The sequence below is a fragment of the Falco rusticolus genome, chromosome 13 (assembly GCF_015220075.1).
Source record: "Falco rusticolus isolate bFalRus1 chromosome 13, bFalRus1.pri, whole genome shotgun sequence".
NCBI lineage: Eukaryota > Metazoa > Chordata > Aves > Falconiformes > Falconidae > Falco > Falco rusticolus.
In genome coordinates this window covers 11,821,269-12,099,309 of record NC_051199.1, presented here as the reverse complement: position 1 = coordinate 12,099,309, position 278,041 = coordinate 11,821,269, and the positions used below count along the sequence as shown (strand labels likewise).

The window sequence follows — 278,041 nt, the reverse complement described above, 5'->3', positions numbered from 1 at the left end:
CTCAGGAAAAAACCCTGGAGAGAGACTCTGACATCACTGCAAGTACACTCTTTGAGGTGCTGCCGAAGGCTGGTGCTTTCCAATGCCATTGTGACCTGTGTGATGAATGTGGTGGCTGCAGGCCAAGTCCTGGTCAGCTGGTGTACACAGAAGCTGCTACCAGCTCCAGGCGGTTATAGAGTAACCCGAGCTTTAAGTAGCTGCTTTTAAGGTAGCACTCAGAGACATGGTCATAGCCAGTTCAGAATTACATTCCTTCTATTTTTCAGACTGCCAGTACCTCTCACAAAAGGTGTGTTCCTATTATTTCTTCCTAGAAATGTAAATAACTCTAGAGTAGATTGTCATTCAGAGAAATTAATTTCTCTATATAATAATCAGAATTCAGGGAAACTCGTATGGCTAGTGTACATATGAGCAGCTTCGCAGCGCACATGGCATTGCATATGTTGGAGGTGCTTCTCCTCAAATCCACTGCCATTAGACAAGGCACAGGGGAGGAGGCAGTAAAGATCCCACGCTGTGATGTACACTTCTTTTTATGACAGCTTTATAGATCATATTGAAACACCACAAAAATATATAAAGATCAATGCTCTCAGAATGCAGCCATTTCTGAACTGTTTTAGGACTGTCTGCCAGCATTAGGCAATTGTTGTGGTTTAATCCCAGCTGGTAATCGAGCACCACACAGCCGCTCACTCACTCCCACCTCACCCAGAGGGATGGGGAGGAAAGTTGGAAGGGAATGTAAAATTTGAGGGTTGAAAGAAGAACAATTTAATAGTCAAAATAGAATAGAAATGAAAGAACAACGATAACAATGATGACAATAACAGTTATAATGAAAAGGGGAAGGGAAAGAATAACATCCAGAGGGAAAGGGAGAAAGGAACACATGGTGCGCAATGCAACAGCTCACCACCTGCCCACCGATACCCAGCCAGTCCTCGAGCAATGACCTGCCCGTCCCAGCCAAGCCCCCAGGTATATATACAGGCGTGACGTCCCATGCTATGGAATACCTCTTTGGGTAGTTCAGGACAGCTGACCTGGTGGTGTGCCCTCCCAATTCCTTGTGCCCCTCCAGCTTTTTTTTTTTTTTTAGCAAGGCCTGAGGAACTGAAAAGTCTCACATCAAAGCCAAAACACAGCCCCACCCTAGCTCCTAAGAAGATAATTAAGTCCACCCCAGCTGAAACCAGGACAGCAATGATACAAAATAGCTAACTAGAAAGGTAACACCTGAAATGACTGGTTTGGCTTGATAGATTTTTACTTTCCATAAAGATAATAGTTAAACCTGAATCAGGTATAACTACTTCTAGATTGGCAGGTATCAAGAAGCATCAGACTGGCCATAAGCAATTCTCTATCTTCCCCATCAGCACCACTTTTTTATTTTAAAACACACAAACAAACAAAAAACACCCCAACTGGCTGTTCGGTAACAACCTGGGATTTTTTATTTACTCGTTAATTTTTGAGCAGGAATTTACACTGTCTGGTCTCTACCAAACAACTGCCATTAAGAAGATATGAAAATTAGGCATTAGATTATCAACTCACCTTCCTCTGCATCCAGCCTCCCATTTCACTCTAGTGTCAGCACTGGGAAAGTCTCCAGCTGCTTTAGAAAGAGAACATTCTGAAGTCAAGGTATCAACTGTATCTTTTTATCTATTGATTAATATCAAGAGCATCAAAAGCGCTAGTCTAAGAATAATCTCAAAAATTGCTGACAAAGCCTTCTTAAAAAAAAGAGATCAGTTTGTCTCCTGTCTTGCTAATATACTCATTATTCCCCAAGTTCACCTCTCCCTCGTTAGTTGAGAGTCTTGAGATGTAACTGATTATGATTATTATAATGTTTATTGATAAGACAGCACATCTTATAAAAAAAGGTATTACCTTATTTGGCTAATAAAACACCATTATTATTATCAATATTGCTTTGCAATTATATCACCTTAATTAATATTGAGTTACAAGTCTGGTACTACTATTAGTATTGATACAGTGGTTACGTTAACATATTGGTTAAATTATTATAAAGAAAAGTGAAAAATCACTAGTAAGTGCTATTACATTGTGATTCTGCTCCCTTGCCTCCTGCACTAATGTTAAGGGACAAGCCTTATAAGTTTATCTATCCCTTCTTACTCCCCGCTCCTGCACTATCTTTCAGGCATAGACCTGGTGGAGAGCCTGCTGGCTTATCCACAGGGGCTGCCCCAGCGTCCCAGGGAGCTGGGGCCCACAGGCTGGCTTTACCCCTGACTGGAGACAGCCACGCTCCTTCTGTCACAAGATCTTCCCATATCTTGCTCTCCTTCCTCATTTTATACCTTGTTCCCCATTTTCCCCCTTTTTTTGAACCCACCTTTCCACCACCCCTGCATGTCCTTACCTCTGCCCAAATTCCACCCCACCCCGCCCCAAATAAACAGCTCATACCTAATTCTTTTTTCTCACCAATCCCAAATCTATTACACCCATACCCAGCTTTGGTGTTTCTCCTGCCATTTCCTGGGCAATTACAGCTTAACCTGTGGACACTGATACTATTGGCTAGATGGAGGTGGCCTTACATTCAAGTCTCCCTTCTGACTCTACAGCTCTATTTCTTCTCCATGTGGTGCTTTTTGGACAGAATCTTCTCACCTGAGCTGACACCCCTACCTGTTCCTAGCCAAGCACAAGCAGTTTGGAGACCAGAGCAATGATGTCACCCAGTTAGTGCTCACCTCATCCTGCCCTTCGGCAGTTTTTGTGACACCTCTGGTTCTCATCAGGCTGGGGCTGCTGCTGTGCCCCCATCACAGCAGGGTCTTCCTCACCACACTCCTTCTATCACATAGTTTGTTCAACTTCAGAAATTAGGTTAAGATTTCGATTCAGAACAAAAGCCATGAGGAGGGTCTCAACTTCAGGAGCACTGTCCTTTTATTTGTACTTAGTGCATACAAATTACCTTCACAAATTAATTTAAAGACAAATAATAATAAAAAAAAAGGTTTAATGCAAATGGCTGAAGAAAGTTGCCTGCTAGGTCCTGATATGACTCATAACTGTATCTTATCAGTCTTTACATTTACGACACCATAATGCAAACAGAAGGCAAAAAAAATAGAAACAAGGAGGTGCTTATGCCTTCAAGGGAAGCGATTATTCCCTGTGGGCAAGGGGACGGTGGCTGTTGTCACCCCGCTTTGGCTGCATTTCGCTTAGCACCTGTGTGACCGAACGGGGCCGTACGGACTGGCCGGGGGGCAGCAATACCAGTGAACTAGCAGGCGGCCAGGCTCCAGGGCAGCAACCTGCCCCTCAGAGCCTGCTCGGGGCCAGCTGTGGGTGGTCGTTGCTGGGCCAGTACGTTGCCTTCAGTGTCCCAACATGGATGCGGTCAGGAGGCTGGCACGGAGTGGGGTCAGCGAGGGGCTGCCCAGCTGAGGGAGGCCATGGCTTCCCCGCGCTGGGGCCTGCGAGGCTGCGTTGGGGAGGCCTTTGCCGGGAGTCTTCTCAGAGAGGAGGCCACAGCCACAAGTCATGGAAAGGGAAATTCTCATCAGACATAGGGAAAAACCCTTTTCATAGCAAGGGTGACAAAGCGCTGGGACAGGTTGCCCAGGAGAGGATGTGAAAGCCCAGTCTGAATACCCGCGGAGGTACTCAAACTTCAGCTGAACGTGGCCCTTCCCTGAGCATGAACTCACCAGTTGGATTCCTTCCCAAGCCAGGGTCAAGCCTACATAATTTTTTTCTGGTTTTGTCTTGTCTAACTCTCCTTTTCTTCTTTTAGTTTCCTAACTTGTCTCTTCCCTCCCTCTGCCGTCCCTCCTCTGATCCCCTCACAAGCCCCGCTCTCCCTCCCTGTTGCTGCACTCACAGTAAGACAAAGAGCCAAAATACAGATTGACAAAGTTTGCAGCCTCTCCTAAACCCCCACTCCTGTTGTTCCGGGGGCCAGAGGGAACAGGCCAAACCCCTCCTGTACGAATTATAAAAGGCGACGAAAAGATGGCCTAGGTGCCAGTGCTGTGGAGCCATTCAGTCAGGGCTGTGAAAGGAGAGGAAACGCATCAGGGAAAACTGAGCCTTGTCCAAGGTAATATTGGGAAACAGACAGTACTGAGTGGTTTGGGGATGTTAAAGAGAAGAGCTGGGGAGCCAGAGCACTTTCGGACACGGGCTGCAAAGCTACAGCCTCTCTGTCCCCACTTTCCCTGGTCACCAGGCTGCTGTCTCCCGGTAATACACCTCCTCTCTTTTATCCCAAAGGGCTTTTACTCACAGAAGTATCTGCTGGAAGTCTGAAGTGCTGTAGGGACTTAATAGTTCAACCTTGATAAATAGCCCTGTACCAGTAGAAAAATGGGCGTTATTTCCTTCATTATTCCACTCTCCCCCATTGCAGAGCAGCAAGGAAGCAGAATGCCTGGTTTCCAGGTAAACGTGGAGTTGTGTCAACAAAGCTATGTCTGTTTTCATCAAAATCTTGCATATGAGAAGCCGTATGCACATGGGGAATTCAGAACTGTACATGATTTGGAAAACAGTTTGAAATGCTTTGGAACTGTAGCCCCACAATGGTGATCTATTTGACTATGCAGCTCTGCTATGAGATCCCAAAACAGTCATGCAGATGTAAGGCTTAAAACACTCCATTAACGTCTGAAAAGAGACACAGGGAAGGAGTTTTATAATCATTAACTATATGATTGATAGACTACGATCAGATAGACTATAGGCACTTCCTTATGTGTTTAGGTCTAATATTAAACACAAAAGTTTTTTAAAAAAAATTAATCTCTTGCCCTGATGTTAGACGCTGTCTATAATATCTTTACCTGTCCCCTCCAATAGGATGAGAAACATATGGGCAGTTTTTAATTGATTGGCAGCAGTTTACCAAAATTGCCATTTTTATTCATCCTTGCAAAGAGATGTTGTTTTATTACATATTACTTCCCTTGTCTGAAATGCTGAAAATAAAGCATTATAGCCATACAGATGATCACCCAGGAAGAACAGAACCAAACAGGGGAAATTACCTTCTGTAATTTCCAGTAGTTTAGGACATGTTTGACAGAGCAAAGGGCAGGAGAAGGCACTAGTTCAAAGGATCAGGGCCAAATGCGGGGATTTAATCATTGCATAATCCACAATGATGAAATACATAATCAGTCCCAAGCACAAAAGTTCCACAAGTAACTTGCTCAATATCTCTGGAGTTTTAGCAGCTGTGATGCAATACAGTGATTTCACACAGTTCAGTGCCTGCATGATGGACAAAAATCCTTATCTGAAGGAAGAAACCAATTTTCACTAATTATATATTGCACTTCATGAGGAACAGATCTAGAAACACTATTGAATGACATTGGTTTGATGCAATTATGGACAAATTATATCCATGTTGGGAGAAACGAACCTCTGATCTGTCAGAAGTGCTGGTTATGAGGAGACTAATGCATCTGCTGTGAACATACCAGCATCCATCCTAGCACTGCTGGTTGCTCGCTGCTTCATACATACAGGAGAAGAATATCTGGTGTTCTGAGGGCAGACTTCTCTCTTTCAAAATTAACCCTACCCCTCATGGTAGCCAACCGCCTTTTCACAGAAGTGGACCTCTCAAAGTTGAAGGCAAAACCTATAGTTGGGAAAAAAAAGGGGGGGTGGGGGGAATGCCTGTAATGGGTTTCTGTGGCAAGGGTGTGGGGTTTTTTTTGGGGGGGGGGGGGGGGGTGGAGTTACAGGGGTGATTTCCGTGAGAAGCTGCTAGAAGCTTCCCTTATGTCTGATGAAGCCCATGCCAGCTGGCTCCAAGACCCACCGCTGGCCAAGGCTGAGCCCATCAGTGATGGTGGTAGCACCTCTGGAATAACATATTTAAGAAGTGGGGGGAGTGGATGGAACAATAGCAGCAGAGAGAGAGGAGTGAGACTATGTGGGAGAAATAACTCTGCAGACCCCAAGGCCAGTGCAGAAGGAGGGGAGGAGGTGCTGCGGGTGCCTGGCAGCCCACAGTAGAGACCATGGTGAGGTAGGCTTTCCCACTCAGCCCATGGAAGTTAATGATGGAGCAGATATCCACTGCAGCCCATGGAGGACCCCATGCTGCAGCAGGTGGGTGCCCAAAGGAGACAGTGACCCCATGGAGCACCAGAGCAGGCTCCTGGCAGGACCTGTGGCCCTGTGGAGGACCCACACGGGACCCATCAGGCTGCTCCTGAAGGACTGCAGTCCATGAGAAGGACTCACATTGGAGAAGTTTGTGGAGGACGCTCCCATGGGAGGGACCCCCATGCTGGAGGAGCAGGGGAAGAGTGTGAGGAACCCCTCCCCAAGGAGGAAGGAGTGGCAGAAACAGAAGAAACATGTGATGAACTGACCTCAACCCCCATTCCTCATCACCCCATGCTACTGGGAGTGGGAGAAGGAGTTAGAGGAAATCAGGAGTAAAGTTAAGCCCAGGAAGAAAGGACACGTGGGGGTTAAGGTGTTTCTTGGATTTGGTTTTATTTCTCATTATCCTACTCTGATTTGATCGGTAATAAATTAAACTAATTTCCCCAAGTCAAGTCTGTTTTGCCCATGACAAAAACCACATAAATGTGGTGCTTAGGGACATGGTTTAGTAGTGGATGTGGCAGTCCTGGGTTAACAGTTGGACTTGATGATTTTGAAGGTCTTTTGCAACCTAAATGATTCTATGATGGTAATTGGTAAGGAATCTCTCCCTGTCCTTATCTCAACCCACCAGCCTTTCATTATGTTTTTCTCCCCTGTCCAACTGGGCAGAGGAGTGATAGAGAGGCTTTAGTGGCACCTGGCATCCTGCCACAGTCAACCCACCACATAGTCAAAAGAAGAAAAAATTAAAAGCTGCCTACCAGGCTGAGCTCTAGGTTACCTTAGATTTGTTTTATTACAGCTATCTTCCTTCCAATCTAAGTTTGTATGTGTCTTTAGTCATAATAAACACAACAACAGAAACATTTTGACTAATATGTTAGTCCATTAAAGAAGTTGAGAAGTTCCAATTTTCTGCATAATTTCTACAAAGGTGGGGAAGACAGGCACGAATTCATTGAGATACAACATTTATCTCCTGCAAGGAACGTAGACCACAAAGTGTCATTTGTAGACAAAAAGGAACCTGGTTACAAAAATAAGTAGTGTGACTTACTATGGTATAACATCCTGGAATCTTCGCTAAAAAAAAAAAAAAGCTGTCAGTAATTTTTAGCACTAGAGCAATCACACAACTGTACTGAAACTAAGCCTGAAGCTTCTGGTTTTCTATAGCACTCACCTCACCACCTCTACGCGTGTTGGTCACTGCTTCTCCACTGCTGTGGCGTGGCTGTTTCTCAGAGATGTACAGATCCCAAAGAAGATCTGGGAAAGGCGAGTGCCTGGGGCCTGGTCATCAAAGTGCCTTCAGTACTAACAAATGATGGCTTGCACTTTAAAAAAACCAAACCATTTAATTCAGAAAAAGGAGAAAAGATATTCCTTGGCAATTATGAAAGAGGTGTATGTGACATTTTCCAGATTTTGACAATTAGTAGACAAGAATAGAGGTGGGGAATAAAACCTGGCACTTAAAAATTTCATTAGAAATTCAGTTTTAGGTGGGCTGAAGCTATACATATATTCATTTAAAACATGATGAATAGTTTTGTCTAAAAATTAGAAGAGATTAATTTAGAAAATGCAGAGCTGCCTTTTCTCTCACACTCTATGTTTATCTCTTCAAGTTGACAATAAATAAACCCTTAAAAGAAAAAAGAAGAAAGAAGAACTAAGTGATGTGAAGTGGTAAAGTTTTAAGTTAACCAAGAGAACTCCCTGACTGAAGGTTTTACTAAGTCACACACAACATGTAGGGCACTTGATCACTCTGGACTAGTTAGTACAAGATTAACACAGCTGGTGTTTTGTCATGTATTACTGGAAGACTAGCTTAAGAATGTCCAGCAACACCTGCCAATTTTGACTTGCCAAACAAAAAAACAAACAAATTTGTTTTTAATAGACATTAATTAATACAATATTGAGTGGCTGTGTCACAAATGTCAGCAGAGTAGCCATGGACACGTGCCTTCTCACAGCAAATGCTGCAATCACGGTAGCTTTTCAGCACTACGCAGTCACATTATGGGGACTTTCCCATGGGGAGATTTAAATGATGGTTGTCTGAACCAGCTGGCTTGGACTTCCCTCTGTCCAAGAGTTCTGCTCTTTTTCCAAGGAAACCACAGCCCTGGATCCGTCCATCCCAACTCTTACAGGTTCTTAGCATAACATAACTGAGATATTGCCATTCTTATCCTCCCACACCCTTAAAACTCTTTTTCTGGACGTTAGTCCTCACCTTTTGATTTCTGCAAGAGGCATTTGGGGGACCCCATTAAGGAAACATTGGCCATTGTCATTTTTCCTCTCTTTCTACAAAGTTCCCCTTGACTGCTACGAGCATATCTTGGTCGTCCTCGTTTTGAAAGTCTTTCTCACCTTATTGCTGGCCTGGACAATTCCAGGCAGCCCACTGGACAACTCCAGTCAGCCACAGCAGGGTCCTGTTGGTTAGGCCCTTGGCTGAAGCTTTAAGGAAGGTGCTGTTCCCAGCCATGCCAGACTGCTGACGAGCTTCAGGGGCTCCTGTAAACAACAAAAGCTTGTTCTGCAAGAACCAGAGCCAGAAAAGCTGCTCAAACACAACGTGTTTTAAGCCAAGCAATCTGGGCTTGACAGGAACCTGCTGTTCCAAAATGAACTGTGTTTTACAAGAACACCTTTGCCTCAGGTAACGAACAGCCTTCCTCAGCTCAGAGAGCAGCCTTTTTTTTCTTTGTGTTCTCACAGAACCCAGTGCACTGAGGAACCTGGGCCAGAGTTTCAGGATATGACACATACACTGTTACTGCTGCCTTTGAAAGGACTAACAGGAAGATGAAGGAACATGGAAAAAAACTTAGACCACATTAAAATTTTGAAAAAAAAAATATTCTTCATCAAAGGGACAAAATCCAACACGTGGTGCTAAGAGAAAAAAAAAAAAGGAATGAAAAGCTAAAAAACAAACCCGTGCAAATCTTTGATGATTCTATTATCCAAACTCTTCTGAGCTGGCGAGAAATCAACGTATTAGAAGAATCCAGGACGTTTTGCGAACAAGAATTCTTACTTTCAAGCAACTCTAGAAGCATGATACATTTATTCTAAATCTCTCTCAAATGTCATTAAAGATTTAACATTAAATGAAGCACCCAGTTAGTTATATGCACTTTTCAAAATCTGATTGATGTTCTTCCAGCAGGACTTTATCCTACCTGGGCTGTTGCAATGATTCACTCTCCCATAGTGTCTGTAATGAGATGCACCTTGAGGGTTAAAAAAACAAAAAACAAAACAAACCAAAAAAAAAAAAAAAAACCAGAAAAAAAGATGTAAGAGCAGAGGTCCTGAGCTGAAACTTCCTACACACACAGATTGCACAAATACAAGTTTGTATCTCTGAAAAAAGTTGGCCATCCGCGACAACAGGGCAAAATCTGCCACTAGTGAGAGATTTGTAGGATCAGCGTACAAGGGAACACACACCACAAAGTAATCTTTCGACATGGAAAGTTACTTAGAAATCCTTTCAGGTTTTTCCTCTTATCTCTGGCAATCCACGGTAAGTCACCATTAATCACTAAGAGGATTAACCAATTTAAATGAGACTTCTTTGACCTATATATCATTTCCTTTTTTTGTTACATAACCGGAGATGAAGAAAATATGCAATCAAAGAAAGGCTAAAGCACAAGCTAAGAGTGCACATTGAATTGGATTGTATAGCATCATTACAAAAAATACAAATAGGATGGCAAAGTCACCAGGTCCCATCGTTAAGTAGCAAACTTGGAGATATGGTGTTCTTTTTGGTGCTGGGATATACATACTACACACATCCATCAGCAACTGGAGTGCCCTCCAAATTCTAAAGGTAAAGCCTAGAGTCTGTTATTCTTTTCCTCATTGCATAAAAGCGTGATTTCTACCCATTTTCTGTTACAGTATTGAACAATGACTGCACTGAAATAAAAAGATGAGTTTTTTCATTCCGACCAAAAAATAAAAATATCAGCAAGAGTTGGCACAAGTTTTATATCCAGGCACTACTTGCTTTGTGGAACTTGGCGGGCTCATTGGTCATGTGGAACTCATCGCTGTCATGGGAGTGATCTGTGGTTGGAAACAATGAGAAATCAGGCCACAACTTTTAAAGCATTTGGTATTTTATGAAAGCAATAGTTTCATTCTTACATGTAACATAAAGCTCATATCAAGGAAGTATTAAGCAAAATGTTTTTATTAGCCACAGAAAATAGACGTGTTTCTCTCAACCACACAACTTGCAGAAGTGAAGAGCTCAAAGCCAACTTGTGAACCACACTGACAACCTTAAAGTGATGGTGAAAGATAGCTTTGCAGTCACAACAGAAATTCAACCACTTCTTTCTTGCCAGGATCTTTTGTTGTATCTGAAACAGTGTGACCAGCAGGACCAGGGCAGTGATTGTGCCCTTGTAGCCAGCACCGGGAGGCTGCACCTGGAATCCTGGGTTCAGTTCTGGGTCCCTCACTGCAGGAGGGACGTAGAGGGGCTGGAGCGTGTCCAGAGACGGGCAGCGGGGCTGGGGAAGGGGCTGGAGCACAAGTCTGATGGGGAGCGGCTGAGGGAACTGGGGGCGCTTAGTCTGGAGAAAAGGAGGCTCAGGGGGGACCTTATTGCTCTCTACACCTACCTGAGAGGGGCTGTAGGCAGGTGGGGTCGGTCTCTTCTCCCAAGTAGCAAACAACAGGACAAGAGGAAACAGCCTCAAGCTGTGCAAAGGGAGGTTTAGATTGGATATTAGGAAAAAAAAAAAAAAAAAAAAAAAATCACTGAAAGGGTGGTGAAGCATTTGAAGAGGCTGCCCAGGGAGGCCATAGAATCACCATCCTTGGAGGTTTAAAAAACAAGTAGATGCAGCGCTTAGGGGCATGGTTTAGTGATGGACTTGGCAGTCCTGAGTTAACAGTTGGACTTTATGATCTCAAAGGTATTTTTGAATTTCAATCTGAATGATTTTATGCTTTGTCCTTCACTTCACGCAGAAGTACCAAACTGCTGTTCTTCCTTTAAGCACTGATAGCTTAAATGATGCCATTAGAAGAGCTGACAGACATACTGTGTGTGAGTTAGAGGGAAACCAGAGCCCAGTACACAAACCCACAGCCAGCACTTGCAGAAAAGTCAGCTGCAGACCTACAGTAATCACCACAAAGTTTTAAATAAAGGAAATTCCCCAGAGAATCCCATTGTCAAAGTAGTAGTTCCTGTCCTCTGCTGATAACCTGGAAGGAAAATGTATGGAAAAGAAAAGGAACTACTTAAGGTATAACCTGTTCTTCTGTAAGCCTTTTTGCCCTGCTGTAATATTCATTGAATACAACAGGAAAACTTTCTCCAACTTTCAGTAAACTTTGGATCACACTATTTTTGGACTTCAGTTCTCTGTTTTAGAAGTTTCAAGACAGTATTTTGCTGTTGGTACAATTGCAACAGAAATAAATTTGGCTGTTAGGGCCAAAACGTACCCTGATGCCAAGACAGAGACCATATGTAAGGTATCGTCTGTCTGCTCAGTGCTGGAGATTTTATGGTCAACTTGCATAGGTTTTGTTGTTGTTGTTCAAAAGTAGTTTTGAATCGTAAAAACCAAAGTTGAAAATGATAAAGTTTAAATTTTCCAGCATTCTCAGATCTATAAATCCAAGAGGAAGATACCACAAAGCTCAAACAGCTTCAGTTTGACTAATGAATTTTGTAGCAGAACAGTGTCAGCAGGTACCTTCACATGCTGGACTGTCATCTGGCTTGGCTCTGTGGCTCCTTTGGACCACACTGCTTTGCACCCTTCAGCTGGAGGGCAGAGTGTGCTTTGCACCAATGAAAGCAAGAAAGTAAAAGGGAGTATCTTGCTCAACTAACAAACCCAGTCCTTAGACAGTGTGAAACACCTTTATTTGGAAACCCATCAAAGCCTCCAGCAGGTTTTTGCAAGAGACTTGGAACAAGTCAGAGAGCTCCAATGTAGGTCACTGTGATGCAAATAAGCAAGACGTACAACCCCGTGAAGTTTTGGCAATACTCCCAAGGGGACACCTAGTGTAATCTGGATGTTGCTTCCCCAGCCTTTCACAACTATGTAGATGTTGACCCATCATCTACATTTAATTCACCAAATAAACTATAACCAAAAGAGGAGAAAATCCAACCAGTGACTTATATTGCAGAAAGCTAAAGATACTGAACTTAACTCTCCCTGGCCAATAACAGGAGATTAAGAGCATAAAGCACTCTTTCCAACCCAGCACTGGCCCAGAGTCAGCAGTGTACAAAAGGGGACATAAAGCATGGGTCTTGCAAGCAAAGTAGGTTCAACCAGTCTTTACAAATTCATCACAAAACTTCTGCGTGCTCCATGCTATGTTAGTAGTACATTATAGCAAGAGCTCCAGGCCTGGTTTGTGCAAACATCCAAGTGTGCCACCACTAAAACGTTGCCTGTAAGAAAAAAGAATTAAGCCTCTCAGTTTTCCCACTCAGGGTGACGACACCACTGTTAGTTCCACATCCTGCACTGCTACCAGCAGCCACTACCCGGCACGGTACAAATGGCAATGTGTCATTAATGTGACATGAATAAGAAGAGTGACTGGATGAAAAAGAAGGGCATAGCTTGACGTAAGTAGCAGTGTAGTGGACAAAAACCTTACATCATTACTTCTTAGTAAGGAAGCACTCGTGAGTCTACGTTTAAACTAAGTACCTGAAATATTAGTTTGGTTGAATGTCTTGCCCCTTGGAGTAATGCACTTAGTAGTTTCTAGATACGTATTCTAAACTAGACTTTGTATAAGCATTTAAGTGTCTCAGATGAAAAGCATTCATCCAGCATGTGAATGTCTCCCTGCCTCCAGAACCCTGCACGAGATTCAGCTGAGAGGCAAGTTATGGAAACCCTCACCCACAAACCACAGGATTCAGGCTCAGACCGCAAACGGTCACTCGTTCCCAAAACAGGCATGTAGTGCATTAGAAAAGACAAAGATCTGCTCATCCATAAATCAAAAAGTGAACTTCCCCTGTGAATGCTCCTAGGTCTGAGGAATCCAACTAAAAGACAGTTTAATCTTCATAACTGCCATTGCAACCTTTCTGTGCGTGGGCTGTATGTGACCACCAATTGAGAAAAATCTTCACTATTATCCACAGTAAATGTTCTTTGCTATCACTCTTTCTTTTAGGGAATACAGTACCCATTCTTCAAAGAGTGTAAGCCTTCAGCCTGATTTACAAAGTCTCTTCTCTTGAGTTAAGCAGGTGTCAAGAAACAGATATGATTTGGCAAGCTGAAAGTCAGTGCTTAAGTCAGCATCCAACCAGACAGTCAGAGAGACAGACACATACCTCACACAGCTGAGGCAGGGCTCTCAGCCCTGGTGCCATCCTGTGAAGCACCAGAGAGAGTACCAGTAGTGAGTCCAAGGGGCAGCAGAGGCAGGAGAAGGTACTGGAGTGACAGAACTTTGCAGTTGTGTTCTTTTATTGCCTTTCCTTCCTTTTCTCTCCTCAGAATTTTCTTCTATCCTTGATACATTAGAGACCATATTACATTAATTCTTTAGGATACACTACTACTATAAAACTCACTTGTTCTCCAGGTCTTACAGAGTCTTCCCTTTCTCAGCTGAACAGAATTGGGATACCAGCTATGAACAGACACCCCAGCACACCCTCCAAGCAGAACAACTTCACTTCTGCTTCCAACCAGACTACATCCACACTCAGCATGAAGAGCACGGACCCCTTCAAAGCCAGCAACCAGGCCCTGCTGCAGGCAGGTTATGACATAGGGCCCAGGTTGACCCAAGAACTTGCACAAGCCCATCATAGTTTTGCTGTCTTCCATTTGGCATTCAGATGTGAATCAGTGAAAAAGGATAACATTTTAAGTACAAACAAGACAGACTTAAGAGTATGGAAAGAAGAGCTAATAGAGGATAAAAGAGGATCTGAAAGGAGAAAAAAAACAAATATCAATGACTGGAAGTTACTTAAATCATTGTCTCTCATTATTACATATACAGAAAAAAAAAAAAAACCAACAGAATTCTGGGGGTTTTTTTCAGTGCCAAGAAATTTGACTTGGATTCTTACCTCAGTAAGTCAAAGCACACTCAGGGTAATGCCATTCACTTCAACAGAAGGTCTCTGCACTTTAGCAAGAGCTTTTGAGAATGACATCAAATGCCAGTATACACACTGTCCTTGCAGATGGGCTGCCACCTCCTATAGCTACAGGTTCAATTAAACATGCAGAACCAAAATAGCCCAGGAATCAGTGTCAGACAGTGAAGACAGTGAATGATGGCTGGGAAAGTGCCAAAAGGAACTATTACATCCCTTTCACACATTAGTTTCACATATATCACAAAAGCTCACACAGATAGTGCAGTGTCAGATGGATATTGATCCATCATGACAACAAGTCATCAAACACATGATAAAGGCAATAGGCTGAGATGACCCCTGTAACATCACTAATCCTTTGACTTTGACTGCTGAGGAGTAAGAGGCAAAAAAGCTGCAAATATGGCCAAGACTGAAGGCAGAGGACTGGCTTAGCTGGGCAATTCATCTGACCCAACAGGGAATTTCATCTGTTTTTCACATTCCTTGCTGTCTCCCTAAAGTTACTGTACCATTTCACTGTGTGTTAACTCAGAAGCTGTCTTCCTCTGAAATTATTAGATAATTCACTGCTATTTACAAGTCTATCATTTTCCTACCACATTGGTCAAATTCCTAAGTAATTATTATATCACTCGTTCCAGGTCAGTATGTTGTAGGACAGGATGGGAGTCGATTTAGATTTGTAGGTACATACTTTTTGTGCAAATCTGTACATTTCAGATAGTATGCTTCACTGTTGTGAATCCCATGGGATTTTCTGAAGATGGCTATAAGGCCATCTCCACCTTCAGTAGAACTGTGAGAACCTGCCTAAGCAATAGATCCAAGAAATTTGCTGACAAACATCGAGGGGAAGCAGAGCAGGGTGTTTTCCTTTACAAACTTGCCAGAGTAGTGTGAAACCCCATGTATTTAGGGGGCAAACATTTAAACTTATAAGACTGGTATTTGTTCTCCCTCATCTCTGTCATTACCCATGCATGGCTACTGCTCCGTCTTTAATATAGACCAGTTTGAGGCACAGGTGGGTCTCAAGCCACGTTCTGTGTCAAATAGATAAGAGAATTCTTTGGAAACAGGACTAGCTCTATTGCTTTTGTGCCAGTCAAGCACCAAACTGTAGTGAGAGTCTCACTTCACTACTGCCTTTGGGCAAGGCCGGGCTAAGATTTGCTGGCTGTTCCTTTAAGGATGCTGAGAGTGGATGTTGTAAGAAAGCCAGCTGGAAATGTTTTCAGAGTTGTCATTAAAGCAAGTAGAAATACCAGAAGAACAGGAAAAGCACAAAACCCAAACAGAGTTCAGTAACTGCAATACGCACAGGACGGCCAGAAGAAAGACTGGAAATAATAAAAGAGGACCTTTCCCTTGGAAGCAAGAAAGGAAGAGCTCCAGCGGACAAGGTATGATTATATATGAACTTCGGAAATCAGAAATTCTGCAGTGACAAGGGAAAGAGGGAGGGAAGAAGAGAGCAGTCCCGTGGGGAACCAGGGGGCTGAGTCATGCTGTGTGGGAGAAGAGCAGACAGCTCTGGCACTAACCAATTAATGGGGGAAAACATAAAACAGGATTGTTTTGCTGCAGAACGACACCAAGGCATCTCACCATCTCTCCAGAAGTTAAGAAAAACCTAGACTTATAAAAAGAAAAATTGACCATAATGGGTCAACTGCATGGGAACGTGTTGGATTCCCCTCCACCCTTGAGCACCATAGTATGGATCTCGTTGTCAGAGGTCTGTCCTTATGGATGCAGAAAGGTGCAGTGGCTGGGGCTGCAGCAGAGTCCTTCACTGACAGCGAAGGGCTGGGGCGTGAGGCGAGCGCACACCCCGCCGCAGACAGAGCAGCACCCACCTGCTGCTCCCCAAGGGCAGCACAGGCTGCCTCTTGAAGCCCTCAGCCCACTGCATTTCCTGGCTCAGCACCGGTGGCAGGATTTTTTTCTGCACTGCTGCTTTAATCGGGTGGGAAACTTCTTGCCTGACTTACCTGCCAGCTTAACACAGGTGCCTCAAAAAGTAAATTTACAGGAAAGAGGTACAGGTCTAGCAGAAAACCCAGCAGTGCATGTGCTGGGACTGGAGCGATGCAGTGACCAGGGCACACCTGAAGTTTTTCTGCATGTAGCTCAAACCAGAGATTACTGCACATGGTGGCACAGCCCTGCCACAGGCAGGCAGCATCAGAGGTGCAGCACAGTGCCCTGCGAGCCCTGGGAATACAGCGGTCTGCCCCACTCACTTCCCAAGGTACAGGGCATCTCGAACAGGTCTATGAGACCTGCTGCCTTTGTGTCACGCAGCCTGCCAGGGGGAGAGCAAACATTGCAAGACCCAAAACAGGCGAGCACAGCGCCTAGGCTGGGAAGGGAAAAAAATAGCCTGCCTATATCAGAGCTACCTTGCACAAGTATTTTTTATTACAGTGTTAGAGATTCTCTTCATCCCCCTTCTTGACACCTTTCTCGGAACTTCTCGGTACCACATGAAGCATTCACAGGGCATTAGGGCATCGTATTACTTTAAGGATTATCATGGGGAAGGAAGGTCGGGGGATGTTGTGTGACTAAGCCAGTGTGATCCTGGGCAGGGCCAGAACTGGTCCTGCCAAAGCCATGTTTGGAGCAGAAGCTATTACAACAGCTGAGGAGGAAGGAGGGGCAGAAGTGCTGCTTCCCTTGAGCGCCCTGGGTCTCACATTCACCCCATACACGTTCTTCCTTGGCCGGGGTCATCTTGCCCTCTAGTGGCTCACACTACAGAGCTAAATTCATTTCTGCTCTAAATCCCGTCATGGCAATTGTTTCAGCCATTATACATAAAATTAAATAATTCAAATTCCTTTTGATCTGCACCCATTTCGTAGTGCATCAGGCTATTAGTAAAATGTGCTGTCATGGTGTGAAATTAAAATGCATGATTCCTGCTGCCTTATACATTATATATATATCAGAGCCTATAAGAGTATCCTCTGCCCATCCAATGTGGAGTGATATAGTCAACAGGTACATGAATAATTTTGGCTGTTTTGGAAGAGATCTTTCTTCAGCTTTTACAGAAAGTTTTGAGGGAAAACACTACTTCTTAAAACAAAGGTTTGCCTGGGGGAGGGGGGGGGGGAAGTTCATCAGGAGGTAAAATAGATAAAATTCAAAAGTAGAGTGATGGAAATCCCAGCTGGTAAGAAACACTGAGGGCTCCAAAAGATAAACTGTACACATGCCCCCATTACACCCATTTTGACTTCTTTTTGGGCTCTGCCCAGTGGAGTCAAAGTTTAATTTATTCCATAAATCTCAGCTAGAGACAAGAGCAAAAAAACCTGCTTCATTTAATTTTAGTGTGAACTATTACCTTCCGTGACCACAAATACATTTTTTTTTATAGACTGAAAATAGGATGTCTGTATCCGAAGTGGATTTCTGACACAGTGAATTCCAGCTGAGGATCTGGCCTGACATTCTTTCTGTATCTGTTAGTGACTCTCATCTGCTGGGGTCCAGAGTTACCAGCTCTCTGTGACAGGAAAGGCACAGCACACCTAGGAGGCAAAGGAGAAAAAACAGCAGTTGTGAACTAAGTACTTGTCATTCAACATGGTGCTTGGCTATGATCAGTGCTCAACCCTCTTCAGCAGCTTTTGCCTCGAAAGGCTTTCGCTGTGGTTAGCTTTGTCAATGCAGATTGAGTGACAGTGTCATTTGTCTCAAAGTTAAAGATCTTCCAAGTCATTTTTTATACACTGTTTACAAAGACAGAGAAACAGCAAACAAATGTAAGGAAAAGCTGTTCACTTAAAGTTAAGAAGAAAAATGTTTCCGAACTGCCAGCCTCTAAAGAGCACTCCTTAGCATTAGAAACCACAAAATAAAAATCAATTACCAGACATCTTTGGGCTTGCATGGGCAGTATCATCCTTCTAACAAGCTTTCTTTTCAGCTTTGCTGCAGAAGCCATGGGCTGCTGCAAGCAAGAGAAAAGCAAAACCTGGACTTTTCCCACCTTGATCCTCTGCCTTTATGGATTCTTCTGCATGATGAAACCATCAGAACCTTTCCTAACACCCTATCTAACAGGACCAGATAAAAACTTGACCACAGATGAGGTACAGTTTTACTCTGCCTTTTATTTATATGGAGCAGCAAAAATAAGAAAGTAAAATTTAAAGTTTTTGAACAAAGATAAAAACCAAAAAAAAGCACAACTGTAACCAGCTTTGGCAGGTTACAGTTTGCAGCAGATGGCATAAATAAAAGATCCATTTGCCTGCTCAACAGTTACATGCCACTTCAGTGTGGTTATATATTTTATTAATTCCTTCGAGTAAAAACTTTCTTCTACAAACTCATTTAAAATAAATGAGCTTCCTTTCCCCAAGAATTACAACATGGATTTCCTCTTCTCTCCTAGGTTACCAACCAGATTTTCCCAGTCTGGACATACTCCTACCTTGCGCTCCTTTTCCCAGTCTTCCTGGTTACAGACTACGTGCGCTACAAGCCCGTCCTCCTCCTCCAGGGCATCAGCTTCATCGTCACGTGGCTCTTGCTCCTCTTCGCACACGGAGTGGTGGCCATGCAGCTGGTGGAATTCTTCTACGGGATGGTAACAGCCACCGAGGTCGCCTATTACGCCTACATCTACAGCGTCGTCAGCACCGATCGCTATCGGAGAGTGACGAGCTATTGCAGAAGTATCACCCTTGCTGCAGCCACCGCTGCTGCCGTGCTGGGGCAGCTGCTGGTTTCCTTGGCAGACGTATCCTACTTCCACCTTAACGCCATTACCTTGGCCTCTGTCTCCCTGGCATTCGTGTGCTCCTTTTTCCTCCCGATGCCTCAGAAGAGCATGTTCTTCCACAGGAAAGACATCTCCCAGACTCCCCCAGGAGCAGACCAAGCTGCGGCTGCACCCGACCCCCCCAGGCCGTCGCGCTGCCAGGAGGACAAGAGCTCCGCACCCGCTGCCAGGGGACCGGCACCCGAGCGGCAGGATGATACACCCAGCCCCCAGCAGCACGTGCTGCGGGTACTGGTGCAGCTGAGCACCGACCTGAGGGATTGCTTCAGCTCCAGGAAACTGCTGTACTGGTCCCTGTGGTGGGCGCTGGCTACGGCCGGCTTTAACCAGGTGCTCAATTACATCCAAGTGCTCTGGGACTTCAGAGCCCCCTCCCACAGCTCTGCGGTGTACAACGGAGCTGTGGAGGCACTGGCAACTTTCCTGAGTAAGTTAGCGTCTAAGCATCGAACACAACGATGGTCTCTAAAAGTGTTCTACAGTAAAACTTTTAAAGTGCCATTCCATTGCGGATGGTCGAGGAAGCCAGTGTATGCATTGTGCATTCAAGACCTGGTGCTTTGATGTACAAAGCAGCTTGAATGTGAGCTATGCTATTTTTCTGTAGGACTGGGGCACCCAACTTTATCCTGCCAGTATGCAGAGAGTGTACAAGTCATGCAGACTTTACATCTTTACATTCAGCTGCTAAATACATTAGAGCTGGTAACTCTGCAGAGGCACCTGCATTTCTTTAGATGAGGTTGTTGACTCCCCCCCCCCCGCCCCCCCCAGCAAGTATCACACAGTTCCCATAACAGTGGTATCAGCTTACACAGATGAGAGGATTTTTTCATAAATATTTTACACAAGAACATAATCCTCTCATTAAGATCTTTTTGTAGTGAAATGCTCTTGTGCAGCAGGATGGAAAAATTTTTAGTCATTCAAGATACAGAGATTTTACTGAAAAAGACATTGAATTCATTACAGTAGTGACGTTAATCATTACTGTTGCAGGAGAAGCAGAAGCCCACACCATATAAGCAAATTAATGTTATCAAAAGGTAACATCAGAGGATACCACGACCTGGCAGTGTTTCACAAATTCATATTGTGCTGCTGTAGAGAACTTGTACAAGACATTGGGTTGTGATCCACCAGGGAAAATAAACATGTCTACATCATACCTGGTCATTCAGTTTACCCTTACAGTAATTAAGAAGGATACCTCTAAGATTAAAAATTACTCATCTGGAGGTAGGCAACTAAATTGACCAATTGAATAATTAATTAGAAACAGTTAACTCTGTAGTATCTACTCCTTGATTAATTCCTCTCTGTCATGGAATTGCCTATTTCTCAATGTAGAGTTGAAAAGTTTTAAAATTGTATGAGACCCCTACGATGGGTAATCAGGTGGCTTACCTTCACAACAGATGTCTCTTGGTAGCCAGCCCACCAAAAGCACAGTACCTATCCCTTCTTATTGCCCTGAATATACTCACTTGATGCCTCATAAAACTCCATTTTTTGACAGCTTAGCCCCTTTAGGAGCCGCACAAAACTAAACTCTTAAGCTAGAAGGTTCACTAGCTTAGCTGTAAAGTAAGCAAATAGAAGCTGGAAGAATCGTTCTTCTTGAGCTCCAAACTATGTTCCTAATTCTCTTGCTGGGTACAGACAGCCAATCCTTCTACATAACTGTTTATCCTGTTTTATATCCAGTGAAGTGAAATAAAACAAGAATAGAATGGCAGAGACTGATTTATGCAGTTATCTAAAAATGACTACTCATCTGCACAACTTCAAAAGTGATTAGAAATGCTTTCAAAACACTTCAGAAATACTCTGCTTCACCATTCAGCATTGCGTTTTGGCATGTGAGGGTGGCAAGACTCAGTGACACAGGCTATAGAACGGGTACAATATTTACATGGGTTTTTTTCCTCTTTTTCTAGGCTCTGTAACATCTTTTGTAGTACAATATATGAAAATTAACTGGGACCTTTTTGGAGAACTGGCGTTAGGGATCTTCTCTGCCATAGATGCTGGTTCTCTTTTTCTCATGTACTTCACTACCAACATCTGGGCATGCTATGCTGGCTATCTCGTTTTCAAAGCATGCTATATGTTCCTCATAACGATAGCAACGTAAGTATAAAAACCTCACCGTGCTGCCATTATGCACAGAACACTAACCATACTTTAAGTTTCTTTTGGGCATCCCTCCTCTTACTCAGAGGCAGCTGATCTAATGCTAGACATAACTGTTTAGGTAAAGACAAAGACATTTAAATGTCTGTTATGTTGGGTTTGTTCTAAACAACCATCAAAGAAAAGGTATTGAAAGGACATAGAACATCTACATAGGCAGAAATTAAACAAGGTAAAACGTATCTTTATTACTAAAGGCAACAGTAACAGCACAACTCGGAAGCTATTTTCCTCCTTCCTGGCATGGAAGACGCAAAGTAAATAATAGGGACAAGCATGCCTTGACCACCATCCCTTACGATCCCCTTTTTAGCTTGCTATGAACTGCAAGAGTGCAGGAAAAGATTTGGCATAGAGTGTTCCCCAAATTAACTATATACATATAATTCTTAATGATATTATGATGTAAAGAAGGAATAAAAGAGAACACTGGACACTAACTCAGACCAGATCCCTTAGGAGACCAAGCTATTCTGTTGTCAGAAATGGAGAAATAAAAAGAATATAAATAACAAAGATTATCTATAATCTGTTTAATAAATAAAATTTTTCTTTATATTAATGTCTAAAGACATTCCAAAAAATAACAGATGCATTTTTATATCAAAACCCAAAATTATTCAGATACCATTTTAAAAAAATGCTAAAACTGTAATGCATGACAAGATTATGCTCATCTTGAAATTGAAGCCAAGTAAATCCTCTGTTTTCATTTTGGTGGGTTGTTAGTACATTATAGTGGATCACACCTGGACTATTTCAACACAATTTACCAAAAAAAAAAAAAAGTAAAAGCTTGCACAAAAATCCCTGCTAACAATCAATGAAAAGAATACTGCGGGAATAACACCCTCTTGTTCAGACAGAAACCCTGGAGGTCAATATTGCAAGGAAAGGTGTTCTGATTGTTGTCAAAGATATTGCAAGAAAAATCTACAGGCTCTTGACAGAAATAAACAGTATGCTACCTCCACTGTCAAGCCACAAAGCAAAAAGTGCCTCACATCATCACAGAAAAGCTGGTTAGAAGATACCCTTTGTGACTTCTAGTCTAACCTCCCAGCCAGGGCAGAGCTCCTGCCAATGCCAGATCAGGTCATGGTTTTGTCTGGCCAGGTCTTTGAAAGCCTCCAGCCATGGAGACTTCACAACCAGTCTGGCACAGTCCATCAAGGTAGAGAGGCAACAAAGGGGAAGGTTAAAGCGATCTGATGTTCTACTAGATAAAGCAGGTCACCTGATAACATGATTTGCAAAAGCAACATGGAAAAGTACAAAAAAAATAATGCAAATACACTATGGTAGTCAAGACTTTTTGTTTTAGAGAAATCAAGGAAGCAAACAAACAAATGAAACGCCATTTACTCTGTCTTGATATATCATCCGCATGAATTGTTTCTCTTCATCAGCTAAACAGAGAGCAACAGCCTTCCACCCGGTGTGAATTAACTGACCTGCCAGTCTCACATTAGCTTCCAGATTGCAGTCAATCTGAGCATGGAACGCTACGCCTTGATGTTTGGATTCAACAACTTCGTTGCAATGGTGATTCAGACCATTCTTACGGTTGTCGTTGTGGATTCGAGAGGCCTAGGACTGGACATAGTGACTCAGGTAAGTGCTATTAACTTACTTCCTATTTACTGCTCAGCCAATTCATCTTCAAAGGTTTACAAAGAAAGAAATCGCTATGCCAAAAAGCAATTTCATTCCGTCTTTATTCTGTAGAAAACTAGACATCTTGCTCTTCCCTTGTGTCAGCCATCATTCTTCCCTTTTGTCTTTTAGTGCAGCATTAAAGATTACAGATGCTGGCCTTTGACATTTTAAAGGCAGATATACCAGAGTGTAAATAATCAGGCCCTGCTACCCGACCAGCTTTTCTTAATAGGACACTGAATAACACCCCCTCTGCCCAAAAACTCAGGCTGGTTTTCTCAGACACAGAATCAACACAACTGCATGTTGTTAAGGGAGTTCAATACCACGAGACAGAGCCTGGATTACTGGAGTTATCTGAGCTCAAGTGAAAACACCACTAAGTCACAGACAACGTTTGCTCCTGAGCTGATCTCCATGTGAATAATAGAATTTTCAGCCCATAATTTGGGTACCTACTTTGGGGTGGGATAGCCTATTTGACAACAGTGTCCCTAATTTCTGTCAGCCCAATTCCACTCATATTGGGGTCAACTGAAACGTACTGACTTCTGCATTTCCTCAGCTGGGATCTCAGCTGGGGCAGCTTCCTGCTCCCACGGATCTGAAGATGACTAAAGCTGTTCAGATATTCGGCACAGAGAAGGCAAGAGCTACTTTAAAAGATTAAAGTCTGAATTCAAACTTTAAAATTAAGTACAGGAATATGTAGGCAAGTAACAATTACAACTTCATAAATAGCCTTGCCAGTGTTGTTGGAAATACTTTTACAAAGTCTGGTATATTTACTGAAGCCAGCGTGGTGACAGCACTGAAATGTGCAAGTAAGAGCAAAAAAGAACCGAGAGACTCCTCACTTACGGTATTCGTGAGTATGTGGGTAATGAAGCTACTTCTACATTTTGCGCTAATAGGAAAAAATCCTATTCCTATCCCTCCCTGCCTCTGATGTTTATTAAGAGGCATGAGGATTGAAACAAGAGGCAGTTCTTCATTCCTCACAGATCTGCTGTTTGCTGGAAAAGCTAAGATTTCAGTTAATCACAAAGCAAAACCTTGAACATAGAGAAACTGTGCCAGAACACAGGTAAACAAAAATAACAGAGTATCTGTCACATCCAGAAGCAACAGCATTTCCCTAATGTGTTTTTCATTAATTCTGCTTTTTCTCTCCCCCTCCCAGTTTTTAATTTATGGCAGCTACTTTGCAGTCATAGATGGGATTTTCTTGATCAGAAGTATTTACATGCTTGTCTCAAGCAAATGCAAAAGGAAAACAGCAAGATCCTGCAAAGAGCACCTGAACCATGCTGCACACGAATCAACAGAGCAGATTGTAACTGGCGATATGACACGGCTGTAGGAGTCAGGCAGACAGGCTCACACGGCCAGGCACTCGTGGGAGAAGAGCTCCTACGGCAGCATGCAGGGAACAGCGGTGCAAGATGAATGTACAACACAGCTCAGAAAAGCTACGCTGAATCATTACAGCACTTCATTACAACATATACCAGCTAAGAGATCACCATAATGGCACTGTACCGAGAAGAAAAGATATGTTGCTTCAGATTCTTATTTACTTGCCTATAAATAGCTTTACAGCAGTAGTTTATACACAAGAGCAGAGCAACCCCACACCTTGGCATCCCACCGTGCACAACGGCAAAGATCAGAGTTCACCTTGCCTTGCTTGTTCTAGCTCTTGTGTACGGTGCTGGCAAGCTGCTGCCATGCACGTGTGCTCATGCATGCGGCTGAAGGGTCTGTCCCCTCCCCCCCACATACCTTGTTCTGAACCAAGGAAGAAGGGATTGTGTTTGCATCATTATATTCTTTCCTACCTAACCACGGGCAATTCTGTGACAGGCTCTCCCTTCTAATTTAAAAACCCATGTCAGAAGCGGGCCTTTTGTACACAACAGTGCAGAACAGCAGGGTTTGCGCAGCCTCCCTGAGAAGGTTCGCTAAAACGCTGCTAAACCACAGTTGTTGCTTGGCCTGCATGTGAAAGCTGCAACCTAACCACTGTGCTGAGTCCATAGCAATCTCAGCTCAGAAGGGAAAAACTGAAGAGTCAAAACCAAATGAAAGAGTCCCACTCCGTTCTTTGTGCTTCCACTAAAATTAAATTCAGGACTGAGTGTCTTCCTGTTTCAACATGAAAACAAAACAATATCAAAGGCGTTGAGTAGTACTAAAACCAGAGAAGTACATTGTGGTGAAATCTGGCCAGTTCCGCACAGGCAAATTCCAGGTTAACGTGAATTTCCAAGAAAATGTATAACTGAAATACAAAGCTAGCATCATGCATGCTTTTGAGTACCAGATGAAGGAGGTCCACTAATCCTGGCCAACAATTTGGCAGGGTCAGCACCTCAGAACTTATCAAGAAGCTCCAAGTCCTACAGCTAATTTAGTTCAACACAAAAGACAGTTAATCCAAGATAAGAAAAAAAAAATACTGTAAATGAGTTTGCATAGTGAATGCCTAATATAAATTATATCCATATGTTAAAGTTCTTTCTGTACTGCTGTTTGCTTCTAGCTTCCAATAGCTACATCTAATAAAAATAGAAAATACTTAGCATCTACAGAATAATATTTTTCCTGTAGACACACAAGCTGTCATTTGTACAGACACATGTGCTTTTCATACAACTGTCACATACTGCAACTAGACAAACTGCCCAGGGGCAAGAGCAGGTGGGAGAGAAGCAATTTGTTTGGTTTCAAGTGGCCAGAAGAATCTGTAGGATGTGACCAAATAAACCCAGCTAATTTTCTAGGCTTTTTGTTTACTGTTGTGCATCATGTGGACATTCTCAGTTTTAAACTGACTCTGAGCAGAACAGTTTAACCAATGCGGTTGTAAAAGCGGGAGATGTACTTTGTCCCCATTTCTTCAGACACAAATGTCACGCTCTCAGTTCCACAGTAATTAAACACACTCGCTGCTTATTGGAGACTAAGTCCAGTAGAGGCAAGGACTGTTTTACTTTTCTTTGTGAGCAGGAATCCAATTTTGAGACATTTTTTTAAAGAACTAGGTGCCAGTCCTGGGTGAGAAGCTAACTAGGATTTGTGTTTAAATGAAAAAGGAAGAACTTGGTATTTCCAGTTTCGTGGTCTCAAACTGCCTTTGGTACAGAAAGCTCACAAATATTTCTCCCTATGTAGTATCTGACAAAAGGAAAGGAATCAGCAACATGTGAAACTTTTTGCCGTTATTAAAATAAATAATGATAGTAGTAAGCTGCAGGAAAAACTGATAAAATAACAGTTAAAATTCTGTTCTGAGCTGGTCAGAACTCACTGCCTTCCATGAGGACGGGATGCCACTAAGGAGCAAAGGAACCAAGCAGGCACCATGTATTTGGTTTGCAGCTGTAGAGAATACCATCTTCAGAAAACAGATCAGACAGAAAAAATAAATTCTATTCCTATTCTCTCGAATTTCCAAAAGAAAGATTTTGAGGTTGCGAGCTAGGGGGGAGCATTGGCAGCATGGGGGGTGGGGTGGGGGTGGGGCAGCGCAGGAATAGGGCAGCTTGTAGGAGTGGACATGATACACTGGAGATGGAAAAAACAGCGAGAGAAAGGTAAAGCCTTATGTTACCCTGGGGTTTCGGCTGTGAATTGGTATTAACCCAGCAATCAGCTAAAGATTTTATCCAAAACAGTAAGATGCACACGTCTGCCTGTGTGTTCAAGTACATACACACATGCTTCGGAAGGGACATGGTTGAGGTTTGGAAGTTTACAGGCAACACCAGAACCACAGGCTCTCTAGCTCTGCAGAGCAAGGAAGCTGAATAAAGCCACCTCTCCTTGCAGCTTTTAGTATTAAGTGCTTATCTTTCTCCTGGCACACTAAAGGGTTCCACGTAAACAGGAAAATCCACAGCTCAGCGCATTGCTTCCCATAGCTACAGCCCCCCAAATACACACTAACTGCCTTTGAAACTTACAGGGTTTGGGCACAAGTCTTCCATCGAGATACAGCCCAGCATGCTGACGAGGCCAGTTCTGGCCAACAAAGCAGCAAATAAATTGTATCTTTATATTCAAAGCAAGCAGGTTATCAGCCAAGCACTGTGCAGGACAGCAGCGAAATGGGGGTCAGCAGCCACCCTTCAGCAGGCCAACAGACCTGCCCAGCAGCACCTTGCCTGTGGTTCTCTCCTTTCTCAGAAGCCACTTCTCAGGCAAATAAGGAGAATGAAACGCCGAGGAAAGCGTGGCTTCTCTGAGCGCTCACCTGCCTGGCTGCACTACAGACTCAGCCGTGCAAGAACTTTCCGTACCTGCAGAACCAGAGCAGGCTCTGCCGCGCTCACAGAGCTGCCCTGGGTGGTGGCACGTGGGGCTGGCCCCGTCTGCCGAGCCACAGCGCTTGTGCCTGCATTCACCACACACCCCGCTGCCAGGCTTCAGGGTCATTTCCATCTTCTGACAAACCTTGGAAGACGTTAGGAGCCCCATCTACAAAAAAAAAAAAAAAAAAAAGGGTAAAGAAAAGCAAAGCAGCAGCAGTTCTCCGAAAGCAGTTCTGAGTTTTTCACTTAGGAGCTAGATGTAGAATCTTATCTTCTTCTCCATTTGTCTTTACATGACAGATTGGTCCTTGTATACAAGCAATTCTGGGCCAAGTAATAGTATGGGGTATGCAGTGTCCTACCTCCCACACCCCCAGCACAGCCAGGATGCTCAGAAGGGACCCTACGAGCCCAGAGGCCACTACGCCACGCTCAGGGGAGGGTCAGGGCCAGCCCAAACCTAAATGGGTGCCGCGTCCTAACCAGGAATTGGAGAGCAGAGCTTTTAAAGGTATTTATTAACAGCAAAATGCAATCAAGTGATTGCTTTCTTGCCATGTCAGTTTTTATTAATCATTAGCTATTACAAGTCTTAAAGCTTTACCTTAAAAATTAGAACTGTTTGCTGACAAAACCTGCAAAGGAGAAAGCTTCCCCTGCAACCTTCATGGGCAGGTTCTGCCAACAAGAAGAACTGTGATGAATTCTTATTGTTATTTGAATTCTGTTAACATTTTATCAAGTTTAGAACAAACTTCTAGGAAACAAAAAGACACAGGAATTCCTTACTACCTCCAGTCCTAAAGGGTGGTTTCTGACTTCTCTTCTACAAGACAGAAAGTCATCCTGGAAGGAAACTGCACACAAATCCACAGCAAAGACACCACAGGCACAGCATCGACAGGTAATTTGTTACCTTTGGAATTATCTGGAAGCATGCTGGCCGCTCACTTGCTCAGTGCATTTGGAGGCGATGCAAGATTTCGGCTGATGTTATTCATCAGTCCAGGGTTTAATATATTTTTATTTTGAAAAGGTAACAGATATCAAAATATTTCAAAGCAGATCTAGAGTTACAGATAATACAGGCTGTATTTTATATATAATGATTTGTAAAATAAAGATGATAATCAGAGGCGATCATTCAAAAACACGTTTCAAGGTTAGGGCTGGTTTTTGCAACATGCCTCGGAGGTCACAGAAATACTGCCTTAATAATATATTATTTATGCTAAGTTTAAATATATACAATCTCACTGTGCAAAGACAAGCACTTTTGAAAAAGTGCCTGCTATAAAAATGGAACTCAACAATTTAAAAGAAATAGCTTGTAACAGCTTGATTAAAGTTCAGGCAGTGCTTTGGCTTTCATTCTCTGATGTTTCAGAACATAGTTTCACTTGTTTTCCAGGAACAGTAGAAATGACTAACAGAAAACAAGTAAATAAGCTTTAAAAAAACCAAATCTCTTTTAGACTTCTTTTTGTTGCTAACTACAGTGAAGAAACAAGTCTCATTCTTTTTCATTTGATCATCATTTTCACAAGTCAAGATTCCTTTTTTCTATGTCTGATTAGGTACCACTAGCAGGTAACTTCTGCATCTTTCTTTACTCACTCAAATTACTGGAGTGCAAGAAGTCTGATAAGTATCAAAGTATTCTGGGGAAATAAAGCTCATGCAGTGGGTTGTCAGCTGGCTGGTGGCTTTTATGTTCTGCAAAAAGGCTTGTACTGCTATTGTTCCACTTGGCTTTCAGGCTGCGAATCAGGAGAAAAAAGCCTCCCTGAGCATGCTGAGAACAAGATTTAATCTCACAATTTGCCCACTCATTTATTTGGAAGTGAGACTGTAACGGAACTTCATTCTTCCACTATGATACAGACACTTGATTCTAAGTACGCCATTAAGCACAACCTTAGACAGACAGACTGGAGTTTACCACCACTGATGCACCTTGATCCGAGTAGTTCATCTACAAGCTGCACCTGTGATTGCTGGAAGGTTTAGCAAGAGAAACATTAGCTGGAGCAGGTGTCACAGATGGAGTCAGGCACTTGAATCGTTAGGAGAGAAGCAGCGATATACTTATTGATATAACAAAGTTCAATGGTAAACGTGACAGTGGTTTAACAAGATTCAACGGCAAGGTACACTTGCTAATTTACTGCATGGAGGACTGGGTCAGACAGCACTGTCAGCGGGACCTTCCTGTGGAGCCACGAGGTTGGGAAAGGACCCCCTTCCATTCTAAGCTCCTTCTCCAAGGGGGCTCTAGGTACAGCTGGATCCACTTCTAGCCTCAGACTTGGTCAATGGTTTGTCTAAAGGATTATATATGCACAATCAATCCTTGAAATCTTAGCTAAGTGATACAAAAGTTTAGCACACTATTAATCACTTACCAAGAACCTGTTGCAACAAGGACTCTCTCAGCCCCAAGGGAGTAACCCTGAGGGGAACCCCTGCTCAAAGGGAAACCCTGGCACGCAGCCCACTGCCACGAGGAGAGCCCAGCAGACCCCGGCCTGTCCACTATTTATAGAATAAGGTAACTGACATATTTGCATACCAGCAAAACCTCGGGGTCACCATTCCAGATGACCCTTAGGTACCACATTGCCATCCATCCACCAAGTCCAGAGTAAGCTGGATGCAGCCATCACAGCCCCACTGGCGATTATGGCTGGGGTTGGGGGAAGCACACTGCTAAACACTACATTTAGTTAAAAAGTAAACTTGCAAATTAATTTTACCAGCTGTGAAGAAGATCTTTATAAAATTCCTGGGGTGCTCGCTTCTTCACTGCCTTTTTTTTTTTTTTTTTTTTAGGTAGACTATGGATTGCTGGAAGGGAGCTGAAGGCCACAGCTGGATTTGTCCCACGCTGATCATCTGTGCAAATGGATTTTTCTCCACAATGAGGCCATCAGAAGCTTTTCTCACTCCTTATCTAACTGGACCAGACAAAAACCTAACAATTGAAGAGGTATGTAACTATTCTCTTAAGTAATAGTTAAAGTGATTAAAGCATTAAGAATTACAGCAGTAACTGGAGGGGAGATAAACTGTTCGATAATACAGGCATATTTTATCTAGAGATTCATATTTAAGACACTTCTGGAAAAGTAAGGAGTCACTTTTTTGCAGCAGCTCAAAACTTTGAAGTCCCTAAGTTCTTAGGACTTTGAAACCACTTCGGGGGTTCTTTAAGAAATTGGTATTTTCAGCAAAATCAGGTCAGCTAATTCCTCTCTCTACCAAGAGCCCAAGAAGGGACAACATTATGATTTATTTATACTCATCATGGAATTGATTATACTGACAGTAACATAGGGATTGCAAATCACAAGAAAACCAGACTTCCCCTTATGAGCTGTTAGATTATTACCTACATTATAGGACTGTTTTATGCATTCATTAACCAGCAGAGGTCAGATGCACATTCAAAAAAAATTATTTTTTTTTTTGACAACAGCATGCACTGCAGGTTTCCTTCCTCTGCTTTGTTCAGGACTGGCTGCTTCAGGAGTACACTACCCAGCAAAAGGGGATATAGTTAACAAGTGGCTGATTCATGGAGCAAATCGTATAATTAGAAAACACAAGCTTGGTACACCCACATAGAGCTAATATGAAGAACAGTCATTCCTGATATGCAGAAGCAAATGTTAAGGCAGAATCTTCTAGCATAGTGTGAACCCAACGTTTCTTCTGAAAAAAGTTATTTGTGGTTTATGTTGTTGGCGTTTTTTTCCCCAATTTTTAATTTATTTTTTTAACCACAAAGGGTAGGGTAATTTCCTCTTATACGTGAAATAAATAGTACAATAGGATGCCTGAGTTCTGATTTCAGCAAGAATCTGTAACTCAAAAATAAGTGGAGTACAAATACTGGCTCTTTCAGCCACACTCACCTCTGTTGAGCCAAATCCGTAAGTTTCAGTCAAGCACTAAAAAATTTTAACTAAAGTTCACAGAAACAAAAGAAGTCACGCAGAAAGATACGGTGAATGCTGCTCAGCAGGCAACTCACTCCAGTGCCAGCTCAGAAGTAAAAAGACAACCACTTAATATTGTTCCTCCAGCATTTAAAATAATTCCTTTCTAGTTTGATTGCTTAAGTTGATAATGAGGGATCAGGAACAGAGACCCTAGCAGGGCCAGCAATTACGGGGTAAGACCTCCCCAAAACAGGCAACTTGCACATTACAAAGTGAACTTTACACCTGGAAGAGGAGGACATCCCACCCAGCTGAACTCAGGCTGCCTGGGCAAGCACTGAGCTTTAGTGGTGAAAGTAAAGAGCACCTTCCAGCCTGAACGCGTATCAGTTTTAAAAGAAGGAATTTCTTTTCAGAGCAGCTATGCATCGAATGCCAACTGAAGCTTACCAAAATGTTCCATCAAAGACTTGCTTACTTCTTACACAGTACATTTGAAGAATGAAACATAAGGTGAAGATAGTGTAGTAACAGCTACATGCTTATTAAGTGAAGTTCCAGTTCCCCCATCATAAGAGGCATATGCAGGGGTTTTTTTTCAGTTCTGACAAAAGAGAGGTCACCAGAGGTATACAGTGACTCACATAAAAGTTCAAATAGGCATTCATTTTCCACCGTGGGGAATAGGAGTTGAAGCTAGACAGATTTTCCTCTAACACAGACATTGTTATACCTGCTTCAAACAACTGCACAAAGTCTGCCTTGCTCATCAGCCTTTACTAGAATTATTTTTTAAGCCAATCTGCCTGCTTACATAGTGGAGCTTAGCATCACTATCTTCACTTCTTCAAGAGTATATTTACAGTTTTGTCATTTAAGGTAGTTAAGTCTGCACAATTCACACAATGCAATGTTTTCTGTAACTACAAATATGTTCCTTTAATATCATAACCAAAAAGCTTCCAAATCAACATTTTAGATACTTTTTTAAAAAATAAAAAAATATTTCCTCTGTCATTTTCTCCTAGGTTACCAACCAGATTTTCCCAGTCTGGACATACTCCTACCTTGCGCTCCTTTTCCCAGTCTTCCTGGTTACAGACTACGTGCGCTACAAGCCCGTCCTCCTCCTCCAGGGCATCAGCTTCATCGTCACGTGGCTCTTGCTCCTCTTCGCACACGGAGTGGTGGCCATGCAGCTGGTGGAATTCTTCTACGGGATGGTAACAGCCACCGAGGTCGCCTATTACGCCTACATCTACAGCGTCGTCAGCACCGATCGCTATCGGAGAGTGACGAGCTATTGCAGAAGTATCACCCTTGCTGCAGCCACCGCTGCTGCCGTGCTGGGGCAGCTGCTGGTTTCCTTGGCAGACGTATCCTACTTCCACCTTAATGCCATTACCTTGGCCTCTGTCTCCCTGGCATTCGTGTGCTCCTTTTTCCTCCCGATGCCTCAGAAGAGCATGTTCTTCCACAGGAAAGACATCTCCCAGACTCCCCCAGGAGCAGACCAAGCTGCGGCTGCACCCGACCCCCCCAGGCCGTCGCGCTGCCAGGAGGACAAGAGCTCCGCACCCGCTGCCAGGGGACCGGCACCCGAGCGGCAGGATGATACACCCAGCCCCCAGCAGCACGTGCTGCGGGTACTGGTGCAGCTGAGCACCGACCTGAGGGATTGCTACAGCTCCAGGAAACTGCTGTACTGGTCCCTGTGGTGGGCGCTGGCTACGGCCGGCTTTAACCAGGTGCTCAATTACATCCAAGTGCTCTGGGACTTCAGAGCCCCCTCCCACAGCTCTGCGGTGTACAACGGAGCTGTGGAGGCACTGGCAACTTTCCTGAGTAAGTATAAGATCATTAGTAACTACTTCTAACCCCTCCTGCGCTGATGGCATTCTTCAGCAAAGTCTTTGATGCCTGTTTACATCCTGTGAGGACCAAGGTCAACAGTAACAGCCTTCAATATATAACACTGAAACCAACAGCGTGCAAAGCATATTTTTACTGTGCAACTTGGTTTTTGAAGACAACACTGATAATCTTAGAAAAAAATATATAAGCTTTTTCTTCTCAAGGGAGCCTCACTTCACCAAAGTGTTTTAGGAGTTTAAGATCACAGCTCTGTTTAGACAATTTAACTGCAGCTAAGTGGTTTAAAAACCATGTGCAGTGCCTCACATACACCTTAAACTAGCTGGTTTAAGAATTACAAGAACGTATTAACAGATGCACTGATCCAGATGGTCTATTTAAACAGTGGATTGATGATCATTTCATCCTCAACAAGTATTCTGTGGCTGTTAACTGTATCCTGATCAGTGAGTTTGCCTCTGGATGGGACATACAAGTTGAGGCTGAGAGAGCTGTAACTGTTTAGCCTTGAGAAAACAAGGGATCTTATTCACCTGCATAAAGACTGGAAGGGGAGTAAAAAGGACAGAGCCAGACTGCTCCCAGTGGTGCCCAGCAACAGGACAAAGGCACAAACTTAAACAAAGTTCACTTAAACATACAAGAAAATTTTTATTGAAAGGGTGATTTAGCACTGGCACAGGTCGGCCAGAAACATGGACTCTCCATCCTTGGAGATGTTCAAAACCTAGACACCACCTTGAGCAGCCCGCTCTAGCTGACCCTGCTTTTACTATGGCTGGGCAATCTCCAGAGGTCTCTTTCAACCTCAGCCATTCGGATTCTCATTACAGCTACTTGCTCCATCCAAACAACATTCCTCTTCGGCCACAGAAGGCAGAAGAATAAAGTGCAACTTCATTTACACAGCTGTGCAGTACCAACAGAGCCTCATTGTCAAGCTCACCTTTACGCACTTAAGGCTCCTGGTACGTAGGAGGAGACGTATCTCACATTTTTACAGGGAACTGTCAGTTTACGCTTCCTCCCTGCAATCAACATAAAAACACATTTTACTGAAGCTACTCCAGAACTTCTCAGACTACTGGTCTGAGCAGCTTTCCCAAGGGCTTTCTTGCTTTTACACCCTCTAGCACTTGATCCTATTTCAGAGTACAGAAATCACGCACAGTACCAGGAACCTCCAGGTTACAGCAGCGATGGACTACAGGAGCTGGCCTGCTAGGGCCTCTTGAGCTCTGACAAAGAGCACATACAACCAGCAAACAAAGTCCAATTTTGCATGCGAGTGCTAGCCTGCCTGAAACCATCTGGGCAACCGGCACCCTGGGCTCCAGTAACTCACTGCTGTGTAACCTGCCTGGACCACACTTCACCCCGCATTTGAGCTACAAACCTCAGCACATCACGCTTCAGAGCTTTCACAAACATACAGCATCATCTGTGCTAAGGGAGCATAAAAAACCCACACACAAACATAGATGGATAACCTTCCTATAGCAGTATGAGATACTTCTCCAGAATTGAGATGGGGAGAAAAGCAAGCCTCATCATTATTGCAGAGGTTGTTGTGTGTTTGGGTTTGTTTTTTTTTTTTAAAAAAAAGGCACCAGTTTGCTATACTGTATTACACTCAAGTAGCAGGTTTTACTATACATGATGGTCAATAAGGACTTGACAAATGCAGTTCATAAGATTTTTTCACCAGAAGCTGAAAAGTCACTTTCATAAAAAAATAAAAGCATGAAGGAGTGCAACAGATTTTCATTTCATAAGGATCTTTACATGAAGGAATTAAACTCCATTACACGTATTTTGGCAGAAAATGCTTGGTGGGATTGTTCTCTTTGCTCACAGCCGTCAAAAAAATGGCCTAACAGCAACAGACCACACACTGCTGCCTCCAGCCTTAAGGCATGAGGCACTTTCTCAGAGCAGTTCAGTCCACGAAGGCTCTGTAAGCCAGGAGAAAAAAAACACTCCCACACCTCCAACAGAAAACGGCACACCACTATCAAAGCCTATCGTGGCCGTAACGGCCTCAAGAGCTCCTGGCACAACCCATTTACACAGCGATCCAGCTGCTCTAGAAGGATGATAAAGTTTCAGAGTTTCAATCATTCCTTTCTTTAAAATTTCTAGGTTCAGCAACATCCATGGCAGTTGGATACGTCAAAGTAAACTGGGATCTTTCTGGAGAACTGGCTTTGGGGATTTTCTCTGCAGTGGATGCTGGGTCTCTGTTTCTCATGCACTTCACTGACAACATCTGGGCATGCTACGCTGGTTACCTTGTGTTTAAAGCATGTTATATGCTTCTTATAACAATAGCAACGTAAGTATAATACGCAATGATCTAACTAAATTGATTTAAATCAGTAAATGTACATTTTTAAATTTATCAAGTTTTTACTCAGTTTCCCCAGGCATCAGATTATCGGATAATAGTTCATGCCAGCAGCACGTATTATTTCTAGCTTATATAAAACTATGCTTAAAATCATACGACCTCACCACTACAATAGGTTACTCCAAGTCAGAAACTGCCTTATTCTGCATTTAGCTGTTCATTCATCTATGTATAAATATTCTCTAAATGATCAAGTGAATATACAGAGGACTTTATTTAGCAAAAAACCCCACTCAAATAAATAAGAGTATGCACAAGTGCCGTAGCCAGAAAACCAAGGGATTTCTGCCACAACGAAGCTGTTAAAAGTTTAATAGCCAAGATTGAACAGGCTTTATCCTTTGAAGAATCTGCTGTGCACACTAAATTGTTCCCAAACTTCCTCCTATACGTAAACTGCAAACATCCTTGCTTCCATAGCTTAGTAACCTGAACATTCATTTTCAGGTTTCAGATTGCCGTCACTCTAAGCATGGAGCGTTATGCTTTGATATTTGGCTTCAACAACTTTGTTGCACTGGTGATTCAGACAATTTTAACAGTTGTTGTAGTAGATTCCAAAGGTCTGGGACTGAGCATCAGCACCCAGGTAAGCTGCATTACTCACACTGCTGTCAGTCCCCCTGCCCTCCTCCAAAAGATGGTCCTACTGCAGGATTAGGCTTTGGGAAGATACTAGGTAGCGTGATAGCTTAGAACAGTTACTCACTTGAAAAACAGGTTCATTTAAAGTGAGTTGACAGTAGCTACTACATCCTACTTGTCCTCTAGTCCTGCAAATTTTGCATTTCTGCAATAATTTTAAGAATATTTTCAGAGCACAGGGGAAAGACCACCAGTATTACTCAGATTGGCTTGTTTTTTTAATTCCCCACTCAGGTTTACTGTTCACAAATTTACTGTCAAAATACCCAAACAGAAGCAGGAATCAAGCTGAAATACAGTCTATGGGTCTACTGCTAGGGTAATCCTAAATTATATAGTTTCATTGGACGCACCTTTTAAGTTACTGCGATTCTGAAAGTTAACTAATCTCATGATTCCCCGCTGTATTTCTAAATTTACAGTTTAAACTTATGTACTGAATGATGTCCAAGTCTCTTAACTTCCACCTTTTCAGCAAAGAGTCAGAAAGTGCAGAGCTGCCGTCCTCCCTTACCGAGGTGGGGAGGGGAAGCATGTAACAGCGTTCCCTCCCCCTCCTTTTACAAGCACAGACATCCAACTGTAGGGAGAAAAGCAGCCAGGCTTCTCGAATCCTTTCAAGATGGGATCGTTTTGGGGCATGGGTGACAGAAGGGAAGGCAGCAGTGGAGCGACGCCCCTTAATTTATCAGCTAACAGCAAAAGTAGTTTTTGACTTTTCCTTCCTCCTTCCCTACCTCCATTTCCCAGTTTCTCATTTATGGCAGCTACTTCACATTCATAGCTGGAATCTTCCTCATCAGAAGCGTATATACCATTCTCTCCATCAAATGCGGAAACACCAGGGTGGCTGGTGAAAGCGTGGATCGTTAACAGCGACACAAAGTAAGGTTGCGAGCAACAGCGCAGAAGGCTGCGTCATCCGAACCATGAGTTTGGAGAAAGACAACGCCCAGTCGAGCAAGGCTGGTCGATGGTGAAACAGGCTGTTATGAGCCTACAGCATGAAGAGCTTTGTCAACCGAATGGTGCATTTTACCCATTTTCCTCACCAGAAATTTAATACCAAACCATCCTCAATCTTCTATTTCAACTCAAATTTAGTCATCTGACACCAAAACTTCTACTGATGCTCCACGAGGACAGCAAGCAAGTGCATACAGATGCCTGACCTCGCAGTGGAAGAGCTGATAGAACACAACCTTTCAACTTTCGCTTCTACCGAGTTAAAGGCAATTTAGTCATACACATGACCTCCAGACATTCCTAGGGAATCTAAAGCAGCAGTTGCCTCATAGCAGCAAGGTGATGTGGTAGAAACCTTGCCACAGAAGCCATCTGAAAACTTCAGACATTTTCAACTGGAAGTAGTGACATGCATTTTTAAAGCAAGCGAAGAAGTAGCAATAAACCATTTCTTTTTCCAGAAGACACTATTTCTGTACGTTCAAAGGTGGATTACTACAATGCTACACAGCATAGTAATACCACCATTTTAGTTTACAAGTGTCATTTCAGATTCCACAGAGTAGACTCTTCAGAAACCTGAAGGAAAACATGCTATTACATACAGATAAACTGCTACTGAAGCAGTAACAGCTTTACTGAGGGTTTATTGGGATGTATGGATACAACACAAACCTTCCCTCCGAAGGTCTGTTCGATAAGCACATGCATTACTTGTGTCTGACAACTGCCAGGACACACACACACCCCCCTTATCTCTGGAAAAAAACCACCTTCCTAAACTTCTTAAAATTAAGAATTGAAGTGTCTTCCCATGGCTTACACAAGGCACCCTTACTTAAATAGCATGACTAAAGGTTTAGCTATAACTAGAGCTGATCAGGGAATGTTCTTTCAATTGTGTTCAGTGATGTCCACTTTGGAGTCACCTATATCTGATAGCAGCAAATTCCATTGTTCTTTTACCACAACTTACAGATTTGCCAGGAGTCAGAAGTAACATTTCCCCCAATTCAGCTCACAAAAAAATTTAAATCATTAATTCCTCAAAACCCAGGCTTTTAAAAGCTGCTTCAGCTTGCCTTTATGCCCCAGTAAGTTTTCCTTTCAAGAAGGCAGAATACTTGCATCATATTTATAGTTCTCTTTCAGGAATTCCAATTAAATTTGGTCTTTTTCAAATGAAATTCTTGCCTCAGCATTTGTTTCAACATGGTGCTTGGGAGTTTGCAGCTTTTAAGTAACTTCAAACTGCAGTACCTGGGCATCACATCTGCCTTGTAGAACTCGGGATGTACCACTTACAGCATCTTCTCACACACATAAGAGCTGACAGAAGTATTAATTTAGAAGGTGTCCAAATTAATTTCTGCGTAGAGAGGGCTATCAAGTGAAGTGCTTGGATGCTAAAGCAGAAGAGGATACTGAAGAGCTAGTGAAGTACAGGTTTTTGGCAACTACGCTAGCTGCATGAACTGCAGAGATTTCTAAAACAAAAGCATTTGTAATCAATGGTCAAGAATTAGTTTTGTAAATATAGGTATTTTAAAACTCAAAATGAACAAAACAGCTATGGTGTCAGTTTCTTCTCAATATAAAGACGCCTCAAAACAATATAAGATCTTCAGCTACTTGTCTGGAGTCTGATAAACTCAAAGTTAGTGAACACTGGACAGATGTGGTTGTGCGTAGTGAAAGTTGCCAACCTTTTATCTGCATTCAAGCTAGTTACAAGAAATAAGGTATTCCACTATTTATGCAGCATAATCTAAAACTATATGCTTTGCATACTCAAATGAAATTCAGTATCTCTTTGCAGTAATCAGCTTCACTTGGATCAGAATATAAATTTCCATAGATACTGATTTCATTAGCCCTTGCCCAAAGCCTAATTTACATTTACGATTTGCAAATTTAGGTAAGGAGAGCACAGGATTGTTGTCCTTCTACGAGGCTGTTCATCTCACTGATGAGACATTTGGTTGATTTCATCCCGTTCCCTGCAATAAGCATATTTACCTGTTCCAGAAGTCCTTCTGAACCCCTGCAGTTCCCCGCTCTCTACCTCATTTATGTGTTACTATCTCAAAACAGGTAAGGTCAACAACAGCGAGGAACTACAGCTCTTTATACTGTACTAAAAACCAGTGGTGAGAGCAGGGGCATTGCTAACATTTCTGATACCCTCAGCTGCTGGGGATTTGTTTAGTTTAAATTCCCTAGATTCTCTGGGAAATTCACTATACATCGTGCTCTATCCAGCAGTCCTCATCAGAAGGAAAAGATTTTTAAGTCTGTTTTAACTTTAAATACTTACATGTCTGGTTTTAGTCCCATTGGCATAAGGCATGCCACTATAAGCAGCTTATTGTATAAGCTGTCTGTCTCCTGTTTTAGGATCTCCAAAGCTTCAAAGAAAGAGAAGACACAGAAATTACTACCCACCCCTCCATAGGCAGGCAACAGGTCAACAGCACTGGTGTGTGTGTATTTACAAGCAGTGGTCAAGTCTTTCAGCTCCCCTAGAAATAAGCAGATCTAACAGTCCAGCAGTCAAGTACAAGTGCAAGGTCTTCAAGAATTTTCATGTTTATCTCAAATGGGCTTGCATATACTTTCCTCACACCCGCCCGCCTCCATCCCAAAATCAAATCTTATTTATTCCCCTTATCGTGAAAGCTGTAAGAATTTTACTCTCTAGCTGGTCAGAAACCTTTAAGCTTGCAGTTTATGTATTCATCATATATTTACGTTGTTTGCTTAGTTCCAGTATTACACTTGAACTTAGGCCAAGTTATCTCTGTTTAAAACACTGTCACCAACTACTCTGATGCACTTACATTTTTCTTGACCCTTCTCACTACTACAGACTAGGCAAGCCAGACATTTTTCCCCCCTCTAAAAATTCCATTCTAGTATGGCAGTGAACATTCCAGTAAAAAATAAAAAATTGATGGATTTAATATTCCACAGAAGGTCTTGCTAATACATATCAATTTTTAACAAAAAGAATACCATTACATCTGTGGTACCTTGGCCTATTACACACTGTTCTGATAACAACTAACTCTCAAAGACTGTCATTAGCTACCCATAATTTCACATCTTTTGCAGCTAACTAAATTCCTGAGTAACTACCCTCCTCAGTTACTTCCAGCATCCCTCATTACACAGACTGTTATTATTTGTTATTATTCTGTCAAAATAATCCCAGTTCACTCGACATTTTCCTGTTCAATAGGTCACTTCACTTGAGCTAGAACAGCAAGCTCAATCACAAGGACACAAAGAAATATATCCAAGTGAGGCATGCGAGAATTTTAAGCTTAACTCACCTTTAAGCATATTGCTTTTGATAACTCATCTGTGTATGAGACTCACAATATGTACATTTTAACCCAATAAAATGTTACTGCACAGAAAATGCTACACATTTATTTTTTTCTAATATTTATTTTTTTCACCTGCAAACTGTAGCAAAACATGATCAGCTTTATTATGCAGACAGGTATCCCTCTAACATTAGAGATTTAGGCATGTATAAATAGAAGAGCTCTTAGGAAAGGAAAACATTTTTGAGAAATGAACAAACCTTCAATTTAACTTCATGACTTTGAATACCAATGGTTAAAATGATGTAGCTCATTCATTCCAAGAGATACAACAGCACCTTAAAGTGGCTGATCTATTTCCCAGTAACATTTTTCACATAACAATGTGTTAAAGTTACAAATACTGATATGCACAAATAGCTATTTTCTAAGAAAAATATGTACAGTACTGCAGCATAATGAATGTGGTATCTGCAATAACTTATTAGCCAATTTTAATATACATGATACCGCTACTTTTTACCTGCCAGTTCACAGGTTCAAGGATGTTACCACAGCCCTCTGTTTTGCACGTTATTACCTGGGGGGTGGGGGCGGGTTGATTTTCTTGGGTATTGTGGTTTTTTGGTGGTGGTTTTTTTTTAACTTTTTTTAAAGGTACACAATGCAGGCTTTTATTTTTACTTCGTAAAGACTTCTTTTGTGTTTAAAGCTAATATCAGTGAAACAAGACAACAGTGCAAGAGGCGCAGAGATGTTATGTGACCACATAAGAGTTCTTTTGGGTAAAGTGTCTATAAGGCTATAAGAAAGGATTGGTTGATGAGCTTCCTGTTGGAAATTGTCCTGTTGGTGCACCAGCCTGGGGGAACATGAAAGAAGAAAAATAAGACAAATATTAACAATTTTTTTTCCATGTTGTACATCATAAATGCAGGATGTATAAAAAAGAAAACAACCTATTACGAAATATTTCTGGTTTACATGGCAGTTTTTTTGATGGCTTTCTGAAATCACACCACTATAAGGGCACCATATACCTCTGTTTTGATTTGAACAGCCTTATAAATGTCATGTCATCATTGTAATGAGTTGCATTTAGGAGATGGACATGCTTTCTTCCCTTATTTGAAGCAAAAGAAATAAACTGTGTCCCTAAAGAGATAACTTCTGTATGTCTGAAGAGTAATTAATATCGCACACTTACCATAAAAGGGTTACTAGATACTCCAACAGCTGTAACTTGTCCAAAAGGAGTTACTACAGGCTTTCCCTGTCCAAATGCAGCAAAACCTGCTCCTTGGAAAGATAAGTGAAAAATATTAATACTAGTAACCGGTCTGCAAAAAGTTCTTTACTGCAGCTCCCACACAAAAATAAGAAGCAGCCTGGACTGCACAATCAGCAGTATTGATCCTACTTAAACACTAACAGGAATCTAAGTGTAAAAGAAATATGGCTGGGCTTCTCATTTGGTTTCAACCGTTGGGAACTAATGAATTTCCAGTTTCTACATATGCACTTTTTTCAAGGTTATTTTATCATTTAAATTTAGGGAGAAAGTACTTCCCAGTTTTCTTTTGCCTGTGTTCTATGAAGTTAGAGATAGTGGTATAATCAGTTGCAGACACTCCAAAAATAAAGACAAATCAATCCTTGCATAATTCTTGCATAAAAACCCTTTGAGCCTGAGAATACTTATCATTTTAGTATCAGATTATGGTAAAATTCCAGTTATGTCATTGCACACAGCCAAGTCAGAAAACTCAACTACAGAGCCAGAACAGAATGTGGGAACACCTCATCGATATTGAGTTCATATAGAAATCAGCACACACACATTACTGCTAACTTACAGACAGATCATTTTCTCCAAGTTTCTGATTTAAACAGGATTATCTAAACCGTATAGACCTACCATTTGGCTGCTGAGCAAACGCAGTCTGTTGAGGGAAAGCTGCCTGGGTTGGGAACGTGGGCTGCTGGAAGTTGCCGCTAAAACTAGTAGGAAGACTGTACGAGGCAGGAGTTCCAAATCCTGCAGGCATGCTCATGGATGCAGTACCAAATGTCGCTGCTGGTAAGCAAAAAAAATGTTCAATTTACTGCAAGAAATGACTTCTTTCATGAGACAAATTACTCTAATGCCATGTTAAGTCAAGTCTCCTAATGCCTCAGTGACCATACAAAAGTTAGGTTCAACTTCTATAGCCATGGAACTCATTTGTTAGCTTGGATCACCACCAACTAGGTGCATAATTTACTTTTGCACTTCAAAAATTAATGTAATCATTTAAAATTTACTAGATCCAGCACAGTCAGATACATTCTGAAAAGTTTTTTTACATTATGTATACTTCCCCCCAAGCTTTTCTGGTAAAAGTCCGTACACATCAGAAGCAAGCACTTTCAGGCAGTGTCAGCCCTCCTGTTTTTCTCCTTCTGAGAAAAGCATGAAAGGATCTTCCTACTTCAAGCTGCATTACAGCAAGTTACAAGTAAAAAACCCCAACCTTAAGGGATACATGCATCCTCTCCCTCTTTATCCCATCCTTAACATCAGTTTAAAGGAAATTCTCACCATGCACGTTATTTGCACACAAAGTTCCTAATGCAAACACTCTTACCGCTGAGGTAAGACTTAGAACAAGAAAACCCAAACTTTTCATCTGATTCTCTGCTGAACATTTCAAGTAAAGAACACACAGCTCATATGCAATTCCACATGCCTTCAGCAAATAAGCAGGAGCACATCAAGTGCAAAAGTGTAGCAACAAAACCATTATTCAGTCTTTTGGGAGTTATTCTTGAAAGGAGAAGCATACAAAGTTTTTTGTACAAATACAGACACCAGGCATTTTATTCTAGTTAAACAATAGATAGGACTTTTCTTTTGAAAGTTGTATTTTACGCAAGTTCGATGTTTAAAAAAAATATATTTAATATAGCTTAATAATCACCTGAAAAATTTACCCCAGAAGTATTCAAGGGCAAGACATCATACATACATAAACTGTTGACAAAGTACATGCAAAACTAATGTACTAACATTGTTCTCAAGTTACAGTTAGCAGAGAAGCTATTCAACAAGAAGACTTGCTAAAACAGCAAACAAAAGCACAACAAAATGAGTAGTGACTTGGGTTATCCCAAAAGGCATCAAGCTACTGTCGGTACAAACCTCAAGAGTCACCCAACTCGTTAATATTGTATTGTGACCATGGAGGATATCAATAATGGTTTTGTTTTAGTGGCTTAATAGGTTTGTTTGTGTGTGCTCTTCTCGCGCTTTCCCAGATGCCAAATACCCACACCCACTCCATTTTAAAAAATAAGCGTTCCAAAATTCTATGTGCAGAGAACCAGATAGGTATCAATAAGCTTTTTACAAGCAAGAACAATTAGCCACAAGAAACTTGATACCAAATGTGGCCACCTACCAAAATGAGCCTGAGGAAATATGTGAGAATGCATTGCTCCTGAGAGGCCTTACGGAAGCCACAAAGAGACCAGACAACGTCAAATCATTTATACACTCTTGAACAGTCATTTCTTAGTTATATTTATACACACACAGAAATATACACATACCGAACAATTCATCCATATCAACCAACAATAGATTAAGCTAAGAAAACCATTAGAAATAAACACTACAAACAGATCTCCCATGTAATAAATAGCAGAGTTCATTCAGAAAGCTTAGCATAAAAGGACAAGTTTACACCTTACACTGAAAAGGGTAGAATATTGTATTTATTTATGGTCATTAACCCTGTCTCCTAGTACCTAATCAGTGTATCTGCCAAAGGGTTGGAACCTCTGCAAGCCAAGGACCACAGTTCAGAAGACAGAAGGATAAATTTGTGTGAATATGGCAACCCTAGAGAAGCTACAAGTTCTTAATGATGATCCAAAATAGCCCAGTTAGGAATTAGATTAAAATAAGGAAAAAGACATTTGGGGCATAAAATAGCTTTGTAAGTTTGACTGCCTTATATCTCAAAAGGGACTGAAAACAGAATTCATTTTAGTAGAGGACATGAATTTGATCAATTTAGTTTTAACTCAGCCTGATCAGTTTAATTCAACATACGTAAAACTTTGAGCAAAACACAACTCAATATTAGAAATGCATACACCAACAAATTTAAATCCGTTGAAGTCCAGTTAATAGATAAGAGTGCCAAAATGTAGCAGTGCCTTTGGAGAGGAAAATTAGCACAATCCAGCAGTCATCTAAATCCAAAATCAGTGTTGTAAAGAAAAGTACAAGTTTAGTTTTTTAAAAAACTGATTGAGGTTGTGTCTGGAATTATGTTTATACAGAATCCTCCCCCAGAAATTAATGTAATTCATGAGTAAAGATTATATGTAACCATATGCTTTACTGTTACAAGAGAGAAAAATAAAGGCCACCACTAATGTACTGAATAAGTGGACTGGTGAGGAACTAACAGCCCAGAAGCCTTGTCTTTCCTGGTTCTAGCTCCAGCTCTTCGGTTTTGAGGGCTTTCAGGACTTTAAAGAAGTTAAAGAAGCAAGTGTAGAACCTTAGCAGCAGGGCTATCAAGATCCCCGATTTGAGAGCAATCTGCTATGAAGAACTTATTCAAAGCCAACGTTATAGTCTTGGAAGGTACCCAACTGCTAACATGCAGACTACAAGTATGTTAGGTCATATTAGAAGATCCTAAAACAGATCATTTTGACATTTTTTATGGCCACCGTTTGAAATCCTAAGATCAAGCCAGACATAGGAAAATAATGTCCTCAGCCCAATAGCTCAAAAACAAGCCCACTTAGCTCAAAAAAAAAGTTGATGTTGATTTCTGTAATCTATCCATAAATACTGTACTCTACACCGAGCAAACACACAACATGTCAAATAGACTAGAGACAGATAATACAGAAAATCTTTAAGGAACAAATTACACAGCTATGAAAAAAGAATCAAAGCAAGTCTTGAAAGGAAGTTTCTCTAACAGTGTTTTTTTTCTAACCTGTTGCTCCTCGGCTATTGGTCTGGAATGGATTTGTTGAAGGTGCCACTGGGGCAACAGGGGCAGCTACAAATGGATTTGTGGAAGGTGTTGCTGAAAGATTAAAAACATTTTATTTAATAAAACCTTTTTGTAATAGCTAATCTGATTCACATTAATTTTATACAGTGACAGACAAGCATCTCAAATTACATGATAAATTGATAATTTATAATAAAATGCTTAATCTGAAATGCATTAGAACACTAGCACTTTTTTGCCATTCTTTAGTAACTTCTATGTCACTACAGTTAAAGTATAGTACTATCAATTAAAAATCAGTAAGATGTTTGCTTACAGTCCACAAAAGGCATCAGTAACACTTACATACCTCCAAACGGAGCAGGCACACTCGAAGATGCAGGCTGTGTCTGTGCAGTAGCAGCCACGGGTACTGTTCCAAAAGCATTGCTGAAAATAATTCATACATTCAGTGAAGTCAGAATTGCTTAACAATTAATCACAATTTGCAATTGCTGTTGGCATGTGAAAGAATAGAAAAGGAATGCTTACATGCAGTTTGCAAACTGCAGTATAATTCACTGATGCCAGGAACTTAGCCCCTGATGCCAGGGTCAGAGACTATAACTACTGCTGAGCAATGAAAAGTCACCTCCACCAGCAGCAGGAAAAAGAATACTGAACAGGGGCCACCAGCATAAAGGTTGCAAAGCAGAAGCTCTAGGGGCAGCTGCAATACCAAGCAGAACTATAACAGGCTTTTGGTATTTATTACTTCAATGATCTAAAAAAGTGGTTGGCACCATTTACATTACAAATATCTGAATATATTTTTTTTTTTGCCAGGGATGATGCTATGGTTTTCAGAAGGCATGCAAATATTCTGTATAGGAAAATGTTACCATCTAACAGGTTTAGCGTGTAATGACTAAAAAGGTGCAGAGAACATTCTGCTCACAGAAAACGTTCTTAGTTTTATCTTACAATATCCTATCAGGCAGTACTGCTATTATTTAAAACAAAGGATGCAGTTTCAGTAGTACCCCTAAACCCATTCAACATTTCCCCATTTAGATAAGAAATAAAACCCTGTTTGAGAAACAACTTTGAGCTACTTTTCTTCATATTGCTGAAGTCAGTGTAGAAAGTCAGCTACTTCTAACAAAGTACCTGCTAACATTACTGGTGGAAGTATATGCGTTACTAGAGGTTGCTGTGGAGCTGAACACGCTGTCTAATTCTGCTAGAGCTGCATACTTGTCTGAAGATGCACTTGACTGATTTGGGGCTGACAACGCAGGACCTGCTGACGCTGACACTACTGTACTGAAGCCACTTCCTTGCTCACTACCACCTAGAAAGAAAGAAACCAGATTAAAAGTGATGAAGATGGTTTCATTTTCTGCCCTGTCAACTTCGAGAACTAAATGGAAGTTCATAGACAGTTTAAGTTTCAGACTTAAAAATTAAATATGTATAGGGCATAGAGGCAAGTGTTTAACAAGCCATTTGCTATTAGCAAAGTGTCATGTTTCTATAGATACCAAGCAGCAAAGAGCCTCTGGTTTCCCTGGAAACTAATGACTCAATACTACCATCATCTTCAACAAAATCTAACAAAACACTGCCAAATAATCTGTTTCAGAACGAAGTTCCACATGACAAACCAACACAAGTTTTTATACACCATTTGAGAAGGAAAAAGTTACAACACAACTAGGTGTTTTTCCCCTTCACTTAAAAAACAACCAAATCCAAGCATCACTGCCACTGCTTCGTAAAAAAATAAAGCCAAACCTTTTTGTGACAGAGGTTAAGAAAGCTACTCTGCAGTTCTCTGCAACTGTAGCTTTTCATTCAAGAGCCTTTGCTATAGGTTTATATAAAATCCATGGTTATATCTTTATGCATGTTTTCATCATTGCAATAATAATTATTTAGAGATTTCCACTCAAGTTATTTATCTTGATAGGAAGTACGTTCCCAAAAAATCAGTCTTCCGATATCCTTTTGGAGTCATGTTAGTCTTAAAACTTACACATTAAGGGTACACAGACATGAAATTCTACCGATATAGAAAGGACATTTTGAAATACGGTTACTATTCTGACAAGGACAGCCACCCTCATGGTAAGCACACACATGTATAATAAGCATGTCAAAGAATAAAGTTTAATACCTTGCCCTGCACTGAAGATATTATCTAAATTAGCAAGAGCTGCATATTTGTCAGCTGACTGGAGATTCAGTTTATTCACTGCAGCTTTACTGGCTGCAGTTGCTGTTGTGTTGCTCTGAGAAGCATTGAAGGCTCCAAAATCAGCACTGGAGGATTTGGGGAAGTTATCAAAGTGAGCAAAGTTAGCATTCACTGATCCAGCACTTCCACCTGTAACAAATCAAGTTAAACATAATCAACACTCCAACACTAGAGAAAGTCTCTCCAACTCTAACTGACAGCACAATAATCCCACCTCTTTGCGGTCACATGAGGCAACATGTTCCCCATCCCCATCCCACACGTTTAAGACTTTCTCAATTCCTTCAAAGTTACATTGGGTCATCAGAAAAAACACTTTATTTTAAAATATTTTTCAATCTGCAGATGAGGGACAAAAAAACCCCAACACCCAAGCTTCAACAGCTTAAGTCAGTCATAATTTGATTTTGAGAAACTGTATGTTATTTATTAGTTCCTAAAGTAATTCCAACAATAATATTTCGCTAGGAAAATCAGCATTTGTCTGAATCTTTAATATTTAAAATACAGAAGCTTCATTTCCCTGCCATGTCTAAGTAAAAGCCACTATGTGCATTTACTTAATGGTACAATGTTTAACCATTTCAGATGTCAGTCATCATTCTATGCAAAAAACAGTGCTTAGAAGTCCAAGAGTAACATGATTTCATGCCAAGATCTGGAGAGATAGTTTTGTTCTTTGTTCTCAGATTTTTAGACTACATCCAATCAGGGAAGAGGTGAGGGGGAAGACAACACAGCTTTTTGTACCAGTCTCCACTGACGTCAGAGATACATAAATCAGTTTTAAAAATCTGACTTCGGTCCACACAACTGAACTTCAGTTCAAATATGAAACCACAAGCTTCCATCTCTTCAGTGTTCAGACAATTTTATCTAGGTAGGTCACGTACTTAATGGAACAACTCATTTAAATTTAAGTGTATCACATAACAGTTGGTTGAGGATTCCACTCAGACTACAGAACACACAACTTTCTAATAGCATAATCAACAAGTTAAAATATATACAACAGTAGGAATGAAAACGCTATACTACAATGGCACAAAATGAAGCAAGCCGAGTTTTCCACTGTGTGGAACTTACTGTGTACAGCCTGGAGAGGAAAAGCTGAAGTAAATTCACCAAAACTGCAGCTAGATGAAAGCGTTCTGAACGCTGGACAGCCAGAAATTGTGTGTGGGTTAAAGTTAACATAAGAAGGGAGAAAGAAAATTTGAAAAAAAAGTTTAAAACAACACCACACTCAAAAGAAAAAAAAAAGGAAAAGAAAGTCAGTCAGCCAAAGATCTAGACAAACAGCAAGTGTAAGCTCAAGCAGAAGTTCTAAAGCATGATTAAAGGAAAGCAAAATAAATCTTAACAATAGGCTCTACACATGAAGCCAAACATACTGAAGTGTGTGCATATGTTATACATACGCATAGACATACTTTTTTGGTACTGTGATGTGCTTTTGGGTCTACTGAAACACTTCTCTCACAAGACAGTCAATTCAATATTTATCAAAAGCAGTATGGTTTAGTCTTTTCATAGTTATTTCAGGTGTAGAGCTAACAAACACATAGTGCCATAAATCAGACTTCTGAGTAGCATTAGGAAGAAAAAAAAAAAAATCAACACCAAACAGAAGGAATTCATTTTGAGTTTCCCCAGAGCTTCAGGTGGCTTGATTGCATTAAAGCAGGCAGATGCAAGAAATGAATTCAACTCGAGTACCTTCCAACATAAAGGTAAGGATTATTTTAATTAAGCATTAATCAAAAGCGCTAGGAGTTCTACCTGTATTTTGGGGCTGAAAAGAAGACTGACTTGCTGTGGGGAAACCTCCAAAATTACTCGAGCCACTAGACTGTCCAAATGCATCAAAGTTTGCAAAACCTGCATTTGCAGAGTTCTGTGCTGTAAATCGCAAAGGAACAAAACATGTTAATGGATATGGGAAATAAACACAAAAACAGATGTATTATCTGAACTCATGGTCATGATAGCCTCCGAGGGTTATGTTCCTGCCCTGTAATTTCTTTCTACATGAAAAGTCATACATTATATTCTACAATTGAAAGCTGCCTTTGAACAGGTTTTCACACGTCACCTTCACAGACCTGCACCCATTAATGCTACTTCTCCTACACTTGCTACTGCTCACAACTGCGTGACATGAAGTCCACTTCAGTTTAACCCAGAGTGTCTGCAGTGGTGGCTGATCAGGGAAAAAGAGCCAAGAAGTACAGAATACCAGATGTATACCTGTAGAGCCCAAACCAGGTAATCATTCTAAATGCTGGTTTCCAGAACTAGAATTTGTGGACTACCCAAACATTTCTTGCAACATACTGACAATTTGAATTTCTCATACACAAAGTGCTTCTTCCTTGGGTGAATGTAGTTTGGCACCACTTTGAAAGTTTTGGCTAGGTTTATAAATTCATTTCACTGGAAAATTCGGTTTTCAAAGAGCTAATAAATCAGAGTACAGAAATACAGAAAATCAATACCAATGTCAAGAAGATAGCATTCAGAGTGTATCCACAAAATAAAATCCAAGGAAATTTCAAATAGAATGTCAGTTTTCGCCTTCCTTCATGCCATACTATAGGAGAAAATAAAAATTAACACCCATCTAATTTCAAACAGCTGGACATTCAAGCATCTATGGATTCAACAGGAATTGTGTACCTAACAGATAAACTCCACAGAAAGTCTTAAACACTATTATAAGCAAGTATTAAGGGAAAAAAAATGTTTTTAATCAAATGCAAACCAACCCCAATATACAGCTAACTTGAGTTACTATCTAAAGAAAGCCCACAAAACACCCTCTAGAAAAACAGATGGCAATACATTATATTTTTGGGTCTGGAGTAGTCTATTCTGGAGGGATTTTTGCAGATTAAGTATACACAAAAACAATAAATTATGCTGACTGTTTAAGTACAGTTACTTAATAGTCAAATAATGCCAATAAAAAGTTGTATTTCACTTAATTTCTATTTTAAAAGCATCTGTGCTACAGATTTATAAATCAAAAGAACATTTTTTTTTTTTACAAACTACCATCTTCCACAATGCTGCTAATGTAAATGAAAGTGCAAGTATTTCCCTTCACAGGGGATACGGGGAGAGAAGGTGAGGTCTGACTATACTTGGTACCACTTTTTATCAGAAGTATATCACGCATATTGGGTCTACGTAGCACCGTTTTGGTAGCAGGGGGCTGCAGGGGTGGCCTCTGCGAGAAGAGATCAGAAGCTGCCCCCCTTTCTGCCAGCCAGTTTGTGATGGCTCCAAACCAGACCTGCCACTGCCCAAAGCTGAGCCCACCAGCAATGCTGGCGGCACCTCTGCGGTAACGTATTTAAGAAAGGGTAAAAACAACACTGTGCAGCAGGTGTGAGATGAGGCCAAAAAAACATGAAACACCACTGCAGACAGCAAGAAGAGGGAGGGGGAAGAGGTGCTCCAGGTACTGGAGCAGAGACTCCCCTCCAGCCCACAGAGAAGACCACAATGAAGACTACTGCTGTCCCCCTGCAGCCCACAGAGGACCACAGTGGAACAGATACCCACACTGCAGCTGATGGAGGACCCCACACCAGAGCAAGCAGAGATGCCCTGAGGGAAGCTGGAGCTTGCAGACAGCTCACACTGGAGCAGGGTCCAGGCAGGAGCTGCAGCTAACGGAGAGGAGCCCATGCAGAAGCAGGTCTTGTGGCAGAAGCTGTGACCCTGTGGGGGCCCCCACCAGAGCAATGCACACCTGAAGGGCTGTAGCCCACGGGAAGGGCCGTAGCCCACGGGAAGGGCCCACACTGAAGCTTATGAAGGACTGTATCCCACTTGGGGGGGAGACATCCCACAGCGGAGCAGGGGAACAGCATGAGGAGGAAGAAGTGGTACAGAAGATTATAAACTGACAGCAACCTGCATTCCCCATCCCCCTCGAAGGTAGGAGGGACAAGAGTCAGGAGTGAAACTGAGCCTGGAAAGAAGGGCTGAAAGTGGTTTTAGGTTCTTTTTTATTTATTTTTCACTATCTTACTCTATTATTAATTGGCAAATTAATCTTCCCACAAGTCGAGCCTATTTTGCCAATGACTAACTGGCAAGCGATCTCCCAGTCCTTATCTTGACTCACAAGCTTTTTCTTCGTATTTTCTCCTCCCATCCTGCTGAGGAGGGGGAGCGAGAGCACAGCTTGGTAGACACTGGGCAGCCAGCCAAGGTCAACCCACCACAGCACCAGAGTCAACAAGTGGGTGGAGGGAGGGAAATCAATGAAAAAGCAAGGTCTTGGGCTGTTCTAAAACCTTCACCTTTAAAAGTGCACATGGAGAAAAAGTTGACACAAACAGAATAGTTGCTATTATCATAGCATCTGTATCAGTTCAAACAGCATTCTACAGACTTCAGCTCCCAGTTCTACAGTTTGGTTTTTCATTTTTCTTTTTAAACCAGTAGCTTCAAGAGGAATCAATAATGCAAGGTGCAACCAAATTCTTAAAACTAAGCGATGCTTTTATCCCTATGTATCGACTTCATAGAAGTCCGATGTTTGTTGACATTTATGTACTTAATCCTATTCGGTCACTCCTAGAATTGTGCTAATTTTTTTTGTTTTAACCACTCACACAAACAGAATACTCTGTCAAGACTCTGAAATGAAGTATCTTTTGGATCTAGATTAAAAACTGGAACATATTATATTACAGGCCAGTTTTACAATTTTATTGCAGCAGCTGACACAAAGTTTGCAAATGTGCCCATGTTAAAACAGTAGAGCTGTAAAGACTCTTCTGCAGAGCATTCAGATGTTAATCTTGCTTTATTTTATGTGGTAAGGTTTAAACCCATGTAAAAATCGCACAAAGGTAAAGACCAGGTAAGACTTGTACTTTCCTGTACCTGAAGAACAGGTAGATCAGCAATTCCAAAATTCAGATACCCACACAGAAACCCAAGAAGAACCCTAAGTTAAGGAACTGCAGTGGATTACAAATTGACATAGATTTACAACTGCTGTGGTGACTGCAGATCAACGAGGCAGTACAAAAGCTATCTGGCTAAAGCTAGCTCAAGTATGACAGCACCAGTCATGGCAACACAAGCTGCCCCCTACAATCTTTGCATAGTTTCTTCTGTGAGGTTTGCACTACTTAGCGTGGAATAAAGGCATGAAATATTCTAAAACCAAAAAAACCCAAAACCAAATAAAGTCCACATATATTCAATTACAAAACCGAAAATAGTTCTCTAGAAGACAATGCTATGCTGTACTGTTTTTCTTCCAAGTAAAGCCTCTTTTCCCTTGTTATCTGTGATAGAATTTTGTTCTGCTTTTTTGAAGTCTTTTGTGCAGGTCTCCTACTCCATTAGTTTATAGAAAGTATACATGCCAAATTTTTTTCTTTTTTGTTGCTATTACAAGTCAGTAAACTTCAGAGAACAGTTATCTACCAACATCTTCAAAATCTCATCATTTTGCAGAAGTTATGGAACTTTCTAAGTTAAATACAGAGTAAACATAAGGTCAGCACATCTCCCCTTCCACATGCAATACTGTCCAGAGCCAGCTTAGCACATTAGAAAACTCAGGAAAAAAAAAAGGAACATATAAGAAGTTATGCTCTTCCTGCATAATTTTCAAGCTTTACATCTACACTTTACAGATCACGGCACAAGTTTGTTAGTATTTTCCTATCAGCCGCTGCACTCAGTTGTGCCTGAAAATTGCAGAAACAGTAACTCATATCAGAAGACCTTAAATCTGCTGGTGCTTTTTAATTATTTCTTTAGTTAACCATAACGTACATAATGGTAAAGAGAAGAGTCCATCCCCTGGCAGGCATAGCTAAAACCAAGCCCCAAAACAGGAACACTGGACCATAAACTTTGAGAAAGGAGTGCTGGACTAAGTAAGAGTTCTTCCACCCTCTGCTGTAGCGTGGGATTAGTAACAAGAGTTATGTACTTATAGAGCTCTCAGATGCTCATTTAAAATAATTTTCGCCAAAGCCGGTGGAATGATCAACCCTCCCTGTGTTCCAAAGGGCAGAGTCTGTAACATTTCATTATTAGTTTCAGTTAACACTACCCTGTGGTTACTGCACACGTAACAAGCCTTACAAGTGTTTTACTCCAGCAAGTCAGAAAACTGTTTCAGATAAACCAGTCTGCAACACACATTCAGCTATCATGCTCAGCATTAGATTTTTGTCTTTTAGAAACTGATTTACCAGCCCTGAAACTGTTATGGGTTCTAAAACTTACAGAGTCACGGGAATGAGCACAATATTTAATTACTGAAACAGAAAACTAGTCAGTACAGCTGAGTATTCCTCTCAGTTTTGATTTTCAGCACTGATTTCAAACAGAAATTATCACTCTTTCGTAACATTGTATTTATTTTGGAATATTCATATTTCTCTTTATCCTTTTAAAGGTTATCCAGCAGAAATGCAGTAAAATTTTACCTAGATTTGGAACACAGCATTGGAATACTGCTTCAACAGAATTTTCATATCCCAAAACCCAGTAATTAAGTGTATATAAGCACAGCATCGTTCAGCAACAAGTTTGGAAAGAGTAAGAATTAAATATCTGCAGCCTCTTCAGTAACACTGTACAACATTGGCTAGTCAGCATAAGTTCTCCCAGATAAATATACCACGAAAAAGATGATTAACATAAAATCTTATATTAAGGATTTTATAAAATACATTGCAACAGTAATTCATATTCTGTATTACTGAATTCAACCAACTTTCACAACTATTTTTTTTTAAAGTTAACTTTGAGAAATCCTTGATGCTTTGCTCAGTTCCTTAGGTGTGCCTTAAGCTCCTTCCATCACACCTCCTCTCGGCTGTTAACAATTTCAGGACTGATTTGCAAGAAATGTGTCTTACTCTTGTTGGCTTAGCAGCATCACAGTTTCCTTCAGAAGAACTAGATAAAAAGCCCATTCAGACAAGGCAGGCAAAGGTACTTTCCCACAATTACAATGCAAGTTAGCAACATACTTCAGTGACCACAGAATCAAATTTTTCTTTAGGATAAACTTCTATGGCTCAAGAACTTTGGCTGAAAATAAACCCTGAGGGCTCAATATGTTTTACTGAAGTCATTCTTTAAGAATTCAAGGCCCACCCCCATCCTCAGTCAATACATATGCTCAAAGCTTGTTTATTCTTCCTGGAACTACAGAATACTACACGAGTAGTATTCAGTTTTCAAATACACACAGACAAAAGAGGAGATCGTTCTTTAAACTGAGGAAGCCTTTGGTTTTCTTTTGACAAATTGACAGTTATTGTCAATGCATTTGAACTCCCTTGAATAAAGTATCTGTATCTGCTTTCTTTCTGAATGTTCTTCCCAATAATTTTCAGAAATAAAATTGACGGTCTAATATCAGCCTCTCCCCGAACTCTGTTACTCATCCTCTCACTCTCTCACCCAGAAAATTGAAAGTTCTAGTAGTAGGCAGAAACAGTTTAATAATACATGTCATTGAAAATAGCTACAGCAACTCCCACCTCAAAAAGCAGGATTAGCAGCCTTTGTGTCTTCAACCTTTCTTGATAAACATCTAAAGGAAATCTTGAGCAATACAACACTCAAGGCACAGCAATTACATAAGCTTCATGAAGTTTAGCATAAAGTCAAAAATTAAAACTACATTTTATACATTTAAAAGGGACGGGGATACACTGTTCAGAATACTTACCTGTATGACTGTTGAAGTGTGCAAAATTAGCAAAATTTGCTGTAGCAGTTGACTGAGGAGCAGCAGCAGCAAAGATATCTGAGCCAAGGTCACTGAGGAGGTCAAATTGTTTCTTTTCTTGTTGCTGCTGTCCTTGAGATCGAACTACAACAGGAGACTACAAGCAACGTTTCAATTAGCCAATACAAAAAAAGCTGATGTTTTACCAAACTGACTTTTGCAAAATACTAGAAGGACAGACTAAGCGTATTTCTTTAACAAGCCATTTACTGCTGAAGTTTAAGGTGCTGTACACGGCACAGACCTTCTTCCCATAGTATGAGAAGGATCTATTTATGCTACTATGGTGGCTTTTAAAGGATCTCTGCAGTAGATTTCCATGGATTAATAGGGCCTAGAAGAATACAGGAGCAGCATATAACCAACTTCAAAATTATGTAATTAAGACTGCAAATACAAGCAATAAAACTTAATTTTACAAGTCGGAAAACAGTTATTCACTGCATTAAGAAAGTCTTTAGAATTCAGTATAGGGAGAGAAAAACTGAAGAATTTCATTAGCAAGGCTGCAAGCTACAAATTTCTACTGTGAGTCTCGAGAGGTCCATTCAAGAGTTGCCTGTATCATAAAAGTAAAACAGTTTTTCAAAAAATTGTCTTCCCTCCAAAATTTAAGTACATAGTATTGTTTGGCTTTACATAAAAGCACACAGACACTCCCCAAAAGCCACCTGATAAAGACAGGTACAGAATGCATTGGAAGTAATACAGAACATGCATGCTCTTCATGCACATATTCACTATTAATCTTATGGTTAACAGTATCAGCCTTTTTACTGTTTTTGAATAAAAAACCAAACATGAAAATACATCACATTAAGTCCAAACTGTAGAGATATTTAAGCAAAAGACAATCATATTTAAACTTTTCAATCGCACTGGAAAATTCTGCTTATCGAAAATAACCACGTTAAAAAATCAGTTTGAACAGAAACAAGCTTAATTTAGGATCTGGTCTGCAGACCGTGTGCTTCAACAAAATACGTCACAAAGTTGTCTTTAGTGGTCATGTTATTAAGCAACAGTTGTTATTGCAAGAATTCTTGTACCACTAAAAAAGTACAGCTGAACAGTTCTGTGCTCTTCAGCTCTGTCATTACTCACTTGGCTAGGTGTGCCCTTGTTTAAGTGCAGTGTGGGTGCAGCTTCTCCCAAGAGAGATTTGAGTGGCTTCACCTCAGGTGTGCTGCTTGTACTACTAGCAGAAGACCCCGATATGGATGCGTGAACTGATGCCACCACCTTTGCTTGCTCTGGAGGAACATACCTACATTCAAAAAGAGCCATGTTTTTTACAAGTTTAACATGAAAAGTTCTGCTCAACATTCATACAACTAAAGTGTGAGAACTAGCAGATCTCAGCTTTGCTATTTTAACCACTGACCCTGAAACAAATTCTACCAGTAGTTTGCAAAATACCCATTTAAATATGCCAGATATTTTTTTTAAATGGACTAGAACTCCCAAGTCATCAATATTTTATAGCACTTATTAAATGCAAACTTCCACCTCCTAATAAAAGCCTGCAAAACTTTTACTTTACACTGTTGTTGACATCCCCTTAAGCCATTTCTGTTCCATCGATATGAACTACACATTGAGAAGCTTCTTTATTTGTCTTCTCCGCTTCCTGTAGGAGCTCTGAATAAAGTCCAGAAATCATTTTACATTACAGAGCTGTGCAATCTAGTCCAAAGAGCACACAGGAAGGAAAGCACACTCAAAAACATGAGGCTAACCGTGCATCTTCACTTCTTGTCATACAGGCAATCTTCATAATTGTAAAGCGATCTTACCATCTTTTCTTTTCGTATTTCTCCTGTAGAAATTCCTTCACTTTCTGTGGATCCCTGAAGTCTGGAATTGCTGATGATCTATCATCAAATAGGCCTAGCCAAATCTGTTTGCACACCTTATAAAAAAAATCACCACGGATTAATCAGAGAAAATACCTTAATTCAAAATCCTATTTAAGTTTCCAATTGTTAATACATCAAACCATTACAAAGCGCGTGGTTGTACATTTTTTGTTCCAGACTGAGCCGCTTTAACAACTGACTGGTGCACCATGTACTGGTCTAAATACTTAGAAGTTGAAAGACCATCTGTCACAGCAGGGCAAGCAAATCCTAGTATCTGATTTCACCATCAAATACAGCTTTTACAAAATATTTGTTGTATGTAAATAAAAGGGGGGAAGCACCCAATTTCTACTTATGATCTTTAAGACTCTTTTCCTTCACCTAATTCTACACACTGCTTACTTGTACTTTGGCATTTCAACAGATTCCATACGCCTTAAGCCCCAGGTGGTAGTTTTTAAGGATTTGAGGTTTAGTATTTATACTTAAAATTACTATTTGAGTATAAGAATTTTTTTAAAAAAACAGCCTTTCATTACCATGATGCAGCTTCTGTGGTATCACATACATTTAATTTGAGTGAGGGTATGGAAGAAGGGGGAAAGAATACTCTTGCTCTGCTCTAGTTTTCTAATTGTAGTTGTGAGTGAGCAAAAGTTGAACCAATTGCAAAATTCTCATTACGTTCAGCCTCAATTCCTGACCAAAACTAGAGGAAAGATTACTGTTCTCAAAGCTAAACAAAACACAGGAGGTGTCACACTTAATGTTTTCTTTAAGCACTTAAGACTGCTCTGCAAGTAACCTGAACATGCACCCACAACATTAGCTGCCCTCTAAAAACAAACTCGTACCATTCTAGAACAGGTTTCTTCCAGAGGAGTCAAAAAAGCTTGTTATGATGCATACATTTTCTTCCCACACCTTTTCTGAAGTAGTCCTGACCATGCCTCTCACATGCCTCCTACAAATGTTGCTCTCTATCCCTCCAATAGTGTCAGGTTTTCAGTGTTGTCCCCCATGACCTTCAGAGGAAGCATATGTTTTATCTAACAAGCAAAAGCTGTATAAACAGATTGCCCTGAAAGCTGGCAAATCAAGGTAGAAGCTGGGATACTTCCACTACATCTTCTCCAGAGATGTTTTCTTCTTTACCTGACCAGCTAACTTCACCAAAATTGTAGCAACTTAGCATCTTCAGAAACTCTAGTTATCAAATGTGATCAATCTCATAGGTCATTTCAAAGTTTGCTCAGGATCTGAGAGATTAGAAAGCATAAGTATGCATTTCATACTTGAGGTCTTGATTTTATATAGCCTATTTGCACATCCAATACTCTATAGTCCTCACTGTCATCTAGTGGATAGATACAAACACCAACAACGGGCAATAGATCTAATGATCAAAGGGTAGTTCTAAAATACTGATTTAAATACTCATCTAAAAGTAAGAGCAGTAGTTCTTTCTTCAAATAAACTCAGCTATTCAGCAATCATACTCCACAGAAGGGTTAAGTTCAATACACCGATTTGAGTTCACAAATTTAACAGTTATTATATGCAGTATGGTAATATATGAAATTAAACTGAAGGTATTTGTACAAATTCGTAAGATAGAAACTTAGAACAGACCTGTGACTTTTTTTGGCTGAAATAACTGCTAATAGCATGAAGCACTATTTTAATAGTGGCAATCTTTCACATATGCAGTACTTTTTGCTGACAAAACTTAGGAAGTCAGAACACTTACAGGTATAGCTTTAAACATCTGCAGTGGATAGTCTGATGTGGGCCAGCAGCAGTATTTCCATACTTGGATTTGTGAGTATAACTGTACCAACTAGCAGTCACATGATTGTTAGGGGGAAGAAAAGCCCTGTTTGTGGCTAGAATATGCAGGAGCTGGTGTTGCTCAAATCTACAGTCCTCCCTCCCCAGTACCAACTTCAGTACTGGGAATAACATCAGGAAACACTGAAGAAAATAAAAAGTTGCTCCTAATTTCAGACAAACAGAAAGACAAGTGTTAGAAAAGCCCCTACTTGATCCCATACCTAGCAGAGTAACACTCGGGGCTGTACCATGATCATCAATCTGCATACAGCCTAAGGTGTGCTACTGAATGAAAGAGGTGGTCCTCTTCTCCACCCACATCAGGCCATTAAATGACTTCCTCCTATCACCCAAACAGGTGAGATCAAAGAAACTCATCACAATTAACATGTCACTAGTACCACTGAAACCTGTACTGACATCAACTCACAGCAACAGTCAAACCACAATCCAGTTTTTCACCTTTCTCCCTCTCAGTTTTCTGCTTCACCTTCACCTGAAGTGCCTAAGCTTTCGGGTGAGGGCGGGGGGAACCAACCACAAAACCACAACCAACTCCATGTCAAATAGTCTCAAGCCTTCCTGACCACTACAGACAATGTCTACACAAAATCAGAAAACAAGGTCCTGGGTGACTTCAGATCATTACCAGCTAACGAGCTATAGCAGATAAGAGTCCTGTGAATATGCAAACAGGTAGGAAGCAGGACCGTGCTCTCCAAACACTTTGTTGGTTTAAAATGATGTAAGCTTCTTAGAGGCATCAATTCTTGCATTACATTGCAATTTTTGCAAGCCTTCAGAAAGCAGGTTTCCAGAAGTGTTTCCTGGAGCAACTGATTTCTTCTGAATACCTAAACACAAGAGCAGTAGCAACTGAAATATGCCTTAAGTCACTATTACAGTTTATTTAATTAAACCTGCCAGGCACTTTATTGGGTTTCTATTACTGGTAGCAGAGAACAGTATTACTAATGGGCAGTACACACCAGCACATGATCACCAAGCAAAAGAACCTAGATTTAGTTATACACGCTTCAGCAAGAAGTTCTCATCTTAACAGAGTTTGACAGCAGTAGCTATACAAACCAGCTAAAACATTTACTTTACCACACCAGAGATGCAAAATTTCACTTAACTTTCTTTACCCAAAGAGTTCTCAGAGAAAGTACAGTTTCTTAGGAGTCTTAAATACAGACAAGTCCTTTAGAAAGCCAAATTTTATAAAGCTTTAGTATCACACAAGAGATTACTAAAAGGCACGGGTTTGTCTATTTCTGTATGAAGCACCACACAACACTTTGAACATCAGCAGCCGTTCCAAGCAAGCATTCAGAACCCAGTAAAAGGCTCATTGTCTTCCCCTGTTTGCTGGTGACCCGTATGCTCTTTCTAGCTATACTTTTGTTACCATCATCTGACTTGACAGGGATCCACAATACTGCATTGACCATGCTTCAAGCAAGCCACAATACACTATTTTCAGCTATCCACAAAAAAAAAAAAAAAAAAACAGCAAATGCCAGGGTGCTGTGCAATACCATCAGATGAAAAAAAAAGTGGAAATTAGAAGTTGTCAGAGACAGAATCCGCATAGTCATAAAATTGTCATTTTTTGAACTAGTTATCTTTCCATAGTCTTAAATTAAGGAATTAACAGTATTGAGCCTCATGCAAAAAAACATTTGCTGTGAGAAATGTGAATATTTTTACTGATCTGGCCATCACATTTTTTATTTCAAAGCTATTTATAAGTTACTTCTATGATAAAGATCAAGGAAATTATGCCATACAACTTGCTGTTGGGAATGATCACTCATCATTCACATCTTTGGTGTCCTTATTACTCCCTACTAATCCCAGCTTTTAAATCCACTACCTGAATTTGACAGCAGTTAAAATACTAAAAGATTAAATGTAACCAAAAAAAAAAACCACAAGTGGAAACTTAGTGAAGTCCAACTGGCAGTTTCAGTTGCCAATTCCTCAACATGAGCTTCAGGTCTAGGTTCTGTCTGGCCTGCCAGCTGCCTAGGCAGGTCACCTGAACAAACCAGCGCACAGGTATTGACAGCATGTGCTGGCTCTTGCCCAGCCATTACCTGGGGGACATGGGGAAAAGTGCAAGGCGGCTGTAAAGGACATACAAATCTGCACAAAACCTACCTTTAAGTGACCAGTTGCTCTACTAAACACAAAGGTTTCTTCTTCTTAGTTTTCTAATACAAAGTTACTATTTGAGGAAAAAACCCAAGGAAGTAGTTTTCAAAAGAAGCAAAAATTCAGAACAATGTATACTTTGAGAAACTTGAATTTGATATCCCAGAGAGCAACTATTTCAAAACACCCCTCCAACTACCTCATGCATAAATCAGAACTGTAGAGCTGATTCAGAAAATGCTACTGCCCAAGTTTCATGATTCCTCTGAAGCTCCATTTTAACAGAATTACTCATTCCTTTGCTTTTACAGATAATACATGAAGAAGCATCCCAACTGACCACAAAGTTACACAACACTACTATTATGAAACCAGGCCTTAAATTTCTATGGCTTTCTGAAATCCTTCTACACCACACCATGTTCTTGGGGATACTCTGGTTCAGCCATTTAATATTAATATTGTTCTTTCTGCAACAGCCACACAAATAATCCTCTGCTCAAAAGCTCTGTTCATTCACCAAAAGCTTTGCTATGCTCCTCCTTTTGATAACCAAGGCTCTATTAAACAAAATGGTCTGCTTAGAGGAGCACAGCCTGGCAAGCTGGAGCCAAGAGTAAACACTGAAGTTATGTGGAAGCCCCTAGAAACAGTGGAACATATCCAACAATCCATAATCATTGTCCACTGTCCCTGAAAAGTATAATTAGTCCATGTCCCACTGGTTCACCAATGCAGCAAGAAAAAAAAACACAACACAAAAAGACAGCATTGAAGTCAGAATGATTAAGCTTATGCAGCATTTGAAAGTCTACTTTTGTTGAAGGTTGACAGAAGCAAGACTTTGAAGTTTTGCCTGGCTCTACTGTATTGTGAGACCTGCAAAGTAACAAGACAAAGGGAAGTTTTATGTTGTCAGGTAACAATAAGTAGAAAACAAGACTCAGCAGTTATCTTCATGAAATTTAAAGGTTTATGAGAATCCTTCTACAACTGGTTTAGGAAGAACAGTACCTGTTCTCTGCCAACAAGCTCCAATCCTACAAGGGATGTCATTAGACATTTGGCAACTAGACACTGGGAAGTTCAGAATTAGATAAGTACAGCATGTAGCAAAGTGGGAAAGAGAATCGCAACCAGCTTCAACCTACTCACCCTGACCTAGATAAAAAACCCAGGAGGTAGCGAGGCAGAAACTGCAAGTTGCCATAACTTAAATATATCGTAAAAAGGAGAAATTGGGCCAAGTGCATATTGTATGTTATAATAAAGCCTTTACCTGTATTTTTCTTCATACCATTGCTTTCCCTGAATCTGCACTCAACAGCTATTCTACTTGAGGGAAAAACTGGTTTTTTGCTAGAATAACTACTTATCTTGTTTTCCATACACTATTTAAGTTTGTAATCCCACAGTTTGAGTAATTAATTACCCTTGTTCTCAGCTTTGACAAAAACAAATAAAAAACTCATCCCATTTATGGCACATTTGGTACTCCACAAAACAAACTTGACCAGAAAGGCTTCTGGTTTAAAACCCAGACTCCTAGTAACATTACAAGCTTTCAGGAGTTCCAAGCAGGTTTCAGAGGCTGAGGAACATAAACATACCTGTTCCCACCAAAGTTTAGCTTTTGCTTCTACATTTGTTGTCATGGTTTGGAGTGTGTGTTTACAGAGTAGGGAAGGATGGGCATAATAAAAAGTGTTAATTAAAAAAAAGTCAGCAGTATCCATCAAATTCTGCAGAAAGCCTGCAACAATCTGAGATTTCAGTTACTTCTGTTCCAGTGCTAAATATTTCAACTACCAAGCACTTTACTATGTCATAACTATTTCACTGATACAGATCTCCAGTGTGTGTGGGAAGGCGGATATGGGAGAGACAAAGGCCTTCTGCTTACACAACACATTGAGCCACCACACTTTAGAAACTCCTGTTAACATAGTTGTGCTAGTTAGGAATAATAAAAATTCAGTTAGGCCGGAAAAATTAAAGTTGTTGCTTATGAAGCCGCCTTCTGTTGTGTGTGGGGAAGGCAGCATGGCAAGGGAAAGCTATAACAGAACAAGTACTTCTGCTGGTGGAAGCTGCACTTCAACTAGAAAAAGCACACTACTAGACCTACAGCACTTCTTGCTCAGACCCAGACATATCATTGCATAGGAAGATTACACATCAGTCTGGTTTAAAAAGTTCTAACGAGCTATTACCTTTCAGGAGGCTGGTAAATGTCAAATTAGATTTCTTCTTTTCACCCTTCCCCCAATAAAATATCCTCAGTTATGCACCAAATGTAATGCTGACAGTGCAAAGAACTACCGATTACCACACAACAAAACTATGTTCCAAAACATAACACTCACCACAGGAAGAAAGATTTGGAAAGAGTTCCCTTATGTAAGCAAGTTATAGCTTTGTTTAGTAATTCAGTACTTCTGATGTCAGTATTATTCATTAATCTCTGTAGGTTAAAAGAATTTTATACTACCAGTATACTGATTTCAAAGCCAGTTTGGGTCCACAAGTTATAGCTGCTTCCATAAGCACAGAGTCTGCTAACAAAGACGATGTTGTACACACAATCAGCTCATGTATCTCTGTATCGTATTAGTAGAACCATGGATGTACTAATAGGACACCTGACTGCACAGCTCATGCTGTCAGGACTTATCAGCTCCAGCTTAGTACTGCTCTCCAGGGTTTCTAGGCCACATTCCATAGTAAATGAGATTCCAGGAAAGCATTTTGGTCAGGCCAGATACCAGCTCTGAACCAGCCTCATACTGCTACTAGTTCTGCAAGACTGGGGAAACCGGTACTTGCACAGGTACTATCAAGAATCAGAAAGACTGGCACCAAAACAAAATTAAGTACTGTTAAAACTAATCCCAAGCAGTTGAGCATACCTGCATAGTGTTCCACTCATTAGCTCAGGTAAACATGATCTTTGCCCCCACAGGAACACAGATTTTCCAAATACAAGACCATTCAAATAATTTTCTTCCACCATATGCATACGAGAATAGGCTATTTGGAAAGGTTACAAAATATCTGGCATTTTTCAAAAAGTGTGGTGCAAAAATAAACTATGTAACTGGTCTGCCTCATAAAACTACTTTTCAGCTTCAGGGGAAGAATCTGAAGAAATAGTCACAGCTATAATGGCAAAGTGAGATTAGTACTACCTGCACTTTCTGCTAACAGCGAGTTCACTTTCTACTACGACTGCACTACTGAATCAGAGACCTAATCGACAGTAGCATCATTTGATTATGAGTATTCAAACACAACCACCTCCATACCACTCTTATTCCTAACATGAAAATACCTCACACTCCTCATATGAGGAGGATGAGGAGAGGAAAAATCCTACCAGCGAGTCAGAACGGCCTTTAGCCCTCAAAAGGGCTTCAGAAGGCACCTGAACGTCTGTTTGAAGACATCTCCATTCTTGCTACTACAGATGAGTAAGCAACACCAAAATATAGATGTCTTCTAATAATGGTAAAAAGATTTTAAAATTTTTATTTGAAGCAGAAAAAACTCATCCAAAAGAAGTTACCTGTGCCAGAAAGACATTCCTCAGAGGTGTACATACAGGGAAGATGGTGTCTCACACCCGAGGGGAAGCTGCTCTGAATAATCTCTTCCCAAATGAGTTGCTTTGCAGAAGCCTTTCAGTAACTAACATTTTACCCACGCGTGCCACAAAGATGGCAATTTGCAGCAACTGTGGAAAAGTTACTATTTCAGATATTGGGAAACTACTTATTTTTAAGATAACTTCAACCTCATACAATACCTTGACCTTATAAATGCTCTTTGAAGGAGAGGGGCAAACTACTTCCTCTAAGAACAACTCACCACCTTTATAATTACCTTATCTCACGGAAGCTTTCTTGCTATTTTCCTTTCTATTCAGACAGAGTTCCCTATTGCACACCATGATCTACTCATCTGGAAGCAAGAAAGCTTACCACAGAGGCCTTGGCCATGTTGGAGAAGAGCTGGGAGGACAAAGTGGGAACGAATGTACTTTACAAGCTACAGAAAAATGGAAGTTAAGCATACGAGACTGCAAAAAATTGAGCTTTCTTTATATACATAGCTATGGAACTAAAAAACCTAAATGCTAAAACATCTCAATCATTCTGTGGCTGTACTTTGTTTCACATGTCTACCTTCTAAAATGTTGGACAGTTCCATGTTTGAAAAGTTTATCCTGGAAAATTTCATTTCTTAATATATACACAAGGGTCACCTATGCTGAAAAGCAAACTAAGCAAAGGTTTTTTGTGAGACCAGATGAACTTTATCTGACCAAAGCTTTTATCTTATCTGCAGGTGAGTATTTCAAAGTCCAATACCAACAAGAGAAAGCAAAATGCTTGTTCAACTACTGCAACATGGCAAATTGAAAACATGTTTAATTAGGTTTAATTAATTTACCTCTAACAGTGTTTAAAACTATCATGTCTGTTCATTATTTCAGCATCTGTTAAATCTATCATCTTCAATTACAAATATCTATTCAGTGTCACTTTAGAATTAAGAAAGTGCACTGCTATCCAACAACCCAAAACTAAACTCAGAACATCTCCATTTATGAGGCAGCTCATTTCAATCACTGCAATACTTTAATTGGAGGAGTAAGTACTACACACACAGACCCCTGCTTTTCAAACACACTACAGCATTGCAGAGATCTGTGAACTTTTATATCAACAATAAATTGTATCGACTAAATATGATTCATAGACTAGTCAGGTCTATAATGAGGACAACGACACTAATCAACTGAGAAGGGATCACTTCTGGTTCCAGATCAGTGAAAAATTAAACTGGCAGCATTCTCTACCTGTTGCACATTCAGTGAAAAGTGAAATTAAAACAGATACATGGAAGGTGGAGGGAGGTACATACATGTGCACATGCAGATTTTCCTTTACATTTGTGAAGCATAAGGAGTTAATCTGATCTTATCTGAAGAGACTCCCACATACTATATCCGAACCCACAAAAAGATTCTTTATTCTCCCTATGCAGAGTCAGCAATATCCTATACATGTATATATACATATATACACAGTATTATACAGCTTTAATGCACCAAAACTAATAAAAAAACTCAAAGCTATTAAAGAGTATTTGATAACATCTGGAAGAGTTTAGACCTTGTTCCAGCTCTGTCTAGAGGAATCATCCACTAACAGTCATTTCAACAAATAATGCATATTTAACAGGACAGAATAAAAAACTGCTACTTCTATTTTTATTCTTCAACCTGACAGTTACGAATGGGCCAAGTTTGAGAAAGTTAGGTATCAGCATTTTAGCTAATGATGGGATTCATCCCCACAAAGCTTTACAAGAGTATGTTGATCGCCTTGTAGCCTACAATCAATAGTCCTACTAAACAGAATACAGATCCAATTAAACTGAAACATATTTTTTTCAAATTAGAACTGAATCAGTTCCCTCTAAAATCCTCAATGCTATAGTGTAGTATTAAAATACAAACTTCATCCTCAAATTCAAGATATCAGCAGCCACATTTCAGGGTATACATGCTCCATGTGTTCCCACAGAGCCAATCCAACCTTTACCTCAGATTTAGTTTTCATCTATTAAAAAGAACAAAAGGGCAGTACACTGGCACTTTTTGTCTTCAAATCTGCCCCAAGCCCCTCTATAAACATATAGGCACTTATTAGATAAGAATCCTTAGAGGAAAAAAAAAAAAATCTTCCTTCTCCTTCCTCTCTTCAAGAAGCCTCAACACTGATATACTTGCATTAAAGAAAGAGGCTATCGAAACCACTAGAAGACTTGCTGACACCTACTCTGAAGAAATACAGCTACAGGCAACAAGTTTATTTTTGTCATGGTATGCTCTTTCCGGAAACACTGCTGCAGTCAACGTCAAGGTCTGGGCTTGCAGAAAGGCACAGAGGCATATTGCCTTATGCAAAAGAAAACCCAATTCCGAAATACTGCTCATGTGAATCTAGATTGTCTGGGTTGGGCACTAGCACATAACATGATCAGCTAACTAAGTGAAACAAGCTCTTTAGAAGCATGACTTCAAATGATGACTTCAAAAGACTTCTGCCTACTTTTTGGCCGCAAAAAAAATAATCAAGTTTCCCTTAAGTAGTGTTTTAAAGTTTTTAATATTAAGTGCCAAAACCACTTTATATTCTCCAAATAATACTTACTTCATTTCCATGTTTCTGCAGAAATTCTATTTCCTGTTGCGTGAAAGTAGTCATTGAAATTGACTTTACTCTGTGGGGTGGATTCAAGCCCCGTCTAAAAGAAGAAGCAAGAAGTATTTAGTCAGTATTCAGGAGATACGTCATCGTACAATCACTTTTAACATTACAACCAGAAGTTAGTCAGTTTTAAACTCAGGAGCCACCTCCATAAAAAGCACTCATTTTGGTACTGCCATACACCTTAACGTGCTGTAAACTAGTCTCAAAGATAACACTCAACATGCAACGTCAAATAATTGAGCTTTAGGGGAGACTAGTTTGTAACTACACATGGAAAGTCACTCAGACTTCCTATGCAAATTTATGAGAACATAGTTAAGACTCTTTTAAATCCTAACCTGCTTCCCCAAACTTGTTCATCCTTGCCTCTACCCTTCATCTCTCAATCTGGGGCTCCTCCGCTGTAGTTTTCTTTCCCTCCAACTCCTTCCTTACTTCAACTTATTCTTACTACAACTTCTACCCAATCACTAGATTTCTTCAAGCTGAACTCCCCAGCTCAGATTCTTTTTCTTTTGCTTTAACCTGTATTTCCTGTCTCTTCTCAGCATCGTTTTCCAGATTACTTTTTGCCCCTCCATCCACAGGTTGGTCTGTCTTCCTCCTCCTGAAACCCACACAAGTAACAGCAACAGAAGCAAAAAGACAATGCGTTTATTTTGCTCTCAAATGAGAGATACCATTACTAAGGCAATAGCTCAAAACTTCAGCAGCTCTGCCATAAGCTTGACACCATTCTCACATCCATGCCAGACTGCTGCAGCAGAACTAACAGAAACTCAAGTCACTTGTGCTGCCAAAGCCCGACACTGTCAAACCCAGTTCAGTCAAAACCTGCAAGCACAGAGAAAAATCCTGCTGAGCAACAGTGTCAGCATAAGAAAAAGCTTTCTTTTAAGTTCTTTCTTTAAATACATGTTAACTGCTGCTTTTGCCCACAAATACTGAGGATTAAAACCAAGCCTTGTCTTGCTCAATGGAAACAAGAACATTACATCCCACATATGGCCGAACAGTGGAGACGCTCACTCAGGCAACACAACGGGGTTAGTTTAACACTCCAGTTAATCAGGCCTGGATTTCTGTGATACCATCTTAAGAAAAAATGAACATGCATTATCTATGAGATATCAAAGAACACAAAATTCTGTGGTTATGCATATCAGAAGAAAGTTTCCAGAAAGGAAGCTGGGGAAAGCTTTCCAGGGATGTAATACAAGGTCAACAAACTGTTAACAGATCAGCTGATAAAGAGTTAACTTTACTGCTCATATTTGTTATTACACTAATGATAAACTTGGTTCAGATTGCTTTTCAGAATAAGAAAAAAACTATCACTGACATCCAATTTAAGACTAGTAGTTTTCTTTAAATTCCATTATTCTAACACCAACTATAAATTAAAATTGTACTCCATCAAAACAGCATATGACAGAAGTCTAATGTTCCAAATATTAACACTTTATACTCAACTTCACAGAAAATTTTTAGCACTCAGATTGAGTATAAGGGAAAACTGTTGTGCATTTAGCTTGCAAGTTCACCTTGACACCTAAATTCATACTGTACCTATAAGATAACAATTCTGATCCTGTGTTAAAAAAATTTCCACTTTTTAGTTAAAAGTTGAATACTGATTAGAACACTAAGCAACAACATTCTAGCCTGTTTCATTAAAAAAACCCAGATTTAAGACACTCAATGTTGGAAACACTTGGATAAAAATAATCAAAATAATTGTATTTTGCTAAGAAATGCAATTAACTTCCGAGTTTAACCTTTAAAGGAGAAGTCATACACAAACCTACTGGTACATGACAATGAATTTTACAGAATGCTATTTGCTTTAGCAAATTTTTCAAATCTGAGCATCTAAAACTAGACCCCCTGGTTCCACACCTTGACAAGAAGGCAGAATAAGTTTTAAGGTTAGTGAGAGAGGTTTCAATATAGCTTATTCAGCTCAATGATCAGCAAATTAATTTCTTGTCTCGAAAAGTTTAAATTCCTTGGTAAACTGACTAACAATTTAACACCTTTCATCTAGCATAGGTAAATCAAACCCACACCTACATCAGAAATAAACAACACTTTTTAAAACACCATATTGTTATCGAAGATCTTTTTTTAAGTAAATACTTATTTAAAAGTGACGCAACTTAAAAATGTGTAAGAGTTCTATGCACTTAAAATTCCCTGTTTCAGAGCTGGTGTTAGTATTAGGTTTGGTTGTTTGGGTTTTGTTGATTTTTGAAGTCCTTTTTTTTTAAAAAAAAAAAACACACATCTTCTTGGTCCATGCGTGTGAGTCACTACATTTCACAAAGCTATGCTGTAGAATTGTATATTAAGTGACAGAATAAAAAAAAAGTGGCATCCACCTGGATTTCACATAAATATACTCCATGTTCACATGACTATCACTGTCCCTTGCTTTTAACAGTAAAGTATAAAAGCGGTTCTGTCTACCCGAGTCTGTTCAACTTATTCCCCTCTTATTAATTAAGGAAGATGCACAGTTAGATAGTTGTAAACTATTTCATGACTATTTTAAAAGCTAGGGTCATTCACTAACACATTCACATGTTTTTCAGCACAGGTAGTGTATCTAAACTTTCACACCAGCTTCCGCTGGAAATCAGCTGTTACAGTAAGTATAATTTAAGTGCTATATTGTACCTGTGTTTGCAATTTAAAGGCACTGCGCAAGTTATTTCAGCAGTACCTCCTCTGCACTGATCTACTAGGGCTCTTCAAAGCATTTAGATCAGCAAACAGGTATCTTCAATTCTGTTAAGCAGCGATACTAAATGTCCTTAAAGCATAGAGAATATTTTGTTTAACCTAACTAGAGACTTCCTACATGCCTCTCTCTGCGGTGATGGCTGCTCTAGAGCTTTAAGGTCCAGGTTGTAAAGTTCCCTGACCTACACATTATATCCATGATGGGGGACAAGATGAATTCTCATTTCTTTTACATCCTCCTGCTAAAGGGGGAAGACATGCCCCATTCCTAAAGGTCAGATCACAACACAGAGGTGTCAGGTGTCTTGCATGATGAGAAAGAGCATGTTGCTGCATCGGTGGTCCAGGACAACTGGAAATCCTGAACATAACTTTAATAGCCAAAAATACAAAGGTAACTATCAAGCTGCAGTACTACACATACAACTATTTATGTTTATTTAACATGGCATGTCGTAGGGGGGAAGCCTATGAAAACCCTCCTCTTACGCTACAGCAGTGTAAGTCATCAGACTGCAACAAGGAATTTGAGACAGGAGGCTGCATTATAGAGCATAAAACCACAGCCCAGTACATATGCATTATCTTCTTTGATTCTATCATTAAAACACGTAAAGTCGTCATGTCCCCCCCCCCTTTTTTTTTTTTTAGGATTTCTAACTAGCACGAGCCACTTTCAATAACATTTTACCCATGAACTGACTAGAACCTCCCTAGAACAGAGCAGCTGTGGGATTTATGAAACAGAACTCAAGAACCAAGTACTACAGCTACTCTTACTTCAAAATTCTAAGTTATTTTATACCCTTCCTTACCTACAAGGATTACTTGATGACCCAAATGATTCACAAACAACTCATCTACATATGGGGGAAGCTTACTGGTAGGCAGCCAAGTACAATTATCCCTTATGTGGAATTAATAAACCTTCTTGTTCATAGGAAAAACTTATCTACCACTTGCTTTGTTTCTCTCCAGGTATGACAAGCATTTTGCACAGTTCTAATGCTTTACAGTATTCCCTATTTAACAGGAGACAATGGATTATAGTCCCTTAGTGTAAATTAATAATGCCTAAATTTAAACTGACCTTGGCCAAATATTTGCAAACTGCACCTGTGCAGTGGTACCAGTTACTCCCTTCTCTGCTACAGAGTGCCTGAGGAAGACAGCAAACAAATGCTACCTCAGCACTTAATCCAGATTGCAGCAACTATCTCCTAAAAGGCCCCTGGAAAAGATGACAGAGTAAAACTATTCTGCCATCTGCACTTACCTGGCACACCATAGCTAGAACATCCCACATGCAGATTCCACCCAACACTTCCAACTTCATGCTCAGCAATGGTTATTGCTGTGGAATAGCACTGTGACCAGAACTTTCAGCTATGACACTATTCTCCACTGACTCTCCATTGAATCAGTCCAAGCTTCCAGTCACACAGCCCATCACAGAGGCAGCTACAGAGAACATGAGATCTTTGTTCTTCAGAAAGCATTGTTGAAACTGGTGCTCGCACAAACAAAGGAAGCTTTAAGCCACTGACACAAGATTCTGAAGCCTGGCAATTGAAACATCAAACATTCAAAACACTGTCAATGAGCACTGAACATTTGTTATAACATAATTTAGTAGCGAATTATGGTTGAACTTGTGATTGTTGGCAGAGCAGCCACTCCTGCATTAGTCTCAAACTGATGTCAGCAAAGCTGTTTGCAAAGGCCAGGGCTGGGAGGGGAACAAAATTTAAAGAGTGGGCTCTGCCAGAATAGATGGTCACTTCCATGGGACAAACGGTGGGCAGATGGCTACTAATGTGCCCCTGTATCAGATTTAACATGATCTCAAGTGTAAGCCAGCAAAATCCGATCCCCTAAGAATCAGGAAGTTAATGAGGCAAGCCAAACGCCAAGCCATCATAGAGCACCCTACACTCCCAGGCATCTGGAAAACAAGCTTTAGAAAACCCAATGTCACAGCATTCGTTATTATTTCTATTAGCAAAAGAGAATATAAGCAGTACTGGACATTCCTGATACTTGCAGACCTCCCTGGAGACCCTCCACCACCTCACAAGCTCATTTATTTTTAACAGGAAAAGGCTCACATTTAGAAACACAGTCAAGGTGAATTTAACTTTTTTCTTAACACAAACATACATCCTTTCTGAACTGCATAGTATTTACTGTGATATAGACACTTCCTCTGCTCTCCACCCATGACACTGAAAGCAAGAAATACAGTCACATAGGAAATACCCTTATATATACACACACACACATATATATACATGCACATACATATAACACATAGCCATTTTTCCAAACGTGTGCCAAAGGAAAAAAGGGACTGGAAATTCATGCCAACGCAACCAGAATCACCTTCACTCTACCACCATTCAGACCATTTGCATTTCTGCAAAACTTCCTTTAGGGAAAGCGACAATAATTCACCACCATTGCACAAGATCTTTTTAGTTTGTAACTAGTATCTGCCATCAAGTCCCTTACCCAGGAAAAATTTTAAATCTAGAATTACAACAAGGAATATTATAGGCAGCCAACAGAAGGCCACGTGATCCAATAACTGTAAGAAATAGCATAAAAGGGTTTTAGTATCCCTGACAGTAACCATATGTTCTAAATAGTCATTGCTACTCCTTCCTGACACAAGCCAGAAGTGCAAACATCTGAACAGGAGACTTCCTCAGTAAGGTGGGAGGGAGTAAAGAGGACAGCAGTGAGAGGAAAGGTAGGAGTGTCCTAATTACCACATCAGCAGATATTTTTTAAAAAAGTCAATCAAATAAAAAAATTCTATAATACCAAACTGGACTCTCAGTCAAACAAATATTCTCCATTTAAGAATTTAAAAACATTATTTTTATGAAAGTTAGAGGCAGGCTGACTAGGAGTGGTATAGAAGTGCTTGAAAGCAAAGGCACACACAGACAGCTGAAAAGATAAGACAAAGGGAAGGATGCCACTGTCAGCAGGACACATGGTAGCATCCAGAAATACAGACATAGCTACCAACATAAACCTTCAAATCAAAGGACTTCCGTCAAACCAAAAGAATATCTCCGCCAACGTTTCCTGAGATGCGGTTTTGCTATAATAAAGAGAAGTCTTCTGGTTTTGTATTACTGTAATCCTTGACCTGAGAAGACTGCTCCCTCCCACTCTTGGAGATGATCATGTGTGTATTTCTACATATCCTATATTCTTGCCCAACACCATGAGTTGAAATAGACACAGCTTGCGTGATGCCAGCATGCTTTTTTTCCACATGAAGAGAATTTAAACACAGGGGACAAGTATAAGTATTTTAAGAGGAAGCCACTGTCCATACCACCACCCATGAACTTTCTCCTGCACGCACCATTTTGCACAACAAAACTTCTGCTCTGTTAAACCCAATCTGATGAGAAAACTTTAAACCTATGAATTACGAAAAAGGGCCTCATCTATGCTATTCATACTCTTAATTTGACAAGAATCACCTTCAACATTAAACTCAGAAACAGATTTTTTTAGCAAAGTCACTAGTTTTCTCATCAATTTTAGTAATACTTGAACAAGTCAGACCTATTTTTTGTCAATACTACGAAAACAATAGGTTTTTTAAAGCTAAATCTAGTAATAAATAGCATCATACTCTTTCTACACATAGAATCCTTAGTAGAAATTAAGGATGGATCCAGAATGAAGATTTTGGGGTTGAATAGACTGTCCTTGCCAGGACAATGAATAAACACTCCAGAAAACTTACAAAAAAACCCCAACCAACCAACAAGTTGGACTTCAGATTTAAAAAGTTTAGAGTTAACTATCTAGAACAACATGCCTGTCTAAGATGATACCAATTTTAGCAACCACTTTTAGTTAACTGGCAAACCTTTCTGAAGGAGACTTGTTAACACAGTAGTATTCTAATCTTGCATTGGGCACTTGATACTTTAAAAAAAACAAACTGGTCTACTTCACTCCAAGAACACTTCCTGTATCAGATTAGAAAAAAAATTATTAAAACAAGCAGCAATGCAAGTCATTCACAGACCATACAAGCAAGATGAAGTAGTAAAGGTTATTAAAGCCTCACAGTAAAAGCAAGTATTATTGAGGTAGAATGCAAACAGCCATTAAGAACTACAGAAGCAACAGTGCTTTTACACTTATTTGCCACTGTATAATTTCTACTCAAGTCAATTCCCTCCACAGTGGAATTCTACAGTGAAAAGCATTTGGAAAGAAGCTGTTTGAAGGACTATTCCGATAGAAGTGCTAAAAACAGTTTCTAGTTATGAAACAGACGTGACCTATCTCTATACCAAGTCTCATCACCAACAAAGGCATGCCACTGGCTAGTTACTAAGGCCTTAACCAATACATACAATCTTGCACACACAATTTACAAAAGCATTTCCAAGTCAACATGAAAGAATGAGCCCAAATTTATTTCAGAAGAAAGCTCTTAAGTCCTCTTAACAGTCCTTCACTTCAGCTTTAAGCGTAGGTGTTACTAGCTGTAACAACTAGAAATGTTGTTTGTGGTTTCTTTTTTATAGCAACACAAAAACACTGCATATTTAGAATGAAAGAGCTATTTGCATTTTATTAGAATGCCAACGCATGAACAACTTTTCTTCAGAAAAATTTTTCCTCTACCGATGGTAACATTCAAATGATTGCAAACTTCACAGCAACCAACAGCTGTCTCCTGCTTACTAGTTTTTTTCACTGCATGTACATCCTTTTGGTTACTGCAAACTGGACTACGGCCTTTAGTAGTCCATACCACCCAGCCAACAGATAAATGGAGCAAATCCTACTGAACCCACACTTAACATCTCAGCATCACTCACAACGTATTTGTCTACTAAGGTCAAGAAGTCTAATAAATACAGGAATATATTCTCCCAGAGCAGTTTTATCATGCTGTCAGTTTAACCAGTAAGAACATGTGCAACCATCAAATAAGCTCTGTGCAGTAGCTTAAAATAGTTTCACATGCCAGCACAAATAACAGTTTGTTAACAGAGTAAACAATAGCCAGAGCTGGCTGCTTAAGCAGCATGTATATGTCAAAAAATAGAGTCTCTTTTCAGTTCCACAAACTGAATGTATTTTCTGTATTTGCATCAAGCCTGTTCAAAAGCCCCACAAAGCAGAAGTAAGAAGGAAAAAAAAAACCCAAGACTAATTAGCTGTCCAGTAGTAAAAAAGGCAGTTAATTCAGCACAGAACTAACACGTTTGCTTTGTTTTGAATCTCAATGTAATTACCAACTTTGTTCTAAAACACCAGACCTTACTTGGAAGGCCTGTACAGAATACTTAGTCCTTCCTAGTAAGGAGGACAGAAATTAGTTCAGGCTCCTGAATGGCTTTTAAAAATTCAAACCCTTAAGGACAAACACAAAACTGTATCCTTTGACATACTATTTATTACTTACTTCAGCCACTCTTTGATTCCCCTTCATTCCATAAGCACAATGCCACAGAAACATGAACAAGCAAACAAATTCTGCTACGGAAACATGAACACTGAAGACAGTGGGGTGGTTCGTCGTCGTCCCCCCCCCCCGAGTGATGTGTATGTAACAAATTCAGAACTAACTGATCTCAACTCTGTTTCATAGACACTACATCGGCGGAGGAAGGGTGGAACAGGGAGTAGGGAGGCCCATGCAGGAATGAGGAACAGGAAAAAAGCAATCCACTTTATCAGAGCCAATCCCTTTCCAAGGTTTAAATATATAGTTTGTAGGAAGTAACAGATGTAAGAAAAAACCTTCCACTACTTTTCTGACCAAGTATATTAAACTATTAAGGCTAGAGTTTATCCTCTAAGCTGGAGTTCAAGCTGTCTTACAAACTACTAGCAAGCAGAATTTGATTCAGAAAAGGCTAGGCTGGTGATTCGGCTCAAAGTTAAAGTCAGCTTTTTAAACCTTAAAATCCGTGCTCACGATAGGACCAGTCTCCCCACGCCTTCACCACTGCCATGACAAGGCAAACCGTTGGTTTGCTCCCAGCAGCATTCTCCAGACACTTGTTCCACTCACCGCCCCTCCAGCGGTGGCGGGGGGCGCCGGGGGGTGCTCCCCTGTTCCTGCGCGTACCGCAGGCGGCCGCTCGCGCTCCTCCGTGAGGGAGACACCTCCGCAGGGCAGCGGCGGGACCGCCCGCGGGTGCCGCCGCCCGCGCACCCCCCGCCCGGCGACCGCCGCCCCCGAGCCGGGGGCTCCGACCGGCGCGTACCCCGGCGAGGCCTCCCCAGCGCCGTCCCTTCCCCCGCCCGGGACGGCCCCCGCCGCTCCGCTCCGACGTGGCCGAGCCAGCAGCCCGGCGCTGCCGTGCGGCGGGGAGGAAGGGCCGGCCCGAGGGGGACAGGGCCCCGCGTAGCGGTCCGCCCGCCGCCGCCGCCCCGGCACACGCGTCCCCCGGCGGCGAAGCGAGCCCGGCGGCCGGCCAGGGACGGAGGTGTCCGTTCCCCCCCCCCCCTCCCCGGGCCGGCTGGAGGGCCGGAGCCGCGGCCCCCCCGCTGCACTCACAGGATGCCGGAGCAGGAGGTGCACACGAAGCTGCCCACCGTCATGTCGGTGTAGGTGGGGCCGCGCTGGTCGCAGTCAAAGCACTTGCGGTTGGGCGGGAGGCTGCTCATCTCCCGCAGCAGCTTCAGGTGCTTCTCCTCCTGCTTCCGCTTGGCGCTCGCGGCCATGGCCCCGCCGGCGAGGGGACGGCACGGCACGGCGCCGGGCCCCGCTCACACCCCGACGGCGGCGGCGCTCCGGGGCCCGGCCGGCGGGAGAGGGGGCCGGGGAGGGAGGGAAGGAAGGGGCGGGGAGGGCAACCGGCGCCCGCCGAGGAACTGGGGCGGGAGCGCGGCCGCCGCTGACGCCGGCCGGCGGCACCGCGAGGGCGGGCGGGAGGGGGGCGGGCCGAGGGCCGCGGCGCGGAGGAGGCCGCCAGCGGCAGCGCCAGGCCCGGGGCGGCTGAATGACGAGCTCGGGCGGAACCTGCGCGACACCTTTATGAGATCAGAGAAGGAGATGGCGGCGGCGGAGCGGCGCAGCCCAGCGTGCTCGCCGGCGGCAGCGCCCCCTGTCGTTCGGGAGGACGCATCCCCCTACGGAGACCCCGGCCGGGGGGCGTGTCACCCGGCGTGACCCGGCGGGGCGGGGGGCTCGCTCACAGGAGCGGGGAGAGCTGCGACCCCCGAGGGAGCCCAGGGGGAGAATCCAAACGGAAAAAACTCAGTGTAGGGTCCGCGCCTTCCCCCCCGCCCCGGGGTGAGCGCGGGGCGCGGCCGTGGGGGGCTGCGGCCGTGGGGGGCCGCCCGTCAGACCCCGCGGTGAGGGCGGGCTAGGCCAGGCGGGGAGGGGACGGAGGGGTCAGTTCCGACCTCGCCCCCCCGCCCCAACGGTCCCTGAGGCCCTCGGAACTGCCCTCGGCGCCGCAGAGACTGAAAATCCAGTCAGGGCAGCCCGCGGGAGGCCGAGGCCATGGTGGGCCCGCAGGAGGCTAAGGGTCCCGCCAGTCCTCCTGAGCGGGGGCTGCCCCGGGGGGGCTGCCCGGGGGTCCCCGCTCCCGCCCTGGTGGCTGAGGTGCTTGGTGAGGGGCTCGGTGAGGCTTGGCAGTGCCATTGCCACCAGGCCGCGGGACTGGTGAGGAGAATGTTGTTACGGGTCTCTGCTCCTTTTTGTTACAGAGATGGAAAGCGCACAGGTTCCTTTGGAATTTGTCCCCGCCTGGACGGTTTCCCCATCAAAGGCACGAGAACAGAGCCCGCAGTCACTGTGTATCTGCTGATATCCTTGAGGAACCCTTGGTTCTGGCTTGAACTCAAATCTGGCACTGACCTACAGAATACATGTTTGTTCCTTACAAAGGTGCCTGAAGGAATGTTTTTCAACAGCATGCAAAATCAATGAAAAAATTAAAAAAAAAATCAATGTACTTTATAAGTAGGTGATTTGATTTGCAAAGCTGCCAGGCAACACTACGCCTGATTAAAATTTTTTAAGGTTTAATGGTTCCCAGTGCCACATACTTAGCATCACGTTTTGCACCTCTGACATCAGCGCATATGTTTGCTCTAACTTTTGTAGGGGCAAGATCTGATCTGGTGTATTTTCCTCATAGTTTTAGTTAAAAACAATCTAGGACTAGGTGTTCAGCATCAGTAATTTGGCATTCCTCCTCTGATTTCTCTGGACGTGCTGATCAACCAGTCCCAAATCTTAAACCCGGAGTATAATGCACTGGTCTCAAGTCTTCCTAATATGGATGGCAGGAGCTGTTCATAGGGAAAAACAGGCATCACTAAATCATCACAATAATCACAAAATCAGAATAATAATAATAATCACAAAGGCTTAAATAGAATTCTTAAAAGTAAACATGAAATATCTGCAGTCTTATAAAGACCTCATTCTCACTGTTTCCTCTAACTTTTCAGCGCACTCTGAAATGCTGATATTCTCATTATTCAGGAGGTTTCAATTTTTTGCCTTCTACAAAGCGTGCTAACATTGGAGATTTGCCAATGACTTAAATGACCGAAAGCAGATGACCTAGATTTAGGGGAAAAAAAGTTTAAAGGTTAAAAAACAAGGGTTTTTTTTTCCTGGAAAATACTTTGGGGAGTAATCATTGGCCACAACACCTGCTGTAGCGGAGAGTTGCTACAATCAGTTGGGTTCTGTTTCAATGAGAGTCAAAGGTGCTTTGTAACTGAAACATGAATGTCCAACTTCAACTGCTTTGTGTCACAAATGTACTTATATGAATGTCACATGAGAACAGTTGTTAATAAAAATGATACCATTGTCGCTGTCGTCATTAAACAGTGGAACTGAGCTTCCAGGGAAAATCCTAGTACTGTTTTAAGTCAATCACAAAGGTCAACAGGAGTCTTTGGGATTTCACATTACACTGGAGCAGGCTCTAATTTGTTTCATGGAGAAGCGTTCTGACGTTATCCATGGTAAGCGCCAAGATGGGCTTATGCTAATAGATCAATGACCTTTATTAACATTAATTTGGTTTAGAAATCACTTCTACAAAATACCAAGCTTCTCCATTCTGTATCTGACAAAGCCAATTTACCCCAGGAAACTACATAATGAGACTTCAGAGGGTTGTGGAGATATATCCTTTTACAAATATCCATAAGCTTTGTGGGACTGGGGTTCTTCTAGAGACTGTGAGCACATCTGCTCCAAGTCTTGGGTTCCTACAATCAAAAATCTAAATCTTACAATCTTGTTTCCCGTAGGAACCAGTGCTCGAGAAATACAGCTACTTATGTATAAATGTATATGTATTACACTGTTGACATACATAGGTCTGAAAAATGGCTTCACCTGTTTCACCTCCCCACAAGCAATAATATAGCTTCCATGCCCTCCTTTTCTTTTTTCTTTTTTTTTTTTTTGCTCACAGCTAGCATTAATTTCCTGAAAGCAGATGGCTTGTGTTTTCTCTAAATTACTAAGGGAAAAACATCCACAAATAATACACATTGATAAAAACTCTACTGTTCAGCTCTACTCTTTTGTTTTCTTTTTCCTCGTATATTTTTCTGTTTCTCTCCTAGGACCTGAATTTCCATTCCTACAGGTTCTCTGTCCAAATTTGTTCATCATTCTCTCCTCCTAATGACCAGACTTTTGTGGTTGGAAATATACTGGCCAGCTGTTTATTCCAAAGTGCTTAATCCCTGCTGCACCTGCTACAGCTTTTAGCATTAAAATCAATTTCTTAACAAGAGGTAAAACAATGATTTCTTATGCTTGCAGCATTTCTCTACATAAAAAACAGAACTTAAAAGTTAGCCCAGTCATAAGTAACGATATCTGAAAGACGCTGCTTCAGTAAACCATTAAATATGGGCTAATAGAATATGAATTATAATATACAGTCATATAATCTAGGAGACTTATTGTCAGGATCAAAAAAACCAAGAGTCTAAGAATGTACATTTGGGAGATGAATAAGACATTCTCTGTTTGTCACTAGGATTGAGGTCAATAATATCCATTTAAAAGCAATTAACCCAGGAGGCTAAGTGACGTGGAAATTATCATGCTGAAAGACTAATGGGCTATTAAATCCATCTTGCTTTGCTGCTGATGGGCATACAAAATTAATCCTGGGATTAGGTCTATCAGATCTGTCATAAACCGCTACTGCAATATTTGTATATGAAGGGTTTTCTGAAAATAATAAGAAAGAACATAGCAAGTGTATCTGGCAAGAATGTTTGCCGACATGTTCTATTAAATATTCAGTCAGCTGAGCATAAAATAGTGTGTCTGTGCTTGGCCTTATTTAAGCAGCAGCTTTTTGTTAATGGATAGATACATTTTAGTAAGAGATCAAAACAAGATAAAGTCATAGTAAGGTTTATATAAATTACTATTAGTTGTTGACAGTTATTTAAATCTAGACAATCTAACTGCAGGAAATGTTCAGATAAATATGATTGAATTAAAAAATTGTTTTTATTTGAAATGCCATTTCCCTTTGACATTTCCCACCCACTGCTATGACATCAACATAGTAAAGAGGTAAATGATTGATAGCCCTGCCTTTACCTGTAACAGCTGCTCATAGGAAACAGACCTCACAATGAAGAGTAAGGCACGGTAACAGCAGCTTGTTGTTTTTTCTTTTTTTATTTATTTTGTAATGCACAAGTTAGAGGTCTTTATGTTTTTTTAATGTTATGTTTTGTTAGCGTGACATACACCTAATTAATTTTGAGTAATGTAAAGTAGGAAGTGATTTTCAACCACCACAGCAATGAAAGCCTGAGATTCAAAGCAGAAGTGCTGGCTTGGAGAATGACAAAAAGGAGGCTGAAGGTATGGGGTGAGAGACACAAAAACAAAAGCTGGAAGAAGAGTGAGAAGTATCAAAAAACCCAAAAAACATAGACAGAAAAAGCAATACTTTAGAATCCTCCTTCAACACTTTATGACCTGTCTACTAGATCTTTATTGATAGAACAGCTTTTACAGTTTCCAGGTGGGACACTGAAGTTGTGTAGAGACGGGTGTCAGGCACTAGTACCAAGACACATACTCTCCTTGCTGCAGAGTAAACTTGAATTTTCCTACTAATCTGAACAAACCGGGTGGGTTTGAAGAAGAGGACCATAAAGATGTAGAATGCCTTTCCAAAGTTAACACAACAGATCAACATAAAAGGTGGTTAAAAAACCCTAAGTGTCTTTCCTCTTAGCTTGGTGTTCTGCTCGGTGAAAATTGCAAAGAATGAAAGTTCCATTGTAAATGATAATTTAAATGAGCTTCTTGCAGACATTAATTTTTCTAAATTCTTTGAGGGAAAAATTTTAATTGAAAGTAATTGAATCAGTGACATCCTAAAGTTAGTGCTGTTAAAATATGGTTCCTTTTGTCTGAATTAAATCTGTTACCTTGTAGTTCAGTTGAATCTACCTGAAGTTTTTCAGTGGGAAGGAGTGAGATTTCCCGGACGTAGCACTAGCTCTCCTGTTCACCTACCTTGCCTCAGTTTCTCAACTTAACTAAACTTTTAACATATCTCTCATGGAAATACTCTCCTTAGGCTTTCTTCATCTTGTACTATTTTTCTTTTTCTATTATTTTTTTTTTTAGTTTTTCAAGAAGAAAACAAAAATATGTCCATGAAGAAAATAAAAAAAAATAAACTTTGTTATTGAATTTCAGCTGTTTAGAAAGTTGTTCAGAAGAGCGAGCAGCTTCTGTGTAACTTCAATTGTGCTTACAGTTTTGAACTAAGCACTGCTCTCCTGGCTGGACTGGAATTACTAGGGGACCCTGTGAGCCTCTCTTGCCTGATACTACAATTGTATCACTGCCTTAAGATTAACAAGTTCCTTCAGGCACTGTGCTCAGTGAAGAACAGATTTTATCTTTTTTTCATGGGGGATTTTTGCGTGCAGGATTGTCCCAGCTCATAGTGTAATCCAGTCTAGCTCAACAGGAGGTTTTCATGTCTAGGGAGGACATCTCAGCAGACTGACTTGTTCCAAAGTTACAGGAATTTTTCATTTTTTAATTTTAATGAGAAATTTTGATAGCTGGGGAGGCATTATTCTCTTCCAGCTTTCTAGCTTGGTCAGTGATGTTGAAAGGTTATCAATACTTCAACCTTGCCCCTTTATTTGACATAGTTCTTGAATTTCCATCGTGCCTTAAGTGTACAAGATCCTATTCCAGTTTGTAATCACAGACTAGATAGCGGAAAGAACATGCCTATATACAGTTGCAGCGAAGGCAAAACATCTGTCACAGGAATATCTCGCACGCAAGGTGAATGTGTTTTTATTTTTAACTTCATATTTACAGTTACCTTTATTTCTAGGCTATGTGCCAATGATTCTGTTACTGGTTTTTATTTGTATTGGTTTATCATTATTCTGTAAAATCCTGTAGTTGAATGATGCTTTATAAACTATACCACAAATCACAGAACTTTTTGTAAAATGATTATTTCATGCATCCTTTCAGAGGAACATGCCAGAGGAGAGTGGAACCCTTTAAACTGGAAAGGGAGAATATTCATATTTGAGCCAAGGAGCAACAACAGAAAAATAATGGTAAGCCATATCACATTTTACATTTGCTGGAACTGCCCATGGGAATGTTAGCAATAGACAAGACAGCCTAGAAGTAGAAAAGAGAGGTTGTGCAAATGATATGAATAAAGCAAGAAGGAAGCAAACAAATAACCTTAGGAGACAAGAGCTGAAAGACAGAATTCAGTGGTGGAAAGGTAGTTTAGCTCTGTCTAACTTCTGGTTCTTAATTAGACGAGGGAGAAACGGTATCTAAATAGATATCTAAACCACCAAGGATTTCTGTAGTATTTGGCTACATAAAGTACTAAACCCGGCTCTCTGGACAGGAGCAACTTCATTTTCACATTACAGTTTACATAGCATAACTTACTACTTCACCTATGAATAAGATATATATTTAAAGCCCAGCATACTTTTAAGTGCAATTCTTCAGTACCTTCTCCACTTGATGATGAGCATTTCCTGTTTTCTGTAGAACTACCATGGGAATGAAGAGAAGCTTTTTTTTCCTTTCCACTAACAAATCTAAATTATTGATTAGTCAGTCTAATTTGTGGAAAATACTATTGGTTAGTGCTGTCTTAGAACTGCCTTAGATGTTGCAAAAAGAATTACAGATAATTTGACAAGCATCTTCAGTAGGAGAGACAATATTAAAATAGACAGGAGAAGTCATATTTTCAACCATTGTTCTTTTATTTTCCCACAGTTTACAAAACTCACATATTCTCCTTTGGATTTCCCCAAACTTTTAATGCTTTTAATAAACATCACTTGAGGGCTGGTTTGGGGAAATTAGAAGTTTTGGACCTCTTTTCTGTGCGTAGATTCCAGATGTAAACACTTCTTGAGGATTCCCATGAGCACTGAAGGATGCCTGCTCAGAACAGCGAATTCTGCTCTACCTTTCCCCAGCCTAACGCTTTGCAAAGGGTTCCCCATCCCGCCAGATGTGCTACAGAGGATGTTCTTTGCTGTAATAGCAGCCTTGCTCGATAGCAGCAGGCCTGAGAAAATGGGGTCATCTGGTCTCATACTGGCGACAATAACATCCATGGGTTTCCATCCAAGGGAGACTCTGCAACCTCTCTGGGCAGCCTGTTCCAGTGCTCCATCACCCTTAAGGTAACAAAGTTTTTCCTCATATTCAGATAGAACTTCCTGTGTGGCAGTTTGTACCCACTGCCCCTTGTCCTGTTGCTGGGCACCACTGAAAAGAGCCTGGCCCCAGCCTCTTGACACTGGCCCTTAAGGTATTTGTGCATTGATAAGATGCCCTCAGTCTTCTCTTCCCCAGGCTAAACATTCCCAGCTCTCTCAGCCTCTCCTCACATGGGAGATGCTCCAGTCCCCTCACCATCTCCGTAGCCCTCTGCCGGACCCTCTCCAGTAGCTCCCTGTCTCCCCTGACCTGGGCAGCCCAGCACTGGGCGCAGCACTCCAGATGTGCCTCACCAGGGCAGAGCAGAGGGGGGATCACCTCCCTCCACCTGCTGGCCACGGCCCTCCCAGTGCACCCCAGGGTCCCACTGGCCACCTTGGCCACACGGGCACGCTGCTGGCCCATGGGCACCTTGCTGCCCACCAGCACTCCCAGGTCCTTCCCCGCAGAGCTGCCCCCCAGCAGGTCAGCCCCAGTGCTGGTGCGTGGGGCTGCTCCTCCCCAGGGGCAGGACCCTACACTTGCCTTTGCTGAACTTCACCAGGTTCCTCTCCGCCCAACCCTCTGGCCTGCCCAGGTCTGGCTGAATGGCAGCGCGGCCTCCCGGTGCACCAGCCACTCCTCCCAGTTCCGCACCACCCCCAGACTGGCTGAGGGTGCCCCTGCCCCTCCACCCAGGCCGCTGATGGATGAGCTGCACAGGGCTGGACCCAGCACTGACCCTGGGGAACACCGTGAGCTACAGGCCTCCAGCTGGCCCCTGCGCCGCTGGTCACAGCCCTCTGAGCTCCGCCATCCCGCCCGTTCTCAGCCCACCTCGCTGCCCGCTCGCCTGACCCACACCGCCTGCGCTCACCTGGGAGGGTGTTACGGGAGACAGCGGCAAAAGCCTGGCTGAGAGGTCAGGGTAGGCACCATCCACTGCCCTCCCCTCATCTACCCAGCCAGTCATTCCATCCTAGAAGGCCACTGGACTGGGCAGGCGTGGTTTCCCCTTGGTGAATCCATGTTGACTACTCCTGATAACCTTTTCCTCCACATGCTTTGAGATGACCTCCAGCATGAGTTCTTCCACCACCTTTCCACGGATGGAGGTGAGGCTGACTGGCCTCTAGTTTCCTGGGTCCTCCTTCCTGCCCTTTTTGAAGACTGGAGTGACATTGGCTTTCCTTCAGTCCTCAGGCTGTCAATTTTGTGGCTGTCAAGTCTGCTTTAGTGATGTCTAATGTGATCCTCCTTGACCAAGGGAAAATCTTCCCTTCTCCAGACTTGCTCTTTTGCCTCCAGGGTCTGGGATTCCTGAGGGCTGGACTTAGCTGCAAAGTCTGAAGCAAAGAAGGCATTCAGTAACTCTGCTTTCTCTGTGTCCTTCATCACCAGGGCACGCACCTCATTCAGCAGCAGGCCCACGTTTTCGCCAGTCATGCTTTTGCTACCGATGTACCTGAAGAAGCCCTTCTCCTTATCCTTGATAACCCTTGCCAAATTTAATTCCAAACAGACCTTAGTCTTCCTCTTCACATCCCTGCATGCTCTGCCAACGTCATTATAGTCTTCCCAAGTGGCCTGTCCCTTTTTACATATCCTGCAAACTCCCTTCTTCTGTCTTGAGTTTTGCTAGAAGCTCCATGCAGGTCTCTTGCCCTCTTTGCTTGATTTCATACTCATGGGGATGCGCCGATCTTGAGCTTGGAGGAATTGATGCTTGAGTATTAACCAGCTCTCTTGCACCTCCCTACCTTTTAAAACCCTAACCCATGGGATTCCTCCAAGAAGGTCCTTGAAGAAGCCAAAGTTCCCTGTCCTGAAATCCGGGGTTGCAATCCTACTTGTTGCCCTGCTTCCTGCATGCAGGATGCATGTACTTCATCATCCGCAGGAAAAGCTTGACACATTCCAGTTGCCACGTTCCTCTTAAAGTCAACCTGAATATATAAAGAACGTAAAAGGTCAGAAAGGAAGAAAAAAAGTGGGCTGAGTCTAAGACGCCAAAAGAAGCCACAAAATACCTACCATGCTCTGTTACCTGACACACTGAGATGGTACATCAGTGGCTCCAATATAGTAGTGTTTGAATCTTGCCAGATAAATAAAGTTTTGCACACTGCACTGAACAAATCAATGAATATAACAAGTATCAGAATAATTAAACATCATGGAAATATCCATTTGGGTGAATGGGTTGAAAAAGAACGGTATTGTAGAGTAAAGCCATGGAGATGGACATACCAAAATAGGGAAATTTGGGAAACAGAGCTTTCACATGTCAGACTTTCCAACAGGAGAACAGAGAAAACAGGCTACGTAATATGAACAAGGGAAAATTAGGTTCTTGGGTTACCCTGTTTCTGAAAGAGAATATTTTAGAAGTGGGCTACAAAAAGGAGATCTGATCGTTGAAATTTACTGTAATGTTTCTTATTACTGTAATTTTAAAATCTGAGATATTGCCACCAAGGTTTTTTCCATGAACCCCTGAGAATTTTTCTTGTCCCAGCTGCAGAGGAGGGCTTTATGACTGGTAGTATTAACAGGTTAAAAGTAAGACCACTAACGAGATGCACAACAAACAAAAGATCCCCCGGAGAATGTAGTACAGGCTAGCGCAGCTGCAGTGAATAGATATGGATAATCCCTGGTAGCTGCAAATACCCTCTTAAGGGTTTTTTTTGGCAGGAGAAGACTAATCTCAATTCATACAAGGGAAAAACACTGCTAAACTAGTAACATTTTAGCACTTTCTCTCCATGCCATTTAAATTGGAAGTAAAAGGACAAAACCTCAAGTCGTTAATTTAATAAGAAAAGTGGATCTGCTGACATTAAGGTCTCTTGTACATTCCGTTGTACAGCACGAGCACCTGCAGTGTCTTGCCTTGAACTGACTGTTCTCAACATCATAAGCCATAAGGGTGGATACAAACAACTTAAAAACAAGATTTATTTTAATAACTGATTCTCTGGTTAAGTGGCAATGACAGGCATGTCTCTGAAACAATGTGTATGAATACCAGTTGAGAATGCAGATTTTGAAAGTATTTGCCAATTAGAAAAACTCTTTCTTAACCAAGAGGAAAAAGAGAAACACTCATCACCATGTGACTTAACCAAAATGACTTGACGTGAAAAAAGAACATTTTTTCATGACATGACAAGAATATTTAATATTTACTGGTCACATGCTTAAACAAATGAAATTAAAAATAAAATATATTTTTTAAAACAAACAAACAAAACCAGAAACAAATCAACAATTAAGACATGTTGGGCATAGTAATATTCCACACACTGTGTTTTGGCAACTGGAAAAGAGTAAGTGTTCGGAACATTACTGCGGTCTGACTAGAACAAAACCTTGTTTTGGTTTGTTTTTTTCAGTTTGGTTTGTGGAGAAGGGAGTTAATGAAAGAGACTGAATAAATACTCTGAAAGAGCACAGTGAATGAAGAATTTGGTATAATGTCTGCTCAGAGTAATACCCTGGTTATTAAAAAGTAGCTTCTTACTGATGTAAGAATTTGAGAAATGCAATCGTCAATGTGCAAGGGATTTTTAAAAAAATGAAAAATAATTAAAACAAGTTCCTCCAGACTACCATGATGAGCAAAATTGGCAGAGAAAAGGAAGCTGACAGTTAATAAATCATCACAAATATGGATACAGAAAAAGTACAGAAGCTATTAGGTAAGCATAGTATTTCTTACAACTCAGGACTTTTAATGAAGTCTCTTGAAATTGTTAGAATGCGTGACACTTAGTATAATTTCCTTAGAGCTCTCAAAGTTTACCCTGAAGATCCACTTTATGAATACATCCTGCTCCTCCTGTATCCATAGCCAGTTTACAAATGCTGCTCTGATGCCAGAACCACCCTGCAGCTTATTTTCCCCTCCCACACGTACCTTTGTGCAGACAGATAAGTGCCCAACCGAAACGCTGACACGTGTAGGCAGCAGATAGAGGCGGCGTGTGCCCGGCTGCGCTGACCAGCCACCAGCTGCCATGCCGTGCCGTCAGCTCGTGGTGCGTGCCACAACTCAGGTAATTCAGAGCTGGGATCAGGAGTGCAACCATTCAAAAATAAAACAATTTCAGCAAAGCAATGATTAACAGAGAAAGGTTGCCTAGTGATTGATGAAAAGTTTCCATTGTTACTGACAGAGACATTTGCCAGGGTAAACCCTTGTCTTACACTCCTACTCTTTCCATCGTTGACAGACATCACTGTGTAACTCCACCTGTCAAAGGGTTTAATTCTTTCTGTTCCATCCTCATTATAAACTCAGGTATGAGCACCTAACAGTCAACGAATTTTCAGAGCTTTGCCCATAATTACAGCTTTGCTCTGCAGCATCGTGTGTTTTCTTTCTTTACCGGAGCCTCAGCACTGCTAGACAATGGCCACAATTGCCCTCAGTCCTCTTCACAGATAGTTTCATCCCCTTGTATAATGAAATTCAAATAAACATTTGTCAATGCAAACTCTTTGAAATGACATCTTCATCTTAAAAGGATGTATTGTTACGCTTCAAAAAATGGGATGTTGAAGTATGAAAAGCAGTCATTGCAGTTTCAAAAATAATCTGGCGAGAATCAGGTAACTCAGCAGTGGATTCTGTCACTAGCAGCAAACCCCTTCTGCAACAGGGAGAATATTTCCCTAGACAAAAATTTTGAAGCTTATTCCAAATTTGATCATACTTTATTATTATTATCATCATCATCTTCTAGTCCCTAATGGTTTTGGTTAGTAGGAAATGAGTCTAGCACGCTAGCCAAGAAAAAATGTTCAAACTTGTTATTTTTAAATTACCTGGTTTTATCTTTCATGAGGTAATGAGATCAACCAAATTCAATCTGATCCATGATCATCTCCCTAACACTTGACCTTACAGCCAAGCTCACAGCAAGCAGTTGAAATAACTAATTAAGAACCGACAAGTTCAACAAGAATCTTTCAAAGAAATAAAGCATGAAATCAATTACCTACCTCTGAACCCTGGGAACAATCAACAGGTTTGCTGCTGGCCTAGGTTTCCATGAACCTCTGCAGCCTGCCTGCCGTTCACGCAGCGTGTCGACCAAATCAAGGAAAGCAGCACAAACCTCACTGGGCATCGTGCCTGAAGTCACAAGACACCGAGTATTACCGCAGATTCCCAGCAGCTGGGACAAAAAAATGCAGTGCCATGGGGGCTGAAGTGAAACTATATGGGTATGTGCATCCAGGGTACTTTCATCCTATGGTAATAAAATCAGTGATAGAAGCAATAATGAATTGCCATGTGGGCATCTGCTAAATGCCAATGTGAATGTCATCCTTCCCCCCCCCCCCCCCCCCCAAGTGTCCTCTCATTGCCTGGTGGATACAGGTTGTTGAACGTGCCTGCCTGATTGAAAACATGCACAAATAGCATCAAGTGATATTTGAGGTAGAAATGAAATATTTAACATGTATTTCTACTGCAAAAGAAACATAAAAGCAAAATGAGCAGTACTATGATATTATAAACAGAAAATGATAGGTAAATCACTCCAGTCTAAAACTATTAGCTCCCTAGCGATGAACCCCCCATCAAACAATAAAATGCCACCACTCGTTGCAGGTGGTCTCTATAAAGGAATAAGCAACCTTCAGATACACGCTTTTGGATCAGGCAACCATTATTTTTTCTGATGGACTATTAAAAAAGTTGTTTTGTAAACATGTTCAGTTCCTGTCACTTGAAATTTAAGAGAAAAATTTCCATGAGCATTCAGCTAGCACTCAACAAATTAAGCCATTTTCTCATTGGTCTTTTCCTCTTTAGAAGTTCTCAGACATTGGAGTTATTTCTTCAAATCATTTTGTTATCATCCTATGCTCTGATATTTTTGCTAATAATTTAGGGGATAAAGCTGTGCCTCCTAATTCTTTCTACTGAAATTATCATTAAAGTAACTGAATTTCTTTACCGGACCAAGCCAGAACTTTTAGACAAATTGTTGCCTTCTGGTGGTGGGAATGCTTTCCCCTGGTTCACTCTCCTGTTACAGGACTCACTGTGACACTTCCTCAGTGTCATTAGTGTTTTCTTAATTACGTAGGGCTGCCTCCATGGAGATGCTCCAAAGAACAGACTGCAGACCGGTGTCTTTGAAGTCCAATTACTCTGAATGTTCTCCCATCGTTTAGGTCTAGTGTAGGACAGCGGTGCTCCACCAGTATGCTTCCTTCAGCCTCAGGGAACATGTAATGATTTTTCATTCAACTAGGCTTAATTATTCGTTTGATCTGGCAATATCCCCTGCGTTACCTCAGAAATATCAATCACAAATCTAGGTATGTCCCCACAAAAGCGTTAGCTCGATGGGGCAGTGGGTCTACTATCGCTTGCTATGTACTATGTAAATCATTCTCTAGAAATGGTCAAATAAGCAAGAGCAGAACATTTTGAAAACTTCCAAACCTACAAACTTCAGGAAGTGATCTCCCATATTAGTCAAAAGTATTGATTTTTTCACTTCTGTAAGACGGAAAAGTTGCCAGTGGCACTTTTTTTCCTCCGCTTAAGTGCTAGCCACAGCCTACAGACAAACACATTGGCAAACAGAAGATTTGATTCAATACTTACCTATGTATGTATGAATCATGGAACTACAGAATCTACAGAAAGAGCAAAGGACTGTAAGTAAGGATTGCCTGTCTCTACTGAAACAACTTGCATTGCATAGTGAAGCTGGGTATCAAAACATTCCTTTGGAACCTTTTTTTGTGCAAGTATGCATGTTTTTAAGAGTTAGAAATGCTATATGAAAAAGGATCACCTGACACGGCTACGATGGCGATGGATTGTATTGATGATCCAGGAGGCCCCTGACAGTCATACAGTAGCTGCGCTGTAGTAAATCAGGTAACATATTGGGGGAAAAAAATGGAAGTTCAAGAGCATAATCACAAGCACAGCTCCCACAGTCTGGCAGAAACATGACACTTCCTACACAAAAATAGAAAGGGATGATAACGTTTACCTTCTCCCTAGAGCTGCCCTTTTCCCAAAGAGCAGCAGCCCCAGTTTTCAGGTGCACCACGAACAGCTGCATTGCAGTATGCTCCGCGATCTCAAGCATCAGTGACAGCCTTCAGTGCTCTGATTCTGTCACGCAGATCAACTGCCTTTTCACTGTGCAACTTCGCACTGTGACAGCAGCCGCTTACTGACAACTGGTGACCACTTTATCTTCCTAATTTAGCAACAATTTCTTAAACAAGCTGAAATGGTTAACATGCAAAACTAGTGCCATTACATCAGTGGAGCCAATCTGAAAAGACAAAAATAATCTGTCCTCAGATGTTTGCTTCTCTACACTAAATGCATCTCTTCAACATTAAACTTCAAAGCTCAGATGTAACAGAAACCAAACAGTTTAGAGCCTGTTTAAAGTTCACCGCAGCACTCAGTGAAGCTCAGGAAAAGAAAAAGTAGGGCTCTTCCAGTGTTTCTCCACTGCATCATCCCTCTCCCCCTGTGCTGCAAAGAAGAATGACAACACATCTTTTGATGGTTTGGCTTCTTCATTGCTTTTTATAGCACCATAACAACAGTGCAGCTTCTTTACATTTTTGATTTACCATAAAAAACCACAATGGAGTTTGGTGTAAGAGATTTCAGTAAAAGCTTTAACTTTTCACCAGCAATTTCAAACTTCAAATTAACATGGAAATAACTGTAAAGTGATCGTATTTTTGTATTTTAATCTCTTGCCTGTAAGTCACAGCAACAATTAACACAAGAATTACTCCTAGAGGTTTTGGGTTTTTTTTAAACAGAAAATTACAGCAAAATATCTGGTTATTGTAACTAGAAGAAGCTGCAGTTGAAACCAAGGAGATAATAAGGAGTGTTCAGTCGCATTACTGAACAGCTTGAGACAGGAGCAAAAGCACACACTACGAATATTAGTAACTTAACAAAAAAGCATATTAAGGAGTTCTCCAATCACTTAGCTGGGACCAATACATTAGAACTTCTCTTACCGTTCATAAAATAAAATAACTTCTAGAACACTTTCAAGAAAAAGACAAACAATCTAGATGACAGGAAGAGTAATCCAAGACCATTCACACATTGAGCTTATTTAACATTGGAGTAAAACCACGGCTAGACCAAAACTGACAGCAAACCGGCCATTGCTTTTACTGGATTAATGACTAGTAGTCCACTTATCCCGTAATTTGACTTATTATCTATGTCTAAGCATATTAGCGTACTTATATGAATTAATACAAGGATCAAACCGGAAAAGAAACATTAAAAAAGGGTTAGTGTATAGTGCTGTACTTTTGTCAAAACACAGCTGTTAGTACACACGTGACTTCATATCTTTAGTACTGAAATATTTTTATTTCTGTTCCGGTTTACCAGTTACAATTTTCACTTAACAAAAAATTCTTGATTGTGAGATAAGGTTTTGTGAGATAAGAAACTATCTGCATCAGGTAAGGTTAAAAGGTACATACAGAAAAGCATAATCAAAGTTGACTTATGAGATGACATTAACCTATTCCAGAATTTCATAAATGCCTATCTTTTTCTACTGTTAGGTAAGTTTAAAAATAAAATATTCATAACAATGAGTTGTTCAATGGGTTGTAAGAATAAATTGAACCAATTCTCTTCTGTCAGTTATTGACATGACGCTTGATATATTGTTTTCTCTGAAATATAAATAAAATGTGATTTAAGAAAGGAACAACCACTGGGAGATGTAAATGCACTTGTTTGCAGCACCTGAGTCAGAGCCAATGCAAGTAACTTACAAAATACTTTTCAGACAATGAAACTACCATGGATTTTCTGTGTTTCTAGCAGAAGAAAAGCTACCATTTTCATCAGACTTTGTAAATACCGATTTCTGTAAATCTAATCAAACTTTTAATACCACTTAGATATTGTTTATGGCTACCGATTCTGAAAAAAAACCCAACAAACTGAAGTATGTAAATGATCCCAGTACTACAACGGTAAATCCTTAAATACATGCTTCAGTGCCAGAAATTAAAGCACAAGATACCATATAAGATGCTTTTCTGACCTCTGGAAGCTTGAAAATAGGACATGTTTTCTTACAAAAACTCCTTTTTCACTCACACCTCTATAAAAACCCTGTCCCTTCTTTCCATGTCCCCAAACTGTCTTTCTGCTTGAGCTCAAGGCTCCATATATACACATTACACAATAAATTGATTTATCTTGCATTATTCAGGTTTTTTCCAGCACACTATTCAGTAATGCACTTCTCCTAGGACTTATGCCCATATTCCAAACTGTAAAGCCACAGTAAGCAGATCTTAAATATTCATTTAACGTAAACTGCCAGAAAATTGCCTTTTTCTCTCAAAAAAACCATAAATACATGTATAAATATAGTAGGTAGATCAAACTGGATGTAAAAACCCCCACCTTTGCTATGTCCTTTTAAAATAGGTAAAGGTAAGAGAAATACCTTATCTGGAAACTAAAAATAGCGTAAGTAATTTCCATCCTCTTTTCAGATTTTGCTACTATTCCCCTGGAATATAGTGACCTTATTGGCTTTGATTATATAAGTGGTAATAGATTACCTAGCTGAAATTTTTCACTTAACACAACCGATTTTGTGCATATTTTATGCTAAGACTGATCCTCCTGCTCCCTTTTTTATATTCAAGCTTTCACACATGTAATCTCCCACGCCAGAACGCAGAAGAAAGGTTTCACCGCTATCCAGCCACATAAGCTTTTTACACACGCTTAAGATGCAGGTTACACCAAATTCTGAAGACACAGATGAATCACAGACAAGTTCTTTTGCTTGAATATACAAATAAATCTGTCTCTATTGAGTATATCAGCCCGAGCTCTCTCACGGCAGGGGCGGCAGGGAATGTGCCACCTGCGCTGCACCACAGCTCTGCTTAGCCACCACCACCGCAGCCCGGGACCCTTGGCCGCGAAGTGTCCTGCACACAATTCCATCCTGGGGCTGAAGGCAATGGATGCATGTCCTTACGGACAGGAACATCAAGCCACCTGCGTATTTTTTTTCATCCCGAGTTAGCGACGGCACATTTACCTGTTGTCTGTTTTCACAGCCAGTGCTCACCACAACAGGACAAAGCAGGAAATATTTCAACCACTGTCCCACATCTAGCTTCTTCTCTCTTCTTTTGAGCGCGTGATCCCCGTCTGTAGTAAGACTCTCACTCAATTTTAAAGGAAGTTATCCCAAAAGACTCACAGTCCTCATGCATCTGTTGTTGTCTTCTGCTACACATACTGAGTTTCTGTGACATTTAACAGGAACATCATGCAGGTACCAGAGTTATTCCTAAGTGACATTCCATTTACTTGGAGTTGCAGTAGAACTGCTACAGATGGTACAAACAAAACAAACACTGATTTCGCTCAATCCAGTACTTTAGTGACGTGACCGCTTAAATTAAGTGGCCAAAAAACAGAAGAAAAATGTGAAGCACCTTGACTAAACAGGAACAGTAGCTTACAGCCTATCATTAAATCATGTTCTCCAATTTCTTTGGGTTCCTTATTTTCTCTTATTTCTCATTTTGCAAAAAGGAATTTTTACAAATTTTGGAATTAATAATACACCCTCTTTCAGACCATGCTCCAACAATAGAAAGAAATATGTATGGCAAATGTAATTTGTATGCAAGCAGTAAGACCTCAGAAGTGCCATTTGCCCTTTCTTCTTTTTTTTTTTTAAATTAGATCACCAACTGCATCAGTATCATCGATATCACATTTGATGGTTTCACAAGGTCACGGACAAACAAGTGCAGATCCAATCCAAAGACCGATGTTGCATATATAATTCAACTCATTAACAATACCCTCAAAACAATCTCCAAGGAAGCATCCATGAAACCTTTCTCTATACAAGTGAGATATTGTCACACATTATTAAACATAACTAAAACAGTTTCCCGCAATGTGTGGAAAAACCTCTTAGGCAAAAGCAAAAATTCAGAATAAGGGTATTTTTGTTATATTTGGAAAAATGAGCAAATATTAAACATTGTGCAAAAGGAAAAGACTTTATTTACTTTAATACCGTATTTGATCTGAAAGTTTCAAGCACTGAAAATCAGAAAACCAAACTGAATTTTGCTTTCCTAAGTACATCTATATTCAACATGGAAGCCATTAATTCTTAAGAGAAACCAGGAATGTCTTTTATCATCTAGTTACTGCTGATAGCCTTTTCAGCTGCCAGTCCTTGTTTGGGTTTCGAGTAATCCCAAGGTCTCCTGTTCTCTGTATACCCATACAGCTTCCGCAGTGCCACGCGGGCAGCTTCTTCCTCTGCAGCAAGCAGCGTTTCACCAGGACCTTCAGCTATAATCTTCTTATCGCTTGGGGGAAAAAAAAAAATTAAAAACATGTTAATCATGAAATCCTGAGCACTGCTGTGTATCATTAATAAAGACGGCTAGATTTTTTTTTTTCTCCAGTGTCTGTGAATACTGAAGGTAATGTCTACATACACACAAATGTAACCATTTCCGTTGGTCCTTCCTGCAAAGATAAGTGATTGTGTGTCCAACAATGGAAACTCAAATCAGAAATGCGTCCATTTCCTGGAAGAATGCTACTCTGTTCATTTAGATTCCAAACATATCACCGATTCTTTACAGTGTTCAATTTGTTAGCCTGTTAAAAACGTGCCAATTTGTTACTCTGGTTAGCTTAAACAAAGGAATTAAGTGTTTCTGTCTCTTCTCCTCCTCTGGTAAGAAAGTATTTTAAAATTTCTTCAAAAGGATTCACAAAGAAGCTGTCTCTGTTATGAAGTCTGTACTCAGCTCTGTTTAATCAACATCTATGGGCAATGGATAGGAACAGTTCGTGAAAGGACACCAGAGATTCCAGAAGAAAAATAAAGTTCCTTTATTTTACAGAAGATAATTCTTAGAAGGCATTTATGCCAAACCACAATAAATCTTACCACCTATTTATCTGTAGCTCATTTAGCAAAGCAACAATGCCGTGGGTTTTGGTGGAAGAAGGTCCTGTCCTGCTCCAGAGAAGCAACGCTATCCCTGGGCAAGACACCTGGACAAGCACTGACCATGCCCAAGATAAGTGCACCAGGGATGACCGGCACTTGTTAAGTCTTGTCTGGATGCAAACACCACTTGTTTACAGTGCCTGTGATTTGAAAACTAAAAAAGCTTCTCTGGAATATTAAATTAAGTCTCTCTTCCATCCCACATCCCTTGATGCATGTGTCTCCTTAACCCTTCCCTAAGCCCTGGAGAGTCGTGGTCCCTCCAAAGCCATTCAGTTATGCTATTTGCAAAGTTGCTGTGCCAGGACACTCAGAACATGCATCCAGATTCTTTCATGTGCCCAAATTAGACTTTGAAGCCCTTTAGTCAGAGATTGTCTTTTTATGCTTCATTACAGCAAACTATAGCCAATGCTGATTTTATATGGAAGCCACCGTAAGGTTCTTCTGTAATAAACTGACCCAAGAGCATGAGTAGAAAAGTAAAAAAACATCTTCCCTGCTCCCCTCTCCTCCAGCTTAAATCCATTTCACTTTAAATTAATATCGTACTAACCAGTACAACCCAACAAAGTACAGTGGCAGGACCGTGCTGACTCCCAGCTGCCTGGTAATTCTTGGTTCTGGAGAAGAGATATTCCTCTTGGTCAGTTCTTCCACTAGTAAGCCCATCGGATTTACAACTTCCCAGATCTCAAACAGGTCTTTTCCAATCAGCTGGGGAATAAAAAAATCCTATACAAGAATATTTAGAAGTTACAATTAATAGAAGAGATAATGAAGGCTCTAGCTTCTGGTGTCTCCTAATAAAAATACAACATGAAGAGGCCATAAAATAGCTGACAATAAATTGCTGAAATGAATGATGGAACTGCTGCAGTGCTCCACCACAGCTAAGCACAGCTAACCAGTGTTGTTATGCTTGGCAGCTCTGGTTCCCATTTAGCCACTGACAGGATGCACGCCTTGGGCAAAGACAACTGCCGAGTCCTAAAGCAGGACCAGGAGGAGTTGCCAGAACACTTATGCACAGCTCCGAGCACGAGGCTTGCAGCTCAGCCCTGCTTCCAGGCATGAAGCTGTACATCAGAAGAGTTGGGCAAACGTGTTGAAGGGAACACGCAAACACATGGGACTTTCACCTGTTCAGATCACTCTCTTGCCTGACTGCTGCTTGCTCTGACAGACACCTCTCAAGACTTGTATCAGAAGTAAAATGTTAACAAACATTTCTCCATTGCAAAACTAGAAATAAGTGAAAAGGCTGACTGAAAGGACAGTATCCGCTACACTGCATTTTAACTGAACATTTTTGTTCCACCTGAATATGAGGAAGAACTTCTTTACCTTGAGGGTGACAGAGCACTGGAACAGGCTGCCCAGAGAGGCTGTGGGGTCTCCTTGTCTGGAGACATTCAAAACCTGCCTGGACACAATTCTGTGCAACCCACTCTAGGTGAACCTGCTTTAGCAGGGAGCTGGACTAGAGGACCTCCAGAGGTCTCTTCCAACCTTGACCATTGTGCGATTCCATATGAAATCTCTTTGGATGCTTGCACTCCCAAATGCAATACCTATGAATTCAGCCTCTGCTCTATACAAAATGTTTTTTAAAAATAGAAGATACATCTCACCCAACATGGAATAACTTCATTCTTTGACAGTATACTGCATGGCATACACGCTTTCCCTTAGCAAGTGTCAGCCAATAATAAAATATCACCAATATAAACCAGAAGGATATGATTTTATATACTTGACCAGCCTGTGCTTCTGAAAGAAAAAACCAAAAAACCCTCACAATCTCAAAACCCCAGTAAACCTCGACCTGACCACCACCACCAAGCAGCAGATCTCATTGTTAAATTGTCTTTGACAACACCTGTAACAACTTCTGCCAGTCTCCCTGGATCTCTGCCCATCAAGGTACAAGATAATATTTCATTTCCCCCTCCCCTTTTCCCCCCCTGTAGATTCTGCAGCCCATGGATGTTACTGTCATCAGTACAAGACCAGATGATAAGTAATGTCTTACCCTGACAAAGATCCCTGTTTTCTCAGGCCCGCTACTATCAAGCAAGGCTCCTATTACAGCAAAGAACGTCCTCTGTAGCACATCTGGCGGGACGGGGAACTCTTTGCAAAGTGTTAAGTCCTGTATAGACAGGTTTTGAGCCACATAAGAAACAAGTTCCTGGCTGGTAAGAAAATCAACAAGTGCTTCTACCCCCTTTGCAGGTAAATCTGGGTAGGCACCTTCAAAGCACCGCAGCAGGTAAGCACGTGAAAAAGACATCCCCTGTTCAGCGAGTTTACTGTTATCTTGTAGGTTAAGAGCAACCGATCCTTCGTCTAGGCCAAGTTCTCGGCGCCTGGCCTCCTCGCTTTCAATGTAACAAGAATTAACAAATGCAGTCTTAAGAAGATCCAAGGAAAAATTTTCATGCAGCCGGTGGCTAAAAGCTTGTATCTCTGCATGGTAATCCCAGTTGGGCTGCTCTGATCTACAGATGTGGAAAAGAAAACAAATTCAGAAACAGAACAAGTAGTTACCCATACTGCGGGCATCGTGCCTTTCCGGTGATCGAAAGGAAATGAAAACCTGAATTGTTTCTGAAGATCAAAACTAGTACGGAAACACCCCGGCCTGTAACGCCGCCGCCCGCCCGCCCGCCCGCCCGCCACAGGGCCCCGCCGCCACCGGAACGCTGCGCCAAAGCCCGGCCACAGGCCGCTCAACCGGCCCCGGCCCCCCGCCCGCTGCAGCCCCTCACCCAGCCCCGCCGCCCGCCCTCTCCCCAGGGCCGGGCCCGCTCTCACCGCCGCCGGGCGGGCGCCTCCAGCCGCTGCTGCTCCAGGTAAGCGCGGAGCCACCGCTTCTTCGCGGGGGGCGACAGCATGCGGAACCTCAGGCCGGGCCTCGCTCCGGCCCCGGCCCCGGCCAGCAGCCGCCGCGACGCCGCCAAGAGCAACCGGGTGGCCATAGCGGCGGGTGCGGTGGCGGAAACCCGCGGCCGCTCGCTGCGGGCGGAGGCGGGAACCGCCCCCCGGCAGCTACAGCTCCCGGCGGCCGCGGTGCGCTCTGGGAGGGGCAGCGGCCGCGGGGCGCGCTGGGAGGGGCAGCGGCCGCGGGGCGCGCTGGGAGCGGGCGCGCTGTGGCGCCGCCGTGAGGCGCGGAGGTCTCGCTCGCCCGCCCGCGGCCGCCGGGGCCGCCAGCAGCGGGGCTGAGGGGCGGCCCGGGGTCCCCGAGAGGAGCCGCGGGCCGGTGTGTGATCTGGCAGCGGCCGGGCAGACCAGCGTCGCCCGCCGAAGGTGCGCGAAGCACGGGGCAGTGAGGCTGGGGACGCTTCCCGCACCGAGGCCCGCCCGGCGGGGCCGCCCCTCCCGGCTGGGGCAGCCGGAGTCCCCGAAGTGAGAACTGCTGCTCGGGCTTCTCGACAGTTTGGTTCCCTTGAAAGCAGCTTTACCATCTCCTGTTACCTGTACAACTCTTCATAACGTCTGCAGTAGCTCCAGCTTCTTGGGTTCATACGGTACACCGTCAGCTTAAAGGCTGCGGTATAAAATCGATAGAAGCACAGCGAATGTGCAAAGCAGGCCCTTCCCTTCGCAGCGACTTCATTAAAAGGTACATGTTTGTATTGTTCACGGGTGTTTGTATCATTCACGGTAAGAAAACATGCGCAGCAAATGCCCCAAAGAGCCGGGGCAGTTGCACAACCCCAGTGAGCAAAGCTCCGGAGGCCACACACCACGGGCACTGCGGCACGGCGTGTGGAGCGGGGCCGGCAGCCCGCGCAGGAGCACCCGAGCCACCCCGCACCGGGCCCGGTGCTCCACTGAACTTGACAGCGCAGGGAACGTACCAGAGCAGTGCCCCTTACCCGGCCACTCGCAGCATGCGCATCGAAATCCTCAAGGCTGCTCAGGCCGCTGCCGCTTCAGCCACCTGTCCTGCGCGGGCGCTGCCGAACCCCAGCGCGCAGCCACCCGCCCGGGCCAGGGGCTTCCTCAGCGCGTGGGTGTCCCTGCACGGAGGTAGCCCCGGTCTGGCTCTGCGGCCTCTGCCGCTGCAGGGTGAGCTGAGGACATCGCTGAAAGAGGCCCCGCATCCTTCTCTTCCGCAGCCGTTGTGCATCATCATCTCTTCACCCGCCTGCGTAGTTCTAGAACCCAGAAACGGTCCTGCCCAGTGGTCTAGGTCTAGGAAAGGTGCCCAGTGTCACACAGTGACACAGATTAGTTGTTTCATACACCCCAAGGGAAGGGGCTGTGGCTGCTAAAGCACTGCACGGGAGCGGAAGCGGCAGCTGCAGCACAGAGGCCGAGGTCTCCCCAGCACCACGCACGGCTCAGCACTCCCTCAGGCAGTATCTACCAAAAAAGGTGGTGGGTCTGGGGCTGGACAAGGGATGTTTAAACTGACCACGGAACGTGGGGACCCCAGGCTAGCTTCCCATACCTGCGTGTGTACCACACGCACCAAGAACAGTGCCACAACACACAGGGGACGGTGGCCTGCAGCAGGCTATTGGATGCCCACCCATTTTGAGTTGTTCAGTCCATCATCGCTACTTACTTCAAAGACAGACAGTTTAGATGAACCCTCAAATAATTTTTCTTAAAATAATATTAAACAATGGTTTGAGTTTTCTTGTTGAGAGTTTTATTAAATATACTACATCAGTATCTTTTACTCCATAATATTTTATCACTCACAGACTGACTTGCTTAAAAATGTATTTTATAGAAAAACATCTGCAAAATTAAAACTAAAAAAAATACATATTAATTACACACCTCTGGACAATCTGCATGTTAGCAAAGAATTCCTTTTATTATTTGACCTGAACATGTGCTTAAACAAGGAACATACTCATGAAACAAGACACACTCCTTGAATATGGCACACCTCAAATTACTCAGACAAAAGAAACTAGTGCAATCACGTTTAATTGCATCTAACAACAGAACAATAAAAATTACTTTCTATTCTTTCCAAAGCCATTCCATTTGTTTTCTTCCCACCACAACAAAACATCCAGTGGTTATTCCTGTAGATTGCTGTCCTTACATTGCATGAAGCAAACTTCATATTGGCTGATCCGTATTTACACTGAAGCATGCAAAGGAGGATACTGCAAGTATTTGCAATGCAAATCTATTAAATACATTATAACTGAACAACAAGGTGTCCCTTTAACACTGCAATTCTATAGCCTTTATCTGTGGTGGAAGTTTCCAGTGTATGAATTATAAAACAGCATACAATTCAGAAACAGAAAAAGAATTTTGCAAATTGTTTGTATTTTCAACTACTAAATCTTTCCAAGAGCTGTGTCTAACGCCGAAACCAAAGCCAGCTGTTGAGTAGCCAGAAAGCTACAGTAATCGAATACATGATCATTTCCCTTTTAGCACGCTCTTTGTTTTCTTCTTCCAGAAGTTGTAGGCGACGATTAAGTTTGATTATCTAAAAATAAATAAAGGCTTTTAATATTTGATTAAAAGTTGCCAGACTTCCTAGAAGCTTCTGAATAGCCATACAAAATTAGTATCTCAGACAGATGGATTTTAAACACTTGATAATTTGACTTTCTATCTTCAGTCACTAATGATCAGATCTTGCTGGTCTTAATAAGCAGGAACAGAAATGGAGTTGGACTCCCGAGATTCCCAGAACAATACAGGATACGTGAGGGCAGTCCAGCAGGGGTACAGAGAGGATCCCTCACCATATCTGTTATGGATACCTTTGCAGCCACATAGAAAACCTGTTCTTCCATTCTACTGCTACAGCTTTTTCTTAATATTATCAACTGCTATACTTCACATACCTGTCTTCTTAAGGAAGCAGCATCTACAACTGTCATGTCGTCTGGTGTTCCATCAAGCGTAGTATCCAAGTTGGAAAGACCATATCTATCAAATAAGGCAGATAGCTTAGCTGTCTCATCCATGCAAAGATAAGCAAGTACCATATTTTATCAGCATTCTAGTAGATTTATTTTTTGGTGGTGATGGAGAGAAGAATTATAAAACTTTTCCCCTAGCTTTTACAGAGTTGTCTGTTTCAATAGGATCCCAACTGAATAAAGCACAGACTCATATGAAGTGGGTAACTGCTTGCTTGCATCTGGGTTTATTGCTCTCCTAACGTAAATATTTTTTAAGGTTCTCCACATAGACAGACTTCTTGCTGTCACTTGGTCTCTCATAAGACTGCTTCCAGTTATTTAACTGATTAATGAAACCTGAAAATTACCTGAGCTGAAATGCAAAAGTTGCAAGAGACCTGGCAACAGATCAGAAATAACCAAATGAAAACTTGGAAAGAATTGGGTGTCTTATGCTTGGTATCTACTTAAATAGCCCAGGTGGACACCTACTGAGATTAATGATCTCAGTCACATTAATCTCAGTACTTCTGGCAGAGAACCTTGCAAATAAGGAGTCTAGCGCAGAGTCACTGCTTGCTGAACCTTGCATGCATGAGAAAGTTTGTTCCCAGAGCACCTCTCAGTTTTCTTAATGTAGCAATTCAGAGAAAGCATTATTCTAACTCCAGGGCAAGTTAATTAATTATGGCACATTTATTATCAGTTGGAGAGTGGCAGAAAGTCTACATAAAGTATGGTTTTGATCATCCAAATGCTACCTCTTAACCAGATTCTTTTCTAACCACTAATAGGTAAAAATAGTTCCTGATGCTGCACCTACCGCTGAGTTTCTCACTTCCCGTCTTAAAAACTCAGTTTCCAATATTAGTTCCCTTTGACTCACTTTCTCATTAGGACATACAAACAACTACTGCAAGCAGCTTAGGAAATCGAACAAAATTATATCAAGGCTACTGAATTCACAACAAAATATACCTAAAAGAATGTTCAGCATTTAATGACAGTTAAAGAAGTCAGCTTCGACTACTGTGAATACCAACTAGAATTCCTGAAGCTTGCAGAACGCACTGAAGTGCAGACAGTATTTTGCACTGCATGCTCCCCATCACTTCCAGCAAAGTTCTAAAGAACATCCTCAGCTCTGGCAACATTCTTGTCCCACCCCAACGGATAAATTATCAAATTTTTCCCTGTATCATTGTTCATTAATATATTGTTTCTAAATTAAGAATTGCTGTCTCTAGATGAGAGTTGCGTTAGTCTGGATTTAGATAACAATGAGATCCTTGAGCAACACTGTATAAAAGATAGGAAGCCAATTACGTTTTGATCTGTGGATTTTTGGGTCGAAGGGTACACAGGGAGAGGGAAACCTTCTCTAGGTGAGATCAGGATAAAAATAGCTTTTAGTAAGGGAATAGTCAAATAAGCAACTGTCTGTCCACAGGGTCACAGCTGCTTTTAAAACACAGTACGAAGAAGGAAAAAAAGTTTTGGAAACTCTTTTTGTTAGGAAAAGGTTCTTTCATTAAGGATATTATTAATTTTTATTCTGAGGAGACTTCAAACATTCACTTAACTATAATTTATGCTATTTACTACTTGTAGTTCTTCCAGTTTGGGCAATACTACAAAGATTGAAACTGTTGCATTTTGGGTTGTTTTATTCTCCTCAGTGCTGTGAAGCCCACATTGCTAACTCAGCCAAGTTATTTTAGAATAAACCTAAGTTAATTGTAAAACAATTTGAATATGTCTACTACTGAAAAAAAGTCTGAAGCTTTGCGTGCACACACACAAAAAATAATCAGCTTTTCCTTACTACTACAGATCTCCTGAAATCCAAAGAAATTTCTGAGGAGGGTCTTTTTGTAGCCATATTTTATTTGTAGTAGATGGTAAAAAAATAAGAAAATTCCAGGAGAATCACAGCATAATTGTTCCTCATCATCTCTTGGGAAAAGCAGAGAAGCTAATCATTTCAGTGAGATGGGCACACCTCCCTCCCAGGTCACATAAATTTAACATAAAGTCACAGTGTATCACTGCTGCTCTACCAACTTTCAAACCATTGCAGGTATTAAATCAAGAGGGCTACCAGCAAAAAATCCCTTGAGATAATCTCTCGGACCATTACAAAAACTGAATTCCTGAGTTAGGGAAGAATCACCAGCTTGAATCCAGTGTCTACTTAAGCACAAATGTAATATTCATTTCGATGAAAACACAGAAGTGTAGTGGCAAAGAGGAATGACAGATGTGGAAGGGACTATGTTTTTTTCCTTCATCCTCATCATGAGATTATGTGTCAATCTTATATTCAGTTCCACTGAAACTACGTCAATCTGCCAAGATAACGGCAGTGAAGAGGCACCCAGCTACAACTAACAATCACAGGCACGTTACTAAGAGCACCTGGGCAAAACGAGGTGATGCAAGGCCAAATTTTCTAGCAATAAAAATACAAAACTTACTACTAAATAGAAAATACTTGAAGTATACTTCTAATGTCATTTAAAAGCCTCCCTGCACACATCACTTTGAGTCAGAACGCTGCAGCACGTTGTATCTATTAGATAAGTGGGGTCTTTGCAGGTGACTTGGATGGGTAAGAAATAAAAGCCTCTCAAGAGTTGAGAGGGAGGATAGAAATGAGCATTGTGTTTTAAAATAAGGACACTGGAAATAGGGAAACAGAACCCTGGATTTCAGAATCTAAATTAGTGGATCATGACTAACAAAAAAATACTCTTTACCTGGTGTTGTCGTGATGAGGGTTAGAGGAAGTGGTAGCAGCTGACCCACCACGCAACACTGGCCTACAGCAGGGTTTTGCAGACAGAAAGCACAAGACAGAAACAGGAAATGACAGAGATAAAAGGTAAAACACACAGAAAAAAGCAGCATCAAAATACTTCCACGTATATTGTATAATGTTTCAATGCAATATAATACCTATTTATTTTATTGTAAATTGCACTTTGTATTTCTTTTATTAAAAATTAATCAATTCTTAACGTTTACACAGCTAGGACATGCAGGCAAATTTTTCATGATAAAGCTTCAATTATGGGAGACAAACTGCTGGAACAGAGATTTGGGCAGAGGTTATTTGCTTTATAAAATAACCATGGGAAACTTCAGGTTTGAAAAAAACCCAACTCCTCCCAAAAACAAACAGTCCACCCAACAACAACGGGAGAAAAAAAATATGTATCTACGCATACTTATAAAAGCCTTTTAAATCATCCTCTCCTCCATCTAGGGAAAGGGTAGGTTTGTCTTGTCTTTATGCATCTATCCTAGCTGTAATTCAGAAAACCTGGGCTAGTAGCCTAAGGACCATATCAAGTCCAAAGAGAGGTAGATCACTCCAGGAAGAAGTGACTAAAATGTTCAAGTAGATGGTATGAACATCCTTACAAGTGCTGCTTTTTCAATTTCTTTTTTTTTTTTTTTTTTTTTGTTCTTTCTCGGCAGAAAGGAAGAAAAGGTAGAGCTTTTTAAGTTGCTGCAACTCATAACATACATTAACTTTGCAATAAGCAGTTACTGTGTCCCAGTTTACAGAAGGCACGAATACCAGCAGTACCGTCTGACAAAGCTGGTACTATGTGTTTTCAGTACCTCTGCTAATGAGGCATTAGTGCTCCACACCTGTGATGTGTAATACCCTGTTCAAGAGCCTGAAACCTTTTTTTCAGTTTCTTCCATTTTCCCAATGCCAACAGGAGGTACTCGTACCATGCATTTAACCCATGTATACTACAGGCTATAAAATTAAAGACAAAGAGAATCTAGGTGTGAAGATCTTTACAGCAGTACATGTAGGAGGCGGAGACTTGGTGCTGAGGTGGCTGGGAGATCACTGTGGCCTGGCCTGAAAACGAGCAAGAACCATACAAAAATATCACAACCACTGGTGTTTCATTTAGGATCAGGATCTAGGAGCCTTAGCAAACTCTGCTACCCAGTACAATACTTACTGGGACCAGGTCCTACTGTAATCGGCACTCTAAGTGCATACCACAGTGTTCTTCCATCTAGCACATAAAATAAGCCAGCATGATGCGTTTTACAAAACAGAAACCCCCATTCCCAATACATACAAGCAAAGAATATTCTTACCTAAATGCGTAAGGCCTTGCAGAAAGTTATCAAAAAAGGTATTCCTATTTTTTAATCAGAGAAATAATTCAACTAGTCTAAAGTCTTGTCTGTCAGATGCTAGAACTAAATACTTTGAGAAAGTATAAGAAACCCAGCAAAGAGCAGCTATGGAAAAGGTCACAATTTCATGGTGCACACAGGTCACCTTTTAATTAATTAATGGGCAGACATGTGAACACCAGCTTGTCAGTATCCACTGTGCCAGCAGGCACTTCCCGCACCATCTGACACAGGACAACATTTGGATTTTGTGTAATGAGAATCACAGGTCTCAAACGCCCTCTGAACTCTTTGCCTCTGTGGTATTTGCAGCAAGCAAAGTTTTCTAGCTGTTGTAGAACTAATCAAAACTAACTAATTCACACTACCCTTCGCAAGGAAAGCCTGGGGCTTGGAGGTAGCTGAGGGCTGCAGCAAGGAAAAAACCTGGAGCACTCTGGGATCTATGCAAATCAGGAACTTAATCCAAACTAAAGGCAGGTCTTTAATCCCACTTCCCAACACAGCCAGGCTGTTAAGAAGCTGCACATGATTTCTTCCTTTTCTCTGCAGTTCACATCTTGTTTCATTACAGGTGGACCCAAAAGGATCACCAGAGTATTTCCCTGCCTCTCCCACACTTTTTACTTGCTTGGTTTTATACATCAACAAAAAAATTCATTATATAGATCACAGTGGCCTCAAAACTGAGATCACCCAAAATCAGCAGCAAGTGTTTTGGTAAATACAGAATGCACAAGTGTAATATAGTTAAGCTATTAAATACATGGCCGCCTTTAAAAAACTGAGTAAGAGCACATTTAAACTTTGAATTTTCTGGCTTCTGCTGCCAATTCCATCCTAAACATTAACACATGATCAGAAGAAGCCGTAACTCTGAGGTCAAGTATACTCAGCTCTTAACTATTTCACTGCAAACACAGCGGCAGCCTGAAACACGAAGGGAATGCACAGTAATACAATTTAATGACAGTGGGAAAACAGGCAATAAGGCGGTGACCAAAGGAATCTGGTCTGCCTTCCGCTGCTTAGAACAGAGCATGCAATGGAAATACCACAGTAACGATGATCGTAAACACGTGGTCTGGGAGGAAAACAACAAGACGTGGACTATCTAGGCATCTGGGTCCAGCTTCCATCATTTCCGTGCGTGCACCCAGGGGACGGAGGCAGAGAAAGCAGCTGTGCTCTTTGTGCAGCAGAGAAAGCAGCTGTGTTCGTTCACCTCTCACTGCACTTTAAAACACCTCTGGAAATCTCGGAAAGGCCGTAAGAATGGGCACCAGGACTTTACGGACATGTTCTGGGCATAAACTGGGTACGCAGCTCAGCTTCCAAAGGACAGAAAGGACTGGGGCATTGAAGAACCGGTGACCAGAGGAAAACTGCTTTCCTTGCTTGTCTCAGTGCTGTGAGCGGTTACTTCCATAAAGCGATAGGCTACTGCTTTGCCCAGGCTCCTACATATTTGCAGACCTATTTAATTTTCTTCTGAACTATATTATTCCAATCTGAAGTTATATGTAGCCCTCTTCGATGGTCTTAACTCACATCCCATTTTATTTCTACCATGAAAAATATCATTAACTTGCTCAGTGTAAAAAGTGATCTCGTAGCACCTCAGGATATGATTATATGGGTAAAGTTTGTTAGAAAGGGCTATTCTGATTAAAGGAAATAGCAGTAAGTTTCCATACGTTTTTACCCTAAATAAAAAGGCACTGACCCAAAAGTATTGACCCAAGAGATGAAGAACAGTTCAGATAAAGCACAGATTTCAACACAACTCTATTCAGATATGAAATTGCCTTTTTTCCTGCGTTTAAGACAGCACTAAAATCTCCTTAAATGCAGGTTGTTGGGGTTTTTTTTTAGGCAGGGGTGTTCTGGGTGTTTTTTGCCCAGAGCATAAAAGATCAGTCTTTTAAAAGACACTAGGTACAGGCCCTACAGTCACTTGACAGAAATTGAAACAGAAAAATGGTTAGAACTGGGAAACAAAACTGACCTATTGTCCTCGTCCAAGCTGAAGGAAATGCAAGAGTAAACAGACAGTGTAAACAGTGATAATTAAAATGTTGCCCATTTAAATAACCTATTATGCGAGCAGTGCTGGCATAATTCATTATCTGCAGCAGTACCATCAGCACCTACCGTTAGCAGTTTTCGTAGATTGGAAAATATTTTGAGGGGGAAAAAAAAGAAAGGCAAGCCATGAAACATGTTAAAAATATTTCCAGTGAGTAATACATAGTCAGATCTTGTTCATTTTAAAAGATCTCTTCTAGTATTAAGCATAAAATATTAAAAGAGAGAAGGTTTTAAGATAGAAAGCGCATTACACAGAGCAAAAGTGCAGCAATTTAAAATGAACAATATTTTGCAACCATGCAAGTGGATCATCCAAATTTCACATTCCTACGCCAGCTGTAGAGCAATGATGGGTATCTAAAACCCAGCCACAAAGAATACACTTTCACCTTCTTGACAGGTTCATTATTTTGGCATCTATTTGTTCACAGGTGACTAGAAACAGGTTTCCCATTTCTTCTAGCAAGTTCACTAAGGACACCTCAAAAATCAACCCAAACCAGGAAGAGTAATGCAGCTTTTGAAGCATTCAGAACCCTAGAAATTTTCTGATAATTTAAGTAAGTTGAAAGTGTATGTATGCATATGTGTGTATTTTCCAGAATCCAAGAAAACATGGGCAAGAACATGCCTAATGGAAACTAGGAATACAACCTGCTAGTTTCGCTGCAGACTGGGGAAAGAGCTAGAATTTCAGTCTATATTTTAACAAGGACTCTTGGCAAAGTATCCGTAAGTGCTATTATTCACAGACAGCAGAATTCCTCCTTATCTGGGAGCTTCAATTTTGTAAAACAAAAAAACCTTGTAACTCCGTCTGGTTTTTAAAACTGACATGGAAAAAAGGCATTGCTGTCCAGCTGTTGACAGGCATCAAAATTTTAACAGCTACAGCCTGAAATTTCATAGGATTAAGTCAGGGTTAAGTACCCAATTCGAAGAATTTCAAGGGAAATTATGCAGCTAATTTCTTTTCGGTTTTTTTGTTTGTTTGATTGATTTTTTAAGTCCCAGTTTAAGAACACAAAAGCCAGCAAGACTGGAGTTCTCTACAATTCAGGCATGTTAATATGGGCATTTATATGTTGTCAGGTCAGCAAACATGGTGAGCTACGGGAGGTGCTAGTTCGGAAGGTGACTGCAAACACACAGACATTCACAATAAGATTGGCTTGAGAGTCACATTCTATTACCGAAACAACTAGAAAGCAAATCATTTAACTTCACACTACAAAACATTAAGAGTGCTGCTGGGATATTAGCAGCCAGAGGCAGGTGGCAAATTTCAAAGAACTTGCTCACACAAGCCACCCTGAAGGGCTGCAGGAGGAACGTGCAGTTTCTCCCAGTGTTCTTGCCAATTATCTCCTCTAATTGGACCTCTTGGCAAACCCCAGAGGTCTCTGCTAGCCCTACACTAGAGACTAACTGTGTGCAATTTTTACCTGAACCTCTGTGCTAGCATACTATTGAAATGAAAATTGCTTTTGGCAAATTAACCTTGCTATTACTAGTCTTTATGAACGTTTCTGTAGCGTTAGACATGCCGTTCTTGTAACGCTTAGAAGTGCCAGATCGACACAGTCCTGACATCAAGTGGGCAAAACTCCACCGACGAGAATGGAAATACCATACAATGATTGCCCTGAGGATTGTTTTGGCTCATTACCTCTCAAACTATCAACTCCTCCATAAAACCAGAGACAGCATTAATCAGAGGAGCAACCAGCTTCTTGGTATACATTGCCTTTCTTGCTCTCAGCATCCAGCAAAGTGGTCACCAGCAGTCATGTATCAACCAGAGACTATTCCCAGTATAAACTGAAACAGCCTAAAGTCTTGACATGTTTATCAAAAGCAGTGTCTGCAATGCCTTGCATCGTATTCTACCCTGTTTCTGCACATTTGTTTTAATGTTTTATGACAACATCAGCCCAATCTTATTGATTTGCACCACTGCTCACCGACAGAAAAGCAGGAGACAAGGCTAGTAAGTTTGCAGGCTCAGGGTCAAGTATTAATTGCAGAAAACACTGATAATCTGGGAACACTTCCTATTTTTTTACTTGGAAGGAAACCAAAACAATGCTATATTTGACTGAAACAGAAGCATTTTGAAATGTGAATTTTGGACAATTAAATTGCTTATGAATAGTGAAAGCAAAGGAAAGCAAAAGCAAATAATTTCATCTCATTATTTCATAAACAGAAACCAAACTCCACTAAAAAGGAGAAAAGAAGGGAAAAAAAAAAGGCAGCAAAAGCTGGCAGAATCAGTGACAACCAATCACCTGCGGTTTTCATCCAGCACATCCAAGACCTGCTGGTAAGCCCTACGAGTGGAAGACTGGATAAACGACAAAATGCCACGAGCAGAGTAAAGATTAGTTCCATCTTCAGGCAACATATTGGGAGGACAGACACGAGCCTGTTGCAGTGATGGTGTCACACTGTTCGTACAAGCATAGTAAATGAAGAGAGAAATACTATAGTCAGATTTTAAATTAAAAAAGCTTTTCAAATAGACCCCATTCCAAAATGCTTATTGCTTGCTTTTGGTTTACCCTTCTCCCACCACTATAAGGTAACACTCCCAAATTCTAGTACCGTAGGGATCATAAGCTACATTTGTGTATATTCTTTAGAAATAAACACAAGTAAAAATCCAAAACCAGTTTTGATCTGTTATACAAGGTAGCTTTAGAAAGTCCAAGTCCTCACTGACATCAATGAGAGAAGTGTTTTTACAAGCATCAGCATTTAAAAAAAATCCTACACAGAATTTCCTTTCAAAACAGAAGCCTTTTTCCATAAGGAGAACCTCACACAGAGCCTCTTCAACAAAAATTTGTCTTCAAGCTGTGACTAAAGATCAAGATAGTATTTTGATTTGCATGTGAACAAAGTTTAAAGGCAACTGCAAGCAATTCCAAAAAAAGCACAGAATTCATAACCCAGTGACAACAAATTACATGATCTGACTCTTTGACCATGAAGCAAAAATAATACTTAAAATACACGGGCTTGAAACTCAAACATGACCGTTTGGATTATAACAAACCTCATATCTATCAGACAGAAATTAGTTTTGATAAACTGCCTCTGATTTGCTTACATTTCTTTACATTCAACTTGACTTTATCCACATTTTCGTTCACACACATAGGTATTTTTAATATTTTTTTATTTAATCCAGAAACTTTAATTAAAGGCAAGATGCTTTTTTAATAGGAAGTAATTCATATCAATTTACTTGTAAATATTAACACAAATGCAAATGCAGTGTGAGTCACTGTACACTTTAAATCTTGGGACAGTTTTTATTCCATGATTAGCATCCATCATTCAACACATTTCCTTGCCACTTGTGCTTTGATCCAACACTTTTTGGATTTAGAATGCCAATCTTCCTGCCTTTGGCATTTTTAAGAAATCAAGCAAAGCATTACTGGCTGAGTGCTTAGAAGCTGGTTTGGTATTTAGATAATCTCTAGATGGGTTGTAATTCTATGGATGCTCTTATTTTGAATATAGTTGCTCTGTAACTGGCCGGCACTAAGATCACAAAATTGAGTAAGAAAGAGAATTCAATTGAAAAGGCAGAGTCAAAGCACGTTAGATGGATGCCACTTCACCCACAGAAGAGTTCAGCCATCCTGTGCTTCAAAAGACTTGCAAAGAGAGCAGTGGCTGGTGTTTAACTGATACTGGTCATTCATTATTACCTGAACTGCAGGTATTGTTTCATGCTCCTGTAGAGTACATTTGGACAAGAGAAAGTAAAAGGGAGGAGGAACACCTGTGCCGCTTCTTTACAGCTTTAATCATTCTCCAAGACTTGTAGAATCCATCTTTCTCATACTTACAATGACTTCTACTTTGCAATCAATGGTAGTGGTCACACCCACACCTATTACTCTTACGTTGCATTGGAAATAGCAATGTTCACTAGAAAAATATCCAGAAGCAGGGGCAAGTATGGAAATATTGCCACTAAAGGGAATTTGTGAGAATTTCTGCTCCTTTGTGGATTTGCTGGCTTGAAGCAAATGAGGGAAGAGCTGCAGGCTTAAACTTGTAGTATGTTTTACATTAAAAGTAATTTTTCCTTCATTTCCTAATAAATTTCCTAAAATTTCCTAATAAATCACTTAAGAGATTTATGGCATAGGCTGAAAGACAGCTTAAAAAAAAGGTAACAAACAGTATTTAGACATATTGCAATCTAGAAGATCTTGTGGAACTCCTGCTGTCCAGAATGATATTACTATACATACCACAGTAATGTTATTTGCATACAAATTTTCTGTAGATACCGAAAAAAAATCCTAAGAAACTATTTAACTAAAACTGTGCTAAATTCTCTAGAAGAACGTTACATGTGCTGATTAAATGGGAAGTGTACATAATAAGGAAAAATCAAGGCAGACTTCACAACTAGGTAATTCCTAACCCAGTGGTCTAGACTCTGAACTACTTTATGCTTGTCATTTTCAAGGTGGCTTGTAAGAAAAGGCAGTTTCAAGAGATCACTTCATTCATTTTAAGACAGTATTTAATTCTTATGTAAAAGACTATTTAGTTTCTTAAACTATTTAATTATTTAAAATCTATTTGCTCCTGGATACGAGCTAAACTGCACAGCTACATGCAATTACTCAAACTGTCTCCACAAAAGCTATTGCTAATTTTAATAACCTTCTAAAGTGCATTGTTTGAGAAAGACCTCTCTCTTCCTTTCTGTCTGAAAGCGAGAGTATTCTTTGAAGGGCTCAAATGTCAGGATTAAGGAATATGGGAGGGGAAAAAAAGGAAAAACAAGCCAAATTTTTCTTCTATTTCCCCTTTTCAGGATTCAAAATTATTGTCCTGTACATGTGGTAGTCCTTTGGACTATATCAGAGACCATAGAGAAGGAATATTATGGAGCAAATATCTGAATATAAACCAGTCAAGATGACTTAAGAGAAGAATCTCTAACATAAGGATAATTCTTTAATATTTAGTACGGTTACTTATCATTACACATTGTGGCTCTCTCCCTTCTCTCCTGCATTTCTAGTTAAATGGTCTTAGTCCTAGGTATAATTTTGTTTCGAATTTCTGAAAAGAATTCTTATATACAGCTCCAGCCACCTATTTGAGCACTCCCTGTTTACAAACACCAGTCAACTGCAGAGTCCAAAACCAAAACAAGCAACATGGAATTACAGAAAATACTATGGAAGAGCACAGTGACATTCCACTACATGCAGAGTTTTTAGTTTAGCAGTAAGTTCCCCTAAACCTTCTCAAAGCATTTGTGACGTACACAGGGTTTATTTCAGGTATTTCTCTGACTGACAGTTCTGGAAGTAGCAAATGAAAGGTAGAGATTTAACTAATTAAGGTTACTCTAAGTTCAACCACACAGAAAGACTGTATTCTCATTAAAGACGTGCACACCACCACCCTTCACCCCGTAACTTGCATAAAGAACAGAATTTCTCAAACTGTGAACTGAATTCTCTAGAGAGATGTGTTTTTCTAAGGGAAAGGCTGAAGCAGAAAAAAATTAAATGCTGTTCCCTCTTCCATGCATTCTTGGTCGTTTGCTGACTTTCAATGCAGAAGTGGAATCCTTGCATTCAACATTGGCTGGCAGTGGTCAACAAAGAGCTTTGTTTCTCCAGCTATTCAAAAACAGCCAAAGAACTAAGAATCAAACAAACTAAAGCTATTTTGAAATTTCATTTTTCTTTACAAATCGGTTCTTAGTTTACGATGTCCCTTTCATTTGCTTTTCTGTGTTATTTACACAGGGAAACAATTTGACCAAGTTTGAGAAACCCTGAAGCAAAATTAGAAATCAGACATTCAGAGTAGCAAAGGCTGTTTCAAATTTTATATTCTAAGCTATAGATATTTAGTCAGAAAATTAGTATTGCAGAGAGCTACATAATTAAACACACTCTTGATTTTCATATACCAGGTAACATTTAGGCTTACGTGCAGTCCTTAGTCGAAAGAGGTGACTGGAACCGTGGCATTTTATTTCTTGGGACAGTATCTGATCTGTGCCACCTTGAATAATAATTGTAATCTCTTAAGTAAGCATCCTTATAAATAGCGGGATTGTAATTTAGAGCGCTGTCATTACCGCTACACAGATAGGTAGTTATTGTACAAGCAGGTGCCTACTTGTCTCAGCTTTTTAAAAAGCATTTGAAAATTACTGTCTTTAGTGAACCCAACTCCCGAAAGATTCTCAGATCTGTCTCTGCATGCAACTGGGTGAAAAGAAGAGAAAGACAACAGAAAAGAAACAACTATTTGTACCATGTAGAGAACACTGTGATAGGGAGCTCAGCCATCCCTTTCCCTTCCGTCTGACAATCTATTCCAGAATGTTTTATTTTGTCACTTTGTAGGTCAAGCACTGGAATTTTGCACACTACATCTGAACATTTTGTCCAAGGAGGACAACTGTGGCCTAGATTAAAAGTGGATAATTATAGTCCTAGTTAGAAAACAAAGGGTTTAAAAGGCAGTGCTCTGTGTGCTTCTTCCATGGAGTCTTCATCACAGCACCTGAGCAGACTATCATGTCTATCAGGAGGTTGAATCAAGGAGGTATGAGAATCAAGCAAACAAGCATTAAAAAAAAAAAAAAAAAAAGGAGGGGGGGCATTTTTTTTATAGGAATTAAATATTTAAAGTGAAACATGTACTCTCCTATTTGAAGATATGAACTGGAGTCACACAAGCAGAGGAATGAAGAGCTGATCCTTGTCAAGTTAGACTACCATAGTATTTGTTACTGTATAAGTAAACTATTTAGACATGATATGAACTTAAAAGTCAAGCCAGTGCTGATGAAGTAGCAATGTATCATTACAGTAATTAGAACAAAGATTATTTTTTTTAGCCAGCAACACTGGAGATAAGACCTTTAGGAGCAGCTGGTTTCTTAGGTTTTTGCAGCACTGGAAAAAAATAGTATTTCTAGATGGTAAAGAAATTGCAGCGTGATATAAATGAGGTAACAGGTGTACAATTACATTTTCTGTAGTTCATAGAATATATTTGTAGTACAATTTATCTACTTAAATGGTCTAATTTATCAATGAGGAAGTTAGACTTAGAAGACATGCATCACATTTACTACGAAGCTTTTAATAGAAATAGCAGTCCCTGAACAAGGTGATACCCGGTACCATCTGAGGTAGCATAATTTACAAGCAGGCTGGTTTGCTTGTATTGCCTTGTTTAGAGCTATACAGTAACACTTCCACATGGGTAGCTTCTCTAAGTAGTGACCAGTGAAAACAGAACGCCACGTTATCAAGTTTGTTTCTAGAATTACTACTTCTCGATTTATTCACATGAAAATTGTGTATTTTCTCTTTAGTTTTCAGTCTATGTCCTGTGGGCCTAAACTGTGAGGAAACAAGAGCTAAGAGATACCTTCTTCATCAAGTACAAAAGGTTTGGCTTTCCTGCATTTGTGAGAGCTATACAAGTTCCACCACGAATATAGTGTTTTCATAATCTGAACTCCCAGAACATTCTCCTGAGAGTTAACCAGGTACATAGTCACATTCTCTACTTGGAGACTGACAAAACCTGGACAAGGGAGAAATGCCAGACTCAGCATCATGGAGAGTGCCACAGCATGTTCAAAACGATCTTTTTTTGGCTCATACTGAGTCAGAAGAAGCAACGACGACAGAAAAAGAAGCAGTTTCTAGGAACCAGAGATTTCAAAACAGTTATCTACACATGAGGCACAGCATAACTTCTGTCATAAGAAAACAAGTACTTGGGAGGAAAAAGACAATGAAGTTCTACTAAAATAAGTTAGCTGCGAGTCAGCAAGTACGGAACACTGCAGTGATGAAAGACAGCTTCTTCCAGGCGGGCAGCAGAGAGCACAGATACAGCAGGCTCAATATTAGCTAGCTGTTATTTTTCATACAAACAAAAGAGAAGAGATTCTGGATCAATCTGAAGTTTACATTATTTTCCTAAAAGGCACTCATAATGGAAACTGCTTGGCATTGGGAGTTTGATTTATCTGATAGACATTATGCAGGCACTAGCATGGGCATCAAGAGAAGAAAACTAATCTCCAGATGTGTCATCATTTCCTGGCTTTTCTAAATGATAAACTGAGTCACGCAAGCTACCAGTTATATGTCTGCTGATCACATCCTTTTTAAAAATTTACAGGATTCCAGGTGCGTATTTTATTGCTAAGCCTCTGAATGATTGATAGTAGATTAATAAACTGACAGCAAATAATATTCAGACCATCTAAAACCAGTAATCCTACATGTAGCTACTGAGCAACAGCAACAGCAAAGCGCACAGGTGCGTTTTGCAGATTTAGGATTTTCAGATTCAAGAAGTCCAAACACTTGTGAGAAATCTGACAGCAACCGGAAACATCCAGTCAGAGCTGATCTTACCAGTTTCCCAGATGGCACAGCCCATGACTTTCAGAAGACTAACCTAACCTGGGCAGCAAGGACAGTGTGATTTCAAGAAATGGCAAGAATTCATATACCATCTGTTTTTCCTTTAAGTGCAATACATCAGAGACTGGCAAAGCAGAGCTGGTAACACTGAAGGGGTGAACTTTTCCACAAGCAGCTTCCATCCCACGAAGACCACCTATTCCAGCACGCATCGTGTGCAGACTATGAGACAGGCAAGCCAAGGCCATTCCTGAAGCGAAATCTAACAGGACGTAACCGGATGACTGATACTACAGGGAACCTGGGCACTTAGTAGACTGATAGAACATTTGGAGACTGTGCTGATCAGGAGCTTAAGGATATGAATCTAGTTTTGCCAGCTCGGTGAATATATATGACTCAGCAGACTTGAATACCTACACATCTGCAATCTATAAGTCTGTATGAACCAAACACCTGATTAAGTAAGATGAGGAATATATGCAGCAATATTTCTAAGAAGATCTAGAGAAGGAGAATTACAACATGTCTGGAACATGCACCAAAGTACATATCACCAGTTTTAGCCAACCTAACTAACAGGTAGACAGATACATAGTACATGTAGTACCTCCTACTGCCCCTGCCATGAATAGAAGAAAACAGACATTTCTAGGACATAATTAACTTGATCTATTTTGGATGAAAAATAGGTACACCCTAAGTAGGTCATACACTTATTTCCCTCTAGATACAGAAAATTAAGTTTATGGTGCTTTAATTTACATTGGGACAGATTAATTCCATCTTTTAGGTCTTAAATCTAAGATCTTTTTGACAAGGGAGTGTTCTTTATGGTAGCTGTATCAGGGAACTTTTATATATGAGTTTGAAGTGTTACATTGCCAAAACAGTTATTGCTAGCTGGAAAGATGTTGTCACTCAGAATAAACTGCGATTAATCAAAGACTATCATATCTATTAAAAATATACAGACCTGTATGTCTTCAGAAAGCACTGTAAGAATTGCTACCTCAGATGGTAACAACAGATGAAGCTTCCAAATCTAAATGCTACTTGCCATTTTGGTCTCAAAAGATTAAGAAATATACTCACAGATTCCAATGCATTAGAGTACACTGCCACTAAAGGAAAACTACTTATTCTAATATCTATGAGGAAATACATATATTCTTTCTTCTAAGAATGAAAATCATTACAGTATCAACAGTGAGAGAACCTGAACATTTAGATGCACAAAGAACTCAATTTCCTGAAAATTCGGGGGGGAAATATTATGCCAGCTCAGAACCTGATAAATCTCCTGAAGTAACAATTCACAGTAACTGGTGAAACCAACTGTGAGCCCACACACTCCCACCTACGCATCCACTGCAAGAAAATACTTCACAAGTGAGTCACCTCACTAAACAAAAAGCAGAGAAATTAAGAAAAATGCTGGCCTTATAATATATAAAATTATGTAGTTGCCACAACATACAAAATATTAGTTGGAAAAAACAAATAACAAGGCGATAAGGAACAAAGTTGTGTGTCTGGAGTGCACCCTGTTGCTCTACTCACATGGAATCGTTTCGGGCCAGCTGGCCATTCTGTCGGGTGGCGTTTTCGCTCATGGAACGTTCTCTCTTCAGTCTTCCCACTGAGCGGACCTGCATGAAAAAGGAGAAAGAGGGAGATAGAAGACAGGGAATTCCACAAGGCACCTAATAACTTGCACTGGAGATTTGTAAGTTAGATCTGCCCTCAGACAGAAAGGCTTTTTCATGGTTTCCACAGTGATTAGGAGGAAAACAACTGATGACAGGATCTGATGTTGGTACATGTAAAACCAAGGTCCAAACTTATTGGAAGTCATGTTGTTATCTATTCATGTGGTCTGATGCCACAAGTATCAACCAACAGAATTTTGAATACTGTGTTTAATATTACTTCCTATCACCAGAGATAAATATATTTCTACCGTATTTTATGAGTCTATAGGATATGCAGCTTCATAAATATTTTTCAGCTTTTAAGATGTCAATTACCACCATCCACCTGGATGCCAATGTTACACCATTCTTTCAAGACAGTTTTCAGAGTTTTGTTAAAACTCACTAATTCTATGTGGTGTTCTATCATCTGGCCGTGAATTCCAAAGGTTAATGATACATGTTAAAAGAATCTTAGTTTGTTTTTTGATAACCTGTAAACTAAAGTAGATCTGCAGCACAGTAGAGAAATCATCGGTCATTTCACCTTCTTTATTAGAATGCTTCTCAACTAAGGAAAAAGCAAAGTAAGTACTAGCCTCTTCATTCTGAGGTGTCTGCTGTGGAGGTTTTTCTAGGTCCAAAAAATCTAGCGGTCGATCACTAAGAGAAATAACACGGGGAGGAGTTTTCAGTGCCAGTGGTTTGAATGGAGTAGACTGAAGAAGGTCAAGGTCTGGTGGTCTGGAAAGTGGAATGTCTTCACTATTACCTGCAAGAACATCAGTTGTCAATGGAAAGCAAGCAGTTCTAATGTCCAAGGGCTAATTCTGAAGTTCAAAAAGATATCACATCAGTTACTTCCCCTGACTATGCCAAATAATTAAGTATACCTTACTTTAACAGAGCTCATATGTTAAAAACTATGGTTAAAGCTCTCATAAAGACCACATTAAATCGACACTTAATTGAACAGTTTCTCTGAGAACAATGATCCTGAGTAATCCTGAGCAACATCAGCTGTTACTGCAAGTGAGGGCACCTCTAATCTCAAAACACAGTCCTATGTATGGTGTACTTGTTTAGGAATAACGGTGTCTGGGGATGTGAGGATGTTGCTTTTTCAAAGCTTGAAATATATGCATGTCACACATTTTGCAAATTGTAAGGCCTTCAGCAGTTCCAGGTCTGCCACCGTAAAGCCCGTGACCATAAATACTAAACTAAGTATTGACAGAGTTCACACAATAATAGACAGATCCTTAACGTAATTAGCATTCTTATTATAATCACATTTTGCATGGCTAATATGTAGTACATCTCCAAAACTTGTTATCGTTAATCAGGTGCAAATCAATAAACATTAACTTCTTTTGCTCCAGAGGTGCTTTAGTAGGATGCAAAGTCAGCAATTAAACTTTCTGTTCATAATTCACTTGTTAACTCTCTCCACTACAAACTTTACCAAAACTATTCATGAAACATTTTCAGAGCTTAAGAAACTTCCTAAGTCAAAGTTGATAAGCAATAACTGTTTGAAAACCAGAAAGCATTCTACAGGTTTTTCTTTTAAAAATGTACCAGTACATATTTTTGTTCATCCAGAAATTTGGGGAATTAATTTAAATTTTCACCTTTTTTTTTTTTTATTGAGATGCAGACATACCTGCCACTACAATCCGCTCTGGAACCTGCATAGTTACACTGGCATTTGGAAATCCTTCTTGGACGCCCTTCTCAAGGTCAGCATTTTGAGGAGCTACTTTGAGTTTTTCTGGGACCCTCATGCGCTGACTGATTCCTTCGGTGTATTCCATTTCATACTGAAGGCGATTAATTTCTGCCATCTCGGCAGCTGGAGATGGGAACGCAGCCCCACTCATTCTGACAAAAGAAAACCAAAAGCTGTAACAGCAATATAGGAAACCAGCAGAAACTGTGTCATGGAAACCCTGTTCTGATTGCTAGGCAAGTGGTAAATGATCCTAACTGAACAGATTTATTTAGAGAAACAAATTATACAAAAAAATTCATAGGAAGGGTAGTCACAAGGAGATGAGAGTCGAGGACAATGACAGAAGAACAAAGTAACCCTGTAGGCAACACTCCAAGCTGCACTGAGGGTCCTCAAACTGAGCTGTGGCAAAAAGATGTCATACATACATTCTGCATGTAACGTACTGTTCCTGCACTGGCTGGTGGGAAAAGAAACAAACCCAAACCAACAAACCAAAAAGGACTTGTAGGAGATGTGTTGGGGACTGGTAAAGAAACATGAACTATTGGTCTGTATTTACACAGATGCAGGGTACTGGTACTTGAGAAAATGGATGAAGTCCTACAAAACTGGGTGTTGAAGTAGCAGAACTGAAGAAGGCTGGCTTGGGCAGCAGCCTTCTGCTCGCTGTCACCCACCCAGACCGCACTCCATCTTCAAGGGACAAAGCTCCTTACCAAGAGCCTGTCAAATTGGCTTGAAAACCCAGCACATTTGTAACTCGTTCCCAATCACAAGCAATTCTGGAAACTTCTCACTTCAGAATTTTTCTGTACATGAAAATCTTACTTTTGCAGAACAGATACAAGGCAGGCAGAGTGAGAACAAGACTTCACTTAAACTTTAAAGGGTTTGCCAATACTTTATATATACATTTTCCTAGAAAAGGAGGGGAATTTCATATGAAGCAGCAGGGGAATTTCCGAGAAACTGGGCTGTGAGAGACTTACTAATACTGTAACTGCTGGGAGCCATTATCAAAGACAAACGGGGTTTTTGAGGTTAGGTTTACGGTTGAGAGAAAAAGAAATCCCAGAGCTGCACTCAGAGGTAGGCTGGAAAAGGGGCTGCTGATGCTGGAAAGGTAACTTGGGTAGCTGGGAGAAGTTGTTGACCTGGGCAGCAGCTAGTGGACCTTGTTGATGGCTGTCCTGGCTTTGGCTGGGATGAGAGTTAATTTTCTTCTTAGCAGCTGGTGCAGGACTGTGTTTTGGATTGGATGTGAGGACAATGCTGATGGCACGCTGATGGTTCTAGCTGTTGCTAGGTGATGTTTATACTAGGTCAAAGACTTTTCAGTTTCTCAGGCCCTGTCAGTGACAGGGCTGGAGGTGCACAAGAAGTTGGGAGGGGACACAGCCAGGAGAGCTGACCCGAACTAGCCAAAGGGATGTTCCATACCATAGAACATCATCCTCAGCATATAAACTGGCCGGGGGGGGGGGGGGGGGGGGGGGGGGGGGGGGGGGGCCGGGGTGGTGTTTGACCGGGGCTGCCAATTGCTGCCCTGGACTGGCTGGGCATTAGTCAGCAGGGGCTGAGCAACTGTACTGTGCATCACTTGTTGTCTTTCCTCCCTTCCCTTTGGATTTCATTCTTCTCTTCTTCTCATTGCAACAGATACTACTACTAGTATTGGGTTTATTTTATTTCAGTTATTACATTTTTCTTATCTCAACCCTCAAGTCTTACATTCCAATTCTCTTCCCTGTGGCTGGGGGTGGGGGAGCAATGAGCGAGTGGCCACATGGTGCTTCATTACCAGCTGGGGTTAAACCATGACAGTGGCTCAGGTGGAGACTGTGATTATGGGCTCGGTTAAGAGGGACATCCTGGAGCTGCTGCTGGGGCAGGGCTGGAAAGCAGCTCCCAGAGGAAACTGTCAGCTGCAAGGTTGTGAGAAACTTTTCACCCAAGCAATGGCTGGGGGGCCTTGTCAACAGCTCAGACTGAGACAACTGTTATTTTTAGGGCTAGGATTGAGAGATACTTATTTCTATACGTGTGTGTACATAACAATACATAATTGCAGTTTTTCTGGCAAACCTGCCTCTGGGAAGCATAGCCTGCTCTAGCAAGAAATCTTTTAGTGGTTTTGCTTGAAGTAGTTCCTTAAATGAAGTAATCTATCCTGGCAAAAAGGCAAGTTTTGCCACTATAATTGCAACTGCATTCTTTTACTATTTTTGGCATCAGGGCTATGTCTGCTGCCGAGTGCATGTTCTCATAAGCTGACCACGCTGAACTTTGCAAACAAAACGCCTCAGTGCAGACCATGTATGTGGCAGGTGAGACAGACCACGAGCCATTCCTCCCACCACCACACAGAAGCGACACTTCCCATATTTATCAAGAAAACCTCACTCTAAATAGTAACCTTCAGACAACGTAAAGAAACATACAGAAGGACCTGGATTGTGTAACCCTGTATTAAATGCATGCATTTAGCATATTTAAGATGTGATCCACTTGGCAATCCATCCTGGGATCCTCAGTGTTATTTTCAGGACTTTCTGTCACCACAGGTCAATGAAAGAATCTCATTCATCTCGAAGTCTCAGTGTAGCACAGTAAGAGAACGGGGGGTCAGGGAGAAGGCAAGAAGGTCATTGTTCTATGTAAACTTAAAACAAAAAAATAGTTATAAAGGAAATACCTGAAGTGATGCAGATTTAATACATCTGTATTAATTCTTACTGTTTGTATGTATCCATGAAAGAAACTGGAACAACTCATTTCATTAGAAATACACACTTTGGGTTTTTTTTTGTCCCGGATGTTTGGTCATGCGAGCTAGATTTGTCCTTTTTGCAAGACACTGGGTAGATCAGCCAGTGATGTGAACAAAGTATAGTTTTCTGACATTTCTATGCTCCAAAAGGTGCTGTTCACTTCAAAACACAATCTATGATCAGTAAAGTATTTCCAGATCAACAGGAGTAAAAATCATGTCAATAAAGAGACCGAATTTTAAGAAGAACTTGAAGTACCCAGAGCATCTACTGGCTGTTACAGTTATTGCTCACAAGAATTGACAAAAGGTGTTTCACTGCTTGTTCACTTTCCCATTTTGAAAAACCTGTATGGCTCTAATTTTTGCAATCAAGTATCGCTACACTGCAGCAGTGTATATACCACAGCATCCCTGAAGTTTGGCATTGCTTTTGTACGTAAGTCTGCAGGACAACTGCCTTTCAGCTGTAAGGTAACACACACTCAAAAAAGAAGAGCACTAGAACAGCCACTTTATAAATTAGATAGCACTTGTGTGGGTTTTAGCTGTACTATAGCCAAGGAGCTATAGATGCAATACCTCCACGTCTTCCTACTCTTGCCTACATCTCATCTACTTTGGGTCTTTAATAATTGTATTTTCTGTCAAAGTGATTTCAATTTTCATCCCTTTTTACAAGAGAAAAGCAAAGCAAGAAACAGTGAGATTTCAGCAACAGAAAACTTTAAATATTTAAGCAGCTTGTTAAGAAAATCTCCAACTATTTAAAGAGAACAGAAATCAGAATTGTTTCTGTAATGTTCTTGTTACACGAAGCATTTTACAGAAGACATTAATAATAAATCAGGGAGAAGGAAGAATTGGTATTTACAGAACTTAGTAGGGCTGAGGGCTGAGAACAGAAAAGAAGTCTCAGAATGACGAGACAATAATAATACAATCACAAATACAGGACAAATAAAGGACAGAGAGCAGCTGAAGCACAAAGGAGCATGAGTGGCAAGTAACAAAAACGGAAAGAGAAAATCCAGAGGACAAGGGAAGAGAGAGTAAGAGAAGTTATAGAAGGTGAATGATACATGTTCAGAAAGCCACAGGGGTACCTCCCTCTCCCTCTCCTAGACAAGAGCATCAACAGAAGAGATGGCAATGAAGCAACAATTACGAAGCTGAAGGATGCCTTTTTGTCAGCATTCTGGCAAGAATCAGACATCGGCCATATCTGTGCTGCAATCGGGAATGTTGTGCACAGTGCACATGACTGCGTTAATCTGATATACGTGAAGATGAGTACTGGTAACAGTACAGCTGTGCCAGCACAAGAGTTCAGAGCAGGTTTTACAACCTTCAGGGAATCCCTTGTAACTTCTCCAGCTACATTATTACTGTTTGCTCCCCACATGGCTACTTTACAGCTGGTCTGTTGAAGCACACAGCAGCTACCAGGCGCTGCTTTGGCAAGTGTCAAGACAGCCTTCTGCCAAGTAAAAAGGGGGACAGGAGGACTTAAAGCAAAGTTAAGGATGGGTATTATAGGACCCAAAGGACGCTGTTATGGAACCCTAAAGATGTCAAACATATATTCCAGAGGCATGCAGCGTCAGAGGCTGTGAAATAGCACAGCACTAACGGAATGGTTTGAAGGAAAGGACAAGTGAGCGTAGGTTAAACACTGAAAGCTGTTCTGCTTGGCACAGTCACACGTGCTGAACTCTTAAAATACATTACCCCCTCTCTTTAGCGCAAGGATGACATGCACAAAAGCCTATCTATTATACATGAACAAGGCTAGGGGATCACAAAACACTAAAGGCTGCATTCTTTCAAATTTGTTTTACTCCAGCTGGAGATTTAATGCAAAACACCTTTTCTTTTTAATAGGAAAAAATAGCGGAAACGTTGGGAGGAAGAAAAAAAGCTGTCACAGGCCGCCAGCCATTGGAACAGCCCTGGAACACCCGAACACCCACCGCGCCGCGGCAGCGGCCCTGGCCAGCGGAGGGGCGGGAGGGCCCCGGGGCCGAGTCTGCGGAGCCGCCCCGGCACGGGAACGCTTCCAGCCGGGCGCTGGGACGGGAGCCGGGCGCGCCGGGAACGGGCAGCGGCTCCCGGCCAGGGGGCGCGGGGAGGCGAAGGGGCGCCCCAGGCGGGGCGGGGGGCTGGCAGCGGCGAGCCCCGGGGAGCGCGGGGCGGGCGGGAGGGGGCCGGCGGCGGGGGCGAGCGCGGCCGTGAGGAGACGCGGCGGGACGGACGGCGGCGCGGGGGCCCAGCCTGGGGGGACGGCGGCTGCGAAGGGCGGGCCCGCGCCCAGGCCAGGCTCCCCCGGGACAACCGGGGACGCTGCCGCCAGGCCCCGGCGGCCCGTACTCACCCAGAGCGGCGGGGAGGCGGCGGGCGAGCCCAGCCCAGCCCTGCCCGCCCCGACCGGGCCGCTCCTGCCGCGCTGCGGGCCCTGGCGCTGCCTCCGGCGGGCGGCGGGCGTTAAGCGGCGCGCCGCGCCGCGGCCCCGCTCCTCCGGTAAGACGCAGAACGCGGCCGCCTCGGCCCCATCGGGCTCCCGTAAGGGCTGCCGGGCCGGGCAGCGCGTCACGTGACCGGGGGAGGGCGGAAGCGGCGCGCGCGGGTGCCTGACGCGCGCGGGGCCGTTCCGGGGCGGGGGGGGTGGCGCAAGGTGACCGCGGGGCCGGGGTGCTTGCCAAGCGGCGCCGCTGTCACGGCGACCCGCGGGCCGGAGGGAGGGGGCGGCCGGCCCCGCTTCCCGTGCGGAGAGCGGCCGGCAGCGGCGCAGGGCCGGGCGCGGGGGGGCGGCCGGGCCTGTCCCTCTGGCTGCGCGGGGGCGGCCGCCAGCGCTGCCCGGCCCGGGGCTGGGGCCTAGTGCCTCCCCCGCAGCAACCGGCGGTGCCCAAGGGGAAGCCGGCGCCCCCTGCCGCTCCCGCCGGCCCGTGGGCGTCGGTGCCGAGGGGCAGCGCTTCTCTGCTCCAGCTTCGCGCTGTGGCGGGGTAACGCACTGTGTAAGGTGAAGCACGGGGACCTGGTTCTGTGCTGGGTGGGTGGGAAATGCAGCCCGGCTGCGCACGGGCGAACGGCCTTGAAAGAAGAGGTGCTGCAGGGCACCGTTTCTGAAAGACGGCTGTCACTGAGGCAACTGCACGCCTCAGAAAAACTCAGCTGCTGCTTCAGCTTCAGCTCTTACCGGCTGGTGAACTTCACGGTCCTGTTGAGGGGTGCCTTTCCTATGTCAGTCGTCCCGTCCCTCCACCCCCCGTTAGCCTTACATGAAGCTTTTCACCAAATCCAGTTGACGGGGATCTCTTTCCTGCTCGACTTAAGCCCGGTTTGCAGACCAGCTCTGCCCGCAGCGCAGCACCTCATGGCGGTGAAACACTTCCAAAGGCCCCATTAGGTGACCCCGACCCTTCCTGAAACCGGCTCTCGCTCACAGCACAGGCCACCGAAGAGCAGCTGCACCCTTGTGATAACTATCAATTTACCAATTCCATACCCCCCCCCCCAAACTAAGAACACTATTCTATGTAGCAGATAATTTTTTAAGGAGAGGAAAGTAGCCTCTGAGCTCGCCCTGTGTTTTGATTTATAGTCACAGCAATGTTTTGGAGGTCAAAATAAGTAGCGATGTCAGAAGTACTGAAGCATATATTGATCCAAGGCCCACATCTTGCTAATTCAGCTCCTTATGGATACAAACGGCACTGTTTTACAGAGGCAAGTGGTCTGAAATACGATCTGTTACTAGATAAAAGTTGTTTAACATGAGAAGTTTACCTTATTTGCCTTTAGATACGTTATCTTACATTTGGCCTCCTTGAAACACAAATTTTGGCCTGAGCACATCCTCCCAGGCAATCCCCATCATTCTGTACAAGATTCCTCCTCAGTTTTGCCAGTCCTCCAGGCTCTAAGATTTACAAACTATCAATAGGGATTTAGTCTTTAAAAAATTCCATGAAACAGCCCCCCTCCCAACCAAACAGTAACAAGTCTAAAACCTGATTCTTGAAGTACAGTAGAAATATGGTCTGTCTCCCAGGATTCCACATATATAATTTTATATTGCGATCAGTTATGTAACTGTTTTTATTCCGTTGAATATATGACTGTTCATCAGTTGAGCAGTCACCCAATAAAAGTGGCCACAGACCACCTCAGTTCTACTATTCCATAGGAAATTCTCCAGAAGAGCCCTGCTGGTGATTTCTAGTGCAGTATCATGTTATAAATTACCCCTGTATTCTGTCAAATCTCAAAAAATACTGCATCAGGCTGTACCCTAGCTGTACTCTCATCCCTTTCAGGAAGGCCCATGCACAAATTATTTTCTTTGACTGTTTTCAGATCTCTGCAGATACCCTTGATTTTCTTCAGTGATTTGAAAGGCTATCCTCAACAATGTTGCAGACAACACTTGTATCAGTTTGATTTTCAGATAAGTCTTACTTATTTTCACACTGAAATCTTAACAATCTTAGGTACCCTTTTCTCTCTGCTGCACAGAACCTGCTTGTTTGTCTGGGTGCAGTTACAGAATACCTCTGGGTACTGCCTTCTGACTGAGGAAACACTACAAGTCCTACTAGAAAAACTAGTTTTTACAGGTTTTGACTTCCTTTCCTTTCTTGCACCTGGGGTTACAGGGTTTCCTAGGCCAGCTGTGAGTATTTGCCAGCAAGCTGCAAGCGTGGCTTCCTTCCGCAGAGGAAGGCAACCCCAGCCTCAGCAGGGCAGTGATCTCTCCAGCAAGGGCACAGTCCCACCATACTGGGCACAGCAACACAGAGCTGGGCTGGTGACATTAAAGGTTCTGTGGACTGTCCAGCAACTGTCAGGCAGATGCAGGGTGACAAGTCAGATGCCAGGCCAAAGGCAAGTGAAAAAGTTGGGAGCAGCAGGGGAGGGGGCTGGACACAAGCCCACCTACAGCAGAGCTCAGGCAAGGCCCGGATGGAGCTTGCACGCAGCACCTGCGTATGGAGGGGGCACGCTGGGCAGGGCGCTCTTCCTAGTTTTTCTTTAGTGTAATCACAACTCTTCCTTTCATACTATTTCTGTCAACAGCAACTTGCCACCCACCTGCGCTTCGTGCATATGAATCCAGCAGAAAACATGAATGAATGCCGTAGAAGAGAATTCGAACATGGCCACGTCCTTCAGATTTGAAACCCCTGTCTGTCACCAGCCCATCCCAGCATCCTACGTAGAAACAGGTCTAGGAAGACAGCAGGCAGACATCCGGCTGAGTTTCTGTGCTGAAGCTCTAGATTTCTAGTGTAATCCAAGTAGAAGAGGGTCAGAGTCTTTCTGAGGATAAACTACCTACTATCTTTTAATCACATGACACTATCAATTATTTTTTTTAAATAATAATAATATGCATAGGTACTGGAAAAGATCATTAGCACAGGGAAGAACAAAGAAAAAAACCAAAGTGAAATGGGTCTTTTATTTAGTCAAAATATTTTTATTTGGCTGTATTTAGCAGAAGGTTTGCTTTCCTCTTCCCCGCTTGCCCCCCCCCCCCCCCCAGTGTTTGCTCATTATTTCTGATTTCTCGTGCTTCCATTCTTTCAGTACAATATATTAACACCTTGCACCTCGTCAGCACTTTCCAGTTAAGGCTCTCAAAGCATTTACAGACATGAGTTAACTAATCCTCACAACAATCATTAGCAGTAGGGGCGTCAAATGATCTGCATCTGCAGAGATCGACTTTTTTCAGGTTTTTCCTTGATTTTCAGTGTCCAGCTTGTATTATGCTAGACTTGATGAACATGTGCGTCCCTGTAGTTGTGTTCCATGCTTTTGAAAGACTGAGTTTGAGCACTCAAAATCTAAAGCTATTTATGAAAATCTTTCCTCAGTAACTTGTTGAAGGCCACATAAAAAGCGAGCAGTGGACGCCAGAATTGGGAACAAGGCACAACTTTCAGTTACGTGCTATACTATGAGACATCTCTTTGTAACTTACCTTTGGACTTTAAAACCACCATCTGTTCCCTTCTCCTTACACATTACCCTCTACTGATCATTTCCAGCAGACTTCAATCTCAGGCACTTACATCCTGCATTCTGCTAGCAAGTTTTGCATGAGGGTCTCCACAGCCATCAATTGTATACCGTGCACAATGCCTTTGGGTGATTGTGATGAGCCTTAATGAAAAAAAAACTCCACCAAACCCCCAACAACCTAACAAGGAACAGGTGTGGATTTTATATTTGAATATTTAAAGCAAACTTCAGAGTTTATGGAAAAATCTATATATGTGATTGTTTAAAGGAAAACACCCTCAACTCCAAACCTGGTTCAAATGGAAGACTAAATCTTAACTTGACATTAATACCTTCTTATCAGTAGTGCATCTGCACAGAGATTCTTCATAAAAACCTGCAAATTCACAACTGTACTTTGCAAACAGAAATACTATGACTGTTAAAGCAAACAATAATTTATCCTTTCAGTTCATGCAGATGGTATCTTCATGTTAGGCTGTCAGAAGATACTGGCATGAAACACACACAAAACTTTTTCTTAGTTAGGTTAACACTGAGAATTCAAACAGTCAGACAAACAAATGCAAGTATTTTAACAGAAACAATATAAAATTTCACTGGCTTAAAAAACATCTAAATGAGAAATCTTGGTTATTTCAATGAATTGCTAGACCCTACATTTAAAATGATGCATTTACAGAACTATTCAGATGAGTCAGGTTTCTTCTATAACACTAAATACTGGAATTCTGATAGATTGTGCAAGTATTAAAAATATTAACATTTTAAATGTTAACATTACAATTTTAAATAGCTTTGCAAGTGCAATGTTATAAATATTAAAAAAAAAACTTCAGAGCTACAATTGTATATAAGTTATATGAGTAAATGAAAGTGCTTTTCAAGTATTTATGTTCATTTACAGTTGGATTCTCTTGTATAAGTCAGTGCTTAGATGGTACAATTTAAATATCAGTCTTTTTTAGATTTTGGATGCATACGCTTAACTGGATGGAATAAATTGTTTCATTTGCAGAAATCTGTGATAAATATTTAAATACAGAATATAATTTGCAATAAATATTTAAAATATGGAATACTGCAAAATGCAAATATTATATTTTTGTTATCTATTAAAAATAAAATAGAAAGCGATCGCATCCTGCTGGGCGTGTGATAACCTGGTAATGCCATGGGAGGCCTTGAGCCATACAGTAACTGTTAATTTCATCAAAATACCAAATTAAAATATGGTAATTAGTTGTTCTTCAGTAGAGATAAAAGCATGTGATCATAGTAGAGGCCAAATACTGTCAGCTTTTGAATTTAAAAGATCTCATGATTATGTCAAAAGCCACGAAAACTTTCCAACACTTTCACTTAGTCAGTCCTTAGCCACAGTCACTCTGGAGAACACAGCTAGTGCAGGTCACTGCTGTACTGCCTGCCCAGGGCATGGTGTAGCTCCTTTTCTGGCTAGTCAAGAACCATTATTATTGTCAGGATATAAAAAAAGATGGTATTCCTGTTTGCCAGCCAGAGGAATGGTGAGGTAAGTGGGGAGACACTTGTTTATTAGACAAGAAAACCAAAACAAAACCAACCCTAAATGAATCATTATATATTTAAAAGTGCACTGAAAATATTTCCTATTGAACCCTATCTCTCTTAAGTGCCAGATTTTCATCTTAAATTACATCCACTTTGAACACTGAACATATGTAAGCTGATATTAGAGCATTTAGCTTGTCTTGCTGTTTGAAAAGCACATGACAGAAGGCAGCATTAACACCTTTCATTAAAGATCTGGTGATGCCATAGTTTTATCATGAAGATGCAGCTTATAAATGGCATAGTTCAGCAGAAGCCCCTGCGGACTGCCGTTACAAGCTTTCTCCAACAAAGTGCTTTGTCACTTGCCAAAGACAAAAGTCAAACTGTTGCCCTACTTCACCACAGTGCTGCACTGGCAATTTATAATTCTCTTTCCAGATGCAGTTGGGCTTTAATATAAATTATAGCTCTTTAGAGTTAGGCAATTCTTTGTAATAAAAGCAGAGTTTCATGTTCCATCAAGAGTGGCCACTGTTTAGACTGGTCTCTTCATGCAGACCTGACAACGGCTGATGATATTTTCTAGTTCTCCTGCTTTCAAAGTCTGTGGCAGAGGTCTCCTAAAAGAAAGAAAAGAAACATTTACTTTTTGTGAATGTAAATGTTTTTAAATAATGATGAAGTGTTGGATATGGAATTATTGACACCACCACTGAAATCTTTGGCTGACTTAAGGCATCTTTGTGCTAAAGAACAAGCCTAAACCTAAGGAAGGGGGATGTCTAAACTGGGGGGAATTACTAAGGGAGCCCCCCCATGTTATGCAGGCAGTTATATTCTCCTCAGGCACTTGCAGCATGAATGTGATGCGTATGGATGCAAGGAAGTTCAGTTTACCTGAACATTCTTCTTGGATTTAACGATGCCAGCCAGAAACTGTAGGAATTTGTGTAGTAGTTGCACGTCCCCCTGCCATGGCACTCTATGAATGGAATGGCTCGAAATTCTTCCAGACAAGATCCAGGAGATGCCAATGCTTGGCCAGAAGCTTCTGAGCCAGCACTTGTATACTGTAACCACCAACACATTTTTTTTTATGAGAACTTGTCCATCAGCTTTTAGTAAACTGCAGGCAAAAAAAATTATCTAAAAAGGTACCATATGTTCTGTGGTATATCTTGGACAAAGCAAAATGAACGTAGATTAGTTTTATCAAACTTATAATGAAGCACAGAAGCCTTATGAAAGTTCAAGGACTATTATGACATTTAAGTCCCCGCAAAAGCCTTTTTCTGCTCCATGAAATTGTAACCAGTACAGAGACTAGAAAGGAGCTGGCTTCTGTCCAGTTGAGGGTGATAGTAACTGAATTACAAACAAGCCAAATTCCCTATTTTGTGTGTGTTCGTATTTTTTGTTGCATTGATAGCTTCTCCAAACACAAAGAGCAAAGAAGGCATTTTTCTTCTCTGATGTCGGTAAATGCTTGTAGAAATAGCTCTACATTTATGACAGTAGAAAAATGGCTAGAAAATACCATTTAAATTTGCTGATGCTGGAAACAAGCCAATTACTTCAACCAGATGCTGCAAAAATTCTCTCATTGTTTTCCAAGGTTATGATTATTATTACTACTTAGGGCCAAATCCCAGGAGAGACAACAAGTTTCACACTAGACCTAAAAGGACTTTGTATCATGCAAAAAAGAGTGTGTTTTTCTTTAATGCTGTCTTTTACCCTCATTTGCTGGCACCCCTGTGACATCCCACAGGCATGGATAGCAAAGATAAAGTGCAGTGTCCCCTCGTATAGATACACCCTTATTCCCATAATCAGTTCTTAATTTGCAGTCACATTATGAACTTTCTTCACTCATATCTTGTTATGGCAACAAAATTGCTGAGGCAGTTTTTTGTGGACAGTGTTCTGCATTTGTTTTGATTTTAGCTTTCTGTGGAGTTCAGCCCCAAGACCTCATTTACAAAAGAACTGCCTGCCATGGAAATGGGTCAGTTATTTCTCTGTATTTGTGTTCAGGACCAGCTTAACCACTCCACTCCCCAAACCTGTTTCCTAGATCTTAACATGACACATGAAAATGAGAGAATGCAGTTATTTTTCTGATTAAAATCCTATGGGTCTTCTTGCATCTTTTCCACTTTTCCTCCTGCCACCTATTTTTGAAGACAGATCAGAACAGTTATTCTTATGTGCCTGGCAGTTAAAAAGAGTTCATAGAATTATTGTCTACTTATTGCTAAAGGGAAAAAATATTAAGAATTATAAAAAAAACAAATGAGCTATAAGCAGGTAAAAATGTCAATGAAAGGACATAAAATTAATAAATCAAGTCTTTATATTCTCACCATAACAAAAGAAAAACCCTTCCAGAGAGATATCCAGCCTTCCGGACATGCAGGAACTGCAGTTGTTTGGCTGTGAACTGCTATTATCATTGCAGGTCCTTCACAGACAACACACCTGTAAGAAGAAACACACATGCAATCGCTGCAGATATGAGGGAAAACACAAAAGCAGACAAAAAAAAGAAAGGATCTTCTAGGATAGCAGCTACCTAATGGCATGGCTTACTATAAATGTTACAACTCACAAAGGTTTTCTCTGTTTAATATGGTGAGAAGTAAACTGAAGGTAACCCAAATACTAGTGGGGATTGCAAAGCAAGGTAACACCAAACAAAATTGGTATAAAATGGAAATTAGTCCCAGAACACATGAGCTTCCTATTTTTGCCGTTACTGAAGTAAAAAGCTAAAGTTTACCTTCTTCATGTACTCACTACTTCATGTTGTTATGGTGTAGATCAAAGTTCTGTACCTTTATTTGCTAAGATTAGAAAAAAAAAGTAATCTTTGTTTCCTAAATGAAGAAACTATGAAGCTGAGCTACTAGATTGCAACAGCTGGGCAGGGTAGGCTATAAGACAGAAGGCAAAGCTTGCCTTCCCCAGTTTGGTTGTGCTACTCTTGTTTTTTCATGCTTTTAGAGGTTTTCCTCTTGAAATGCTCTTCATCCTTCTCAGCTGTTCTAAAGCAACTAGGAAGGGCTACAATTGCACAAGAGTGTTTCATCGCAGAGAACTTTCAGCCGCAACTTACAACGTTTTTCACCAGCTACAGTAAATGCATCACACACATTTGAAAGCAGAACTTGATTTGTACTGTATTCCAAATAATGAAGCTATTTCATTCTAGTCCGCCTTCAATATACACAACAATAGTTTGTCTTTTTAAAAAAATATCACTGCAATCAGTAGGATTGTGTGCCATCTTCTTATGTCAGCTATGGATAGTAAGCCCTGCGGTAGGACACTAGCTTCAATCTAACTTTTCTTAAAGAGTATCACTGAGTATCTGGCATATTCAGGTGAGCAATCAAAAATCAGGTGGTTAAACCCAGTGCTTGTACTGGCTGAGATGGGCAGGTCTTTGCCTAAGGTTTGCCATTCAAAACAATTTATGATGTCTTTGTGGTTCCAGGCCAGAAGAGCTAAAATTTTTATACTCTTACCTGCTTATATGGGGCTCTAGTGCCCTGCCAGAAATTGGTGCCATGTCTATTGGCATTACTGCTGCAGTTGACAGCCAGTATGAATAATCATTGCGAGAAGCAAAACTACAAACATCATTGGTGTTACAGAATAAGAATGGCATGGTGGTAAATCTCTGCAAGCAGCTACCAGCTGTTCCTAAAAGACAGAAGAGAAGAGGTTTGCCACAGATAGATTATACTTAGTGCAGCAAACAAAAGAGACGTGGTGGCATCCAATTTACTATAGTGAAGATTAAAACAGTTGGCAACTATATAGAGTGAAGCATCTACAATCAAATTATTTGAAAGCTAAAAGCTTATGTTCTATATAAAAACACGTATGTAGAAAATAAGGGCTAAGAAGAAAATCTGTTTAAATAATATCTTCTTGAATTGTATTGGTCCTTGACATAGTGGCAGGGATTCAGCTGCTTAAACAAAAGCTTCTGGTGCTATTATTGACACCCTAAGGCATCCCATTTGGTCTCCAAATAGCAAGATTCTCTCTTAGATCCTGTGTTATTACTGACAGCCCTGTGCAGATACTGTGAACATGTATACTAGACGTCTATCCACAAGCAACCAAATTCCTCTTCAAAAATGTCTAGGGATAGCGAAAAGGGAGTACAGGAGTGCAGGGAAGAAAGGTGTCTTTCAAGCCACAATTCCTGAATTGACTCAGAGCAGCAGACCACTCTAGACACTGATGGTTGAAACCAACGTTCATCTTGGACACTTACTGTCAGTTTGGTTTTGTGACAATTTCGCATTACTAGACTCTAAAGAAAACTATCTGAAAATTTTTACCAATACAGTACCAAGGTCTTGTCCGTGTGCTCGTTCATTTCCTTGCACAAAAAGCAGCGAATAGCCAACATAGATCTGCGACGTCCCATGTGGGCATGAAGGAATCTTTGTTGATTGACTATGCCGGGTAAAGATAAAACCTCTTCTTGTTGGCCTAACAATGATAGTACCTGGTGATCCAGGTAACCCCTGTAGACCTGGAAAGCCAATAAGTCCAGGTTGGCCTGTGGAGGGGAAAGAAATATGACTGCAATCATTTTGTTTGAATTTTTACTTCATTTAAATTAGTCGAACCACTCGAAAACTAACAAAACAATTATCAATAAGAAGATACTATTTGTTGCTAGATTAACTCCTTCAGACCTAGCTCAGGTAACTTTACATTACATAGTTTCATGGAATAGTGAGGTATTTTAAAGAACCATGGCTATTTTTACAAAAAAAGTTGTAAAAGTAAAAACATTTTATGGTGACTGAATAGAAAAATTTAGTTCTATTTTGATGTCATAAAAAGGCACACTGATACCCAGGGATTTCAAATGGATAAACAAATATGATTAACAACAGAGGAGACAATCAAGGGATATCTTTGTAAATTATTATTTCAGTTGTGAACATGCATCTATTAAAAGATAAAATATGCTTAGATGTGCTTCTGGCCCTAAAGCTACTGTAAATGTTACAGAATATCAATCCATGCAATAGGAAGGAAGAAATCAGGAATACAGTTTATCTGTAAATTCAGTAAGAGCAGTCAGAGATGTCTGCTTTCCTGTACCTCTTTGTCCTGGAAATCCCCTGTCTCCTTTAGGACCAGGCAGTCCTGGTTGACCTGGATGACCAAAACTTCCTGGTAGACCTTTTACTCCTTTAGGTCCTAAATTGTAATCAAGAAAAAAACCCAGAATCACATAGGAGTAGTTATTCCAGATTTTAATAACTGTTAAGGGATAAAGTTAAAATTCCCACATAAATGTAGCTGTGTTAGAATGAAAACACCAGCATGAATTTAGTAATTTTTGAGACTGTAGCGGTACAGTCACCATGTTTTCTAGCAGGAAGATTACAAGGAAATATTTAATGTATTGCAGAACAATATTATTCTCATAAGAAATGTTTACAGAAACCAAAGCAAATAGCTTCTTTTAGCATGTGCCATACAATAGAAATATTTCAGAAATATAGCAAGAGGCCATAATTATCTTGGCCGCGGTTTGTACTTCTATAAATAGTGCAGCTCCTTTGTAAAACAACTTTAAGGAAAGTGTAAAAGAAGAATTCTTTAGTGCCAGCTTGTTATGCTGGAGGCAGCTATCATTTCTGAGTGGGGCATGCCTTCTGGCAAGCCTGCCTGCCCGTCCTGGGAGCTCCTGTGCTGGGGTGGAAAGCTGTGGTATTGAGAAGGGTGGGCAAGTACCCACTGCACACCCCTCATCCTACCTGCTCCTTGCTCCCTATTCCTCACGTGGCAGGCTTCACTTCTAGTGCCAGTGAAGAAGTAGCCAGCCTCTCCTTTCCCTTCCCATCCCCAGACTGTGACAGACATGATCACTTTGTAGCACATCTAGAGTACTTCTATTAAACACGGTAATTTCCCGCCCCCCCCCCCCCCCCCGCCCCCCAAGAATGACAAACATCCTGAGCATGGTTCTGGTTGTATGAAAATGGTGAAAGTTTTGATCCAAGTTTACTTCTTATTCCATTCATTTGCTTAGGCTTATGTTGGAGGGAAAAACTCACTGACTGTGCGGGTGGAGGGCAGGTGGAACGGGACAGCTTATAACCATAAGATTGTCAACAAGATACAAATAACGTTTTTTAAAATATGGAGAGGTGTTTTTAAAGACACATAAATTTTCTATGCAGAAGCATGTTTTCCCGCAAAACCAAAATGTTCCACTAAGCAGCACACACAAACACGTAGAGAGATAAAAAATTTAAACCACCTTGTAGTCCAGGAATCCCTTGAATTCCTTGATCACCTGGTGTTCCTGGGATTCCTGGCAGTCCAGGAGGGCCCTTGCTTCCTGGGACAGAGAATATTCTCCCAGGGACTCCAGATGGACCTTGCAAGAAAAATATAATGAAGAGCTATTGCTCTGTATTAAAAGAAAGAAAACAAACTACAGAAAACCCCAAACAAATCAACCTAAGTCAGCTGGTATTAGAACAAGAATGGTTGGTTACCATGTTGGCCCTTTGGTCCCCTTGGCCCTTCTGCACCTGGTGGTCCAGGGGGTCCTTGATTACCCTTTTCTCCTAAAAGAGAAGATTGAACTTCTGTCTGTCTGGTTTAAAATGTCAAAACAATGGTCAAGGTTTAGAGTTCTGCATGATCCATGCAACCTTCCCAAAGAGTAACATAGCCTGTAGACTCGGCTGAAATGCGAAAGTGGACTTCTACATCTCTGCTTGTTACTGTGTAATTTTTAGGCCAAGTGCACTCAGTTTATATGAAGATGATTCCATGCCTATCTTCATATAATGGCTGGTCTCATAGACCTAGCTTAAAATCTCAACTTTAGACTATGTCCTTTTTATCTTATGTGTTTTTGTCACCGAGTTTGCAGGTCAGTTGCTGCCTTCAGTGATGATGTGCAGTTTAAACACAGTTTAAACCCTACTGTCAGTTACACTGATGACTCTTGGGAGGGTTGTATAGTTTTTCAGGTGTTTGAAATGTAATAAACAATTCCTTTCACTGTGCAAAGTATGAGGTTACATTCAGATTACTCTACACAGCTCTGCTGGGAATAAAAAAAATAATATGTATTTTTATCATCAAGTCAGGAGATTTGACTGAATATGCCACGAAAAGACAGCTTTCTGCTTAAGAAAGTATAATTACTGACTGTACGGTGACTTTTCAAATTAGAACAAATATAAAATACACAATAATTAGCATGGAATACAAACCAGTAGGTTAAACAGGTAACGACAATTCTGTGTCACTGTAAATCATGCAACTGAAAAAATGAGAATAGTGAAGTAACGCAGACCTGTATCAGATTTAAATAACTAGAAATATGTCTACATTAAAAAGGTCTTTTTAGTCAGCTCAGCTCCTGATCCAACTAATCCTCAGGAATATGAAATTAATGATGCCAATACATTTAACAGTTTGTCTGCTGATAAACTGGTAGGTTAGATTATAATTGGGACGATTTTACACCAAGCATAGGACCCAGTGCTCTGGGTAATTGTAATTGTGATTACATGGTCTTGAGTTCTATAGCTAACAGGTTGCCAAAAAGTCACATCATCTAGCAGTGGTGTGGCATTACTAATTAGCAGTCCCAAAGTCCTTATGCATTATTAGTCAACTTGTTTTGAATTTGCCTGGAATAGAGGCCATTGAAGTCACTTTAACATCAGTCTGGACATATCCACAGCATCTAGCTCAAAGAAAATGCTCTCCTAGTGAATGCTTTAATTTATAGCTGACCTACACCATGCTCTTGATGGAAAAACTTCACGTCTAGGACCACACCTGGTACTATTACACAAATACTATTATAATGCAACATGTAAATGATTTAATTTGGCACACAGAAATGTAGGTAATAAATACATGAATACCTTTTACACCTGGGAATCCACGATATCCAGGGTCCCCTCTAGCTCCAGGATAACCTGACTGACCTTCTATTCCCTGCAAATCAGGTAACACCAATAATAAATGGGAAGCAGCATCTGCACGCTATGAAGTACATTATCTTTTTGTTCAGAATATTCAAAGCATTATGTTCACAGCATATGCTACAACTAGAATTAACTGCTCCATTTCTGAGCATGTTAGAAATAGTCCCATAATTATTATTATTCCGTAACACAGAATGACCAAGGAAATGATATGTCAGAAATTCACAGTAATTTCTTTTCAGTCCACTTAAGTCCATAAAAACTACTTTTCATATTCATTTTAATATCTTTTCTCTATTACAAGGATTTTTTGGAAGGATGTGGCATATTTTTTTTGTTTTGGTTTGTTGATTGTGGGGTGTGTTGGTTGTTTGGGTTTGTTGGTTTTTTTCTTTTCTTTTTTCTTTTTAATTGTCCTGGGTGTTATTTTCATGGTAAGAGCAAATTAACAATGGAGTAACAAGCAAGCAATATTCTTTTCACTGACTTTTGGACCAGGAGGACCAATGTCGCCGGCTGGCCCTGTTGGTCCTGGTATGCCATCTGCCCCTCTAACACCTTTGCTTCCTTTTATGCTGGAAGTGGAAAGACCAGGAGGTCCGGGAAAACCAGGAGAACCTGTACAGAAACATCAGAGTAAGTAAAGACCGCTGCCAACAACATTTCACATACATTACATACAATCCAGGATGACATTCAACAACTCTATAGTGCTATTCATGTTTACTACCTCAGTGATTCCTAAGGAAATATACCTTTTTTTAAAAAAAAGAATAAAATCATTTTTCCTAGCCTGCTAATTTAATCTGAGATTAGAGTTCTTACAGTACTCTACAGCACTACAGTTTTCTGAATATCTTCCAGTTGTAATTATGCCTGTAGCCACAGAATCACAGAATCATTTAGATTGGAAAAGACCTTTAAAATTGAGTCCAACCACAAACCTAACACTGCTAAGTCCACCACTAAACCACGTCCCTAAGTGCCACATTACACACTCATGCTATCTCACTTCTTTAAAGCTGGACCTCAGCAGCCCTACAGACTACAAGGGAAGAAAGCAAAATCATGCAATGGAGTGGACTGCAAAGCTTAGCATTGTTTTTATTTACATCACCATCACGGTGTTTGCAATGGTAACATTGCATTAATTGGTAAAGGAACTACCAGTTTAATTATGAAGCTGTCCTGGGGGAAGACGCCTTTCAAACTTGAGTTCTGGACAGTTTGAATTCTGCTTTCAATTATCATTTCAGATAAAGAGTTATAACAACACACCTGGTCTTCCATCTGCACCAGCAATACCTCTATTCCCTTTCTGGCCAGTAATTGCCATGCCTGTTGTGCCTTGAAATCCAGGTAACCCCACTAAGCCAGGAGGTCCAATAGGTCCTTGATCACCCTGATGACCTTTCATACCCGGTGGCCCAGGAAAACCAGGCAGTCCCATGTCCCCTTTGACTCCTGCAAAGTACAAGTATTACATTTGGGGAGAGCTGTCAAGATAGTAAAATGGTATGACTACACAGAATATGTGCATTTACTATACCGCAAAGGTGGAATTCAGCCTTTGTTTTTAGTATGGAGAAGTCCCCAAAGCCACCTTGCTACTGTAAAGCAAAATAGTTGTGAGAAGACAGGACTCACTGCAAGGCAGTGTATACACCACTCTTGGAAAAAAACAAAAAAACCCAAAAAAACAAACCCCACAAACCTACAAAAAAGAAACCCCAAACAAACAAACAAAACAAACCAAAAAACCCCTCCAAAACTCCACTTCAGAGGTTGCTCATACAAAGGACTAAACTTGAGAGGAGGGTAGAACAACCAGAGCAGGGACTGTACCTTGATGCATAAGTAGCAGAAATGCTTCTTTGAGCATCAGAACTGGCAAATCCTTCTAAACTCCAGCTAAAAGCATCAATGAGTGCAACGAAGTAAGAGATTACTCCAAAAGGATATTATTATGAGGCTGATCTTAGAGTGCACGATCAATATATAAAGGATATGAAGAGAGATTTATTTATTTTTTTTGTAAGTAAAGCAATCAATTGATTTCTACCAGTACTAGAAATACAGTGGAAAACAAAAAATGGAAAGTTCACTCAGTCAACTGTTCCATCAACACAGAAGGGGAGATGAACAAAATTAAAATGCAATCACTTCAGCTTTCTTAGACTATTTTTAGTATTCAGCATCATCATCTGTTATCGTTAGATCTTTACTTCCCTTTTACAATAGTCTCAACTTTACAAGCAAATCTATACATTTAGTATATAGCACCAATTCATTAATCAAAAGCACAGAATCACTTTTGATTTCCTCTGACGCTCTTAGTGCCAACTGAAGCATCCAAAAGCAGGAGGCAACTTAAAGAGGAAGATGATGATTCTGGTATTTAAAAATCAAGCTTTTGCTTTCTGAAAAAGACAACTCACCTCTATGACCAGGAATACCTCGAAAGCCAGGGATTCCTCTCCCTGGTGCTCCTATAAAATATTAGGTCACATTATACTCAGTCTTGAATAACTGTTAGAAAACATCATAGTTGCATAATATTGCCCACATTTCTTCAGAATTCACTGAATCAAAATGTAGATTTTAGTTATACATACTATATAATTGATTATTTCAGTTCCTTCTATCCAGAAATACAAATTAAATTTCTAAGTTTTCCTTTATAGTAGGAACTCTTATTAATCAATCATATTTCAGGTACATTCTACAAAATAAGCTTTGTCTTTTTTCAGAGGAAAAAAAAAAAAAAACCAAGAAAAATCTGCAGTTAGTGTGAAAAACAGAAGAAGAAATGTAAATACCTAAACCAGAAAATATATTAACAGTGATTACTTCAAACTTAGTATGTAAAAACTTCCTACCATGAATGCATTCTTAGTATCCTCATTACACTAACATACACAGAAAAATTATCACTGTAAAATGTGAAAACACCTTCTGTCAGAATTCAGTGAAGGACTAAATCTATCTGTGGATGTTTATGACGTCAGGAGTGATATTTAAAATGAAAGGTTTTACAGCCCAACAGCCAGGTCATGGAAACCTTCACTGTTCATTTAAGTAAACACTGTGATTCCTTTTATCTTGTTTCCACATAAGGGAGGAGACTCCTTTAAAAGGATTTTGGTTCTTTTCACTAAACACTTAAGAACTGTTAACACCAATACTTTGGCTCTTGCAAACTAACATTTTGAGGTGACTATATGACAAATCTCATGTATAATAGTCAACAAAACAAATAACTCTATATAATGACATATGCATTTGGGTTGTTGACAGCATGTCCAATAATTACATAGGAAAACCTATGAATTACATAAAAGTGAAAAACCTTACACTTAGAAACTTATCTTTGGCTCCAGAGAAACTCCTTATTAATCTTTCCCAAGTAATGCTTGCCAGTTTAACTAGGGAAAAAAACAACTGTAAAATAGAATAGAAATATTTCACTGGTGTTACCTGGTTCTCCCTTTACTCCTGGGGGACCAGGCATACCATCCTGACCTTGATCACCTCTTTCACCAATAAGTCCGTTTTTTCCAGGGTCTCCAACAGCACCTGTGAATTATAATGGACCATATCATCATTTACATTTCTATTATTTTGCATTTCAAAAGGAGAAGATAGGAGTCCCCTTTATTAAAATTGAATCAGTTCAGCTACTTCAAAGATAGATGTAACTGTGTTGGTATATAAACATTTGTAAAGAACAGCACATAATTTTTACTGAGCTCACCGAACTTCAGTGGATTTAACACCCCCACTATTTTCACAGGCAGTAACCATCTATCTTTCAAAGGTATTTTAGGATCCTGCCTTTAATTTTGCCTGTATGGATTTCCACCAGCATGGGTTGTTTGGTTTCTCTGCCTGGCTTCATTACAAATTCAATGTTTCTCTAAACATGGAGTAGATTCTGATCTTCACTAACTCTATTTAAAGTCAGTGCAGTTTCACTAAAGTCTACAAAACCACATAATTTTGATGAGAATCTCTGGACATAAGAGCATTCAATGCTCTTTTTGAAGACAGTGACTGGCACTCACTTTAATAAAGTCTGCACTGCACACCTCTGTTGTGGCATTTTTACATACTCCCCCTTATGTATATTGAATGGTTTTATCTTTTTTGCTGCTTTAAAAGACAAGTACAACTCTGTCCTCTCTTTCCACTCTTAATTAATTTCTTTCTCCTCCTCATCTAGCTACATCTTAGTTTATTATTCTCTTTTAGGAGGTAGAGCAAGCCTTTCTTACAATTGTGTGGATATCACATCTTGAGACCTCTGGGAATAAAAAAACACCAGGGTGGGGAGCTTTGCAAAAGTGAAACAAAATTAAATCCTCTTGCCTCAGCTGAACTGACAACATTGCAAACAGGCTGTTGAAGACCTTAGTTGGAATCAGAAAAGTAAATAAAGCCTTGAACTAACATAAACAGAGACTGTAACTGCATCATTTAAATTCTAAAAACCTCAGAACATCAGCTGCCTCGCTGCAAAGAAAATAACAAACCAGGGGGCAGTGATCTGGGAGCGATGCTATATATCATACCAGGAGGGCCTGCAATGCCCTGTTGTCCTGGGCGGCCCTGCCGTCCTTTAACACCAGTATCTCCAGGAGTTCCAAGCTTTCCTGTAAGAAGAAAGGGTGTGGGAGAGAAGAGGCATTATGACTAGATTCAGACTCAGTCTGAGAAGCTGGCTATCATTTCTGCTTTGGACAGTTGCAAAAGATCTCTAGCTGAGGTAAACTAGCCTGACAAGCAAAGAAGCTGTTTAGGTTCACAGCAGTTGAATATAAATGTGCCACACCACAGGCACCCTGTGTAGTTCATTGAGAAATTTTCTTCAGGAAACGTCAGCATCTCACCATCCCTTGAAAATAAAATATACCTGGGATTCCTGCACCTCCAGTTTCCCCTCTGATCCCATGCGGTCCTGGTACTCCTTTATGTCCTGGATGACCTTGGGATCCTTTTTCTCCTTTGCTGCCCAAAACTCCTGGGAGGCCTGGATCTCCCTGAGAAACAGCAGTCACACACAAACAAGTAAAGAATCACATTACATTCCATATTTGAACAATAGAAAAACCATACATAATTTTGAAGGTTAAGTAAGCAAAATCATGGTTCATTATGATTTTCAGACAAAAAGCAAAGTAACTATATGAAGTCTTCCCATAATACCACTGATCCTTTAGCTATAGTTAAGAAAAAAAGATCTTTCTTTAATCTGTACAAACCAACTTCAGTCTTTAGATGTGTTCACTGACACATAGACTTCCCTCAATTTTATTGTAACAGCTCCTCTTTTGAATGAACATACAATCCTTACATAATATGCAGCTATACAAAATACTGAAATACATCTTTTACCTGGAATTCCTACTGACTTTCATGACAGTAACCTCATAGTTTGCAGTAGTTTGCAGCCTCAACCATGTATTTCAGATAATCTTATACATAAAAAGACTCCCAGTTGTTCAACAACCAGAATATGCGGAGTAAAATTGTATCCAGTTGACCTAACTTACAAGATACTGTTGGTTTTTTTCCTAAGCAATATATATTACTGAACATAATATATACTGAATGTAATAAACACTGCTAAGAAAAAACCCCCAATTAATCTTGTGTTATTACTAGACTGTCAAAAGCCAACTGTACAATTTTAGAGTCCAAACTTTTGAATTTGCTAAGATTAAGTTTTTATGTACTTTTTAATTATACAAGTATTCCTTGTATGTTTAAAATACTTATATACTACTGCTTCTTAAGTGCAAGTCCTTTTTCTTAATGGATTAGCAATTTCTAAAGAAACAAAGTTATTTCCAAGATGTTCCATCTTTACAAATAAATTCTTGAACCAAGAGAAAAATGAAAAATAATGAACTCAAAAACTTGTCCTGAGTACACAACAGAATTTTCATACTTCTGATCACTAGCCAATCATCTACTTCTGCAAACTCTGCAGCTCTTGCTTACACTTTGTTCTGTTTTTATAGTCAAAGTCTCTGCTTATTGCCTAATATGACAATGTTTCCAGTGTCTTCATACCTTTGGACCAGGTTCTCCTGGAGGCCCGGCAGATGGGTACCCAGGATCTCCTTTGTCACCTGGAAAGCCACCATAGCCCGGTGGACCAGGGTCACCTGATGGTCCTGGAAAGCCTGGAGATCCTTTCTGTCCTTTTGGACCTGGAAAAATAAAGATACCGATACCATTCTTAAAAGGAATATAATTGCATACCGCACTTTCTGTTTTGTGAACTACTGCTTGTATATTCATTCTTCATTAAAGATTAATTTATACAGCCAGTGATTTATTTCTAAACACATTAAAAAGAATACATGTAACCATATACAAACTAAAGAAGTTATATTTCATTTAGAGAGAGAGAGAACTGCATTGTGCAAGTCAAGCAAATGCTGTGGTGCTAAAAAGCCTATAGGTAATGCAAAGAATAAATCCCAGTCTAAGTATTGTGTAGTGCGCTTATAGTAACTGCTCAGATCTGTGCAAATTTCTATACAGCTCTATGAATTTGTAATATGGCTTGACAGAAAATGACCTGGAATTCCCATGTCCCCTTTGTTTCCTGGTGCACCTGGGAATCCTTGTCCTCCAGGCATCCCTGGAAGACCCATAAATCCTTTGACACCTGCAAGGTGAAGAAATAAGTGTCATCTTCACATGTTTGCTCTAGACACTAGCCGGCTGGTAGATCTGTCATGAACACAGAACCCTCTACTGAACACCATGTCATGGTATCTTATTATTTTATAAATAAACATGCAGCCTCTTGCCCCAGACACAGCTAAAGTTATCATTATTGTTGTCAGAAAGTCAAGGAAATAAAAAGCATCTTATGTATCAACATTAAAATTAAAATTTGTGACTACAGCACTTAGGGGCAGCAATGGAAACATACTTTTGCGAATTTTGATCAAGATCATGAATTTGTATTCACGCACTGGACTCTCCTATCATTGTCTCCCTGAGTTCACTCTGGTTTCTGGGCATTTCACAATCACATTATTACTTACTTATTATGCGCTTCTTACAACTAGTATACCCACGAGCTTTTTCTTATATGGCTCAGGCACTTTTCCCCCTACTCACTTATCTTTAGCTTAATTTAGCTAAATTAGCATTCAGTTTAATGACTACAAGATCTAGTTGCATCTAGAACGTCCAGATGTCTACATTTTAGGGTATTAGCAATGCTTGAACATGTAGACAGGTGAAGTCTTATTTGCTTCCATAAAAAGTTAGGGAGTAGTGGAGCATTTGCAGCTTTTTTTGTGACTGGCTACCTAGCAATGACTATCCTTTATAGTCATTGCTAGGTATGACATAAATATGGATATGATGACATAAAGCATGGATAATTGCCATCACGAGAAGAGCAATTTTGATTATAAGTTTAATGTTATTTCTAATTGTCACCCTTTTAATGTATTTAATTATAGCGTCATACAGTTTTCTAGAAAGAAGTTATCTTGAAGAATCAAAACCACAGAATAGAGAGAAGTAAAGATGTTTTATTAACATCAATTTGAAAAAAAGCAGATGCATCGTCTCACTCGAGGTTCAACATGTATCATTATGTATGAGGTTAAGGTAATGGCAGAGCAAAACTTTGTGAAATATCTTAGGAAATGTCTTAGGTAGGTTTATAATTTATGCAGGTATTTTTAAAGTCTGCTTTTCACTGAAGATCTGGTAACTTTCAAAATACAAGCCAAACATGCAGGCTTTGAAAGGGGTAATAAAATTAATCTGGAATAAAAAAAGCTTCTGAAACATTTTTGTGCACAATTGTAATGGTCATATTTTAGAATTCTTACTTCTTTTTTTAACAAAACAGAATTCAGACTTTACTTTTATAGACACCAATTTTTATTCAGTGGCCTCATCAGCTTTTAGATTTTGAAGTTATTATTATTCAGGACTTAATATTATGTTCTATTTATCACCCCAAACAATATTCTGTATTTAGAAAGAAACAAAGAACCATTTGGTGGCAGCTGCTATGACTTTCAAATAACAGCTTTTGAAATTGCTCAGTTTCAGAATTCTCAGAAAAGCTTCAGGGTTAATGCAGAGAATGTAGTGCTGCTGCTGGAGCTGAATTTATGTGCTAGCACTGAGGTAATATTATCTCTGCTCTCCACACTATACAGTAATTTTCAATATACATATTCCATACCTGGTAGACCAGGTATTCCTTCAGACCCATCAAGACCTGGAGGACCTTGCACACCACCATCTCCTTTTTCTCCTCTTAGACCCATTCTTCCTTGAACTCCTAAAACAAAGTTTCATTTTAAAAAGTATTATGAAACAACATCTTAGAATAGATGTTTTATATGAAGTTACAAGTTTTATGTAGTTCGAAGTTTTATAACTCTTAAAGCTAATGAAGCAGAATTGGAGCATAGGATTTTCACTGAACACATATAAGCAAGACACAAGCTCACAGTTAGTGCCTTGTCTTTTTATCATACAGAGACAAAAGGAGGTTTCTGAATGTTTCCATAGGAAAACGTCACACACAAATCCAGGTAGCATTAGTTAAGTATGTACAACTCCCGTACAGAGTCTATATTAATATTGGAAACAAAGGAATTCTTCTGACAGTCAAGGATTTCCGAGCAGGCTCAATTTCTTTGTAATCCAGCATCCAGTTGTTAAGTGCACCCATTTCTGCGCTCACAGGCTACTAAATGTGTAAATCCACAAATGTATAGCATATATGTATATAAGCCTTCTAGTACTACTGACATACTGTTACTGGTTTAACACTACAGTAAGAGGTTTCTTAAGGCATATGGACTTGTTACAATGAAAATAAATATTCAGTGTAATATCTAACTAACCCATAAATAAAGACAATTACAGTATTCAGCAATAATTATTTGAAAGCCATGTGAATACTCTCAGTAGTAAAGTCAGTTTCTTCCATGCTTTAGAGTCCACTAGAACTGCAACACAGGTGACAACCCTAACTAGTTTTTAATGACAGAACAATGAATGCATACCTTTTAAGCCTCGTTCTCCTTTACTCCCAACACCAACCAAGGTCTCGGATGGTCCAGGAAAACCTTTATCACCTGGTTCGCCTTTTGCTCCAAGAAACCCTTTTCTTCCCTTTAGTCCTGGGAAGCCAGGAGAACCTGCAAGAAAATATACTGACATTTTCTGATGAAACCTGACTAGACGATAGCATAAGGGAAGCAATGAAACTTCTGTCTTAAAGGACAACTACATATGTAAATATACATTCCAAATCAGCAATCTAAAGTAGCTTCTTGATTACTTTGAATCATCAATAAAACATCTATGAGCATAAGATTACGGCAAGAGACTGTAATTATTTCTTATACTCAATATATGTATAATCTTATATTTGTTGAATAGATATAATGATATTGGGAACATGAATGGGATGGAAAAAATAGAGCAAAAAAGCTCTGTACTCTGTATTTAGCAAACTGCCAGCCACTTGCACAAATGCTAATAAAACAGGGAAGGTGGCAATTCAAAACTGCTAAAAAAATTAATTAAATAATGTTGTCATTCAGTCTGTAGACTGCACATATACAGAAGCCAAATTACCAAGACTCAAAGAAATTCATGCATGACACATACTCAGGAGTGATAACATACATCAGGATGGATCTCAGGACTAACTTCAGCATGGAATTTCCTATATTCTAAGTAATAATGATGGCAGATACTATGGCCACTTGCCTCTGATACCCGCATAGCCTGGTCTTCCAATCATGCCAGGGGGTCCAGGAAATCCCAACAGGCCCATTATACCTGGTTCTCCCCTTGAGCCTGTAGAAATAAAACAGTATGAACATATTCATTTGTATTTGATCAGCAAAACAGAACATTATTTCAGAAAACTACGCATGCCTGTCATTTAAGCGTTTAATTGCTCATTTTATTTTTTCTCCATTTCTATAACACACTGTCCAAGCCAGTTTTCCAGTCTTTAACCACAGGAACAGCATTTACACACACAGTAATCCCCAAACTACCTAGATTAGTAGATGCAACTGCTTCTATCAATGAATGAAGCAACTGACAGTGAGGATAATGTATCCAAGATACCCACACAGGGATGGGTGACCTGTCATGGGATGTATGGGAAAGACATTCCTTTCTGGCTGAGGAACTGAAGGCCAGCTGGGACATGATAACTCCCCTCAAATGACATCAGAAGCCTAGGTTTGCCTGAGTCAAGTGCTACATGTTTATCATTAGTTTTATAGGCTGTACACATAAAAAGGTATGTACCATCTCCTTCCTACAGGATAATGAAGGATTTAACAGTAATGAAAAAAAATCTTTGTTAGAGATAAGAAACATTACACAACTGATATATTTTATTCTACAAATCAAATTTGAACACATTTCTGAAAAACCAACAAACAAACAAACAACCTACAGGGATTACCTACCTTACTTTAAGTTAGTTCTGGTTAAGGTGACAGTTTGATCTGACTCAACTCTGACAGGCTCAAGATCTGAACTTGCTTTTTAAGAAAAAGAAGATAGCATTAACAAGCTATCTGTTTGAAAAGGGATGCTGAGTAAGAGCTAAACACCCACACTTCCATTATACTTGGGAGTTGCTTTGAATATTAACTATTTCATGTCCTACTGCAAGGACATTACTGTACAAAAACCAATGTAAGGTAGCCCTCTGTTCTCAGAAGGATTATAGAAAATTCAGTACTGTGTCACGACAGCTTCAAGATGCACTCGTCATTTAGGGAATGATGATTTATTTATTTTCCACATAGATTGCAATGATATATGAAAGCTGTTGATGGAAAAAGCATTTCAGCATCTTCAATTTGGAAAAGCATGACTGACACCTTTTTGCAGAGACTGACTTAATTTCTACATCAAAACAAGTATTCGGGAATCCTTACCTGGCACACCAGAGATTCCTGGCCTTCCAGACTGTCCCTTGGGACCAGGTAATCCTGTATTTCCCTGAAGACCTGTTAATCCTGGTTCCCCAGGCTCTCCATAGCTTCCTGGGATACTCAAGCCAGGAGGACCCAGTTTTCCTTTTGAACCTTGTGAACCTCTTCCTCCTAAAGAAAAATGCATGACAGTGTAGTAAAGTACATTTGCCTGGAAAATAAACCTTCATCTCTATCTTGACATCATAAGCATGAAACTTCTTAAACTCTGCCTGTTTGAGGGCTAAACATTAGATCTGTACACAACATACATACATTTTTTAAGGGGGGGGGGCAGGAATGAGAGTAGACAATTCTGTTCTTTCTCAGAAAAAGAAAAACTCAAGTGTGAAAAGCCCACCAATTCTGCATTCATTCTTGGGAGTGGGTTGTGTGTCGGTTGGTGGGGGCAATTCATTTGAAATCATATATGAGATCCTTCAGGAGGAGGACTGTGCTGAGTACCTGAGTGTGTTTCTTTTGGAACAAAAACCATAGGCAGTATATGCAGGTACTTTTAAGACACTAAATCAGTCTTCTACCTAGCTGAGCTCTTCCTCTGTTTTGTTTCTTTATCAATTGCATTGTGCCAAGGAATGTAAGTTCAGCCCCATACAGAAGATATGACTGAAATATCCTTTTGCCTGCAGAATTTGGGCCAGTTTGTGATTTCTCTTTACTGTACAATGGAATTTGATTCTTAATCCATCTTAATCAGTGCATATGTTTCTTCTCATCAGCAGAAAGTACACTTTTTAAATGGGCTTACATTTTCTCGCATACTATCCTATCCTACAACCAATATGCAGAAATAACTTCAGCTCCCTCAGGCCACTGGAAGGCAGCAACAAAAAACCCCAGACCCACTGAGCAAAATGGCACATTGGATTCAGAAAGTTCTACCTGGTGGGCCTGTAGCTCCCTGGCCACCTGGCAAACCTGGCAGGCCAATAAGACATTCAGCAGGTTTCCCTGGAAAACCTGGGTCTCCAGGAACTCCAGGTGAGCCACGATCTCCTAAAAGAAAGGAGACTGGATTCAGAATGATTGAAGTAGAAGTTTCAAACTTTGAGTGAGCACTGTTTGACTTTGCTTCCTTTTCCTTAAAATAACTTGCTGTTCTTCATGAGCTTGTTTGACAACAGTACCTCTTAGACCATCATCACCATCATGTCCAGCATGCCCTGGTAGGCCTGGAAGTCCTGGAAATCCAGTATCACCTTTTGAGCCAGGAATGCCACGACCTCCTGGTGAACCCAGTCTACCTGGCTCTCCAGGAATAACCATGCCTGGGTCACCCTGCAACACAGAGAGAAATGTAAACAATCCACTACATGTTACAAACCTGCCAAAATATTTTTCTCCACTATGTGATCAATTCACTTCTTCTATTACGGTAATTTTCTCCATTCTCTGGGGATCTTTCACATTATAATTTTTAATGGCTCCAGTTCAGCTGGATGTTCCTTAGTGACCAACTACCAGTTTCACACCAGAGGAGTAATTTGTCTGGACAGCTTTTGAACCCTTGTCTCCTAACCCTAAGAAACTGCAAGACACTTCCCTCCATTTGGCCTTCATGCATTGTGGTGCTTGCTGTTGCTATGAAAAGCTTTGGACCTGTATCCGAAAATTTGGTTGATGTTTGTGCAAATACAACTTTTCCTTTAATTTTATATGAAAGTCATACTTTCATCAAAATATTTATTTAAATATTCAAGGTCAGCATCCAGATATGTCTTGGAGTATTCAAAGTCAGTTATTGCTTTTTTTTTAAATCATTCTTCTGAACATTGTTTTCCATGAAGACGGGTTTTATCACAAATGTCCCATTTGCCTGAATGGAAAGTCTGAACTAAGTTTTTTTTTGACCAACTGAACTGCTGATTTGTTCGAGTAGTCCTTTGAGTACCAGCAAATCAGTATGTTCATAAAGCAGGTCAATAGAGATGAGCTTATATCAGTCACTGATAACATACTCGGACCAAAGGCCACACCACATCCAGCTCTTCTGGGGCATCAAACACAGATTAGTAACAGCAACAACAAAAAAATTCACAGCCTCAAACCTCACACTTTGTCATGTCAAAAAACACACAAAAGAATGACATGTGAGCACACAAAAAAATAAATGCCACTTTTTCAAAACATTTATGTTATTTTTGTTCAAATTTGAATCCTGATTACATAGTCAAGAATCTACATTTATGTATGCCATCAGTAGATTAGCTTCTGTTAATACTGTACCACTCTTGCTGATTACCTCCAACATAATTCCTTTATGCTTCAATTCAACAGAGCACTTGCTTAAATTAAATGCATACTTAGTCTTCGCTGACCTCCATCAAATATGTGCTTAATTGCAATTTCTGAATAGCCATCTTTTCAGAAGCTGTGGATTTATTTTTTTGCTGTAAGCAACACGATATCCTCCTTGTGCTCTGATAAGTGAAGTACCAAACCATCCAAACACTTGGAGTTCTGAAATCTGGATCTGAATTTAAAATTTTGACTTTACCTACCTCCTTTTTATATAAAGAAATTAATTTCATAGTTTGTGCAACACTGGTCAGGAAATACAGAAACTCATATTCCTCACATTTCTTAATTTATTTGCTCAGTGTCACATTTAACGAATGGGACCTATGGAAAAGTCTGTGCTGTATTTCTAACCAAACCTTTTCTCCTGGTTGTCCCAGGTTTCCAGCTCGGCCTGGATCTCCAATCTTTCCTTCACAACCTGGTGACCCTCTGCTTCCTGCAAGTCCTTTATCGCCTGTAAAAGGAATTAAATGGCAGTACAGATGCTATGGTTATCACCTCATTTTACAAATGGGTATTTGTATGGATGCAGTTATGAGCCTCTGACACTAAAGTAGCTTACATGAGCTGAAGACAGCATCTTGATTTCAGAGCTGATGTGACACACTGCATCTTGTTCCTTACATATTCCCTCAATGTTGACTGTAACACTGCTTAGTTACTTTCTTCAAATCAGTTATTTAACATGGGATTTTTTAATTTTTTTTAATTTTTTTTTTTTCAAGTGAAGCTATTCTAATGTCAGTTACCTACTGTTTTATTTAACAAGCAGCTTGGTAGTAGCTTTAGTATCAGAGCTTTTTTTTCTCCTCCCTATCCTGACAATATTATGAGAATTTTTTAGTATTTCTAGTGTCCAAAGTGGCGCATGACTTAGCATGAGGAATGGCCAAATTCGCAGTATTAAAAAAGCTTCCTACTACATGCACATTAGAGCAGGTATTGCATTGTATGTAACCAAAATTGATTAAAAATGATGTCCCAACACTAAAAAAGGTCTGTTTCTGTAACACATGAGAACCCATCTGAAGTAAGTATGGCACTCAGACAAGCTGCACCTGTTTTGGCAGTATTCCAGGAAGCATCAATGTCTTTTAAAATATTTTCCTACTAGCAGCTTTAATACTTGATTCTCTGAAATACTTTGAAGTGCTTCAAACTTGCAATTTATAAGCCCTTAAGGCAGTAAATTACAAGACTGCTAAAAACACTTGCCTGTCTAACATTCACCGTTATTTTTTTTCACTTTGATTGTTTTTGATGTGGACTTAAAAAAAAAAATGTAGATTGGGGGAGTGTTGCTTTTTTTTTTTTTAGGAAAAAAAAAAAAAAAAAAAAAAGATGATCAAAAAGAGTATTTTACCTTTTGGACCTGGGATTCCAGGAAACCCAAGTCCTGGAAAGCCTGTGTCACCTGTTGGCCCTGGTTGTCCTGAATCACCTGGCTGACCTCTTGCTCCAACGGTACCTGTAAAAAGAAATTAAGTAAACTGTGATGTATCTTACCAAAGAACATCAAATGGTAAGATTGAGTGGTTTATAGTTTATTAATTAGAACTTAGACACTATTCTCCTTCACAGCAGGTTTTCACAGTTAAAATCCTAATTGTGTTCACAGTATCAAAGCAGGCATGAGTCTGTACGTTAATTTTTTGTGCAATTTGCCCAAATGCCAGGCTTCTAGGAACAACTATGTGCAGATACAAATCTTCCTCTTGTTGAGAAGATAAAATCATACATTATAGGGGTAAGGCTCGGAACAGAAGCAAGTATAAGAACAAATCTACCATAAAGCTGCCAAGAAATTTGCTTGCACTATTCAGGGTAGCTTTAAGGACTATTGTTCTACAAAACCAAAGCAGAGATGCCTTATGGTTAGCCTCAATGTCACTTATTGTCCTTCAGTGCATTCAAAAATTCTGCAAAGTTTAACACACCAGAAAGCAAAAAAATCCCACCTAGAACCAAAGCCCAAAACCCAACAAAAAAGGAAACTGATCTTAATATCTTAGAACAATGGTTAGTAATTCATGTCAAAAACGAACAAGGAAACTTAGTAATACAGTTACATTTTTGACTGTGCCCCTGCAAAGCATGAGAAGGACCAAGGGCTTCAAGAAGATAAAGAATGCTTTAAAAGAATGCTTTAACCTAATTTTGTTCCTTCTGTTTTGGAAGTTGCAGCAGTCCCAGCATAATGCAGGATATGCTTTTGTCAAAATTACATCAGAAGTGCCTTTCTGGATATACAAGCTGCAGCATATGCATCAGATGTTTCTGGTTCTTGGAGGAACAAAGTCATAGCAGAGGACTGCTCGGAATCTCCGCCATACTGCACACGATGGACATGGCCCTGTGTGCCCTTCCTGTTCACATCCACTTCTCCTAGTTTACTTGAAAGGGAATTTTACAGCTAATTCCATAGTTTCTGCATCGCAGAAATCCTTTTTATAATTATTTCAAAGTAATCCAACAGTTTTATCTGGCCAGAGCTGGGAGAAAAATCCCGATCAGATTATCTCTGATTTATTTTATTTATTGCAGATGTACTCACCAGGCACTCCTGGGGGTCCAGGTAAACCATCTGGTCCTTGAGGTCCTGGCAATGCAGGTAATGGAGTTATCCTACCGGTCTCTCCTTTCAGACCTTAAAAAAACCAAACCATAATCAAGGATTACAAAGGTTTATAGTTTGGCAATATGTAATCTTAAGCATTTTAAAATACCAGCGACCAATCTACTTGGTTAAAAACGCAGTCTTTTACAGTTTCCATATTTATGAAACTCCACAGACTTTGAAAAGCCTTCAGATTTTGGCTTCATAAAGCAAAAGAATTTTATTGACACCAAGACAATCTGCAGTTATCTTCTCAGCCCTCCTGAAGTCTAGTGGAGACCCAGAAAAGGAAGCACAAAGTCAGCAGGAAAATGACACAGTTGAGAAATGCTTAGCCTTCGACTCCGTTTTGTAAAGATTTAATGGGTATTCTCTTTAAGAAACCTTGACTATACCTGCCATACAACTTTGAGCTCTTCCAGTTTATGCTTGCCTATAAATATATATATACTGGCTATGTTTTCAGCACTCAAAAATTATTAGGTCCTTCATATTTTCCCCTGATGACTTATCTCACACTGATGACAACAGGATGTGTGTATTTTAAGGATATGCCCTGCCCCCCCTCCTCCCCCATGATGAGAACAGTCAAGCACTGGAACAGGTTGCCCAGAGATGACGTGCTGTCTTTGTTCTTGGAGGTTTTCAAGGCCTAATTGGGTAATGCTTTCAGTAACTTGCTCTGATCTTATAACTGACCCCACTCTGAGCAGGCCTTTGGACTAAAGACCTCATAGGATCCCTTCCAACCTCAATTAGTTTATGACTCTAAGACTTTTGTTCTCATCTCCAGCGGGACCGAAGTTGGAGTAACGCTGCAGAAATCTCATTGCAAGAAGAACAGAAAAACTTCCTATGTTTCATGAATTGCCTTTGACTTCAATCTATATCTGCAATTTCAATCAAGTAGTCTTTAAAATAGACAAAGCAGAAAGTTACAAACCAGTTTCTCCAGGTAATCCAGGTGGACCAGGTATTCCTTTAGAGCCTTTGAAACCTTTTACTCCTTGTGGTCCATATCCTGGCAGTCCAGGAAGCCCCATCTCTCCAGGAAGACCAAAACTGCCAGGCAATCCAGGTAGTCCTCTATCTCCTTTTGAACCAGCCAATCCCTATGAAAGATTACACGTGTGTGTACCAAGCATTACTTGCTTTCCACACCAGCTTTCACAACAATATGCCCGATTCTCTGAGAGTTACTTTGCATTACTTTAGTAACAGAGTAGCTCTGGTAACTAAAGGAAAATTTTTCCTCTGCTTTACCTGTGATTAAAAGAATATAAATTTTAATATAAATGGTTACAAATAGAGGGCTATTAAGAGGGAAATAGTACAAATAAGTACAACAACTTAATTTTTTTTAATTGCTGTGGCACTACACTGTACACTTTTTTCCTTTTTAAAACAGGTAACGATAAAAAAAACCACTTCAGCTCTGATTGTCCTTGAATACTGTGGAGTCAGGTTCAGAGACAGTTGCATCTGAATCACTTTAATGGTTTCTCAGCCAACACAATGCAATAATAATTGTTACTTTTTGTTTCTGTTTTGTTTGAACAAAGAGCTCTGCCCTAATGATTCTAGTTTTATGGTTGGTTTTCCCAGCTTTTGTGGTTTTTCTCAGCCCTTACTGAAGATCAACTCCTAAAGACTGAACAAGAAATATTGAATGATTTCCTCTTAAGCATTGTAAGTAGTCATGAAAACTGCCTTTCTTTATTGAATCTTATTAATCATAAGAATCCAAGATAATGATCCAATATAAATATCCAAACTAACACTACAATAGACTGCCGAGGTCTTTCAGCAACGTGTACCTACACAAACCTCACCTCTCTCTGGTATTATGTAAGAATATTTACTCTTATACTTTCATGCATCTTGGTTAAACGTATTGGCTGCTATATATTCAGTTAAAGTATCTGAATAGATAAAACAGACTATTATACAAGATATAAATACCGTCTTAGGTTTTCATGAATTCTATGTTAACTGCAAACAATGATACCCACCTCTTCACCTTTATAACCCTTGGATCCTTTAGAGCCAGGTCTTCCCAGAAATCCACTTGAACCTTTTCTTCCTTTGATTCCCCTGGACCCCGGATCTCCTCGCTCACCTTGTGGCCCTTCTGGATACACATCTCCTGGTTCACCTTTTGAGCCTTTATATCCTGGATCCCCTCTAAAACCTGGAGGTCCCTGGAACACAGTAATCAAAAGAGTTTCAGTGCTAGACATGTCAACTATTTTCAAGCTTTCTTTTTCTAAATTAAATACCCAAGCATGGTTCTCTCTATTATCTTTATTCACTGTAATGGCACACTTCAGTGAAGAGGGCTTTTCTTGTTTTGTTTGGTGGGGGTTTTCCCCCCTTTTTCTCCTGCCTTTACTCCTTTTGGCCCTGGTTATAATTTCATTTATGCTACCACGAGCAGGAATAATGCAGGATCGTTTAATGGATCAGACTGTTAGCTACCTGGTTGTGCTTTGGTGGCACAAAAAGAAGTACAAGAAAGTACCTTAAAATCTAATCAGAGATTTCTCCTCTACATAGAAATATCTCCTCAAGGACTCTGTAACTGCCAGTTGGCTCTGTTCAGAGTTAACTTTTCCTCTCCCTTCTCTCCCCCTCAGAGTACAAACCAGTTACTCTATCCCAGCCAAACCCAGTACAAACTGAAAGCACACTGGGCTCTCGTGATCTTGGATTCATGAATTCTCGGAAGCCTTATGGAAAAGCCTGTTAGCAGACTTATTCTGCATCTGTATGGCAACCACCACAATGAATATTTGTGCATAACATTTTTTAATTGGATAGTGCCAACTGTAATTTTCCATAAATAATTACTATTACAGGCACAAGTCAGAACAACCAAATGGTATGTCTGTGGCAGAAGATGTCAGCCTTCCCTCTTCATGTTTCCCAAAAGGGAATCTTCTTTGCACCCCTGAAAAGGGTATTATGAGAAGCCAGTTTCTCTGCACAGTTGGAGCTTTAGCAAGTCCTGAGTATGCTGGAAACAAGTGACGTCTGACAAAGGTCTGGGCACACAAAACTCTCTATTATGCTTTAGAGCCACTGCCATGATTATAGAATCACGCAGAGAAACAGAAGGTAACTGTAAACTACCCATACCAGGCAGGAAAAGCAGTCTAGCCACCATGAAATGCAGCATAGGGCTGCACTTCCTGCTGCACTGAGCAAAACAGGCTCCTGTAAAACTAGGTCAGCCATACCTACCTAGGCCTTCTGTGCAGATACGTTCATTACAACAGAAGGAAAACTGTTGAGATCATGCAGTATGACACTGAATGTAACACCAGCCATGAGGTTTCTCTGCAATAATTCTTGTGGGTTCTGAAAAATAATCTGAAAAACCAGTCTTACTTGAGCTCCTGGAAATCCCGGTGCTCCTGGAGAACCTGGAGGACCTTTCGGACCTGTTGTTCCTTCTCTACCTGCAAAAAAAAAGAGCATATTTTGAAAAGAAAAAGGCGAACAACATTTTGACAAGCTCCAATAACCACACCCAGCATTGAATGTTTCTGCTTGTTACATTGACTGTGTCATTACAGACTGACCTGGCTTCAGGCTGCACCCAAGCCTATTGGCATTCTGACCTCCTCTTTTTAAGGCTTGTGTTCATATTGGTGGATGGAGCGGCATCAGGCTCCCACACTCACCACAGTCTCACACACTGTGTGAGTGTGTGAGACTTGAACACAGCTAGTTCAAGGACTGCACGCTGCAGACATGCCCACACCCGATTCTCATGCTAAAAGCAAAATCACTGGCATTTCCTACTATCCTGTTAGAAACAAGATAATTTACCAGGCATGCCATCCTGGCCGTGTGGCCCAGGAGAACCAGGAAGACCAGGTATTCCCGGAATATAGATGCAATCAGTACACACGAAAGCTTCATCACCTAGAATGAAAATAATTCATCAGTTGTTCCACAGCGAGTCATTCCCAGGTTTAATAATGTGTTATGTAGTTTGTTATAGAGGATGGCCAACACTTTTTGGCCAGAGAGCGGCAGAATCACGTCTTTCATTTTATTGGAAGAACACTTCCAACACAGAACAAAATTACCTGTGGTCAGACAGTGAACCAGAACTGATTACATTTAATTGAAAATGCAGGAACATTCAGTTTAAATATCTTGATTCTTTTCAAGTCTAGTTTTAGTAAACCATTTGGATACAATAGCTCTACTGATAAGCCAAATTGTCTCAAAAGAAGAAAGGGACATAGGCTTCAAACTAACGTGGCTCCGTAACAGCCTGGGCAACTTTAATGATTAGCTAGTGGCAAAGAGATTCAGCAGCTCCTGTGGTGAAATTTGCAGGAGGAACCTTCTCTCAGAGAACAACTGTTAGTGTTGAACATAATAGAAGAATATGAAAATCCTACCAATCTGTACTAATTGTTTGTTCCAGTGAAGATCTACAACCTGCTGCGGTGCTGTACAACTAGTATGCAGCACTGGCACATGTATCTTAGCTGCCACTTTCTGTAAGGGGAGGAAGACATCTTGCCACCCCTAATGAATTTTCTTAAGTCCCTGAACTCATCACAGTTAGGAGGCTTAAGCACAGGCTTAAGAGGTAAATGACATTTAAAATTTCATGAGGATCCATGCAGATCACCAGATTGTACCATCTACTTCTGAGTGACAGTTTTCTGAAACTGACCTTTCATGCCAGTATCTCCTGGAGGTCCTGGAGGTCCTATACACCCTGGTTCTCCAGGAAGTCCTGGTAGGCCTGTTCCAAATGTTACTCTACCTGTTCAAGAAATGAGCACAGCACAATTACATAGGGAGATTATTCAGACAATTCTCTAGTAGCTAAGAGAAAAAAAAGTTGTAGGGAAGAGCTAGAGACAGTATTCTGATCCTTATGGGTCCCTTCCAACTTGAGATATTCATGATTCATTTAGAAGACAGAACTACCTGGACAAATCCAGAACACCTGTAATTGGAAGTACTTAAGGATAAATTCATCCATATTTAGGCAGACTGTTAGATCCATCTGTTTAGCCTTTAAAAAGCACAGTCCTTTCTGGGGAAAGTATTTCCATTTTATTTGAATCAGGGGAAACATAATTCTTTCTTTTAGCACAAATGGAAGGGAAACTTTTTTTTTAATCCTAGATTATTAATGCTGTTCATGTATCTTTGACAGAATTATTCTCCTGTATTTACTATTACTTTGGAAAAACAGAACATGCATCAAGCTCATCCTAAGGTAATATTTTTTGGGGATAGCTATGTTTTTCAAAGACAGAGAAAAGAGCACTACACTGGTATTGGTTCAGAAAAACTTGTGTTGCCATACCACATATAAAAGAAATACGATGCTGTTGGCACTCTTACTTAAAGAGGTATTCCTAGTCAATATGTTTTCTAGAAGTTTTATAAGCTGCTACTGCTTTATTTTAGTGCTGCCAGAACTCGAAACCTGCTCTAAGGCCCACTAAGACCTCAGAAGCATGCATGTGATTTCTCTAGCTTTCAGATTGGCCCATTCTGAATTTACTGTTACACATTTACTACAGCTTTTGGAAGAACAAATTTTAAGAACAGATTTTCTTGCATTAGTCTTTCCTGGGTTTACGTAGCAGATTTTTATAGTCACAGTTATACAAAGAGGTGAGAAATCTTTACATTGGGAAGTCATGCTATCTTCCCCACAGAATCTTATCAGTAATGGAGCACAGACCTTTGCTACATACGTGTTTCAATGAAAATCCTAACACAAAATTTCCAAAGAGAAATTATATTCACTCATATTACTCAAAATATACTCTACAAGTAACTTACCTCATATATTAGATATTGAGACAACTCTGAATTTCTTCTTTTTGATTATATATACAATACTGAATATATATACATATATATATACATGTATATGTATATATATATGTATATATCTACTATATATATATATATATACATACAATACCGAGAACTCACCTGGTTCTCCTGGAGGACCTGGTAATCCAACAGAGCCAGGCCTGCCAGTAATACCAGGTAGTCCTGGAGGTCCTACAATACACAAGCCGGTTTGTCCTTTCTCTCCTTTTGTTCCTTTTGGTCCAGGAAATCCTGGAGGACCTCTCAAACCAGGTCTTGATACACCTAGCCGAAGAGGGAAAAGCCCAACAATGAAGTTAAAGAGGAAATGGAATTTCAAAGCAAAGAAAGCACTCAACAGGATGAGTGAGAGACAAACATACTGAATTCATCCCACAAATCTCGTTCATCTTGTAACATATTAAATAACCACAATGGAAATGTAAAGACATTTTAAAAATTATCTTTAACCTCTCTTTAAATACTTGGCCCATCAAAGCTTTGGGTGACAATTTTTTACCACTTGAAATATGTTTAAAATCATCTGAAATTACAATTGCACCGAGCTGATTCAGTATAACAGACAGGAGGAACAACCTATTTTATTGTTGGTACTGGATCATTACACATACCTGGTCTACCAGCATCTCCAGGAGGACCCGGTGGTCCTGCAAAAGCAACGTGTTTAGAACTTAGTTAAAACACTGCATACTTTGCAAAGCCACTAGTCAATAATATTGACTGCCACCTTTGGGCTTCTGCATTTAAAGCTTATTTTAAGAATTTGGTTTTGCCTCAGTAAGCATCTACTACTTATGCAACTGTTGCATACTGACAATTCTCATTGAAATCTGGCAAGATATGGATGTTTACAACACGTAGGAATAGGATCCACCACATTGATCTTAGGTGGGGGTACACTCAATTGCTTGAAAATGACTTAAAAGCCTGCAAACTTGCTTCTTTTTGCCTTTATTATTTGCTTTAGTAAATATACCACCTCTTAACAATGCACTAATATCTTTGCAAGGCTCAGTTTCCCTGCTGCCATCCCTTGGAAGTATGCAAGTAGATTTATAACAACAAAGCATATTTACTGAATGCAACACAATCACTTGGATACGTAAATATTCACAAAATACAGAAGGCAAGGCCTTGCTGGATGAGTATGAGATATAGACTACAAGATGCTGCCTCAGAGTTTGGCCCACAAGTCCTTGTTATATTGTGACACAGATGTGTATTACTACAAATAATAAATCAGTACATTTTAATTTTACAGCATGGCCAAAACAAAAAAACTTGCAGATTGTTATAATTTAAGAAAGATAGGCAATAAAAATAGCATAAGACAAATCACAACAGCTCAAAAAAAAAAAGCAAGCATGACCTTTAACAGAAGACTTACAGCCCTGATGTGGTCTGCCTATGGCATATACAAATAACATGCTGATGCAGTAATCCGCTAAGGTCATGAGACAGGATGTCAGGGAGCTTAGGTGCTCAACTCAATTATCTGCACAAAGAAGTGTGCCAGCTTCATTATTTTTTAAAAGGAAATATGGCCATAAATCAAAGCCTTAGGATACATTTCAATTCTGCAATTTGATAGGAGTAACATGGAAATATTCTTGTAAGGGCAGAAGCAGGTTGCTGGCTGCTCAAAAACCTAGCTAGCAACACACCCTCTGAGTGGAAAGCTCTTGCTAAAAGAGTCTAGTTTTGATGTCCCACTCACCAGGCATGCCGCGCTGACCTCTTGGTCCTGGAGGTCCAGGGGGTCCCTCATCTCCTTTTTCACCAATTGCATTATCATAATACTCCGTCTTAAGAGAAAGATGGCAAGTATGAAGGGAAAAGCACAGTACCTCATATTGAGCATTTTGTTAGAACAATGTTATGATCTCATTCATAACTTTGATGTTGTGATACCATGAGAATTTCTAATCACACAGTATTTCCAAGCAGCCAGAAATGAAGTCATAGTTGTTATACACAGATAATACCAAGAGACCTGTACAAATAGATGAGGCTGGGATTTTGGCTAAACTCCTCGACTCCCAGAGAACTCCACTGCCTGCAGATGCAGTTACACAGGCAAGGTATAAGCTGGAGACCCAATTGTGAATATTACAGCATCATGAAATGAAAAATACTCTTGAAAGAAATCTCTAGGAATCACTTAGTTTATTCCACTGCCTCAAAGCAGCACCACCTCTGTCTAGACTACTCTTCTAAATAATAATAATGAAACCAGACAAAAATCAACCACTTAAATCACACATGCATTAAAAAGTCATTCCTATAAAAAGTAATATTCAATTTATTGACGTTTAGTATCATGACGTTTCAAAGTTTCTACAAGTTATAGACAAAAATCAAAAGGCAATTTGCAGTAACTTTTTTTTTTTTTTTTTTTTTTTTTTTTTTTTTTTTACAACTACAAATTTTTGCTCTTTTCTGGATTAATTTGCATGGGCATCATTAGTGGCAAATCAGTATTATTATAATTCCTGTGCCTTCATATACAAATATCACACTGAAATTTAAACTACCTACTAATGCACCAAATTTAAAATTAATAAAAAACTGCTTAAAATTCAGAATTTTTATGTTTCTCCTCTAGATTTTTTGAAAAAAAGTGGGGTTTTAGTACTCTGACAATATTACAAATGATTCAGCTTATTATAAAATTATTTCTTTTGAACAATTTGGGCAGAAGGTTTCCATTAAGTGTGCATGGGGCATTTAAGAAAGCCACTAGCGAGACAGCATGACTAGACAAAGAAATTGTACTCGCAGCATCTCTTGCTTTCTTTAAAAGGTCTTCTTCGGATTTTAAAAATAACATCACCTATTCTGGAACTGGTTAGAGATTGGTTTAAAAATCAACTCCTGTGAATTTTTGTAACTGCTCTGTGACAGTCCAGACTTCTGCTAAAATTGCTAGAACTGAGTGAGGTCTAACCAGGCCCTCATCATGTATCCAACTCCACATGAAGGAAGATGCCATCTCTGTGAGACTCCCAGCAACATCAGTACGTCAAGAAAGCTATGCCTCTATTAGCATCAAGGGACATCTGTTATTGCCTCATACAGCCAGTTCGGCTTATTTTTATTCTAATGGTTTATAAAAAAGATATAATGAAGATAGTTTACACTTACTTGACCAGAAGCTCCAGGTGGACCTTTCATCCCTTTCATCCCCTTCATCAAAGGACAGAGATGGGTTTATTTATTAAAACAATACATTACATGAAATTTGGTACCCACTGTTACTTCCGTACATTGCTTATAACATTAAATGAAAACTTCTGCTCCTGACCAGTCCTTCACCAACCCTGTCTCTGTTCCTTACACCACTGTTCAGCCACATACACCAAAAACTACAGGAAAACATCAGCAGGCATAGATGGACACCAGTTCAGACACGTGATCTATTTCAGCTGATCCATTCCCTATTCCATGATATCATGACTTGTCATCTGTTAGGTAAATTAAAACATATTGTATACACAGTGATAAATAAAACAAAATAATAACCCCAAAACATATCTTATTCTCACCCTCAAAAGCAACAACAAAACCATTAGACAATACCTTAGCTCCTTGCCTTCCAGCCAGTCCTGGTTCGCCCTGTTCCCCCTTTTGTCCCTGCAGGTGACAGCACACAATTTTATGAGGATTAATCTCTTAGCACTGTCATCAGTAAGATTTAAAATGGAAAGTTTTCATCTTTCATGGTGATGGCAAGGTGAATGTGACTTACTCAAGGGAAGAAATCTCAGGGAAAGACTGCATTTGGGGTACATTTCCATATTGGTGGCAAATATTGCATGTCTTTCATCCAAACCTGGCTTTGTAATGGCACACTCCATCAATCCCCAGGTGGAGCTGCTCTGGGTAACACAAGTGTAGGAGGTTCTGGTTTGTTCTCCCTCTGCAAACTACTATTTCTGAAAGGGGAGAAACTGAACACAATGTGAGACACTCACATTCACAGCTCCCTCTCCCAGAACTTGGCCAGTCTGCATGACGGTGCTGATCTCAACAGGTGTCAGCAAGACCAGGAGGGAAAACAGTGCTGACTGCTCCTAAGGCTTTCTGCAAGTGCATACATGCCAGGAAAAGGGGCTTCTCAGAGGCTTACGCAGTTGAATGCACTGTTAGTTAGTAAAGTTGAAATATGAACAGAGCAATATCTTTGTCATGACCGGAAGTTTTCTTTCTGTTAGCTGAGACAGTAGAGCTTTGCAGTCTCATTCCACATCCTTTGTCAAACTGGAATGCGTTTAGACTGTCTGCTAAGGTTGTTTTGGCATGATGATGTTTTCATAAGATAGATGTGAAAAGGGCTATTCTGACAGTAAGAATTGTGATATTTGTAAGGTCACTGTGACCCTAATGATGTTGTTAAAGGGGAAGAAGTGTAAAAAAAAAAAAACCAACAAAAAAACATTTGAACAACTTTAGCTTTTAAAGTTGTAACCAAACAAGATCATTTTGGTTATAAAACAGAGTATCTTAAGAATTACATGATGACAAGATGACACTTTTATTTCTATCAGTCAACTTGTTTCAGGCCAAGGCAGCTGTGACCTTGACAATAACTTTTCTTTGTAAAAGAATGTCTTTGATTCTAGTGATCAAAAATCATTCGTTTTGCTTCTTGATTAATGCTGAAGATATAACCCTTTTGCAAAAGTTTCAGTATGACTAACCAGAATTCAACTCAGTAGAATTAATTTTACATAACTTGGACCGTGTCTCAAACTTATTAGCTAGTCAGCAGCAAGCAACAGGTCTTTTTATTTTACACAGAAGAGACATCATCTGTGAGATGAGCTTCTCTTTCCTGCATAAATCTGTGAGGACAGGGTATGTCCCAAGGCCAGCCGTGTGAAAGGGAATGTTTCACAGTGTATGCAAATCAACATTTTCAAACACATTCTGCAACGTGAAAAAGCTGCAGCAGGAAGATATCACTGTGCTAAACAGACCACTGTTACTTAGAAAGTGTTTAGAAGGCTTCCTTCATTACCGGTAAGCCAGGTGGACCTGGGGCACCGTCTTTTCCAGGTTTACCCTACAAAGGTAAAACAAAAAATAAAATAAAAAAATTAAAATCAAAAGAGGGGTCATTGCATTCAAAAAGCAACAACTACATGCTGTGTATATAACTGTATTTTACGTCTTTATAAATTTTGAAAAGCCATTAAGGTTATTTTTTAAATGTTCAATATTTCTAATTATAACCAACGTTCATAAAACTCTACAAAACGGGGATTAAGATATTCCCTGAATATTTCTCCTCCCATGGAAGATTAGTTGAAGCAGACACTTCACTAGCACAAAGTGCCAGGCAAGTGCAGAAATCTTGGTGCAAAATCAGGTCCTTGCAGAAGCATAACAAATAAAAAAACCCCACCAATACAGCAGCTAGTATCATTTCTAATGGTGAGCATGAAAAGATACTGAAGGGAAACTTTTCTCTTACAGGAAATGGGGTTAAGAGATGACTTGAAGAGAAATTATTTAATGAAAAAGAATGCACTTCAAAAGGTATTTGAAATAGGACAGTAGACAGAAAAGTGAAAAAAGAAGGCAGCAAGCCAGAGTTATCTGCTGTCTCCTATGGTACACAGTGAATTAGGCAGCTGTCTGCTGAAGTCCTGGTATCTAGGTGTGGCAACAACACATGTTAAGCAATTCATAACAATAACAACAAAAAAGACAACAAATGGAAGGGAAAGAAGGGGGGGCAAATGGGCAGAAAAACAGAAAGAAAAGAAAAGATAAAAGGGAGGTGGAAGATTCTGAGCTCAGAACAACAGGGAAGAAAGAACCTTTTAGAAATCGTTTTTGCACAGAATAAATCACTGAAACATAAAAAAAATTTGAAAAAGATGGCCAGACCATGAATCGGGATGTAAACACCAGAAAAAACAGCAATACTCAAAAGATGGCAGAACTAAACCACAGGTGATACTCTGGAAGAGAAGAAGGGGAGCTGGAATGATATCACCAAAGGTTCAAAAATCGCACAAAATAGTATTTTTTTCAAGAACATAAAATACACAGCCATTTGATATTTTGTGCTCACTGATGTAATTTCAATAGCAAAAGGAAACATTTTGTTTTCATTTTAGACTAACCAGTCAGTCAGTGTCTTAACAAATTTTTATTTCCTTAGCATTCTTCAAGGTCAATAGGCAGAAAAGCAAGGATGCCTTACTTTCTCCACAAAGAAGGAAGGGAGGAATCAGTTAAGAAGAGTTCTAGAAAATACTGCATGACAAGACAGGGCTTTTGCAAACAGAAGGGATAATATGGAAGAAACACAGAAGATGGAGGAAGAATAACACACATGGGATAGCAAGAACTTTTAGTACTTTACACCAGTAACTCAAAATTTTTATAATGTATATGAATAATAACAATCAAGTTGCTCTAGAGTACCATAATCATTATAGCACCATACAACTGAAGGAAGAACAATCTACAGGTAGTATTGGTCTTGTCTTTCTGCCTTTCATTATGGAAGAGAACTCATTGCAGCCACAAGAATAATGGGGAAAGTTTCAAAATATATATGTTTGGACTGAAACACTTAGTTTGAAAATTGTTTTTCTTAATATTGCTTTCAAAATGTATTTGGAATCAAGACGTTTTATTCAGAAAATGTCATGCAAGATTTTGATTTATTTGGATATTTTACAGTTCTCCCCTGACTACATATTGGTAAAGTTATGAATTCATACATTTTTAGTTACTAAGAACCCACATCTTTCATTGTTTAGCTTTTATCTGAAAGTTTGAAAGCCATTTGAATGCAAAATGGTAACTTACGATATAACTCTCTTCAAAATGTAGATATTCTCAAGTAAATTCTAATGTGTATGCTTTTTAAAATAAACATGATTTTTTCCTCATATTATCCTGTTAACAGAATAACTCTCTTATGACAACTTTTTTCATGTCTCCACACACCTGCTGGTTGAGCGTAATAACTTATGTCTGCTGCCTTAACTAAACCCAACGTTTATAATTCTCTTCTACATATACACTGGCACTATAAAGCCAGTACATGTTCAGAAGAACACTTTTTTTTTTTTTTTAAACGAAGTTTCAACAGTAGAACCTTTACAGCAAAACAAATAGAGGTGCATCCACCAACAACTGACCTTTACTTCATGTACTCATGGTATGTGAACTTCTAAGAATTGTCAAGTTTTCAGCTCTCTAGTCTAGTTTACTGGATGAAAGAGCTTTTGAATCGAAGAAAATTTGCTCTGACTGGCATTGAAAGAATAACTGGAGAGCAACACTAGTGCAAAACTGCTGTACAGAAAATACTAACAGATGCGTATTCAATTGTTTGCACATACCTGGGCTCCAGGTTCTCCTCGATCACCCTTTTCACTTTCAGAATCACCAACCGGCCCCTGTAACAAAACCACACTCAAGATACACATATTTTGAGAGTCACATTTTGTAAATTAAATATACCTTTTATAATTTTTTTGTTTAATAAAGTGTAAAAACAAAGTACAGCTAGAATACTCTTAATAGGTATTCTATTCATTAAAGGTTGGAATAAGTACTGTAAATACTGGACTCTTAGGAGTAGCATTTACTAGGTGATGCTGCCTGAACATCTGGATTTAAGGGATTTATTCCTGGTCACTTACTGTAAACCCCATTGGCCCTGGAAGTCCTCTTGATCCTTTTTCTCCTTTCTCTCCTTTCAAATCCTATTACACAGAAAATAAAAATTCAGTATGGCTTCTTGGGTTTTTTTGTGCTTACCATAACATTCATGTTTTACAAACAAGAAATCCTTATGTCACCAGCAAGCTTCTTTAAGCAGAGACAGTTCTACTTAAATGACTAAGAAACAGAACTTCATATTGGTGCTCCTGCCTAGGTCTATGATGTTTGAAAAGAAACTGGCTCTGCACATATTTCGGAACATAGCGAGCTCAAAACAGCCTACCTGTGATTGCAGGCAAAGGAATTTCAGTAAATACCCCAGACATGGCAACAAATTGCAAGCAAAAACCAAATAAACCTTAATTGCTTCACTGGAGCTACAGCTACCTCCAATATGTAAATGCAGTATCTACCCACACAATATTTGCCTCTGTGGGCTCAAGATTGGATTAGCCTGCTGTGTAGTACTATTATGTATTAGGCCACATCCTCAGGTCATTGTAAAGGCAAAGTTTATGGGCTGCCTAATTATTAAGCAATTAGACTCATGCCCCAAACTACTTATGTAAGTTTTGAGGGGTTTTTAAACCTTAACGCACAATGTCTCTGGAAAATTGCCATTCCCCCTGAATAAATTGCCACAGCTGTGACTGGGAAGTGCTCCAGATGGTCCATATCTGATTTAAACAGGGAAGAGCTGCTGTGCCTAAAAGAAGAGACAGATTGCAGAAGCAAAGTTCAGCCTTTCCTCATACAGTCTTGATGCAAAATTCACTTTTTATTTTAGTACATAATGGAGAAGGAGTTTTGATAACTCCATGTATTAAGATGCAAATTAATAAAGGAAAACAGAGTCAAGAATAAGCTGAAGACTTGTTCTGTTAGTATGTGAAGGCTTAAAAATGTGTACCTGTTTAAGTTCTATATGAGAAGAAAATGCAAGAATTTTAATTCACAAAACAATATTTAAAATGAAAGCTAGATCAGAGTATTTCTCCAATACTCATTGTTTTTCCAACACTTTTCCATGTTCCAGTAAACACAATGAGAAAATAAACTATGAAATGTACATGTTGTAAGCTTTTGTGAAACTCTGGTAGCTCAGAGTCCTGATATTTTCAGTGACAAGGCCCAGAGGTCAACACAGCTGTGGCTTTGATAGCCATTCAGAAAAATCCATGTTGATTTGGTGAAGCTAAAAGTGATTTACTCTTCATGTACTTAGAGATCCACAGCAGGTGGGTTACTAATAAGCACTTAGCATTCCACTGGTATTATGCAGATGTTCACGTGAATACACAGGCTTCAGCTGAGCTGGCTCTACAGACACACTCTAGGAAGAGCTTAGTATCTAACTAAACAAGTCCAAAAAACTCTTAGGATGGGTAAAAGGAAATGTTACTGGAACAATGAAAATTAAAATGCCCTCTCAAAGTAAAACCTAGTAAAACAGATTATCTGAACGTGATGTTTAATGATTTTACTACCGTCATGTTGTCTGGTCCACTTAATGTCACAATAACTGTTCCTGGTGGTCCAGGGGGTCCCGTTAATCCAGTGTCACCCTTGAAAGAAAAAAAGAAAAATAGAGCAAATGCAAGCAGCAGTGTGTTTCAAACTACTATTGCTATACTTTTGAGATTGTGAAAATTTTTCTGCCATTACACTTAGCTGTTGATAGAGTAACACTTTGCTTGCTATTTGTCTTCCAATAAAAAAGTCATATGGAAGACTTCAGACTACCGTGACAAACTTCTAGCTGAGAAATATAAAAATGCATATGCAAATTTTAGCTTAAATTTTTAACTTTTATTTTAAATTAGCTTACAATTTGCTTATTTAAAAAGGTTATACTTTTATTTCATGTAGAGTGAAAAGGGTTGTATCTCCTTGATTATAATTTTTGTCTCAATTTGACTAAGCGAATCAATAAAATACATGAACAGTTTTTGGTGACATCCTCAAAAATGCAGTCTGTGTGTTACAGGGAGATGACTTCAATATAGTGCTGACAGATAAGATTAGCTTTCATATTTCCTTAAACAAAAACCTTAATATTGCAGTACACTTTTTCACTAGGGATCTTTTAGAACAGGGGAAGTCCTAAATGTGATCTTTCCTGTGGACCTCAATAAAACAACATCCATAATTTCCAGTGATTTTAATTAAGCCTTTGTTGAATGCCTTTACATGCACTTGCAGCATAACAGCAAAGAATGCATCACACTCACAAGGAAGAAAGATGCTCCATGGTCACCTGAGCTAGTGCTAATGAATAATCAGTTCTATTTACAGAAGTTTTTCCAGGAAAATCCTAGAACATTCCCAGTAGTAATTACAAAGTTAAAACCAACCCCACTGTCAGATAGGGCTGCTTCAGTTCACAGCTGAATTTTTGCAGGTCAGTTAGCATTATGAGATGCCTCAAGTTCCTGAAAGCATCCTGTAAGGACATTCAGATGGACTACACTAGTCCTCCAACTGCAGGCTGAGGTCCTGAGAGACAATATATTCATTCGTAGTCATTTCTAGCTTAATGTCAATTATACAGGGAATATGGATGACAAGTCATCCAATTTCTATTCAAAATCTGGGAGGTTTTCTAGCATCATAAAGCCTGACACTGAAAAGATGTTGGCCATAAGAAGTTGTGAGTCTACAGATGCTCTATATTTACCAATGTTTACAAGCTTAGATAAGCATTTAGATACACCGTGCAAATTATATAGAAGTTAATTTTTATGCTATGTGTTAGTAAATATTAACTACTGGCTCCTTTTAGGTTTCTACCCTTCCATCAGGAAGTTTATATCATTAGCTTTTATGTGAAAACAGTTTGTCCTTCAATATTAATTGCCATGTTTTCATTGTCCAATAGAACACTTCCACAGATACACTGAAAATTTTTATTTCACAGTACTTACTTACCCAAACATTTCCCCATAGTATAACAAAACCCCCCAGAAAACAGAAACAAACCAGAAAAAAAATGTTAAGCATTTTATACAATTACCTTTCTTCCTTTGGTTCCTATCACTTTCAGTCCCATAAGACCCTGTAAAAAAACCCAAACCCCTAAATGTTATTTTAGTTTTAAAAACACCTATAAATTGAGTTAATTGATGTTACACATAATAGGAAGTTTTCATTTTTATTACCAATCTGAGACTACCTTAGGTCCAGGAGGTCCTGCTACCCCTGGCATGCCCTAAAAAAAGGAAAAATTAAAAAAAAAATCCTTAACACAAAAAATTACACTCTTCAGCACCAATATAGGCGTTTTGAAGTACCCAGTTTTCACATGAGTGATACCACTGTTTTTATTCTTTTTTCCACCTTTACAACCATAAGTTGTTGTGAGTGGGTGACAGAATGCCTATATAATCTAGTTGCAAACATATACATCTCTCACAGTTATACACATTAGTATTTAAAGTGAATTTATGGGTAATTATTTGAAAATTAAAACATGCCTACATGGACAAGGATGCTTCTGAAAACATGAAAGTGCATAAAAATAATTAAAAGAAACTGAAAAAAAATATCAGATGTGTGCAGAAGGATATGGATGTTGCATACACATGTCTCTTGACCTCAAACAAGTCTGGGAGGGTCAGATACTTGTACTTGTGCAATTCCATAGGTTTCTAGCAAAAAATCAAAGGTTAAAGTACCAAGTGAGACAGAAGTTCATACTCACTGAAGCTCCTGGAGGGCCCTGTGGTCCAAGTTCTCCAGGGTACCCTTGAGCACCCTGGACACCCTGCATATTAAAAGAGAAACAGGAGTAAATACCCTGGCAAGATTGTGAGCAAACCACAATGCTAAATTCAATGGACTGAATAACAAACAGAGGAGCCGCACTGCCTCTGGATTTCCTTTTCATGTCTCAGGATAACACAGAAGTATAATCCCTCCTCACTGCTTCATTGGTTGGCGTATGTTTTGAAACATGAGAAAACATATCTGTTCTAAAACTAAACTACTCAAGTGAGGATGTATGTCCTGTTTAACTGTGGACGTTCTCATAGTCCATACAGTCCCACTGCTAGCCCTAATAAGCCTCTAATCTTTTGAATATTCTATGAAATAAGTTCTATACTTTAAAGCTTTATTTTCAAAAAAATGAAAAATTAAAAATTATTATTTTCCTTTTAATTCAATGTCCTCCATTTATTGTAACAGTCAAAAGAAATGTCTGCTCTGCCTTCTCCTATCAATCTCCATTTTAAAAATATGGATCATAATGTCCTTTGTTACTACTACAGAAGTTGAGCTGTTCTAATCTGTTCAGTCTTACTTCATGGGGAATTTTTGCAGTTGGACTAGGTGGTCATTGTAGGTTCCTTCCCACTGAACTATTCTGTTCTATTCTGTATGTAGGGGAAACCCTCCAAATGTGTTACCAGTTTTTCTCCATGTCTAAAGTTTTGTTGGTTGTCTGCAACCTGACTTCCCTACCTCACTTCACTAACAAAGAATGGAAACTATCAGTTCTGATGGCAAAATGAATTACTATTGTCTTGGTGTACTCTGTTTTGTAAAGTGAGAAGAAATACTTTAAATATATTGTATTAATCAGATTGTAGAATTAATAATTTAAGACACAGAATTATTTTCTCATTTAGAAAATTTTCAGATCATTTAAAAATATTATATCTATACAAAAATATAAACCACTGACATTTTATATAATATAATTTTAATATGTAACACATACTATATATAATGTGGTTTATATATATATAGATTGTTTGTGTGTGTGTGCATCACAGTCTGAATTAATTCTGAATTACCTGAAGTCCAGGCACTCCTGGCAATCCAGGATCACCTTTTGCACCATATCCTTGGTTATATCCATCTGCAGGGAACCCCTGGATAATTGGATAAAAAGTTATGGTGTAGAACTCTGTGGTGGAACAAATCTTCTCATACAGTTTGTAGGGAATTAAGCAACATCAGAATTGCATAATGATGGCAACTTTCCACTATGGATAGTTTTACCTCTAAAAAAGATTTCATTAAACAGAATATATCTTTTTCAAGCATTTCAGTTCTCTGTCTGGCGCAGTCTTTATTTCAGACATACCTACATTACTCACCCACAGTCCTGACTGTCAATATATTTCTGGTACTCTTTATCCCTTTAAAATACTCTCTAGTGCATTTGCAGATTTCCATATCAATTCATAAGCTGTATGGGGGAGGGGCTTAGTTCCTTGTGTGCTTGAAAGTGTGAAATACATTACATGCAATAACAGTAGTTAAAGGGGGAAAAAAACCTAAATACTGTTTTGTAACCTGGAGTGAGTGCAACTAGTACAGATGTAGCACCAAAGTTTGTGGTTGCTTCTTCTGGGAAGTAAACTGTTTCCTATACACAGAGATGTTAAGAACTCTTTTTCCAGCAGCGAACATGCACACACATTGCTGATTGTCCATAAATATTTCACATAGTACGGTGTAAATAACTGACCTTCTCTCCTTTGATGCCATCAATACCCTAGGGAGAAGAACAATCATATTATTAAAAGAGAAAAGTAAAAGAGATAGTGGTGAAAGGGCACATTCTAAATGTACTTTAAGGTTGGCAATCTTGAAGTGATTTCTTTTCACAGACACAGTGTATAGCCAGATACATGTTTACTGTGCCAGACTTCAATTTAAGAAGAACGAGCATGTTGTTATGGAATACTCCAGTCTCACAGTTACAACTCTATAACTGAAGGCAGAACAGTTTTGAAGCCTGACCTTAAGAAACAAATCAGTAAAAAAAAAAAAAAAAAAAAATCAGAAGAGCTGTTAAAGATCATGGTTAAAAGTTATTCAATTTGAAGCCACTGGAACTTGAGAGACAGCTTTCCTTTTCCGTTTGTTTAGAAGTTTCTTTAAAAACACGTTTCTACAGAGAAAAAACAAATGCTAGAGTTAAAGCAATGCAACTAGAACGAGAAGTTTTGGGTTTAATTCCCGGTTCTTATTGACTTAATTAGGCCATATCCTCAAACATATTAAGCACAAACTGAAACTGTAATATATTAAATATACATTGGACACCTTTAAAGATGCAAGTGGTAAGTTTTCCCAAGTGTGCCTTGAGACACTAAAGAGCTAACACCAGTCAATGAATTTACATGCACTCATTAACTAAGAAGTTAAGGCCCAACATGCAGCCGATAAACGCATTACCTTTAACTTTCTTTACCACACAGTTTTCATATTAATATAAGTGGGGCTACCTATATATTTCAAACGTTGTCAATGTCTGCTAATGTGATGCTTTACACTCCTTCAGTGAATGCCTTTATGTGGCAGAAATGCATGCAATCATAAATTTCAGACACCTACTGGAATGCCTGGAGCACCTCTTCTACCTGGAGGACCTGGAAAACCTCGATCGCCCTGAAATTGGTAAGAGTGACTGTTAATGCATATTATTCTTTATCATTTGGTCTGATTTTAGCAAAAGTGATTAAAAAAGAAAATGTTAATGTTATCATACTAAAATTGTGAGTTTTATTACCACCATATTTGCTAGAAGGGGCACAGCCTCACTGTATGGGGTCTTGACTTCTATCCGAAATACCAAGCTTTATTAGCTATGTCAGATCAGTTCACTGTTTCACCAGAAATGCATGATTTCTTGTAGTAGGCACCCTTCTGACTCCCTCTTTCAGAATGCTGGAAGCATTTCTCATAGAGCATAGAATACCTAGTGAACGGTAACTTAACGTTAAACCTTTTAATTGCTTTCAGGATTTATGAATTGTCAACTGCAAGCTAGACAGTGGTGAAATAAAATTAACTAGCTATCTTTTCTATAACCCATTTCAACAGAAGGACAAGTTGGACAAAACTGATTAGGTCACTTGGATTTGAAGAAAAAAACTTTTATTTGTCAAAATATCAAACTTTATTATTAACTTTTTAGCAAAGGCCATCAACATGTATTATTTAATTATATATCTTACACAGAAAGACAGCACTTTTCCTTCCTCTAGCCTCATGATTCAAAGTTTTCCTAATTGATAAAATCACAAACCAAAATAAATCAGCGTTGATGTACACTGGGGGGAAAATTGTTTTTTTGCCTGTTCCCAAGCATAGCAAAACACGATCTCTGTGATATTCAGCATGGTTTGTACCTTTGTGCCATTACATCCTGGAGCACCCGAGCGCCCAGGAGGACCGACAGTTCCCGGTTCACCCTAAAACAGAAGTGCGAAATTGACACAAGTTTGTTTTTACACATTCATATTGCCCTACAGCAACACTGGAAGAGTTTATGCTAGAGCGGTGTTTCACAAGACCTGACAGATTACAATGTGTTCTTAAATCATTACAATGACTGAGAATTGCTGATGCTAAGATTTTTATCTTTAGGCTAATTGACAGAGAGAATGCTCATGTTGAGACTAGAGTGAGCACACTGGGCTGAGGATAATTATGTGCTGAAGACTGTAGTAAGACAGAAACGGTTAAATCAGTTTCATTTTTACTTACTGGAAGGCCTGGGGGACCTGAAAATCCAGGTATTCCTGGGGCTCCCTAATGATATAAAAATAGAAGAATAATGCAATTATTAAGCAAAAGCTCATGATGCAGTTTTTCATTTCTTATGAATGCAACTATGATTCTATCAAAAGACCAGTGTGTTCTTAACACTTCTGACTATGACCAAGTATAATAGTGGCTTATGTACTGTTCACAAAGACTGGTTTTGCCCACAGAAAAAAATCCAAAACATCTCTTTATGGAATTCCAGCCTGACTTTTTCCATAGCACACCCCAATATAGCATGAACCTTGTACATAAAGTGTAGCAAGAAAGGTAAAAGTTAAAAAAATAGATAATGTGTATACTCTGTGTCATAAATTTTAAGAATACTTTAAAATCATATATAATAATTTAGTTTTAATTTTCACAAATTACTGAACCAAGATGGCATTTAACATGACATCTAATACATACAAGTTTGTTTAAAATATAAATACTTACTCGTATACCTTTGGGTCCAGCTAAGCCTGTAAGCCCTGGAGAACCCTAGATCACAAATGGAAAAATAACGTAGTTCAATATAACTGAGAAAAAGAACATATCTGTCAACGGTATGTGCAATATTTTTAATGCCAATGTGCACATGAAACTATTTAAATAAATGATTTGCCTATTACAGACACTAAAGCAAACAAGCATTTAATACAACTTGCATAAATCACGGTGTCTTGCCCTCCCTTCCAGTGTTTACGGGGAATATATCATAGAATCACAGAATGGTTTGGGTTGGAAAAGACCTTGAAGATCTAGTTCCAGCCCCCCTGCTATGGGCAGGGACACTTTCCACTAGACCAGGTTGCTCAAAGCCCCATCCAGCCTGGCCTTGAACACCTCCAGGGATGGGGAACCTGTTCCAGTGCCTCACCACCCTCAGAGTGAAGGGATATATATATATGTCTCATCATAGGTCAAAAAAATAACAGTCATGGTATGTTGAGAAAGGAGTTGCTATGGCTCTGTTCAAACTGTGAGTCCTGGAAATGCTTCCCTATGAGGAAATAGCTGGAAGGCTCCCAGATATGGGTGATGTCCATGTAATGATCAGGTATATGCATATACCAGCCCCTCTCACCTGCACTGTTGCGCATAGAAAGGAAAGCCAGGAGCAGGCTGAAAGGGGGCTAAGCAGGATGGGAGAGCAAGGCTGAAAGGAGACAGCAAAGCATGCCACAGCACAGTCTAGACAGAACCTGCTAGAATTCTTTCAAGGTGCTTAGAGCTTTACTGATAACAAGAAGTTTTTATCATTTCCAGAAAGGAAATGGGGGATGTACCAAACTGCATAGCTCCTAAAATCCTGGTATGGATAAGTGCTGGAGCCACATTAGTGCAGGTCATAGACACAATGTGATTGTGGCCCTACTCTCCTGATTTATACTGTGGCTGAGTTCACACTATATTTACACACAAGTAATTTATTCATCAGAGTCATCATAATTATTTAACAATGACAGCAAGAGTACTGTTCCTGAAGACAAATAGAATTATTTTTTTTAATGAGCAATTTATTTGTTTTTTCTGCTTATGCAGGAGGCATTGAAAATTCATATTCAGCCTCAGTTTAGGCCTATAGGAAAGAAAGCAAGCCCAAATCATGGAAGCCACCCTCTCCATACTGCAGGCAACTAGGTATTTCCTAAACAGACCAAGATTTATCTTTAAAACCATCTTTCCCTTCAAATTTTCTTAAATCTGTTTTTCATATTTGTCTCAGTAGTAGCTCGTTTCCTCTCTTTCCATCAATAGGTGTCAGAGTACACTGCTAAGACAAAATTGAGGTTATGCTGCTAAAATCTATTTAGACCCATGTCCACTGCCTCCGGCAGTTCAGTCCACGTGCTTTAGCACTGGGCAATGGACAACTAACAACAAAAGCCCATGCATCAGCTACTTCAATTCAGTCAAAAATGACCACTGCAGCTGGTGACTACACAACATCCCTCACCTGAAACAGGTTTGGTTTTGTTTAGTTTTTAAAACAGAATTCTCTATCCAGTCATGACTCACTTTCACAGTCAAGCATGGTAGTTTCTCTGTGTGTCTCTCTCTGTATCTCACATACACACCTACCTTTGGTCCCTGTGGTCCTGGAGGTCCTTCTGGACCAGGAAACCCTCTGTGACCAGGTGGACCTGGAACACCAGGAAAGCCTTTTTCACCCTGTAAACATTAAGAGAATGAAGTTCTTAAAATATCTATGAATTCTCCTTTTGATAACTTATTTCTAAGGCATTCATTACTTTCAGTACCTCTTAACTTACACATATGTGTCTGCTCCTGTAGCAGATATATTATCCTTGCCCACACTGACCTGTTTTCGTGGTCCTGCCTATGTGCTGCCTAGGCCACATGGTACCACTGAAGTAACACGCTCATACGAATGGTTGAAGATACCAGAAGACAACAGTACTCCAGATTTTGCAGAGTACAGAAGTTAATTGCTAGCATTAAAAGTTTAAGAAAGCAGCTGATAATATATTCCTTGTTAATATTCCTATACTATGTTTAGTCCCTACAAGCAACACAAATCCAAATCCATCATAGCAGCTCTAATTTGTAGTTGGCAAAATGAATGGCTGCTGCTGTACAGCAAGGTCAGCTCCAAATCCAATACATCTCTTCATGAAAGCCATGGAAAGAAACAGTGGGTATCAAATGCAAGAAAAACATACAGCTAGAATAAAACAGTTGTTCTGAGTCTTAAGAGATTAAGACACTCAATTATTTTTTATTGTTTTTTTTTAAAATCAAGTTTAAATAACCAAAACATGTAAAGGAAACACAGAGGATTAAAGCTATAGAAATAGAATACATGAGGCTAAGTTACAGTGGAAGGGGCATTTTCAGTTTTTCAGTTAAATATAATGAAGATGCAAGTCTTATCTGGGTTAAAGTGCTTCAAGCCTAGAAACTCACGGAAAAGATGTTTCAACTCTTTAGATAGCAGCAATTTAGCATGCTCAATTTTACATCAGTGAAGATCTGTCTGAATTAAAAAAAATATTATTTAAAATATATAAATACGATCCAAGAATATTTTAACACAAATCAAAATAAGAATTGCATTTTTTAGGAAGCGTCTGTGAGATCTGTATCATAAACCGGCACAGCTTTTTAAAACAAATCGTTTATTTCATCCACCAGCGTCCCAAGAAAAGCAAAAAAGGATGGTGCTATACCAGGACGTGCCACTGGAGGGGGCGTGGTACCGGCTGACAGGAAGACGAAAGCCGTCCCGGTCCGCCTACACTGAGCTTGCTACCCCCGCTCCAGGGAAGCCCCGGGGTGCTCTCCAGATGCAGAGCAGCACCGAGCTCTCCTGGTAGCTTCACTTCCAGCACAGGCAATTTTATCCACATTTTCTTCTTGACAGATCAACAAGAGCAGACGATTCTCAGGTTGAGGAATTTCCTCACATTGAACACTTATCAAAATATATTGATTAATGTAACTGTCCCGACTTTAAAAAGCTGCCTGAAAAACATCTGTGTAAACAACGATTAACTCCTACCTACTAATTGCTCAGTTGCTTTAATACGGAACCGATGGAAACAAGCTGTGGGTCTTCATTATTATTGATATTTCTCTTCTAGTGGACAGCTTATTTTTTTCTCATTTTTCACCTGGTCTCAATTTTACTTGTTAGGGCAAAGTGAGGTTAGACCAACTAAGAACATGAAAAATAACCACTGAGGTTTTACTGAAGAGTGAGTATTCCCCTTTCCCACTTATGAAAATATGTTTTAATAATGAACATATTTACTTTGAGAGAACTTTTCTCCAACACTGAAATGAAGCTTCCTAAAAGCAAGACTAGGAGTGTTTTCTGTGGTGTGATATGACAATTTTTCTTTGTAATAAAAGTACAGGAGGAAAGCAGTAATCCTTTACCAGCCAAATGTGCCATCAGTGGGACTGATCACAATCCTAAGTCTATACAGACATCTGAAATCTATTGATAAGGTTTAGTATCGTAATCACTGTGTTCACAGTTAGCCTGAATTACAACCATGACTTCTTTAATAATGCCCCTTTCATTTGCGAACCAGTTGTTTTTTTCCAACTACAATGAAAGAATTTTTGGCATTTGTGTAATTCAGGTTTGTCTAAAAGCTACTCCCAGCCTCTGCCAACTGGCAACAGGCAGAGCTGGAGCTCTGTTACTTTTGATGCTGTTCCCTCACTGCTGGCAAGGTGTTTGTGATTAGAACCCAGACACTCATCCCCTGTGTTGGTTTGCAGATTTATCTGTTTGATGCCAGTGCATGTAGCTTTCCTTCAGGAACTAGAAACAGGGGCGGTGGGGAGATGGGCAAGGTCCAAAGATGGAAAAAGAGAAGCACTGAACATGACACTCTTGATGGCATTATGAAATTTGTAACAGGAGAGCTGGTGCCAGGGCAATGGTATCTGTGGGTATTTGTTAGCAGTTTGTGAAAGGAACCTAGCGCTTTGGACAGTTTTTCTGCTGGTGTTCAAATATCATGCAATGCTGTAAACCAACTAATATGTTTTTTTTAAAAAAAAACAAAAAAACAACCCAACAAAAAAGCTTTCTTAGTTAAACAGTGTCCCCAGAGCTATTTTAACATAATATTGTAAGGTAATGTATTCCTTTAACAATTCTCTGTAGAATCTGTTGACAGAAAGCCACCATACATTACATTCACTCACTTTATCAACTCAACTAACATGATTTTCAGGTATAAGCTGACCTTAAAAAAGGAAAAATATATCTGTTCTTACCTTACTACCCTTCATGCCATTGCAAAAGCAGGGACTTTTACCTTTGCATACACAGCTCTGAAAAACAAAAAGACAAACTTTACAATAATTTTTTTTTCTCATTGTGTTGTTTAGTGAAGGGGAAATGAGATCTCAGTGGTTTTAGAAAGGTAAGTATTTCATGGATAAACAACTTAAAAAGAGAAAGTTCATGAAGAGTGGCAATTCACAACAGTGGAAAAGAGCTCATTATTCCTCTGTACTGTCTTTTGACACTAGTTTGATTTTATAGTTGAGGTAAAGGCCAAGAAGCCACACTTAACACCACTAGGGTTACAGTATCAGGACGAAGTAACATTCAAGAGTTTGGGCTCACAACACTAAACTTTGATAATTCTTTAAAAAACTTACTATAGAAATGAACACATGTACTGATACTGTTTTAGATTACAGTTATATTCTTTTTATTTTAATCTATTAACCAATAATTTTCTGACTTTCTGTAGCTGCATTCACCTCCTGACCCTGCCACATGGTACTTAATACAATTACAAAGAAGCTTCAACTTTGCTGTTTCTTAATTCTGGAGGTCTCCTGAGCCAAGCTGTGTAATAGTGGGTGCCTTCACACAGGGACATCCACACTCCTGCAAGTCCTGGTTTGTAGCTGCTACCAGCATGTCTGGTCCTCAGGTCATCCTGGAGTTCAAAACCCTCCTTGGAGGGCTGAGTGTTGCATCGTAGAATGCAAACCTCTCTATGCCTGTGACCTCTACTGCTGGAGTATGGCATGGCTACTTAAGGAGCAACTACAACTTGGGAAAATTCAATGATTTATTCAGTATGAAGAGATATTCAGGTTTTTATTGTTTGCACTTCACACTTAAGTGAAACAAACCACCAACCCAAACAAGGATATTCAGTGTGTAACTGCATAGACAGCATGACTAAACCAGTTAGCTCCCACACGAGGTAGCAGTGGTAGCAGAGAGCCCAGCAAAGCTGCAAAGCTCCTCTGAGATCCAGAGTGAACATGAGAACACTTAACCATTCTGTGCCCTGTTTCTGCTACAGCTATCACGCACTCAGGACGTGAGCTAGCCCAGCCTAGCTAGAATAATGCTTCAAAGGACTTCTTTCCGCTCATGTAGACATATGCCATTTCAGTGAAGTGGAGGCGAAAAAAAATAACCCTTTACTAACATAAATATTATACATACTAAAAAATCATTTAGGTTATTGAAGCCATGTATTTCATAGAAATGCAGAGTAAACTGCATTTATTATCCTTACTTACACACTTAAATTCTTTATTTTTGAAGCTCTTGCTGAATGACTTTTTCACTGCTGTAGAAAGAGGGTTATTTTTCAGTTTATCCTCCCACAATAGTATAGATGTTTACCACAATGACCATATACTATGTTATGGTTACAGACAATAAGAAAGGGACAACTATCACATATTGGTTATGAAGGTATTTTTCTAAGTTGCATAAAATTCTGGAAAGAATTAAGAACTGTATTTTTTTCATGGAAGATTAAAGCCTTTAGGATGGTATGATACCAAATTTGTATTTAGATCTTGAAGACAGAATTAATGAACCTCTACAAATGGTCATAATACAACAGCAGCACTCTTCCAAATTTATAACTTTTCCAGTGGTCTTCTCAAAAAACAGAAAATGAGAGAGAAAAAAATGTTCTCCATTATAATGGTAAAGTCAGATTGCCATTAAATTCAAATTTTCCTCTGGCAATTTGTTCAGGTAAAACATTTTACAGACTTGAAAAGCATTTTTTCTTCCCACAAGTTAGGATCAATTTCTTCTATCTTTACCAAACCTGAGGTATGTGGTATCAGCTAGCTGCCTTCATTTCTTACACAGTTCCTGGTGTTTGTCTCCTTCCTTGGACTACACAAGGAAACTTGACAACTAGTTTGGAACAACTCATCCAATCTCTTTAAGCGCCTCTTTTAGAATGGAGGAAAGATGCTGCAAGTACTTGCTATTCTCTATGGACTAGACAATTACTGACAGTAGCTGCCTGTCTTCTAGGTGGCTGAAGTCAGGCTATTAATTTAAAAATAGATGCAGGGGATATTCCTCAACTGAACAGCTATTTAAACCTACATTTACAAAACAAAACAGAAATTAGAGTCAGTTGGCTGTGAAAAGCAAATCCCTCAAGAAATGATTGTCTGCCTGTGTTCTATAGACAGATCAATAGGTGATTGTTTCAAGCTAGATTTTTAAAGAGTTGCAAACATTAAATACTTAATTCTTTGGGATATTTAAAGAAGATTCCTTCTTCCTCTGATCTGAAAGCCAGAATTCAAGTGATGCTGCATCAGAAATTTGGAAAACAAGTGTCATGTAAAACAGAAACCATGAATATGCTACTTTACTATTATTTTTAACAATATGATTGCATCACCAGAGACATAAGAATAAACACTAGTGCAGAATTAACAAAAAACTGTATCCTGATTTCTTCTCAGTGAGGTCAATCAGTTTGGCACTGGATAATCTAAATTCACCAAGTTAGTTATATGACAAATATCTTGAGCCTTTAACCATAACTACCAGAGGATACAGTGACATGTATCTCAAAATAAATTTGTACTAGTCTATAAGACAACCAATTTTCTCATTCCCTATTCAATAACAGTACCTTCCATCCCAAAGCATTATCTTCAAAATAGGTGACACAGGTTATTGGTACATGTCTGCTAAGTGGTATAAAACCAATAACTGTTCAATGTTTAGCATCCCAAGGAAAGAATATAGCACAGTACACAAAATTAGTCTTAAACTGCAGGCACTGCATTTTACTGCTGTACAGGGCTGGTGAGTGACTCAAGTTATCATATTTTTAAGGTTTGCATACAAAAACTGTAAATTAACTACAAGACATATGAGACCCATTTATCAGGAATCCCAGCTGCCAAAACAAAGATTTAACTTCAGATTTAGTAGACACATGTCTGAGTCCAGGAAAGGTGCTGTTTACTAAGGAAAAAATAATTACAGTATTAAAATTCTCTGCATTTCTTCAGTGTAACTGGGAGCACATCCTGTCTGACCATAGAGAACTTCCCTTAGAAGCCAGAAGTGGCTATTTCTCATCTTTCTAGTACCAGTTATTTACCCTTATAATTCTATAGACCTTCATGAAGTTGTACCTTACTTCTACCTGTGAAAGCAAAGCTAGAAGCAGATTCTTTACAGTATTTGAATGCAAAGCAGTTTTCAGGACATGTGGAGAAATCACCAAATGAAATTACTCTTCTATAATAGGTATAATCTCCAGAAGACTTGATATGTACCCATACAGAAGAAACTTTTTCTTTTAACTTACAATCAAAGATAATCCAATGTGAAGTGAAATGCACGAACATGTAGAAACTTACGATGCTACACAACTAATCAAGGTTACTAAACTATTAAAAGAAAAAGAGCCTTTGCTCTTCAAGTCAGAATGCTTAGAATGTGTTTAATTTGCCATTAGTAAGCTTTCAGATCAATTTAGGTCTTTTTGTGTACACATATCACTTTAAACTAAACTGAAAAGACCAAAGATGATTTTACATTACACAGTCAGTTAGCTGGATAATACTAAATGTTTTGGCATATGATTTTTACATAAGATTAGATTATGCCTTCTGTAAAGGAGCTTTGAACCAAAAAATCATTGCTCACTTATACTACTGAATGTTTCCACATCCTTACAAGATGCCTGCAGCTGCTTTATCAAAGGATCGTAACAAAACAATAGTATATTGCCAGGTTATAAGATAAGGAAATTGAGTATTAGTTATTAATGGTTTATTCAAAATCCTCACAATAACATCTACATAAGAAAATGCATTAACACCACCACAGGTTTACTGCATGTTTTCCAGTTTTGTGATTTTTACAATAATCATCCGTATTTATTTCAAATATTTAGATACAGTAGATGGCACTATATTTTTAATCTAAAAATCTAGGTCAAAGGATAAAGCCATTATATGAATAATAAATCAAATTAATTCACCAATGAACCAAAATTTAAAAAAAACAACAATTTATTGAATTCAGAGAGGACCTCCTTTTAAAAATCTTTTGAGTGATAATAGTAGTAGTATTATACATTCTTTAAATAATTACAGTTGTACACACTGAAGCACATTTACTGGAGCAGTTTATGCTTTGTCCCATGGTTGCAACCTTATCTGTAACACGGAATTGCCTTTCCTACGTTATGGGATTGGATTCTGATCTCTTCCTGCCCCCAATTCAGAGACTAATTTAAGCATCTGCTTAAAAAGTGTTCCAGCACTCTCCTTCACTGAATCCCTCAAAGAAATGATGAAGAAAGAAAAATTAACATACTACAGACTACGTTGTCACCTATACGAAGCTTAATGCAGTGCCATGCTGAGTCTACTACTCCTACCTGTTTGCAGCAACTTTATTTGGAGTGTCAGAGAGAATCTTGCACAGCTCACAGCACTTTGCCAATATCACTAGTTATATGAAGGATGTCAGAGAATGTACTTAGGGATGTTATCAAACCTGAATATGTCAAAGGACATCACAAAGTGTTAATATAAGGAAAAAAGCAAATAATGATAGGTGTTTCTATCAATAGCGCAGTCTTTGAGTCCTGTTACTCACACCTGTGGTTATGACTCACAGTCACACTGGGAATAGCTTAACGGCAGAAAGATGAGGAACAGAAAAAATGAGCCAGTGAGGGTGATGACCCAATATTTCTTCATTAATCTCTTTTTGGAATGACACATATGATGACAGAACAGTCAGATTATTTGCTTTTCCAGATCCAGAGAAGATCAGAGTAGGTCAGCTATGATTTCCAAATACATATTTGTATTAAAAATACTGCACCTAGGACAGACAGGCAGTGAAGTGTGTTGCTGCAATACATACACAAGGCACCATATTAAGTACATTTCAGATGAAGACTACATTAAGACCACACAGGATGAAGAATAAAGATGTTCAGATGAAAGCTGAGATGAAATTCAATGTATTCTGCAGGAATATAGTGATCTGGCTGCAGTGGGGCTTAAGTTTACACTTCTGGCCTGATAGGTCTTTAATTTCATGGGTGATCTCCATTGATTCCAGAGGTAAAGCCTGGTTAACATAAATGAAAGATGACTGTGCAACATGAGGAATTTTAAGATGAATTAAAAGCAGTGCAAGTGATATCCATTAATCACTCTGGACAGTAAAAATAGCCCAGTTGTCTTCTGTCAAGTGAGTGGTGAAGCTGTCACTTTCCTTCACTGATGGTTCTAATGGGTGATCAGGCTCATTTTTAAAAATGCAAGCCTGCTTTTTCATTTAAACTTCATTTTTATTAGCATCTCACCTATCCTGCCATTAGATCTTTAACTTCTAACTTCAAGTATCACTAAATTAGGAGTCCATCGAGGACTAATACTTATTGGAAAAGATCTATTTTTCAATGATGTCACTTTATTATTTTTTTTCTTTTACATCATTCTGCTTGTTAATGGTATCCTGAGCAGCCTACAAATATGCGGGTCATCACAGTGGTCCCTCCTAAGTGGAAGTAAATTATCATCTTGATTTCCCGTTTTCTGTAATTTCTCTTAAATTCCCATACTTATTAAATACTATGTATCAATGACTCGGTTCCTTTAAGAGTCTTGATTATGAATTTTCAAGGGCTGCTGACACACTGAGATTTCTGAATTCTTCTTGAGCTGTCTCAGTGCACAGCAATCACTTTACACATTCCAGCTGTGTTCATAAACCGCAACTGAGCACATAGAATAATATTGCTCAGATAGTTGTTAATATAGTGCTTAAAACTACAAAGGGTCCATTTCTCTAATGTTCTCTACTACATTAATAAAAGTGGGTATAGTACATTATGATTACAGTAAGTGTAAAGTTTTGCTTTAACATTGATCTACACTACAGAAGCGTTGGGGTCGGTATACTGCACAAAGATGTGAAATGCTGCACTTTCTGAAGGACACTATGGTGCTAGCTAAAGCTTCTAGCTTGGAGACAGTTATGTTTTTGAAAATTTATCCTAAGCTGCGCAAGCAGACGATCTCGGACGAAAGCTGTATAAAAAAAAAAAGTTCCCACTGTGGAAAAGGCTACGTAAGGAAAATATTTTTTTTTTCTGAGTGTGACGCACCTGTGTTAGGATACTTAGCTAGACTAGCACAGTCAGTAATTCTATCTAGACATGGTTAGTAGATACGTGACCCTGGCAGCATATTCCTCATGTTGCACAACTGTAAATCACCATGTAGCCTACAAGGTACTGGAGAATTAAGTCCCCTCACTCCAAAACATTGCTATCAAAACAAAATACCAGTCTCACAATTACAATCTGTATACTAAAAGTTTTTCATGCATTCTAAGCATCAAACATGAATCATTAAAATTATCAAAGACCACGAAGAACTTTGTGTTTTTTTAGCGATTGCTGGGCCAGTACAATAAAACAAAATTATTAAGCCTTCAATAATTATAGACAACATAGAGCAGAAATAGGAGATGATGAGATGAAGGAAAATATGTCAGTTCCCAAACCCTGAAACATTGTGTAGTCACTTGTAAACTGGAAGGCAGCCAGACATTCCTACCTTAGAAGACTCCTGTTAACAGCCATATATGCTATCAGAATTCACAGCATTTTGCCTACCGGTTGAATACCTAGCACCTGACAAAAATCATTTGACTTTCCATTATTAGAAATACATCTGTAAGACACAACAGAAGTCAACTGTTATGCTACAGACAGTTGTTGAAAAAACTCTGTTAAACACTTGTAATGGGAACCTTGCTCAGCGAATAACTACTGAATCAATATCCCTCCTTAGTGGCACAGGCCTTGTATTACTGGTTATTTGCTGCTTTCCATGCAAGTTGCAGAGCAGAAGTCCTAAGCACTAATGATCATAGGAAAAACCCTCTCCATAACACTTCACAGAAGCAGGATTTTGTGTCTAGCTTACAGATAACTCGTGATCACATGATGTGAACACACATGTGTCTATCTGAACTTGTTAAGAATTTCCTTACTTTATATCCTTAATTTTAAACTGTCAGGACTTCTTTTTGGAAGGAATTAATTCTTTTTTATAATATAAAGACATATTTATAATGGTATTTGCAAACCAACTATGGTAAATAATTGGTATGGAGAAATGGAAGAAGCTGCTGTAGATGAACATTTAAAGAAATTTCTATTATGCTAAGGGAACACGTGTATGAAAACCCTTTTTCACTTCAGAGATTCAAACTGTTTTGAACATCTTCTCTTAGTTTTTAAAGCGAAAACCTGTTTGGTAAGAACTTTGTATAATAACAATTTCATAGTGTTAGCCAAATCTCTCCATTATAACTATTCATATTAGCACAATAAAAAAAGCAACAGTATAAAGCTTAAGTGAAACAGTATAAACAGATGGAGACAAAATTTTCATAGAACTTCTGGTATTTCTGGCCTACGTTTAATGGAATAAATTACGTTCTGGGGGGGAACCACCAAAAACCAAACCAAAAAACGTAAACCACACTGCAATTCTTTTTTTTTTTTTTTTTCAATACACTTATTGTACAGCGTAATGTTTTTTTGCTGTGAACAAGCCTGTCTGCATGGAAGTTCCAAGAAACCACCATAACACAGCTGTTCATGCTATCCTGACAAAAGCACACCACCCTGTCATCATGCTTATAGTTCCACATACAACTTCCATGGTGTCAACCATATTCTTGTCCCAGCAAATACAGTACAATTAATTACATGGAGCTTCTCCTTCCTCTCCAATTCACTAACAGTAAAGAATTAGGAAATGTGAGAACAGTAAGGCTTAGCAATCTTCACTGTGCCCACACGTTATCATCGTGTTAGATTAAAATGGGTAAAATGTAATTCAGAAGAAAAAAAAGACAATACCTAGAGTTTTCACAAACTCAAATTGTTTTTGAGCTCTGTAGTGATGACCACTAAGGCCTGTGTTGTAGAAGCTGCCTAAAATTACTCAGTATCTATGTACGTAAAGCTGGCATTTTGTGTGCAGTTTTGGAAAACTGTCAAGGCTCTCAATTGAATCTCTGGTTTTCAGATTTTTTAATTTGCTTTTGGTCTATAAAAAGAAGATACCGTATTACTCCCTCATTAACTATAAAGAACAATGGTTTTCTTTCTTTTCCTAAAACAAAGAAAATTTTGACACTTACATTTATAATGACCTATATCCTGCTCCACAAATAATCTCACTAGGGTGGAAGTCAGGGTGATGAGAACTATCAGAAACTGGACCAAACTGTTCATGATATATCCAGATGGGTAAAATCTGCGAAGGCAGACCCATAAACCCCATCTCTGAGGGTTTCTTTTCCTGACCTTGAATAGGACACAGGGACAAAAGAAATATTCTTCCTTTCTACGAGTTAAAAAAGATTAGGCAATTCAGGGCACAGAATTTTGTTTTGTGTAGCAACCTCTTAAGGGTGTTTAATCAGCTTATTCATCCGTGTTCTTCCTTCCTAACAGAGGGTCATCTTAAAAAAGCAATCTAGTAACAAAGAATACACACCATTTAACTAGTGAATTTTTGCTTATGTACCATAATATGGTTAGCATTACACCACAAAATTTGTATTTCTTCTCAGGTGTTGAGTATGGGAATGGTATTCACTATAATTGTTGTCTCCTCAGGCCTGTATATTTGTATATTGATAAAATTCCTCCTGTGCATCTTCTGTTAAGTGGTACAAACAGCAATGAAAGCAACAGTAGCTTGTTCAGAGAAAGCTTGTTGCACATGCTTTGGTTTCTCCTTTTTTGAAAAGCTCTGGGATTTCACAGATTAAAAAAAAATAAATGGGTTACTTTTCCTTGCAGCTTCCTCCAAAATGATCTGTGGAAAAATGCAGCATGAAGCCCTACTTAAAAAGCCTTCAATGAATGAAGCCAAATGGAAAACCCGTAAACCTGTGAGACTTGTACCCTATCACAAAACTGCTAGGGAAAAAAAAAAAAAAAAAAAAAAAGAAGAAAATAGAACTAAAAATATACTAGGTGTGGCAAAATGGAAGTTTTTTCAGTGTGTGTATGAGAGACTGGGGCTGTAAACAGCTCAGAAGAAAAAAAGCCTTTTTGTATTTCAACCCTCCTCCTAGGCTCCTGTAATCCATGCCAACATACTGAGCCTTCTAGTATTACTTTGTTAGGCAGTAGGGTGAGAATGTGACAGTAAAACAGATGACCGGATATCCCATACTACTTGCACTTAATAGCAAAGTATTTTGTTTCAAAGACATGTTATGATAAATCAGCTCTAGGTATCGCAGAAGAGATTGCTAGCACAGATCTCAAAATAAAATGCTGATATACCTACATGAAATACAAAGCAATGAAGAAGGAACTAGTGTCTGCCTGCCTACTTTGATCACTTTAATGATCCTCAGTCAGCAAAATAACTTGAATTATAACAGTTCTGCTTAAATGTGTATTTACTTTGTAGATTTGCTAGAAAAGGGTATACATAAAGCATTAACTGTTCAAATTTTCACAGGTGTTTAGTCAGATCACCTAAGGAGGTTCATCATCTTTCAGTTGTATGATGCAGCACACACACAGGCACACTTTTCATTTCTCGGTCATCAGAGCAAGCCTCCAAGCGGCACAAGACAGCAGAACTCCATCAATTTCATGCACAAACATTAGGGCAACTCGGCTAACTCTCTTGGCCCAGTAGGAAGAGCATTGCTCTGCAGTGTTCTGACATTGGCCTGTTCATCTACAGAGATGATGGCTGAATTACAACTAATTATAGAGGCAATCAAGATCAGAACAGTCTGGTATAAATTGGTCCCAATTATCAGAGTAACACCCCCGTTGACTTCAGAGCTGGGATCATATTAACAAAATCAAAGAGAACACTTCACAAAGGACTTGTTTTTCTAACACGCTCAGTGAACTCTCTTTTGTATATTCAGGTGCACATCTTCCCTTCTCAGCTGCCTGGTGCGACAATGAACCTGGGCACTTCCAAAGGCTGGCAGAAGAGGAACATTCTCACTGTGACACTTTGTCCCTCCAACATTTTGACTTCTAGTTAAACAAAGCAATTCAGCCTGCATCCCATTCTTACCAGCCTTGGATATGGTCATGGCTGAGCTAAAACACTGCATTTTTTCCTTCCAGAGCCATGTATCAAGATCCATTTGTGAAAGCAATGCAGATTGCATATAATTAGGAAAAAAATACTGCACAAAGAAAAGCAGACTAGTTTATAAGTATTTGCAGGCAAATTCTAACATTCATAAAAATGAAATTAATTGGGAAACACAAACACTTCTATCAAGGCACAGACAATAAGCATAAGTGAGAGAGGAAATGCAAAAAAGATCTTCTAAAGTCCTACAGTCACTGAGTTTGCTATCTCCCCTCCTTTTCCAGCAGCACATGATGAAAAAATACAAAGAGTAATGATAGAGGCAGAATACACAGCACTTAATTTTATCCTGGGAGCTAACACAAAATTGCAACTACATTATAATGCAAATCAAAAAATGGTAGTAACATGAGGTACAGCTAATTTGCTATCAAGTAATCTTGCTCAAGTAGAAACTTCTTTTTTATCCTGTTCTGAACACATGATAACACGATGCCACCATAAAAATGATAATGCCACTAAGAAAGAGAATCGATTCAATACTAATGAACTCGACTGTCATTAGTGTCATTTGAAACAGCAAGTTTCAGGGAGTATTTTTACATCAGTGTTTTATTTCAAGACATACAAGAAGTACATGGATGTCATCAAAAGGCAAGACACACTCAGGAGAATTAATTGGATTGTACATGTGCATTAAGACAGTGTTAGTTCCAGTTGCTGTTAAGCAAACTGAAAAAAAGAGAAGCCAAGTATTTTTTTTTCTGAAAGGAAAACAACAGAAATGAGGAATAAGAAGGTTCCCTGTGGAAAAATACTGATTTTATTATTATTATCATTGTTGTCGTTCTAAAGCCTTTAAATGAACAGTGGAAAAATCCAAAGAATTATAACACCAGTATTTGGAGTGAAGGAATACATCAAGCAAGCTGAAAAGCCTTTGACATGGGAAGATGCTACTTCTGCTGAGTTTTCAGAAGTTGTGATTAGAGCGTGCCAGTGGCCAAGAATGCAGATAATAATACTCCCTAGCAGGTGCCAGAAAGTTCAGCCTCCTAAGGGCAGAGAAGTCTGGACTCTGTGAATGGCTGCAAGGACCAAAATTTGCTGTAAAGACATCAGCAGGCACAAATGAATGACTTCCTTGCTTATCTTCTATAATAATAAAAATAATAATTAGAATAAACTACTTAAAGAGACATACACTTAAAACTTTTCTATGTTGAAACATTTTTGAATTTATGCAGACAGAAAAATTTTGCTGATCAAATATCAATTTATTTTCATATGAAAGTCTAGCACAATTTTAAAACACAAACAATACCAATTTCTTTGCAATGGACAGTCCAGCCAAGATGCAATGATTTACTGATCAATCATTTCATGTCAATTAACATTAGCACTAATATTTAATTAGGATTTTTATTTAAACTGTTTTAAAAGTTTTGATTTGCTTCATAATCTAGAAAGTTATTAGACTTTCTCTTTTGAAAATATCAGCATTTTCATACAAGAATAGAAATTACGATATCTGAAACTTAAACTGATTTCAGTTATCTGTCCCAATCTAGTTTGAACTAATCTCAAACAACATGAGATCTGTTGAATTTTCTGAGCACCACTGAATTTGTAGGTCATATTCAAACTTTGCTTGAACAACAAGTTTTCTGTAGAAGACACTTCCTACCATCCCAAATCCTGTGTTTAAGACTTAAGTATAAAAAAGGATCTAGTAACAACAACACTCTACAAAACTAGTATCTCAGAGCTTTGTAATTTACCTTAAGCAGAAAGGCTGCTAATGAACTAATGTGTGAGTCTGGCAAATATCCAGAATCATAGAATTGTTTATGTTGGAAAAGATCTTAAAAAACATCATGTCCAACAATAACAATTTCAGATGTTTATTTTTCAAAAATATAACTTAACAAAGGAAAAACTAAGGAATTTGCATATAGATGATCCACTTATATTTACTCATGGATTTTCAAAGTGCTTTGGTGATCAAAAAGGAAATAGCTACAGAGCTGAGTTTGGAAAAGCTTCTAAAGCAAATCTGAGATTTAACTTCCCTTGCAATTAATGGGAAGATACTAAAAAAATTTTTAAGCAACCTATATAAAAGCAACCGCAGGATAAAGCAAAAAATGTAACAACACGGATGCATCCATATCTAATTGTGTCAAACCAAAATCACTTGGTGAAACTCTGTAAAGACAAGTGCAGGGATTCTACCGAGGTTGCTAAAAAGTGTTGAAATGCTTTACTGGGCCATATGCGAGGTCTTACTTGTTGATACACCTCCTTTTCCCTTCCTTTGTAGGTAAAAACACGAAACAGGGTGACAAGATCAACAAGATCAAGCCGGAATAGAGGCTTAGAAAAAGTATGAGTGTGTGTTTCAGGGGGACGGGGGGAGGAATGCCTGGTACACAGCCTGCACTTGTTAACAGCTATCCAGAAGCACATCTGATGATGTCCACCTCTTAGGAGAAACAAGGGCAATAAATGGGAGGTACCAGCAGAGGAAGAGAAGAATGGAATAAAGAACAACAAACTAGGTCAGAAGCTGGTCTTGAGTTTATTCCTCTTCCACATCTGGCTTTTACAGCAAAGATCAGATCTAGGCAGAGCCTGAAACAACTCTGCAGAAAACACGTACTTTGCAAATAGGTCTGGTACCTCTGTTCTACATAATAACCAAGAGGTATTTTAATTCCATTACAAACAAAACAATTAGATCTTTGTTAAATGACTAAACTTGACTGCAATTTAGTCAGAGTGCCATGAAAGAAAAACATGTTTGGTGAGGTGCTTATGCTGTTTCCAGACACTTTACCCAGGATGGGCAAGTGAAAAAGCTACAGTATTTCAGAAGAAACATTACTACTAATTAGTCTGCTTCAGTTAATTACAGCAGAATAACAAAGTAGATTTTTTTTTTTCCTTGAACTGCAAAACATTTTGATAGGCAGTAAAAAATTCTGATGCACTGCATTAGAGCTTTACTCACACATGTGAGGAGAAATTAACATTGTTGACTATTATGGGAGAAACAGAACTTGAAATTTACTGAAACTGGCAGTTTCCTGTGTTTGATGTCTATCCGAAATTTACTGAAACTGGCAGATTTCTGTTCGGTAGCTGCCAGAAACGTTAAGAGCTACACCGACCGATTTACACTCACAGATGACTGCTCATCTCCCAGTTAGGAACGTACAATCCAAATGTTAAAACCAGACAGAGGAGAAAGGAACGGCAATGACTACAGTACAATTTATGGACCAAACGGTGACGCACACTCATTAAACCTGAAAGACAAACTGTAAATCGAGTTTGTAACGAAGGCAGCACAGGTGGTTCGGCCGGTGAGCGCTGCTTCTGAGCGCATTTACCTCAGAGACCATCCGCACCCAGCACCGCCCTGTCCTCGCCACATCCACTGCCCCTGCAGAGCGACGCGCTGCCCGTGGGACAGGCCTCCGGGGCCGCCTTCCGTGCTCACGGCGGGACGGAGCCCCCCATCCCCGCAGGGAGCACCCTCACCCCGGCCAGGCTGCCGCCGCGCTGTGCTTCCCCTTCGCACCTGAGGCGAGCGGTGACGAAGCGCCCTGCGCTGGGGCCTCCCCGCCCGCGCTTATCCCTGCCTGGCAGCGGCGCAGGGGTAACGGTACCTCACCTCGCCGTGCCCGGCTGCGAGGTACCCGGCGCGGGTGAGGCGTACCGTTGTAAATACAATAAATTCACCCCATCTTCCTCGCAACTTGCCAACGTGCCGGCGGAGGGGGCCAGGTGCTCGCCCCGCTCTGCCCCAGGTGACGCTGCCGCAGCCGCCGCCGTCCCGCCGCGCCACCCCGGCCCCTCCGCCCCGCGCTCACTCACCTCGGCCGTCGCGGCGCGGCCCGGCCAGAGCAGGGCGAGCAGCAGCAGTGGCGCCAGGCGGCTGGGGCAGCCCCTGCCGGCCATCCCCGCGTCCGGCGTTGCCTGCGCGGCGTCCCGCGGAGCTCGGCCTGGGGCGCTCGGACTCTGCCCCCCGCCCGCCCGCGGCTTTTGGCCTAGGGGCTGCTGCTGCTTCGCACCCGCTCCCGGCGCCCTGGGATGGGCACGGGGGCCGGGGCGGGGCGGGGCCGGCCGGGCCACCCCTCTCCTCCCCTCTCCTCTCCCCCCGCGTCTCCTGCCTCGGGCACTGCCGGTCAGCCGCCGTCCGTCCTCGGCGGGCATGGAGTGAGCGAGGAGCCGGGGGCTTTCCCGCCTGGGAGCTGAGGTGAGCGCCACGGAAGGGCAGCCCTGGGCGACAGTACCTGGTGTTCGTCATGGGCCGTCCCGCCTGGTCTCGGCGCCTGCCGGGGCTGAGCAGCTCGCTGAGGGGGGCAGCGCCGCTCCGGGACAGCTGGGGGTGTCCCAGGTTACCGGGTTGCCTCCGTCCCCCGCCTGCTTCTCCCCCGCCGCCGTGAGGGCGCAGGTGGCGGGCGCCGCCCGAACAGCCTCGGGGCTGCGCGGCGGGAGCGGGGACCCGCCCGGGCAGGGACACGGCCTGGGCCCGTCGGCAGCGGCCCGGCGGGGGAGAACGGGCCGGTTACACCGGCCGGGAGCGGGGCGACAGCGCCGGGTGCGTGTGTGAGGCGGTGCCGGGGAGCGCCGGCCGCAGCCCGGGCCCTCCGCGCCATCTCAACGCTGGCCGGGCGCTCCCGGGCGCTGCCCGCCGTGTTTTCCTTTCAGCAACGCTTTTCTCTCTCTCCAGTGTTTTCTTAATGAGACAGCGGAGACCAAGAAGTCCCAGAAAGGACAAAGTGCTGCCCCACTGCATAGATGTAAACCAGTGAGAAATAGGTGATGAATGTTTCTCCCCAGGCTTTCCGCATAGCTTATCACAATATAAAGGTTTTCTGAATGGAAATGTGATTTGTAAAGTGTTAGCGATATGTAAAGTTTATCACATTTATGTCACTGACAGAAGTACTGCATCTTTAAAGTAACATCTCACCAAATAAAGTACTATTCTGAGGTGGCACGAACTTAGAAAGGGTGTTGGCCAGGCCAGCCACTGTGGTCTTACTTTTATCGGTAGTGTTCAGGAATGCTGTACAGGAAATCCCATGTTACAGGTTTTATAAAAATTATACAGAAAAAGCAACAATATACAGCAATATAATATATGTATATAAATGTATTTCGGAACTACTCATGAACTAAAAACCGAAAGCCTTTCATGAGCATAACCTGGTACCACCTATTTCACAGACCCTGAGCTGCTGGCTGCTATATAGTGTGGCCCAACTGGATGGTAGTTGTGTGCTATACTTGAGAAAGAGCAAGTAATGTTGCATTATGAGATTGTCACATAAAAGCATATATGCCTTTATGTGAGTTTCTAGGACACAGATATATGACTTCAAAGTAACGTGGAGCTGGAACAAAGGTAAGATCGGCCATTGATGTTCTCTCTCCTGCTTGTTACTGCCATAATTGATGGCAACCATCCAAAGAAAGTGTATGAAACCTTGATGCATAGTACTGTTGCTGATATTGTTGTAATCCATAATATCTTCAGTGAGCTACAAACTCAGAGAGATGTCCTTGTCTGGCAAAACAGCTGGCCAGGCAGGCTTAACATCAGTTGTGTCAAAACATCTACCTGCAGCTATCTGTAGAAGTACTTAGGGAGAAAAAAACCCCACCAGTGCATGAACAACAGAGAGGTCAACCTTAACACTAGAAACCAATTGAAAGCTGAAAGAAATTAAAGTTTGACTTTTTTCACAGTAACTTATACTTAATGATTTTAGCTTTGATTTTGTTTTCTCAGTTCTCTATGGTAAAACCAGGATAACAATATTTTCTCTTTTTGCAGATAAGGAATATTTTTATGGGAAACATTATAGCTGTATGAGTTTAGTAAAAAGTACAAAATTTCATAGGCCACTGTAAAAGAAAAAATAGGGCTTAAGGAAAGGATGAAAAGAGCATGGAATATATCCATCATGAATGAGACAGAAGTCCTATGCAAAACAGCATGTATGTTCTTATACCTAAAATTACTATCCTAACCATATGCATAAAAGAACCACATTAAAATTGAGCACAGAACCCTAATTTTTATTTCCTAACTTCTGAATCCTTGACTTTGCAGCTTCAGTGGTCTTGCTATACATGATGTTGGTTTCTTTGGATGTAATGAGGCTATAGTTAGGTCTTCTCTAATTTTTCATATCTCGATAACTGTAGTTGTGTGTCTGCCTCCAACTATGGCTCATGTCTCGTGGTCTTATTTTATCAGACACTCTAAGAATGAAGTTGTCTGTCGTCTTGGTCCTTGTCTAGAAACCTAATGTGTAGATTATATTATAGTGCCAGCTTTTCCCCTGCTGTCTTTTGAGAATTTTATGAACTGAGGTTTGGTGATGCTTGTATAAAACCTATTCCTTTGGTGGTATTGAGTGTGTTATGCTGGGGATATTTTATTTTCTTTTGAATTAGGCAAGTATTCTATTGAAGTAACCGTTGTGATTACTACAAATTGTAAAACATTAGATCAATTCGATATATCAATCTAAATAACACTTTGTAGTCCTTATACGATTGCATTGGCTGCTGAACACTTCAAACTGTTGGAAGCTTGTTAAGAAAAAGATAGGTTTTACGTAGCCATGACGAAATAGCAAGCAGAATGGTTTAAGTCTTCAAATCATGCATTAAGTATGACTTCAAACTGTATCAATGGCTTGGATCAAAATGGATTTTAATTTGAAAATAAAAGGTTTTCTGCTAATAATAAAGCAAATGTACCCAATTTCAATTTCTTCTTCATCTTCAGAAGCTGTTTGGATAATTAAATAATGATATGGATAGTGGGCAACAGGAACAAATTTCTGAAAAGTCTAACACTTTATGACTGGCTACAATTTTCCATTTGAGGCTATCTGTCCCTGCAGTATTGTATTGCCTCACAATCTTGCTTATTTTATTTATATTATTAATGTACTTTATAATAGGCTGAAATCTTGTACCCTTTTATGTTGATCTGTAAAAATTCATATATAGTCCCCTTGAAATAATTGAGTTGCTGAAAAAATAAAACGCAGCCTGAATATGAATAATATAATGTAATGCCAACATAAAGCTGTGCAGTATGACATATGTAAATGATTAAGACATATTTTGGTTATCCAGTAATTATTCATGTTTGTCCATCAAATGTTTTTTTTAATATAAACAGGTTCAGAGGGGAAACAACAACAACAATATGGAACAGTGTTTATAGACCATCCACAAACAGAAGGAAAGAGAAGACCTGCTGTTTAAAAAAAAAAGAAAAAAGGAAGAAATAAAAAGTGCTGCATATACAGATCCTCAATCAGTGTGAATGGCATTAACAAAGGATTCGTTTGAACGGATTACGTGGCTTATCACAGCTGCCTGGTGAGTTTTACAGATCACTAAATTTTTTTACTAGAGTCACTGAGATACATTCTTAGCTATCAATTTAACAGTAATAAGAAATAACCAGTTAAATTATTTGTAGCCTGTCATAAATTTGATAAGCCTATATGATAATTTGTTGTATTATTTGATTTTGATTGCTGGTCTATAAGTTTATACCATTTAAATTTCAGTTACTACACTATTTAAATAGTAGGAAGCAGGAACTATAATTCTGAGTCTATTTTAGGAGGAAAGATATTTCTACATTCTAGTGATGAATATGTTTGGAGAAAAGTAATGAACAATTCAAACCTGATTGCCTGTCTCAGAATAATTTTGTAGATGAGGGAGAATTATTAAAAGGCATGAAAAAAACTTTTACAGACTATGATGGAAATACTTCCTAGCAGCTGTGGCAGGAGTTCTTTCTGGAGGAAAATGATCCTTAGGAGATTAGGATCACCATGGCCTGGAATTTTCAGAGTGGTGTGGGATCAGTGATTCTATCTCAATGACATCTTCCAGGCAAAGTCAATCCACTATTCCTTCTTTATAAAACTTCATGCACTGGGCTTTTTAGGAATGTGATATTATGCTTTTCTAGCTGGGAACTTGGCCCAGCAAATGTACCTTGCTTGAACCTGACACCCTCGCTGCTAGGTGGTCTTGTGTTGTGCTAATATACCTGAACTCTCTCCAGTGTCTTTTTCATGTTTATTTGGTTTATGTAAACGCAGGGTCCTTGTTTTTCAGTTTTTCCCCATTGTAGCAGCCTTCTATCCCAGCCACCTCTCCAAGGGTAGCTCTTCTTGCCTTTTTTCCTGCATTATTTGTGAGTTACCCTTTACAGTCTTGTACTGATTGGAGTACATAGGCAACATCTGTTTGGCTTCAGGAGGCAGGGATTTTGAAATGACAGAGATTAATATGGCGAATACATGCCTGCTCTATATGACTGGAAAAGGGGAAGATTGCAGCACCATGTATCAAGAATGTCATTATGAGATGTCCATTTCAGTTGTGCAAGGGCTTCATAAGAACTTGACATTTTCTTAAATGAAAAATACTCACCCCTGGCCAATGTTGATACAGGAAAAAAAATATTTAAGAGACTGTCTTCAGGTTCAGAAGGTTAGAAGCAAAAATGGCCTTAAATTAGTAACAATCACAGAATAAACATGCTATTTTCTGCTACCTGATTTAAATGTCCCTGTGAAGTTAAATCCTTTCTTATTTGATGCATTAAAGTATGAACTACTGGGATGCACAAAACTTCTCTACCATTTCTGCTATAGCTGATCATCTGGCAGTCTCGTATTGTTTTATCAGTCCTTTGTTTCTCATTTACCTTGTTTAACTTTAGAAGCAAGTATGAGCTTCTGTCTTCAGTTACCACTAATTATTTTCATAAATATTTTGTTTCTGTAAAATCTGTGATTGAAAAAAAGTAGCAGGCAACATGGGTTTAAAAAACATATAAAGTAAAGGTATGGAAATGGCTAAAATATGTTAGATTTGTCAGTGTTTATCAGTATATATCAGTGCGTGTGCAGGTTATATAATTTGCAGTTTGAATCTATGAATAATTAATAGTCAGGGGAAGTAATCATCAGTTTGCTGGCACAGTTCTCAACTCCAAAGAGTTGGCCATGTGAATAACAAAGAAAAAATAGAGGTTGATATCAATAGGACTTTGGGAAAATTTACTAAATGCCTAAATATTTGCAGGGTTGGAGTAATTTTGATACAGACTTCACTATAGCCTGGAGGATAAATACACAGTAGTCTATATATAATGGCTGTATTTATTTTATCACTTCATATAATGAGTGAGCACCTTAGCTCTCATTAATGATCATGTTAGTATTAACAATAATAATGGTTATTTCCAGTATTGCTGAAGAAATTTTGGGCTACCTTTTGTTTTAATTTATTCTCGTTTTTTGAATGTAGAAATCATAAAAGACATGATTTCAACTTTATAATTGATCACTAGCAATGGCTGGCATGGAGCTGGGCTTCCCCAGCAGCTGCTCTGGAGTTGTGGCTAGTTTGAGTACTGCTTTGCTCCCTGCCTTTTCTCTCTCTCTCCCTCTCTCCGAGCGAAAGAAAAGAGCATCTGCTAATTCATTTGGGGGCAGATGCAGATCACCTCTAGCTCTGCGCAATCTTCACCCGATGGTGTTTGTGGAGAAATCTGTCTAGGATGTTTTCTCTCTGGCCATTCCTAATTGTGGGATTGGAAATAGCTTATAAGGGGGAAGTTACAAGAACTCTTACATGGTCTTATTCATGCCTATCTGTTTGTACTCACAAATCCAAAAAGACAAATATACATAGCATGTGCTGACCATTTCCTGACGGTGCATACCCCTTATAAATATACTCTTTTACTATATAATCACCCCAAACAGTACTTAATCGTGTTAATACACATTTCTTACTACTTAGAGGCTATGTTTTTGTGAAGGGTGGATGGTAGAAGTTTAGTTTTAATTTAGCTTTCTCCTTTTTTTCAATTAGGTGGCTTCTGATTGTTTTTTCAGCACAAGAAATTGACGGGGTAAGTGACATTGATACATACTTTAGATAGGTAATAGATATGATGGTGTAGTTCAAAAAAGTAACACTACATACACCAAAATGACCTATATTTCTGTGGGAAAACTGTGATGTTTCTTTCAGTATTTCTGCAGTTCTCACTTTCTGTTCCTGTTGCTCAGCCTAACTATTTTGTGATTTTGTCTTTTGGATTCTTCTAGATTCTAACTCTGGCATCTTTAGATGCTTTTGGAAAGCCGCACATTAAAATTCTCTTGTATTCTCTTGTGCACTGAGTCTGTCTCCTTCCTCATGAAGTCCCTTCAATGGCTTTACATTATAGCATATATTAAACATTAGCTTTCAAGCCCTTCCCTGTACGTTAGTCTAGATCTTAAACTGGCCTCCCTGTACATTCCCATCTCTGAAGCCAAAATTTCATATGTCATATAGTCTCAATATCTACTTTATTTTCCTCTCTGTACTGTCCTCCATATTAACCTGTTTGCCGTGCCCTCACTGTTTCTTTCAAATATTTAAAAGCTTTTTGTTGATTCCCATCCCACTCCAAGTCATCCCTTTTTCAATGAACTGTTGAAAATTTAAAGTTTTTTAAAAATAAGTGTGTTCAATTAGAACAAAGGGTAACAGCTTATGTGTTATTAGAAACTTGCATTCCACTGACATTCCAGTAGAGGCAAGTTTTTAATAACTAGGTGAGAGACTAGTGTGGAGTAGATTAGTAATTTCATGGGAAATCCAGTGTGTGAAAGAGAAGCAATCTGTGAGAGATACTGTCATACCTTCTTGTTCTGAGGTTTGGGAGTACCAGATATTCTAAAAATATTGTAGATAGAAAGAACAGATTTGTTCCTCCTTATCTAATATTTGTCGGTGTTTTCTCCTTGAAAAAGTATGAACCTGTGGTGTTCTGTTGGTTATTAAAACCAGTAACAAAACAATGTTGACCTTGATAAAAATGAAATCCACACTGAGCAAATATTTTCATGTTATCACTATTTACTTGTTTACCTAAATTATTCTTAAGTCTTTTAAGTCCTTGTCATACTTTTCTAAAGGACTTTGATAATTTACACAATTTTGCTGAAAAAATAATGTCACCTAGTGGACATTCCTACCATCTGAGTTTATAAATACATATGGTGTGTATAATTGGTATATGTTTAATACTATATTTCAGGGAATAGAAAATAATAAAATCCTGTTCACTTACCATAGAATAAATCTACTGAATTTACATTTCATTTTGTTTTCATTTCTCCTAAAATATGCTTTTTTTCCTCATTGCAACCTGATGGAACAAAGTAGTCACCTCTTTGCTATTAAGAGGACAATGACAGAAAGTTTCAATACAAGAAATAGGTAAATTAATGGTAGGCAATGCGTAATAATACCATGCACATACTTCTTCTTTTCATTTGACAAGAATTGAATACAAGGCTTTATTGCTGAGTGGGCTTGTTGCTCTTCAGCCTGTTTTGCCTTTTATTATTAATTGTAGTTAAACGATCTCCTAACCTAATGTGATGAGTTACAAATTTCATATTATTACAAATGAAAATCTGAGTCTGTTAATTTTTTTTCTAGATGAAGTCTATTTCCTTAATTGTATTTAGCTGTAATATTTAGCATTACTTAACATAACTTGTAGGTAATGTCTTTCACCTTCTACAGCAACAGTAATAAGCTTTTGCTTATTGCTTCTCCTTTGCCAGCATGTTTATGCTGATGAGAGGTCCAAGTATGTTAGGAGGATCTCAGATGTAGTATTGATGTTTGCATTCTTCTATTAAGCAAGCATTGGAAAATGTTCATATATGTCAAGCTGAAGATCTACATGATATTCTGATGTTTGCTGCTATGCCAAGTTTCTTCATCAGAAGGAAATTGCTCTGCGGTTATGCAAGGGTAGCAAGAGCTTTTGCCTTATAAATCATCTAATTGGATAATATGTCCAGTTGACAATATTTGATGAAGTGATTGTTGTCTGTTGCACACTGATAAATCCATAAACTTTTAATTTTTAGGGAGGATATGCATATATTGACCCATGTGCGGGACAGGATTGTTCAGTTTGTCGGTGCTTTCCAGAAAAAGGATCAAGGGTAAGTGACGATTAGAAGTAGTGATAATCAGTGTTGTAAATACTGTTCATTTTGTGCACATTGCTGTACTTTAAAATCAATATGGTTGACATAAATCAATATTTAGACAGAAACAAGTCTGAATATAGCAAACTAGCATAATTCTCTCACTGGTACAAAGTACAACTGTCATTGAAGGAAGTTAAGATTGTTTGTAACCAAGTTTGCTTGTAAATTAGGTTTGTAATAATTGTGGTGCCCTTTTTGTGTTAAGAATTCTTTGAGATCAGCCTAGTAGTTAGACAAAGGTCATTCTTAATAATATATTAAGTTTAGAGATCTATGCTCATTTTCTACTTAGAGGTTAGTTAAAAGAGAATGTCTATGCCATTTACTAGTTTTATGAGAACTTAGGTGTTTCTTATTTGGGTTAGGTGATTCTGGAAAAGCTTGCAGACTTTTATATTACTAGCTTATCGCACTAAGTATATTAAAAAAATCTGGATTGTTTTTGCCTTGTAAATAATTGTAAAACACTGAATGAAGTCAAGGCATTTTCATGTTATACACTAAAATTAGTAACTGTGCATGTTGCTATTTGTTAAACTAGTCATCACTGTACCATATTTCAATTATCTTGTCTGTTCTTTCTGAAATACATATCTATATAGTGATAACAGTTTAAATGTTATATGAGGGCAGGACTTATTTAGATACATGTCCTGATTAGTGAACAACTTAAACATTGTCAGTTAGTGATGGAAATTATTTTCTTTCAAAGTGCTAATGTTAAAGCTTAGGGTTAGAAAGCTTGAACATGTTGGATCAGTTTCTAGAAGACCTGCATGCCCCATTTGTTTGTGTACAACCTGAGTTGCCACAAAAGCAAGACACACCTTTTCCTTCCTGTGCTTCTGCTGTTAGCTTTATGCTTTGCTGTGTCATGATCACTGCTCTGGTGTCCTTGATCCTATCCAAATCCTCCAGGATTATGTCTAACCAAAGTCCCCCATGCTGTAGGATTTTCATAATAGGGGCCTAGGATACGTCTATCTCTGTAACACTGTGTTAACAAAAGGGCATTCCAGGAAAAGTATTTTGACTAGCAGCATTGCAGTGTCTCTCAGCAGTACTGAATAGACTGATTTGGATACCAAAAACCTGATCTGAAGTGCAATTTAAAAACAACTGACTTTGAAGCTAGAGGAAATTTCCCTGATTCTGGTTCTCTCTCAGTAGCCTTGAAGTTCTGAATTACATGCCCATAATCAGTCAATAATACATGCCCACCACAGTCGTTGTGGCTCCATCCTAAGCTGTCCTCCCCACCACAGATAAAGTGAACGATAGCTCACACATTTGCAGTTCGTTTTCTACGTAATTCCAAGGATCTGGACCTAAGTGCCAAACAGAAGTGTAATAACATTTAAAAATAAATTAAATGTTACTATGAAAATGTAAATCTGAGAATTGTACCATTATCTGAAACAGCTCTGAAATATGTATGCACACACTGATGGTTAAAGTGTCTCCAATTTAAAATGAATTTATATTTCATGCAATCATTTCCGTTAATCAATATCACAGAATCACACAATAGTTGGGATTGGAAGGGACCTCTGGAGATTATCTAGTCCAACCCCCTAATAAACCAGGTTCACCTAGATAAAGTAGCACAGGATCATGTCCAGGTGGGTTTTGAGCATCTCCATGGGAGACTCTGCAGCCTCTCTGGGCAGCCTGTTCCAGTGCTCTGTCACCCTCAAGGTAAAGAAGTTCTGCCTCATACTCAGAAGGAACTTTCTGTGCCCCTTGTCCTGTCGCGGGGCACCACTGAAAAGAGCCTGGCCCCAGCCTCTTGACACTCATCCTTAAGGTATTTTTGTGCATTGATAAGATGCCCTCAGTCTTCTCTTCTTCAGGCTAAACAGATCCAGCTCTCTCAGCCTCTTCTCATAAGGGAGATGCTCCAGTCCCCTCACTATCTCCATAGCCCTCTGCCGGACCCTTTCCAGTAGCTCCCAGTCTCCCCTGACCTGGGCAGCCCAGCACTGGGCACAGCACTCCAGATGTGCCTCACCAGGGCAGAGCAGAGGGGGGATCACCTCCCTCCACCTGCTGGCCATGGCCCTCCCAGTGCACCCCAGGGTCCCACTGGCCACCTTGGCCTCACGGGCACGCTGCTGGCCCATGGGCACCTTGCTGCCCACCAGCACTCCCAGGTCCTTCCCCGCAGAGCTGCCCCCCCACAGGTCAGCCCCAGCCCGTGCTGGTGCATGGGACTGCTCCTCCCCCGATGCCTTTTTTGAACTTCATTAGGTTCCTCTCCACCCAGCTCTCTAGCAAGAAATCAAAGTACTTATCAGACCCTACATTAAATATGGCTTAACTAAACACCACATCAGATAGACTGTTGCAAATATTTTCTGTACTAATGTATGGTGATGAATTATTTTCTATAATAATCCTATAATGCTGTTGATTTCTAAACTTTGATGTGTTTTGCTTGTACACTCTGACACACTAACTTTGCTTTCCTAGCTTTTGCCGAGACTACCCATTACAAAATAAAAGATTTGTTTATCTTATTGTTAGCTTCCTAGAATGCAAAACATCTGCTTTATCTACTTCTCTGTCTGAATTCTTCTCCCAGGCTGGTTCCTCAGAGCTTCATGTCTTCCTCAATCCTGTCTTTTAAAGTGCAAGAAATAAATAATCATTGAAAACCTCTGGCCTTACACAGTATGCAAGCCTAAAATTTCAAAGTGTACAGTTTATTAAATAATCCTTCTCTGTAAAGAAGTTGAGATAAGGGCAACAGTATAAATCTGGTTGCCTAGAATGATATTTTTTCCCTTTTCACTATTTTGACAGCACAGGGTAGCTGTCAAAATTAAGAATGAGTTGGTCCCCTCAGCAAACATGCTGAAAGCACGAAAACTTTCTAGAAAATTTATGTAGTTGCTGGCAAAAGGCAGTGGAACAGTAATCTCATCCAAACCAGCTGGAAAGCCAACCTTGTAGCAGCCCTCAAAATTCTGTCTTTATACGGTTTTGTTAAGCCCCTGATACTGCAGTTGGTTTTTGCAGAGGCTGCATAAGAAAGGCAGCATCTGAGTAAGCTGCATCAGTATATGTACTGCATTACATTGATATATGTAGACTAGTCCATCTATTATTTTTTTTAAAATCTCTTTTACCACAGGGAGCCAGATGTAGGGTATTCCCTTCATGATCTTCCATTGAACATGGTAATCTAAGACTTACAGGGAGAAAGGGCAAATTGTCTCATTATTGTACTGCTAAGGTATCATCTGTGGTAGAAACACACAAGGTCAGACCTATTATTAATTGATTAAACATGTTATTCAGACTCTTCCAAGAACTGCAACCAAATCCTTCATTAGACTAGCTGGAACGTGACAATTTGTATGTTAATCTTTGTTGTTGGCTGAATACTACCAGAGTTCCTGTTTCAATGGAAAGTTTCTGTTAACTTTTATCTTCTCTTGAAAGTGCACTGAGGGAGAGGCTGTTCAACAAAGTGCATTATTTGTTATACACTTGGTGGAATACATAGGAATTATTATCCATAGGAAAGATGCGATGTTGTATCATAATGCAGACTTTGTGCTAGATAGACACTGCTGGTCCAACTTACACATCTACATAAGAACCTAGAGCAGTTTGTTTCACACAATCCTGATGGTTACTTCCCTACATCCTTCTCCACACACTAATGAAAAGGAGATTTTTAGAGCAGTCAGAGTATCTATCTCCTGATAAAACAGCAGTTATATAGGTTCAGAGTTAAGGGGTGCCCATCTGATAAGGGCTTCACTTTGTCAGTGGACTGTGAGGAAAATATTGTTACTAGTTTCATCTGAGGGATTTTTGTTTACATATAGAACGCTATGACAGGTATTTGATGACATTGCCCTTTTACAGGTTTTAGAATGTTGCCTTCCATTTTAGACCTTCAGTGGAAGCATTGTCACTGGAAATTTAGCTAGTGAAGTGAACAAACAGGTTGTTTCTGTGTTTAGAGCAGACCAGTCAATCCATAACAAAGATTTATACTAAAATTAAGGTAGAACAAAAGTCTTGAAGATGATATAAATCAACTTTGTTTATTTGTAATTACCAGTGACAAGGGAAGCATGTTCACATTTTGTAAAACTAAAAACATTGTAAGCTGTGTAAGCCCATATCCTTAATGTTTCTTCACTAAAACAGTAAAAAACTAGGGTAATAAGAGAATAGACATGTAAAATTAAACTCTAAATATATTTAGGTGTATGAGTTGAGTAGAATGGGTGTCAGGAATGCAGCATACTCTGAAGACTTCAAATCTTGCCCTACTGTCTTTGGCAAAATTACATTTCTTTCTACCCATTTTATTGAATGCAGTTTAAGTATGATTAGTTAAAGGTGTGGTTACCAGGACAGTGTAAGAAAACTGTACAAATGACTGTGAATGCAATGGGAATTAAGGCTTTTCCTTCTAGTTGTCCATTTGAAAATCTTTTAAATGTCAACATAGAAAGCCTTCTTCATTCTAAGTTAACAAGGTCATTGAGGTTTTAAGTAGAAAGGTGACCATAGGAATAAGAAAAGGAAACTGCCATGGCCATACTTGAATGTACTGAAATTGGGCAAGTTGGAAAAAAAGTAGAAGCAATAGCTGAACTTTTATTTAATATTTACATAAAACCAATAATCTTATGCATTGGTTGTTATATTGGGTTTTAAAGAGTTTGTATACCTGTTGTTTTTTATTTCTCTCAACCTTAGATAACTGTACTATAAACAGATTTACACTACTATTCATTACCAAGAAACCACTGTTTGAAAAATGTCACTATTACGAGTAGCATATCCCTTTCTGATATCATTACAGTTGTCCACATTACAATGAAAGTTCGAGTTCTTTTTAATTGGGATTACAGCCTTGCTGGAATTAGTTTTACATTATAGTATTTATCTCTTGATCTCATGTCACAAGCCAAAAGGACTCTTTCTTCTATAGGACACCATTAAAATGTGCTGTTAAATCTCTTTGCACATCCTGTGTGCTACTATACATATTAATTTAAGAACTATAGAACAGATAAACGAGGGGAGAATGTCATTAGTGAAAGTATATGCAGCAGTGAGCATTCTATGTGATTTTTAGTGTCAGGCTAGAACAATTAAGATTTTCTCCTGCCTCTTCCAGCCAAGATGTACGGTCTTCCAGTAGGCAGTAGCAGTCAATGTTTTTAATTAGAGGCAAACAACAACTTCATAGCTTTAGGGTTTTTACCCCTCCTTCTCTTTGGTCTCCCATAAAGTGTGATTTTAATTTTCTCCTGATATGTCCAACAGACAGTGAAACCTTTCCTCCATTTCCTCCTCTTTCTCTAACTTGGGAAATAATTTCCTGAACTCCTGCAGTGTGGTATCAGAGGCCTCAAAAAATGCTGGCTGCTCTAACAGAATTTAGATAGTTAAAAAAATGTTTGCAGTTAGCACTGACCGACTGTAAACCTGTCCTGTGGCGACCCCAGAGTTTGATCCCATTCAATTCCTTTGGCTTTGTTTATAGAGTTAAGTAGATTTGGAAAGCAAGCATCTATTCATGACCCAACCTGATCTAGCTTCTATGAGATCATGTGAAATGCCTGGAGCAAAGTGAATAATAAATATAAGTCAGCAAGACCAATGTTCGTTCTTTTGCAGATGAAGCAAGTGGCCTATTTTCATACTAGTGTAGGAGACAACCTAGCAAACAAAAATCTAAACGAAGGGTCTCACATTTTTTGGCATTTGAGGTGTAAGGAGTAAGCTTTCACAAGAGATGCTAAGTCAGTTGGTTGTCACGGGTAAGTTAGAAAGTCAGCTGAGGTATACCTCAGGGCAGTGGGGTGAGAATGGTGAAATTTAACAGTATAGTAGGTCTGTCTTCTGGCATCACTTCTCTTGCAACCTCTCCCTAATAGATTTTGTGGGTTTTTACATCTCCCTAGTAGATCCTGTGGGTTAACTGAGTCTGATTTACAGCACAATGTAAACACATTTAAGATTCACTAACTGTGAAACTGCAAATTCTGTTTGTTTTGGGGAGCAAGAGGCATTGATTAAATTACACTTTTTTGCACATCAGTATGCAATGGCAGCCTGTCATTCACATAGTATATCCAGCACTTATATTTGAATTTTCAAGCTGCACACTCAGGAAATGAGTATGTAAAATCCATCTATTTGATATCAAACACCTGTGCTTAATTGAATCCACTATCAGAGATGTATTCACACTGAGGAATCCCAGAGCTCTCCCACTATTTGCTTCATACTTGTTGATAATTTTTCCCAGTATATTAGCTATGATACAGTTTAAAAGTTCCTGAGACCAATTATTTTCTGTGGTATTTCTGATTATTTTCTGTAGTATTTCTATTGCCTTTCACTTACATTCACTGAGAACCACAGAAAAACAGACCTAGAGAAATGAGACGCCTGAATCAATAACTGAAGCAGACCACACATTATTTTATATAACTGAGCAGAGCAGTAGGCAGTTCTCTGGCTCCAGAGGTTAGTATTTGAACTGGTAGGAAATGGAACCTGCTTACCAGAATGTGGAATAGGAACAGGATCACTCCATTCTCCCACCATAAGGTCTCTTTAAGGCTGTTCTTCATATACAATGGCCAGCTACAGCATCTGTAAATTAGCATTTTTCATATTAGACATGTTTCCACATTTTTCAGGTGTTCTGATCTTGTTAAATTATCCCTCCTTTTGTTCTTGAGCATCTTTCTTTCCTTTAATACTTCTGGTTCCTGTCCCACCATACTAAAAATAGTGGTTTTCTCAGGGGCTGCAGATTGGCAAGCTTTTCCACATTAGGTAAGACAAGACTCTGCAAAATCATTATTTCTCATAGATTTGAGTCAACCAAAAATTGCCAATTGGTGAGTTGTTTCAATAAAGGGAACCTGAGCAAAACTTAATTTTATTAGCTAATCTGATGTTAATTACTTGTGGTTTCAAATGCTCCTCTATTTGCAGAGCTCTGCTTTCACTCATTAAGTGTTTTTTAGAGTTTCAGTGCCAAATTCTGTCTTGTTCAGTGTTTGTTTAACACAATAGCGACACCCACTGGCTTATTAGATACTTTTTTTTCATGGTTCCACAGAATTGAAACACAAAACAAAGTACACCGTGAAAAATGTTTTCAGCACTTCTGTGATTTGTTGTGCTTCTGTGAAGTATCACTGTGAATACTAAGCAGTAGCATCAGGTATTATGTTCCTGTAGCATAGTGAATCATTGAAAAATATGAGAAAAGAGCACAAAGTTTTCCAGTACTTTGCAGCGTGATCCAGATGCTGAGACAAGTCAAGCACCAAGAGTTACTATTATATTTAATCGGCTCAAAATATGACTATAAAAAAGAAGTTATCTAATCCTGAGAAGTCATTATGTGATCTGCTGTTTCTGAACAAACTGAGAATAAAGTACATGCTACATACTAGTCTGAGCCCCCCTTCATTGTTTAACCCACAGTCACAGGAAAATTTTTCTCTGGTAGGACAAGAGAGGCGATTTAATGATAAGTTGTGTGCTTTCTCAGATTTATCTGATCTTGATAAAGTTAAAATTTGGAGCCTTGACTTACAGTGAAAATGGTTTTTGTCCCAGTCCTACACAGTTAAGAGTGGAGGAGTGGAAACTTCCCAGAATGGATAACCCTACAAGCCGTGGAACCTATGGCTTTGCTCAGTAACGGACCTGCCCTACCAAAAGGGGAGACGACATGGGTGGAGCTTAGAGTAGCAGCAGATGCTGCCACCTCACTAAGCAAATTGCAAAAGAAAACATCTGTCTGTAAATGCAATTGTGTGCACTCCTCTCTTGCCCCCAAACTGCTTTGCTTTCCTCCCTTTCTCTGTCCTGCTGGTAAAATGAGAAAGACTGGTTACAAGCCAGAGTCTCGTGCAGAAAGAACAAGGGCACTATATTATTTGCCTACAATCTGATTCTGTAGAGTTGCTGGACATTTTCATTTTTGTTCATGTGAACAGAAGGTAAATGCACTTCACAAATCACGGGCACATCCACATAGCCTGTAACATAGGGTACTGTCCTAACTGAAGACAATAACTGGACTTTTGACTTCATCAATAATGAGAAGCAAGACAGAATTCACTCTAGTAGCATGAACCAGTTTTTTTGAGTTCTAATCAAGACTCCTTTAAAACATTGTGCTTTCAGACAATTAAGTGCTCAGGGCACTCAAAAAATAAGGTGCTCTTTGGTGTCTCAGGTGACCAAAAAAAGTAATTCCAAATAACCTTGGCCATTGCCTTTTCCAGACAGTATTAAATGTTTCGCTGCATGATTCTGAAGTATTTGCAGTCTTAGTCTTATGAAACATACTTAATTAAAAAAAAAAAAAAAAAGTCTTGTTTTGTCAAAAGTGAGTTTCTTACTGCAGGTCAAGCCCAGGATATGCTAAAATAACAGACCATAGTCTTGGCATGGGTAGTTCCTGACCTAGACAATTAACAAGGCATTGAAATCCTAAAGGAATTTATTGGCATCAGATGGCAGAGCAGGCATAATATTCTGTTCATTTTAACTGAGCTAATTTGTCATTTCCACATGAGCATGACTACCTTCATCCTCTTTATTTGTACAGCTGTCCTGAGACTGTAATGCTGTGGTAGTCACATTGGATGGGCACAAATAATAGATGTGATAATAGGTGTTATGACATGGTATCAGTTTGGTCTTAACAAAGCTCCCAGTCATTATCAGTCTTTGAGCTGAAAGAAAGAGAGACAATCCACCAGCTTCACATGGCATGCTAAAGTTGTATCAGCTATCAAACCCATTGTGAATTCTGGATTCAGTGACTTTGTTTTATGACTTCATTACCTTCTACTGAGGACATAAACCATGGAGTCAATTAAAATCACAGGGTAACAACTAATGAAGACCTTTTATCAACCTAAAGGACTACATGTTCTGAAAGTGTTTATTGGTTAATTATGATGGGTAATTACCACAGAATTCATAGTGTCTCAGCTTTTTTCTGAGTACTAGCAAAACCATGTTTCTTCACTGTCCAAAGGATATAACATAATTTGAAAAATTTTCTCTTTCTGCTATTGAATGCAGAGCATATAGACTATGAATTAAAAATATTAAAGTTGCTGCAGAAACTTGATGTCAACAAAATGCATTGTTAAGACAAAGGCATTAGAGCATTAGTGAGAAGTATCTTACACATTTTTTTCCTGCTGATGAGCGTTCCATTTTGCATGCTAACAGCTAGTTCAGTGTACTAAACATACTGCTTCCAGTAGCATGAATGGTTCAAACAGTTGTATTTTACTATATCATTAGTCTCCTTCATTTAACTTTTCTTATACTCAGAATTATGCTTTAATTACAATGGTTACCCACTCTTTTTATCAAGTATTTAAAGGATTTAATAGCTGCTTTAAGAGTACTTAAATGAATAAATTCAGTTTTACAACAGAGGATGTGCAAGGCACTGCCAATAGACAGGCTACAATTGTTCATGCAAGCAAATACTCAAATTAAACACCCAGAATCCTCCTGACTGTCCATTCATTGTTATCAAGGATGCAGAATCAGCAGATTTTAATACTAGTAGCCTTTAATTTGCATAATGTTTTACACTACTCAAATTATGGTATCAAGAAAATTGTAACCGTTGCTGAGGACAACATGCTGATTCTACCCCAGAACTTTTGCCAGTGACTTCACTGAAAGCAGGATCAAGGTTTAAGTGAGAGGAGCCAGTAAAGACAAATAGAACATGAGTTGCATGAGGATACTTTTTCAGGTAGTCCTTATTTGTAAGCGCAGGACTTCTTTTCCTAGCCTCTGGACTAAATACCTGTTCGTAGCTTTAGGGCCAGTGGTGATACAGTCCTGCTTCCAGTACTGTCTGTATAAGCCTATAGTATGTTCCTGTTCCAAGCACGCAGTAAATTACCTTCTTATTATTCTGTTTCTCTGCTAATTAGATTGAATGATGCATACCATACATTTCTGTACTTCATGTCCAACTTTCAAATCACACTGGTTTTACTGACATATTTTAAGACACAGAGAAAAAATAAAATGAAATTTAGGCCCCAGCTTGCAATTCACAAGGTTTTGTTCAGACAGATTTAGTCTGTGAGATGTTTACACTGAGAAGCAAGCAATTCAGTTCTGTTGCTTCAATGTAATTTGACTCCTGAAGCTAACATATATGCTTACCGTCACCTTTGGTTTCTGTCATTTCGTTTTCCTTCAATCCGTTCACAGAAATAAATGTATGGCCTGTCATCTCTGTGACTGGAAGTTGTACTGAAATATCCTTTACTGCCCTCAAGTGGTCTTAGAGCCATATGCTTTCCTCAGGAATGCATGGGGCTCCATTTTGCTCTCTTTTTTAATAATGTGGTATAATTGATCGATGAAATCTGAAAAGAAAGCAAAACGTTCTTCAGCTGGGAAACAAAACAAGTTAAAACCAAACAAAGATAACGATACAGAATGAAAAAGATGAGTAAGAGAAAGAAAGACTTGTAAATATGTAGATTCTGTAGGGTGAAAGTGCAGACAGCTCACATGTGAAATCTGATTAGAAAGCTTGCTTTATTCAGCACTTTGAATCTATGACTTAATAGTTTTTTAGCAGCACAGAACAAAACCGGCAAAAAAATCCAGAACAACTCCACACCAATGCTATTGACTGTCAAATCCAGTTAGCATGGGAAGTATTTTTACTTCAGGAGAATATATATTACCTTGGAAAAGTTCATAGAAATCCATGGAGATGGTCTGTATAGTACAGTAGGTACAGATACTCCATTTAGAGCTATTGACAGATAAATTACAGTTTGCAATCTCCCAAACTATTTTAACGCAATCTATTAAAATAGGTACTTTTTGTAAATATGTTGGCTAATAACTATCATTTTTTTAATGCAGGAAACTTCAGAACTTTTAAATAAGGCATTAAGATCCGAGTGATGATGAAAAATACATGAGCTAGAAAAAAATAAGATAATTAGCTTACAGCAAGAGGAAACTCTCTTGAGTTGTTCTAATTGTGTACGAAGTTCTTTTGTCTAAAATGTGCCATCACTTCTCTGGTGGCAAAAATAGGATGTTCAGCGGAGTCTTACGCTTGCAGAAAGTGACACTTTGGTAGAGCCAGGAAGACTTGCATTTTATCCCAGGCATCTCAGCGAGGCAGTGCTGGAGACCTGATGAAGGTGAAAAGAAATTATCACCTTGAGCAAGTTGTTAAATTTGAAGGTCGTGTTGCTATAGCATCTAATGCAATGAACAGACCTGCAGGCTGTACAGCAAGCTTTTGAATCGTGAGTATGTATACATTGTAAGCCTTGTTTTATTCATACAGCCATCTCCGAAATGCTGCCTGCTGCGAGCTTTACAGCAGTAGTCATTCACTTCTTTGGACTCTTTTCAGGGTCAGCCTGGTGAGCTGGGAGCTCAAGGCCCAATTGGGTCCTTGGGATTTACAGGACCAGCTGGTCTGCCAGGAGAAAAAGGACAGAGAGGTGAGAATGGGCAGCCTGGGCCAGCTGGAGAAAAAGGTGATAAGGTAGGAAACACCACAGACAGTTCTTTTAGGTCTATACAATATGTAATGTTAAATACTGGCAAGTGAAACAGAAGCTGAATGATCAAAAAGCATTTGCCCAACTATACTTTTGCTCACACAAAATTGTCACAGGAATTAATTACAGCTCTCTTGAAAAAATGTTTCAGCAGATTTTTGCTATGCATTGCAAAATTAGAACTATCAGAAAATACAAAATAAAACGAAACAGATCCAGTTGGATTGTTATGTACCATGTCATCCTCTTTAACCTCCAAGAGGGCTGTGGGAGAAACGTGGAGCTGAAGGAGGAGTATGGTGCTTTTAAAAGTGCTGTACACTAAACAAAATTTTATTACCACTTGTGGACTATAAGTTGCACTTCAGGTCCATAGCTTTCATAGCTGTACAATCCCTGTGCTTCGCTCTTGGTACTTTATATTAGTTTTAATGGTCTAGTTCCACTGATCTCAGTGGATGACCAAAATCACTGAGGTCAGTATCTGTCTAGTATATCTGAAATGTAAGTGTTGTAAATGGAAATTGTGCTACTGCTATTATCAAAACAGGAGCAGGGTTGTGAATTTATGTACAGAATTTATTTATAAATTATAGGCAACTTCCCCTTCTCTGTAATTTTATAATATTTGGAGAATGAATGAGAGTTAGATATTTATCCTGTACTGTACCATCCTTTACATGACACTGGTCTCCTGCTAAGCCTGTATGAATTTTTTCAGATATTTACGACAATTGCTGCTTTTGATTCATATTTCAAATAAGACTGTTTCTTGCTTCTTGCTATATAGTGTCACATTTTTGGTTTTGATTCTTTTTAAGAGTTAATGACCTTGGTAACTTTTTTTTTCATGTCACCTGCTTTTAGGGCCCAACCGGAGTCCCAGGATTTCCTGGTTTAGATGGTGTTCCTGTACGTATTGAATGGATATTGCTTTATAAAAATTACGGTTCATATAAAGTCATACCAACTCCTCTAACAGAATAATACACAAAATAAAATGTTTGGCTTTATATCTGTTGATATCATGTCACCTACAGAATTATATGTTTTGCAAAAATGTAGAATAGCCAGGTTAACTTCAGCTGTGTTCACTGTTGGTAACAAACTCCACAAAATCACAATGAGGTAAGTACATAATTTTCATGCAGGGGTGGGGCGGTGAAGGTGGAGACATGTCCATGCAGCATGTGTCACTGCTAGGATTAAAAACAATTAGTTTATTTTGTCAGGCTCTGTAGCAGGCTGTAGTCTGCTTGCTGCATTCTTACCATCTCTGAAAGTATCTCAAATGATGTACAGTTTTCCGTTCATACGTTCTGGGTTTTGGTTGTAGTCCTCTTGCAGGTAAAAAAGCAGCCACAGAGTCCAGTAATTTTAACCTGAATAGAGACTGAAGAGGGAAAGTGGGTCCTAAATATATCTTTATAAGCATGTGATTATATACTTTTCTGAGTATCTTCTTTAGTGTGGAAATGGGTGTGGTAAAAGAAAGATCATATCCCTTAGATACAGTATTTTGAAAAATGCTGTTTATTAGAACTGAACTCCTATGCTATTATTAGTTTCATATGGATCAAACAAAGTTAAAATGTTGAATTTTGAAAGTGAAAACAGAACCAGAAACTGAGTGGGTGTCAGCATCTGCTTGTCAGCTGTCCACACTTGACAATGGGACTGTTGCCAGAATGTCTTGATAATGTAGAGGCCAAAATTTAGCACAAAAAAGAAGCGCTTCCAAGAAATCTGTACTCTCTTTATGAAAAATGTTAATTTAAAAAGTGTCCACAAATTGGTTTGAAGAACCTTAAAGATGGGAGGAAGAACTGCCCCCCCCACCTCCCCGAAAAAAAAGAAAAACAACATTGGGACAAATGTTCCTTACAAAAATGTTTAATTCTGTGAAAATAATTTTTCTCCAATGGAAATATCATCTTACCATTTCTATTGCCTGGTGTCTAATTTGCAGTAGAACTAACTCCTATCTGGACATTGGTTAGTTCTTGCTAGGTCAGAAAATCACTTCCTCAGTTCTTCAATGTACAGTCTTAATCTCTGCAATTACTATGTGCTTGAGTCAAGCTGTGTCCTGGTTTTCTTTGTTTTATCCTGTCAATCAAAAAATAAGAGGCTGCTTGAGATTACTTCTGTGTCTGTCTTCAGCTTTTCTTTACAGCCACAAGAAAGATGGTATTACGTTAGTCTGCTTTCTCTGAGATGATAGCACATTACTTTTTGCTCAAGTGAGAGCTCAGTCTGACCTTCTTAACCTGTGTTGTCCCTGTTATATTTGCTATGCATCAAAGAAAAAGATATAAATACCTATAACATGTTATAAATGAAAAAAAATTCTATTGATCACAATAAAAACATTTCTAATGCACAGAGTATAAAGCTGGGACCACTGTGAGGCGTCCTCTTTTTCAGATCAGAGATACTTGTTTCTGAACTGTTCTGTTAATTTAAAAAGTAATTCCCTATTTATCATGGTATATCGCTAATAAATATTAAACTGTCTTTCAGGGATTACCAGGAAGTGAAGGACCCAGGGGCATGCATGGTTTAGATGGCTGCAATGGCTCAAGAGGTGATCCAGGATTTCCAGGCGAAAGTGGTTATATGGGACCAAGAGGTCCTTATGTACGTGAAAGGCATTCCTACTTTCTATGAATACTGTATGTATACATTTTCCCTCCAAGCTAACGGCTCTTAAAATGAAAAGAGTTTTAGATTATGGCACTAGCTTTACACTGCACAATGAATTTTTACAGATGCTTACTAATGTTAATGGGAGTGAAGGACACTTGGTACCTTAACAGATTAAGTTTAAGCTTGTGAATGTGAAATAAGTTCCTGTATCCTTGAAGTATATATGTCTACCTGAGAGTTAAATTCTGATTTGTGTCCCTAGTACATAACCACACCAAAGCTAATACTATTTCATGGAAGTACAACTGACGAGGAGTGGCTTGAAACCATCATACCATTCATCAATACTTGAGATTTCTTAAAAGCCTTAATAGTATGGATATAGCTGAGATGAATTAGCAACAAGTGGAAGCTTCAACAAATCTTAAGTCCTGTAACACTTGAAGACTTTTAGTGGTTGATCACACAAGTATATTAGTAGATCTCCAAAATCGTACTCTTACAGTTTCACGTGCCACTTTTTACATATTCATGACTGCTCTGTGCACACCTCATCTTGCCTGGGGTTTTATCTGTATATGTAGAGATTATTTAAGTTGAAATATTTAAAATTAGCACTTTAATATTGTTTACTTTTGCTGTTAAAATGGAAAGCATTTTAAAATTGTTTCAATAGTTGTGTTAGCCATGCTCTTCCAATGAAGGTAAAACACAGATTCATGTCAGTAAGGGATAGAAGTTACTGTAGCTCCAAAGAAATTTTGCTGAACAGATCTAGTCTCCAGTCTCTGACTTTTTGTGGAAACAAGTTTTAGTTCTGAATGATTAATAGCTGATTAGTTGGCCTAAGAGCTTCCCTGAAATTTTCTAAATAAAACAATAAAAACAACTGCAATTTACATGAGAAGTCAAATGTGTTTGGTAGGAGCTACGTAAGATGCTGAGTCACCATAGGGAACCAAACAATGTGCAGTGGATGCCAGACTGAAAAGATGTTTTAAAAAACCAGCAATTAGAAAAACCATACAATTTCAGTCTTGGACATGCAATAAACGCTGTGAAATACACAACCTAATAAAAAACCTGATAACAACCTCATTTGTTGTACCTCTCAAAATAGCCCATTAACCCTCCAAACAGTAAAATGACTTCTGCTCAAACTTAATTTTAGCTGTATTTTCTTACTTAAATGCTCACAATTTGAGGAGTATGCCCTTTGGCAGGCCTAGAAAAGTATTTGCAAATTACAAAAAATGGGAGACAAAATAGGCGTGTAGCCTTGGATATGCACACTGAAATTCCAGTGCAAATTAATTTAGCTACCCAGAAGAACAGGACATAGTAACCATATTTTCTTGTGTACAAGAATGCTATTCCAACCTCTCTGTGCAGATTGCCTATTTTTAAATCAGTTTGTTGCACCAAGTACCAGCTTGACTATATTTACAGCTAACATTTTTATAGTATTCTTACTTACAACATAGTCTCATATATTTTTAACACTATGTACATATTCATCAGATTTACTTCTGTTACCTTATAGAATCTGTACATATACCTCACCAATAAATTGGAAAATAAAGGAGTTTCTATTTGTAAGCCCTTACCTAAGTCATATAGAAGATAACAAAGTGAATCTAATAAAGATATTTCATTACACAAGAGATCACATGTAAAATAATCAAAGACAAATAGAACTTTTGATGTGTTTGATGTGTTCCGCAGCAGCTGTTGCTTGACCTGTAATTTGCAGCCAGTCTACTGTAGCTATATCCAGCTGCAGACAGCTGTAACTTTTCTTTTTATTGTACCATTCCAGGCATAAATACCTTCCTGTTTCATTCTGACTTCAGGATTTGAGCAGCCAGTGTATAATATCAGGAAACCAGTACAGTTTTAAAGTGGTTACTTTCTATAAAAAACAGCATCCCATTTTACTGAAATCAGTAGTTAAGTGGTAACTTAGTTAAATTATATTCAGTACATTTGGATTTCAAATGAGAAAACTGCAGAAAAATGTCTTAACATATCTATTCTTCACATATGTACATATCATGCTTTTAACAGTCAATTGAGCATTACAATTAAATTTTGCGAAACAATCATCTGTTCCTGCTAAGTCAGACTGAGGTTTTGAGAGTGCTAAGATTGGCAAAATTTTATAAAGGACTCCACAGAAAGTACTATGGGAACTTAGTTTTTTTAAAAACGGCCTTTAGGCATCAGAATTTTTTTTAATAGGCTGTGAAACGTATTTCCTAATAGGTGAAAATGTTGAAGACTATGCACGTGACCACAGTCCATACTTTCAGCTTTTTAATCACACTAGGTTCTTCTAAATCACAGCATGAACTTTTGGAGAAGGACGAGTGCTAATATTTAAAGCCACTGACTCAAGAAAAGCTAGGCATATTGAAATACTTGACAGTAAAGGCAAGATTTGTGAAGATTGTAGAAGTACCCAAGAGCTAGGGAGCATTTAACAGAGCAGAAGCTGACATGTTTTGCTCAACTGTGCAGAAGGCAATTTTACTTTTAAGGTCTTGTTAGATAAAAGAACTGCAAAATGCTCATGCATGGTTCTAGTGGGTTACCTAGTGATGTAGGGACACCAGAAAAGAACAGCCTGAGTAACTATCATTCCATCTCCATAGAAATGTAGAGTATGAGTAAATGCATCATGTTTTAAAAGACTTTTTTTTCTTCAAAGGGAAATCCAGGGCAAAAAGGAGAGAAAGGAAATACAGTATATGTTTCGCATTTTGGAAGAGGACCTCCAGTAAGTATATGATTCTGAAAAAAATCATGTCTGTCATATCTCATAGGAAGACATGTATGGTAAATGTAACTGTTCCATTATTCCTTGCTGTTTAATAAAGTTTGGTGCAAAAAAATTATTAAAAACAAAATCACAACTGGAACAGATAGCTTGTGATCTTGATAGCTATGAAGTTGGAAAACACCCGCAACAAAGCTTGTAATGATTCATTTGCGAAATGATTGTCATTACAGGGAGACAGAGGCGATCCTGGACCCCCAGGCATGCCTGTAAGTAGTCATTAGGTTCTATACATTCTTTTTATCTTGAAGGTCTTTCAAATTTTCCTTTTTAGTACAGTAAAGAAGTATTGGGGTTTCTCCGTGCCTGCCTTAAATAGCAAAATTCCAGAATAAAGTCTAACACGAGTTCCTATAGTTTGGCCCCATGATCAGCTCATGCTGGCTGAAAAGGAGCAGAAACAGACCATACCCATCTGCATTAGCTGCGTATAGAGCAGTTGTTGCCCTGGTACTCACAGTTTGCAGAATATTTTCTCCGTGAAATTCAAGGTATGTACAGATGTGACATCTTCAACAGTATCTGGTGGATCGCCCAAGAACATGCAGCACACTGCCATATTTTGGCCATAAAAACATGCGAGAAGAAAGAGTTTGTGTTGCTGACTCACATTTAATGGCTTTGCGTTCCTCTTCTTAGGCCCTTCAAAAAAGTATTCACCACTGAACTATATCAAGTCCCCACACTGTAGCAAAATTACTGACAAAGTATTCTTTCAATCCATTACTAACGTGTAACTCTGCATTGCCTAGTATCTGTACAGTATTACCCAGAAACTGTTGCTGAGCTGCTCTAGCAAAGTGAGGTTTCAGGCATGGTGTAAGCTTCAGGCCATGGGTGGAATGCAGTAGCCAGCAGACTGAGTCCAAGTGATGCAGGCATTTTGGAGTGACTAGTTTTGTGGAGAAAAGACTAAGCTCTTGGTATTTTCACAAACAGACCTTTTGCCATCTTTTCCAGGGACCTCGAGGGTCAAGAGGTACAATGGGCCCGTCTGGATACCCAGGCCATCCAGGCTTGCCTGTAAGATCACCACAGTTATACAGCCTTGTGTTTTCAGGATATGCATAAATTCTGGTCTACCAATTTTAGAATTTCCCTTAATATAAAACAAAACCAAAAAATATTTTTTGAGGCAGATGATAAAAAGAGATTTTTGCCTTACCTTATGACTTTGAGTTGGTGTGTATGTTGTTCCTTCCCATGCCTGCATGAACATGTTCCATCCTGGCAGTCTGTGGTCACGAGAGGAATGTGCTAGTGCTCTCTTCCTTATTCCCTTTCCCCAAGGCCACCTTGTGGGAGAGAGGGAAGTAGGAAGCCAGAGTTCAGCCCCCCTGAAAGCAGTGACAAGGTGAAGTAAATTACACTTTGGAATAGGTACATCCCAAGAGGAAATTCTGCCTCTAGGTGCTACTGGCAATAGGAGGTAATTTTCAAAGCAAAGCTGTCTCTAAATCAGACATATTAACTTGTCTTTATTCTCTTTTAAAGGGTATTCCAGGTTACCCTGGTTTGCCAGGTGAACAGGTAGGCAATGACATTTCCTCAAGTTAGTGAAATGATAGTTTATACAAATAGTTGAAATGTCCCTTGTTATTTGTTTTTCAAAGGAGTTACTTGATTAAATTTCAATGTCAGCATTGTCTGATTATCTTCAAACTACATTTTTTGTCAATTAGGGCAATCCAGGTATTGGAGTGGATGGACAAAAGGGAGAGCCGGTAAGAAAAAAAAAATATTATTAACCCCCTCCCAAATATTATTGAATATATTATTGCTGTAGAATTAGAAATCTAATAGAGTCTTGTTGGGTTCCCCAGAACCCATTCATTTGTGGCCATGTCATACTACTGATCATGTTATAATGGAAAGGGAAGTAATGGATGTTATCAAATCAATTAATTCTGGGCAGAAGTGATTTCTTCAGTGAGCTGCATATAGGAATCAAGCATATACTGGAGGTTTTGAAAAGCAACAATCAATATGTTAGTTAGCATTTACATAGCAATTACCTTCTGTACAGACACTGCCTAGATAATCACAACAGTACCCTCCAGTAAGTGGCTGTACCAGATCAGTCACTGAATCTCGTGCTATGCCCAGCACCAGATGCAAAGGAAAGGGTGTAAGAAAAGGACAAGCACACAGGAATAGTTCCTCTGTCAGTCTCCACCTATTAGCATATGCAGGACTTACAGAACCCATGTGGAATATTTGATTTTTCTTCTATGAATTTGTCTAGTCACTTAGAATTTGTGCAAGTTTCTAACATGCACAATGTTCCATAGCAAATCAATAATTTCATCTTCACATTCACAAAAGTTTGTGCTCAAGGGCTTCGGTTCAGAACATGAGACTGTATGTACACACAAGAGATTTGATAATCCTGTAACTATCTCCACAGCAGACTCTGAGCAGGAGCCATGAGTTCAGAGTTCTCAGTTATTTTGTTAGCCATAACATTACTTTTAATGACTGAGGAGAATAGAAAGGGATTAAAAACATCAACCTTGCTCATCTGGGAAGACAGTAAAGAGGCTTACAGATCTCATTATAAACCTTTATTTATCTGCAGGTATTAATACATGTCCATGTTCAATGAGTACAGAAATGTGCTGTAGTACGACAGGAAAACATGCTGAGTCTCACTGAAATGCCACATGGAACAAAATGTGTCTCTGCTGTTCCTTTGGCTTCCACAGGGTGACGTTGGACTTCCTGGGCCACCTGGATCACCACTTTTAGTTGGACCTCCTGGAGCTCAGTTGTTCAAAGGACAAAAGGTGCTGATTTGTCTTCATATGTAACTGTGCTCAACTTGACAAGTACAATTCTGTGATGTAATTTTTGCCAGGATGGCATAGGACAAATGTTTCTGTAGTAAACTAGCAGCTTCAGCAGAAATACTGTTGTTCAGCACACTTCCTACAGGCTTTCAGGAGTGGAGAGCCCATGTGTATTTTAGCTCATATTCCTGAGGGACGACTGTCCTGACGCAAAAAGGAGATACTGCCCTTGCTTTGGTTTTCTTCACTTTTTGTCATTAGCAAATCATATTTTAGGCATCTCAGGTAAAGTTGGCTACTCTGCTATTGAATCTTTTTTGTGGCTCTTCACTAACACTTTATTTTTCAGATCTTTGGCAATTAGTATTTTTGAGATTTCTCCAGTGTAATGTTTTGAACTATCAACCCTAATCCTTCTAGGGTGCTCTTTTAATATGAAAATTAAGTGTAATTTTGTTGTCCATTTTTAATGCCTGTTATTTACGGTACTTCAATATCATACCTACTGTACCTACAGTTGTGAACCTTACAAAATTAGAATATTTGTTTAAAAAGAACAGGAGTTAGAAAAATTGCATTATGGATCCATATATTGGAGTCTCTATGTCCTCAAGTCTGATTTATTTGAATACACAAATTAAAAGGTGAATTTTGTATTGCCAGCCCCTGCAGCCTCCTCAGTGCAGGGAACTGATAGATTTCACATATTGGATCTTAGACTTTGATTAACCAAACGGTTGCTAGGTAGATGTGTATGAGGAAGAGGGAAAGGACTGAAGAACTTATATAACTCCCTGTGTTACTGTGACATGTGGCATATGCTGCTGTGCATGACATGACATGATCATGTAGCCAATGCAGCCAGCCATGCATCCCATTCAGACTGGAGCTATGCACAAAAGTGTAGATTTATGCATGTGGATACTTGCATCAAACTAAATAAAGCAGCAAACATAAAAGAACTAGTGTCATGCATGTTTGTAGGAACAAAGCCCTGATTAGCAGATCCGTGCAAATGAAAAGATACATCTATCTTACTTCACAGTTATTATTGCTGGTTTGACAGTGTTAGCAGAAATAAAAATCAGTACATAATTGCTTTTCTTGTTTTTCTTCTGCCTAGTACGCCAAGGCCCAGTACTTAAGAAAATACCATTTAACAGTAGTAATTCACAACAAGACTTCAAAAAAGTTAAACAGCACATAAGCATGTCCTGCATATTAATATGCACAAAAACTTTCCTTGTATACATAGGGCCAAAAAGGACTACCTGGAGTAACAGGTTACAGAGGGCCACGTGGACCCAAAGTAAGTAATGTGATATTTTTTTTTTTTTTTTTTATGGTGCTGACAAAGTCCTTCTGTGGTTATTAAGTTATTTTTTTAAAGCACAAGGTGATGGAAGAAATAACAGCATTTGTGCTGTGAAATTTAATCACCACCTAAACAAGTGTGAAAGCAGAAGTATTTCAAAACCTTTGGAAAACCTTTCTGAGTCAGTTTTCTACATACCTATTCAAAGTTGCCTGGTAGCATAAGCTCCATGTTGTTTCCAGTTAGGCTACTAATATGTAACAGACTGGGGCTTAAGAAAATAGAAGCACAGATTTTTTTTTTTCAAGAAGAGAAATAGAGAAGATCTGTATGTGTTCTTAATGGGGCACGATGTCTGTTTCCCTAAAAATGTTAGGGAAAGACTTTAACTTCACGTTATGTCTATCCTCAAGAGTAGAGAAGGCAGAGCCACCTGTTTGGAGAAGGAGGTGCTCTTTGCTATCCTACATTTTCTTTTCTTCTATCAGCATGATTAATTTAAACATTGGTGTGTGCCAGTAAGGAGTTCCTGGATGCTGAGCTGAAGCAGCCACCAAAAAGATTCTGGAGTCTTTATTGCTGATAGATTTGGAGGAGGAAAATACACAGGCAGGAAATTCCCAGATCTCAGAAAAACAGACGATAACTGGGGACAAAAGAATGAGTCTCATTTATGTTAAAACTTTTAGTGTTGTAGCCAGAAGAGAAGAAACAAGAAACCTGAACATTACATTTCTGAGTTCCAAGTCTAGCGCTTTTTCAGAAATTAATTTTCCATTATAGAAGGACCACTGTTAACTTAGCACTGGAAAAGGAGACGAAAAAGGAGACTGATCTTTTTATATCAGTTTTACTTCAAAAATATGGGGTTTATATGTGTGCTCCAGTACTAGCTGGCCATGTAGATAATAGTACACTTGCTAGTTATAAGCAGGAACTGAGAAATTGACTGATGCAGCCCAAAAGACACCTAGAGCTTTAAAAAAAAAAAATAAATAAAAATTAAACTACTGAGAGGACTTTAAGCTTGAAGAACAGACCATAGCAGGTTCCTTGAATAACTAAAGCTACATAAGCACTGCTAGTGGTGCTGTATGAAGTGACTGAGCCTAGCAAATGAAACAAGATCTGTTAACCTAATATATACATAACTTAATAAGCATGCAGAAAAAAATAAAACATATGGCAGACTTCACCGAGAATCTTGTTTAAACAAAGTATTTTGACTGCTCTAGGGCATACCTGGGAGAGGAGAAAAGGGTGAAAAAGGCATTCCTGGATTCCCTGGATTGCGGGTAAGGAAGTTGCAGAATAAATTACTTTGTAAATTCACTATAATTAGGTTCATAATATATTTGGTGGTTTAAGTTTGCATTTCCAAGAAAATTTTTTAGGATTTTTTAAACTAATCTGTCATACTTTCTGCATAGAATGTTTAGGAGTCCTGCCCTGGGACTCCCCCTGTCTCAGTCTTAAACATAAACTGATATAGACTTTCTGTCCTTGTAAAGAAAGTACATCTGTAGAGTTATCCTCTAAATATTTAGAGCTGCACAGAACTCTGGAGTAGCACAGTACTAACACAGTAATTTTAATGTATTCCATACGTGCCAATGGCAATTTTTTACAGCAGCTTGTGTTTGATTTGTATATCGATGCTCACATGGAGCACTACATGTCTACTACCACGCTTGGTGCAAAATGGTAAAAAATTACTGAAGACCTGCCTTGGTTACTTCAGTCTATACAAATTGATGCCCATCTCTCATGAAGTATTTGCAAAAACTTTGCAAAGTTTTTCAGAAATATCCTAAGTAATAATTATCTAAAGAATAATAACTGCTCACAATTCTGAATAAGTGTAATTCTGAGTAAGCTTTTACTGTTTTAGCTCACATTCTACTTGCTTTCATCAGGGTAATCCTGGTTCTTATGGACCTGCAGGTTTTCCTGGGATGAAGGTAAGAAGACAAATTATAAGCAGCTCCCTGAACAGTGAGATCTGATATTCTGTGAATTTGTGCAGATTTGGTATTTCTACATACTTGATAGTCCACATTGCATGCCTTCCTTTTTCTCCTGCTACCTGTTGTCACAGAAGTTACATGAACTCTTTGTAATTGAATTTCTGCCACACTGAAATTTGGCTAAAATTGGCTAATGGGATCTGAAGTTGCAAGCAGGAGGAAAAGCCAGGGGGACATGTACAGAACATGTTAGAAAATTTACACAGCATGTTAACTTTGTTTGCCATGGTGACATTGTTTGTGTAATTTTGTTACACACATGGTTTTTTTTCATCTGTCTGGTTCAAGAAATTCCAGGTTTGCTGTTAAGTCTGCTAAATGTTAGTAATGAACTTACATCTTACTGGCATAAAGAACAACAGATGTAGATAGACAGATCTATATCTTGCCCTTTTTCCTATCTCCTCACCCCAGCTCCTTTTCAAATCTAGTTAAGGTAATAATCATGCTATTCATAAATCGTATTAATGTACAGATATTTGCATCTAGAGTAATGTTCCAGATGACTTTTATCTGTGAAATTACTTTTTACTTTGTTTTTTTATCACTGCCTACCTAAAGAGTTTGAACACTGGATGGATGAGTACATTAGTAGCTCATAAAAGGGGAGGAGGAGCTGATATGCAGCTGCTTTCCATGCAATAATAGTTTAAGAGGGTCATTCAGCAGCCAGCAAACCAATTTCAGCTGTATTAAGCAGAGATCCTGTTAGAGTCTGCTGGTATGTATTCCAGCTAGTTCTGTGCCCCAGTTACACTGAATCCGCTGACGACTGTCTAAATAACCTGGCAATACATGTTATGTTTTTTTTCTTACAGAAGAGATTCTACGAAACTTACCCCTCTTGAATTTTCTGAAACAAATTGCAGATGCTATTATAACATGAGAATATTGTGTAACTGCCTTACTGGGTTTTGTTAAATTCATTATTTTAATGTTTTAGCAGATTAATAAAATTATATTTATGTGATCCTTTCCAGGGGGAAACAGGATTTGATGGTTTTCCTGGACAACCTGGCTATCCAGGCATACAGGTAAAAAAACCCAAAACACACGTGCATGCACACATGCACGCACACGTACACACACACTCCCCTACATAAAAGCTAATGCTTCCTCCTAAATGTACTTAATTATCAGACCATTTCCTTTTAGAGGCTCACAATTACTTTTAAGATTTACTGTTTTCATGATAGTCATAGTTACTCAACACCATGGTAGTAAATAATGATGTAAGTAAATATTCCTGCTTGGTGCATATGAGAGTGGGAATTCCATTTTGCGTACCAAAAGAATTTGTTATCCCAATTGCCAATAGTTAGCTTTAACTATACCAGTATAGATATCTAATCCATGAATTCTAGTATTCTGCAAGTTATTAATGTTTGAGCTGCATTACCTAGAGAGGTCCACTTGGTAAAGGAACCCGCAGTTTAGGTAAAAGTATTATCCTATAAACTTTGGTTTATGAACAGGCATGATAATTGGCACAAAATGAGGTACCAAAATTTGATTCAGATGGGCTTGTTTGCATGATTTCCTAAAATCTCTTTGCATGTTTCCAGGCCGTTCACGTAAGTAGCTTTTCCAAGATGCTTACTAGAGTGGAAGCTGGACTCATTCACACCAGCTTTGTTTAAACATTTCCTACTTTTGCTCATTTAGATGGCACTAGCCATTTTTAAATTTTACAATTCATCCTGCTTTCTGTTAGATATTAGAAGTGTAGGTGTCATATCCAGGGAGCTAAGCAGTAAAAGAGGAGAATATTCATCTGAAAAGCATGGAAGAGATGCTTAATACAATTTCAGAAGATCCAGGTGCCAGTCTAGTGACATTTCAGGATATAAGATCATGGGATTCTTTTCTGCAGGCTGCAGAACTGATGATCATATTGTAATTCTGACAACAAAAACTTCAGAATGAAGGGAACTGTTATATTTTCTGTGGAATCTATAATGCTAAAGCACATTCAGAACAAAAAAAACCAGTTCTTGTTGCTACTTCAGAAGGAGGTAAGCAGCAGCGAGTCTAGCCAGGGGGAAGGTCTAGGGAGTCGCTGGGATAGGATCAGCAATGTATGAGCAAGAGGAGAAGTGAAATACTGCAACAAAGAAGGTGGGTGGCAGGATCATCAGTAGAGACAGAAAGGTTGAAAAGCTCATCAGCAAAGTTATTTCCACAGTACGGAGGACAAAAACAATATTGCAGAAATTGCGACTCTGTAAATATTCTGAAATACAAGTCAAGAAATGTCTGTTTTCCTCTGAAATAATCTTTTTCGGAAAATGTGTATAAACCAGTAACTTTTCTTAAAGCATGATTAGTTGCACCTGTGGAATCAGAGGAATGAAACTCAAGAGATTTGACCAAGAATCAGCTCTCTTACAAATTGAAGATTAAGATTGAAACACACTCTGCATAACCCGTGATGACAAAAGGAAGTAAACTGTGGCTGGTCCAAACTTGCCATAAGTAGTATACTACTAAAGACACGGCTGAAAGCATACAAATAAAAAGCATCAAACAGGTTTTCAAGAAGCAGGTTGACAAATGAGAAATGATAAAAACATGGAGTAACTAAAAAGTACAATAAAAACATCTGGTTTAGACACAGCCTTACTTGTTTCAAAGCTGGGACTGCCAGGAGAGTGCTAGACCAGCTTCTTCAGCCAAGATTTCTTTTATGTAGTCATACTTGCAGGGGGAAGAAATTGCCCATGGATGTTCTGTGTTTTCTCCCATTTGCCCATTATCAGCTTCACAACAATGCGGGATCATTCAGATACTAATCAGACAGAAACATTGCATGTCTTATTTAAACAGAAAAATCATTACAGTCTATTACTCTCTAAAAGTAGAATCCAACCTTAAGTGTTTTGTTGTCAAAAACTACTCACCTAATGTGCATATTGTTTTAGTTGGGGGCATCATTAGCAAACTTGAGACAAGACACTGAATAGAAAAAACAGTGCATTCTTCAGTCTCCTTCGATTATCCCACAGCCTAAGAAACCATAATTTAACACTACAAATAGTAAGCAGAAAAGAATGAATTGTAGTAGACTATGCTAGGGAGAAATTTGAATGCCTGCAAGTAATGATTTGGAAAGATGAAATTACAACTGCTAGTGCATGGAGCAAAAGAAAATAAATCTAGTGTAGACACAATTAAAAAAAAATCAGGTTAAATCATACAAACATAAATCATACACATAATTTAGAATGATTGCCCAGATGCTGTAGTTTTGCTTGGGAAATAATTGGATAGATCTGATTATTCCTGAAAGGTGCAGATCTATCTAGACTGCATCAACTGTTCATCTGGCCTCACCAGGTGTTGCTTATGATCTTCTAAAAATCACATAAACTGGAGGAACAAGGATATGATTAAAAACCCTCCTGAGAATAGACTGTCCTCACCTAGATACTCTGAAATAAATGCATTCAGAGAGAATCTAAGATGCATTAAGATTTAAGAGAAAGAGACTCAGAAAAAACCCAGTTGCATTCAAAGTAGATTTAATCTATAAAAAAATGTTAACTTTAAAGCAAAAAATGAACTTCCAAGGAATTGTTGGCGTACCTTTTGATCCCTAATTCTGGACATTGGCAATGCTCTGTGGATCTTGAACATGAGACAGCAACATGCCCTTGCTGCAAAGGCAGCTAATGATATCCTGGGCTGCATCAGGAAAAGTATCGCCAGCAGGCTGAGGGGGGTGGTCCTTCCCCTCTGCTCAGCAGTGGTCTCTGTCCTTGCAGATATTCTGAAGTTGTCTGGACACGGTCCGGGGCAACCAGCTCTAGGTAGTCCTGCTTGAGCAGGGGGGTTGAACAAGATTATGTCCAGAGGTCCCTTCTAACCTCAAACATTCTGTGATAAATATGAAAAAAACATCAAATGCCTTCTTCAGACAAAATACAAAGGAGGATATGAGTCCTGTCGAAATTGCTTTAAGACCATTTGTCTCTGCTACTAGTGGAATGAGTCTCATTAAAATAATGAATGCTCTTTACAGGCAGTGCAAAGTGTTCTTGACAACTGTCATATAGAGCTATAAAAACTTACAGAACAAATACAGTTTAATGCTTAATAGGGATATCAGTAAAATTGATAAGTGATTATAAGCTTTCATTTTAAGAAGACTCCAGGTCACAAAATACAGTAGCGATACGCTTCTGTTTGAGACGTTTGGCATTTTTATTTTTTTAAATAAACTGTTGGCAAGTCGAGTCTCCCGAATTTTTTATGGGAAAAGAAAACATTACCAGTCAATAAAATAATCCAAACACATATGCCACTATGGAGGAGTGTACCAACAGTGAAAACACAGCAAATATGAAGCTGCCATCCAGAGAGGGTCATACACCTAACATCCTAAAGAGAGATTGTCAGAGACTGGCACTGGAATTTGTCACTTAAGGAGATACCAAGAAATTAAATTTTTTACCTTGTCTCATCAACTCTTCAGTTTTCTTACGTTCTGGTTGTGTCACTTTAAAATCAGCATGGAAGTCCACTAAAACTTGGCCATATCCATCTACTGTACAAATCTTTGATAGATAGTTTTATAATCATTAAATTAATATTAAATCTCAAAATACTTTGTAAGTTTATCAGAGGAGGAAAAACTCTAGGTTTATTTTTTCTCTCCTGCCACACAGAAGACTCTTCTACATCATTAAGGAAGACAAATTTACATTCCTGTTTAAAATAGGCAAAGATGACACAAGGATGTTATTTCATTCTGCAAGATACAGTCAAAGGAAAAAGGCCAGCAAAAAGGTCAAAGGTCCAGAGGACAGCAGTCAGTGACCACTCCAGAGCTATTTAAATATTGTAGAGATAGCAATTAAAAAAGAAGAAAAAAAAAAAACAACAAACAACCAGAAAAAGACATGGACTCCTTGTTTCACTTGTGTAAGAACAGGTGTCCAGTTTTGCAGTCCCAGTTCTCCTTATCTGTGTCCTGAAATGCCCTGAGCTCCAGTCCCAGGAATGCAACCTTACTACGCAGTTCCCACATTCACATTCTTGTTTTCTCCGTTTGCTGCAGAGAGAAGGGTTGATTCCTAATCTACAAAGCAAGAAGTTTAATACAATTTGCCACATAAAAGACTTCCCTAAAGTCCACTTCACTTGCAATTCTAAATATCAAAATCCAAGCTAATTTAGAAATCCTCCAAGCAGAAGTGATTTTCCTTGCCATTAGTAGGCACTTTTATGTTTCCCAGATGCAGATGTTTTGCACTTCTTGTAAGAGCTTTGAGTACCTCTTAGCATTGATATTGTGTGTCAGACTGTGAAACCTCTTTCCTTAATGCTTATCTGTCGTCATAGAAGTAATTTCCAAATTCTGGCATAGAATTTTAAGGCAAATAATTACAGCTTGGTTTTTAAAATGTCTCAGTTAAATGGGTAGTGATTTACTGTAATTGATTCCCCTTTACACTAAATAAATGAAATCAAGTACAGCAGTCACAAGTTCTGAAGAGTCAAATAGATATGTACGATAGGTATATTACTGTTTAGTCACTGGTATCCTGAAAGGTAATTATTATTTTAAATCTTTTTACCTGGTTTTAAATGTTATAAAGTGTCAAATTGAGTTTCCCGGGTGACATGTGTCACATTCTTACATACCTGACCATTGTTGAAATTTTTAGTTACATGCAACCACACCGCATATTTGTATCTATCAGTAAAATTTATTGTTGGACTCTTACAGGGGGATCCAGGAGAAAAAGGACCCCCAGGTCCTCCTGGAGCTGTTGGAATTCCGCTGTTTCCTATAAAAGGTTATCGCTAGTTTTAATTTCTTCTGTATAAAGTGCGTAGGACCTGTTTTTTAAGGTGTTTGAAAGGGATCACTAGGGATTCAGGGGACAGGATCCTAAAACGTTATCTTCTTAGTGGCCACATTATGTGTGTGTTTGTGCCTCACTGATCTTACTGGAACTATCGTAAGCATACAAGTTTCAGATTAAATGTTTGCTTGAAAGATCTTTATGCATATAGTCACAGCTAGATCTGCAGGACTATCCCTAGTTATTGGACCAAAGCATATTTAATAAAAAGCTATGAAAAATAAGCCCATGTTAGATAACAGATGGCAAATAAGGAAACTGGCCTTCCCATTGTGATTTTGAATTCCTGTTTTCAGAACTGCCACAACACATAGATTTTAGGCTGTAATTAAGCTTTCTATTGCATAGCAGGGGTGAAATCCTGGAACTAGTACTCTCAACAGAATACCTGTCAATCTTATGATCTACCTACCTAAACCTCAGGCTGGGTTTCCATGTCTGAGCTCCCTTTATCCCCATCTTTATCATCAAATCGGTGAAAAGGTGTGTGGAAGTTCTTACTTCATAGCAGGAGGCAGTGGGGAATAGCCAAGCCTGCTGCCTGAAAGGGATTTGCTTCAGCATCTCACACTTGAGGAACCTATTGTAAGAACATTTTAACAGAGAACTTACCATGAATTGTATTTTTAGTGTAGCAAATGCCAATTGTGAACACAGAAGTTACAATACAACCCCAGTTCAGCAGAACCTCCACATTAGATAGGGGCCTCATCCAAAAATCAATTAAATTTGTTTTCCATTGGCTTCTGTGTGTTTCCAGCCCATACAGTGGAAAACTTAACCCCATGCTTAATATCGCAAGTAACATTTAAAGTTAGTCATGTGCATGGTGTGTGAGTGGATACATTCTTCAGAGAAAGAGGCCTTTAGCAGAATTGTTCGAGAACAGAAATACTACCAGTATCTTGTTTTTCCAGTTAATGAAGGCCTTTATATCTTATTCAGTTTTGGGGTTTTTTTTCTTTATTACTATGTAATTTCAATTTTTAAATTTATTGATTATAGCAATTTTGAAAATACATTTTTAAAATTTGGATAAGTTCAACTAGGATGATCCTGAAATGCACTGCCAAATGTGCATAACGCAACATGCACATTTATTTTAAATGCTGTATGTATTTATTTCAGGCAAACTTATCTGGGCATTCTGAAACGTAGCACAAAGACACTATTACAGAGTGTTGACGAGGGCAGGAATCCATAGAAAAGTAACCAAATCCTCACACCTTAAAATTAAATTGTTACACATACTTTAAAATGTTTCATAAAGACAGAAGAAGTTACTTTATTTTACTTCTGTGTAGTTCCCTAATTATAATTTTGGTTACCGTTTAATTTAGTTTTAAACTGTCAATTGCATAAGATGTTCAGTTCACATGTTTTTATAATTCTGTGTAGGTCCACAAGGAGATCCTGGATTTCCAGGTCCTGCTGGTGATATGGGAGCAGTCGGGCCCATAGGTCCTGCAGGCCAGCTAGGAAGACCAGGAGAAGATGGAACAAGTAAGAGAATAGGGGATAAAATGTGAATTATATACCAGTAGGAGAGAAAGTAGCTAAAAGAAAACTGTTCTTTGTTCTTGGTTGATGCAAGTCACCAACAGTAAGGATTTGAGCTCTACAGAGAGTTCAGTAAAAGTATTAGCTCAGCACTTAGTGGACAAAAAAGAACCAAAATTATCCAAACAGAACATTAGAAATTACTAGAAAAGGAACAGAAGACAAAGCAGAATGCTACCACACGCTGTAAATTCATGGTATGTCTGTATCTGAAGTGCTGTGCTCAAAAATTTTATTTTCCATCTTGAAAAGATATAAAGGAAGGTGATGAGGATGACTTTGCTCTGTATAAGGAACGAGAATAACTGGGATGTCTGGAAAATAGATAATGGGAAAGAGGAAAAGAAGCATTTGAAAGCCTAAAGCAGGAACCTCTTTTCCTGGGCATCCTAAAAAAAGATTTAGATTTAAGTCTTTGTTATATAGAAGCTCTTCTTTAGGACGGTTCTGAATTCTGTAATTTCCCCCATGATACCCCATAGTAATCCTTACAATGAAGCTGTATGGGGCATATACCATTATTTATTTTTATAGGTCTGCCTGGCCTGCCGGGAGTACGCGGGGCACCAGGACTTCAAGGTTTTCAAGGTGACCCTGGTTTCCCTGGAACAGGTGAATCAATCCCAGGAAGACCTGGACTTCCTGGACCACCAGGCCTACCAGGACAGCCAGGAAGACAAGGCTTACCTGGACCACCCAGTAGGTTCAGCAGCAATTTATATGGCGAGAATATCATTCTGTGTATTAATAGATCCATTGCTTTGCTTGGTCCTACAAAAAACAGAGGTGAAAAGTGCATTTTGACAGATATATCAAACTTTAGATGTGATGTGGAAAACTTGTTTTTCCTATTAGTTGTCAATCAGTGAGATTTCAAGATTTTCAGTTTTCTGGCTGATTTAAACCCACAAAGTAACATATATGAAAACGTCCCTAAAAACGTATCACCTGAAGTTAAAAACACAGCAAACCCAAGTCAGCATCATTTAGTAAAGAAACAAGACTTGTAAAGTTCTACACTGGAAAAAGAAAGAAGCAGCGGCAATGGAAAAGCAGTGTCAACAACTCTAGCCATACTGACTCTTGTAGTATGATCTGTAAGTAAGGACTTGTAAAGCATTTCATAAGATCCTTAGCCTTTCACATGACGATAACAAGATAAGGGAGAGGAGACCACGTGACCTGAGCTGTGGAAAGAGTCAACCTGATGAATACTAGCTGTACAATTTGTTTTTTTCAAAGGTGTAATCTGTACTGACAGAGGGATCCCTGGAGAACCTGGAGCGAAAGGTCAGATAGGACTTCCTGGAAGAAAAGGTGAAAAAGGAGAAAAGGGTAAGTATGCCTGGACAGCAGTAATTTGCATATGAGACTTATGCTAGATATATCAACCTACATTTGCAAGAAGTTTATGGTAAGTTGGAGGATAAGGCCCATCAAAGTGTGGAGTTCAGTCACCTGTTGGCATTGGGGCTTCTAAGTCAGTGGAGCCCTGTCGGTGCAGCAGTTATTGAGCACTGCAAAGAGAGACTGATAGGCTTCACTCCTTTGAAGGCCCTAACGAGATAAAATGGTCTGGGTGCTACTCACACAATAAAAAAAGGGCAGTGTTACTTTTTTCGTCTTAATTTTGCAACTGTTTCAATGTAATTTTGACACATTCACTAGGAAATCAAGGCCTCTGCTCATGTAGTGCTGGTCCTCCTGGTCCCCGTGGTATGCAAGGACCTCCAGGTGCTCAAGGAAAGAAAGGACAAATGGGATACCCTGGAAGGCACGGAGAAAAGGGCGACCCAGGCTTATCTGGTGCAATGGGATCACCAGGGCTCCCTGTGAGTAATTTTCATAAGCTTCAGTAAATAAATAACATCAAGTTACCACAGGAGGCATTTAAGCAGAGTTGTGGAGGAACTGCCCTGGAAAACTATCTGAAAGTTTTATCTACATTTTCTTATTACAGGTTTGTTGGAGGATGCATTTTATTAGCTTCTATCTGATTTCGCTTGTGGCAGTGGGCAAAGTTTTACAGTGAGGGACAGAATCCCATGCTGTGTTTCTGGGGTGGTCAGGAGGCTTAGGAAAGCTGGTGAATGTTCATCTTGTTTTGTTTTGACTTGTTTTTCTTTTAGTTTTGAATACCCATTGTTTTTCTTGAAAACATTGTAGATGCACAAATTGTTCCACTGCAAATGATTTTTCAGTTATTTCAAAGGAAAGCATTACCAGCAAAACCTTATCAAGGCAAAGAATTGCATGATGCTGGCAGATCAAGGTGGATTTTATGTCAACATCCACATGGGGTGGGACAGGGTCTGAAGAAAAAGGAACCCTTGATTTTATTCAGGCATTTCAAGTAATTTATATTTTTTTTTACTAATTTTTTAGAAATTATTTGAAAAGCTTAATTTATTTGATACACTTAATTTATTTTATGAGGCAGTCTGAACATAATATGGAGTCTTTCACTCCCACAGACTGAAAGGCATTGCTATTTGTTAGCGATTATCCCTTTGCTGTTACATATAACTTTAAAAATCTCCCATTTTCAGTCACTACTCAGCCAGTTTGTTCTCCACAAGGATCACCGCTATAGACAATGCCTCCTTTCTCTATGACATACATATTAGCAGTAAAGCTGAAACGGAATAAAAATTTTGCCCTTGATTTAATAGTTCATAGAAAGAAAAATTACTATAACCATGAAAATAAAGACTTTTCATTTGCTCAATTAGCTTCCCTTGCAGTGTAGTGTAACAATTTCGTTTCAAGTTCCTGAAGAACAGTAACTGAATGAACTTTTTGTTAGTAAAGATTCTGAGTACTAGAATCATTTGACATCAACATACCATGTTCATTTTTTCCTAAGACCAATTAATTCCAGTGTTAACAAATCAGACATCCAGTTTCTCATGGAAAACCCATATAAAGATTTTTCATGGCAAGGTGGAGGGGAGAAAATAATTAAGAAATATTTAAAAGATACCTTTAGGTCAGATGTGTATTTCTACTTCAATATTGGCTGTCAGGAGGACTAACAAACAAAATGAATTTGAGCTCAAGACCTATATGTTTCCTGCGTCAGTAATTTACTGGGTGATGCTTGTTGCCTAACTCAGTGAAACTAGCTATTACTTTTGGAAACTGACTTATTTTCTTTAATGCGCTTCATATAGTTTATCTTATTCCCCACAGTGAGCAATAATCAAAACACCAATTAATCTAACGGCTTTAGGAATACATTATAAGATGATTTATTGGACTTGCTGTGATTTTGTTCCACTTGTTTTGGTCTGGCATGTGGACTGTGCATCCAGGATGCTGCATGCCAAAACCATGCCAATAGAGGGGTTTTGTAACATACTTTCTTGTGTGTGAGAGCAATTTCTTTGAAAATATAAATAGATACACTTAGATTTATGACTGTTCCATTATGGGGGGGGTGTGTGTGTGTTTCTTTTTTTGAGGTTTTGTTTTGTTTTAATAGCAGAACTCTTTTTCACACATGGAATTGCTTAAACATTTCCAGAACGTTGTCTTTCAAAAGAAAAAATACAAAACAAAACCATTGTGACACTGAAGGAAGGAGATAGAGGGGCTCTGTCATTCTAGTTCTAATGGTTTCATTGCAAGCTTTGCATTTATTTTTATTTTTCTTTTCTTAAAATCCTATTACCTGAGTGGATTAAGAGAAATTTCAATCTTTTGTTACTTTTGAAAGTGTATTTTAGCCCTTGTGGCTCTTAAGTAAAGCTTGAAGCCTTGTCCTGAATACTTTGGTGTTCTTGGGTTACTTAGGTGAGAAACAAGGACAAAGTAATCAGTTTGGAAATAAATAAGCCACTTTGATACAGAAGTGCTTTGGTCTAATGGATTTCCTACATATATATACTTTTTCCATTTTTCTGCTCTCTTTTCTTGCCAAATATCTCATTTCACTTTCCAAACTTGTCACTGCTAACTTGAAGATCTAGACGTTTTAACAAATAGTCACTGCTAGTGTCAGATACACCACATTTTTCAGAAGTCTTCTTCCTGTTTTACAACTGTCGCGATTTACAATCACTTTATAAATTCTGTTTTCTCTACCTATTTCTTAGTGGAAGAGTTTGAACAGCAGAGGAAACTAGTTGAATAATACCCCAGTTTTCCAACCTTAGTGGCCTTTTACTTCTGCGTACATGTCACATGGTAAAATATATTTACCCACACATACTATTGCAAGATCAGACCCTCAGCAATGATACGCAAACTGCACTCTGCTTGGAGAACTGACAGCACAAATCAGCATAAAAATATAGAAAAGTACTTTTTCTCCCCTCTAAACCTGTCAAGTCATAGATTCTTCTGACAATGCCAGGTACCTAACTACAGGCAGATGAATTTTTTTATTCACACCTTTGCAGGCTTTCACTCAGAAAAAACCATCACTTACCTACTGCTGTACTCAGTTCTGGGAGGACGGCTTTACACAGCAGTCGCCGTGCTCCAGAGGTTCCCTTCCTGTGTAGCCTCGGTGCATTCTGGGTTGAACTCTGCAGGGGAAAGTGTTTGTGAATCATTTGCATCTTAATATTCTTGCATTTACAGCCACAGTTGTATATGGCCATAGACCCAGTTTCTTATAGTTGTGTATCTGTGCGTTTGGCAAAGTCAAGCTGAAAAGGCCAGATGCCATTCACACATTTCTTTATAGACATCAAAAGAGATAAGTGTTTCTTTTGGCATTTTACTTTAATTGCTGTGGTTTTGGGAAACAATGAAAGAGCAAGAGAAGTATTTATTTTTCACCTCAGTTCCCACGTTGATTCCTTGCTGGAGATAACTGACAATTTTTAATATTTTTTTTTTTTTTTTCCCAATGGTAAGGGGCCACCTGGTTCTGCTGGACAACATGGTGAAAAAGGAGAGAAGGGTGATCCAGGAAGAGTTAGAATAAAAGGTAAACCCACAGATTTTATCATTAGCCTTTTTGTTTCCTATACAATGCCTGAGCAATAGTGTGAGAAAACCGTGTTCATCTATTCTGTAATAAAGTCATTAGTTTAGAAAGTTACTGAAGCCTAGAGGTCATGTGTATCCAAACTGCTTTCTTGGTACCATCTTGTGCATCTTGCTAAATACAAGATCAACAGTGTTGCGTGGTTTTTACTCTATAGTTGAGCCATAAAACAGTTTTAACAGCTTGATATTAATGCTAATAATTGACTTTTCATGTCATGTGATTGATAATCAGGGTCTTACAGAGATCTGCATAGCAAAGACTAAGCAGGATACAATTATTGTGAAAGCATGAAGAAATATTATCATATAGAAACCACTCCTGAAGTGTCAGATGCCAGTATCCCAGTTGCTATCTCAACTTAAACTACCAATATCCTTCTTGGGAAAAACTCAGTCTCAGTTGCTATTCAGATTCTTGCCTCTGTTTCTGAAAATTACTCTTGACTAGGCATTGAAGAGAAACAATAGGCTACCATTTGCACAACTGAAATTCTTGTAATTAAATAGCTCAAACCCTCTCCACAGTTATGGTTATGATTTGCAAAAGCAAAAGAAACAGAACAAATTACAGCAATCTGATGGCAAAGCTTAGTTAGAAATGCTAAACTAATTATTCAGACAAAAGATCGTCCATCTTACTGTTTGTGAAAAGTTGCTTTGGATGCCTGTGTCTGTTTTCAGATGTTGAAGCAAGGCAAAACATTTGCTGTTTATTTGCAAAGGATCTCTTGACACAGCAAAATGAATCTTTGGGTTAGAATAGTTTTATTGTCCTGTATGCAAAAATTATATTTTCATAAATATCAGTGCAAGAGAAATCTAGGGGTAAAAAAAGAAAAAAACCACTTTTTGGGAATATTGATGCAATCATTCTGCATCATTTGGCATTGCTATGTCCTGATTTCACAGAAACCAAGAATGAAACTCTGGCTGATTTCAATAGCAAAATATTTTCACTCTGTATATAGCATGAACAAAAGCCACATTCTTGTGGTGCCTGTAAGCATGTCTTTTACAGAGAGACCAAGTTGTTCCATGAGGTATCCAACAACATGCTGCCTTCCCAAGTCTAAAATACCTCATTATGGAAATGGGAATTCAAGAAGTGGAAATTATCATACACAGATGATGAATAGTTACCCAGCATTTACCTGAGCAGAAATAAACCCCCCCAAATATTACACTTCATTTTTTTCCAAATTGTTTTAAGGAATAAAAGGTGAAAGAGGTCCTACTGGTGTTCCAGGATTTCCAGGCCAAAGAGGTAATGATGGCAGAGATGGGGAACTAGGATTGCCTGGGGAAAAAGGAGCTGAGGTATGTTTAACTTTCTCAGAATTTTTTTCCATTTCAGGTAACATCGTATCTTATGAAAGGGCTAGCTACTTAATGAAGAGTACCGTTTTATTCCAAATTCCTAGCAGATTAATAGCTTTTATCACTTTATGTTAGCCTAGATAAATAATCATAGCTTTTATCAATTAAAAAATTATTTCCTTGGAAGTATTAGTTTATTTTGGTCTTCCTGAATATAATTTCTGCTTATACTGTGTGCTATTCTGAGATGAGGAAGAAAAAAACCCCACAAAACTCTACCCTTTGTTCCTATTGCCTTTGAATATTTAAAACTACAAATATATTTCATGTAATCACTCAATTGTGGAAGAGTGGTTTCTCCAGATGATTCTCTAACACGGCTTTTAATAATCAAAAAGAGGAAAGAAATTAGGTCTTCCTATTTCTTATCAACATTTTTTTTTCTTTTAGGGTGATTCTGGAGTACCATTGCCAGGTGATAAAGGATTCCCTGGGGTCCCAGGGCTTCCTGGGATAAGAGGACAGATGGGATTGCCTGGTTTGGGGTTTCCCGGCCCTCCCGGAGTCAGAGGTAGCCCTGGAGACTTTGGTGATACTGGTAACATTGGGCCACCTGGTCCAAAGGGCCAGAAAGGTAATTTGAATGTTTACATTAACAACCAAATAACAAGATACATGTTTGGTAGCATTCATTACAGTTTTATATATGTATTATATACAGTATTATTCATTTATACTGAAAATTGATTTTGGCAGGCTCAGTGGTTATGTGAAATATGGCCACTGAAAGGTACAATACTGTCAGCATTTAGCAGCAGACAGTAGTGAGAATACGAATTGCTACGGGCCTTAAACCTGCAAAGTGCCACTTACATGCTATCAGAAGAATTATTTTCTGGAGTGAGAACTATTCCTGATTGTAAGGATTTGCAAGGAAATGCTTTTTTGCTGAAGGAGTGGAATAATACAACTCTTACTTAAAGCTTGGTCCATTTTTTGGTTATAAAAAATCCCTACCAAAATGAAAAAAATCTACACTGATTGCAATTATCTAGGAACAAGAAATGTATATAGAATTGAGAAGAAAATACTCTTTCTTACAGAGGTTATTGTAAAGACAAATTTCTTCAACAAGTAAAAAAAACGTTTGTCTTTGAAGACTACAACTGTATTACGTTTAAATCATTACCAATATTGTATGCAAAATAAGTGTCAAGAAAAATATATTTTAAGATTGTTCAAACCTTCAAGTAATATAGAACTAACAATGTGCATAAACAGTCCTTTCTCTTTACCTTTGCACACCTAGTTAGTTAGTTCCACAGAAGGGTTACAGTAAATGCTGGGACTCCATTTATTCTAAAATCAAATAGGCCAGTTTCTTTCTCCCTCTTGCTTCAGGTGAGACTGTACGCATTATACCATACCCTGGAAATCCTGGTCCCCCGGGTTTTAAAGGAGTTCAAGGTATGTTTGCAGATGGGATAATTTTTGGTTTTAATTGAAATGGAATTTTAAGTTGCTAATTAAAAAAAGGATTAAAATAATTAAAATTATATATATTATAATACTAATTAAAATAAGAATCCTAAAAAGATGCACTAATCTAGTTTTTCAACAGATACATGTCTCAAAATGTAAAACTGCAAATATGCAGCAATATACTCACGTAACAGAATCAAAGGTCAGAAAGCTGGAGTTTGGATGATCAAAAGGTGTGCAGGCTGCCTCCGTAGAAATTATTCATTGAAGGTAGCTTGAAACTCTGTCCTGCCTCAATTAAAATACATGAGAGAGTCTGTAAAACATAGAGGTGGCTGGAGCTGGATAAGACCTAGAACATGTACATCTGGATACTGGGGAAAAAAAGGTGTCTGAGGCAAAGATACACTGCAAGACTGTAATTCTAAAACTATATTGCTCATGGCAAGATGCAATTGAGCCCAGGCGCCTGAATACTTATTACCATTACTTCAGCTTCTTCAATTTAATTTAAATTCTAATAACTTATCCAGGAACTAGCAAGATGTTGCTTGTGATCACCTCCAACACATTTGAAACACCCCAGAAAATCCTGATAAGAACCAATGGAGATACTGGTTTTTCAAGCTGTTTAATATGGTATTACACAGTCCCTGACATCAGTACTGTGGGAGGTAACTAAAATTTGTACAGACATGAAAGAACAGGGATTAGTGTATTGAGCTCATCTGCACCATTCCAGAAGCAGCACATAGCACAGAAGAATGTAAGAATGAGTTGACATCTGTCACTCACTAGGTGAATATTGTTGATGTCCTATAACGTTAAAATGTTATAGGAGATTTTAATTTTTTTCCTCTAATTTACCCTGGTGATTTGCCATCTGCTGTTTATGGATTAGGGAACAGGTCCATTTAGAAAACCAGCAGCCATGCATTTGGTTGTGACTTGGGTGGTGGCTCTTGCCCAAAATGTTCAAAGCAGATGAAATCCATTTGTCTTCAAAGTACATGAATTTGTATGGGATAAAGAAGCAATACTGTTCCCTTAGATCACACATTTTAGAGCTCTGTCTTTTGTCTGTTTCGGGTTTTTTACATATTTTATTTCTGTTCCCAGGACCAAAGGGTTTAAAAGGACTCCCCGGTCATCCTGGACTAAATGGCTTTGATGGGCCAAAAGGCTATAGAGGCAGGCCGGGAGCAGGAATCCCTGGGCCAGAAGGTGAATTGTGCTTTTCTTAATCCAGGAGACCTGCTGGTCAAAGTATAATGCATACCTGCAGGGTAAGGTAGTTACCATGGTAGATTAGAGTAGGAAGCACATTTCAACAAAAGCTACTAGAAGAGGAATCCTTACCAATTTCCCTTTCCTCCAGCATTACAGGTGCTGTAATAACCTAAGTCCAGAGAAGAAATAGTTTCTGAAAACTGAGAATAATTAGTATCATTTTAGCAAAGGGATTGAACTGGACAAGTGTGACAGTACACAAAGACATGCTCCAAAGAAAACCACTGTCATTTCCCACAGGAATAAGTACCTCCTTCAATCCTCACACATCATTAGCTGAAAATGAGAAACCTGAAATTTAATGTATGATATAATTTTTGTTTGCAAAGTGATAATTTAATTCTGGTTAAATTTATATTATAATATTCCACAGGGGTTGGGGGGGGGGGGGGGGGCGTTGCAGAACTTCTGAATTATGCCCCATTTGAATTTTAAAAACATATTAACAGGCTTTCGAGGCACAGCTGGTGATCCTGGTGATGAAGGTGAAAGAGGATCTACAGTTGATGGTAAAAAAGGCCCTCCAGGTCCACCTGGCATAGATGGTCAGAAAGGTGTTCCAGGTGATACTACATACGGTCCTCCAGGAATCCCAGGCAACAGGGGACTGCCAGGACCCCCTGGTGAACAAGGAGCAAGGGGTGATCCAGGCGTTCCTGGGTTTCAAGGTATGAGCCAGTTTTTATGAAGCATTTTCATGTGTTCGAAGGAGAAAATCTGAGCAGAGTCAGTCCTGATTCAGATAAAACTTACTCTTTACCTGGATCCACAACGGTAACTGTGAGCCTATTTTTACAATTACATTTTTACAGTTAATGTTGATCAGCCACTGGGGAGATCTGTGCTGCAGGAAGGGAAGATGCCTTTACCCAGTCCCTGGAGTAACAGTCCAGCTTCTCATTCTTATTCCTGTTACTTGTTGCTAGTGGCCATCTGTGCTTAGAGCCTCCTGCTGTGTCACACAGATAGTCCCTGCCTCAGGTTGCTTACTCAAATCTGAAAAGACTGGCAAAAGGTGGGAGAACACTCGGGGAGAGCGGAGTGAATTTCTTTGCCTTGAGTTACACAACATAATCCTCAATATCTTGTGCACTACACTCCTCATTTCTGCAGGGAAGTTTTGCTGATTGCAGCAGATGTCTTCACAGTGCCACTTCCTTCCCACTTCATAGCAGATATTACTGTTTCCTTTTATAGATGTTCCTTTTGCCTGGCCCTAAGCAGACACACCCCCGCTTCTGGTCAGGGAACACCTATAGAACTGACCCCAGTGCTGTGTAGCTGGTGCAGGCCAGGGAGCTCCTTCCATTCTGCTCCTACACATCAGAAACTAGCTTTTTGTGCCATGCAGTCACCCTTGTGCATAGGCAAGAGTTGAATTCTTATTTGTTCCCTAAAGAATCTGCCCACAACAGCCAGTTATAAATTCCAGAAAAGCATCAGTTTTCATAATCTATGCAAAAACTAGAAGATAAGATATTACAATAACTGAACATGTAAATTTCAAAATTACAGTTAGGAACTCTAAGGGATTGTGAGTAATGGAAGTAAAACATTTTACAATGTGTTTTGTTTCCAGGACAACCTGGAACCCCGGGATTTCCAGGTGCCAAAGGTTTTAGAGGCCCAGAAGGTGATGTAGGAGCACCAGGCTGTCCAGGCTTCCCTGGTCCACCATGTGACACAAGCTTACCAGGGCCACCAGGATTCAGAGGTATCACAGGCCTGCCAGGACCTCAAGGTACACAACATCCATCAGGTTGCCTCACAGCTCTAAGCTTTGTGCATCTTTTCTAGCAGATTTAATCACATGACTTTTGTGGCTGGAAGGACATGTTTCCATAGGGGCTGCTCATTAGGGAGGGTGTACATTATGTTTTGCACATTTTCTTAAACTTAATGAATGCATGTCAGAGGTTTCCCAAGTTTCATTCCCTTCCCATAGTGTTCCTTAACTGGCCAAATCACAGTGTGTTCACTGTCAATAACAAAGGGAAGAGTTCTCTTATTCTGTTGTCCTGGGTAACTTAACTGTGCTCCTGCAATTACTGTGATACTTTTATCTTCCTTATTCTTAAATGGAAAGGTTATTTAGGGAGAGATAGGAGCCACATATATCAAAGGTATTTATGAATTAGTAGGGATTTTTTCACAGGGCACTTCTACTGATATGTGCCTCACCAAAGAAATACCAGAAAGGAAACATTCCAGGTGAAAAATCTAGGCAGACCCTAGATAATCAAGATTAGATCCAGCGTGGTAGCAAAGTTTTCAAGTTATTTTGCCATGTTTCATGATACTCAAATTTATACCAAAATCTATCATTTTATACTTTTTAGATATAATTGCTGAATCCTTTTCTTGCATTTACATACATAGATTAAGGTTCTTTTTCTCAGGTTTACCAGGCTTTAAAGGTCAGAGAGGAGACAGGGGCCTAGCTGGGCCACCTGGAATCAAAGGTCTCAAAGGTGCTCCTGGCTCACGAGGTCCCCCAGGTCATCCAGGCTCCAGAGGACTTCCAGGACTTCCAGGCAATAGAGGACCACCTGGTTTCCCAGGACAAACAGGTATGTCAAACATCCTGCAAACCACCCCATCTATAACTTCTCTTGTAGAGGGAGCAATTTCTACTGCTGTTAAGGCTGGGAAGTACTTTGCACCCTCCTCCCTTTCCAGCTTTGAGAATAACACCCTGCAGCAGGGTAGAGGCAGTAACAGTAGCATCCTTTGCTCTTTCTCTTACGATAAAAAACAAGGGATAGAAATAGTTTGATGCATCTTGGTGCATCCTGGTGCTTTAGCTGCTTTATAAAAATAACATATTTCCATGTATTACTTCCTGACTGCCTGTAATAGATTGTTGTTATAAGATGCTATAATAAGAACTCTATACTTTTTATTATATCCAAACTATCTTCTTTACTAGTGCAGCCTGTGATTGTATGCTGATGAGCATTCGATTCTCACAGAAGTAAGGAGGGGGGTCAGCAGAACTGCTGCCTTGGACTTCTGGAGGGCAGGCTTTGGTGTGTTTAGGAGACTAGTTCACGGAGTCCCCTGGGAGGCAGTCCTGAAAGGCCAAGGAGTCCAGGAAGGCTGGACATTCTTCAAGAAGGAAATACTGAAGGTGCAGGAGTAGGCCATCCCCATGTGCTAAAAGATGAGCCAGTGGGGAAGACCACTGGCCTGGCTGAACAGAGAGCTTTGGCTAGAACTCAGGATAAAAAAAGAGAGTTTATGACTTTTGGAAGAAGTGGCAGGCAACTCAGGATGACTGCAAGGGTGTTGTGAGATTATGCAGGGAGAAAATTAGAAGAGCCAAAGCCCAGCTAGAACTTAACCTGGCTACTGGCATGAAAAACAATAAAAAATGTTTCTATACCATTATACATTTATATTATACTTATACATATGGTTATGGAATTATGATAGGAATTATGATATATACACATTATAATATAATAAGTATATCTACATTAGCAACAAAAGGAGGGCTAAGAAGAACCTCCATCCTTTACTGTATGCGGTGGGGAACAGTGACAGATTCTGCGGTTAATGGCTGAGGTACTTCATGGCTCCTTTGCCTCAGTCTTTACCAGTAACACCAGTTGTTGTCTGGGTTCCCAGCCCCCTGAGCTAGCAGTCAGGGATGGGGAGCAGAGTGAAGCCCCCATAACGCAAGGGGGAACGGTCAGCGACCTGCTACACCACTCAGACTTACACAGGTCTGTGGGGCCAGGCGGGATCCACCCGAGGGTACTGAGGGAGCTGGGGGAAGAGCTCACCGAGCCCTTTGGGTCATTTATCAGCAGTCCCGGCTAACCGGGGAGGCCCCAGAAGACAGGAGCTTTGACAATGTGATGCCTGTGCACAAGAGGGGCAGGAAGGAGGATCCGGGGAACGACAGGCCTGTCAGCCAGACCTGGGTGCCAGGGAAGACCATGGAGCAGATCATCCTGAGTGCGATCGCACGGCACGTGCAGGACAGCCAGGGGTCAGGCCCAGTCACACGGGTTTATGACAGGCCGGTCCTGCTTGACTAACCTGATCTCCTGCTATGACAAGGTGACCTGCCCAGTGAGTGAGGGTAGGGCTGTGGATATGTTGTCTGCCTCGACTCTAATAAAGCCTTTGGCACCATTTGCCACAGCATTCTCCTGGAGAAACTGGCTGCTCATGGCTTGGATGGAGCACACTGTTTGCTGGGTAGCCAGCCCAGAAAGTGGTGGTGAATGGAGTCGCATCCAGCTGGCGGCCGGTCACAAGTGGTGTTCCCCAGGGCTCAGTACTGGGGCCAGTTCTGTTTAATATCTTTATCAATGATCTGGATGAGGGGATTGAGTGCACCTGCACTAAGTTTGCAGACAACACCAAGTTGGCCAGGAATGTTGATCAGCTTGAGGGTAGGAAGGCTCTGCAGAGGGATCAAGATGGGCTGGATTGATGAGCCAAGGCCAGTTGTATGAGGTTCAACAAGAAATACTGGGTCCTGCACCTGGGTCACAACAGCCCCATGCAACGCTACAGGCTGGGGCACAGCAGCTGGAAACTGCCTGGTGGGAAAGGGCCTGGGGGTGCTGGTCGACAGCTGGCTGGGCATGAGCCAGCAGTGTGCCCCAGGAGGCCCAAGAGCATCCTGGCTTGTATCCAAAACAGTGTGGCCAGCAGGACCAGGGCAGTGATCATCCCCCTGTACTCAGCACCGGTGAGGCCGCACCTTGAATACTGTGCTCAGTTCTGGGCCCCTCACTACAAGACAGACATTAAGGTGCTGGAGCATGTCCAGAGAAGGGCAGCAAAGCTGGTGAAACGCCTGGAGCCCCAGCCTTGTGAGGAACAGCTGAGGGAACTGGGGCTGCTTAGACTGGAGAAAGGGAGGCTGGAGGCTTAGGGGAGACCTTATTGCTCTCTATAACTACATGACAGGAGGTTGTAGTGGGTAGGTGTCCATCTCTTCTCCCAAGTGAAAAATGATAGGACAAGAGGAAATGGCCTCAAGTTGTGCCAGGGGAGGTTTAGATTGGATATTAAGAAAGATTTCTTCACCAAAAGGTTACAAAGCATTGGAACAGGCTGCTCAGGGAAGTGTTGAGTCACCATCCCTGAAGGTATTTAAAAAACATGTGGATGTGGTGCTTAGGGACATGGCTTAGTGGTAGACTTGGCAGTGCTGGGTTAACGATTGATTTAATGATCTTAAAGGTCTTTTCTAACCTAAACAATTCTATGGTTCTATTTCATGATTCTCTGAATAAGTGGAGGAATGGCTTCACATTATTTTTAATACTTATAAAAAAATGTGACCTTAGTCCCAAATCTTCACTGGCTAATGGGCAAAACTTTTGAGTAACTATAACAAAATCTTGTTTTCCTTTGTCTGTCATCTGGGCAGTAGGAGCTGTAATTCCTAGTAGCCATATGCAAAATCTGGTAGTGTCTTAGGCTATGCGTTGTATTTAAGATGCGTTGGGGATAACTGCTTTAGCAGTAATTGTACCATAAACCTCCAGGGAGTAGCAGTAGGGAGGGGAAAGGTGTTTGCTTCGGAGCAATCTGGATTTAAGACAAGTTTGATCTTGGCATGAAGCCATGCTCCAACTATTGGTTCTCTAGGTTTGCTGATTTCCTAAGGACTCCTTCTAAGCTTCCTGCCTTTTGCTTTATACTCTTCCTTAGAATATGGCAGCAACAGCATAGCAGACTGAATGTGTAAATAAAGCATTTAATATTACCAGGAAGCAAAGGAATTCAAGGACCCCAAGGATTCCCAGGACTCCCAGGAACACAAGGCCCAATGGGAATCCCTGGTGTAAGAGGTGAAGAAGGAATAATGGGTCCAGCTGGGCCGAGTGGAGAATGCGGGGATATGGGAATAAAAGGTTTGTAAAAAGCTTCTTCACTCTGTAGTTATATTACTGCTTTTTTTTGCTACTGTATTAGGAATGTATTTACTACTACTTCTTGTTACAGGGATATATTCACTTACATTTTCAGACGTACTAAATACTAAATCCAGTTAGCTCAGTTATAAATGCATAATGAAAAATAACTAACGAAAAATTAATTCCACTCAGATCAATAGGTGCATTTACCACTAAATCAGAGTGAGATCACTTATTCAAACAAACTTTGAATTTTGTCCTGTACACATCTGAACCTTCAGATTTTTCAAGTTTTCTATCATATTATTTGTGTATTTCAACTTATATAAAACATATAGGAAATAATCTCTCTAAATATTACTACAGGAAGGGGATTAACCATCTCCAAGGTGCAATCACAGACAGTGCACTGTGTAGTGGACAATACAATTGCCATTTTTCATACTACAGACAAGCAGGGAATAATTCTGATTTAACACCACCTGGGTTACAGCTCAATTAACTAAAATGTAAGAGAAGGATAATAAATTCGGTTAGCAGTGAGCCTGTTGAAACAACCGAGAACTGCATTAGTATTTTAAGGCTTTCTCTGTTGTGAAAGTCTTCACTAAAATGAATTTTCAGAACATGTTACTCAAGAGAATTTACTTACATTCCACATGTTTGGTTCAAAGGTGAAAGAGGACCTCCAGGAGACAGTGGCTGCATTAACATCCGTCTTGAGAAAGGACAAAGGGGGGATCCAGGGTTTCCTGGTGAGAATGGATTTAGAGGTGAAAGAGGTAAGTTCATAAAATAAAGCCCTGCATACACACGCATTCATCTGATATAAATCACTGCTGTTTTTCACAGGTTTGGACTTGTAGCTGCAGTAATATCCAGCAACCTTATTGTGTTTATAGATTCCTCAACTAGCAGCCTACGTTCTTTGGACAATTACTAAGTCAATACACAAAGCGCACAAAGTGTGAAAGCATAGACATATTCAAAATAAGTGTCAAGTAATGGCATGACTGTATTGGTCATTATCTTCTTCTGTAATTAACTTCAGGTGAAAAAGGCAATACTGGTTTCAGAGGCCACCCAGGACTTCCAGGGAAGAACGGTGTCCCAGGACTGCCGGGTGACCATGGTGACACTGGATTGATGGGGTTTCCAGGATCTCGGGGTTTCCCAGGACCAAAAGGCTTTAAAGGAATTACGGGTTTTCAAGGAGAACCAGGTGACCAGGTAAACAAAGTGGTAGTGAAATGTCCTGGACTTTGCAGTTATCTCCTGCCTCCAAGAAATACCATGAAGGGTACTTCTATTGTACTTACCCATTAGATATACCTCCTGAGAAGAGACTGTCAGTATACTAGAAAAAATAAATTCATGCAGCACTTCAATGTTTTGATTACACTCTAGAAGGAACTGTAGTCACAGTCAACAAGGGGCCTCTCCCCTCTCTCCTGACTGCATGTTGTGATTTCATTAAATTGCCATTTGGTGGAAGTCCAGGCTACACTGCTGTAATTAGAGGGCCAAAAATTGGATACACAATCAAGTCTTTAACACTATTCCTAAGAACAGATTGACAAATCACTTACTGCAGAGATCATAACATAGCAGCAGCACAAGTATGAAATTAATATATAACTGCTTCCTCCTACCTTGCTATGTGGAGCGGCCAAGCCAGTAGACAAGACCAACCAAATATTCTGTGCCCATACTGATAATTTGCACCAAACAGAACCCAGGCAGGCAGTATCGCTCAAGAACAAATATGCAAAACGACACATTTATCACATATGGATACAAGGTAAAATTTTTCACTGGATTGTATGCTAGACAGGTGGTGAGATTACATAAAGTATAATAAAGCACAGTTGGTTTTTTTGGTAAAGGAATATAGCTTGGCTTGGCTTTTGTTATATTTCTTTGAAGATATAATCTGTGTTTTGCTGATTATAGGTAATTCAAAAGGAAAAATAGAGACATTTTTACATTTTTACTGTTACATCACAACGTATTTCTGGTTAATGTTTGTAGTAAATTTTGGGTAACATACAACAATATTTGGTACATTTTTATGGTACTTTTTAAATCAAATTACTCAAGCCATCTGTGGGGAATTTAAGCAGTTCAAGCCAAGAGTCAGCATAAACTATAAAGACACAAATCCAAAATGATAAGCAAGTCTAATCTACAGTTTCTTGGAAGTGTTGGTGGTCAGTGTTAGACGTGTAACAAAGACAGCATCCTTTTCTGTTGAGCTTAAGATACCGTTCGGTTATTCACAGTAGTTGCTGGTCTGTTCACCAATGTAAGAGAACCAAATGCTTGTATACCTCATTCATGCTACACATATCGTATGTCAAACATTTTTATTTTGTTTTTAAAAAAATTAGGGCGACGTTGGCTTACCAGGAATCCCTGGAAATCCAGGACTGACTGGCCCAAAAGGATCTAAGGGTAATAAATTTATATAGTCATGCTTTTGAAAAGAGCAATATTATTAGGATGTGTATGCTCTGATAGATGGAGAGTACTCACTAGAAAAAGGAAGACAGGACAGAAGTGAAAATAATTAAAAATATGAATGTAATTAGAAACAAGTCTGACTTACCTGAAGGCAAAATTTGCATTTCAGTATATTCTTTAACTGTTTGTTCCTTTTAAAGTAGGTCCTACTGATGTAGAAGATAAATTTGTGTCAAATTTCACAGAGTTTAATAATTCCATCAAACACATAAAGTCCACTCTTACGGGTCTGTAAAATTTGTTAAGTTAAATAAGAGAAAATGCAGGAATTTGTGGTGTTATGGTATGGTATTATACAGATATGTATGATCTTTTAAGTACTTCAACATGATTTATAATATCTTTTATATAAACTTATTTTCCAGTGTTTTCCAGGTTATAATAATTGAATTCTTGGAACTTCCGATAGTGTAACAAATGAGACAGAGTTCATACCCATGCGTGCAAAAATATTCAGTTGAAAAGATAAAGTTCTGCATACTGTTTTCTGCTTAGGTAGAGATTACTCTGAAAAAAATATCTATAATATTTAGATTTTTAAAAGTGTTTCAGAGGCATACAAAGTGGTGTCATCCATCATATTTCAAATTCCCTTGGAGCAGGATTTCATTACTAATAAATAATGAAATTAAATCATTGCATGGAAAAAAGCATGAAGGGGACAGAAGAAATTCTTTTCTCAGTTACAGTTTCCATTTCTTCAAAAATTGAAGACCTTCTCATCTAAGAAACAGTCTCATGCAAAAAAAGCAAAGAAAAATACTCAATATAAAGAAAACATCATAAAATATATTGAAAACAAATTTACTGGAAAAGTTATCCTTAAAACTAAAGCAGGAAATAGCTAGTAAAGGTGGGGATTGCTATGGCAGGGGATTTCTAGCAACACTTGAACTTGATATTTCCTTTTGACTCTTCACAGCAAAAATCAGACAGCGTAGCTAGAGACAGCATGAATAAGTAGGAGAGGTCACATCTGTACAGACAACATAAGGCAAAATTGCTCAGAACTGATTCTGTGATAAACAGGAATTTCACCACAGACAGAAAGAAGGTGATAATGCTGGCTTTGAGTCCCCAGCTAGTCTCCATAAGTTCTTTATTGACTAAATAGACTCACGCTGTATTGATTTTGCACATCTTCACAGACCTGTGTAAGTTCTCTTTGTTTAAAAAGGCATTATAGGGTATTTATGCTGTATCTTTTACTTTCAGTATATGCTGTCAGTATTGGGAAAGTTCCCATAATTTGGGGGTTCAGTTTTGTTTTTTGGGGTTTGGTTTTGTGGTTTTTGTTGTTACAGAAAGTTTACATGAATGCTGTTAGGAATCATACTAGACACAAACTGAGTTAGTACTTCAGGACAAGCTGAGCTGGCAGATAATTTGCACGTGCTAAAGCATTTTTCATTCTGTGTTCTCTCAGTCTTTTTTATAGCTGTTAAAAAAATAATCTATGAATAAACTGTCTGATCTTACAAAATTGTCCACCTTTCGTTTTGTGGAATAAAGTGATACTTCTATGAAATGAAAGTCATTGTACCTCAACAGGCAAGAGAGGTGACCCAACTCCTCTGCTTGGTACACGTGGTCGAAAAGGGCCTCCTGGAGATCCCGGATTACCAGGTACATCTGTCTGATCAAATTAAAAATTGGAGTTAAGAACTTATTTTCTCTAAGTTTTGTTAGCGGAGGGGGAGGTTTGGTTCCTGTGCTTATCGAATGGTATTTTCTACAGTTACAAACCTAGGGATTAGAGAGGCATCACAACGTGCAATATGGCTAGCGTGAACGTAAGAGGTAGAGCCTCCTGTTGTCTAGTACAGAACATGCCAATACTCACCAGAATGAAACCTGGCTTGGCTGTATCTTGCTGGCCTTTCTGCTTTCAGGTATCACCAGAGAGATCAGTATAATTCACTGCTGACAAAGAGATGCAAGGATGTTAAGTATTTTAATAGAACTCTTTTTCTAGCCAGGAAGCCTCTTACTGAACTTTTCTATTTTAAAACTTACCATGAGAAGAAGAATAAGCAACTTTAAACAAATAAATGCTGGGTATTTTTCTTCTTTTTTTTTTTTTTCTTTTTTTCTTCTTAAGGACCCTGTGGATACCCAGGAGAGAAGGGTTCACCAGGTATCCAAGGACAACCTGGAAAACCAGGATCCAAGGGTGACCCTGGATACCCAGGAACACCTGGATTTCCAGGTAATGCCAAAGTGTAAAAAATAGTGCCATGTAACAGCCCAAAAGAAATATGGAACAGGAAAATGTTGCTGAGGAGGCACCTCTGTGGAAGAGGCTAGAGAAATCAGAGATCATATGAAGGCATGTGTGGGAAGCTATATCAGTATGTATAGACAGCAGCAAGATTCTGCTCAGAGTCTCAGAGAGCAAGATCCTTCAGTTCCTTACATATGCCCATACACTTTCAGGTACCTCTGATTAACAGAGTGTGCTGCATAGCATGAAAAAACCCAATCAACCGTTTAATAGCTCTGCATATTCACAGATTTTTTATTTTTTTTTCCACTCTCAGGAGCTACAGGTTCTCAGGGACTGCCAGGAGAACCTGGAGAAAAAGGGAAACATGGAATTGTGGGACCTCCGGGATTGCATGGATTAGCTGGATCCCAAGGCAGAAAAGGTAAACAGTATACAGTGCAGTTCTACTGGTAACGTAACAGAGCCAGACATAAAAGCCCTTTTAGTTGGGAAAATGGAAAAGGCCTAACTGTGAGCATGATTTTGCTTCTGTATTCTCTTAAACTACTAGAAGCATTAAGCCAGTTCCCGTTATCTTTGAAAAGTAACATAAATGCTACCTCAGAAAATAGGTCTACAATCTAAAATGAGTAGTAAAGGCGGCAGAAACAGATTCTTGCTCAGCTGATGTAACTGGTAGCAGAAGTTAAGGAAAGGAAAAGGAGTTTGCAGTAATTCAGATATTTCACTTTCACTTCAATTAGGCTGTGTTCTACCTTTTCACCATGGAGCGCCACTGTTACTCTACGAAACCAGCAGACTGCTGTGGACAGTTCTGGCTTACAAATTTGTTTTAATTGTGATAAGATAACTTGGGTTGGTTTTTGTTGGTGGTTTTGTTGTTGTTTTGTTTTCTCCAAAACCTGTTTTTTGGTGGATTTAATGTAAAAATGTTTTCTCCAAATCTAATTTACACTTCTCACAGTGATATGCTTAGATTGAACAGCGTTTATCTATACAGTTGGTTGTGTTGGAGAACATTATTAACTTTTAATATACTCAGACTGATATATTGAAATTATAAGTTACATTAATACTTCATAAAGAAAGATAATCAAAGATTTACTTTGTATTCTCTCTGTTATAGTGCACATCATAACCAGTTCCTGGACAGGAAGAATATTAGTGACCCATATACAGAAATCACAGTAAAGTAACACTCGGGGTTATGATAAATAGTTAGAGAGGACAATAGATTCACTTTTTCAAATTCAACTTAAGGAAAAATTGAGAAGGTTTTTTATAAACTGAAAAATTAAATGATACCATTTAGAATTACTTGCAGTAAAGTAAGTGGTGCTCATTTAAAGTGTCGAGACTGATTCTTTGCTGGTGCATAATCTGCAAGAGAACATCTATTTGTTGCAAACAATATTTGCTGTAACAAAAGCAAAGATCTGCAGTGACAGGGATGTTTAAATTGAGAGGGGTCCACAAATAAAAAAAAAGAGCCTTCTTTTGCTGAAAACTTCTTAGTAGAAGATAGACTTTTTCTTTCTTGTCATAAGTGGTAAGACACTTCTATATTGTACAGAAGTTATCCCAAGTCCTGCACAGGAAACTTAACAAATTAACACACATGCTGTAGAGGGAAAAGTGCAGTTACAAATTTACAAATTGCAATTCCTTAGGGAACAAGTTGCTTGCTAAGCCTTAGAATTCTATATATTGCCAGCATAGCTGAAAAGAAGGTCAACACCTTTGAAATCGTACCCAGTAATGAAAGCTTAATGGAATTTGTATTTCTGTTCAACTGGAGAATATAGATCTTAACACTATTTTCAATAAATATTTTTGCTAGCATAAGAAGTGAAATGGTTAATTGGCTGTTCATACCTAAGTACATGGCCTTGTTAGACTAATTGCTTCTCCTTTACATTGTGTCTTGTGCCTGAAGAACCTTTAGATTAAATAAAAATACAGTTTCACAGCATCTACCAAAGCATAATCACATTTTCTTTATTACAGAGAGAGTTTTACTAGTTAAGGGCTTAGCCTGGCAAGCCTTACTTGTGTGAGTAATCCTTGATGAAGCAAGTAATATTAAGAACATCAGCAGAATTACTTGTGTGAGTAGAAGCTGAACTGGACTGTAAAATACAGAAACAGTGGTTCATGCATAGGTCAGCCAATTCAGCTGTACCTAGAAATATGGGACTATAGCAATCCAAAAATCTAGAATTACAAGTGCTGATATTATAATGGATTGTTGGCAAATGTGTCAGAAATTCCCTGGAAAGCAAGGAAACCAAGCCATCAGTCTTGCCCGAATGAGCTAAAGATCAAAAAAGTTTTATATGGTAACCTGGCTGCCAAAATTAGTTAGGAGTTCATAAGCATTTTAAAATATTAGTCAGATTTCCCAAACTGGCATGCGACTCTTACATAAATTTGAAAATGGGAACATGCCCAAAGCACAAGCAGGCTACAGAAAGCAGGAGTGGAACTTAGAATGTCATGAGAAGTTAAAAAGCAGTTAATTAAGGGCATAGAAAATACTACAGGTTGGATTACGAGTATCCCATATTATAAAGGGGATTACACAGAGTATATTAATGATGTCTTGCAGGTTTTCAAACAATCTTTCGGATTTAAAATTTTTCCAGACCTCTTTGCTACAGGCTGGATTTCCCCCATCCCCCTTTCTTTTCCTTCCTTTGTTAATTTTTAACTAAAATAATTGAACAGTTTCTGAGAACAAAGCTATGGGATTATTATTTTTTGTGTGTCTGTTAAAGAACTCCAGTGCCCTTTTATTTTTCTTTCCTTTCTCATATGACCCATCATTGTAGTAGGGACCTTTACATTTGGCAGGTGATGCAGTTAACGAAGGATTTGTGTTGCTGTTCCTACAGCAAATCTGCTGTAGGATTCCTGCCAAAATCTGACCAGTTTATAAACTTTAAAAATATATATCCATTCATATGTGCTTACGTATAGCAATAAACTCTCCCATGATTCATGCTGTGGATATACAGCAGATTTGCATGCTGCAGGATATGCTGGGATCAAGTACAGGAACTGAAAGAGAGAACCTGTATCACCTATGCCAGGAAGTAGCTAGCCAGGGAGGAGAGAGACAGAAAGATAATTCAGACATGTGGAAAAAAACCACTGCAACTGGACTGGGAATCCTACATGGCAGGGAGAGGAACTGGTGTGGAGGGAAATTAGGCAGGGATAAACAGCAAAGATGGAAAAGAGACAGGAATAGGCACTGACAGTATTGTTCAACTTCTGGATGATCAGTGTCTGCTCTAACCTGTCCTCCTGTGGAGCAAGAAGCATCCCAAGTCTATTCCTCTCTCTGAAAACTCTTAACCTGTTACCAAATGACCCATCAGTTTTGCCAGATCTGTTCCTATCACCAGGTGATAGGCTGCCATCTGGATTTAGTAGGTGTATGTCTTCATGTTTGATACTTTATCTATACAATTTAGGAAACTATAAAAATGCTAGTGATGTGGAGACACTTTTACCTTCCACTGCAAACAAAAACACAATCTCAGATCAGGTCAATTAAAAAAACCAAAACAAACAGATAATAGATGGCATTTTTGTTTTAGCAATTTTCAAAAAGAGCCCAAATTATAAAGCAAAAGTTACGTCTGACTACCACAAACATTCAAGCTGTGATCTGGTCATCTAGTGAACATCACTAGTGACAAAACTGCTCTATACTATCACAAGTCAACATAGGTCTTAATTAGATTTTTTTTTCTCCAAAGGCTTTGTGCTGTTGAGTTTAAAGAATTTCTGTAATAGCGTGATGTAAAAAAGCATAGTTTTCTGTGGGAAATCTACCGGACCAGGGAAAAGCAGCCAGGTGAAAACTTAGCATCTTTCTAGTGCAGCTAGATTAGATTGCACCTACATCTGGAAAAGAAGCTGTAAAGAAGTTCCAGCTTTACAGTTATTTTGGGTAGTGTCTGCATCCAAGTCACTTGGTCATGTAGTGATAACACAGCTAACTTTGGACTAGTTAATTGCACGTAGCAGTAGTAGTCTAACCACAGACACAAGGTTTGCTATAGAGAAAATTAGCCCATAGTAGGCTTCCTGCTGCTAGCTGCAGTATAGAAACGTCTAAAGGATTAAAAGGTATGTTTTCTGATTTCTTTGATGTGAAACTGTATTATGATTGCTATTTTCAGATTTATGACAGTTTCCTTTCCAAAAATACTGCACTTAGGTGTAATGATCTTGTCTTCAGTTACCAATAAGAATCAAATTCAGCAAATACCCTGTCTTGATCCAGAATGTGTTGTCAGAAAAAAGGGCATAATTTTTAATTGTAACTTTAAAGGATTATTATGGCACCTAGTCATGCCTGTAATACTTCTCAGGTCTTCCTGGACTGCCTGGACTGGATGGCTTGGATGGACTAAAAGGTCAAAAAGGTTCTGCAGGAGCTCCAGGTAAAGAAGGAAAACAACTATGTGAAACAAAAAATCTCTTAAACGACTGAATATGCAAGGAACGATGCACATTATTTTGGTACTTGCCTTGCCCAGAAGATATCATCAAGGCTCAGACTAAAGTTTCAAACAGAATCTCAAGTATGCGTAATGACGCACCTGCAGTTATTTGTGGGGAAAACTTTAAAAGTTCCATTACTCATAAAGTTTTTTGGAACCTTTCAAGGCTGTTTATAAAATGAAAATATTCAGTGCATATGATTCAAAGGAGAGCCAAGTCTCCAGGTTTTTTTTTTATAAGTAAAAGATAAACCTAAAAAAATTAAAAGGAGACTTATGAAATCCCAGCCCCATTAAAGTCCATGGGTGGGAGTTGTGCCACAAACTTAAGAGGAACCTGCATTTCACTCACGCTGGTCTATTTGAAACTTTCACAAGGTGCTTTTGAAGCAATATTAAGAAACAGTGCTCACCATTTATCTAGAGATTACAAATATATGTCAACAGAAAATTAGATTAGGACAATGCAATCAGTTTACATTTCGAGTTACAGACAACAATGACACCATATAAAATAACCCCTAAAGAGGAGCATTAAGGCAAAGAAATTACTTTCTTTGAAAGAAATGAATTAGGGCCAGATTCAACAAAACACTATCCAGCTTCCAAGAGAGAACCAGAAAAATATCACTAGGCAATCCTTGCAAGGGGGAACATCTGCAGCTGGTATTTCTATTCTGCACATCTGTGTTTGTACTCACTGTAAGCTTTATGTACATAACTGTTCTCCTATAAAGGTCAAAGTGAAACAGGGCCCCCAGGATACCCAGGAGAACTTGGACCAAAAGGAGACAGAGGTGAACCTGGATGGCCTGGTATTTCTATTCCAGGCCCCCCTGGAGAAAGAGGATTCCCAGGATTCCCAGGTAAGAAAAGGTTTTCTCCTTAGCGGTGCCCTGCAGAGCTGAAATGAAGTTCATACAGGCTCTTCCTCTGGTTAGTATGAACATTAATACATGCCCAGAAGATTCCCTCCCTGAAAACATTTCTGTTGCAATAACATGCTGATGTTTCCTGAGTAGATACAGAAACACCGGTATTTCTTATTACATTCCAGGAGAGCAAAGGATGAGAATAGAAAATGATGGACTTGGACAGACTTAGAGAATTGCTAGGTGTTGTCGTCTCTTGGGAAGAAATTCCTGAAGAAAAAGAGTGCAGGAGATCTAGTAGTCACAGAAATATAGTAAATCTCTCTCAACTGTTCTGATGTAAATGAACAATGGAACTGTATCACAAGATTGCTATGGTTACTTAAGAGCCTTGGTGATGTAGGAATTGCACAGAAATAGGAAAGAGCAAGTGTTTGAGGAAGGGCCACTAAGGTTAAGAGATTGGAGCATCTGTCGTATGAGGAGAGGCTGAGGGAGTGGGAATTGCTCAGCCTCCAGAAGAGAAAGCTCAAGGCAGGTTTTATCAATGTGTATACATACTTGATGGGAGGGACATGGCGACAGATTCTTCATAATAGTATCCAGTGACAGGACAAGAGGCAGTGGCACAAACTGACATACAAGAAATTCTATGGAAACATAAGGAAAAGTGTTGGTTTTCCTATAAAGGTAATTGGACATGGGAACAGATTGCCCAGAGAAGTTGTACAGTGTCCATCCTTGGAGATACTTAAAACCCAGCTGGACAGAGTCCTAGGCAACCTGCTCTAGCTGACTCTGCTTTGAGGAGGGGGTTGGACTAGAAAGTCTCCAGAGGCCACCCAAGCCTCAGCAGTTCTGTGATTAGAGGTGACATTAGCTTTACTCTACCAAACCTTGCCACAGTGTCACATAAACACACAGAAGAAAAATTGTGGAGATGAGTTCTTGTGAGGTGAATTATTCTAAGATGAAGACATGGTCATTTTTTTCTCAATTCAGTTACTAGTTCATGAACTGGGAGAGTCAACAGAATGGTGCTGTTGAGGAAAAAAAGAGAAAAAGTTTCATTTGAAGGTGTATTAACACTGCTTGCCATAGGATGAGCAAGGCCTCTCATGGTACAGTGTGTCCAGCTTTGACAAATTAGGGAAAACTCACTACAGAGTAAATGGAAGGATGGGGTCAAAAACAAGACTAAAGAAACTAGATGGGTTTTTTTGTAGAAAAGAGAAGGCGACAGATTGCAACACACTTGCTAACAAGCTGCGACTACCCCAAAGTGTCTTGCAGAGGATGGTAACCTGTAACTCCTCTGTAACTCCTGCCTCTCACATCTATGGGCACCAATGTCTTCTTTAGCAAAACTCCAGATTACAAATGAGGAGAAAAATACATTTAAGTCTAGTAAATTCATCTTGTTCACTGAGATTTTTAGGAAATGGCTGAACTCAATTTTTCTGGGAACAATCTTATCCCGTCCCAGGCAGAACGATTTCATAGTCCACACTCATCTTACATTTTTACCATTTCTCATGTCATTAGAATTCAAGAGAAGGTAGCTATCTGTGGCGATATCCAAACGTGTGATGATTCATTCTTTAGTTTAAGTTGGTTTTATGGAAAGAATGAAAAATTTTTAAAACATAATAAATATTTTCACTTTGACAAGATGTCTTCAGTAGGCTAATCACTGGTTTGTTCAGTATACAAGTGAGAGCAGACGTTACACCTCCGTGACTTCACATGGCAGCATTCTTTTACTTAGTAATTTATTTCTGTAATCTAAAAAACAAGCTTTTTTTTATTATTTTTTTTAAATGTGATGCCTTAGGTAGAAGAGGACCTGCTGGACCCACTGGACCTATGGGAAGATCTCCTGATAGTGCTTCTCCTGGTCCTCCAGGTGATCAAGGACCACCTGGTTTAGATGGCATCAGAGGTATTAAAACCAAATATCAAATATATCAAATTTGGTCATGTAAAAATCCCTGAGGCTGCTAGGAGTCACTGGGTTACTGTCTGTGGAACAACATATAAAAGCGTATAAGGAACAAAGAAACTAATCAACACCTCAGTGAATACGCAGAGAAGTGAATGCCAGATTGATCATGAGAGCAAGGATAAAATGCAGCTCTTCATATTCAGCTTTCTGGCCTATATAGTAATTCTGTACAAGTACTGCTGCTACAAGACATCTCAGTTTCCACCAAAGCAAACAGAAATTAGATTACTGGCCTCTTTTCCTAGCAAGAAGGATAAAACACATGGTCCAGAAGCCCACTGTTGTTGGTAAACCCACAAAAACCTTTCCAATCTAAATTTAGCTGGGAAAGCTGAAGCTGGCAACTCTTTTGTAAGCATTTATGTAGTCCTCACTGGATGCGATTCTGTGCAAACCTGATCTAGGAGAACCTGCTTTAGCAGAGGGTTGGACTAGATGATCTCCAAAGGTCCCTTACCACCCTGACCATTCTGTGATTCTGTTACAAGCAGGGGGGTTCCCAAGGGATCTAGTCAATTCCTATGGATTCTGGTCCTCAAATGGAGCTCTTCCCAGTTGTTCTGACCCCTTACATTATTATCTGAACCCTTCCTTACCCAGTCCACAAAGACTTACTTCCTGTTGGGAAATGGGATGAAGGCTGGAAGGCTAACCGACACTGTGATAGATACAGAGAATCTGTCTCAATGCACGTAACATTAACTTGCCGCTTTTTGCTTGCACAGAATCTACATAGTTTTGGGAGCTATTCCTATTGTTGTCTTCTTTACAGTGCCTTGGACAAAGGCTAATATTTCCAAAAACACACAAGGGCTGTCCTCTGTGCCAGGATAGAAAAAAAAAAAACCCACCACAAAAAAACAGAAAGCAAAGAAACAAATGGAACATGGCTATTTTTAGATGTTTATGCTTCATTCATGTATTAAGAATTAAGTTCTTTTACCATAGGTCAGCCTGGAAATCCTGGTCCTCCTGGAGAGACGATCTTTGTGCGAGGAGATCCAGGTGATATCGGTATTCGAGGAGCACCAGGTAATCCCGGACAGCGAGGGCAACAAGGAGCCAGAGGTCTTCCAGGGAACCAAGGAAGAGGAGGCACAAAGGGTAAGATCTGAGACGTTTTTAACTAGCATGTGCACTTATGCCCAGCCCTGTGCAGCTGAGCCTTGTGCACTGGGGATTCCAACAAAGACTGAGCCAGACAGAAGGGGTAGGCTGGACATTTCGTAGCTCTGCCCTGTTACCTACAGATAAGATAGGGTTGGGGTAGAAGGTCAGCATAGAGACAGATTCACATGTACTGCTTCCAATAACTTGTTGGAAGACTCCCCTACCAACCTGAGAATCAGGCAGTAAAACTTCGGAGTGTGCCAGATAAAGGAAACATTGACCTCTCTGCAGAGCTCGAAGATGCAGGTGTGTTTGAACTAACACAGTCTCACAACTGCCCCATGTCAATAGCTTTGGGCTTTCAACAGATTCTTTAGTTTGAAAACAGGGATCTAGATACTCTTGCTTCTTCCACACATGTAGAGAAGTCCTATCTACATCAATCTCTTCCAATCTACGAAAAGAGTAGTCATACATTTTAATTCAGATCAAGATCAGGGAGAAAAATGTGCATTTCTTTCTGGGAGACAGGACTTGAGCTGTCCCAAGCATTTTTTTTGTTCCTTAAGCAGCCAGATTTCATCTTATTTATGTGTTCACCTTCTCAGAATGCAACCATGTGTAACTGCACAATTGTTTTTTTTTCGAGGTCCTATGGGAATCCGTGGCCCTCAGGGTCCACCTGGTGCTACAGGACAACCAGGAGACCAAGGTTTTCAAGGAAAACCTGGTCCCAGAGGTCCCACAGGTACTTACAAACCTCTTGCTCTTGTCACTCAATTGTAACCATGACCTTTCTATTCACATATAATCTAACTAATGTTTACCTGCATACAATTTAAACTATCTCAGAAAAAAAAAATTGATTTCTCATTTGAGTTGTGAAAAAATTTCTGAACTATGTATTTGTTTCTAATGTCACCTCCTGTAAGTGATTTCAGTTTTCATTGCATTCTTTACTCCAATTTACACGCCTGAAACTTGTTTCCACCTGTACCACAATGGCTGCAATCTGCTTTCCACTTTTCCAACCCTTCAGGTTTCATAGGTAAGTTAATGACTATTGATTGTCATTCTTTTCATGTGGGCTTCCTTCTGTATAGGTACATTCTGCTCTTACTAGAGGTATTCTTGGTTTGGCTGTTGGGAATAGTAGATGCTGCTACAACAGCATAGTTCTGATAGATTTTGCATATAAACAGGTACCACTTCCAAGCAGACCAATAGCATGATAATGCTACATTGAGAAGTCTCATGCTCTGATGTCAGTTAGACTTGTAAACCACATCTGTTTCAAATTATCATTTTGTTTTTTGGTTGTCACACAAGATGCTTTCTAACCAAAAACTTAGCAAAAGCTTGCATGATAATACTGGATTACTACAAACACTGAAGTCTTAATCTGACTCCTATTTTGTTCCAAAATACAAATAGCCAATAGCTCCCAGTAGCTTTCGATACATAATATGTGGCCATTCTTATTTTTTTTATTATGACTCTTATTACATGGATATTGTGGGTTAGCTTCTTTGGCCTGCTTATTGATGGTTTTGCAGTCATAGAATAGGCAAAATGCTGTAAATCTTCACTAAGGTGTTTGTGCTGAAGTTGGGTAGACTTTAGGTTTTAACTCAAATCAGTTTGGGGCACATTAAGATAGAAACTATATAGCAAATATCTGAAACATACCAGCTAGCATACACTTGCTAACACATGCTTACCATGCTGGTAAATCCTGTGCTAAAAGACTCAGAGTAAAATTAAGAGCGCTGAGACTCAACTAATTCAAGATTTTAAAATACTTAAAACATACACTTGAGTACCAAAATGAGGTATGTTGATTTTTCACATGGGAGCTATCAACCAGTCCTCAGTCTAATTCACCTTCCTATTACACATTCCAGGCGACCCTGGTGAACCAGGAAAAATAGATGATTCATGCCGTGCAATCCCAGGGCCTCCTGGGGAAGCAGGGCAAAGAGGAGATGATGGCTCTGTAGGATTACCAGGGGCAATAGGCCACCCTGGAGCCCAAGGTAAGCTTGTGTTTTGAAAGCTTGGATGTTTATTTTAGCCATTTAGACAACAAATGGAAAAAGGTCACAGTCCTTTTTTATGTTTTATCCTGTCTCCTCCCCTTAAACACTTATTAACAGTCTCCAGAAACACTTAGTGGGCTGGTTAATGCTGAGGATGATGGATCAATATAGCTGAAACCAGGCTGCTTGAGCCTGCCTGCCCTGAATTCCCTTTTCCTAGGCCAGGGAGGGCAAAAGTATCAGGCACTGTTGACAAAAAGTTCTTCAAACTCTATTTTTCCTTCTTTTACCAACAATGAAAAAGCAATGCTTCAAACCAATCTTATGGTTTAGACAGGTTTTATTTTGAGGATGTTAAAAATAGACATGCTTTAAAATTTAGCAGTAACGAATCACAAAGCTCTGCTAACCAAAGTCCTGAAAGGACACTGAAGTCAGAGAGGCATCTACAATAGCACTTTTTTATCTGTTAAAACATGAAAAAGTTACCACAAAAGAAACTGACCAAAGAGATTTTAAAAAGAAGTGAGAAAAGACTGTAACTTTCTTCTGGTAGATAAAAAGAAAACAAGGGTGATGCTGGCATGGTTCATTCCAAAAGAGTGAGCATCTTTATAGAAATATAGCCTAGCATGTCTGCGTAGTTTCTTCAGTTTGGGTTGTGTCTAAATGTGGCGTCTTCAGTTTAGATAGTGGAATTCCTTATGTAATTTTAAATATTTCCTACTTGGAAAACTGAAGTTTTTTGTGGTGGCTGCACTGGACATCCAGTGTCTCCAGAGAGAAAAATCCATTATTTTCTCCCAGGAGATTCCCTGCAGTAGCCATTCCCCGCATGAAAGTGTACACAAGGCAATTTTCAGTGATCTAGTTTTACATACCTTAATTGATTTGCCAACTAAAAGGTGTTTCTGGGTTGAACAGCTGTATTTCCATTATATACATCATTAAAACAGTTTCTGTGAAACCAGATGACACAGTGATACCTACTCACACCGGTTTTACGACAGAAACACTTTAGTAATGCTTTTCCTTTCATGAAGATAGCAGAATTCCAGTTTTCTCCTGGCTTGGAAGGCAAACTGGAGGTTTTACTGGCAGAAGCAATGCAGGTTACTAAAACTTCAGTGTACTTGAGCTTTGGCAAAATAACTCTGCAACCAACATTGAAAAGCTGTTAAATTGGTTTGACTGGTTTAGATTTTTGTAATGAATCTACTAAAAAGTAACATGGGGAAATTTTGAATGTTGTGAAGCAACTTTGAATTACTCAGCCTGCAGGTTAAATAGCAAAATTTTCAAGGAATGAAACACCATTAATGAGAAACAACTGTGGTGCTAGAGAAACATACTCATCTGAAAACTGTTTTTTCCCCAAAAGAGGAAAAGCACTGCTGGGTGCAATAATACTTGACAAGCATAACTTCATTCAATTCAAGTTATGTTTAAAGTAGCCAGTGAACAGGACCATTACCATCGGTGCCCTGCATGTGAGACTTATGCTTTACTGTCACGGCCACACCTTGTTTTCTGCTTATGTATAAAAATACATGTACATTTGAGAAATATAAAAAGGTGAAGCCATCAGGAGCCTAAAAGTTACTGAATGTAGCCCAGTTCTGCAGTCCCTCCCTGCTCTGTAAGAACTCCAATACGTGCAGTACTCACAGGAAGTTCACTACGTGTTTGAAAGCTTTGCTTAATTGGGTCCTAAAAGAGGAAGGCCTGCCTTAGGATGAGTTATAACTCATTATATGGTACAGATACTGATGGCAATTCTGCGAGAGGCTTGTCATAATAATGCTTGTTAGTGCTCTGATTTCAACTGCAAATCACACAGGCTCTGTAGAGAGGACTTAAAACGGTATCAGGAGCTGAATGTTGCAAAAGTCATGCCTCTGAGCTACTAGTGTGGTCTCAAGACGAGTAAGTTGTAAAGAGAATTCCCAGCAGAAAGCAGTTCTGCACCTTGCTGTCCTGAGGCATCATTTCTTGGTGGTGTCTGTTCTGCTGACCGGCCCTTTGCATGCTGTGTACGTTTGGACAATGTATAACCTTTAAATGCAGCCATATCAAGGGAAAGTGCTTACCTTGTATTTATCTAGGAAGAAAAGGTGAAGAAGGGTCACGTGGCCTACCAGGCCAAGATGGTTTACCTGGGGCACCTGGACCACCAGGCGACCAAGGGAATGTAGGAGAGCAAGGATTTGCTGGGCCACAAGGTAAGAATGGAACATGACTTTTGGGAGAGATGTGCGAGATGGTGTATAGACGAAATTTTCTCTCTCGCACATGGATACATCCACCTCTAGCCTGAGATACCACGATACTTCTTTCTCCCTCTCAGTTCAAGCCCCAACAGTGACATTTGTGAATGATTCCATAACAGATAGAAAGCCCTATCAGAAGAAAATTTATCTCAGCATCCATTATTAACCAGAAAAGCAATTAACCACGCAGGCTTAAACGCTGTATATCAATAGGTATGCGTTTCTGAGTCAGGGCTAATAGTGCAACTGTCTGTGAGTAATTAAAATTGTATTTTAACTGTGACTGCTGTTTAACAAATTAATGGTTTAATACATATGTAAGGAAAGGGCATTGACTGTTACTGCAGGGATTCAAATTCAGTCCAGACAAGTCATCCTAGTGAGTACATCTGGGAAGCCACTGCCCACCTCAGTTCGTTTCTTAATCCATATAGCATAGGGCAGAAGCACAAAAGAAAACCCAACCGTCAAGCATTCAGTGGCAATCTAGTTCATTTCTCTCCCATAAGGAGGATAACGTGAGTGTACTGGTGTCTTTATTGCCCACGACAACCTATGAAGTTGTACTATATTCAGTCAGGAACCCGTTACTGAACACTTAAATATAGCCAAAATTCACACCAGCTCTGTGTTTCATAAATAAAAATAATTTTTACCTTTTCTCCTATGTGTAAGGTCCACCTGGCCGTACTGGTATCCCAGGACCACCAGGCCCCCATATTAGATCTGCAAGTGGATTCTTGCTCGTCCTTCACAGTCAGTCAGACAGAGAACCACTCTGTCCACAGGGGATGCCAAAATTATGGACTGGCTATAGTCTGCTGTACCTGGAAGGACAAGAGAAAGCTCATAATCAAGATCTCGGTATGTATTGTAATACATAATTGCTCTCCAGTTAAGGTCTAATTTGGTGCAATCTATACAATGAAAGACAAGTCAAATGGAGCACGCTATACAATCATCAATTACTTTTTTCTGGAGACTCAAAACTAATTTACACTGCTTGGTTACGCTGCCCTATTATGTGACCCATTTAAAATGGCTTTCTGCTGCTATGCAGTTGAATGAAAAAAAGTGTTTCTACCTCTAAGTAATATTGAATAGAATTTGGAGACATGAGTGGTTTATTTCACTTATCCTTGCTAGTCATTTCGGGCTGTCTTTGAACTTACGGGAGAGATTTTCCTAGACCTGGAATCTCATTTGGCCATTCTGAAATAACTCCCTGCAGGATATTGCTCCCTTTTACTGTAGAAACAGCTTGGGGAAAAGAGCTGGTTAAATTAGGTAGTCGCAGTTAGGTAGTATAAGCAAGCTGTACAAATAAAATTATGCATCATGTGTACACAGCAGAATTATGTGCTTTTAAGAGTCAGAAGTCTTTTTTGGGAAAGACAGAGCCAAATTTCTCCCAAAGACAGCTCTTCTTGGTGTCCTGGGTCATTTCTTCTACAATGCTGACTAAAATTAGCTGTTGTCTAAATAAGTCATCTGACTTGGAGCTGGAGAAACTGATTGGTGGCAACTGCACAGAAGAAATTTCCTAAATTCTTGTTCAGTTTTATACCAGAGGCAGAGAAGTCTCCTAGGAGGAAAGATCAAGGACCTAACAAGCTGGACAAGAAAAAGAAGTGTTTAAAAGAGCAATAAAAAGAGTTATTTTTAGTACAGCAGTGTTGTTTTGAAATGTTTTCACTATTGTGTGTTTGACATTCCCCAGGAAAGCCAGTTGGTAACAGAAAGCCTTACAACAGCAGTGAAAATAGGACACAAAGAAAATAGTCCTTGTTTCCTGTGACTAGGGTCTTCTTTTTTGCAGGCATTTTCCTTACTCAGGCTATTCCAGACCCTTTATTAGTACTGGAATGGAGTATTATCAGTGATAAACAAAACCGACTTCTATATAGAAGTGTTACGTGTCTTTAAGGCAGGCATTAGGGTTTTGGGGTGTTACAGAAATAATAAATCACACAAAGTTCAAGGCAGAACATATATGCAGTGATTATTATTGTTAACTAAATAGGTCATCATGAAACTGTTCTAAATTCAGTTCTGGAAGAACAACTTCACCTCTGAAGTATGCTGAAGTATGCACTAGGTACTTCTTAATTCCCACTGATGTCTGCCTGATGAGAATTTTGCAGGATTGGCTCTGCAAAATCCCTCAATCCTTTTATTTCACTTTGAGAGTCTGTGAAACCTTTCTGGAAGGCAGCAGAACAGCTGCTGAGATTTTGGCTTAACACACTGGTAGCAATGGCTTGTCATACTTTACAAAAATTTTCTATTTATCAGCTTTGGCATTTGTTTTCTTACTGCTCCTAATGAGTTTGTAAATAGCTAATCTCCTTTTAAACCAGCCACCACCTCTTGCCTAATTTATTTTTCAGCGTTGGCAAAGCTAAGAAATTTGTTATCATAACTGTTTCCCATGGAGACAAACTACATCATGTTTAAATACTGGACTGTGACACAGTTAAACATTATTGGTCAAAGGAAGATACTTACTGGTAAAAAAAAGTTTCTGTTTTCAATTAACTAGTCATTTTGGTAAAGAGCCTGGGAGGTTTAAGATCTGTGAATTATGTAACTACTGTCAAGACACATAGTTTTGCAGTAACATTGCCCAGAATAGTATTTTCAATTTACCTAGAAAGAAGTGGAGTAATTTTCATCCCTTGTTATTATTTTCAGGTCTGGCAGGATCTTGCCTTCCTGTGTTTAACACCATGCCATTTGCTTACTGTAATATCAACCAAGTTTGTTACTACGCCAGTCGAAACGATAAGTCTTACTGGTTGTCAAGTGCAGCTCCTTTACCAATGACGCCTCTCTCTGAAGAGGAAATACAGCCCTACATAAGCAGGTGTGCGGTATGCGAGGCCCCAGCCCAAGCAGTAGCAATTCACAGCCAAGATCAGTCAATTCCTCCCTGCCCGGTCAACTGGAGGAGTCTCTGGATAGGATATTCTTTTTTGATGGTAAGAGTCTTTGCATACGGTCATATATGTAAAAGTTTCTTCCATACAGCTTTTGTGTTCAAAGATTTTTAGCTCTGAAAACTAAAACTATCCAACGTCTAGCAAACATTAAAAAGGAAAATTCACAAAAAGAAACGAGGGTTACTTCCAAACTGGGGAACCTGGCTGTAGCTATATACACTAAAGCCATAGCCTTAAGCTACACACTTCTTAAAATTACAGAGATTTTGCTTATATTTCTTTAATAAACAATGGGATTTTCACGTATGAAGACACACTTTTCAGAATTAGAGGTCCAGGTCTTTTTAAAGCCACCCTCTAATTACATTTGTAGCAGTTTAGTAACAGCATCGTTTAGAATCAACCCAGATTTACTCTTTTCTTAGTTTGATAAATACCAGAAAAATAAGTGAGCTGGCTCTAGACTTTTGAGATTAACTCATTACAAAAGAAATTAAGATTTTCTCCAGCAAGGGAAGCTTACTCCAACTTAAGATCACCAAAAATAGTACCGTTAAAAGAAAATAAAGTCAGAAAAAGACAGATTAACATGATTTACCTATTTTTCATGCACACTTATCAGGTTCTTTCATTGCTCTTTCCAGCACACTGGATCTGGTGATCAGGGTGGTGGACAGTCCCTTATGTCACCTGGAAGTTGCCTAGAAGACTTCAGATCAGCACCATTCATTGAATGCCAGGGTCAGCGGGGAACATGTCAATTTTTTGCTAACGAATACAGTTTCTGGCTAACAACTGTGATGCCCGAGTTGCAGTTTGCATCAGCCCCCCTGTCAGGAACTCTTAAAGAAGGACAAGAGCAGAGGAAAAAAATCAGTAGATGCCAGGTATGCCTGAAGCATGGCTAACAAGCGAAACAAAAGTGAACAGCTAGAGCGAGACTTGCATAAAGATGAACAATATGCTAAAGGTTTAAACAGTGTTTAATAATATTTGTAGTATGAAAGTGTGCAGCACTGTTTGTTTGAACAGAAATGCAAGGCTGAAAGATGAAGGACGTGTTGAGCCTCATCCACCCATGCACACACATCTACAAGTAGCAAAACCCACCGTAAATGATGTAATACCAAGAAATTAAACTGTCACATCGGAGTCCACTGCCATAAAATACAGGTAACAAGGGGAGTCTGGAGGGTAGAGTCAAGCCGGGAATACCAAGGAAATCAGACCTATTGTGCAAGACAATGGATGTCCTGTTAGAAATGGCATTTACAGCAGGAAGAGCATGTGCATGTATATGGCATATTACAAATATTTATCCTTACAGATACAGATGTGCAAACATACAAATGTCTTAAAGCCCTATAGCTGAATTTCCCAAGCTAAAGAAACTTGCACATGCTGTTTCTGAGGGAAGGGGAAAATGTAATTGTAAAAAACCCTCATAATAAGAACAAGGGAGAAGAAAGTCTTTTACCATTGCAGTACTGAAAACAGACTGCAAATAAACTGTTAATTGGGCTTTCATAAGCAACAAAAAGTTGCAAATCTGTTTAACGGTAGGTTATGTAAGAAAATAAAATTAGCTGAGATAACGCATCCTTAAGAAGCTGTATTTATATTTGCAATTAATTTCTAAGAGCAGTTAAATTATTAAACTCCCAATCCAAGTGGCTGAAGAAACAAAGCAGTTTCTAATGTTAATTGGAAAGAAACAGTAGCATGGTGATAAAATGGGTGAACTTACCCGAGTGATGAATAGAAGTGGTGCTAGGACAACTGTCTAAACCTGAAGCCAATACATTTTGTTAATTTTTGCTTCTCTATTTGTGAATACACCACCAACAAAAAGAACAGTCACCTTTAAGATCCTTATGGAATCATAGCTCTAGAGATGCTTTGTATTTTTTAAAGCATTGACTGTTACAATGTTTATAAGCTAACACACTAATCACCTTTTGAAAAAGTTCACATCTATACCTTCTTCATTCAGCTATAAATCCAAAACTATTAAATGTGTATTTGAATCATGATGGAACTACTGAAAACACAGATGGCACATGGGGAATTTATCATGTGCAGAAGGGCCACAAATGCTCTTTTTACCACTTAAATAAGCTATGTTTTACTAGAACGGAATAAAATGTTTTTTCCAGCACTTTTCATTTCAGTTTGTGTTCACTAAGAGAGGTGCCCCCAGCAAAAGGATTTTCAAGGAAACAGAACCACGTCCAAGAGTCCTAATTCAAAGCAAACTCCTTCTGAAGCCATCACAAGTACAACAGGCTGATCTGCTGGTTTCAAGTTGGATACACAAACTCAAAGAGCAGGAAAGACAGACATTCCAGTCCCAGCCAGAGGAAAATAAAATAGTCAGAGGATAAGTCCATTCAAGTGTAAATACATCAGACTGTGTAACCTCATTCTGACAAAACCAGGCAAACCTCTCTCATCTGCTGTGCTTACATGGAGGTCAACTCACTCCCCTGCTCTTCCACCTGGGGCAGGGTCAGGAGCCCTCCTGGGGCATGTCCCAGTCCCCACCTCTCTCAGGGAACGTTTCCCTCTTGGTCCCAGTGGCCTGCTGGGACAGGGCACACCTCTCAGTTCACTCCCCAGTGATCCCAGCTGCATGCGTCAGATCTGGCACACCACACAGTCTTTTGAGGAGGGACTAATCCCTGCTGTTGAACTGTATGAAAGAATTTAATCCCCTCCTGCTTCAGACAGCGTCCCACATGCAGGCAAGGCTGGCTTTCCAGTGTGCAGTAGAAGCCAACATCTTGACTCCGCAAGGTGCCGAGTAGCTTCAGAGCTTACCGCTGTGAGAACAAAGCTGCACGTAGAGGAGCACCATGGCCGAGTCACCTGTTCGGTAAGGTGTGCAAACTGTGTTTCCTGAAAGGCCACAGCTAGAACCACACTGGGCTAGTAACTTCAGCTTATGTTCACAGTAGCAGATAAATGTCCCACTTCCTCACGGGATTTAGGTAATTCCACATTAAGGTCTCATTTATGAGCTTTTCCTGACAGTACCTACCAGCTCCTCCCTTACTCATTTGCAGCCTCTTCTCGGGTTAGAAACTCTCTGGAGAGCTGCAGTCCCTTTCCTGGAAGCATTTGCAGTGGGGCTTGTGGTACTAACTACACTTTAGTAAACAATAAAGAAAACTTTATACACTGTGTTATTGCAAACTTTATCATAGACAAGATGGAATAAAATGGGATTTTGGAATTGGATCTGTGTTCACCTAACTTAAAACAAGTACAGAGAAAAATCTTAAAAGCATCGGAGAAAATCAACAAAAAAAGACCCAATAATCTAAACAAGCAATTCCATGGCATTTTATCTGCTCATTTGATTTAAAAACACTGTGTGAACCAGTCATGTTTTTCTCTTATTTTAACGAAGTTTTTGCACCTGTGCCAGTTACATTGTACTACGTTCTGTAAGAACATACTATATAATGCATTTTTAGGCTACCACTGATAGTTTAAATATTTAATAGGTGTCTAAATTCCCGTTTCATGCTTAGCTGATTCTGTAAGGCATTTGTCAGCAATATTGTACTAATTGAAAATGAAATTGCAGATAAATTGCTTAATATTACAAAGTAAGACAGACCCAAGTATAAAGCAGCATATGCTTTAATTCTGCAATCATTTGCCCAGTGACTATAAGCAGAAAAATAATTGGTAAACTATTCATAGGAAACCTAATTATGAAATTTTATGTGAAAAGGGACAGCTGAAGCTGTTCATGAGTAAAAACACTCCTAAAGGCAACGACCTTCTGCTAGTCCTTATAGTCCAGATCACCCTTACTGCTGCATTCAAGAGCTTTGGATCTCGTGTAGGCCCAGTACAGAAGCGAGTATTATCTTGAACAGCCGGCAGGGTATTAATAGCAACACTGAAAATTCTGCTGGCTGTGCTTGAAGGTCATTGGGATTAGAGCTGTTTGGGGTGAACTGCCCCAGCATTCAATTCAGAACCTGTGATTTACAACGAGGAGACTTGCTCGCCCATCACCCTTGCAAACCACGGCATCTGTATGGCTTGGAAGCAGGGAAGATGCCTGGCTCTAACTCACGGCAAATCCTCAGGGCAGCGTTCAGGCCCTTCCCTCTCCGTCACATCCCTCCGCATCAGGATTTCCAGAACATAACGTTGTCTCTCAAAAGGGAGAGAATAAAGCACAACTGGAAATGGGTATCGCTCATTTTGTCACAATGGTGCTATGTTGTAAAAATGGTACTTTTCATGTGTATTTTGAAATTATTTCTGTACAGTAGAATTTCTGAATTTCAGGTCCACAGTTCACATGCTAAAAGCCACCATCAGAATGAGGTAACAGAGAAGGTGTTTAGCTGGGGCCAGTATGCAGATCCAAACTGCAACTTCCTACAACAGCAGCCACCTGCCGAGGGCCAGGCCAGTGTCCGGGGTCCCCTGCCTGCCCCCGGGGTGCCCTGCCTGCCATGTGCCCTCAGCAGCGATGTCACCTGCCGGGCAGCTGCTGAACGCCTGTGACAAGCTGGCCCCAGCTGGCAGCCAAGCACCTACCCAGCTGCTTCCCCCCACGCCCCAAGCAGGACAGGGAAGAAAATTGGAGGAGAAAGAACAAGAAAACCAGAGTGTCAAAACATTGGCACAGGAATTGCTTACCAAGTACTGTTGTGGGCTAAACTGACTCAGCTCAGAGAATTTAACTTAATGTACTGCCAGTTAGCATAAATATTTAATTACTGATTCAGGTTTTGGGAAACAAGTTGACAACACCTGAAAACACCTTTCCTCCCGCTTTCCCAGGCTCAGCTTCACTCCAGACTCCTCTCTGCCCCCTTGTTATCTCTGCAGGTTTTACTCGGTCCCTTTGGTGAGGCAAGAGGTGGCACAAAGCTTCGGGGGCAGGATGGGGGAGCGGGGTACAAAGCGCTTTCTTCTGCACCTTCCTTCTCACTCTTTTCCTGTGCTGTGACCTTGGTCCTCCAAAGGCTGCAGTCCTTTTGGGAGGACCTGCTCTGCACGGGTCCTCCAAGGGCTCCAGTCCTTCAGGGGCGTGCCTGTTCTGCCACGGAGCACCTCCGCCTCCTCCTGACCTTGGATTTCTCAGAGCAGAAAACTGCTTAAAGACTCATTCCCAGAATTGCATTATTATGTGCAACAAGTTTAAGCAAAACTGTTCCAGGAATTCTTCCAGGGTAAACTCTTAACCAAACAGCTCTTTCCTACTTTGGCTGGTTCATAAGCACCAGAGAAAAGCAAAAAAAGTATCAAAACAAGTTCAAAAACATAGAATTCCTATAGTCCATACATGTTTTGCCTGTGTTTAAGGCAAGTGAAATAAGCCTTTCATCCATCAACACAAGCTGCTGTTTTCTTGTTTGAGTAAGTTTCCTCTAAGTTTCACAGCACACTTGAGGAAAAACTAAGTTTGATCTGCATGATGCCTTCTGCTCCTGGTGCACAGCTGAAGACTGCCAGCCTGCAATGACCGTGCAAGCTCTCCAGCACAGCCTGCAGGATCACAACATCAACCCTCATCAATTCGTTAAGTATCACCATGATCGGAACTCAAGAAACAAACCACATCCACCTAGGGAATTTTTTCGTGTCGTTCCACATGGACCACTGTAAATAACACCACTTTTACACCAAGAGCCCCGACTGAAGCCTGGCCGTTTCAGGTCTTACGAGCAATCCTTAAATAACTTTTGATTTCATTCAGTATGCCATACATTGTGAAAGGCTGCAAAGATGAGGATTCCTGTTCTAATGCTTTACACACATTATAACTGGGCAAGAAAGAAAAAAAAAAAAAAAAGCCACAAACAAAAACCATTCAAGGCCACGGGGAAGATTTGTAAAGGGGAACAGCTGTTTGCAAGGAGGACTGCTCCAAAGCCAGCTGTGAAGAGGAGCTGTCTGCCCACTTCAACCAGCTGGAAAACGAGCCAGGTGGAGGAAAAACCATCATCAGCATTCAAACAGATACCGCACCACATTCATACTTAACAGCTTTCCCCTTTTCTAGTCACTTCATCCAGATGTTCCAGAAGGTACTGGAAGTTCAATTAGAGGAGGTGTTTTAGAAGTGAAAAATAAAAACAACTCCACATTTATCATTCTGGAATGAATGTATTAAACAAACATGGTTCCTCCATGTAACGCAGCCAGCCTTCAGCATCCAATACCACCGCACAGCAAATCTCACCTTGTGCTTGACCACACAGTGGTCAACTGCTTCTCAAAAGATGACAGGCTTCAGCTATGTGGTATCTGAAATTTCACAGATTTCAATGTTTTCCACAGATTCACCGAAGCAGAAATGCAAAACGCAGCACAAAATTCTACCCAATTTCTAAAGAAACATACGTAGTGAAGTACCACACTAATGAACTCTCCTATTGAAAGTCAGCTGCCAAACAGAGAACATGCACGTGCGTTGCCCCCGTGCACTCTATAGAAAGATTTGGAATGAAGCACTCAAGCCTCAAACTGACGCCGTGTTCAGCTTGGTAAAACAAAGCTTCAGTACACAGAAAAGCGATACCTTTTTCAGAATTGAGTTTTCCATGCAGTGATTACTAACACCACTCCTACTGTAGACAGATGCTCCCTCTTACACGATTTACCATGATGAAGACAGGGGTGTTTTCATTAAAGCAGAGATTAAACTTTCTCAGAGGCAGAAAACAATTCTGATGGGAATTGAAGAGATTAGAAACAGCTACTCTGAGGCAGTTGCAGCTGTAGTTGGTTAGATTCTGCATTCTGTATTTTAAAAGCTCTAAAGCAAATTAGTACTTCCAAAAGTTTTCATTTTATTGTGCTTAAGCATTTAAGATGCACGTAAAAAGTGAAATACGTACAATAAACGGTACCAATGTTACAGAACTTCATCACACACAGATAGGTTGTACCTCTGCGTATATAATGTATATGCTTCCTGATGGTGATGTGCAGAAACTGAGATTTTAAGCACCCTTCCTAAAGAAGGGCCTTGCAAATTAAATGCATCAGTGATCATTTACCCTCCGTCCTGCTCATTTCACTCACATAATAAAGTTCAAGCCCACATTTCTGTAAGCTAACCACTCATTCTGGATTTCGGGTCTCTAGATACACATAACAGTGAAAAGGGAATGAATAATGTATTTTTAATACAACCAGAAGTCCCAGCTCTAAACAGCAACAAAACAATTATCTTGATTCCTCCAACAAACACACTGCAACATACAGACACCTGGAACACCCCTGGCCCCGTACAGGAAAAGGGGCGTTCACAGAAACACACACCTAAGCGCTGTTCTGCACACTAAAGCCTTCCAGAATCAAGGCTGCTCGGACCTAAGCTCTGTTTTTTCAAAATGCTGGATAAAATGTAAGTGGGAGGTTTGACCCTTGCACACCAGATACTGTAAAGCTTTTATCAGAAGTTGCTGAATGACATTTTGTACTAATGTAAATGAAAAATCTTACCAAAATCAGTTGTTACATTACTAATGTTATAGCTGAGTTTAGCTCTTTAAGAGCAACGTGACCCACCTGTTAACTGGGCAAAAGAACACACGCTAGCCTTCTCAGATGTAGAACTGCGTTCATATATACTTAGTTTAGAATTAATTCTTTAAAGTCAGCAAACTGGTCATTCCTGTACATCAATATTGTACAGATTCAGGAGCAGTTCGTTAACTTCTTAGATGGGTACGAAAGATAGGGATTCACGGAAGCAGCCCACCCACCAACAGGTCTTAAACGATCCCTGTAAGGAATGGTTTGGTGAAGGATCTAACTTAAAAATCCAACATTTTCCACTAAGGTAAGAACATTTACTGTTTACCTGGTCAACAGCCCTAAGGAGGTGTTCCTTTAACCTGCTCCAAAAAGATTAAAGAAGGAAATTCCAGAATATCCCTACCTGTTAGAAAAGTTCACTATTTGCATTTAGAAATCCTTTGCTTGTTTGCTGCAGATTAGGCCAGTGTCCTCATGGCACTGGACAAAAGAGACGACCTTACCACCGTTCTGCGGCAGCAGATTCCCATCACATATATACTCGATCTTCTCTTTCACTAACCCGGCTGCTTTACCGTTCCGAGCGTGCCATATGGACAGAACTACCCGGACCGTCTTACATTTGTATGGCTGGCTGTCTGCACTTTTCACAGCTCCTGAAAGAGTAAACGGGTATCAGTATTTATTACAAGAGTTAGACCCTTTAGAAAGCAGAATATTCTTTTAGGAAGAGTCTGCAACCAGAAACTACAAATTATTAATATTTCCTTGCCCTCTGAAATCTGGTAACAAGTAAGAAATCACCAATTTATTTTTTATATATGTAGGACACAATTAGAAGCTTATAATAAAACCATAAAATTACTCTGTCCTTCATGCCCAATCCTTGAAGAAGCCACAGCACCAAGAGCAGGATCTGTTGGCTGTCTGTTTTGTTGAATGCTTGAGCATTCAGTCTTAAAAATCATTACAATTCACCGGTCAGAAGTGAAAATTAACTGCAGCCCCCATTCCCATCACACGGCAACAGAAGAGGCAGCTGTACCAAAACTGTTTCCCAAGCCATTCATTCAAGTTGCACTCAGATTTGCTGCAAAATCTTCAGACAGTGTGTATCTGTTCAGTTCCACGCTCTGGATACAAGCACCAGGTTTATAACAATATATACACTTCGCATATATGGGTATCGTATTTAAAGAGAGCAATGGGTAACAAAAGAAAGCTACTTTTGTCCTGCAGGCGTTTGCAGTTATTACAGAGGAGAAAAGGCAAGTCATTTTGCCATCATTTGGTCAGGATAACTATCTTGAACTAACAATGCTCACGGATGCTTTGCTCTATCACCTGCAACTTAAGCTCCTTTTTATATATATATATATATAAATAAAAACTAAGACATCTGCCACAGACTGTCGATGCAAAGACCTCTATCAGGTATGCTCTCTTGCCTCTTTTCTCCTTTTTTAGGGTAAGAGCTATGAAAACTGGGATTTTCTTCAGCTCAGTTGAAACAGTCTCCTAGCAAGGTCTGTTTTAATAAAGAATTTCCCTCTCTACCCAGACACATTTTCATTCCATGAACATATATATATCACTGATTTAATGAATCTGTATTTTTTCCTTATCTGCATGTATGTGATATGAACAAATTATATCTGATGATAAGAGTTAAATTCTGCCTTTCACTTTCAAGTAAAACCAAA

The 278,041-nt window shown here is 39.8% G+C and overlaps 7 protein-coding genes and 3 long non-coding RNA genes across 33 annotated transcripts; 3 read left to right on the top strand and 7 right to left on the bottom strand.

Annotated features, from left to right (window-relative positions):
• Positions 1-15,591: 15,591 nt before the first annotated feature.
• On the top strand, positions 15,592-25,534 carry LOC119157050 (thiamine transporter 2-like). Its single transcript, XM_037407576.1, has 6 exons — positions 15,592-15,705; positions 18,246-18,411; positions 18,717-19,533; positions 21,047-21,239; positions 22,775-22,916; positions 24,145-25,534. The coding sequence occupies exons 2-6, from the start codon at positions 18,262-18,264 to the stop codon at positions 24,322-24,324; spliced, it is 1,482 nt and encodes a 493-aa protein (XP_037263473.1). The 5' UTR covers positions 15,592-15,705; positions 18,246-18,261; the 3' UTR covers positions 24,325-25,534.
• Positions 17,572-27,763, bottom strand: LOC119157051. Its single transcript, XR_005107357.1, has 3 exons — positions 27,640-27,763; positions 27,266-27,443; positions 17,572-17,847 (listed from the first exon to the last, which is right to left on the bottom strand). It is a non-coding gene; the product is annotated as an uncharacterized LOC119157051 (long non-coding RNA).
• A 164-nt stretch (positions 27,764-27,927) lies between these two features.
• Positions 27,928-40,456, top strand: LOC119156430 (thiamine transporter 2-like). The gene is made up of 6 exons (XM_037406131.1): positions 27,928-28,181; positions 30,110-30,266; positions 32,250-33,066; positions 35,239-35,431; positions 35,954-36,095; positions 36,902-40,456. Exons 2-6 carry the CDS (start codon positions 30,117-30,119, stop codon positions 37,022-37,024), a joined length of 1,425 nt encoding a protein of 474 aa, XP_037262028.1. The 5' UTR covers positions 27,928-28,181; positions 30,110-30,116; the 3' UTR covers positions 37,025-40,456.
• Positions 40,457-40,571: 115 nt separating this feature from the next.
• AGFG1 (ArfGAP with FG repeats 1) lies at positions 40,572-77,315 on the bottom strand. Of its 7 annotated transcripts, none has more exons than XM_037406113.1 (15): positions 76,939-77,315; positions 67,578-67,671; positions 57,298-57,413; positions 56,606-56,768; positions 55,442-55,598; positions 49,495-49,614; positions 48,799-48,870; positions 47,632-47,841; positions 46,710-46,806; positions 45,823-45,902; positions 45,453-45,545; positions 43,890-43,937; positions 42,368-42,526; positions 41,657-41,748; positions 40,572-41,311 (listed from the first exon to the last, which is right to left on the bottom strand). In XM_037406113.1, the coding sequence occupies exons 1-15, from the start codon at positions 77,103-77,105 to the stop codon at positions 41,252-41,254; spliced, it is 1,728 nt and encodes a 575-aa protein (XP_037262010.1). In that variant the 5' UTR covers positions 77,106-77,315; the 3' UTR covers positions 40,572-41,251. The 7 variants fall into 7 exon arrangements, with proteins under 7 accessions (XP_037262010.1, XP_037262007.1, XP_037262008.1 ...); XM_037406110.1 differs by having other exon boundaries at positions 46,623-46,806; positions 76,939-77,305; XM_037406111.1 differs by lacking the exon at positions 43,890-43,937 and having other exon boundaries at positions 46,623-46,806; positions 76,939-77,220.
• A 17,886-nt stretch (positions 77,316-95,201) lies between these two features.
• MRPL44 (mitochondrial ribosomal protein L44) lies at positions 95,202-99,275 on the bottom strand. The gene is made up of 4 exons (XM_037406117.1): positions 99,012-99,275; positions 98,227-98,695; positions 96,748-96,926; positions 95,202-95,535 (listed from the first exon to the last, which is right to left on the bottom strand). Exons 1-4 carry the CDS (start codon positions 99,173-99,175, stop codon positions 95,364-95,366), a joined length of 984 nt encoding a protein of 327 aa, XP_037262014.1. The 5' UTR covers positions 99,176-99,275; the 3' UTR covers positions 95,202-95,363.
• Positions 99,276-101,007: 1,732 nt separating this feature from the next.
• On the bottom strand, positions 101,008-126,461 carry MFF (mitochondrial fission factor). Of its 11 annotated transcripts, none has more exons than XM_037406119.1 (10): positions 126,210-126,461; positions 120,172-120,389; positions 119,105-119,277; positions 118,375-118,463; positions 114,341-114,415; positions 110,644-110,802; positions 108,270-108,287; positions 104,848-104,910; positions 102,029-102,113; positions 101,008-101,664 (listed from the first exon to the last, which is right to left on the bottom strand). In XM_037406119.1, exons 2-10 carry the CDS (start codon positions 120,386-120,388, stop codon positions 101,533-101,535), a joined length of 1,011 nt encoding a protein of 336 aa, XP_037262016.1. In that variant the 5' UTR covers position 120,389; positions 126,210-126,461; the 3' UTR covers positions 101,008-101,532. The 11 variants fall into 11 exon arrangements, with proteins under 11 accessions (XP_037262016.1, XP_037262015.1, XP_037262017.1 ...); XM_037406118.1 differs by lacking the exon at positions 126,210-126,461 and adding an exon at positions 125,388-125,520; XM_037406120.1 differs by lacking the exons at positions 108,270-108,287; positions 126,210-126,461 and adding an exon at positions 125,388-125,513.
• A 4,625-nt stretch (positions 126,462-131,086) lies between these two features.
• On the bottom strand, positions 131,087-215,708 carry COL4A3 (collagen type IV alpha 3 chain). 3 transcript variants are annotated; one of them, XM_037406107.1, is made up of 55 exons: positions 215,560-215,708; positions 213,721-213,910; positions 212,916-213,121; positions 209,246-209,336; positions 180,403-180,459; positions 177,727-177,816; positions 176,098-176,142; positions 175,603-175,647; positions 175,245-175,307; positions 174,448-174,501; positions 173,576-173,602; positions 172,896-172,973; positions 171,800-171,862; positions 171,272-171,307; positions 171,113-171,154; positions 169,587-169,664; positions 168,078-168,140; positions 167,775-167,831; positions 165,428-165,472; positions 163,987-164,040; positions 163,552-163,593; positions 162,125-162,212; positions 161,019-161,054; positions 160,507-160,671; positions 159,221-159,313; positions 158,356-158,451; positions 157,912-157,982; positions 156,534-156,722; positions 155,465-155,633; positions 154,459-154,551; positions 153,268-153,372; positions 152,261-152,358; positions 150,731-150,881; positions 150,486-150,599; positions 149,547-149,714; positions 148,351-148,440; positions 147,639-147,773; positions 146,807-146,905; positions 145,166-145,255; positions 144,652-144,791; positions 143,489-143,615; positions 143,148-143,228; positions 142,054-142,152; positions 141,015-141,065; positions 139,855-140,040; positions 139,064-139,194; positions 138,514-138,586; positions 137,122-137,193; positions 136,881-137,000; positions 135,713-135,811; positions 134,946-135,158; positions 134,107-134,284; positions 132,943-133,057; positions 131,474-131,646; positions 131,087-131,196 (listed from the first exon to the last, which is right to left on the bottom strand). In XM_037406107.1, the coding sequence occupies exons 4-55, from the start codon at positions 209,312-209,314 to the stop codon at positions 131,112-131,114; spliced, it is 5,001 nt and encodes a 1,666-aa protein (XP_037262004.1). In that variant the 5' UTR covers positions 209,315-209,336; positions 212,916-213,121; positions 213,721-213,910; positions 215,560-215,708; the 3' UTR covers positions 131,087-131,111. The 3 variants fall into 3 exon arrangements, with proteins under 3 accessions (XP_037262004.1, XP_037262003.1, XP_037262006.1); XM_037406106.1 differs by lacking the exons at positions 209,246-209,336; positions 212,916-213,121; positions 213,721-213,910; positions 215,560-215,708 and adding an exon at positions 194,446-194,649; XM_037406109.1 differs by lacking the exons at positions 172,896-172,973; positions 173,576-173,602; positions 174,448-174,501; ... (7 more) ...; positions 213,721-213,910; positions 215,560-215,708 and having other exon boundaries at positions 171,258-171,307; positions 171,800-171,848.
• Positions 194,759-274,644, top strand: COL4A4 (collagen type IV alpha 4 chain). The gene is made up of 48 exons (XM_037406130.1): positions 194,759-194,827; positions 197,780-197,982; positions 200,509-200,548; positions 202,575-202,652; positions 214,138-214,272; positions 215,156-215,200; positions 216,812-216,928; positions 219,648-219,716; positions 219,950-219,985; positions 220,737-220,799; positions 221,271-221,306; positions 221,459-221,500; positions 222,482-222,562; positions 223,821-223,874; positions 225,116-225,175; positions 225,797-225,841; positions 226,888-226,941; positions 231,639-231,708; positions 233,176-233,280; positions 233,872-234,036; positions 234,580-234,672; positions 235,006-235,169; positions 238,204-238,276; positions 239,549-239,655; positions 240,106-240,289; positions 241,057-241,122; positions 242,257-242,361; positions 242,877-243,095; positions 244,007-244,168; positions 244,827-244,997; positions 248,166-248,309; positions 248,987-249,094; positions 249,364-249,542; positions 250,703-250,766; positions 252,387-252,461; positions 252,937-253,044; positions 253,376-253,483; positions 257,448-257,519; positions 258,317-258,445; positions 260,286-260,393; positions 261,405-261,560; positions 262,216-262,314; positions 262,606-262,614; positions 263,471-263,602; positions 265,711-265,827; positions 266,551-266,739; positions 268,570-268,856; positions 269,462-274,644. The coding sequence occupies exons 2-48, from the start codon at positions 197,927-197,929 to the stop codon at positions 269,723-269,725; spliced, it is 5,043 nt and encodes a 1,680-aa protein (XP_037262027.1). The 5' UTR covers positions 194,759-194,827; positions 197,780-197,926; the 3' UTR covers positions 269,726-274,644.
• On the bottom strand, positions 220,234-261,488 carry LOC119156431. Of its 6 annotated transcripts, none has more exons than XR_005107134.1 (14): positions 261,400-261,488; positions 252,679-252,758; positions 250,921-252,471; positions 249,632-250,760; positions 248,965-249,064; positions 241,325-241,429; positions 237,770-237,869; positions 234,025-234,642; positions 230,361-230,463; positions 229,493-229,783; positions 228,808-228,913; positions 228,531-228,695; positions 220,942-221,113; positions 220,234-220,797 (listed from the first exon to the last, which is right to left on the bottom strand). It is a non-coding gene; the product is annotated as an uncharacterized LOC119156431 (long non-coding RNA). The 6 variants fall into 6 exon arrangements; XR_005107132.1 differs by having other exon boundaries at positions 229,493-230,463; positions 249,632-249,821; positions 250,719-250,760; XR_005107133.1 differs by having other exon boundaries at positions 228,808-228,934; positions 229,493-230,463.
• Positions 261,567-266,618, bottom strand: LOC119156432. Its single transcript, XR_005107135.1, has 3 exons — positions 266,532-266,618; positions 261,795-262,020; positions 261,567-261,700 (listed from the first exon to the last, which is right to left on the bottom strand). It is a non-coding gene; the product is annotated as an uncharacterized LOC119156432 (long non-coding RNA).
• Positions 274,645-278,041: the final 3,397 nt, after the last annotated feature.

Excerpts from the sequence above, each read along its gene's own strand:
- LOC119157050 (XM_037407576.1), top strand. The coding sequence starts at position 18,262 with ATGGGCTGCTGCAAGCAAGAGAAAAGCAAAACCTGGACTTTTCCCACC. Across the intron at positions 18,412-18,716 it reads AAAACTTGACCACAGATGAG|GTTACCAACCAGATTTTCCC; the intron begins GTACAGTTTTAC and ends CTTCTCTCCTAG. Across the intron at positions 22,917-24,144 it reads GACTGGACATAGTGACTCAG|TTTTTAATTTATGGCAGCTA; the intron begins GTAAGTGCTATT and ends TCCCCCTCCCAG.
- LOC119156430 (XM_037406131.1), top strand. The coding sequence starts at position 30,117 with ATGGATTGCTGGAAGGGAGCTGAAGGCCACAGCTGGATTTGTCCCACG. Across the intron at positions 30,267-32,249 it reads AAAACCTAACAATTGAAGAG|GTTACCAACCAGATTTTCCC; the intron begins GTATGTAACTAT and ends ATTTTCTCCTAG. Across the intron at positions 35,432-35,953 it reads CTTCTTATAACAATAGCAAC|GTTTCAGATTGCCGTCACTC; the intron begins GTAAGTATAATA and ends ATTCATTTTCAG.
- AGFG1 (XM_037406110.1), bottom strand. The coding sequence starts at position 77,105 with ATGGCCGCGAGCGCCAAGCGGAAGCAGGAGGAGAAGCACCTGAAGCTG. Across the intron at positions 67,672-76,938 it reads ACCTCCTGCTCCGGCATCCT|ACGGGGCTTGAATCCACCCC; the intron begins GTGAGTGCAGCG and ends TTCTTCTTTTAG. Across the intron at positions 45,903-46,622 it reads TCCACCAGTAATGTTAGCAG|CAATGCTTTTGGAACAGTAC; the intron begins GTACTTTGTTAG and ends AATTATTTTCAG.
- MRPL44 (XM_037406117.1), bottom strand. The coding sequence starts at position 99,175 with ATGGCCACCCGGTTGCTCTTGGCGGCGTCGCGGCGGCTGCTGGCCGGG. Across the intron at positions 98,696-99,011 it reads GAGGCGCCCGCCCGGCGGCG|ATCAGAGCAGCCCAACTGGG; the intron begins GTGAGAGCGGGC and ends CCACATCTGTAG. Across the intron at positions 95,536-96,747 it reads TACTTTGTTGGGTTGTACTG|CGATAAGAAGATTATAGCTG; the intron begins GTTAGTACGATA and ends TTTTCCCCCAAG.
- MFF (XM_037406119.1), bottom strand. The coding sequence starts at position 120,388 with ATGAGTGGGGCTGCGTTCCCATCTCCAGCTGCCGAGATGGCAGAAATT. Across the intron at positions 119,278-120,171 it reads AGAGCGGATTGTAGTGGCAG|GTAATAGTGAAGACATTCCA; the intron begins GTATGTCTGCAT and ends ATGTTCTTGCAG. Across the intron at positions 118,464-119,104 it reads AGACACCTCAGAATGAAGAG|GTCCGCTCAGTGGGAAGACT; the intron begins GCTAGTACTTAC and ends TTTTTCATGCAG.
- COL4A3 (XM_037406106.1), bottom strand. The coding sequence starts at position 194,529 with ATGGCCGGCAGGGGCTGCCCCAGCCGCCTGGCGCCACTGCTGCTGCTC. Across the intron at positions 135,159-135,712 it reads GGGATTTCCAGGACAAAGAG|GCCAACCTGGACTTATTGGC; the intron begins GTACAGGAAAGC and ends TCCCCTCCACAG. Across the intron at positions 134,285-134,945 it reads AGCACACGGACAAGACCTTG|GAACAGCTGGTAGCTGCTTG; the intron begins GTACTGTATTGG and ends TCTGTCTTTTAG.
- COL4A4 (XM_037406130.1), top strand. The coding sequence starts at position 197,927 with ATGGCATTAACAAAGGATTCGTTTGAACGGATTACGTGGCTTATCACA. Across the intron at positions 235,170-238,203 it reads TGGGATCACCAGGGCTCCCT|GGGCCACCTGGTTCTGCTGG; the intron begins GTGAGTAATTTT and ends CCCAATGGTAAG. Across the intron at positions 242,362-242,876 it reads AGGAATCCCTGGGCCAGAAG|GCTTTCGAGGCACAGCTGGT; the intron begins GTGAATTGTGCT and ends ACATATTAACAG.